We start from the raw sequence: 224,014 nt of genomic DNA, 5'->3' as shown, positions 1-224,014 counted from the left end.
GTCTGCACATAAACACGGCTAACTGCTGTCAATATAAAAAAGTTGAGTCCGTGCTCAACAAAACCAGCTACTATTTGGAATAGATTTAAACACTTAAGATTTAATGAAATTCTCTTTATTTCATGGATCATAATTTCAAGTGGAGTAACGTGTTATTATAAACTCTACACAGAAGTAAATTCGGAATACCAGAATTACATCATTCTTTAGTTCATGAGTATTACAGTCATTATTACGCATCAAAAAATGTTTCTTGTAGAAACCAACCGTCCACAGGGTGTCCATGCAAGGCCAGTGGATTTGCCGCGTTTACAGCCGCTGGAGCTACAAACAAAAAAAAAAACCAAAACATGTAGTGAATGCCACATAGTTGACTAATTCTGTTAAACTAAATATAAAATTCCTTAACATTTAGTTATTAGACGACTTATGGTCGCAGTGGTTGGTTTATGGTTCTGTGCAGATGTAACTTATTGTTATCAAGCTGGTTAGCTAGCTCCCGGAGAACTTCGGAAAGCAGGCGCCCACTCAAAGCCATTGTTACAATGACACACTGTACACATACTGTACACATACTTGAAGAATCGATTGCTTCTGTCTGTTTTTCAAAATTGACGAAACCTACTTCAGTAATGTTAGGACGGCCCACTTAATTTACATATTTACATTTACTTGTACAACATGGACACAGAAATACATAAATAAATATTTGAATATATTTATTTATATATGAATTTTTATATGAATTGATGCATTTATTTAATTATTTATTTATTTATACATTATTGTATGCATTTCTCCCAACATTTATTTATTTATGAATTTATTTATTTATACTTAAGTCTTTTTTTGTCCCTCATAAATTTGCAATGATAGGAACCATCTAATTAAATGGCTCAAGTAAGCGGCAATCTCCGGTGTTGAAAATGCAGAGGTGCGAAACCCTGCAGTTCGTCGAGTGTCCGCTTGAGGCTGGCTGCAAAAAGCACCGGAAGTCCCATAAACACCTCATTTAAAAAAAGCCTATTATTTTACAGCCTAAATCAACATGTTTACAGCATTGTTCAAATAACTAAATAGGTCTAATTGGCTCATGTCTCAATCTGCACACACTGTACAGGGGGTCATTTTGTCGATAAGTCTTCCATTTTGATTTGATGAAGGAGCCTCATTCACAATAAGGCAGGTATAGCTGACCTGATTGACGGGTGGGTGCAATGGAATGGTTTTCAAGAGGCTTAAAACCTGCTGAGTTCCAGCTCTCAGCCTGTTGTTAGGTTGACTAGTTGGGTGAGACAGCATTTCCAGCATTAGGGACTGCCATCTATGAGATGGATGACGTCACCCAGGCTTTTGCCATTAATATTTACAGACCAAAATATGTCAACAGCTGAGCTACTCACTTTTACTGAAATGTAATTACTCAAATAATTATTTTTAAATAAAAATACATTTTATATAAATGTATTAAAATGTCTCTTTATGTTAAAAAAATATATTTTTTTAATATGCCATGAATATTTTTCTTCTCAAAATGACCAGGTGATGGGAAAGAGCCTTTTGGCCCCGCCCCTCCCTTTCTACTGAATCTGGTTATGGGTTATGTAGGCTACATAGCCAACCAAAGTCAGCTAACTATAGAGCTAGCAGCACAGTTTAGCTGGCTGTTTGGAGTTAGGAGCAAGCATAAGTTAGGTTATGTGACAGGCTGAATCTTTAGGGGAATTTGAAGATTTTATGTAGTGTCTGAAGTTAATAGAATTATTATACGTTTCATCAAGTCAGCTGAGTTTGAATTATTTATTGAATTATTTCACATACTTTTAAAAATAGTTTAACTTTTAACACTTTGGGACTCTTCTGCGGCTGACTGTCTTTTGTTGAAAACCACATTTCCCATGAGCCTTGAAAACCACTGTTCCTGCTTCCTGGGTGGCAGTAGGCTACCCCAGATGATTTTTTTATTGTGTAACAGAAGCTGATAAGTATCCATGCAGCTGTCAGTTATCTGGGCTCATTGTGTCTTATGCTAAAAGGGAGGGGTCGTAAATATCTGCAGGCAGACTGATTCATTCCCTGTGAGAACTGGACATTCTGGGTATCTGAGGTCAAGACCCCTCTGGTTACAGCCAAATGCTGTGGACATGTGAGTACTAATTATAAGATGATGGTATGATTACTATGTGAGTGATGAGCAATGGTGTGAGTGTTTTGTATTAAAGTATGTATCAAGGCTGCAGAACTTTAAACAACAGCATTTTTAGACAGAGCTTTGGGTATTTATCTCTGCTTTATTCATGAGTGTAAAAATGGTTCCACCAACCAACCAGGCCTTAAGGCTGCTTTCCTCTGAGAGTAATTTTAGACTTGACTTTTCCCCTATCCTCTTGTTCTTATCATAGCTCTTAAAATGCCTTTGATATCTTCCTCTTGCACAGCAATAATGCCAGCTCTCCCGAGGCATCCGTGGTGCCCGCTGCAGACTATCAGCCTGAACTCTTCCTTTGAATACTTTTCCTTTGCTCTACCTTTCTCTTAATGATATTCATGACAGACATGACTCTTCTCACTTTAAAGTGCTGTACACCTGTTTTCTTACAGCCGGAATAGTAAAGAACCATTGTTTCATGTACAAATCAAGTTGAGTTTTAGAAGTTCTTCAGTTGGAGTATTTGCAGAAGAGCTCTGAAAGACGCTGACTCAGTGCTTAAGAAAAACAGAACAAGGGCCCACCATGAAAGTCTAGACTGGCTAAAACTTTGGGATTGTTATTACTGATATTTCAAAGCTATAGATGTACATCTTATAGATAGATTTCATACATAATCTCAGATGTTAACTGTGTGTTTTTCAGGGTTTCTCTTTACACGATGTCAGCACCTGGCTAGGTTGATAAGTGCAAAATCTATGCAAGTGGAATAGGCCTTTCAGCTTTTGCAATCAGGTGTCCAAGCAAATCCTTCATACAAAAGGGTAATAATTCAGATCTGGCACCCAAATCTGTAATAGTTCTGAAGCTTGGAAATGATATTTAAATACTGTGAAGGACAGAGAAGACAAAAGAAAGACCAGCTGTTTTTTTTTCTGTAAATTCCTAAGTCACTAACCCACACTCAGAAAAAGACAGAGAGGCTGTCACAGGCCGGGTGAGAGGGAGGGACACTAAAGAAGGAGAAGAAGTAGAAGACGGAGAAGGGGGGGGAGGAAGAAAGAAGGGGCTGACAGAGAGGGCACTGTTAGAGAACAGAGGAGCAGAGCAAGCGTGAACATCCAGCGTAGGTAGACGGATCACCGGACAACACTGCTGTGGCTGCTGCTACAAGTCAGAGCAGAGGGAACCGGGTGAGAAACAGAGAGGGAGATTCAGACGTACGAGGAGAGAAAAGGAGTATAGCGGGTGAGCGTGGTAACTTGTTTGGGCAACAGGAGCCTGTGACAGCCAGGAAGAGAAAAGCAGAACGGGAGGAGATGCTGTGAGGAAGAGTGCCAAGTGATGGAGGGGGAAGAAGCCAGCAGGCGAGCACAATTAGTCAGGTACAGCAATATGGCATTTATTATTATTATGGAGGTCTTATGTAAACATATTGTTGTATTTATGTTGAGGTTGTTTTGTCTTGTCTATTTGTTGATGCTATTTAAAAGTATTAAGTGTATTTTAAAGGCCTATATAGGGGCAGGTATTCATCATGGATGTAGTTTATGAATACTGTCTTGGTTTATGTGTTTACATACAGCATACTGCAAATAAACAAAATACAAACAAATAAATAATTCAAAGTATTTAAACTGTCAAAAAAACATTTAAAAACAATATATATTATTTCATTGATCATATATTCCATTCATTTAATATATCTTTTATTTAATTATTTTGAACAAAAAGCTACTTTTAACCAAGATTATCAGTTTTTTAAAGCAGCAGTGTGACATCATCAACTATGGCTAAACAATAACAGCCCCACTCGGTGACTTTTTCTCACCTTTGTCAAAGCATGATACTACCACGTCATTCATCCAGCCCATTTTATCCCTCCTGAAGCCCACATTTTCAGTCTAAATATGAACTATATCATATAAGATAATATACTAGTTTCCTCATTCGGGCCATCCTCGCAGACAGTCAAATTGAATATTATTGACTTTGCTAATCAAGGTCAAACGTTTTGTGATTATTTTGTTGACATTCAAAGACAGGAATGTAGGAGACATGCAAATATTTTGGTTTATATCGAGGGAGGATATTTTCCGTGCCGATGTATTCAACATGCTCAGTGTCCGACTTCACATGATGCTCCAGAGACCCTCGGGCGCCACAAAGCGCACTCTGTGTGGTACACAAACCCACCGTTTGTCCTCCCCTCCATCCCCTCCTTAGCATTTTAAGTTACCTCCTCCCCGAGCAAGTGACCCCAGCTGATTAAGGAGGAGATTTTCCAAATATTTCACAACACCCACGTAACCCCCAACGGCTATGAGGTTGTTAAGTCTGTGCTTTCATCGCTCACAAAGCCATGATTGTGTTTTCTCGTTTACTCTGTCCCTCTCTTGTCGAGGATCGTTAGTTGATTCTAACAGACTGTGGCGACTTAACCACATCTAACCCCTCAGTCACCCACGAGTGCTTTTGTGAGATGTTTCTCATGAATTTTTATCTTCAAGTCGATCTGTTGTGCTGTTTCATGAAAGGTCAACAATAACTGTACAGTTTAGATAAGCTGGAAATCGAGGCTACGCTGAGATACCGACTCCAGGTTTCACGTAAAATAGCAAAGAAACGGTTTTAAAATCTGAATCAGAATTGTTTAAAAATGAAGGGTATCTATTATCAGACATGAAGAAATGTATACAGTATAAAATGTCATTTACTGTATACATTCATAATCTATTTAGCAACAGACACTTATATTAGTAATTGTACAAACCCATGAAGGTGCACGTTTAAGAAACAATACATCATTTAGAGGTTTTGGCTAGGTTAGAAGTTTAGGATAAGTTCTTGTGGTTGACGTTCTTTTACTACTTTATGTAGTTGTGGAGCAGCATACTGTAAGTACATGAAAAGTTGAATTCAGTTAGTACTTTAAATAAAGCATTATCTGAATCATTAAGAAATACACATTTATATAATAACTCATCAAAATGAGAAATTGTAATTTTTTTTAATTATTTATGCACATTCTTTATGTTTTAGAGCTCACGTCATTTAGAAAAACAGAAACTTTATTTTTAATGTTCTATATGGGTCTAGCATCTGAGCAGAAGAACATGTAAGTTAAATAAGTTGTGTGAGTCAACATGAAATAAAAGAGTGCACAAATATATACCGTGGCTGTATACATCTTTTTTTAACTATAACAGGAATTACAAACACCTCTTTTACAAAGAGTCCTGGCCAAGATAGCAGTACAAAACAATCCACATCGAGAACAAACAATAGACCATAGACTGTAATAAATAAATAATAAAAAGTCTATATACTCTCTATGCAATAAACCATAACAAACAAAAGTTAGATCTATCAATAAATATGCAACGTTCAGCAGTTCACCCTGTGCATACACTGGTTGCATGATCCTGGTTTTAAAATCTTCAGAATGAAAACAACGCTCAAGTTTAAGGTGACCCTGTAGCTCAGTACCAGGTGATCAATCAAAAACATGAAAAGCTCTTTCACCACAGAGAGAGTGAGGTTGTGGAGTTTCATATATGATGAGGGCAGTTCTGAAAAAAGATTCCCAGCATCCCTCGCTTGTATAAAGAAGACCAACCTTCAACCTACTGTCCCATACAGGACACAATGATGTGCGCGGAAACCCAAACCAGAGACCAATCACAAGGCAGCGTGGTACACTGAGTCTAACATTTTCAGTGAAGATGAGGTAGCTGCATAAATTGAGTAAAAGGGGGAAGAAGTAGATAAGTTTGAACTTCTTCCTGCTCCTTTTCGGGCATGTAAGAGCGAATGAAGGACATTGAATTTTCTTTCTTTTGTTGTGTATTTATTTTATTTGTTTTCTACATATTTTTAATTACAGCATTTCTTTGTTTTTTGTTTTTTTACATGTTAGAAATAAAGAAATCAAATCAAAAGAATGTAAAGCATAAAACGGATATTACCATTGTCAATTACAGATGATAAAACATTGCCTGAATACAGCAAAAGTAAAAACAGTGTTTGTTTCTATGGAAGAAACCCAATATTACTCTCAGTCTTTTCAATAGACAATCTATATGTCAGATAGATTTTCATTCTCCTGGCAAATAACCCAGACATCTATATGTTGGGACACATTCAATCACATCATTTTTTAAAGTAAAAATCTGATTACCATCTTTAACTTTCGACCTTAAACTTGAGAAGCACATAATTACAGACTTGTTTGCAAGTATGAGTCTTAATCTAGTTGTGATGGTTTCTCTGGACTAATATTATAATTTTATGCAGCAATGAGAAAGTTTTTTATGTAAAAGTGGCTTTAGGGCTGTACATTAAGTGAAGGTGTTTGTGACACGTTACCATGCGACTTCATTCTTCTAAACCTGGTTGTCATCAGTCTGAAGAGACACCATGACGCTACAGAAAATCACAAACCTCTGACACCCCTCCCCACTGCACATTTGTCATCAACATGCTTAACTTCCTCTGCCCGGCGCTCCTTTATTTTAGCGTTCACGCTGCAGTTCTGCAGTTTAGGACACATTCCAAATCTCTCGCCGTCTCATAATACCAGCCTGTCCCTGCTGCCAGATTGGTTTTCACACAGTCCCGGGCCCCTCCCTGCTACCACGGCGATGCAGCTGTCACCTGTCAATTTCATGGTGGGGATGCACACCGGCCTGTTATGGCTCAGAATAGAAGTGTGGGAAGAGTTTCGCTGGAAGTGGGAGAGAGCACAACACAACAAGTCTCGGGGAGGATGAACAGTTGACTATAGGAAAAAAAATCTCAGCTATATGGGAATGCAGCATATGTGTCTGTGGAGGGTACAGTGTGCCGCTCATGGGAGTGACTGACTGACTGCTTCTACAGGGGGAGACTCTGGGGCAGATTGTGTTGGTAAGGCCTCATGTGTTAGCCTCACCCTGTGTAACCAGCTGTAACCAGTTCATTCATGTGAGCAGGGTTTAGAAAACAAGAGTTTAAGTGAACTATAACTTTACAGTTGTGCATCCTTTATTTAATTGAGCTTTCTTTCAAAAATCTATCTGAAGAATGTATATATTTTGTGTACTAGTTTGATTCTGCACCACAGAATAATTATGACCTTGAATGTAGAAACACCATTTATGTAACACCCTATTAAAGTTCATGTTAGGCTTTATTTTGTGTACAAATTGCAATGACTTGTCAGATTTTACTTTTCTAAAAAGTACATGATCCTCTTAACTTTATTTTATCTTTTCATCCCTGTTGAAAGTTCATTCCTGACTGTTTTTTTACAACTGTAGTGTGCATATGATTTTTTTCTGTTTCCACTGCAGAATGGATGACCAGGACAGAGTAAGCCAAGCGTCCAGCGTTGCCACGGTTTCCTTCTTCCCTATTGCAAAGGTTTGTTTAAGTTAGCATAGTTACCTGGTAATTATTAGCACGTTTCGGGACTGTCGATGTAAAGAAATATGTGATTGACTCTCTGCATAACAGGAATGTGATGGGAAGGTGCAAACATTTGGGAAAAGATGTCAAGCTGCAAAGAGAGACCCCAACTGTCCTGTGGTCATCAGAGGGTGGCTCAACAAAAAGGTACATTTCCAAACTTTGTTTCGTCAACATTTTATACCTTCATTAACGTATGTAGAAGAGCAGAAAACAGTCACGGATTAATCTTCCTCCTGCAGGACAGCTCGGGTTTGAAGCTATGGAAGAGAAGGTGGTTCGTCCTCTCCAACTACTGTCTGTTTTACTATAAAGGTACCCAGCTTGTAGCCCAGCACTTTGACTGGATAAAAACCTTTTCATGTGCTCTGATCTGTACAACAATGCTTCTCTCCTTTTGTTCACGTCTTTACTGCTCCCCAACAGACAGTAGAGAAGAATCTGTGCTCGGCAGCATCCCGCTCCCCAGCTACAAAATCCTGTTCTGTACACCACGAGAATGCAAGAACAGAAAGTTCACCTTCAAGGTACCATCAGTGGCTACACATTCAAATTTAAATATCCTCAAAATAAATATTCAAGCATTTTTTTAAAGATCTTTATGATCGGTGGAAGATATAAGTAGCTTAACATTTGACTGTAAGTGTTACTTTTTTAAACCTAAAGAAACGTTCATCCGGTTTAATATTGTGATTTTTTTTGGCTGCTTGGCCACGTGTCTCTTGTAAATGAGACTTTTTGAATGTTAGATACATTTTAAAAATGTGTTGACAGGAAACATCATAAAAACAAGACACTGCTGGTCAATAGTATTAGGTAATAGTCTCATGAGTTTTCCAGTATACCCTGATGTATTACTTTGTTGAGAACAAAGCCTACAGTTTAGAGTCAGTGAAGGAATATTGCTAAATAATTTGAGTTAACATTAGGAGCCTGGCCTCTTTGCAAACAGCTTCAACGTGCTAGCATGTCAGGCGAATCAACCACGCCTCTTATTATGTCTAATTATGCAAAACTCTTAGCCTTAATATATTTAGAATAGATTAGTTAACCCCCCTTGCCCCCACACAGTTTTTCCAATTCAAGAAGTGAGCTGTAGAGACAAAAAGTGTTTCATGTACCAGGCTGTAAACATGTTTATTTCTACTATAAATAATGCATTTCAATTTGGATGTGGATTCCTTGGTTTTTGGAGTCTGCCTCAAGGGGACACTCAAGGCCCTGCAGTGTTGAACACTTCCACATTAGCTCAACTTTTTAACACTTAGGGTCGCCGCTTGTTGACAGAGTGTAATCATGTTGAGTACTATTCAGTGAAGTCATTTATCCTGGAAAGCAGCTTTCAGGCCTTTATACTCTTAGAGGTGCAGAACCCACAAAGAATCCACATTAAAAAAGTATATTTTCATTCCAGCTCAAATTTACCGTACCGCCTGCTGTATTGATATTTGGTGAATATTTCCTATTCCTAATTTTTCCAAAAATCAGGATTAGTATGCTTCTCAAAAAATCTTTATCAATGACTAACAATCCTTTACGAGTGGTATACTACAAACTGTGATGTTGGGATTGATTTGTGTAAATCTAGGTGGTGCACCAGGGAATGCGCTCTTATTTCTTCAGTGCCGACACGCAGGAGGACATGTTGGGTTGGGTCCGAGCCCTCAGTCAGTCTGCAACAATGGAGCAGGACAGCTCTCTGAACAGGTACACCACTCTTCAATATGGACCCTGAGGGTAAAAAAAAAAAACAGAGAAGCTGGTATTTTTAAATGACTGTATATGCCTGATTCTTTCCAGGCGCTGCTCAAGTTATCAGGACTTCACACAGATAGGTGGCAGCACTGAATCCGTGGACTTCCCTAAACCCCCCTCTGATGGAGAGGGTCCCTCCCAGAGACACAGGCACGTCAGCCGCGCTCTGAGCGAACCCAGTCATCTGAGCGGTGGGAGGATGGGGACTTCTCGCTCAGAGCCGAGGGGAAGGCGGAGCGTGCGTCAGAGAAACAGCAGGTTGTCAAGTCACGTCTGCGTGATAATCACATATCTGAATCCCTGTGCTTTACCTAAAAGAGAAAAAGGTCCCAGCTTTGTCAGTCTCTGAAGTGTTTTCCTTTCAAATGTATTTTACAGTCCTTCAAACAGAACACCCAGCCCGCCTGAGTTTGGCAGAAGAAGAGCATATGGTCCAAACCAAGAGGAGGATTCTCTTCCTGGCCACAACACACCACCCACTCAGACAGAAATTATGGGAACAGGTTCTCTGACCTCCAAGGGTCAGCTGGGGTCACGACCTCACACACCAGTGGGGAGGGTTGACATTCGACCTCACGATGACATGGTGCCGCAGACTCTGTTCTACGCGCCTGCCTCGCCTAACCTGGAGTTCAAATCCACACCTACCACTCCAGTCACAGAGCGGTGGCAGAACCTGAGCAAGGTCAGGACTCGTTTGGCACCTTGTTTGTCATGAACATGATGTAGCCTCTTAAATTATTATGAAACAAATATGTTTATTCGTACGGTCGGCTTTGAACCCAGGCTGCCTGTTTTTGAGGACTGTAGCCTCTGTACATGATGCATGCAAACTAACCGCTAGTCCACTGGCGCCTCAGAATACAGAATAAGATTAAAGGGAAATATTGCTTTACTTTTGGGATGGGAAATTGAGGGTTTTGGTGGCTTTTTGTGCCTTTATTAAAGACAGGACGGTGGAGATAGTGGGCAATGACATGTAGGAAAGGAGCCACAGGTCAGATTCAAACCAGGGCCGCCCGTTCTGAGGACTACAGCCTCTGTACATGGGCTCGTGAACTAACTGTTCACCAAGTATATACTGTATAATTGTACTATTCTGTTTTGCTAATTAATAAAAAAAAAAAATATATGGTTGGGTTTTTAATGTCTTATGAGTCCTGTGGTAGTCGGAGTGTAAACATTCTTTTAAATTATTTTGTATTCCAGAACATCTCCTCTCACCTTTATTCTTTCCTTGTTTCCAGCCCACACCTACATATGGTTCTGTCCATCACATCGCGAGCGGGAGAAGACCTTTAGGAAAGGTGATGGGAACAATATTGTAAAAAGAAAGACCGTCTGATTGTGATTCAGTTAAACTCCTCAAACAGATTGTTGAAAGCATTACTAAGATGGATTGTGCTCATCCTGTAGCTCAGCACAGCATGTTTCTCATAATGCCATGTGTTCTCTGTTTTTTTTCCCCCGTATACACGCTGTCTCTCCCCTCAGAGCTACTCCACGGGGGCACATGCAGACTTACTGCCCCCTTTGCCCCCCTCATCAAGGGCAGCACATGCTCCCCACCCCCCACACCACCACCACCACCACCATCATCACCATCTCCGCAGCAATTTATCTGTTTGTGTGCTACCGCCAGCTATGGTACAGCCAGACCTGCTGCTCTTTGTGTTCTAACGGTGTCATGTGTCGTACATTCATAACAGCCCCTGTTGTTTTGTTCGTGTGTCCCCCTCAGAAATGTTCACGTTTTGCTGTTGTCTTTAACTGTGCAGACTTTAAACAATGTGAGAATTTTTTTTAATCATTATTAGCAACATCCTTTTTGTTTAGAATATGTTAACAAAGTCTCTGAGTTGATTCATGTCCGTGTCATGTGTTGTTGTTGTCACTTATTCTTGTTGTCCCAGATTTTGTCTGTAACTAATAAATTGTGTTTTTATTGTTGATTTATTTTTTATTGTGTTTTACTGTCATGCCATGATTATGCTACTTGAAAATGTGAGCTACATTTAGCAGCTGTTTGCAGATGTATTCAATGAAAAAGAATTTGGATGAATGATTTTCTCACATTAATGACCAAACTCCGGGCTGTGGTCTTTGTTTGTCTCTTGTGGAGCTCATTCTTAACGTTTAACCAATAACATCAAAGCCTTTACACAATTACAAACACTAAATACCCTAAATATGTACACATGTGATCACAAAGATTTTCTTTTTTTAACAGGAAGAGGAAAAATATATTTTTTAAAAGTATCAAAAAGCAATTTATGAAATTATGACCTTGTCGCTTTTCAGGCCCCAAAACCTGATCCGAGAGAAACCCCACCAATCAGGCCTCTTGAAAGCGATGCAGATGTTAGTATTCACTGGTGGCTCTCACAGTACGATGCAGCTGTTTATCATTCTGTCAGATGTTCTCCTTTTTGTAAACATCAGTTTGATTCCCCTCTTCAGGCTGTGTTGACGAGGTTGTGTGGGTGTGACAAGCTGCTGCAGTCTCTCTCTATCGAACTGGCCCAGCTCCAATTGGATAAGGTCTGTATTACTAGTAAATAAAGGCAAATTAGACAAGTCCAGACCCGGCATCATTTATTCCATGCAAGCTTTTAAACTACATATAAATCTATAGAAGCTGATGGTTGTTTTAAAGTACACCTTTGAAACTTGATTGCAATGTGTTTCAAAGGTTTGAGTTGCACTAAACCAATAAAAAGGTGAACTACATTTTCAAATAGCCATAGCAGCATACAAGACGTTTTTAATGTTCCAAGAGTAACCCCAGTGAAGACTTTCATTCTTTTTGCAGGATAGTGTCCATTGTGCATTAGAGGTGTCCAGACTGCAGCTGGAGGAGTGGAAGAGTCAGGGTCTCAGGGCCCACGAAGAAGCACTTGCCCAGAAGGCTTTGCTGCAGGAAGAGCTGGTCACAATCCGAGCCAGGATGTGCGATGTTTCATTGGTGTGTATTCAGCCAGATAGCAAACAGCCATAATGAAAGAAGAAAATATCAACTTACTGTAGATTTACTTGTGGTAATACTCATCAGGGACTAATTTATTGTTAACAAGTCTGGGATTGCTTTTTGCTCAGGAAATGGAGCGAGTGTGGAGCCAATATGAGAGAATGGAGAGTGAACTGTCTGTCATCCGCTCACACCTTCAGCACATCTGTAACTTTGGAATTCCACAGGTATTTAAGTCTTTAGAGTAATAAATCTGAGGTCAAACTATGACCAATCGTTGAATTCATGGTGTCTTTAGTTTAAACTTCTACTCACCATTAGGACAGAAACCTGAGCATGACGTGTGTGTGGAAATCTTGTTTTTCTTTTATTCAGGAGCAGTCTCAGGCCCAGAGGGAGCTGTGGATGATGGAGGACATCTTGGCTGGACTAAAAATCAACAGAGACAACTTCCGCTTCCTTTTGGGACTACAAAGGCACCACGGTAAGAGAAAACCTTCACTCAATGCGCAGCGTAGTCATTGGCTCATGTTGAAGTGTATACTGCTCATCAATCATAAGAGAACCGTTTCTCCTACGTTATTCTTAACCTGTAGGGACTGTATTCATGTAAATAAGGTTTTTGGCAGAAAAATGTTGCTTTTGTCAGGATTTTAAGCAACATTTAACAGGAAACAAGCTAATGTTTTTTTTAAAAACAAATGTTTTCTTGAGCTTGATGATATACAACACATATTGAAAATTTTGATTTATACATTTCTTGTAAAAGCTTTGCATTCTTTCACAACATACATATATTTATCATCTATAAATGTTTTCATTGATATTTGATCAAGACCTCCCAAGTGACCTCCAGATGTATAATAGTTATATAAAATGATTCAAGCCACAACATGCCATATAATACACATAATAATGCACTTCTCTTATCACTCTATTGCACAAAGAGTAAACTTAGAAGTTCCTCTCTGTTCAACTATATTACAGAAAAGTCCTAGAAGCATAACTACTGACAATTTGTCAGTCGAACAGAAAGTCATAATCATTTCATCTCCTTTTACCTGCTTCACTGTAAGACATTTCATGTATGGGGAGATTTTATGTTTGAAGAATGTGCTGAGTTCATATTTAATTTTGCTTTAAGTCGGGAAAATTCAAACAGTGACTTCCTGCTTCCATTCAAGACATCTGTACATATTTACCCTGCACATGAAACCTGACATTAGATGAACAGTGTCAACACTGTGACCTTTCTGTCTCTCTGTGTCTCAGCGTTTCAGCCAACGTCTCCACATCCTGGATCTCCCGGCTCACCCACAGAGACGCTGCACAGCGGACTGCCTATGGTGCGACTCCATTGTCTCTGTTTCAGTGACCTCTGGTGTTTGCTCTTTGCTTGTGACAAATGTGGGATTGTTATCCATTAATGAGAAATGTTTAATTCATCTGCTGAATTGGGATGTGCTGACTAGTACTTGCACTTTGTTTTTCATTCACAAAAATTGGCTACAGATGGCTGCAGTGCTGTTGTAAAAAGGATGACATCACATTGTAACGTTAGCACTCAACTTATCACTATCCAACAATACTGTAGCTAACATCAGAATCAGAATCAGCTTTATTGGCCAGGTATGTTTAAACACACCAGGGACTTGCGTTACCAAGCTGTCAATCACTTTAACTAGGACTATACACCATTTTGTTGTATCTTAGAACTCTATCAAACTGTAAAGTTGGCTTGGACATGGGCTTAATGCTAACATACTGTAAGCTATTGTCTAAAATCAGCCAATATACAGTATTTTTTAAATGATTTTTTTAGGGTTGTCTTGATGTCCCTCCTGACTTTTACCATACATTGCCTTGCCACTGTGACTCACTTAGGAAGCACAATATTTGTATGACTTTACTAGGTCTCTAAATCATATTCGAAAATGGAATTCCACATATTTATCAAAGTGCTAGGGATGTGGTAACATCTTCTCTAGTGACTTTACAGTTTTCATTATATCACTTGTGAAAATGTCCTTAAAAGGATATGGAGCAAGAACCACCACTTCGCCCACCGTTACCCCAGGAGCTACAGGAAATCCAGCAGAGAAGAGATCTGGGTCATGGCTGGATAGAGTCGCCATACGAGGTTTGAAAACTTCACATTATCAATCAGAAAAAAAATGTCAAGTTTGATTTAAAAAAAAATGTTTTGTCTGCTTTAATTTCAGGGAATCTACAGCCACGCTGTTGATCCTATACAGAGAAGAGGAAACAGCCAGCCTGACCTCCTTAATGTGAAAGCACAGAAAGACTCATTCGGTTGGCACAGATGCTCATAATAATAAACTCCACAGAGGGAGTGATATTAATACAATAGCCTGTAGATTCATATTGTATGACTAATCTAAAACAGCTTTAATAGGTGTTTTATGCCAAACAGTAAATCATTTTTTTCAGTCTCTGTTTTTTCTTCCACCCTCCTATTTCCTACTTCTCTTCCTTCCTCTCACCCATTTTTTCCCACTCCCTCCATCCTCCACCTCTTTCCTCTATTTTTATTTCATATTTAGAATCTGGTTCCAAGTGGATCCCACCAGATGCAGGAAGCCAATCAACCAAGGTTGTGATTCTTCACACTGCAATTTCATGTTTGCTAGTTAACTGTATTTGGATGTATGCAATGAGAGCCCAAAAAAAACCGCTCTAAATATAGAAGCAGTCAAAGCTAATTTTTCCTCTCTGCAATCACAGCCAAATTCCAATTCTTTGATTCTCTTATCTTGCCTGCAATTAGGGCATGTTGCAGTGCCTGTTGTTGGCGAGAGGGGGAGGCAGAGGCTCATGTGTTAGATCAGCAACTCAGTCTTCTCACTTTTACCACCCAACCCCCTCTTCTCTTCTCACATGCATGAACACATACATACAATATATACCAACATATAGAGGAGAGCAGCTGTACATATAGTCAGGCACACATACACCTCTGCACAAACAGACGCACACACCATATTAATAATGTATGTGTATATGTTTTTGATATGCAGATCGAGGATTGCATGCATATTGCTGAGGTGAAAAGGGTTATGAATGAGTCATAAACAGCCTATTTCTTGTCTAGAAGATGAAGATGAGCGAAGAGGAGCAGATTGAGCGGATGAAGAAAAATAAGGAGAGGTTGTCTAATAGGAAGAAACCCCCCCTACCTTCTCCAAGCTCCCAAAGCGAGAGTTCAGGGACAAGGGACGAGGTCTGCCAAACATCAATCATATCTGACAGAATCACCTGATTATATTATACACCATTTACTAATCTGATTTGGGGTTTTCTTCTCAGGCACCCTTTCCTCTAAGGGTGACACGAGTTGTTACAGCTGTCCTACCTACCTCTCTAGTGGCCAGACGGGTTTCCGTTGAGGACCCCCCGCCTGAGCTGGACAACCCACTTCCCGAGCAGATACCACCTGAGAGGCAGGAAAGATTGACTGAGCAGGGCAAAAAAGTGTTCAACAAGTCACCAAGGCATTTGGTGCTGGACAGTCCTGAACAAAACCGGTTCTGGGAAAATATGCACCAGGATCAGCCAGCAGTTAAAAAGACAACCAGAAAGCAAAATCAGGGAGTACTAAGGACCTCCAAGAAAGACATGCAGTCAGAAGCAAGCAGAGGAGAGGCTACAGTGGTCTCAAGAAATCGTAGTCGAGACCAGGCAGGTTTAGGAAATGGAAATGCAAGCTTGGACCTCAGGGTAAGAAAGGAGGAACTCAATTAAAGATCATAAAATAAGACAAAATTGTTCTCTTCAATTATATTGGATTTCATCTCATACCTACTGAACATTTACAGTTCGTAGTCTGTGGCATTACTGTCTTATTATTATGTTCCATGTCTGTCACACAGACACATTTGCTGTACGTTTGAAATTGGTAATAAATTGCAAAATCTAATGTTTTTATTCAAACATATTGTTCATCTTTGTTCATCTGAGTGTTTTTATTATTTAAATCAACTTCTAGAAAAGTATTAAAGTCATTACCTTGGCTGTAGACAAAAAGCACAGAGCTAGCACAGACAATGTTTAAGTTACTCGTCACAGTTCTTCTCCAACAGAAATATTCAGTTTAACAAAACACTGTCACAAAACTCAAATAAATACAACGTGTTTAAGACTTTATTTACAATTCAGATTTGGGATTTATAAGCTTGCTAGAAAGCGTTGTTGAAAACTTAATTGTCATCATTTATTGTGTCAGTTTTTGATCTTTTAAAAGAAACAGTTTGTTAAATCACCAATAACAATGATTTTTCCTTTATATCACTTGCTAAATGTCGTTACTGGATAGAAGTTGAGTAATTGCTCTGATTCAGTTATCCTGTAACGTAAAGGTAATTGTAGGGGAGCATACTTACTAATGCAACATTTTTTTGAACAGGCAGAGAATCAACAGGCATCCCTCCTGACCCCTGACATGGAGCCTGACCTCTGTCTGACCCCTGAACAACGAGAGGCAAAACTGCGACGAGTGGAACGAATACGGGAAAGGGTCATTAGGAGGTGGGATTTTATATTTTTTCATTTAAATATCTAAATGTTTAGACATGCTGTTTTAAATAGTTGTTTCATCTATCTATCTATCTATCTATCTATCTATCTATCTATCTATCTATCTATCTATCTATCTATCTATCTATCTATCTATCAGTGCAGCCAGAGAGAGTTCTACTACACAGAATCAAATGCCAGTCAGGAGGGAGGAAGTTCATCAGATGCCACTTGACACAGCTAGAAAACAGAGGATACAACCAGGTATGTATTTACATACTTACACAAGACTGTAACTATGATCAAGTTTTTCAATTCTATTGGTAGGGTGGGAAAATTGGTATAGGAAGTTGGAAAGAAGCGGAAAGCGGTAAAGTGAGAGGAACTGGGTTGAAGAAGATTGAGGTGAAATGGTTTGAGATCAGTGTAAAGAAGGGGGCCAAGGTAGGGTGGGATGAAGAAGGACAAGGTAGGGTGGGATGAAAGGGATTGAAATAGGGTTGCATGAAGGGTTGAGGAGGGTGGGATGAAGAAGGACAAGGTAGGGTAGTATGAAAGGTGTTGGTTGGATAAAAGGGGATTAGTTAAGGTTGGATGATATGGGGTCAAAATATGGGGTTCAGGTAGAAAGGGATAATATTGGGTCAAAGTAAAATATGATTAAAAGGGTCAGAGTAGGTTAGGATAAAAGGGGCTTGAATCAGATAGGATGAAATGGATCAGAGTAGAATGAAATGAACAGACTCGAGGAATGATGGGATGAAAAGGGTCTAGGTTAGCGTGTGTTGATATGGGGTTGAAGAACAGTGGGATGAAGGGTAGGTCAAGCTTGGGATGATATGGGATGTCAATGTTGGTGGAAGGAAGTGGGTTGGAGAAGGTTGGGATGAAAGGTTGAGAATCTGGTTCCACGTGGATCCCAGATTCTTCATTAAAATGGTTTGAAGTAAGATTAGGAGAAAGGGCAGTTGGTTGGGAAAATTTTGGGTCAAAGTTGGGTTTTAAAAGTGGTCAAGGTAGGCTGGGGTGAAAGAGGTCAAGGGGTCTAGGTTAGCATGTGATGATATTGGGTCAAGGAAGTGTTTGATGAAGGGGTCAGGTTGGATTTGATAGAAGTGGAAGGGTTAGTAGAAAGAAAGTGGGGCCATAGTAGGGTGGAATGATATGGGATCATAATCGGGTGATGAATGGGGGTCAATGTGTAATGGGAAGAAGAGTATTAGGGTACAGTGGGGGAAGGGGGTTAAGGAAGGGTGGGATTTTACAAGGGGGAAGTAAGGTGGGATACAAAAGGGTTGGTTGGGATGTATTTGGATGAAAGGGATCATGTTAGGTTTGGATGATGTGTGTTTCAGTGGGATTTAGGTTAAGGTTGATTGGTCAGGAACCCTGGGTCATCAGACTTTTTGGTTCAGCATCCCAAAGGGGTTCCTGTATTTAGTGAAAGGGATGAGAGATTGGAAAAACAATGCAGTTTGGTGAAGAGGGTTATAAGAAATGAGACAAGGAACAGAAGGTGACAAGCTTATAAAGATGTACATAGGTGAAAGAAATTGGTAGGCACAGGTGATAAACTAGCAAGGGAGAGGTGACTGAATCATTGGGGGAATTGTGGCTCTGTACTGCAATCTATGTTATCATAATTCTATTTGATGGCAAATTCTCTTACTTTCCTATTTTTAGACCATGAATCTAACGATGGCTATGGAAGCTGTGGGGATAACACCAGAAGTCCCATAGAGCTTCAACCTGCCGGACCATCTCTTGATGAAGATGAAAGAAAATGGCATGTTAAAAAATCTAAAACTCAGATCAGATTTGGGAACAAGACACAACAGAAAGACCACAGTGGAAGAGCAGGGGTTGCCAAAAATAAAATCAAACGCCCAGATTCCCCCTATCATGTCTCATCTATGACTGTCTACCAAAAAGATGAAGGCAAGGGCTTTTCAAGTTGCAAGGATGGACAGGAGCAAGAACTCGAAGAAACTGTTGCTGATGAAAATGATTTTCCATCCTCGGATCTTAGGGCCAAATGGTTCCTCTCCACCAATCAGTGGCAAGGGTTCATGCCTTTGCAGATCCCTGGCATCGACTCATTGGGCAACGAGGAGATTTTCGACATGGAGAACCAACCAGCAAGCATAGATGACAAGACTGATTCCAATGAAATGTTATCCACAGTCAGTGAGAGCTTAGAGAAAATGAAAGAAAACCACTCACTCTTTTACAAAATTGCTTGTGACATTAGTATTTCGGACTCAGATATTACCAAGAATGATGGAAATTCAATCACCCAAACGTCTTCTAAGCCAGAAGAAGAAGAAAAACTACTTATTATGGAATCTGTGCCAGGTGAAACGGTTGATAATGTTGTTGGTTCTACCAACCAAGAAATCAAGGATTCCAGCCTCCATTTGCCAGCAGATGTGGATGAAAATGGAATGAAGGTTAACAACAATCTCCAAGATTTGAAAGAGGAAAGCCAGGACAAAGCAGTGTTAAATACCTCAGCCAGTCCAACAAACGAAGCCCTTGTTAATGAAGAGACCCCCCAAAAAGAAGGTGAAGACACCTCAAGGCAAGAAATCGAGTTGAAAGTTCGAGAAACTATTGAAGGAGTTCCTGTTCAGGACATGGATTCTAATCAGGTCCTGGTTGAAAGTCTAAGGTCAAGAGAAGAACACAGTGGGTCAAAAGAGTCAGAAGTCAAGAAGATGGACCAAGAGAGTTCTGAAGAGCCAAAGAAATGTTTAAATGAAGAGAATGAAGAGACAAGCGACAACCACTCCATCACTCCATCCAGCTCTGTGTTTGAGGAGGGAAAAGTGATTCGGAGTGCCTCTTTTGGGAAAGCACGTGTTACAATATTAAGGACGAGTTTGTAGAAGTATGAACAAAGTTGGCTTAAGGAGATTAAATGAACGAACTTGGGAAGGACAAGAACACAGTGAAGTAATATATGGAAAAGGATGATGATGAGAAGGACATTAAGTGATTGAAGGAATTCAGACCTAACTTTGAATTAGTAATGGAAAGAATGGGAACATAAAATGTCAGGAAAATGTCATTTTGTTGGTTTACTTGAACATTTCCATTATTTGTAATGTGAAGTTTGAAATGGATGCAGATCAAAAAGAATGTCTTAAACATATTTCATGAAATCAAAAATTGTGTATGCACCAATACTTTATTTAGTGTTGCAGTTAAAGTTTAACACTTTCATTCCTTTTCAAACACATAAATTTAGCAACATAACGCAGAATTTATACATAATTGCTGCGTGTGGATGGCAACATAACCCTGTAATCGTCACTGTAACAAAATGTGTTTTGTATCTCAAATATACTGATTAATAAATATGCTGAGTGTCTGATATAACCACTGAGTCTCAGTCTCGTGATCTATATTCATAAGAAATCCCATTTGTGTTTTGTTCTTATTTCATACAAGCCTTTTTTCCCCTCAATGAAGGTCTTGCGGGTGCTTGTTCGGTTGCTGCTCTCTGACAAGCCCTGATGCAGAATTACATGGAGCCACTGAAAATGCCTTTGTCACTTTAAATCCTTGCCGTGTCTCAGCCGATGACATCATTGTCTGAGAACACATTACATCACCCCTTCCCAGGCTCTCTCTCTTAAAGACAGCACCACCTTATGTTTACTGAGCTGTACACACATACACACACATATGCGCACATAAACACACACACACACACACACACACACACACACACACACTGACCTGCTTATCTGTTTACAAATGTGATACTAATATCAACATGCATATTAATAACAGTCATGATGAGATTACATTTTAAGCATGGGCTGGTGGATTTGTATTGTGTGGGTGTTGTTACATTCCAGACAGCTTCCATATGGTCTACTCAATACATGTTTTTAAAGCTGCAAGTTGGATGTACTTGAAAAAACACAAAACATTATGACCATTTTAGTATCCTATTCCAAATTAATTCCTGAATACATTTTAACCATGACCTTTATTCAAATGAAAAGCGGTATTCTTATCCTTAACATATTCTATGACTGCAGAAGGAACACCTTCCTTAAAAATAGGTTAAAATACTTAGGATATAGACAACTGTTGCGATTAAAGTATGCTTGATAACTGAAATATTTCTGACAGTTAATTAAGAATACAAAACTTATTTTGTGTCTGAAGTTGGGCCTATACAGATAGCACATACTGTATACAGATTTGTGTTAAGCAGAAGCCAACTACAGGCATAGACTTGAAAAATTACATACTTTATTATTTGCAAATAAGATACATTTTGGGTTCAGCTGCAGTTAAAATGTCAAATGGGAAAGTAGCAGGTCACATTTCTGTGATATAGGTTGCACTTGTCTCCCATATACAATAATTAATCAGGTGTTTGATTGGCTTGTCAGTGCGCGTGAGTGCGTGGCACGCGCGTAAATCACAGAGATGCGGAGAATGCTGAGAGAATGTTTCTTTAAGACCCATTACCTTCCAATTCGACAGAGGGGGAGTCTGTGGTAAGGTGGCGTATCGTCTCTCTCTGCGCCGCCCCCCCCCCCCTCTCCTCGCCGTTTCGTGTGGAAAAGAGGGACAGAAAAAAAAAAACGCTTTTACCTTATTTTAATAAGGTTTTCCCCGGTTTCGGATGAGGGGTAGCAGACACCGAGGCACGATCCGCGGAGATGGAGCTAAGGGATATTTAACATCAAACATGGACACTACAGGCTCCCCGCGATGACTGTGGTAAGGATGCAACTTCACACCACCCCATCGCAACACAGTTTTCCACTGAGATGGGGAATCAAAGAAAGACATGGGGGGAAATATGCATGCACTAATGTTACGATAAACGGTGTGCACAAAGAGTAGGCTACTTAACATTGTGTTGTCAAGGATTGAGGGAGGTGAGAGTCTGTAATTGTGCGTCTTTGTGCGTGTGTGTGAAAGGAGATGGGGGGGGGGGGGGGGGGGGTTACTATTTGAAAAGAGACAAATAGGCGTTTATTAGAAAGACAATGCAACGCTTGGCGCCCATGTCAGTTTCAGGCTTTGACAGGTGTGTTGGCAGCACACAGCACGATTTTATTCAGGGCGCGCGTGCTCGCTCCCGTTTGCATACAGTTAGGTGATGAGGTGGTATCTACTTAAGGGGGGGGGGGGGGTTCTTAAGACCATCAAATGCCACTGTATATTGGCCTACTATGTGTTGCTTGTAATTAATCATGGCTGTAACTAAGCCCTTCGCCGTTGGGAGCTTTGTAGTCAAACCTCCCAGTTTGCCTCCCTGCTGTCATAGGGCCTATATGGAGTTCATTATAATTCTATAATGTCTGGAGTAGGCGATGTGGGCCTTTGACTGAAAATGTAAGATGTGTATTTGTATTGTCCACCTGGCATTATGCTCTCCATAGTCTTTGTCGACCAGGAAAGAAAACGTGGATTTATCTTCCTCTTTTTTTTCTCGGTTAAATGGCCGTTTTAACACAGCCTCTTAGGGTTCCTACTATGAAAATATAGAGGTGCGCGTGAGTGCTCGTGCGCGACCGTGCGTCTCTCATGGAATGGTCTTTCCTCCATACATACATCCAGAAATGGAGGTAGCCACATAACACAGTCTACTCGAGCTGTCATCTGGAGAGCCTCGTCATTTTCCCATCAGCCCGGTGTGCGGTGTGGATGCCAGCGCAAATAAAAGCGTTTTAAAGTCCGGATCCCGGTGCTCCCATTCCCTCTGCCCAGCTGCCGACAATCACTTATCGATTCCAGTGATGCGTTTCTTGGCCAGGGGGTACTGTTTCATGGTATTAGGAGAGAGAGAGAGAGAGAGAGAGAGAGGGGGGGGTTGAAGGAATAGGAGGAGGGGCGTTCATTATGAGTCGCTGCTACATGTTCATGTGGTCTGCTTTTTATTGAAATGTCAAGAATGCATCCAACATGCATGCGTTGTTTTCGCTGGGAAGGCGATTTAACCGGATGTCAAACCGCGAAAGACCCTCTTTCTTCAGCTCTAATTGCCGCTGCTGAGGGAGCCTGCACACCCCTCTCCCCGCCCCAGTGTCTGGTGGAGGAGAGCTGTTTTTCCTGCTCTCTCTTTCTCGCTCTCTCTCTCTCTCTCTCTCTCTCTCTCTCACACGCACGCACGCACAAACACATACACAATCAAATAGCACACACAAGACTATGCCATTTTCTTTTAACCCTTTTTCGGACATTTTTTGCAACATCAGCCTAATTGGAGGCATTATTCTTCTAATTGGTCATCTAGGAATCAGAAACTGTAATGCCAAGTCTGTGCACTCCACGGTTTGGAAGCTGCAAGCAGGTTTCAAGTGTGTCTTTGTATGATACCGGGTTGGATAATGATGATGATGATGATGATGATGATAATGTGGGCTATCATAATATGAAGACACCCACATGTGCACACAAAGGCACTTGATCGATTTTTGTGTGGGGACACTATGACATGAGCTAACCCATAGCGGAGATTAATATAAAGCAACCTGTACAGAGTGCTACATTACAGAAAAGGTTTCAGCAGCACCAGTTGTTTTCAAGTGGTATATTTCATTTCTGTGGCAGTAATAATAGCTATTGATGTTGTAGTATTCAGAAGTATCAGGACCACTTTTCAAAGGTCTTGGTTTCGCTTGGACTCCACAACACTTTAACATCATGTCTCTGTCTAAGAGGGATGCTGAATTTATTTCAAGACCACCAAAGTTTGCATACCTCATTTATTCACAAAGTTCAGGACTTATGACGTCCTTCTTATTGTCATCCTCCGAGTTGAAAGCTTAAATGATTCTGTACTGTTTTATTCAAGGTTTGCAAACTTAAACCTTAGTACACTGACAAAGTGCTCGGCCTATGTATCCACTGCTTTTGATCTTCACCAAATAGAAAGATGAGGGAAAGTGAAAATTAGGCCATATTTAAGCAAATGCAGCAAATTTAATAACTCATTAGCCACTGACAGCTAACTCTTAACAGCTAGGCCTAACAGAAGCAATCAGCCTCTCCTCATCATAACAGTTAGCTTGTTTATATTACCACTAGTTAGCTAACTATCATTATCGATAGCGACAGTTTTACTATCCTTGTGTAACTACAGCCCTATTCAGTGGTCGTGTCCAGTTGGCCCCAGTTGGCTTTTTTTTTATTTTATTTTTTATTGTTGGCCGATTCCACATGTTGAATCAGCGTGAGCCGTCGCCGGCGCGGTTGGGGGTAGGAATCTCTCCGACTGGCTGTTCAGCTAAGCGAAACAGGAGAGCCAGTGCACGAGAAGAAATACAGAAGCGCCTCTTCTATTCTAGTTCCACAAATAAAATACTCAGTAAAGGCTGACAACGCCAGCGCCATTTTCAACTTTTTATCAGACATTATTCTCGATTAGAAGTTCCTATATTACGAGTGTTGAGCGACAGCTGTGAGAAAATTGTCTTCTTGTATCACGGTTTATTTATCCGTGTTCCTCCACGTCCTCTTCCAGTTTCCCCTTTTTGGAATGACGATTACAGACTACAGCCGCCTACTGGCATGGAGAGTAATTGCCTCTCACGCATGCGCAGAAGAACGTACGTGGTGGTTGACCGTCGGCTGTAGTCTTTGCGGTGTGTACTAGTGCAACTTTTTGGCCAAGACAAAAGGCGTCGTGTGCCGATGACACAGGCGGCCTTCGTCGCCACTAGTTCTTTGCCGTCTGCTTGTTGTGTCAGGGCCTTTACACTTCTGCAACTCCGTGAGGCAATTTGAATTCACAAACTGGGACACTAATATATATAACACTGTCGCGGAATAAGTATGAATAATCAGAGACTTAATGACAGCTGAGCTTAGTGATGACGCTGTTGCGGAAACACAATCTGACAAGTTCCTATGAAATCTAATTGTTATCTTGGAAATTGTTGTTAGCTAATGTTAGCTGCTGTCTCAAAAAATATCTGTTTTATATGAAAGTTTTTTTTTTTTTTACCTTGAAATAAGGCCCAATGTTCCCTAGGAATTTCAAAGGCTATCGTATTTTCATTTAAACAGCAGCATTTAAACAAGACCAATTTGTCAGTTGGAATTGCTTGGGTGTGGGACTCAGTTCTTGGTCTTGGTCTTAAATTGGTTAAATTTCTTCATTCACTTGGCCTTGTTTTTGCATTTTTTGGTCCAGGTCAAAACTTGATCTCAGTTTAGTGAGTGTTGACAACAAAACTTACATGCAAGTGTTCAAAAAAAGGTCTCCTGACTATCCACAGTGTTATTTTAATGCACCAGGTTTAACACTTCCAAAAGGATCATCAGAAGCCTTAACTGATCATTTTTAAATATTTTGAAAATCCCCAAACCTACAAACAAACTAAACAGGTGAAGAAACTCTCTCTCTCTCTCTCTTTCTCTCTCTCTCTCTTTTGCACACACATTCATAAACTCACCGGTCCTGAAGCTCAGTGACCTCACAGCTGATGCTTCAGTCAAAACTGCAGGCTGCACAGTTCTGTTTGGCCTGTACTGAATCAGGACTCCAGTGATGAATGCTTTGTTTTTCCCCTGCATGGCCTCATCACATGACTCGAGTGCAGTGACCTATGATTGAGATTTGCAGTGATTGTTACAATATATAAAATAATCTGCAGTAATTACATTACTCTGTTTTCTACTGCTGAGCTAAGGAAGAGCAGCTGGAAATGACGACCAATGATTCAATGTTTTCTTATGGGCCAAGTAGGACTAATTCAGGTGTTTTTTAAGGTCCTGTACCAACTCAAGTGAATACCAGAAGGATCTTTTTGGTAGCTTGGATCACAAAGAAGCCATCAGAGGCTGATGTAGTCTTTGCTCTCCATGAACCCTTGGAAAACAGAGCAAACACCAGAGTCTGATTAAGAAAGAGGCAAATAAGTGATGCATAGAGACCTGAGTCATCCATTCAGGACATTGGTGTAATCGCCTAATGTATCACTGAAGATTTTTTTGCGTTTAAAACAATGTTTTAGTTAGCATAATGCTTTCAGAGACAACAATAAACATCACTGTTACTATTTTGGATGAGCTAAAACTCTAAAAAGCTAAAAGAGAGAATGGTTTTATGTTTTTTTGGCTTTTTTAAACATGTACAACTGTGCAGTCTCTGTCTTTGTTAAAAAACCAAGTGCCTATAACTCACAATCATATAACCAATAAATAAAATACCATTGAGGGAAGTAAAGCTTCAGCAGGAATCAGTCAGATGTTATCAATGTGAGTTATTCACATCTGAAGGTGTTTTGTATGTGCTAAAATCAGAGATGAAAGTACAACTTGGACCTTTGATGCTGCAAATGACTCAACTGTAAGATTAACTGATTGGTTAGCATATACATGAGGTGTGTATCAAAGTATATATTAATATTGAGTTTAGGAGACTTAAGGCCCACCCCAGCTCCAGCTCTCTGTCTGTTACTATGTTGACCAAAAGTTAGTTTGAGGCAGCATTTCCATTATGGCGACTGCCATCATTGGCCTTCAAAAATCCGCTTCAGAAACCAATGGGTGACATCACTGAGACTACGTCCATGTTTTATTAAGTCTTATATTTTATCTGGAAGTTGCCCTGTTTTCAGAGATTTACATAAGCTCCGGCTGTTAGACAAATATGTAAACTTTTCAAATGGACTATGTTTTTCATAAAAAAATTATCATTTTAACTAAAATATTACATGGAATAAAAACACAAATTAACACAAATGTCAGAAACTCATTAACTTAACATCATGCAGATATTTCCTGTCAACCCCCAAAATGTTTATTTGAAGTTTGGATGAGCCTATATGTGAACACAGCAGATAATAGTCTGGAACAAATGGGCGGGGTGATGATGTCATTTACGTTGACAGAAGTTGTGCTGCTTAAAACTCTCTGCTGCTTGCCTCGGTTGCTGGTAAATTGTTGTCCACTGCTGTTTGTAATGTGGAAACGTCCTTACACATCTTATTGATATACACCCAGGAACAGTCATAATTACTGAGGACTCCTTTCCCTGCCTGCGTTACCCATGCTGCTCCTCGCCTCACCTTAACTAAACGGGCTATTTCAAGTTTTGAGAGCTTACAATCTCAGTACACGTGTGAAAGGAAAATATTAGAATTTACTGTAAATGTCCTGAAATCATCTAGAAAACAGCTCATGTATGAAAATGGCCTAAATGAGCTGAAGTTAGCTGCAGCTTCTTGTTTCACCCAAGCCCCCCAGAGAATTTCAAAACATATTTCGAACATGAAACTACTTGGATGAGTGCTGCTACCTGTTTAATTACCTGTTCAGTTTGTTTTGGAGAAGAGGAGACCTCTGAGGATTATCCATCTCCAAGTACGAAACGTATAACTATGAACACTTAGGGAATACAAACCTTAAAACTAAGCTAAACACTTAGAATCAAACTATAGTGCTAGTGTAGACCATCCTGATGTGTGAAAGTTTAATGTTTAATGTTGAGACTCAGTTTGCAAAGTTTACAACTTTTATGCGTTCTCTGTCTGTCTCCTGCATTACTCTGTGTACAATGTTGCAATCATGCTAAAAAAAGAGAAAAAAAAACAAGTCTTAATGTACAGAGTTTTATTGAGGAAAACGACAAGGGACTTGGGGTCTTCTCAACTTATGATTGACTCACTGACTTTGTGAAAGCAACCCTAACATAATGTTGTATTAGGGTGAAAAAATTTGACCACCAGTGTGACAAAGAAGTTTGAAACATTTACTCTGACTTTTATTTCCGATACTGTATTTGAAGGAAATGCAGTAAATGTTCAGTCTTGCATCAGTGATAATCCATCAGTGGAGCCTGGGAAGGAAGTAAGTTGTTTTTTAGTGGGACACAGTGACGTTGCCAAGTGCTCTAGCCAGCTCACCAGCATGAGGAGCTAATTCAGTGTCTGTATCAGGACTCCAATTACCAGCGAGCAGTCCCCATCTTTGGTACTGGACAACCATATGATGAGACGACCTGTTTTTTCCCTGGTGCTGAGGCCTGTGTGCTAAATAGGTTTGATTCACAAAATGGATGAATTTAGTCGGACAAAGACAGTCTGTATTGTGCTGCCCAGACCGACTGACGTAAAGAAGCCTGCATGGGGCACTAAATCAGTCCAAACCACTTAAAAGTATAAAGGCCAGTGCAAGCCCCTGAGTATTATAGACTAGACAGTGAAGAATATGGGAGGAAAGAGGAGGAGAGCGACACAGGGCGCTATAATAATGCTGATTGCCTGAATCCATATCATTTTGGCCCACAGTTTGCAGTGCGGGCCAGAGGCTTTATGCAGTTAAGAGAGTAATTTAAGGTATGCAGATAATTTACAACAAAACTGATTAAAGGAAGTGTTCTCAGTGTGATTACATATCAGAATCACCATCACATAGTTTAAAAGAAAAACTGAGGTCAAGAACAAATTAAAGTTGGGGCGTCATATAGCCTATAGTTAAGTCACACATCCCATGTACGGAGGTTTTAGTCCTCATTGCAGCGGCCGTGGGTTCAAATTCAACTTCAACTAGCCCTTTTCTGCATCCTCCCAACACTTCCAGTCTCTTCTCCGTTGTCTTAACTTATAAAGGCAAATAAAGGCCGAATATTTTTTTTTAAAGGAGAACAAATGAAGGTTGTTGTAATTTCGCTTAAATCATTAAGAGTTCAGCAATTTCACGAGTTCTAAAGCTACAATGGACATACCTTAATCTCAGTGACTGAGACCTTAATGAAACACAATTAAATTCATTTGTACACTATTTATTGTAAGGCTATAGCCAGCAGTTGATAAGCATCTAAGAATGAAAACTAGAAACAGCTAAACATCCTAGCTGTCCAAAAGTAATAAAATGTTGCTGAGCTTTAAATTGTAGAAAAATAAAGTCAACTTCAGACCAGGTTAGGGTTAGAGTTGCTGGACTCATGAAGACACAGGTGTTTATCTGTATTTCACAGATTCTGCTTTTTAATTTGCTGAATTGGATTTTGGTATCCGATGTCTTCTGTTTTTTTTAGTGGTTTGATTAGTATCTTCCACTTACATTTTAGCAGGCTATGGCTGTATTCATGAAAACAGTCCATGTGGATAGCGATCGTGGCAGAACACAATCCGTCGTTATTCAATCTCGGGCCACATTCTAACAAACAAGTAATTAACAGCAATCTGTATGCACGTACTGCTTAGAATACTATCTGAGACGTTGTTTCTCAACACTCACTTCATTCTTGCTTCTCAACTTGCTAGTCAGACTGTAAACAAAGTAAAATCACAGAAAATGAAAATCTAGGACTGAACTCATATATCAATTTGCTGGTGGTTTTAAGGTAGCACAGATTTCAATAGTTAGACTGGAAATGTTGCATGAAAACATATCGATGATGATCTGTCTATGATGATATCTAAATCTGAAATATTTGCTTAAAGATTTGCTTTGACACCGTATCCTTAGCCATGGTCTTCTCTGTAAACCCTGCCTGCTCTCTTCACGTGATTATTGTAATCTGACTTTTGCGACTCAGTGCTAAGACCATGCTAATGCTGCTGTATGGAGGATACACTTTCAGTTTATAATTGTAGCATTTATTTTTCATCGTTAGTGAGTAACCTGAACACCTTGTAACACCAGTGACATACTGTAGATTACAGTGGCAATCCTTTTGACAGAGCAAGGCTTCTGTTTTACCCTGGTTTTTGTCTTTGTGCTAAGCTACCCTAAGCTGGCAGTTGTCTTATATCTAGTTTACAGGTATAATAATTACAGCAAGAGCGTCAGCCATGTAACAATGTAACATCAGTAATGACAATAGTTGTGAGTCTACTTTGGACAGAGCAAGGCTACTCTTTTTTTCCTGTTTCCATTGTTTGTGCTAAGCTAATCTAAGCTAACATGCCACTGGCTGTAGTCTTGTAGGCTATTTAATGTACTGATTTAGGTGTGGTAAAGTACAGCAAGAGAGTAGATTTTGGAATTGAAAAGTACTCCCCTATACACCAAAATTCATTTTGTTGATTTAAATTAGCATTTTGTATGTTTGGACTGTCATTGGGCAACTGCCCAGGCATCTGGACAATTATATTTTCAGTTCTGTCTCTAGACAACTCAAAAAGTAGCATGATCCAGTGCATAGACTACTCAAATACATAATTTCATTCAGAGTAACTGGTGATTTAATGATTGATATTGAATGCATAAGCAGTGATGCAGAATTTATACATTTTTGGAGTTATTATTTTTAACATACTCTTTGTTCTCTTTCATCTGTGACATTTTCATGAACTTACATTAGTTCATGTTGTTTTCTCAAACAAGTCCACTCTTGCTGTGTCTTTCTAATTTGCTTAATGCACAGTGAAGTTTATTGAGGGGGATCTAATGCTTGCCCTGTTTTCTTTTTCAGCTCTTAACCCCGGCGCTGTGAGGAGATCTGCCTCGTGGACACAATTTAGAAGCATTGGCCCTTCTTTATCCTTTCCTTCCCCTTAACCCCTTCCCTTCCACACCCTACGCCAGTCCTTGCCACCCACGCAACGGCTTTCCTGTAGATACTTCTTCCTCTTGCATAACACAGGAACGTTAGCATTCTGATCACTGACCATGCGGATTGGGAATTAGTGAGAGAAGAGAGCAAAGACATACAAAAGTGAGATAAAAAAAGAGGCAACAAACAGAGGGATCAATGGAATGATATTTTTGGAAAAATTGAAGATGTAAAGATTTATATTTTGTACATTAAACTTTTAGTAGAAGCTCATAAACAACCCAAGGCACGAAAAACAGACATTCTGCACGCACAATCCGCTGTTTAGTTTTCTTTATTAACTCGACACTCATACACGCCACGGTCTCATGATGATGTGCGAGGTGATGCCCACCATTTCTGAGGATGGGCGAAGTGGGACTGGTGGGGGACCCTCCTCACCTGCCGGGGCAGGGGTCGGTGGCCCTGGAAGTGCGGTGGGAGGAGGGGGCTTCAGAGGTGGGGAGCCCAGAAGTGGAGGGGATGAAGGAGGCAGCACGGGGAACCTGGAGTCCTTAATGGTCAACATGCTAACAGAGAGGGAGAGGCTGCTGGAGAACCTGAGGGAGACACAGGATTGCCTGGGGACAGCTCAGCTACGCCTCCGGGAGCTCGGACACGAGAAGGAGTCACTTCAACGACAGCTATCTATCGCTCTGCCACAGGTACAGCTGAGTTTGTCTTGTCTGAGTGTGCGTATACAATCCATACATACATATACCGAGTTTAGATTGTAAGTCAAGGTATAATGAAATTCACTGAAGTTGAACCCTCCTCCTTGTGCGGTAACATTGTTTATCCTCTGTGCTATCAGTGTCTAGTTACTGTATGTACAAGTGTCTTCCGCTGAGTGTGTGTCGATCTGAAGCATGCTTTTGAGACAGTAAGCCTTTGAGGTGAAAGTTTGTGCAGAGAGACGCAGCTACAGTGGAAGTTAAATACTTCCCTGTTTGCATCTTCAGAGTTTTTCGCACTAATGTTGTTCTAACTAATGCAGAGGGTTTGTGTTCCTATCAGCTATACTGTCTGTTTAGTCTAAGTTGCATCCCCATTTTTCCTCTTATTGTGTAATCAGGTTTTATTATGTTTTTTGACCGTGCGGTTACTGGATGATTAATGACACCGGGAGCTAATATTTGTTTATGGCTTTGAATACGAGATTTTCTAGGAATTCTCTTTTGTTTACTGGGTGAACTTGCTCATTAATTATAAATGGAATTTAAAGATTGTATCCAATATTAATAACAACAGCTTTTCGTTTATTTTGTTTTGCAGTATGCATACTTTACTTTACCAGTATATTGTATTTCTAACACTTGTGAGGTGCCTTTATTTTTTGACTAGCTTTTTGCAGAATGGGTCAGCAGCACAAACGTCTAAATCAAATGTCTAGTGAACTTGTGATATGTGACACTAAGGGCTATGACTGAACGGATCCCTTATAAAATGCTTGTACTCAGAGATAAAGTTAAAGTCAAAAAGAGAAAAAGGATTATTTACTTCACTAAAGGGACCCTCATTATTATCCAGAAATCACATAACATTGACACACATGACAAAATGATGCAAAGACAAGCTTACATGTAATCATCAACTGTAGAACTGACCAATGTAATGACGTACAGAAGAGTTTTCAGTGACTTGACAAGTGATTCAGTTTTTGTCACTTTAAAAAAAAACTGACTTACATTCCCCTTGTCTACCAACTGAAGTGTGAGGCTGTGCTGCATGTCTTTGTCTTACTTTATGCTAAACTAGATGTAGGCGTGTTAATACTTTGAACAAAAAACTGTGAATTATCATCATTCTAAAGCTTTTACAACAGGAGAAGGCATTTTCCAATTTCAATTTCCCGCCTGAATAAAGCGGTTTGCTTATCCTTCGTAGAATGGGACTGCAACTGTCATAATTTAAATGAATGCAGGGCAGAGCCAATATAATTAGATTGAGATGAAACAGAAAATAAACTAAAAAGAGACAAGAGTAGCCAGCTGAGAAGCTGACCCCTATCCAAACTAAAAGAATCCCATAAGGCCAAGAGCCAGTGGACCCACTGTGTCACCATCTGTATAGATGCCTCTCTGGCTCTTTCTCTCTTCCCTTTTCTGTGCAAACACAGACCAATTTAATGTGTCTACTTTCAACTGTTTCTGAATCATAAAGCAGGCGATCCTGACTGTAAACATCTTCATCCTCATTCTCCTAACCTGCAACTGCCTCCGAGCTGCAGGCTTTGATGCTGTTTTATGGAGACATAAAGAAATCAGTGACAATAGATCCTTTTTGTTTAAGGAAAAATGTAAGACACGCTCTTCGGTTTGCACTCTGTTTCTGCGTTATGCAGGAGTTTGAAAATGTATTCCCAGTGGTGTTGTAAATGACATATTGATGCCGTGTTTTTGGGGGTCTCTCTTGTGCATTCCAGTGCAGAGCCATTGTGTAACACTGTATGATGTAATCCATCCGTGAATGCGAGTTCACAGAGGAGGATGAGCAAGAGAGAGATGGTGTTGAAAACTGTGTCAGTGATTTACATGATTATTATGTAGGTTTACATCACGTACGCCTTCATACATGCAAAGTCTCAGGTGTTTTGCAGAGCTGTGTACTTCTGGAGGGCTTTAGTTACGTATGTTTAAAGTGATATATTTATGTGTGTGTGTTTGAAGAGAGCAGCTAATTCCATTAATTTTCAGCATCATTAGATTTGGACAATGTTCTGCCCTTAATGATTATTTATTCCTTGAAACTCTCATTGCAGCTGAAGCAGCTGAACAGACACCACTTAAACTATTAAAACGGCACATTTAAACAGTTTGTTTTCTTTGCCCCTGAATGCAGCTTGTGTGTTCCACAGGAGTTTGCTGTGTTGACTAAAGAGCTGAACGTTTGCCGGGAGCAGCTTCTGGAGAGGGAGGAGGAGATTGCTGAGCTCAAGGCGGAGAGAAACAACACACGTGTAAGATGTTTAGCGGCCATTTTGCCTATTAGCACTGTAACAGCCTCAGTGTTATCTTCCTCACCCATTGTGCTTGTGTGGGTGTGACACTGTTCCATTTGTTTTTATGTTTCCTCTTCGTGACTCTTTTCGTCCCTATCTGCTTTCCTTATCTCGTCCTCTCACTCATTGTCCCTTTCTTCACCATCCAATTTGATCTCTAATAACCCTTCACTCCACTGCATCTTCTCTGAGCCTTCTTCTTCTATGTTTTACCTTTACTTACCCTCCATCACATCCGTTGTTTCCCCGTCCTTCAAACCCCCTTTTCTACCTCTCACATCTTTCCATCCTCCTGTCACATCCCGATCTCTTTCCCATTCAAACCACTCTCTCCTGTAGTTGTTGCTGGAACACCTTGAGTGTCTGGTGTCTCGCCATGAGCGTAGTCTGAGGATGACAGTGGTGAAAAGACAAGCCCAGTCCCCAGCGGGGGTCTCAAGTGAGGTGGAAGTCCTCAAGGCCCTCAAGTCTCTGTTTGAGCACCACAAGGCCCTAGATGAGAAGGTGAGTCAGACCGCTATCTCGTGCAAAGTAGATCATGGACTGTATGTATCAAACTGATAGAAACAGGAATCCTTCACTAACTTCCTGCTCAAGTTGGTATAACCAATATTTGTAATGATTTTTACAATGTTTTGTATGTGCTAGTCTTAACAAGACACAATTAACCCAAAAAATTACCAATTGTTTCAGGCAATATACTCAACTGACTTGGCACCAAAACTTACATGGTTAGCAGCTAGCTTGTGAACATAGTAAAGCAATGGCAACAAAAAACCCAGCTATCCTCCTCAGGATATGTCAAAAAGTGAAACAGAGCTAACAAACTGAACAATTACCCTAATTTACCCAATGACCAGAGACAATGTATTTTAATATCTCTAATTAATGCTAATGTATCCCTGTACCTGTTACATATGTCAATACAGTTTGCTAACAAGTTAGCCATGTTAGCTTAAAGGTATGTCACAAATCACAAAAGGTACAGAATATCAGCAACATGCGGCTAGTTCCTGCTGCAAACAAGTGAAAAAAAAATCTGATTTTCTTTAACAAGAATTTAGATATACTCTTAATGTATCTTGACTATAGCATGTTAGCATGAAGTAGCTTACCAGTATTAGTTCATATGAAATCAAGAAGATTGTTCTTAAACACTTATAGCTTGGGCCGATTTTCAACTATATGGCAGTATCTAGCCCAATGAAGATTGAGAGTTTGTCGTTTCTTGGCAGCTATAAATATCACTGAAAACTCGACTTGCTTACAAGCTAGCTATCATTTATGGGTTGTTTACTGTATTTGTGTTCATGTTCTGAACAATTGGCTATTACACCAATATCAAGGCCCTACAAATCCCTTCCTTCTTTCGCGTCTTTCAAAGGTAACCTACACAGAATGAAATAGCCCCTTAACGGCTCTTTCATGAAGTCATACTGAAGAGTGTTAAGCTTCTAATCAGGTATAGACCTGGTGTAGGAACAAATAAACAGCAATGCAGTGAAAGGAAATACCATATGACTCTATTGACTGTTCAATGCATTCTTTTGCTCTAGTATCTCTTATCTTATGTCTTTAAGCAGTCAAATATAACTTCTACCTCACAGGTTCGAGAGAGGCTCCGTGTGGCCCTCGAGAGGGTGTCCATGTTAGAGGATCAACTTGCAGCGTCTTCTCAAGAGGTAAAGTCCAATATGAAGTATTTTCCGTCTCTCAAGTATGGTTTAGCCTGGTGTAGAGAAACTACATTCATTTGTCTTATCTTTTTACCCATTGTGTCTCCCCCCTTCCCAGGTAATCTCTTTAAGAGACCAAATTAAAAGACGTCAACAAGGGGTGGACGGCGGGAAAGATGTAAGGGAGGGTTTTATGCATGTTGGTTCCAGTAGTTTTTGTGTTTGTGATAGCGACAAGATCAACAGTAGAATAGTAGATGTATGGGTATCATGATGTGTCTTTGTGATTTTAGTTCTATGTCTTACATAACCCATGTGCAACATATATTCAAATTTCATATTCAGCTGATTCTCATATTTCTTCATCACTATAATTTTTATTTTGTGATCATTATAGCGACTACCAAATGGTCCCTCCACTGGCCTGGAGGATAGTGAGCTGGAAAGACAGCGAGAAGGAGAGATAGAGCGGCAGAGAGCTGAACTGTCCCAGCTCAGAGAGAGGCTGGCCCTCATGTGCCGGCAGGTGAGTGTGTGTTTCTGTGTATCTGTCATTGTGGGGACCATACAAAGTTTGGTACTTCAGTGTGAGGACCTTTTTGCCAAGTGAGGATATTTCTTTTTCAAGGAGACATTTGAGTTGTGGAAACATGGTTTAATGTTAAACATACACTGTCTCAATATATATATATGTATAGTCACTATATCTACCTATGTTATGGTATGAGACCCTAAAAATATTGATTTTCTATGGAAGGACATTTTCTCATACACTGACACTGAGGAAATGTTTTACTTGGTCACACCTGCACAGGAAAAAAATCTGATTAGTCAAAATGCTGATGACCATTCCACTTCACACAAACAACACTTCCGTACAAAATAAGGGTGTTCTCATAACTCTAACATGTTTAATTCTACAAAGCATATTATTTTTGCTTTTTGGTGTTGCTTACATGTCATGTCATTTTACTGATTGGTTTTGTTATGCAGTGTTTGCACTTATTTAGATTTTCCATCTTTATTTTAAAATTATGCTAATTATATCACTAACTTAAAGAATTTACTGAACTGTAATCAGAAATTAGTAAGGAAACTAATTGATGTTTCACAGTTGGAATAAATATGTCTTTCAGTGAAGATTTGATGTAAAGTTAGAGAAGAGGTATATGCTAAATGTTGAAGGAATATTTTCACTTAAAAACAAAAAAAAAATCATAAAGAAATCAATCTATAGTTTTTACATGTCAAATTAATTGATTGCAGACTCAGATTTAATAACTGTTTTACATAATTTCCCACTACATGTGTAGATAAGTTGACAAAACGGTCTTATCATTTACTCCATGAGAGAGGTATTTCTCTTATGTAAGTGTTGGCAAGTAAGAAAACGAGTGCATTTACCACAAAATCAAACCATTGGTTTAAGGTTGTGTTTTTTTAGCACTGTAAAATAGTTGTGGTGATTGAAAGTCTTACGAAAAATATAAACAAACAAGCATTTGGATGTATTCCTACAATATGACTGAAGTTATGTTTCTCTGTTCTATTTAAGTTTATATAATGAATACTGACTTTAATAATAAAAAGTAATAGTGCACCTATTGAATAGAGATTTTCCTCAGGCTTTTCTGACAGTATATCCCAAAAAGGAGGGTCTCTCTCCATCCAGTGCATTCACAGGTCTCCTTCCTCCCTCTCATGGCCAGTAACAGAACTACAGCTTCTTTGAAAAGTCTAAATGTTACTGCAGAGTACATCTGAAGACAGATTTTCAATCTAATCATAAAGAACTGCATAAAGCACTGTCAAATTAATGGTTCAACACTATTTAGGTAAAGATAACTAACAGACCAAATACTTCACCATGACTATCTGGTCAAAGCACAAAAAGGTTTATTCCATCTGGTTCACTTTGGAGCATCAGACTCTCAGTGTGTTACACTTATGTCAGGGATGCTTTTTAAGAATCTTACATTTTGGAGGCCAACATTTGTAATGAATCACTGTCATGTCTATTTACACTTGGTGCTTTTGTAGTTCACACTGAAGCATGTGGGTTCAATCAGTGTCATCTTGTGTCCCTTCGTTGTGTCACGTCAGGTTGGGGAAATAGAGGAACAGCTTGCGGCAGCCAGGAGGGAGGTGACGAAGTCGGAGGAGGCCAATCAGAAGCTCCAAAGGGAAGTGAAAGAGGTCTGTAGGGTCAATATGTCTGTTCCTGGCTAAGACCCTGAGCTCCCTCGAGTCCCGGGGATGCAAGTGTATATTTGACCTCAATGGGCATATGTTGGAGGAGTGCTAAAACGCATTATTAATCCTTGAAATAAGAGGGGGGATTAAGAGAATTATTAAACAGGTATGCAATGTATATTTAGACAAATTGTAGGACTAAATAATCCCCCCCCCCACACACACACACACACACAAAAAGAAAAGTTGATTTTAAGTTGACACCCACAGTATTTAAATGTACTATTGAAGTAGGGCGTCCACACATCCTTTTAAAATAAATATGTAAAAACAACTGTGTGTATATCATGACATTTATTCATTCATATTATTGTGTTTCATGATACATTTTGCTTCTTCCAGGCCCTTTGCCAAAGGGAGGACATGGAGGAAAGGATAACAACACTAGAACGCAGGTAACGTTTGCTGTGATTGAGAGATCTTTTCTGAGTTTTAGTGAGGTCCTCAGACACATTCTTTTAAAACCAGAATTATCAGCTTTAATGATCACATGAGGAGGACCATATGCCTCACCTGTTGGCTGACAGTGTCTTTATACAGTTCAAAGTTTTTTTACTGTACATCATTGTCATTAAGGTTGCAGTGGTGTGTGAAAGTACATAGCTGTGTTTTTGGCTCAGTGTTTGTTGGAAACTTTGAATGTCACTTGAGGACTGCCTCCTCAAACCCAATTTACAGCATAGGCAGACTTCTTTATAGTGCCATGTTCAGTATCCTTTAAGAATTGAGTTGGAATCATATATTTTAAGTATTAGATTGTCTTTTTTTTTTTTTTTTTTTGCTTTTTTTTGCTTATGTTATTAATATTAATAATAATAATAATAATAATAATAATAATAATAATAATAATAATAATAATAGGAAAAGGAGGTAGTTATACCCACATCATGTAGGTGCAGGGCAGTGCAAAAACAGCAAACTGAGGAAGAAGATAGGCCTGCACACTTGCTCAAATGCCACAAAAAAAGGGTTTTTATTCATCACAACTTTTTTTTTGTGTGGCATTTGAGCAAGTGTGCAGGCCTATCTTCTTCCTGAATAATAATAATGGCCCAATGAACGTTGTCCTGTTAAAAAAAAGTCCAATAGCAAAAATGACTGATCAGTCATTGTCAACTCTTTCTACCGTCTCTCAGGAGGACGATCTTTTAATAAAAATTGCAAAACAAAATCAGCCAAATAATGCGAAGGAGTTTTTCAGCCCGAGTAGTGTAGGCGTCGTTACAAGCTGCACGGGGAAACTTCTTATTGCTTGTTTAGCCTACATGCTGTGAATGCAGAGTAATGACTGAAGTGAACACTTCAGTGATGAACACTCAAAGGGCCCCCCCACTGTGTGCAGTAATAGGCCATGATGAACTAATATTATAGTGAAAAATCAAACTGCCGCTGTACCAGTGAACCTTTCACATAGTCACAATAAACCCATATGTCAGCTGAAAATTGCAGCCCAAATAATTCTGTGGTGGCTTGGTGACGATTGCAGGTACCTCAGCGCCCAGCGGGAGGCGACTTCTCTCCATGATATCAAAGACAAGCTGGAAAATGAGCTGGCCAGCAAGGAATCCCTGCACAGACAGGTAAGGAGTATCTCAAATAATCGAACTACAGTTATAATGAAATTAGGGCTATATGTCCAGTGAGGGGCTGCAACATTTAAAAATCAAAAAAATTGGTTTGGTATGTTTTTTTAAATGATTTTTGATCTTGGTCCTGATAGTGTACATTTGTGTTATTGCTGTTTCCAGAGTGAAGAGAAGAACAGACAGCTACAGGAACGTCTGGATGAGGCCAAGCAGAAGCTCCAGCAGACTCTACAGAGGGCAGAGACGCTGCCTGAGATCGAGGCCCAGCTGGCACAAAGAGTTGCTGCTCTCAACAAGGTACTTTGTGTCGAGTGCTTTCCCACGCTGCACCTGACTGACTACGCTGTCACAACGTCTCCTCATCTTGAACAACTAATCATTGAGCCATGCTTCTTCATTTAAAAAAATATCCTTAAGAGTTTCAGTCTGTTCATGCGTTAGAAACATGTTTATGCTCCGTAACAGGCAGAGGAGCGCCATGGGAACTTTGAGGAGCGACTACGACAAATGGAAGCTCAACTCGAGGAGAAGAACCAAGAGCTTCAGAGGGTAGCGTCATTTGTTCTTCTCATCTTTGAAGCAGTTCTCATTTTAAGGCAAATTCAAAGTTTTCCTTCTATATGGCGAGCACCTCTCTTGTTGCTTTGCTTGATTCCAGGCGAGGCAAAGGGAGAAGATGAATGACGAACACAACAAACGCCTCTCAGATACAGTGGACAAGCTTCTGTCTGAGTCCAATGAGAGGCTGCAGCTTCACCTCAAAGAGAGGATGGCAGCACTGGAGGAGAAGGTACAGAGCACACTTATTAGTGGCCATGCATATTTTGTGATAAAATGAAAAGTTCTGACTCTTCTGCGTCTGCTCTGTTAGAATGCTCTCTCAGAGGAACTTTCCAATATGAAGAAAATCCAAGATGATCTTCTGGCTAATAAGGTATTCCCCTTTCCAGCCGTATTATTTGTATTATCATGTTCTTGTCTGAGAGATTCTTAAAGCGTATGTATCAACAAACCGCTAAAAGTAAGAACTTCAATTCTTCGGAAGAAAATGAACATTTTTGTCTACACTGTGAAGTAGCTGACCTTCAATTATTTACTCTAAATCTTCTCCCAGTTCTCAAGAATCCCACTTTTTGTCACAAACAAGATTTCCCATGTTAAACAAAGACACCTTGGCGTCTCTTTTCACCACACAGTTCGGGACATTCCACGCCTCGAGTCATTTTCCCTTAGAAAAAACCTTGTGTATTTGTTTTTCTCTGTACTTCAGGAACAGCTCCTTGCTGAGCTGGAGCGAATCCAACTGGAGCTGGATCAGCTGAGAGGCAGACCTGGCTCTTCTTACTCAAGGTTAGATACAGTGAACCTTTACAGGACATTCTTTTTGCCATATGTCCTACTTTTTGAGAATGTCGCAATAAAACACAAAGTCTCCCAGGGGGGGATCATTTATGAATAATGTCTCTTTTGAGTACAAATATTTGTTTACTACACTGTTAAGCCGCATTGTACTTTTTTTTTGTCTCACAATAAATTATTCATTCTGTACAAAGAATGTTTTGCTTTGCCTGAAAAATATGCAAATGATATTTACGATTGCATTTCATTTGTATAGGAGTGATGGCACTATACTCTCAGAAAATGGGGACATTGCGGTTTCAAGTGTTGTGGCATAATAACTGACTTCTGTATCTCACCTTAGGGCGGGCAGCGTGAGCTCACTTCCCTCCACCCTTTTTCGGAGATCTCTTCCAGGGAGTGCCTCAGAGCTGCGTTACCCTCAGGGTGGAGGCTCCCTCCCAGCTGGCTACAGCAGCTCCTCTAGTGGGGTGGTGGTCAGGAGGACACACCGTGGCCGGTGGGGGGGTGGAAGAGATGAGGGTGGCAAGGTGTTGATCTCTTATAATTACAACAATTTTATCATATATATATTTTATTAAGCCGATAACTTACTGCCTCCTGTCCACCACTTTGTTCTTCTTCAAGTATGGCGATTGGGATAACGGCTCTATGATGGGTCTTGGGTATGATGGCGGAGTGGACGGAGTCTGCTCTGATGATGAGGACGACAGGGAGACTCTGTTTGGATCAGAGCTGCTCTCCCCCAGCGGACAGACAGATGTACAGACTTTGGCCATCATGCTACAGGAGCAGCTGGAGGCAATCAACAAGGAGATTAAGTGAGATTCATGTTGATAATGTCTTTGTGTTTCTTATCCAGAGCCTTAGACTTTTTGGGAAACCAAGATTTTAACCTTCCTTTAATAGGAAGAAAGGAAGGAAGGAAGTGGATTTGTGTTATGATAAAGAAAGTACAATTTTCTCTTCCCTCTCTTCTCTTAGGCTCATTCAGGAAGAGAAGGAGAGCACAGAGCTGAGGGCAGAAGAGATAGAGAGCCGGGTCAGCAGCGTGGCCCTGGATGCCTCTCCTCTTCCACCTTCCTCGCTGGGAGGTCGGGACAGTGTCGGGAGGGGCTACATGACTCCCTCCATCACCTCGTCCACGTTGGCGTCTCCTTCACCACCCAGTTCGGGACATTCCACGCCTCGCCTGCCACATTCCCCTGCCAGGGAATCTGACAGACAGGTACTGAGTCAACTCTGAAATGAATTTGGAAAAAAAGGATAAATAAGGGAAACTGACCCAATTCTTTCCACCCGGCAGAACAGCAAAGAGGGTGAAGAGTGCAGAGCTCTTGCCCTGATCGACTCCAACCCTTCTATTCCTCGAGCCCTACGCTTGGACAGGATGACACATACTCACCCAGGGGCGGGACTAGACGACCACCGTGAATTTCGCAGGTACTCTCAAGAAAGTTTATATCATAAATGGATTATTTGGCTACCAAACTAGCCTTTAGCTGTGCTAAGAGTTTGCTTTCGATTTCACTGTTCTGTCCTTGTAGCCTCTCTGCTGATGGTGCCATCACTGCTAGCCAGGATTCCCTCCACAAAGCCAGCAAAAAGAAAAGCATTAAGTCGTCCATTGGTCGTCTCTTTGGCAAAAAGGAAAAGGGGCGGATCGGTGCACCTGGTCGCGAATCATCCTCTCTGGGTCAGTAAACAGTGAAAAGTACTTGTTCAGTAAGCAGTGTTTGTGATCCAGCTGTACGTTCTGTAAAGTCAAAGAGTTGTTAACAGCAAGGCTGATATTTATATGATAACAATGGTTTGTAACCGTTGACCTCTCCAGCCTCAACCCCCTCTGATGACCTGGGTTCAGCTGACCCCTTAGGCCTGACCAAACTTGGGACTGGAACAGTGGAAAAAGATCGCCGCAGCAAAAAGAAGTGAGATCAGTCACCTTTTGTACATGTCTCTAGTGTTATTCAGAAAGCTAAAGTGCAATGCTAGCTGATGAAACCACATTATTTATCCCCTGATAATCCACTAATACTGTTTTTTTATGCTACCTGCTTAAAAGTCACTGGACGACTCAGAAGTTCCTCAAAAATGAATCCTTTAAGGATTCCCAAAGAGTTGCCCATGTTTTGTTTTTATTTTGTCTGGTCTAGATTTTTGAAATGCATTCTCCAAGAGAAGTACTCTGTCTTCCCTAAATCATTTTCAACCGGTCCACAGTGTTGCTGCTAGGATTAATATCTATTCAAGAATTTTAGATCATATAATTCTGATTCACAACTTTCATTCATTTTTTGAATGATGACTTTGTGTTGCTTTCCCTCAAAGCTTTTTATGAAGAAGGCCCTCGTTATATCAACAATGTACCAAAGCCCTCTCAACACGGGCGGCACCTTAGATCAGTTGATGGTTTTCTAGTTGTTCCCAGAGCCCAGCTGGTGACCACTGTAGTAGCTATGGGACTTTTGAAGTCCTGGTCCCCTTACTCTGGAATGACCCACATGCAAAACTTTAAGATGCATGTGGGTCATGCAAGAGCCTTTGAAAAATCATTCATCTGTCAGTGAAATGTTTTGTTTGTTGTTGTTTCATTTTTTAAAATCTTTTGCTGAAACGCTTGGTAAGAAAGGTTCTATAAAAGACGCAGCGAGGCAGAAGATGTCCTGGTATCAAAGCTTTCTATTTATAGAGGTGAAGTGAGATATGAAAATAGGAATCTGTCAAACTTGTGTTTTCCACTCTCCCTGCCAGGCACGACCTATTGGAGGAAGCCTGTCGTCAAGGTCTGCCTTTCGCCTCATGGGATGGCCCGACTGTTGTCACATGGCTGGAGGTAAGACATGAAGCAGCCCTGTTGAACTGGAGGCTCAGTTAATTTAAGTGTATGCATATACTGTGTGACTAATGTGTTCATATCACATCCTCACTAGGAATCTAAACAGCTGGGGTTCATTTTAGTAATAGGGTCAGGTTAGGGCAGAGTGACTCTCACCTGATGGTTTGTGAAGTATCATCATGACACTTAACATCCTCGTTCTGCTTATCCAGCTGTGGGTCGGGATGCCGGCTTGGTACGTCGCAGCCTGTCGTGCCAACGTCAAGAGCGGTGCCATTATGGCTAACCTGTCGGACACAGAGATCCAGAGGGAGATTGGCATCAGCAACCCTCTGCACAGGCTCAAACTGCGCCTGGCCATCCAGGAAATGGTCTCCCTCACTAGTCCGTCTGCACCTGCAAGCACTCGCTCTGTAAGGCTCCGTTTAAAAAAGCATGATGCAGCTTTAAGATGAGAAAATAAACCGTAAATCATTCAAATATTACATGACAATAATGTGTTTACTGTTTACAGTCGACCAGTAATATTTGGATGACACATGCTGAGATGGAGTCTCTAACTGCTGCCACCAAACCAGTAAGAATGTCATTTTTTACAATGAATGGTAACAGAATGAAATTTGTAAGACATTGATTTACTTATTTGTAGCTGTTTAATTAATTGTATAATTTTTGGCCTCTTATAACTGAGCAAAGGTCTCACATTGATCAGCTCTTTTCTTCTTCTTTGTCTCTGATTAGGCGTGTTTGGCTATCCCTGTCCCTTACTATCCCCTTAGAATCTGTTTCGATGTGGTGCTTTTTCCAACTAATTCTCACTCACTAACAACACTTTTCCTTCTTCTGCCTCCCTCTCTTCTTCTCATTTTTGTCCCGATTCTCTGTAACACACACAAACACACTCTCCCTCTGGTGATCTGTCCCTCTCCTTGCAACTGTCTCTCCCTTTTTCTCTTTGATTCCTTTTCTGCCTGACCCAAAAGGAGCAGAAAGAGTTCAGCTGGGACCAGGTGAGTTTTTATGATAATAATAGTAATGAATTATTGTTTACAGCAAAACACCTTTAAAAAGCAAGTTTACCAAGTTCTTTGACTGACAAAGTAGAGGCAGGAACATAGGAGGATAAAATAAACATTTAACCATCATGCCAAAGAGAGGGGGGGTCTATTAAATTCAAATAAAGCAAATGGTCAACAATAATATTAAAAGAAAATTGAATGGAAGAAACGCGATAAAACAGGCAGATCTTGAAAGGCAGTTAAAGCAAGAAAGTGATGCATATAAAAATGATTAATTACACAAAAGAATAAAGGCATTACATTTAAAAAAAAAAAAAAAAAAATATTAATAAGCAAAATACTTGTTGCAAATATAGACCATCTTTACATCATGCAGTATAACATGACCTTCATTGTCAAAAGAAAACTGACTCATCACTCAGGAAAACACTCAGTGGTACACTTTTGATTACAAAAACAACTTATTACATTTGAATTCTGTTCAGATTCCAAATATTACATGCTAGCTAGCATATTCCATAATCTTTGATGGCCTTATCCATGTGGAAATTAATACTTTAATTTATGATGAGCCAGGGGATGCAGTCTTTGAGCTTTTTCTGTCATAAAGAGGTTAAACTGTGGTAAATCTCTTGCTAACAACATTTCAATCAGAGGGGCCTTGGTACATTTACAGAGACCATCGCAGAGATAATAACAACATTATTGTGCACTGTCTGAGTATTATAGTAGTATTGTATGGGAAATAAACTTCAGGATCATTTGAATCTATTCATTCTAGTTTTTTTTGCAAGGCATCCCTAAAAGCTGCAAGCCAACCAAACACTTTGCTATTGACTTATAAAGCACCTCTTATAATACCTTTAAAACTATTTCACTCCATCATACACCATCCTCTAGATCCTGGCCTATGGAGACATGAACCACGAGTGGGTGGGAAACGAGTGGTTGCCCAGCCTGGGTCTGCCACAGTACCGTTCCTACTTCATGGAGTCCCTGGTGGATGCCCGAATGCTCGATCACCTCACCAAGAAAGAACTGAGGGGCCAGCTGAAGATGGTGGACAGTTTCCACAGGTCTCACTCACTCATGATAATGATTTATGTTGTTGGACCCCCAACATAGACTGTATAAACATACTGTTTTTAAAACTAAAGCCGATGTGTAAGAGCCGTAGAACTGCATTTTTCTAAGGGCCGGCAGAGGGCACTGCACTAGCTACGAAAAAAAGTCTTATTTTATTGAAACAGTTGATTAAATGACCCTACTTCCTAGTAGATTAATAAACGGTAAATGGACTTGAGCTTGTATAGCGCTTTTCTGGTCTTCTGACTACGCAAAGCACTTTTACGCCGCATGTCACAATTACCCATTCACACACTTGATGGTAGAGGTTGTTATGTAGTGAGACAGTTAGAAGTAACTAATCCCTTTCATACACATTCATACGCCGCCGACGAAGCGGTGGGAGCAATTCAGGGTTGAGTGTCTTGCCCAAGGACACATTGAACATGTTGCTGCAGGAGCTGGGGATTGAACCCTTGACTTTCTGTTTCAGAGACAACGACTCTACCAACTGAGCCAAAGCCGCCCCAACTTCTCTACACATTTTCCTCATTTCTTAAATGTATCAATTATTAGTTTCAAGTATTCTTGAATGTAGCGTGATGCAAGTTCTTTGAATGTTGTCCCCGTTTACAGAAAATTCAACAGTAAACTTCAGTGTCCTTTAGAGCTACCTGTGATTGACAAGTCCCTACCTTAGAAACCTTTCAGTCAGTGTATTCATCCGTACATCCAAATATGGTATCTTGTGGCTCCAAAATAATAAGATGGTGACATCCAAATCCAAACCTATGGCTGCAGAAAAGTCTACAAATATGTCCGTCGCATTAATTTCTATTTTTCCGTCTGTAACTGACAGGGTGAGTCTTCACTACGGCATCATGTGCCTGAAGCGCTTGAACTATGACAGGAAGGAGCTGGAGAGGAGGAGGGATGAAAGTCAACACCATAACCAAGGTGAGTCCTTTTCACACATCATATCAGAGCAAACATTTAACACACACTTTGATGAGCTATACTTAACTGCCTGTCTTTGCGTTTCCCCTCAGATGTCATGGTTTGGTCCAATGAGCGAGTGATGTGCTGGGTGCAGTCTATAGGGCTGAAGGAGTTTGCAGACAATCTGTTAGAAAGCGGAGTGCACGGCTCTCTGCTGGCTCTTGATGACACCTTTGACTACACGGACTTAGCGCTCCTGCTCCAGATACCCAATCAGAACACACAGGTACACCATAGCACAACTTCTCGATGGTCTGTTTTAATGTAGCAAAACATCTCTGGTGTGCGTATATCTCAAACATCTTCTGTTTGCTTATTAGATCATTCACATTTCTGACTTTTCATTGATTCAAATTTGGATTTTGTTTCAGGCGAGGCAGGTCCTGGAGAAGGAGTACAATGCTCTCATCTCGATGGGAACAGAGAGGAGGCCCGATGAGGTACAACTAGGCAGACTGTCGGTTGAAAATCATTCTGTGATTTGTGGTTTGAACTTCCTCGACTAAGATTATTTCACTTTAAAAAGTAAAAAACCTCTGATCCAAACTTTTCAGGTCTTGCTCTTTGTCAAATGTGTGACACAATAATACAATAAAGTGAAATCTGTCTTGTTCTAATAAAGATAGCATTTATAAGAACAAGAAGTGCACCAATGCTGGCAATTGCTACCATGCCAGATTGGTTCAGCTGTGTTTACATCAGTGCTAATTGCTTAGTTACAGCATCCAGCCCTGAAAATTGTGTGTCTGTGTAAAAGTGTCACAACAAATCCTGCTTTGTCACATACAACTCTGTTAAACCTCACAAATGCATAATGATTCATCTCTACACTGATTGCTATTACTTTTAATCCCTGGTGTTATCTCTTTGTCCCTGTAGGACGGCACCAAAACATTCACACGTTCACCGTCATGGAGGAAGATGTTCAGGGAGAAGGACCTCCGCGGAATGACCGCCGACTCCTCAGAAACATTACCTGCCAACTTCCGTGCCTCTGCCATCGCGACGCCCTCCGTCACCCTGAGGAAAGTCCAGAGCGAAGGTGAGGCGGTAGCACAAAGCTATACTCTGTGGTTTCTCTCTGTTTAAACCTTTGTGAGAAGAAACATGATGTCAATTTAACCAGAAATGCTTTCTTCTTACCAGCTAAGGCAAATAGTGCTTGAATAAAAAAACCTGTGAGTCAGTTTATTTAAATGTAAAAATGTAACAGCTGTTTGATGACTCCAAGCAGCTGCATATGTTCATCAGTTTTTAGGCAACTAAAAAAACTCTTTGCTGCAAAGTGTGAGACATTTAGACTTAAACATTACCAGCCTCACAGGCCGACATGTGGATTATGGACAATAAACATGAACATTTAGTGGTTGTGCGATCATAATCTGGTAAGAGTTGAAAGCAGAAAAATTATATAAATTGAACAAACTGTGTTCAATTTGAACAAACATCACATACACATGTTTTTTTTGTGTGTGGTAAGAGTGACAGGATTTAGAATTCGGATGTGTTTTTATGTCTTTTTTGGAGGCTTGAAGCCGCTTTAAGAGGTTGTATATAAAGATATTGTCACACTGCGACACATTTAAAAGCCTTAAAGTCAGACTTTTCCCCCTACTACTTTTCATCTCTAAATCTAACCCATCCGCCACCAAACATTATTTCTGACCTGTCTTAACCTGTTTCACATTGAAATATGTCATGATTAAGAAACCAGACACTTTTGATATAACACATCATATCAAAGACATTTTGGAGACTGTGAGACAGTGAAGTGTTATTGGCTGATTAGCTTACTAATTTATGTTTAGAGCCGCTGATTGGTTGATTTTGTGACCTCTGAAAAGAGCCTGGCAAGCGAGCTACAGGCTGTTTCTCAGTTAAGCTAACATAGTCCCGCCATTAGCCCTCATACTTACCAATGTTTTAGTACAAACATGCTTTTTATCTATACAAAATTCCTTAAATTAATCTTCAGAGGAAGCATAGTATGACATTTCAAAGCTAAAACCAACAGCTTTCCTCACAGTCATTGGGAGTAAAGAACCACAGTTCATTCAACTTTTAAACCTTACAGTAGCTTCAGTGTTTGGTCCGTTTGTCTCAAACTTCCTGAGTGACTTGTATTTATTGTTTACCTTCTCTCTCTTAGTGAACTCTGGTCCAAGAGGAGAGTCTGCGTCTGTGAGGACATATTCTTGCTAAAAGACAAGCACACCAGGTGAGAAAGCACCCTCGCTGACATGTGTAATCCGTAGTTAAAAATAGCATGTGTGCACTCAGATCAGTCATTTCATCTCAACAGGAGCTACTGTGGTTCTTAACATGTGCATATTTACTTTCTTTTTGTAGAAACCCTCCTCCTATTTCCTAATCCAAGGAGAAAAAAAATTGTGGACGCAAAGTAAGCATCAAAATCAAACATGGACTCTAAAAGATGACCGACATTCGAGGCCAGCGCCTTGAAGAATCAAAGACACTGAGTGAATGCTTTCTAAAAAGATGATAAAATAATGAGTGAATGTCCGTTCATCCATCTCTCTCTCTCTCTGTCTCTCTCTCTCTCTCTCTCTCACTCCATCATTCATCCATAGTTGTGGCATGATGCTGTTTGACTCTGTAGAAAGTGGCCTGTAGAAAGTGACCATCGCCTATTGTGAATTCATCTTCTGTTTTTTGAGAGTGAGATGGCACTATTGACACAAAGGATTTATAGTTTTTAAATCAGAGAATGCATTCCTGTTCATTTAAAGAGAACGACACCCCTGACACGCATCCTCGCAGGCGATTTAGACTGATGATAGAACATACTCTGCCTAGCAACAACAAGAAGAAAAAAAAAAACAGTCAGGTTTTGGGCGAGGGAGCTTCAAAGGGAGAGTAAAAGTGTACACACGGGGGGAAAAAAGTATGTTCTTAAGCCATAACAGACATGAGATGCACAAATGTGAATAAGACAGACAATGAGACAATTAGCAAAGTGCTTTTACAACAAAATCCAGTTCAAACCGGATTAAAAAAAAGAGTTAAGCATTTGTGTTAATATGCATGCCAAAATCAACCATTTTAGAGTGAACGTCATGATATCAGTCATCTAATGATGTGAACGCCTGGGGACTTTGTAAAATGTGTGTATTTTGTTTTTATCATTTTTTATGATAACTGCTATTGTATGTATGTATGTACAGTATGTATGTGTGTGTGTATTAAACTGTACGTTCATTTCATACTTAGTTTAAAGACTGACTGTAAGTTCATTTTGAGGTTGAAAAAGGAAATATGTTTTAAATTATGGACATTTAAGATATGCTACTTGTATGTGTACATTTTGAGAAAAAAAACAAAAAAACAAATTGTGTTATGATTTAAATTCATATTATTGGAGAGTAGTGATGATAATTGAATATAATATGATAATAATTATGATGATACTGATTGTAAAAGCTGTAATTAAAAAACATACCTGTAAAATGGTGCTGAAGGAGTTCTTTGCACTTTCCCCTTAAGCTGACAAAAGACCTCAGGTAAGAATGAAGACGTCAGATATAGAAATGCAGATGCTGGGTTTATGCTTAGGATGTCATCTTCTGAAGAACACATGGCAGATGAACTTAGCATTGAGCAGCATGAGTGAAACCTTCAAAATGCAAGAGACAAGGCAGGGCAAGGTGCGATGGAGTGCAGGTGAGTAAAGGGGGCGCTGTTAATGATGACTTCTTTCAGATTTATTTTTTGGGGTTTTTTGCCTTTATTTGGACAGGACAGTGAAAAAAGTATGAAATCTGGAAAGAGAGGGTAGAGAATGTAGGAAAAGAGCCACGGGTGGGACTTGAACCCGGGCCACCCACTTGAAAGTCTATTGCCTCCACACACTGGGCACGACCTAACCGCTAGCTCATCTGTGCCCTCTGTCAATGACTACGTTTAATATCTGAAAATTAGATTAGAAGTGGACACGGACATATTCTTCTGAGAACATATTCTGCATGTTAGTTTTTACTCCGTCAACCATGAACTGATTACAACAGGTCTGGAGAGGAGCCAAAACAGGAGGAGGAAACCCTTCCACCATGTGCTGTTAACACATGGTGGAGGTGAAAAATAGTTCACGTGTTTATTTCCCTACAGGATTGATTTTTAAAAAAATTGTTTTGTCATTTTGTAAACTACGTTCGTTTTTGTGCGGACTTTTAAGAAATATAAATCTCAATGAATCTTTCCATTGAGCTTTTCATACACATCCTTAATTATAAATAAAAAATGTCACTGCTGGGGTGATGAATACATGTTCATCTAATCTTATAAGAAATCCCTTCATCATAACAAATAATTAAGTGTTGGTTGCTGACAACTTTGCTTTACGAGCCAGCTCCTTTAATAGGCTATATATTTAATATTATAAATGAAAGATAGTGCTTAGTCCTGCTTATTTGTCAAATATGATCCAGAGATGACACGCCTGGATAAAGTGATGAAACCAGGCTAAGACTTTTAAACATTTTTCATCCTTTGTGCTTGAGGTAGGTCTAATGTCGTTGCTGATCATCTCCTGTAGCCTACATGTGTAACTATCTACTTCCTGTAACAACAACAAAAACATCAAACATATCAATCACTGCAGATCTTTTCCTAGAAAACGAGGCACTTCCGGTCTGAGCCATGTTTGACACGGACCCGTTACAGTCATGAAGCTTACGATATCTTTGCTGTGGCTGATGGTCTACAGGGTTGATCGCTTTTCCAGGTCATATAGAGGAATCGGTTTCATTTCAGTGTTTCACCATCAACTACAAATTTCTCACATGAGCTTTAAACGAGCCAGAAATCCCCCAAATCACCACAGCTCAGAAAATTCTCTTCTCACCTCACTTCAACATGGCAGCTTTCCATGATCAAACTGGTAACGAGAATGATGGACGTTTTTAGCGCCATCTCCTGGCAGACTCCATAAATTGTATTCTATTTTTAGTAATAATATTTGTTGTGTTTATTCATAGTTATGTCTATTCTAATGTTACTTCACTTCCCACACCAGGGCACAGATGGGAGATACTTTTTTCTATCAACTAAAAATAGAGAGAGAGAAAAAAAAACAAGCTTTTTTGACACAATTTTCACATTATACTAATGCTTATGTACAGAAAATATATATTTTTAATTTTGACATTTGTTTCCCATAATTCTGAGAAAAAAGTCAGAACTCAAAAATCTATTTTTTTCAGCGGTCCTAATCCTCTTCCATACTGATGGAGTCTATGTTCACATTACAATATAATGTGTTTTTCTCACAAAAAAAAAAGTATGCTCCTGGGGGTGTCATGAATAAATTCTTAAATCCAGAAGAATATTAGACCTTGAAAATGTAATATCACGTCATTTTATCTAACTGTGGCTTTGAGACTGTTTTAATTGACAAGTGAATAACTGGGAAACTATATCATGTGACCACGTGACGTAGCCTGAGTAGCATCACATTTGAGATGAGGATAGACTGTAGGGAGACGAGCGTTAATAAGTTAAGAGGTGACGTAGAGCGTCTCTTGTGTCTGCACAGCTGCAGTCCCGTAAACACTCGTCTCCTGCTTGGAAATCCGTTTCACCCACTCATCCCCATTTTCCAACAAACACACATACCGTCAAAATAAGATAAACACCATAAAACTTCACTTGTACTTGTTTATTATAGTTTGTTAAGCAGATGACGTGGAGAGATGCGTTTGTGAGACATCCTTTAGCTGTGGGGTAATGTGTGTATTTTTGAAGTAGGCTTGAATGGAAAATCCCTGTAAGCGGCTTTGACACAACGCAAAGTTACTGACCCTTGTAAGTGGGAGTCAAAGTGAGTTGTCCTATTGCACTCAAATATTTAAGGTGATAGCCTACTAAATAAGGTAACTAATAAGGCAATGTGGTAATTTAGAACTTGGAGGGAAAATGATTGATCATGAAAAACAAACAAAAGTATTAATGAAGAAATGTTGTTTGAATAGGGCAGGAAAGTATTTGTATTTCTAATAGAAAGTTAAGCAAGCAATCAATTTGAACATATTTTACATACAGTAACAACATGAACCACTTTAACTCAGAATCATATTGAATAATTTGTATTAAAGAAACCCCAAAGAGGACAGAAAACTGCAACCTGATGAAACAAAACATCATTATTTATCCATCGTTTAAGAACTCAGACTAATTTTATCCCACCTGAAGTTGTGCTGCTTTACGGGCAGCTCGTGCCCTCTAAGACCCGGAAGAGGCCCATACATAGACTCTAAACAGAAGTCTTCCTCTCGCCATTAAATCACAGTTCAATTATGAAGAAACGTCTGACTCATGTGTTACACTGTGGAAGTGGGACCTCCTTCTTCAAAGACCTTTAAAAGGACCCAAAAGATGCTCCTGTTTAGAATTTACAAAACACTCGCTTCAACTCAATTTATCCTATTTCTTTTTTATTACTATAGAGATATTCATTTTCTATTTATTCCTATTTATATTATTTTTTTCCAAATGTTTCTGTTTCCACATACCTTGACCTTTTACCTGCCTGCTTTCCTCTTTATCATCTCACTTCCTTTCTCTCTGCCATTTTATCTCCCTGACTCCAACCCACTTTCAAACTTGAATAATCAAGTTCGAGAGGTGCTGCTCTACACAGGTATCACAACGCTTTCCTCTGCAATTCAGTAAAATCTTTCATGCCAATATGGAAGGAATTCTTCATGATGCTGATTTCTTTCTCCTTGTTGCAGACAATCATAGAAGAGGCATGTATCTGCAGATGACTCTGGATGGGAGAGTGTCAGGAAGTGATGCGCAGACTCCTCAAAGTGAGTATTTGTCTGATAATCCAGTAAAAAATAAAATAAAATAAAAAAGATTTTTGGGACAAATTAGAACCATTTGCAAAGAAGACCCATCTATGGATGTTTCTGTGTTTCCAGGTGTGATGGAGCTTAAATCTATAAATCCAGGAAATGTAGTCATCAAAGGACGGTCTGCAGCTCTGTTTCTTTGTATGGACAGTGAAGGCCATTTAAGGGGGCAGGTACGGTAATCAAAGTGAACTCTTATATCCTGTCCTTAAAGCCCTTCACCGAGAGCTCACTTATGTTGTTACTTTCAGAGACAATACGTGGAAGCCGACTGCACCTTCAGAGAGCTGCTCCTGGCAGACGGATACACTCGTTTCCTCTCCTCACACCATGGAGTCCCGGTGTCTCTGGCATCCAAACACTCTCCAGACCGACACGCGGTCCCCTTCACTCGATTCCTACCACTCAGGAATACTTTGGCAGGCGAGAGTGTGTCTGAACAGCCACAAAACAATGAGAGATATTTCAACATGGACTCTGATGATCTTCTTGGAATGGGTCTAAACACTGTGGGCAGTCCTCAGTTCTCCATGGACAAGTGAAAACAGATCTAAAACTGTGGATGTGCCTCTAAAAATAGATTTTACTGACCTGGTTCAACCTGCAGACTTGATTATGTTAAGAAATGAGCGGCTAAGTTATTTTTTCAGCATTGTAAATGTAACTTATTTATTTATTTGATGTGTTGTAATGGTTATTTAAAGAAAAAAGTTCATAAAATATTTGAATTAAAGGACTGTTCCTCAGTCATGTTGACTGTAATATATGGGGCTTTGCAGTTTCTCTAATTTGGATTTGACTAAAAAGACAAATAATTATATTTTTACTCTACTCTGTTTGAGATGAGATCTAAATTAAAAGAGCATATGTGCACTCAGCATTAGCATGTCTACACCTATTTGTTTGTCTGAGTCTAAATAAAACATGTATAAAAACTGATGCCGAACACATAGACTATAAAGAATACAACAACCAAGCAGGGAGGAAATAGACTGGATGTTAATGAAAGTAGGAGTACCCTCTAGTGGACAAATGAGTAATTACTAAAAGTTCCATAAACCACCGTTTCCTGGCTCTATGGATTAGTTCAGTTTCCTGTGTTTGGGTTGGGAAACATTAGCGAAAGTTTGGTTGTCATATAGTTTATATACAGTTTATATGGTATATGTATACAAAGGGCAGCTGCCATAAATCGTCTTTTTTCAGAGTAACATCAATATAAAGAAGCAAGAGATGCAGCGCTTTCATTTTGTACTAGAATGAGGGTCTTAAGACAGTTTTTTTTAAGTATACAAGGATTTGAAGCCCTTTTGAAAAAAAATATTCTACAGCCTGATCCTCGACTTGAGTTGACAACTTTTGCTTTAGTCAAGTTGAAAATCATTCTCTAGCTAAGTGTTTGCCATAAAACAGGGGCGTAAAAAGAGAGCTTCTTTCATAAGCATCGTTCTCATATTGAACACTATATCCTCGAGATCAATGCTCTAATTTCTTGTAAAAACTTCAAGAGAACCATCTCAAAACACTTCATCTCTAGGAAAAATGGTCATTTGAAGTTCTTTTTCTGTAACTCATTGAGATATTTTTGAAATAATAAAAAGATAGAATTGATAGCAGGCTACTCAGCTACCTAGCATCAGATCTTTATTAAGAGCATGTTTTCTTTCTGCTGCTTAAGTGGAAAATATGTCAATACTTATCAATAGATTAAGGTTAATGTGGAGGGACATAGGGACAAAGGGTTTATGTGGCTTAGCTTTCACATTCACAATGTAGACCATAAAAATACAAGCTAATAGGAAGGTAGCTGGTAATGTTAAAAATCTCTGTTAGCATTTATGTTCTATCTTCACTGACTGACAATCTGTGCAAGCAGTCAGAGATCATGTTTCTCTCCCACAAACTATTTATATGCCCTTAACTGACCATAAAACTAACATCAATAACACAAACTAACACACATTATTGAGTCGGTTAACACTGCCAATGTTACTGCAGCACACATACCTTCCATGGGCCATTACAGTGATGTAGTGGAAAGTCTTGTGTGTTCCAGTGAAATTGAGAGCAATGTTAAAGGAAGCTTATGACAGCTTAGTAGCTGTGGAAAAGGTCAGTCACGGCCATGCAAACGTGACACACATATTAGATCGGGCTAACCTCAGTGACCAAAAGTTGTGCTAAGAGATACAGTAGCCTTAGCACTGAACCAATGTGCTTCTATAGTTTGACAGATTTTGTATCCTGAAGTAACACTGCAAAATGTGACTTTTTGTGACACTCTTTGTGACATAATTAACAGGTATAGGGAACAGTGGTACAGGAAAATTTATAAAATATAATCTTTATTAAAAACTCTGTGTGCAGAAGTAAGCAGGTAATTACAGAACTGTAGCATCCAAACATGCCTCTGTAAGACTGCAGCCTGCAGGTAACAGAGTTGTATTAAAGCATGATAAAGGTCATGTCAGTCTCTTCAGGTCACATACACCAAAACTACACAAATGTGAACTTTGTACATAAGTAACAGAAGAATGTAAAGAATGACGGATTGGTTTACAAGAGATCTGAGTCTGCAGTGATTGGTTGCCTCCAATGATTTTTGATGACACCTGACATCTCTATAGGCGCTCATATATCTGCTTCCACTTCAAACATTAGGCCACAAAGTGACAGTACTAAGACATCATAGTTTTCGAGGCACAGAATAAACATTCAAAAAGTCATTTTCACCTCCAACACAAGCTGATAGCATTATTAAATAACAGTTTATGACCCTGAGAATATACAACTCACTGTCTTTTTGGGCTTTTTCAAAGCTATTTTATACAAAAAAATGCCTTTTAGCAACATTTGGCTGGATAGTGTTGTAATAAATATTTATAAATTAAGGCAATAAAAAGTTTCTAGTAGGCTCATTAGTGCCATATTTACGGTTTTCTTTAACAAAATGAGACAGTTCCTCTTGGCAAGTTTCCTTTTATCTCTTTTCCTCACTTCTGGACCTGCTCACTTGTGAACTTTAAAACTGCTTTTCCATTCACTTTTCCTTTTTCAGATGTAACAAACCTACACTTGTGTAACCAGTGGTTCCCTCAGATACATATTAGCTCCTCTGAACTCTGGGCTCTGGCCCGTACACAGTCCACCCAGCAAAGTCCCGTTCAAAGGATTGCAGATTCCTTCAATTGCGTAATAATCTCCCTCTGGATCCCTCTCCCCTTCATCTATTTCCCCACCCTGAGGCTCCTCGTCCGACTCCGTGCCGGTCTGGACATGGCTGTACTCGGTTTGATCAACACACTCTGTCTCACGATGGTAGAAGTAGCTAAAGTTGGACACTATGACCGGCACTGGTAGCGAGATAGTTAACACACCAGCAATGGCGCACATCGAGCCCACAAGCTTACCCCACACTGTCTCTGGGTACATGTCGCCATAGCCCACTGTCGTCATGGTGACAACAGCCCACCAGAAGGCATGTGGTATGCTAATAAAGGCTGTGTTGGTGTGGTCTGCCTCGGCAAAGTAGATGGCGCTGGAGAACAGGATGACGCCAATAAACAGGAAGAAGATAAGCAGGCCTAGCTCCCGCATGCTAGCCCTCAGAGTCTGACCGAGGATCTGGAGGCCCTTAGAGTGGCGGGACAGCTTGAAGATCCTGAAAACCCTCACTAACCTGATGACTCTGATGATGGCCAAAGACGTGGCCGGAGAGGCATCGTTGTCCTTGGCCAGCTCTGTTCCCAGAGTGACAAAATAAGGCAGGATGGCGCTGAAGTCGATGATGTTCATGACGTCCTTGAAGAAGTGCGTCTTGCTTGGACAGCTGATGAGGCGCATGAAGAGCTCGAAGGAGAACCAGCAGATACACATGGTCTCCACCAGGAAGAATGGGTCGTGGAAAACACTGTGTGGGGGAGACATGTTCTCAGAGATGTTCTTGGCCAGGGCGTGGTACTTGTAAAAGTATTCCTAAAGTAAAAGAGACAGAGCAGACAGGAAAGATATGAAACAGCTTAGCTTAGCACAAACACAGGTGGCAGAGGGAAACAGCTAGCTTGGCCATGTTAAAAACAAAACAAGGTTCAGGCATCAGTACTTCCATAGCTTGGTATCAGCTTTCATTTTTTCTGTACAAAAGCAAAAGTTAAAAAACGGCATACAAAAGCTTCTTTAAGTCAAAAATCTGAATTTCTTCTCTCTCCAGAATATGCTAATAAGTGATTTTAGTGCAGGTTTCTATGTTTCCTGCACTTAATGGCTTTTGTGCTAGGCTCAGCTAGCAAGCTATTGGCCCCAGCTACATTTTCCCCATTGTGTTAAGAATTAAATTGTATTATTTATGTAACAACTTTCAGAAAACTCACGACTGCAATGGTTTGAAATTTTTATTGCATCAGCAGAACATAGTTTGTGTTTGCCGTCCAGGCTCCGACCTCATCACTCCTTACATGCAGAAACCGAAGATAAATGAGATAACATCTTAAACCCCCACTCAGAGCCTGCAAGAAGACCCTGGGTTGGTGGTGGGGCTAAACACCAGCAGCAATGGTGCGAAACAGCAATGGCAATGACATAGCAGAGAGTAAGGGAATCTTGCAGCTTAAGTAGACCGGCAAATTGTGAGGATACATTGATAGGTGATTGTGAGAGTGACGCATACGTCTAATATGAAAGAAGTGGAGCTTGAGCTGTGTGTCTGAACTAAGTCACACCATAATTTAACGACATTGTGCAGTAGCTTTCTGCTACTTAAAATACATGCATACTCACACAGTGATTCAAGTAGTTAATTACCTTTTCTTCCATTTAGTCAATACTGAATCTACAGACTATTATGGGCTATGAAAGGAGATGAAGGAAGTATTTTTTTCTCTTAAAGGATGATCTAAATCCAGATTTGTGAAAAACAAAAAGACATGTCAATCTTTTGATTTGTCATCATAACAAGCACAGTTAGGATTTTCATATTCAGGGCAAACTTACAGTAGTTCCCAGGTTTATTCTAGGATGTTTTGATTGTAAGCTCACTTGTGAACATTATTTGGCTATAGTACTGTTTTGCACTTTCCCATGTTATGTGAGGCATTTAATTAGGTTAGAACTTTTCCTAAATTGTGATTATTTGTGTGACATTTAAGTGGCCTGGGTTTGAGTCCGCCTTGTGGCTCTTTTGCTGCATGTCATTCTACACACTCTCTCTCTCCTTGATTTCTGACTCTAACCACCGTCCTATCTCTACATAAAGGTATAAAAAGCCCAAAAATATACCTTAATATATCGTACATGTGGTATAATATCCAGTTTTATCAGTTTTGAACTAATTTCTCGAAGGATCTTTAGTTGACCAAACTGGATTTCTCCCTCAGCTTTCTCAAGTGAAGCCCCTCTCAGTCTGAATTTTAGTAGCTGGCAAAGGGATGATTTGAAAAAAAAAAAAAAAAACCTTCCCCCACACTGTTAACTGTACAGACATGAACGTGGTGTCTATTTTCTAATCAAACTGTTCCTTAAAATGAAGACTTATTACTTTCCATTCTTTTTATATCACATTACAAACTGTTACATGTTCTCATAAACCATATAGAGACATCATGTTATCCACTATCTTACTGGTTCCCACATTAGACAACATCATAAAAGCGTTTGACATCTGAGGTTGTGCATTTCAATCATAGCTGCACCTATCTCCTTTTCAGTCCACCTGTCTCTCCATCTTCTGTGTCAGTTAGCGTTACATTCGACATTCAAGCTCCGGATTGAAGCGGTTTAAAGCATCTTACGCATAGCATCCAGTTAAATGTGTGAAGCGGATGACATGGATTAAAGGGATCAGTTTAGCATGCTGTAATGGGCCGTGTGTAATATATAAAGTTTCAGGAAAGTTAAAAAAAAAAACCCTGGAGTATTCCTTTTTGACTTTCAGTAGCAGGTCAGTGACAGTGTTTATTACTAAAGGTGGACATCTATGTGTTGATCCGCTCCAAGGGCTCTCCTAAGACTAAATATAACCCCGTGAGATCTCTGAAAAGAAACATGAGAACGTCTTGCTGCAACCCTCCTCATCCATCTCCACCTTTGTCGCTATCCCATCTCTCCCTGCGGCCTCTGCAGCCGTGTAACATTGCCAATGCGGTTCAGTGGGTCTGCGGCGGACTTGGACTGAAGTGAGTTATAGTAGTTTTCCTGGCAGCCCCCCCCCCCCACCGCCCCCACCCCTAGTGCTGGCCATCCTAGCAAAGCAGTCCTGGAGGAATGTGTTAACATGACCCGACGTATGCTCCTCATCCTGTGAGACCTTTCATTCTCCAGTTCTAAGCCACCGGAAGGCTTTGGCTCACCTTTGTGTTTGTGTTCGGTCACTTGTGTGACCTTTCATTAACGCACCTAACTGCCAGTGCCTCCTCACCCAGTCTTCCCTTTCTCTCCTTTAATCTGTATTCAAGGCTCCACCCACTACTCCCTCTACCCTTTAGCGCTTCCTGAATCTGAGTGTATCAAATTTAACAGCTGACTAAAATAATCACAGCATAAGCCTCCCTCAGCCTCTCTCTCTTGCTCTCTCTGGTCTGCTTCCAGACATATTGGCAAATCCTTCTGCCCATGTCAGTGTTTTTCCTTGTAACACACTGTAGTACTCACCATGTGCATGTTTACCTAAACACCTGCTTCCCATGATATCAGATTTCCGTTAGAGAAAGGCAGTCATTAGTATCCCATTCAGAACCTCTAAACAGAGTGGTTTTATCTGGACTTTTTGAAAAACTTTGTTAGTTTTGCAGTCAATATGTAAAAAGATGTTACATCCTATTTAACCTCAAACCATTGACTGACTCGAGCATTTAAAAATGTCTTTTCTGCCAACAGCAATCATATTTTAAGTCATGTTTCTTGACGGGGTAGAGATTGAGCAACAGCCTAATGGTGTTGTTATTATCATTCCACTCATTGTTACACTCATTTTTATGTGGAAGATGTGTCCTTTACGCTGGTCATGAGTATGAGCTGTTGACATGTTGATTGGCTTTTTCATTTTTTAGTTTGGCCAAAAATTCCCTTCAGGATTTCTATTCTTTTTTTTCTTATGTACTGTAAAGACGGCTACATTTGTGGAGCATTTGGGTCGGACACACATTTCCCTATGGGGACAATACAGTGTTACTACTTTAAATCACAACATCTGGATTTTTATCTCTGTTAATCGGACATTGTCTCTGTATTTCATACAGTAAACCTCTGCACACTCCTTTGGCCCTTACTGCACATTCAGTTTAAACTAAAACGCTTTATCATTTGCCAAATGAATATACTGTATGTCATTTGTATTACATTTAGTGTTTTATGTTTGACACTAGTTCTTCTGTTTAATTCCTTCTTTTGAACGTAATTCTTCATTTATAGTTTTGCACAAAAAACAAAAACAAAACAAAGCTAACTCATTGAATATGTAACCTACAAGGCCAATTGAAAAAAAAAGATTAATTTCTGATACTGTATTTACACACACACACACACACACACACACACACACACACACACACACACACACACACACACACACACACACACACACACACACACACACACACACACTGGAATGAGTAGTAGAATTATTGAGACACAGCCCTCTAAAGTCAGACCCGCTTTTATTGCTTTAAGGTAACTACGTTTGGTTTAAATGGAGAACATCTATTTGAATTCAAAATGCCTTCACTCAGAAAACCTAGAAACCAGAAAATAAATGCCAACCCTCCATAATTGAATCCCGTATTAGTGTTTCATCAAACAAAGACATTCCCTACCTCTCGTGCCTCCTTCTCATTCCTGAAGTCAGGCAGCGTCTCCAGGCAGAAGATGAGAATGGACACCACAATCACCATCACACTGATGATGGCTATGATGCGGGCGCCCGACGAGGACTCTGGGTGCTCAAACAGCATCCACATTCTTTTCTGGATTTCATTGGCTGGCAGCGGCCTCTCCTCCTCTTTGGGAAACCCTTCGTCCTCCTTAAAGCGGTTCATGATTTCCTCGCCCAGCTCGTAGAACATCAGCTCATCCATGAAGATGTCCAGCGGGATGTTGGCGGGCCTCCGAAGCCTCCCGCCTGACTGGTAGAAATACAGAATTGCGTCAAAGCAGGCCCGGTTGCGGTCCAGGAAGAGCTCATTTCGAAGTGGGTCAAAATACCGTGACCTCCGCCTGGGGTCACCAAGCAAGGAGTTGGGGAACTGGGCCAAGGTGCGAAGTTGTGTTTCGTATCGCATCCCTGAGACATTGATGGCCAGTCTTTCGCTCAACGCCCATCCACTCCTCCAAAGAGAACCAGAACGCCTGCTCTCTTTCTTCTTCTCTTTCTCGTTCCCTTTGATTTCCTTCTCCCCTTTTTCCTCAATGTTCAGCTGGTTCTTCAGCTGTTTGTCTTTTTCTCCATCACTCTCCTTCCTTATATCTCCTCTCTCATCGTCCTTGGGGTCAGTGCCGTCCATCCCTGTTTGAAGGCCAGGTCAGGGAATGAAACGAACAGCTCTCCAGAGGACTTGTAGAACAACTGGACTCAAAAGATAACCCTGTCCGAAATGAGAGTGACAGAATATGGCTCTTTATTTAAATCTATTTTTATAGATGTTATTAGTAACATATGGATGAAGGGAAAACCTTGCAGTAGTGTCTTATAGTCATATAGTAGACACTGATAGTTAAATGTAAAATATCAACCAAAAAGTCCCTATAAAAACTGTCAATCAATAATTCTATTTTGAAAGTTATAATTAGAATTTAAACAAGACCAGTAAAACGTATTGTTAGTACCCAGTTGATGCAATAAAAGCATTTACTCACTATGTGTTTAACAGCTTCTGACAGAGGCTAACGGCCAGGTGAAAAATCACATTGTTCGTCTCCTGTGTCTCATCAGGTTGTCGGTGTTTCTCTCTGTCATCATGTCCGTCTGTTACATAAGCAGAGTCCTTGTTGGGCCTGTGTTGTCCACCTTCTGTCCACTTTCAGCCCAGCTAAACTGTTCTACCAGGCCGTACACTTCCAGTTGTTTGTTCAGGGAACATCCACGATCTTGTCCAGTTCCCTTGCTGCCTCACGTTGACTGTCTTAAAACATTTTTTTGGGAATGCTGTCCTGTTGAAATTCAATCTCTGTTAGAGCCCTGCGACCCCTCCCTGTCCTTTCCCTCCATTTCAGCTATGGGGCAAGTCAACCTTCAACCTTCCTATCAAATGTCACCTCTGCCTGGCACCACATGCACGGTGTAACCATCTCTAACAAGCGTGGTGCTCTGACAGACAGAGGTTTCTCACTATTCATTAAATCCAAAGTACTTGATTTAACTTTGTATTATTGAGAAAAAAACGGTGTAACTTAGTAACTAATACAAAAGAATATGCAGAATACATACATCATATTTGTCAAAATGTCTAGCACATATTAATATCAACCAGCTAGCTGTCAGTTTGTTTTGCATTGTTATTTAGGATTAATTTATAAAAGGTACTGTGGTAATTCCCATTTAGCAAAAGCTCCTTTTCTGACATTTTTTAGATTTTGCATCATAATGAAATGTCAAGAATGTGTTTACAGTAGGCCTCATGTTCAACAAACTTGTAAAGAGTTAAATAAAAATATAGGAAATGACATACAAATGCATACAAAATTGTTAATTGGATTATGCTGCTGTTTGGTTATTTATTTACTATCCATGAATTAACATTCACTATACCGAGTCCTCAACCTTATTTAAAATTGTATAATAAGCAAATATAACTCTTAACATTTTATTTACTCAACAAAATGTCTTAGCCTAATGTGCCTGTGGAAAAAGAAAGACCAAAAACCTGAGTTGAAAACTCAACATTTATGCGTCATTAAATGAAAAATAAAAAAAATAGTATTTTTAATGATAGCTTACCCGAATTATATATAGGCTAATACAAAAAAAGATAACATGTATTCAACTGTACCTTCATTTTCTAACCAGCCATAAAAAGCCGTGTGGTGTGAATCCATTATCTGAATAAGGGTCTCTGAGCTAATGGTGACTTGATTGACCTCCTTTATATCCAATCCCCAACGGACTGTAGGACACACCCCCTCCCCTCTGTGCTCCCTCGAAAGCCACGCCCCTCGCGTACATGCACGTGCTCCAGAAGGTACCTTAGGTTATCGCATGCATTGTGTAGAAACTACGTCCTCTCATGTCTCATTCAGCGGTAAGTAAACACTAAACTTTATCATAATACATGTTCAAAAATAAAACGTGACTGTTTCACTTTTCACAACGGCCAACGATAAACTCACAGTATAAACTTTGTGACGCCCTTTGAGTGTGGGCAAGGGTACGCAAAGGGTAGAGAACTTATTATTTACAGTCTATAGTAGAGAACAGCAAGGCGACAGGGCGGCATGATTAGTGCATCAAATTGATACCTCGTGGCAAACATTGGTCCTAATCTTTACATGGTACAACTAATACAGATGATGGATTTTCTGATGGACATTCCTTTTTCAGGGCACATTAAATTAAATATGTATTTCTTTCAGGACCTAAAGACAATCTCAAACAAAATCTTAAAAAGTTTATCTGGAGAAAATAACCAACCCTGCCTTTAAAATGATAACCATAAGTAGCACTACAAGCTAGCTGTCAAAAAGCATTAGTTTAGTGTGCGAGTTACATTCAAAAACATTATAGTAAACAACAGTTTGTCAAGTTCAATAGTATTTATTTTAACTACTTTGGTAAGTGACCTTCCCTCTCTTTAGTCCTTGTAATGTCTCATAATTTAATTGACTTTACATTTACGTGTGACTTTATTCAAAGGAAGCAATAAGCACTGTCAGTGTTTAAATTTCACATGCAGTTATTGTAGTAGTAAAACTGGTGTTTATATTTTACAGCTGTATCTTTGTTATATTAGCATTATCGTAGCCCTTTTCTTAGAAGCTGAGTTCAGATAAGTAGTTGTGAGTAGTGCTCATATAGTTAAAATTGTTGTCTTGCAGAAAATAAGGTGTGTTTTTTGCCTCATGGTAGTTTTTTTAATTGAAAATAATTAACAAAGTTTACTATAGTGCCTCATTTTTATTATTTGTTATGCTGCACAGTATTTATTTTTGAATGAATGTTTAAAGCTTCAAATGTTCCTCCTCATTTCCCCCCCTAAGTGATGATGCTTCAGTTTTAAACAAGATGACCCGGCCTGTCTGCCTCTTTACATACAAGCTAAATGCTACAGCAGGAGAAAGACCAACCACCTGTGCCTCAATGGACTGACTTCCAGGTACTGTAGATCATGTAGATAATTATACTATCGTGTAAGCTAATTGTGTTTTGCATGTACAAATATGTTAAGGCACTTGACAGGAAGAGGTTTTTATTATTTTTTATTGAAGTCAGATATTCGATTTCAGTTTATCTAATAAAGAACTAAATCAAGTAAATTAACAAAAACAAAGAAAGACTAATCAATCATAATATACTTCATGTATTGGTCTAAATTATTCTTCCATCAAAGCATAACAGAGGAGACACTACTTTGTTTTACCACCAGAGGGCAATGATGTTTGGCTCAAAGAAGAGAAAACTGAATTAGGCCTCTGCAGACATTTTTTTTCACAACTGTCTTCACTCACAGAATAAATACACTGCTCACTGAGCTGATACATAACACTCCCATTTGATCACATATCATGTCATTGAATTACCAGTATCTAACACAGATTGCTTACTCTGAATCTGATAACCCTTTGTCCAAGTGTGCCTATAAGGCAATAACCATACAGACATGCGAAGTGTTGATTAGATAAATATAAACACAAATATCAAGTATTTATTAAATGTAGTGAGAAATTCTTCTAGTTTCTTTAGCCACAAAGGTCAAGGAAAATCAACTGACTACACCCCATTACATTTGATGATTTTCCACATCATATACTTGGATTAGGGGTGACTGTGCTTCTGTCTGTTCTCTAAAAATGCCCTAAAATTATTTTGCTTTCATGCTGCTTTGCACTGCAATCACAAGATATCGTGACTCCCATGAGATGGCTCACATCCCAACCCAGATCCATTACCAGTTAGAACAGTGTCAAACAGACAGCGGGTATCCATAAGTGGAAAATAGGTGACTCATCAGATCACATTACTATTTCTCACCATGTAGTCCTTACACCAGGTTATGATTCTGCGCCTTCATCATGGAGACAAGCATTTTCTTACAAGCATTGCTTTGCTTTTTAGTTGGTGTGTGCAATTGCACAGGTGTAAAAGAAGGTAGATAAACTCACCATTTTAGTTATAATTTGATTGATAACGTTCTGATTTTCCAAACATTTTCAACTTCCATTATTGAAAGGGTTAATGTCACTACAGATTGTCTCTCTACTTCTAATCCTTGCACATATAACAATCTCTGTCATTGTGCCAAGAACAGGATTATTCTATGAAATATAGCCAATCATTTGAACATGTTGGTGTCAGATTTCGAAGTTATTGTCATTTGATATCAGCATGTAATCTAAAATAGTATGTACATCCATTAACTCGTCATTCTCAAATAACATGACCAATTACAGTTGACCTCTAAGTTATAGATTACCATTTACTGTAAACGACGCATCTTTATTTTAGGAGCTATAGGAAAGCTTGATATGTTGACCTTCTTAGAGGAGTTCACAACATCTTCCCAAAGTTTCACAAATTGAATGTGTCATCCTTCAGCTTGTTTTAAAACTTTAAAACTTTTTGTTGTGTCCCCACTTCAAGTCTGATTATATCAATCACTGTAGCGTGTTCCTGACGGGCTGATGAACAGTGTTAAATGTGACTGCCAGTACACAGTGTTATAGGATAAATCAGTATATACAGGAGCACACAATTCAATCAGGAGAGACAAGTAAATGATTTAAAACAAATGTTTATTTTACATGATGATGTGGTATTAAATGATTATATGAGAATCTTTGGCACTTGAACTCTACAAGGGAGACAAGGAAATTGAAGATGTCTGCCCTTGAGTGGCAGCAAGATCTACCCCCCCATAGAGTCCAGACATTTCATCTTGGCGTATGCGATCAATCAATCAATCAATTCAATTTTTATTTGTATAGCGTCAACTCATAACAAGTGTTATCTCGAGACACTTTACAAGAAGCAGGTAAAATACCTTACTCTTTGTCTGTTAACATTACAAAAGAGCAGGTAAAAAGACCATACTCATTGTTATGTTACAAGAAGCAGGTAAAATACCTTACTCTGTGTCTGTTAACATTACAAAAAGCAGGTAAAAGACCTTAATCATTCTTATATTACAAAAAGCAGGTAAAAGACCTTAATCATTCTTATATTACAAAAAGCAGGTAAAAGACCTTAATCATTCTTATGTTACAAAAAGCAGGTAAAAGACCTTAATCATTCTTATGTTACAAAAAGCAGGTAAAAGACCTTAATCATTCTTATGTTACAAAAAGCAGGTAAAAGACCTTACTTATTGTTATGTTACAAAGACCCGGCCTATCCATCATGGGCACTTTAGCAAAGCAGCAAAAGTTACAGTGATAAGAAAAAAGTGCCTCATTAAAAGGCAGAAATCTTCGGCCGGATCCCCGGCTCATGACGAAACAGTCTTCACAGGTGGGGAGGGGGTAGTGGTGGGGTGGGGGTTGTTTTGGAAAGCCGTCAACCGACGATCTTGAGGAGCCGATGAAGAAGCTAATTGGTCTTTGAAGACTGGGGTTGATGAGAAGATGGTTGAATATGTCATCTGAAGCTGATGGGATGAAAGCTGCTTTAACTGAACAATGGGGCTGATGGGAATGGCTGAAAAAAATTCTGAGGATGAAGGGATGAAGAGGCTGACCAAACTGCAAAGACTGGGGTTGACCAAATGGTGCACCATTGGCTGATGATGTGATCTCAGGCTGATGGGATGATGAATGTGATGAAACTGCTAAGGCTTGCTGGTGATGGTGAGGTGAAAGGTCACTCGTAACAATATCACGAATGAACTAGAGGAAGAGAAAGCCATATTTTACAAAGTCAGCAGCAACATGATAGACTAAAGATGAGGAGGTGGAGCAGGGCTTTTGGATAGATGTAACGAGGTGATGTGAACAGCTGATGATTACAAAAAAAGGAGTGAGCAACACCAGTGATGTCACTTTTTCATTTATTTGAAGTTCATTTCAATGATTTGAAGCAGTTTTAACGTCTCTGAAAAAGCATCCCATGAGTGTTAATCAGTTATTCATTCAAGCTGCTATGGAGATTGGTTCACATTAGGTCGCATTGACATTCATACATTTTAAGTCTCAATAGTAGAAATATGTTCAATTATGACACTTTATTGATATGTTTCTATTTTTTCTTCAAAATATAAAAAGATAGATCATGAACATTCCATTGAAATATACTTTATACAGTTCTTGATGAGTTGTTCTTTGTGTTCCAACAATTCAAAAATAAAATCCAGCTGAAACTCCAGTGACCACCTCCTCTCCCCATTCACTCTCCTACTGAGACCGCAGTACAATGGACTAGTACCTAAATCTGTTTTATACTATTTGATGGCATGTGAAATGAACATGCAACTTTTATCTTTGGAATGCTTACATGAATGCATGTTCTCAGCCTGTATTATTAGATCTATGTATATTGATATGACCTTTGTGTTTTTCACATTATTTCTAATTAAAATAATATTAAATATATTAGAAAATCTATTCAGTATGGTAACATCTCCTCTAAATCAACTCTGGTTTTATAACTTTGTAAAATAAAATATTTTTTTTTAGCTTAAGTGTGATTGCCAAGTCACTTTATGGAAAGCCATAAAGCCACTACACACGTGTGTTGCAATCATCTCAACTGATGACAGAACATCTGTGTCTCAGGGAGAATACAGTAAGTGTCTATCAGTGGCATTCATGGTGCAGATTGCATACAGTGTCCTCAGTGATTGGAAAAAAGAACAGAAACAGGCAGATAAAGAAAACAAATTATATGTCATAGAAAACATGTCATCCAAGGACCACACAATACCTTCCAAACACCTGGAGAGGACATGATCATGTTACAACACAAAGTAGCAGTTAAACAGTGGCACCTACTTACCATATAAAGCATTTTGTTCTTTTGGTTACTGTGTATGAAGTCTTTAACATTCTGTAACAGATTGGAAACTTAGTCAGATAAAACAGACTTAGCACTCTCAACATTGTAACTCATTCTGTTCAACATGACTAAATCAAATGGCAGTATTATGCGATAGAAAAAAGGAAAGACATCTTTTTTAGCCTGGTTTCGGCAGAGCAGTCACAATGTAGAGAATGAAGAAAATGACAAACTCGACAGTGAAAAACAAGGAAAGACAAAAAAAAAGACAGCACTTGGCCATGAAAATACAAAAACAGCTGGTTGAAGCACAACGTTTTTGCAAGTGTGCACAACATTGCTAGAAGTTTACCTCTGAAATATTCATAAACATCTTTGTGACCATTGAAGCCATTGTTGCTTAATGCCTTTCAGAATGGGAAGTGAATTTGGGAGTTCTTAAAGACAAGGGACCATAACACAATCCCATCAACTATTAATGGAAATAGAAGTTTTATAACCTGTAAAACCTTAAATAGTCTATATAACAACACTGAGTCTCTATTATTCTGCTGACCCTCCATTTACATTATGTACTAAGAATGGACAGAGGACCATTCAGCTGCCTGTACTAAACCCTGGACCAGCAGGGCCTGAAACTTACTTTGAATACCTAACCATGGTTGAGGTGCTTGGAGAGCACTCAACTTTGTGATGCTTTTTTTAGTAACATTGTATTTTTTTTTTTTTTTTTTTTTTTTTTTTTTTACATCAATCTCCCTCTGTGGACACTGGTACCTCTCATCCTCTCTTTTTTCGCAACACTTAAAAGTACTTCACTGACATCATTTTGGAAGCTCTGGGTCTCTTTGTTTGGTGCTCACATGACTTATGTGCGGTAATGAGCTGCCAACAAGCCAGCTGGATGACACGTGTACTCCACAGTTAATGACGATGCAAAGACTTGACCATCTAAAATAAAACTAAGACGAGCTACCTCTACACACTCATGTCGACACCGTGAGTGTGAGTAGTTTTCAGTTGCCTCTTGGAGGAAGACGTTTCTGCTCTACGACACGGCACAGTGTTCATAGTTATCAAGACTGGATTCATGACAAACAATGACAGGAGGCTAAGGGAATATGTCAAGACTTTGCTCCCCCTCGAGAGATCATCAAGTCATAATGCATGCGTTTTTTACACATCACTGTGAGGTGTTAACATTATCATCATCTAATATATACTAAAATTTCTTATGTTGGAAAGAAAATAGCAAACACCTACGTCCACACACACCATCGACACACCTGAGTCCTTTAAACCACACACAAACTTTGGAATGGCAGTTGGTTCCATGCAAACCGGAAATCTCTCTTGATTGTTCGCCAGTGTTGTATATTTCATAGTCTTTTATTCATCCTAATTGGATAACCTGCACTTGTATTTTTTCTACTAAGGGCTAGCGAAACAAAACTGCCGATCCCAGCAAAATCCTGCCACGAGACATTCAAGGCTTTGAATCTCTTAACACTGAGGCGTTGAAGATACTCTCGAGGTTCTCTGTTTGCCCTGCTACAATCATGTGACAACTTTTGTATTATTGCCAAAGAAAAAAAGCAAACAATGAGTACTAATCAAGCATTCATAGTTGCGGTATGGAGAGCTGTTGTTGTAGGACTGCTGCTGCTTGTTGCTGCTGCTGCTACGGTAGTTGTGCAATGATTTCAGGAGAAAAACAAACTTTGTGATGAAAAACAGTTTCCTTGCGCAATACCCATAGTTTGGCAAAGTCTTGAGTGATCACTGTCAATTGAATGGTTATAAATGAAATACTCTGGATAAATAATAAACTATGGCAGCGGCTGAAAACACTTGAATGAGGGATGTAGGGCAGTAGTAGCAGAGAGATTTCATCAAACAAAACATAGTTCAGGGTGTACTTTGCAAACATACACGTTCCAATATTCACATTTTTTTTTTTACTTTTCAAAACAAAATATAGCTCTTCTCTTTCATTATAATCTTTTTTAAACATTAATTGCATATAACATTTTTTTAATTCATTTTATATATACTTTTTTGTATCTCTAGCACCCTTGTCTTCAACTAAGGGCTTGCAGAAAAGACAGTCATGCAAAGTAGTCATGCTGGTAAACAAAGTTACAAAAATGCAGTATCTTTTTTTTTCTTAATTTGTTTATCTCAGCGTCAAATCCTTTGTCCAGTGTCTTTGTTGGCAAGAGTCTGTCATTGCTCAATGTCCTTCAAAATAAAATATTCTCAGAGCTTGTGGGGGAAACAATTTTGCCAACCCTCCATGACAAAATATTTGCGTTTCATCTTTTTTTCTCAGACTTTGACTCCATTTCATGATGCCAATTTTTTTTTTTTTAAGATTTGCATCTGATTTTTTTCTTTCTTCTTTCCATTCAGGACCTTTTCTGATCATAAACTTCCTCCAAAGCCATGGATAGTTGATTTGTTTATCAAAATATAGATTTGTTCTCTTTGTACATTTCCACACTTGCACTACTCGTGGTCCATTCCATCTCATTTCCCCCTTTGCCTAAGGGCTCCCCTGATGGGCCATCTCTATCCCAGCATCAACTTCCCTGTCAAGCAGTCATCGGCAGCAACAGGGACAAGAGAGGGATTGGGCAGTATTTGTCTGGGAATTCTTGTGCCGATCTGGCAGTGTAGGCCAGTGTAAGGGGGGGGGGGGGGGGTTGTTATCTGATTGGTCCCGTTCAAAATTAGTAACAGAATTTTCAGCAAATGGGCAGTTTTGTGCAACATAACACAAGTGTTTTGTGTTTGGAATGTAGTTTTCATTGTAATTTAGGCAGGCCAATATCCATTGATATTGAAGAAAGGCTGATGGTAAGTCAGACTTCTATTTTGTCTCCTTGGTCCATCTTTTTTTTCTCCTTATGTCTGAGCACTTGGTCAGTCAGACATTGGGAAAGTACTTTAAATGTGCATATAGGCAGGATGTAAGTGGCAGTGAAAAGACTGTAGGAATGATTATTTACTGAATAAAGGCAATGGCCAGCACAAGGTTGAGTGGAAACCTCAACCTAAATGAAATACTCCCCCTTATCTACTTTACATTACAGAAGGTCATTTAGCAAGTGCATGCTACAGGACCTCCGGCACTCCCCATGAATTTTAGGGCAAGCCCAAGCACGTACATAAGAGATAAAGATAGGTCTTATCTACCATGTTCTCATGGTGAATGTTGAGTGTAAATGTATGCTTAATGCTATACATGACCTGTTTGAGCTGATGCTACATGTGCTTCATTTGTTCAACTTCATAGTTAGTGCTGTTTTTGATTATCTCAATATTTGTAAAGAGGGCAGTGTTTCAGACTAATAGAAGCTAATGGAAGACATAAGTTCAGTGGCAAACAGTGCGTTGTAAGAGCTTAACTTGAATGGGGGACTTTAGTATGTTCATAATTAAATTGTGTGCAATTGGGCTTGATTCAATTGGCCCTGTTAGAATTCAGTGCATCTTTTTGGAAAGTCAATTGTTTTAAGGAGCAAGACCAATCCTTTGTCTCTCATGTACTCGTATATGTGTCCTTCACTTGAAAGGAACCCAAGAGAAAAATGACATCTTAAGATCCTTTGAATGCATAAATTCCCCTCTCTTCAACTATTGATGGAATAAGTCAAGTTATTTCCCCGCCAACAAATGCTACAATATGTTAGCAGAGATGCTACATTGATCATTCAGTGTCTTCTATGAAGACAAGTGTTTTTTTTGTTTTTTTTTCGGAAACTGGTGAAGTTGCTCAGTTGTTCAGCACTGTGGATGGTGCTGAGTTGGTCATCATACAAGATGGCGAGTATAATGTTGTTGGAGATATGTCATCTGGAATGTGTAAACAGGAGTCCTTTTCTCTCCAAAAGTGTGTCAGTGCAATGCTCAGTCAGTTTGCCCAAAAAAGGGAAAAAATGTCTGCCAGACAGTTGTCTAAATGAAGTCAGAGTTCCAAGAGGCTGCTTTGGTAACAACTTGAGGAGCAGACCATGTGATATTTTTTTTTTTAATTCGTGATTAACCTCTGGTCTCTCTCTTGTCAACCCAAAGAACTCCTTTACACCGTCCATCCGTGTCACACAGGTCGCTTACGTGGCTCCTGCCGCAAATTTGTGTTTACCGCTTACTGACTCCTCATAAGAGAAAAGGCGAATGCTAGAAACTTAACACTGTAAAGACAAGAACAGAAGGCCATTAAAATGAAGTTCAAATAGAAAACAAATGTTCAGTGAAATTAAACATTTGTAACATTACAACTAAACACTATTATCTCGGTTGATTCACAGAAGTGCTCATCTGATATAAGCCCAGCTTGGTCATACATTTTAACACTAGAACCGCCAAGACTCTCCTGAGCAATTTTTTTTCGAATTAGCCAAAGATATTGATTTTCATATCACAGTTTCAATGTATTTATTAATATTATGTGCAATAGGAAAGTAGTCAGTGATCACCATTACCTGTAAACTGCTGGTTAACTGTGCATGTCAAAATAAAGTGCACAAATTTAAAATGTAATGACACCTCAACTACAAAAACATTCTTTGTCACATAAGACACAAAGTTCAATGCAATAATAAAATCAAGAAATGGACAACAACAACACTGGTGGCTGACAGTATTAAACCAAAAAACACAAAATGTTACCAACTGCCAGCCAAATGACCAGCACTGTGATCTCCACTATGCCATATGTCAACAGATAAAGAAAAAGGATCTTTGTAGGAGTTAGTCATTGAAAAGCATTTGAAAGTGAAGAATTTGGCAATATGCAGGCGTTAGCTTGTTATTCACTGATGTGTTTGTAAGTACATGTGTATATGTATGTGTGAGAACACATAGTCATTGAAGGATGTACATTTCATGAAAAACAAGTTTGACAGATGGACACAGAAAAACACAATCAATGCTTTTCATACTCAAAAGAGGAATTCTCATTTTAGTAAAATAAAACATTGGACTGACACTGTTTCAGGAAGCTTCAACATAATAAGCTATACATCGTGCAGACACGTGCTCGTTCAAGAATACATTTGCCAACAACAGTAGCTAAAGCATTTGAAATTAATGCACACTGTTGTGGCAAACCATTTTGTTTTTCATCACGTGAAGGCATAATGTATTATTTACTTGGGAAATGTAACACTTGTGTTCTGGTCTCACCAGCAAACATCAATCCAACAGAAACATTATCCTTTGTTGCAGCCAAGTTAGTTCTTCCCATTTGCCCCTTCTCACGGCTTCCTCTGTCAATATCCATGTTATAGTTGAAGCTTTCTCCAGAGAAAAGCAAGACAGTTCATATTTTCTGAAGACAACTTATATTGTAAATGTTAGGGAATATAAGGCCTTATTACATCCTACATGGGTCTGTGGTTTACATTATGAATCTCAACAGCCCAGAAAGAATATTTTCATTGAATTGAAATAGTATTTTGAGGTAATAAGTTGTATAGAACACACTGTACATGTCTTATTATTTAAATCTTGCAAGGAGTCACAAGACCTTCTCCAATTGTCAAATGTTACATCTGTATAATTCCTAAATTCTGAAATAACAAGTTTGAAGTGTTATTCTAATTACCATATAACCACATGAGAAATTAAAATTTTAAAATTTGGTCTTGAACAAGCAAAGCAATGGCAATAACACTGGCAAGAACATATATCTATATAATATAGAACAGGGTCTGCTGAGCCTCATGGTGTCCTCCTTGGACCAATTTTTGTATGAAATGTCTCTGACATTATTTATCTCTTTCATGCATTGCTATCACTCAGATCACTGTCATAGTGGAGCTGAGGGGTTTTTAAGACTTATGATGTACAGGCAGTGTGTGCCCATTATGACAATAACTAATCAGACCGATTTGGTTTTTTGTACCAGGCTGTAAACATGTTAATTTCTAAAGTATAAACAGGCTTTTTTGGCCCTGGTGTGTATGTGACTTCCAGTGCTCCTGGAGCCAGCCTCAAGCGCACTTGACAAACTGCAGGATTTTGCACTTAATTTATCAAGACCGGAGGTTGCGGCTTGGAAAATATTGATTTACCATCTTATTCATGCAAAACCTAATAAGGCACAATAGTACCAGACATAGTTTTACCTGCTATGAATCTCTTCATTGCACAATTCATTGTTCATCAAAGATCAAAAAGCCACTTTCTACCCTCTTTCTCACAAATTATAGGACTGCCAGAAGAAAAACAACATTACATATTCCTATGCTTACATACTTCATATATAGTGGTAAAACAACAGTTGAAATATCTACATTTCATGCACACTTACAATAAATGAAGTCCTGTCCAAATCAGAACAAAGAGTGCACTCTGAAGTTTCCTTGTTTTCAGGATAAAACCATAAACTTTCAATAAACAACATATGGACTAACCCAGCTCTGGAAGAAATGTTTTTATGAAACCTGCCCAACACTCACAAAGTATGCATAGATATATTCATTTCATATGACTTTAATGTATTCACATGTGTAGATACAGTTATGTACATTTTCAATATTACCTACCGACCTATTAAGCATTGCTTGAAAGGTTTAGCTAGTTAAATCTAGCTAGTTTACATGAACTCCTAAACTGACTTCAGAGCCTAGAGGGGCCTCATAGAGGCACTTACAACATCTGCCTGTTTTCTTAACTTAAACAATGTTCACATCAGAATATCCTGGGTGATTTACATTTGCTACAACAATGTGTACGACCCTTGAAACTCAGAAATACAGTTGTGACATTCTTCAGATGAATCTTGATAAAAAAAACAAAGCAAATCTGAAATAAAAGCATCTATAACCATAAAGGCCTCTGTCCGTTTATGGCGCTTTTTGTGCTGGCAGTGCTCACGACCTTAGTTTCAGAGTGCTTCTCGCCTACGCTTATTGTTTCTAGGTTAGAAACTTCCACTTCTAACCCCTGTAGTGACCTTTAGGTCTGTTTTAAAAAGCTCTTCATGCTTAATACTGGCCTTTATTCAAAGAAAAATTAAAAACAATGTAAAGGAATCCTGTCCCGGACCTAGACCTGTAAAACGTACCACGGAAAAGGTGAGTCAGATTAGATTTTCCTCTGCCTTTGTTGTTTAAAAAGCTGCTACCAGATGTCCCGCCCCTTCTTGATTTTGATTGGTTGGTGAGAAAAAAGTTACTTTAGTGAGCATGTAAGTAAAAAAACAGGTGACGCCTAGGGTGTTAAAATCTCTGCACTACATTGGTTATCTACTGAAAAGGGGCGCTGCCAGCACAATAAGCAAGTCTATGGACACAGGCCCTAAATCTTTAAATCTTCAAGTTCAAGTGGTGGCATGTGAGTTTATGTTATTGTTCTCATCCACGATCGATCAGTTGTAACATTAAAGAAAAACATTCAATTGCAGATATGCAAAATGTTTGGATCTATTCCTTGTCTGTAACACAAAATGTACATTCTATAAAAAGTGACATACCATTATAATTCAAGTATCAGCAAACTGACATCCACATTGTGGAGTCATTTTAGTATTATACAGTATGCGTGTGCGCTTAAAATGTTTGATGCAGTTTAGTGCGCAGAGAGAAGTGATGCGAGTATGAATGACTAATCAAAATCCAAAGTTTGTTGATGTTGACCGAGAGTAGCTATAAGGGTTTAAACCAGGCCAATCAATGCTCGTTATTATTTGCTTTTCTCCTAGCATGCTCATGAAACATATGTAAGTTATATCTATTTAAAAAACACTAGTATCCCAGAGTAACCCTGCCTTCCCTAAATTCAGATTGACTTCATACATTAAAGAGCTGCTGTCAACATTTTTTTGGAGTCACTGGAGATACAAAGCTCTGCATGCTGTTTCAAATACTTTAAGACAACACCAAATTATTCTAACTTTTGACATCATAATGTGAAATGTAAGAATATTTAATATAACCACAACTATTAACAACTTTTTTTTGAATGCGGGATGGCTTTCAAAACCCAGCGTTAGTTGAATTGTTGCAAGCATCACGTCTTGCAGTGACTGTATGGTAGAATCAGTCCTTAATCAGACATTTGAACCTCTGCAAACTTCTGTGGATAACAGATTCAAGCAAACATCCAAGTGATGCCATAACTTTCATCTTCGTATACTGCATATCTAAGTTCTCCAACGTGAGGAATCTGGAAGCACATTGATTCTTTTCGACAAAATGGAACGAGGACAATAGATCATGACAGTGGCAATATCAGGACCTGACTTTTTCTTTTTTAAACAGCTGTGGAAATCTCCTTCCATTCACCTTGTTTGTTCCAAAGCACATTTGTCTGTGTGATTTCAGTCCTATTACATTTCCCCCTGTTAATAAACTCAAGGACAGTTAAATACAACACTGTATCTTTTGGACATATCTTATTTTAGACAATCAGTGCGGTAAAGAAAATGATTCCTTACAATGAAATACACTTTACCAATACAAGTGAAGAAAACGTACAAATATTACAAAACTAAAAAAATCAAAATGGCAGCCATAATAAAAAAAACAACTCTGTTTAACGACCAGTAAGACCACATAGACTTGAAACAAAACAAGACATATGGCTCATGTCATTGCTTAACATATTCACACTCTGGACTAAATCAACAATAGAAAATAAGACTGCCTTATAGTTCTGTGCATTTTTAAGATTAAAAATAGATCTGGATATTTACATATGTATGAACGCAGCATGTTTCCCAGCATTCAAACAATATTGCATGTTTATTGCATATGTGAATGTGGCTTCATATATATATATTTTATTTTGCGAAACATTTTGGACATAAGACCTACTTTCGTGGGAGGACGACAATCTGATTAGGATGATAAAAATGTTATTTGCCAAACACAAATTAAAAAGGAGTTATGGAAGTGGATGATAGACTATCTTTAATTCTAAACATGATTGCAATTTGTTGAGATGGAAATGAACAAAAATCTCAAAATTATTAAAAGCGAAGAAGAAGCGAAACAGATATTTAGTAAAGTTGGACATTATTTGTAAGAGACGTGTTTGATTGGTCGGTCTCGTTAATTTCATGAATTCATACTTTGTAATGTCCTCTGTGTCTTATTCCCACATGCAAAACTTTCAAGGTTAGTACATTAACAATGACTATAAGTAAAGTGCTTGTATGTGTTTTCACTGTACAGTTAACTTTGTTGTCATTCATATATAACTTTATAGTTCTATCTGTTATAATCACTTTCTACATACAATTTCTTTCAAAAATTCAAAGCCTGTAAGTAGATATTTGACTATACATTTCCTGATTAGCATTTTTTTAAAACCTCAAGTCAGTAGTTTTCTATTGTCACATAGAAAGGATTAACTGAAGATGTGGACGCCAAATTGAGCCAACAATGGAGTTATCATTTAGCTAGCCAGGCAGCTCTACCTGTGAGGTCTTCAACTGCCCTAAAAGCACCTAATAGACGAGAACACAAAAGTGCATTTCGCTAAATGGTTACGATGTGTAATGGTGGAGCTCGTGAACCACAGTCATTGGTATAATCTGTTGGCTAAGACCGGAAGTAAACAGCATATCTGCACTAGCTTGGCTACCTCCATTAATCAAATGACCCTCATTATGATCCACAGCCTGCATATTGATCTGGAAAGAACTACATTTTAAGTAGTTAAACAAACTACTTTTGAATCTTTAAGCATCAAAAGGAAACATGTTATCTCTTACCATGATTTTTAAGATATTGTTTAAGACGATCAGGATACTTGAGAGGAATGTCTTAGACAACATGTTTGGGAAACCCCAAGTTATGTTTATGTTTGATCTTAATTAAAATGTGATGAAACAGAATACAAAAAATTCAAATGTCAGTCTGTACTACTTTCCAATTTCAGTTGAGCTTAGTTTTTTTTTTTCAACTTCTGACCTCACTAAGCTTTACACTGAAGACTTAAAGAGACTTAAACACTGAGACTTAAAGAAGCTAAGTAGTTTTTTGTTTTAAGACAGAGAGATACCAAACTTCTACTTTATACATCCATTATTCGTAAAAGACAGGAAGTAGAAACCTATTCAACAACAATATAATCTAAAAATGTATTTTTGTCTTTGGCTACATGAACTGAAGTATCTTGAGTTACGGTCGTTTCTCTGGACAGTGTGTTGAGCTTGGTTTTGTTTGGTCCAGAACATTTCAAAATGGATGGCTATCACACTAAAGTTTGAAAAAGGATCAGTTTCGTTTTGTTCTTTTTTTAACCTCGGATATCATTTACTAACAATCCAAATGTTTTTTTTTTTACATTTATTCTAATAACTTAAAATAAAAGTGTTTCTAATTTTTAACCCCTTCAGCTAACCCGCATGCATTATTACACAATTAGATTGCCAAGAAGAGAGGTCGCTCCTTCCAGGTTCAACTTCATTTTTGTGTTATTGCTTTTGCACATTGTAAGATCCAAATGGAGGCTTCATCGCAATCAGTCCGTAGCTAATCCTCTGCATTTCTTATCATCCAGTAATTAACATCCTTTCTGCTACAAAATGGAGGGGATGGGGGACCGACAGCGATGGAGAGGTCCTGGGGTCTCATAGTTTTCAAAGGGTGGGCTAGTGATAGGAGCAAGCCGTAGTGAGGACCCCGCCATCCCTGATATGTTATTGAGACTGCGAGATTTATCATAGCCTGTCGCTTTAGGTAGATCATTTAAAAAAAAAAGTGTGTTATGTTTCAAACAATTATATTGTTTTTTTATTGATTATATGAAATTATGTTATTGTGCAAATAAAATATAAAGAAAACATAGATGAAATGTTTGGGTATGTTATCCAATATTTCCATATTTAGTTGGTTTGTTATAAATGTACATGAATATGATTTCAAAGTTCAAAACAGAAATAAAAATAAAATGAAGGAGAAGAAATAGAAAATGTGTAAATAAATCATATTGACATATAAAGAACAGACAAAGACAGACACAGACAGGACAGACAAGACAAAACAAGAAAATGAGAGTTATGATGTGTTTTTTTTTTCACAACAGAAAAGCATTAGATTCATAAATATTCAAATGTTTGACTTTATAGAAGGCCCATTGAATAAAGCACCCGAAATTGTATGATCGTTATACATCATGTGTAATTCTCAGATGCTTTAGACAACTATCTGGCCAATAGTTTACAGTATCACAAGAACACAGAGGAGTAAATATTCAGATACACTGTAGGCGTTGACCACATGAAGTTCTAGGAAATACAGGTTAGAATTAAACCAGCAGGGGAGTGATGGTGTATTATTGTCTTAGATTAAGGTTCAGAAACAAGTGTTTAATTTTGTTTCCTGGAAACTTCAGATGGCCAGCACAAAAATATCAATCCTGCAACACCTAAAAGCACTTCCTAACCCCCGGTAATCGCATCCTGTAGTAATCTGTTTATTCTGGTTTACAGTGGGAAATGACACAAGGCAAGACAACATTATTTATTGAAAACATCCACCAGTGCAAGTGGAGTGACTTTGAATCAGAATTCGTAGTTCTTGCACAGTGTGGAGGTTGTTCAAAAAATAAAAAATTTGAAGAAGAAATTAACAACACCTTTGTGTCCTTTCCTGCTGTACTTTGGGTGTATAACATAGCATGCAGACATTGAATTCCCCCTGTAGCAGCCACATAGAAGGTAGTGCTGTGCTGGTCGAGTGTTGTTATCAGGTGAAGTGGACAACACCATTGGTAGGTAGTCTTTTATCTGCCCTAACAATGGCTAACTGACATGTAATGGGTGGAGTTTAAACGTTTTATTAAAAACTTTATTAGCTGACATTTTATCTCCCAGATTATTCTCTAAAACTGTAATTTAAGAGTCTTTGGAAAAATACTCTGCTATATTTTTTATGTCAAACTCCAACCACCTTAAAGCCAGTCAGACGGAAAAAAAAAAAAAGAAACTTCCATTGTGTCACCCTTTGTGCCTTCCTGCTAAAATGGGAAAACACGCCAATTCTTCAGCTCTCTGGATTACAAACCATTTGAGCCAACAATGAATAAAAGTTGTTTTGTATTCTGACTGGCTCAGGCACATTAGTCAGACGGCAACTCAGTAAAATATTGATGAAGCATTTTTACTGGGTTGTTAAGGCCGTATGCCACTCAAAGATTTCTGGGAAGCTGTCCGACCAATCTGAGGAGCCGCTTTATTTTCAATTTCAGGTCTAAAAGTATTTGTTCCTAACACCCAAATGTATCTGGACAAAGTGTCAGGTCCACTAATTATCAGCTTCAATTGATGTTTGCTGAATCACAGTTGTGGGCCAACAACAGGAGGGACGAGCAAACTTTTTTTTATCTTCAGGACTACAACAACCCTTACCACTGAGTGCAGACAATTTTTTTTAATTTTTTGGTTGAACCCTTCACCGGAGCTCATTGAGCAACTTGTTTAATTTAAGATTCCATTCAATCGCACACCGTTTTCTGAGACTGTCACTGCCACATGAAGTTTCTGCTGAGGCTATAGCTGAACATTGTGCTGCTGATGATTCACACTAGCATTAGCACTAACTCATTCATAATGATGTATCATTAAAAAAAAAAAAAAAAAGATAAAGTTCTTATTCAGAATTCCTCAGATCAAGATTCTGCTTAGCTCAAAATGTGGATTTGTAATATAATCATCTCAAAGTCTTAGAGGTCTGGAGCTTTGATGCTGTAGATAGCTTTAAAGTCGTAATGCTGTTGATTAAAATAGACAACGAAAGAAGGTCAATTAATTTTAGTGTAGTAAAACATGTGCTGCTACATTATGTTCAATAAAATATAATTTATTTTATATTAATTTAACTGTAACAATAATTTCCAAACAGTTTATATAAGAGAGCTCTTTATCCAAATCATGTTTTTAGGTTAAATATAAAGCAACGGTTTAATGCTTGTGGCACCTTTGATTGACTGATGTATGCACTACCGATTTGAAGTATGCAAGAGGGTCTACATTTAAAAGACAAGCTTTTTATGCTACTGAGAAATTCCATTGGATCTATGCTTGGTGAAGAGCAAAAATCAGCACGCAGCTCACAGGGATGAGGAGAATTCAATACTACCAATAAGTCACCATGTCAACTTTTATTTTTTGCGACCAAACAAACTATATAGAGCATGTTTGCAGTATTTAATTCTCGAGATGTTTTGGTCTGAAGTCAGAGGTTTAAGATGCTTGTCAAGTGTGATATGAATACACATGGATAAGAGAAGAAAATCTGTTGAGTGGATGAAGGTGAAGTTGGTTGGAAAATATTAAAAACTGGGCAGTAAAATGGACCTGATATACAAAGTATTGCTGACAAGGAGAGGTTTCAGAAATGGCAATAAAACTGCTGATAAAGCTAATCATGTCTCAGCCCCTGCAGTCTGTCACGCTCTGCTAGCTAGCTCCTCTCTGTGCTAAGTACTGTATTTACAACATCAACAGGGGCTTGGTGCACTGGGACTGTCTATCAGGGGAACTGGTAAGTCTGGCTGTCACTGTATTCAGTGATGACATAATTCCTGTCCAAAGTCACACTTAATTTACACTACCGAGGGAGTTAGTACCTACCTACAGTCAGACTTTAGATACACTGCAGTGGCGGCCTGGGAATGGGATGAAGAATGAGTGTTAATCACAGGAGGACAAGGATGTGGAGAGGGAGGACACAGAGACACTCAGAGAGGAAAGACAGCAAATATTCTGACCAGCTTTTACCTATGATGATGTTAAGTTAAACAGATTGAAGACAAATTAATAGACTTGATCATTCATGCAGAAGGCAGAGAACATACTTGACTGCCTCTATTACTTAATGCACATATGCTTTCTGATTTCATGAGCGCGTGCTCGCCTGCGGTGGATGCACACAATGCGTCGACTGTTCAGATGCTATTCTCGGCATGGCCACATACTGTATCATTCATGGGATCAATTGCCAGTTGAGAGATGGATGGTATGCAGTTACCTATGATGCAATGTATTGGTCACATTATGAGAATTTCTGAAGCCTGAATGTGTCCATACATATCGTACACTACTTTGGATGTCTTCGGGGGAAACTAAATGACATGCAGCTGTATCCTCTTGTTAGCTGTATATAGGTCATACATAACTATTTACAGCTAACAAGAGGATGTCGGTACATACAGTTATAATTAAAGCTCACCGCCAATTAATCTTTATGTTTATATAAACCTCTCATACGTAAATAAATATTGATCATATGTGCATAAGCAAAGATATAAGTATGCATTCTTTCTTTTCGAAGGTAAAACTCTGGCTCAGACAAAAGAATATTTGCAGAGTATTGTGATGTGGCAATACAAATATGGATGTTTATGACCACAAGTGTATAAAGACACCAAGGACACTGACAAGTGTTAGCACATCAAACACAGGTTTTTTTGGGGGGGAAATTTATTTGCACAGGAAAGCTATAAGGATTTAAATTTGGAGTAAGAATGTTTTCTTGGATAAATAACTTTGCAAAAGAACCAGCATGGATAAGGACGTTGTTGTGGCCAGAAAGTGAACATTAGAAAATGCAATCCAACATTTAGTCGACTAACTATCATAGTTGATATCGCAAATATTATTTTTAACTCTTAAATAAGGTGAGAAGTGTAACAGCTTGTTAATTATTAGACATATACACACAGCCTAATCTGTATAGGCTTCATTAAACCTCACTATTGCAATACAAAAATTCTGTCTTTTATGAGGGAAGGAAATACTATCTGTATCTTTGGAGAGAAAAAATGTATTAGTTTTAATATTTTGTGGTTGGTTACATTTGTGAATGAATAATGTACAGTTTGTCCCCATTGTGTTGTTAATTGATTTCATTGTTTTGTGGCCATCTCTTTGATAATTTCAATTAATAAAGGGCAGACAGGAGGTGATGGGAAAACACAGGAAGAACACAGAGGAGGTCAAAACCTCAAACAACAAAACACAGTGGTACAAAACACAAAAAGAGACCGTTAACACAGACAACACCAACCAATGTTGATTTAAAAAAATAACAACTTAATACTACATTTAAAAAAATCAAAAAACATCACTTAAAAGCCTTGAAATCAAAGTTACTTAAAACACCGAAAAAGCACTAAAAGATAGACACACTATTTTAGAACCACAAGACAAATTAACCACAAAAAAAACAAAAGGGAAAAAAAACAATTGTTAAAATACAACGAGGAACAGAAAGGAGAGAAGGATTGAGGAGCATTAGAGACAGAGAGGGAAAGATGGAAACAAAGGAGACCCTTGAAAGAGGTCCAGAGGAGTGATTTGGAGTGGGCAATCAAAGGGTTGATTGACCATTTGACCTCAGTGAGACATGCATATTGCATTGGGCGCTTAAGAAGTTAAATGGCCGACAGTCAAAGAGAATAAACTGAGAAGCTAAAAAAAAAAAAGAATTCTGCAAAGACATCTTAAAGCGCAGTTCTACAAAATAAATCACAACTGAAGCAGACAAAAAAAGAGTTTTAGACAGCAGGACAATCCCTCTTTAAAAACAGGAAGGAGACTCTTTCCCTGCTGACAAAGCTTTAACGCCCTTTCTTGGTTGAGAACAGATTTTTAGCTGATTGTTAAAACTGTAAATTAGTATAGGTAGACTGTTTATTTAAACAGTGCGAGTTGTGTACTACACACATCAAGTACAATTTATTTTTTCCAGCACACAAGACTCAACATCTTAATCCAAGCTGACTAAGAGACAAAAAACATTATTGACCCATTAGCTAAATACAACTATTACTCACCAGCGTACAGCTTTACTGTAAGAAGCGCAAACTCTGAAGCGTCAGCACTTTGAATGGACTCCAGATTCGCTTTAAAGAGGGATTTTTCTTGCACTTAAATTGCCGTTCATACACAAGAACAGCTAGAACTGAAGCGATGTCGTGGACATCAGAGTGAAGGACTTGGAGAGCTCGAGGCTTGCTTACCTTAGACATCATGTAGCCACTTTCAATCAAATATGTCATTGCGGTTTGTCTGTCTACTTAGTAAGTGTTTCAGTCACCGAGTGCAGCCTGTAATCCTTTTTTGATTTCTATCCAGGTCTCCACAGTACAACACAACAACAGTTCGTGAACTTTGAACTACACTTGGAACTGAAAGCACAGATTTGTGGTCTAGGGAGTAGTATTTCGGACACATTACACGCTTACAACACTTTATTGTGAAAGCAAATACTGCGCAATGTTAGTTTGTTCACAAAGATGGAGCAACATGTTGCAACACAGCAGTTTAAAATGATTGCTTGTTTTCAGCGTGGCATGTTTCAAGAGGTACTATCCCTTGACCCAAGTGGCTCTGCTGACCCCAGAGACCTTTGGCATCATAGCACTGCTTGTTTTGCAATTATGTGAAGGTTTAGAGGTTCGCAAATTTATTTGAAACAAACTTGGTATATGTTCATGTAAATATGCAGTTCTTCAATTGTGTTCTTGCATAGGCGGATTTAGGAACATTTGAAAGTTCAGTTAATCTCTGAACGGTTTGTTCTATGCAAAAGTACATAAACATACTTGGTATGTATATAAATCACTAAAAAGGAGTATTTTTGCTTTCTCAATTGCAGTGTGTGCTTTTGTTTGCCAAGGTGGAGGTCTGTGGGGTAGGGAGCAACACAAATAAACACCGTAGAAGGGAGAAACAAAATTAAGCAACACACGACAGCACAAACACAACACTCAGACGGCTTTGAGAGGACAGAGACACAGTGTATAACACGTAAGAATGAAAAAGCCCACATACACACGCGTGATATGACACAACCTGAAGAGAGAGACAACAACAACAACACAGAGGCACATCAGACAACAACGTGACCCACTGTTCCCGTTCAGTCTTCTTCAGTGTTTCAGTTTTTATTGGTTATTGACACAGGACACGACAACTGGGTTATTTTCAGTGCTGCTGCTGGATGTGCACATGGGCACACCCACATTAAAGTGCTTGTGAATGTATGCAAGTCTTAAGCTCTTTCAGAAACACACAGATTAGTGCACACTGCTTATTGTGGCCATTATTGAGTTCACATACTAAAAACCATTTTTGTGCTGATAGGAGGTTGTTGAGGTAAGGTTTCACTAGTTTGGTCAATGTGATGAGCCCTGAAATGCCACCTAACCTTCAATATTCAGATTCAAGCACTACCTAACTTCACTGAAACTTCTTGCATGAATCACTTAATGCCAGGCTTCAAAGTAAAAGCACACTTTCCTCACTTTCAGACACAGAGAAGACTTCTCACAGGTGACCCTTTCATTGAACATGTAGACACAACACTGTGGACATGGTGGTATATCTGTGATTTGAAATCATGCAGTTGTCTGTGTTGAACTTGGTGTTGCACTAGTGTTGTGTAGTTTGTGCAAGACATGCTATTTCATAGAGAGCTTGGTCAAAATGTCTGTGTGGTTTTAGGAGAAAGTTAACTAGGCTATGGGTTCCTTTGAATTTAACTTTGGTCAGTGTTACCTCTGGTCTATGGTTTGATCCAGGAGGAGGTGGAGTTTGCATTGAGGTCCTGCTGTAACAGAGACCCTTCCATCTTAAACCAATCCTCAGTCAGAGGGGAGTCTGGGCTGGGTGCCAGGGCTGCTGCCTCTAGTTTGTTGTCAACAAGGGGGGTGTTGAAAGTTTGGAGGGAGTGTAAGGGAGTGTTTTGGTGCAGGTTGGCAGCAGTGGTGGTGGTGATGGTTGAATTTGCAGTAGTAAATGAAAAAAAGGTGTTAGGATTTCATGAGCACAAAGATAATGCACATTGGGCAATAAAAAAAAGGATGTGGGGAAAGTTATGGGGAAGCACAAAAGGAAGAAGGAAGAAGGTTAAATGAGGGCATGAGTTTCGAGAAGGGTTAGAGGAGGAAGGGTTCAAGGAGGGGAAATGCGTGGGAGGTAGGGCGTGAAAGACATCAAAATGGTGAGAAAGGGAAAGGGAAGGGAGGGCAAAAAAAAAAAAAAAAAAGGACGAGATCGAGGCAGGAGAGAGAGAGAAACAGAAGTGACAAGAAGTAAATTAATGCATGGTCAACTGTCTGAGTCCAGAGACAGAGAAAGACAGATCGTTTATGAGCATGAATGATTGTGACATTATGGGACACAACTAAATTCAAAGACGATGTTATAAGATGGGAGAGAAAGAGACAGAGAGAGAGAGAGAGACAGAGAAAAAAGAGTAGAGGGACAGAACATCTTATGAACAGAGGAAATAAAATATGATACCAAGCATTGATGGAAACACAGACAACATGAATGTGAAGAGGTGGAAACAAATTGAGCAGAGCAGAAGAGCTAAATTTGTTGTAACAGTGAATGAATAATGTTTGTGTGTATGTGTACTTACGATCTAAAGTTGGATCCTTCAATCTGTAGACAAGGCTTCTGAAATCAGTCTTATGTGTGCTTTTTCATCCAACCCACCTTTCCTTGATGTTTGAATATGATTACATAAAGAGCCTATGTGTACCTATCTGGACCTATATAATCTGCATGTTAACAATATGTTTCGCCTGGCATCTTACTGTGTTTACACAAGTTGTTCATGTTCATGTATCCGTCTCCCGGTGTGATACGTACCTTTCCGCACATTCCCATCTGTGGCACGGAATTCCCTGGTGTTGAGCAGGAAGCAGGCGCGGTCCTGCTGGTAGCGTTCCCGAGTAGTCCCTCGACCAATCGGGCTCCTCTCGTCCGGGCTCAGCACCTGGTCAATGGTGGGGCAGTCCTCGTTAGCCAGCGCAGCCGAGGCTGCATCACCGTTCTGTTTGGAATCTGGAGGGAGGGAAGGGGGGAAACCAAGGGGAAAAGACGTAGAGGAGAATTTAAAAAGAAAAACATGGAGAGGAAAAACGTACATGTCTTAATGAAAAGGTTTATTACTTTATTTGATATAGTATAACAGTGAATAGGATTGATATTTTAAAATGATGGTCTGATATTTCAAAACAGAACCTAAGATCACAACTAAACTCAATACTAAATCTCAAAGACTATGGTGTAATCGATTCATTCCTTTCCAACAATTTTGAATTCAGAAAATATATCAAGTCTTTTGTCTCAGCATTTAAAATGTTCACATTTGATGGCCTTTGTCTTTTTTTGCTTCACTTTAAACTGATTTGTTTGCTCTTACATTAGATATATTAATCATATCATATTTAACAGGCATACAAGTTAATTTTTTTATTCAATAATGTTCATTCATCAATGACTGGAAAAGACGGCTGTTGGGGTCATCAACACCTTCAATTAGGCATAATGTTGAAATATGTTACCAAGCGCCTGTTGTTCTGTGTTGTCTTACAGCATGTGGTGATGATTTTGCAAAGCAGACTTAGAGCCAGTTGTCAAATAAATTGACTAAAATTTCCTTCTAGAAAAAACAAAAAAAAACACTTTAGCCTTGAAGAGAGCCAACCAGACAGGATGTAAAAGCACTGATGAAACCAATATTTTCTGGCTCACTGATGACTAAGGCATTAAAGCAATGCATTAAAGGTGCATTACTGCTACTTTTGTCTGATGCCTGCTGCTGCTGCTGCATGTAAAGACCAATCAAAAAAGAAAAAAAAAAATGATCGTCTCGTCCAGATCGTTATAATGCTCATGCCAGTGAGAAAATGTGACGTCAGCCCAAAATGAGAAGCATTAGGGCCATTTTAATAGATAATTGAGTTCATTTTCCTTCCGCAGTGTTTGTTTCTCCGCTGACAGATGGGTGCCCTTCAGACAACTCTGGACCTACCAGTTGATCATAAATTACACATGAGTTCTGATGGGCCAGTGATTTCTCCCAAAAAACGAATAAAAAAATGTGACACTTGAATAAATCCAGTTCTTGGTAGTTTTCAAAAGGGACAAATAAAGAGACTAAGCATGAAAAACAGAATCGCTCACCTCTGTTAATCTCTATAATTTCTTCTTGTGCGAGAGGACAGTCACCCGCCATGCCTCCAGAGCCAATCACACCACCTAGGACATTTCCCAAGAGCCTTTGCGGTGATGCAGTAGCCATAGCAAGGGCATCTGGCTTGCAGTAGTTGGGTGACCCTGGTTGTGGTGCTCGAGGGATATGTTTGTTCTTCTTTTTTGGGAGCTTTTGTTTGGCCATGGCCAGAGAGTAGTACATGCCGAAGTTGTTGACAATAACAGGAACTGGCATAGCAATGGTCAGCACACCAGCCAAGGCACACAGCGCACCCACCAGCATCCCTGACCACGTCTCTGGGTACATATCTCCATAACCCAGTGTGGTCATGGTTACGACAGCCCACCAAAAACCGATTGGAATGTTCTTGAAGTTGGTGTGGGCACTGGCAGTTGGGTCGTCTGGGTCTGCTCCGATTCGTTCCGCATAGTAGATCATAGTTGCGAAGATGAGGACACCAAGGGCTAAGAAGATGATCAGCAGGAGGAATTCATTGGTGCTGGCACGAAGGGTGTGGCCAAGGACCCGGAGGCCCACAAAGTGGCGGGTAAGCTTGAAGATTCTGAGAATACGGACAAATCGGACGACGCGGAGGAACCCCAGGACATCCTTGGCAGCTTTGGAGGACAGACCACTTAGGCCGACCTCCAGATAGAAGGGCAGGATGGCCACAAAGTCGATGATGTTGAGGGAACTTTTGAAGAACTCCAACTTGTCAGGGCAGAAGGTGACTCGAAGCAGGACCTCAATGGTGAACCAGATGACGCACACTCCCTCCACATACGTCAACCAGCTGTCGGTTACTACTTCGTACACGATCTCGTCATGTGTCACGTTGCCCACCAAAACGGTCTCTGTTTTGTTGATGATGGTGTTAAAGGCCTCATGTGTCTCCATGCAGAAAGTGGAGATGGAGATGAGGATGAAGAATAGGGAGCCAAATGCCACATACTAGAAGAAGGAAACCAAAGAAAACAAGAGAAGAACACTCAGTAAGACTTCAATCTTAAGCACAGACAGTAGCATTAAAGCATTAAAGGAAAAACTACAGCATTAGGGAAACAGACAAGAAAAAAATAGTGTATGTGTAACATTACTTACACTCTAGCAATAAAAAAAATCATTTCTGAAGTTAATTTTCTCCCCACATCAGGACCAAACAAGTGTTTTAGTTTCTTACCGGTGGGCAAGTCGATTAACTTGAAAGGACTTTGGCACAATTTGACCGTTGTGAACAAAGTCAAAGGATAATCAGACTCATTAGGCCAGATCAAATGGTATGTGACAGTCATAAGTGATTGTAATGAAAGATGAAGCCATAAAAATAGACGTGCTGTCAGTATCTTGTCATATCATGTGCTATCAGGAAATGATGACACAAAGTATTTAAAGGTTCATCAAATTATGAATAGTACCATGAATTTAATATCAAACGGATCAGCTTATTATTTATATCATACCCTGTATTTTTCTTTTAGAATAAACATTATTTTCATTTAGTAATATATTACAATTTATTTATAATGGAAATAAATAAACAGGTCAGGTCCTTTAGGTCTGACTGTCCTCATCCCAGCGGCTGTACAGGTTCGAATCTGACCATGGCCCTTTGCTGCATATCTCTATGCAGTCACAAAATATTGTGACTCAAACCTGTAATGTCCCAGCCATGAGTTTTATTCACTCTGGGAGCATATAAAACTGATCTGATCTAAATAACAAATGGAGAAAAGATGAAAAGAAAAGGAGAGAAAAGTGCTCTGCATTCATATAATTCTTAATCCATAACAGAAAAGGAAAGATTAGTCAAAATGAACACCAACTTTTTCTTTGGTAATCTGCAAGAGCTGATTGCTAAATCCAAGTTGTGAGGATAAGATCAATAATTAACTGATAATCTGCAAGCAATAGCCCAGAAACCCCCCACTTCAGTCTCACAGCTCATTGTCACATGCGCTCACTCACAGTTCTGTGTTATGAGCCTCAAAACACGACTTTGATGAAACTGTCAAAGTGAACTGCAGTCTGTCTGCTAACAGATGTAGACGATGATATCACACTCTCCAAACAAACAGTTGATTAGTGCGAGATATTTTAGTCTCGTTTCCACCAAGCGGCCCGGTTCAGTTTGGTTCGGCAGGAACCCAAAAGAACGGTACCAAAAAAGTAGGACGTTACGGATCCCTTATTTTGGTACCCTTCTGTTTGGGTGCCAAGGGTTCCGATCCTAAAGGGTCCCTTGTTTACTGTGTCCCTGTTCTTCTTGAATGTTTAACTTCATTAATAGCTGCTACACTGTGTTGTGCTGCTATGATGTCACACTATTACATAGCTGACGCGGCTATCTCCATCTGGCTTACACTCCGCTTATTAAATATGGGTACGGTTGGCTGTGGAAACGCAAGCAAGTTTAGGGTTTACCTTACCGAACTGAACCAAACTGTACTGAACCAAACCGGACTGCTTGGTGGAAACGGGGGCTTTAGAAATCTTATATCATAATAAGTAGAAAGCTAGTGCACATTCCATGGCAGACAGAGAATAAAAAAAACCTCCCTCTTAACTAAACTGATGATCCAAGTAAGTTGCAGATTCATTGAGCAGCAGTACTGCTTACCTCATTAATTCATCATTAAATATACTTTGTTTAATATGGACCGAAATAAAATATGAGTTTCCAAAGATTTCCCATGTTGTTTGGGCGCTTTTACCCGCTTGAAGGTATTTTCTAGAAAGAGACTGCGTATTTCAGCACGCCAATACTAAATGTTTTTTTTTTTTTTTTTTAAATCTTTAAAGTTATAGATTTACTTACAAAATTACAGTGGTTAATTGATTAAATGCACAAATTCAAAATCGATCTGCATCCTACCTCTAAAGGATTAGATTTGTCTTAGTTAGCATACAATCAATGTCTATTTTTACGTGCGCAAAAGGACATCAATCATTTTGATGGTTGTCCTTGAGGTGAACTTGAAGTTTACGTCGAACATGTTTGTAATGGTATAAGGCTTCAGCTGCCTTTTTTGACCTACAGACATTTCTTTAAAAACAGTAAGAGCAAAGTCCCTCATTCAAGTTTAAAAACACATTATTTTAAATTGACCCTATACCCTTCCACATCTTAGGAGTGTTGTAATAATGGCCTTTTGTACATGTGGCATCCTCTATTACTACAGTGGGTACATTTCCTTGGCAGAAAGCAGCTAAACAAGCAAAGTTCCACCACAGAGACCTCGGTTGTTTTCTTCTTCATTTTTTTTATCACTCAAAGGCGATTTTATTAACACTGGCCATCTCTATGATCTGTAAGCTTACTGTCTATATTTACCCAAGCTTTTTATTCTACTGTAACCAATTCAATTGTCACTGAATCAATTAGAGTAGCATGATAACTCCAGTGTGTGTGTGTGTGTGTGTGTGCGTGTGTCTTTTTCACAGTCTTCCCCTCCTGCGGTCCATTCCTACAGGGCCTGCAGTGTATTTATAGAAGCAGTATACTTTGTGCTTTATCAAATAAATAATAAAACACAGACATGGCCTGAAGAGCAAAAGAGAAGGGTAATTCATAGTTGAGTGGAGCACGTATATATAAGAAGCCTGAGTGCCCCTCAGCATACTGTGCGTGTCAACGTGCATTTTTTGACGTTAGGCACTTACGCAATATCAAGAGCAATAATGCTTAAAAGAGGCACGCTTATAACGAGGCAAATGGAGGGAAACGGTTTGAGTTATTTTTCTTGAAAGGTCCCGTTTCTCTCTTCCAGCTTTTTCTTTGAATTGGATTTTGGATGAGAGCCTACACATTTTTTCTCTAAGTGCCTCCATGACAGAAAGCAGAAGACTTAAGATGCTGAGCCGCCGTCTTTAGTGAGGAGATTAGCTGATGAGGATTTAGCCGAAGAAGTGACCTTCCAGGAAAGTCAGGGATGCAGTAGAGTCAATATCTAATTAGTAGGACAAAGTTTGTATATTGGGCTCCATTAGTAGTGGAATTAGCAATGATAATGTTAGTATTTCTTACTGTTTTTTTTGGTTTTTTTTTAAGGAAGTTCCTTAAAGAGGCAGGATAAAAAGGGGAGTGGGAAAGGCATTTTGGATCTTTTCTTGAGTATGTCGAGAAAAATGTTTGTCAGGTTTGTTCCAGGTTTTCTGTTTCTCTATCATCTGTCACTCCCACATCCCTCTACCCAACTACCCGCCCACCCTCCCGACCCCACCCTCCACCCGTTCACTCTCTGGCCTTTTTATACCTCTCCTTCGCCATCTCCTCTCTGTACCTCTTTTCTTCTCTGCTGTTTCTCACTAGTCGATGTCTGACCTACTTCTCAGATTGCTGCAGTGCTCTCTCTCACTCTGTATCATGAAAACACTCACACACGCTGAGGGTCTCGTCACCCTCCTACCTCTTCTCGCATACCAGCCCCCACCACCTCTGTCCCGAGGAAGCAGGATAGAACCAGTGAGACCTGTTCAGGATGCTCTCTCATTCGACAACTTAAAAAACCTCAGGTTTACAAATCAGTGCAACAAGGACAGTTTTTCCACTTATGCACTTTTTTTACACCGCTGCTGCTTTTATTCCTTATGACATTAATGGTGTAGGAAATACAGACATGAGACTGAGGAGGTGAGAAACACTGAAAATGAAATGTGTGGATCTATTCTCTAAGTGTGTTTTTAACGCTGCAGTGCCTTTAGACCGGAGAGGTGCTGTTACACATGTACAAAAAACACATACTAGTGTGGTAAATCTGAAAATAGAAGCAAAAGTGGCGTAACATCTTATCTTCTTGCTACACAGGTGGAGACACAGGAGGGGGCGGACAGGTGGGAGGGAGAGCAGACGATGTGGATCCATGTGTAGAGAAGCACAAAGAAAAAAAAAAAGGTGGAAGAAATCCAGAAGAAAGGACAGAGCACGGTAAAGTGAGGGGAGGTGAGGAGAGAACGCCAAAATAGTGAGTCAATTCAAACTCGGATAGACGAAGGCATCCGGGGCCAGGTTTTGCTTGGATAAGCTGAGGCAGCTCGTCGTTCTGGTGATCGTGAAGGGATGTGACTGTGCCATGCAAAGAGGGCTTTCAGGAGGAAGAGGACAGAAAGCACAAAAGAAAACATGGAGCCGGAATAAGAAGAAATGAAAAAGAGGAGAAGAATTCAGGAGATTGAAGGCTAATAGTGAATGACAGGTGTTCGGCATTAGAGTGACTTCTGTTAACCACAGGGACAGAAGGAGTTCTCCGTGTGTGTTTCCTACATGTTAGGAAATGTCAGAATCGTGTTCACAAAACACCAAAATGGATGAGTTTGACTCAAAGCTGCATTCTGAAGGATGTAGTATACATCAAATAACAGCCATCTAAAGACAGTAAACCCTGATTTGAGGCTCCAGAAGTGGTTGCAGGTGATGTGACTAATGAGGTCAGAATTTTAATTTGAAGAGTTGGTGCAATGAACACTTTCCTAAAAATACTGAGCTGACACTTTGAATTCAGCATAAACAAAAATACAGTCAACAAACCAAACGTGTGAGAGCGTAGTATTAGTGTAGAGCTAAATATTCCCTAATGTCCCATGCAGCTGTCCAAGTTTGTTTTCTGCTGCAAGAAAATACCTCACAATAAATGTAGATGCAAGTAATAGAATCAAAGACACAAGTGACAATGGGAGGAGGCAAAAGTCAGCTGTTGTAATATGTAGCTTAAAAATAAAACCACTACTGCTACAGTGTTGATCAGTTCTTATCGAGGCCATTATCTCATTTTTCGCTCAGACATTCCTGAATTAACATACTCCCACACAAAAACAATATTCTCAAGACATGCTCTCTCTTCCTGTCTAGCTGGAACAGCATGAATACGCCAAGAGATTTGTGTTGCAACTGTGAAGCCTCTCCTGATTTGCAGACTCACCTTCTCTCGCTCTCTCTAAATTAAACTTCGGTGTCCGGTGGGAACTCTGCAGGGAAATCTTACACACACAGGAAACAACTCATCGGTATTTAAATCTGAAAACCAGACGCTGAAAGACAAAACCTTTTCTGCAACAACATTGAGGGAGCAGTCTGTTCAGAGGTATTGAAAAGTTCAAATACCATTTTGTCCTTTCCTATACTGGTACCGATATCAGACTTAAGTATTGGCCGATGTCCCTCTGATACTTGTGGGATTAAAAAACATTTTGCTAGAAAACACCCGTTTAAAACTTTGATGAAGAACACCAACCTATTGTTATGATACCGTTACACATACTGATACTAGTTCAGATACTAGTCTGGATACCCATACTGACCACCCTACAGGAGAAACTGGCCAATGAGAGCTGAACCTTTTCAGATCAAACACTGAATTGCGGTTAATATAAACAACTGGTTGTTCACGCTGTAGTTAAAACGCTGCCGCTGATGAAACAAAAGCTCATTCATGGTGTTGGTGAAAGAATGATGCAGTGTTTTAAGATGGCAGAGCACAGTGGATTACACTGTAGATCTGAACATCTAATCAATATTGATCAATCCATCACAGCAGCCGATTAAATATGCAGCAGCATGTCAAGCAGAGATCTGTTGTGTGTGTGTGTGTGTGAGGACAGAGAGAGAAGCACCCCCACTGCGGGATCGCTCATAAAATATACGCAAAGCTATTTGTATGTAACACACACGTGTAGGAGAGTGTGTTTATACTATACTGTATGTGTGTGTATGTGTTGGTGTAAGCGGCAGTCTAAAGCAGTGTGTGTGTGTGTGTGTGTGTGTGTGTGTGTGTGTGTGTGTGTGTGTGTGTGTGTGTGTGTGTGTGTGTGTGTGTGTGTGTGTGTGTGTGTGTGTGTGCGCGCGCGCGCGCGTGCCGTATGGACATGAGTCACCATGTGAGAGAGACAAACAGCTTATGGGCACAGGAGGTGTGTGATCGCAGATAGTGAGTGGTAGCTACATGAGCTGCATTGAGGTGATGGAGAGGGACGAGCGAGGAGACAGATAGAAAGAAAAGAGGTGGAGGAAGATGATAAAAAGGAGGAGTAGCAATCTGTCACTTCACACTTATTTATCTCCTCCGGTGCTTGTCTCTGTTCTCTCCCGTCATCCCTCTCCTCTCTGCATCATGCAGGTATGTATGTGTGTGTTAATGCTCTGAATTTATGGGGGGGTGGGGGGGGCACGACTTTATGTGTTGAATTCCCTCCAGGAAAGCTACCATGTGTGACACCTGCAGCCCCGATGACCTTCAAGGCCGGATAGAGTCTCCCTCGCGCTCTAGACTCTGAAATTAGATTTGGAAAGATCATCAACATAAATTTAAAAGAGCGGGAGTCAGAGACTGAGAGAGGGAGAGGGAGAGACCGTGAAAGGGAGTTGATAGAGAGCAATGACTGTGTTTCGACGGATGAATGAAGTAGAGAGAGCAAAGGAATGAAGGGAAGGGGGATAAAAAAGACGAGCAGAGAAGAGAAGACAATAACTTGGGGGAGGGGAGGGGGGGCGGCTGGGCAATCGAAGAGAGTGAGAGTGCAATAAAGAAGAGATAGAGGTGAAGAACAGGAGGAGGTGCTGGGGGAGCATGAATGTAAGTGGTATAACCGAGAAGAGATTGTCGGAGGTGATATTAGCCCTACAGGCATTTTTGCATGCACGGCGGTGTGCCACGCTCTTCCTTAACGGGACCCTAGTGGCGCTGTGTTTACTGCGGCACCATCCAGAAGAGCTTTATCATTACAGTATTACCACAGCCCTGCTCTGGCTCTCTGTCACCATGACAACCACTGCGTTAGCCTCTGCTTTCAGGCACCAAGGACAGGATTGAGCCAAATGCTGCTCCTACAGCTGGCAAAGAGGGCTGAATGTAGAGAAGAGAGGAGATTGTGATCTTTCAGATTGCTCAATGAAAGAGTCACGTTTGTGAGGTGCAAGCTGAGTGACCTTGACAGGAGAAAATAAAGGATTTGACTCCTTATTAACCGTGCCTTCATTTCATGCACACTGATGGGGATGTTTGATCAGCATTAGTATGAAGAGCGTCATACTCCGTAAGTCGGCGAATGTAGAGTCTCTTTCCCAGAGGGCAAAGCAAATGGGCGACTGCGGCTGCAGAGTCAGCAATGATAAGAAGACATTGAAGGATGATGTGAAATCTGCACATGAATGAGGCATGAAAAATGGACGTTTAAACGATGTGAAATACAGAACGTTCTCCTGAAGGGCAAGCCAAGCAAATGGTTCAGTCTGGCATCGGGTGATTAATCTATTATCTTAGGTGAATGACTGCAGCCATCAGTCAGAGACTTTCAAAGTAGCCCCTTAGCGATCAGCAAGAGTTTAACCTTGGGTGGCTTACAGGAATAGCCTTCACTTGCGCCATCATCATCATCTTGATCATCATCATCATCACCACAATCACTGTCTTCATTACTGTTTTTATGTTCGGAGAAACACTGCAGAGAATTAGAATTCTAAAATATTATAAACCCAGCAGTCAAACAGTCTCAAACAAGACAAAGGGAACGACTGAAATGTCAACAGGGAGAGAGTTCCCTTTAGGCACATGGCGTGTAAAATGGACAGGCAGTAAAACTGAGTGGAGAGGCAGGCAGAGAGAGAGAGAGAGAGAGAGAGAGAGGGGGGGGGGTAGAAAATGTCTTTCAGTTCATTCCAGTGTTACATTTTTTTTCTGTGTTGAATTATGAATTACACTTAGTGGCTTTTAGCCGTTTATGACCCTCAACCTCAAGTCTGCCTCATGTTGGTTTAAGTTGTGCTGGCATGGGCCATAAAATGTGTCCGACTATATTAACCACAGTTACAGTAATCAGACAGTTGTTTTGTGTCAAGTCCACCAACTAAAGCTTGTATCACTTGGAAATAAAATTCAACTCAGCTGCATAACTTTATTAGCTTTGATCGCTAAAAGATGGCGATTAAAGATTGTCACAGGTTATTGATTTCAAACAGCTCCAACAAACATTGTTATTTCCAATGGGAAACATGAATATTTGTATGAAAACAAAGTTTGTCTGTAGTCATGAACCCACCTCTGACTTTATAGTTTCCCCCCCGCACAAAGGAGCGTTTTAGAGTCCTTCAGCTTAAGTTTTTTTGGTTTAGACTTACAGCTCTTGTCAACATCTTTTATAGTCACAGAAGCAGCTGCTTTAAGAGGGGAACAACTCTAATAAGCTTTGAGTAACTTGTTCATTTTTAAATGTCAAAAAGACTAAATCTGTGAATGGCTTGAGGTAATAAAGCCTTAATCACCTAAAAGGCAGATGGTTCCCTCAGGAGATGATGGGGACTGAAGACAAAGCCGTAAATGAGCAGTTTGTTGAACTAACTTAGATCATTTGGACACAAACTCCAAATGAATAGTTACTTTGTTTAATATAAACAGAGTTTCCTTGAACTAATATTAAAGCTGAAAATATGATGAAATATGATGTTTTTGATTTACAGCTTTTGTCTGCCACACTGAATTCAACAATCGCATTTAAGCCTTGGATGTTTTTATATCTTTTTTAAAAGATGAACATTAAAAAGTTGGCTTGTGTTTGATTGCAGCATATACTGTTACAGAATAGTCTTTGTTTCAAGGTGATCTAGTGGTACCTCTGCTAGTTATAAAAAGGGATCCATGACAGCTGTTAATATCACAATACAGGAACCAATATCAGAGGAGATATCAAATTCTTGTGACCCTTTCTCCCTCTGTGTCCTTCTGTCTGTCTCAGAGGAACTGCAGCCAAGTCTCACTTCAACAGAAATGCAATAAACATGGAGGACGAATGGCGTTCGATCCGGGAGGGGCAGTTAAATCAGAAAAATTGCGAGCCCCTGCTAGGGGTCATCCAGCACCCAACAAGGGACACTGCGGGATAATGAAGGGCAGGAAAGGTGAGGCGGGAGAGACGGGGTGGGACTGTGGAGAAGGCAGAAGAGGAATGGTTGCATTTCATTGCATGAATGCATATGTGGAAAACGTGCAAAAGACCCATAACAGTTCTATCTCATTAAGCACCTGAATGCAGGAGGAAGGTGGAGGAGGAGCGTTGGAGGTTGGAGAGAGGTGGCACTGAACTTGGTGATATAATTAGCTTCTGCTCTGGATAATCCTTGCGTATATTTTACTGTCTTAGCGCTGGAAACACTGACTCTCTGAGGTCAGCACTCTTGGAAGTGATCCTGGTAAAATTTCAATCACAAAGCAGACTTCCCTCACAGACATTCCCTGAATGACTCAACTCCCTGACACGCTTATGTTTAAACTGGTAAGCTTTTTACACACACACACACACACACACACACACACAGCCTGGTCAGTCGACATATCACAGTGTGGTATCTGCTCTGCAGCATACAGGTCCCACTGCAGTCATTTCACACATAGCTAAAGACAAACAAATACAGCATGCGAGGAGGTTTACATGTGTCCATTACCTCTCATTCATCTGTTTTGTATTCAGGCCAGATTACTGCAGCATACCATGTGTGTTTGTCCTTGCAATGCAGCCCCCCCCCCCCCCCCCCCCCCCCCGCGCACCCCCAGTCGATCCTCCCTTTTTCCTCCCTTCCTCCCACCTTTCTCAGTCCAACCTCTCCTGTCCTGCTTGTGCTGTCAGACACTAAAAACAATGCTGTCCCCATCCTAAGAGCTGTGATGACTGTCTGTCTTCATGCTTCTTCCTCCTTTTTTCCTAAAAACCCCTCAGTCTGTTCTCACTCCATCCCTTTGTGCTCCAGTAACATTCCCACCCCATAGCTGCATCATAAAAGAGAAAGTCATGGGATAATTTGGTTAAAGAAAAAAAAGGCTAATAAAAGGCAGAATTTTGAGAAATATCAGTGCTTCAACAAACACCGTAGGATGATCTGATACATTCCTTTCCAAAATCGACTCTTTCATCCGGCTGATACACACTTCTCTAGATCACGTTTTCATCGCTCTGCCTGCACTCTGCTGCCACTTGGACAGGAGGGACAATCACGAGGAAACAGATGGTCACACAGGAATAGTCCAAGTGAAGCCCTCCCATGTCATTTTTCAAAGGAATGGATACTGTGACTAAGTCATAGGCCGTACAAACATGGACGTAGTCTCAGTGACGTCACCCGCTGGTTTCTGAAGGGTAGTTTTGAAGCCCAGCAAAGGTGGTGGCCATACTGGAAATGTTGTCTCAACCAAACTTTTGTCAACCTACAGAAGCAACAGGCAAAGAGGTGGAGATGAGGCGGGCCTGAAGCTTCCTGACTAACAGCCACAACCGCTTGTAGTCATACGAGTCATGCCCCTGGTTACTCATAACTCTTATCCCTTATAAAATCAAAACAGATGAAGTATAAAAGAAAATGCACCCCCGTACAGTTTGTACCAATTTCACAAAAATGTTTTAACCAGGCTGTAGATATCTTTATTTCTGCTGTCAGAATCAGCATTTTAACATAGAGGTGTATGGGATTTTCCGACCAGCCTTGACACTAGAGAAGCTGCCGTTGTTTTTCGCTCTTCCACCTTGGCTTCATTTATCAACCACCGAGGTTGCAGCTTGATGTAAGCAATACAGGCTGTCGACATGCGATCAAACATGCAATAGTATCACAGAAATGCTGAGTTATCACAGGTGTGTTGACAACACCGTAACCATCAAGACATTACTTTCACGTTACATGTTAATTTGTTTGGTGAAATAATCAGCTTATTTGTTAGATATCCGTTACTCTGTTGATTAATTATTTTATAAATATTGTAATAGCTAACTGTTGTCAGCTTCTCCAATGTGCATTGGTTTCATTGTCATCGAATAGGTTATTCAAAACCTGTCGCATTTTGGCCCGTTGAGGAGATAAAACTTTACTTTGATATCTTGAAAACTGTGATATCCGTATTTCACGATTTTTTTGACATTTTAAAGACTGAACAGTTGGTCAAGAGAAGAAAAGAGAAGAGAGCAGGAGCATTCATCCTTCTTACTGACGAGTTTATAAAGATGAAAAATGCTCAGTAACTTGTATTGATAATACAACTATTTTCTAACTTTGCATAAGGGTAAAACAAAATAACCATTTCTCACTTTTAACGGACATTTAGGCATAAAGACAAGATTAATTTTTGGTCAATCGATAAACTATCCAAGATATTTCTTGTGAAAAAGTCAGAAACAGCCCAGCTAAGGATGTGGTTGTAAATTTTTGTCTAGTAGCATGAGTTTTTTTTATGAATAATTAGTCCTTAAACAATTAGAGAGCAGAGAAATACTAGAAACACAACAAGAACTGCAACATAAATCAGGGAACACTAATGACAGAGAACTTAGGAATGTAACACAGAATTATACACACTAGATTCGAACATAGAGGGACACAACTATACGAAATAACACAGGAAACACTGAAGACTATTTAGGGAACATTAAGATAAAGAAACAGACAAGGGAAACAAGTAACACCAGGGAAGAATGAGAATTAAAACAAGAACCAAATCTAAACTCTGAAAGAAACTAAATACTAAACCAGATCAAATCATGACATATATATCCTTTTCATTTTTCGTATATAGGTGAGATGAAACAAGCTATCTGAGGAGGTCACTTTTTGCTTATTTGCTGAACAATTGACTGATTTTTAAAAAGAAAAATCAACAGAATTCTCAATGAAAACGTTTCCAAGCTTCCCGCCCTTCATATTAAGACTGTTTGGAAAGACTTGTGTGTATTATGACGTATTAGCTTCCTGACGTCCAGTATGTGGGTTAACGTCTCTGTTGGACGCAGTTATTTGGGGCAATGACATGTGTGAGAGTGGTCTGCAGGGTTACATGTGGAGGCGTGTGGAGCACGGTGATTTATCTTGGTAGTGTGAGTGTGGACGCTGGGCAGAATGGTTTATGGGCAGCTACACTTACAGAGTATGGGCCAGTGTGTAAAGGTGAGTGTACTGAGAGTGATTTATGAGCCGCCAGGTGTTTGAGGGGGTCAAATGTAAGATGCACGTCATAATGGATGTGGGTGAATGTGCTTCTAGGCCACATTAAGTCCTCCTTTAGTTTCACAGTGTGCTGGATATTGTACATGAATAATTGACTTTCTTGATGCAGTGACTTCTGAGTCAGCACGCAATTACAAAAACATTTTCTCTGTCAGTATTTGCACACTGCGTATGTGTGGGGTTTGTTTACATATACATCTGCTAATGCGTGTGGGGGGCCTATAGTACACAATACGCCGCCCTCTCATGTGATTCGACAAGATTTGCCCCATTTAGAGAATTCAGGCTCCCACCATTGTAATCTGCTCTGGCACCGTGTGAGCTCTGAACCATGCCAGCGTCCTGAATCTGTCCAATCCCAGAGCAGAGGAGCTAAATGTAACGGGTTCACCACAAGGTCCGACTAATTGACTGTCTGTACGGTGGTCTGGAGCCCTTATTCAGCACTTTACCAGCACGACTAAATGGGCCGAGGAAGAGAAGAAGGTGGCAGAGGAGGACATAAAGGGAGGGAGAAATGAATGTGGAGCGATGGGGGAGCAATTTTTGCAACATAATCATGCAACTTGTTCAATGCTTCTGTCCGAAAGGTTAATGGAATGCCTCAAGCCAAAGGTTGGCTTTATTGAGAATATGCTCATATCCTTTCTTGCCAAGAGTTAAATTAGAAGATCAATACCACTCTCATGCGTGTATGGAAATGACGACGTCAGAGTCAACGGCAGCTTTGCTTCCGCTAGAATTTAGCGAGCATTGGTAAAAGCTACAAGCAACTCTTAAACTGACCAGTGAGCACATTTAAGTTTAAGTTACTGGTTCTGACAAATATTTACTCCAGGATGTTACATGTATAATAGATGTACACTTGATTTGCTTTTTCACCCTGTTTTTAGTCTTTCAAATGACTGGTGATTGATTAATACTCATAGTAAACATATAACAAATCCATATTTTCGATATTCTAATGTTTTTAATTGCATATCCTCTGCCTGTAATTTCTCATATTTTTGTTTCGGTACCATTTTGTACTTTGATGCCAAGGAAGAATTGTTTTGAAACTTTAGTCTGGTAAAGCCTTGGACTAGAACGTATAAGTATGAATACAGATAAAGCCTATCAAGTTCAAATTGAAGTTAAATCTAAAAACTGTTAACATGAACTGAACAGCCTGATTACCCAGAAGAATCCAATTAAATAACAACACTAAGAACATTTATTTACTAAATTAAGAAGAATCCGAGAATTACTGAAGAACATATTTATGTTATTTGCCTCCTTCAGATGTTTACCGCTTATTCATCACAAAGATCTTGTCTGTGGCCTTGTTATGAGACAACAGGCATCTGTCAAGTAAAGGTTTGCCAACATATAGCGCTCATGTTACAGAATCTGCAGAGGGACTGGGACTTCGGAGGATGCAAGCATAATTTGAGCCGGGCCTGCTGTACAAAATGTTTACAGGGAGAATGAAAGCAGAGTCAGATACATTCACTAACAGCAATAAGGCACGGCAATGTGGCCACCAGTTAATAAACTTAAAGAGCAGTTAACAATATTCAACTTCATCCTCTTCATCCGTCTTAAGAAAGGTTTGAGCCTCCTTTTGTCTGACTTGTGTTTCCGTAGTATCGCTTTAGTCCTGACTGATCATACAAGTACAGTCTCATCCTCTCACCAGTAAATGGAGGAAAAGATTTGCCACCAGCAAATGAAATTAAGGCCTCCTTTCCCTCACTTTGCTATTTTCAGATGCAGCCCACTGGGAGAGGAGCAGGACTGGAAGTGGGAAATGTGACTACTGACGGGTCTGGGTTTGAATGGAGGCAACATGGAAGAATGAATAAGAAATACGGCCTACTGGATCACGAATAAAGGGCCATTAAAGTTTCAGGCAATGATCTTTATTTCACAGGATTGCTTATACCAGGACACTGTTGAGTAAACTGAAAGATTTCTTGGTCATAAAAGGATGTTCATTTGTTTCAGTTCCTTGTTATTCTGATCCGCTAAGGCCTTTCGATTATTATTTTTAGTGTTTTTTTGAAAATGATATGTAAGGAAAAAAAGAGGAAGCTAGTTGGGTAAGTTAAAAAACAAACTTGTTTTCATGGACACATTGTCCTCTTCTCCAAAAATATATTGCAATGTCCTCAACAAAAATGGTAATGTCAACCAAACCCTGCCCGGGGAGATGTTCTCTTCCAAACCCGGCCCAGATCTATATATACATGCCTATCATTGCATCTCTATTTTCTTCCATTCTGTCCACCACAGCGATTTTTCTACCTGGAGACGCCCTGTTCAGAGTCTGCTGCCTGGCAAGACAGCAGGTCACATTTGTGTTTATGGCAGCACTGTGCACTCTAATGCTGAAAGCTGCGGAGAGGAACAACAAACAAGGAACCAAAAGACATGACCTTTAGTGAGAGGAGGTCGGCATGGATGCAGTAACTTAAACCAATCGAATACAGGCTACACAAAGTCTGATTTGGAGAGGGCAAAGAGGCATCTTGTACATGCTGAGCTACAAATGGTGCTTTGTGAGGAGAGTGCTGACAAAGACAACTGTGCCCTTCTGGTGCAAGAGTGGAAGTGACCAAAACACAGATGAACCTGTGGGACGTCGTTACAGGACAACATCCAGAGAGGCTGCTGCAGTGCAAATGTTACTTTTCTTTTTAAAGAAGAAATCAGTTCCATAAAAAAATCAGTACCTTATATTTCTATGGGAGAATTTGTACATTTTGTCACCATTATCACGTCTTTTCATGTCTAATACAGCTTCTTCTTCTCTGCTGCATTTTCATTAAAATGACACCTGACATAACCAAACTTAAACATCAACTTGTCATTTCAATATTTGTACTGTTACAATTCACAAACGATTTCTTACCTTAAGGGCTTTTTGAAATCTATTATTCCCAAACAATACCTTCTTCATCGCAGCTTATCACCAAATACTGAGCCTGCTGAGCTACGAGTGATTACACTCAATATGATCACTACTATTCAGCAACACAACACTTGCCTAATTATTTACAAAGATCTTGTAAAAATGTCTTGATTTCCCCAAATTCTAATCTTTATAATTCAGGCAGATCACAGTTTCAAACTGTAGGTTTCCAAAACCCTCCCACTCTCTCCTCACATCACCGATACATTACTGTACCTGTCAGTGCCTGTATTTTTTGTCAATTGTCTAATTTTTGAGCTTCTTAATGTCCTTTTCTTTTCATTTATGTCTCTTGTTTGCCATGCGATCTCACCGATAGGAAGAAAGAGAAAAAAAAACTGGCATAACAGCCCATGTAGCTTCAGCTGCACTGCAGGATCCATGTCGCCCAGGAACTGATCAATAAAGAAATCAGATGCAAATGGTATTGCTCTACACCTCATCAGACAGAAACATATACGTCCATAAATTTTGCTTATGGGCCAGCAGACATGTTCCCACCCATTTACAGAGCAGAATGAGCTGCTGTATGTTTTAAAGAGGTGATGGGGAAACATGGAGAATGGATTTTTTTTGAAGACAAAAAGAGGAGATAATCAATAGATAATATAAATCAATGGACGTGAAAGGAGGGGTGCTGGGGTCGAAGATTGAAAAGCTCAAACCTACACGGATAATCGAAGATGCAAAGACAAGGGTCCCCACCCCCATCATGCACCGTCTCTCTCTTTTTCTATGGTTGTCACCTCCTGCCTGTTTATCTCAAACCCCCTCTTCTTCTTCCTCCTCCTCTTCGTCTCCCTCGTTCTCCCTCTCAGGCTCCCCTTCAGTCCCTTTCCCACTGTTTTTTCTCTCCTCTATCTTACCCCCTCTCCATTTCCCTCGCTCCGTGCTCCGTCTCTCCTTCTCACTCACTCACACCCACCCGCCTGCCTCCACCTCTTTTCTCCTCCTCCGGTGCTCCCCCTCCTCCTCCTCCTCCTCCTCCTCCTCCTTTCTCTCTCCTGTGTCTACTGCAGCAGAAAATCCTGCACAGACACCAGCATATGTGTGCTTGTACATGTGTGTGTGCCACTACGGTGGATCCACGAGCAAGCCTCACACGATCAGGAGCAAAGACGGAGGTGTGAATTTTTTTGTTGTTGTTGTTGGGGAAAAAAAAGCCTTGCGTCGATCGCTCCAATCACAACATTGATTGCTGATGCGTTACATCACAGCCATGCAAAACAAAACCTCCTCAAATCATTAGAGGAACGTCTCTCCATCCTGTCCCCCTTTATTTCCTCTGGTCTCCCTCTTCCTCCCTCTGTCTCCCTCTCATCTGTCTCATTGTATTTCCACACCAGCATCTCGTTTTTTTTCCACCTTAGCCTCTCTCCGTCTCTCTCCCGCTCTCTCTCTCTCTCTCTCTTTCACACATATAATTCACATCTCTCAGGATGAACAAGCAAAAGGTTTCCTCCACATTGGACAAGACATGAAAATGAAAAAAAAATGTGATTTGGGTCAGAACACTGTTTGACGTATAGCTCTGGCATATTAGACCTACAGGGAGAAAAGGGGCTGCGTTCACCAAGAAATGGAGCAGGTGTTGTGCAGCCACTGAAATGAATCCCACCAACTACTTGCTCTACACTCTGCATAACCCCAGCAGGGTGTCGAATACACCATCTGCAAAATTACACTACACTCAATGAACGTTAGACTTTATATGAATTATGAGAACTGTGGCGTTAAACTGTACATTACATAATAAACAACTTGCTAGCAGCAGGTACAGTAGCTTCAAATCCAAAATCTGAAAATGCTGCCTCCTCTTGTTCTATGATCAGAATTCAACACCAAAACCCTTTACATTCCAGCACATGTTTAGCTTTGCTCCTGTCATATCTACAATTTGGACATTCTGCAGGAAAACGACCTCAATGTGTGATGTTCTGCTCGAGTGTAGGTGGTGAGGGATGGGATAGTAAGAAATCAATTTGATCGAGACAAGAGAGACACTTAAAGAAGCACTTCCTGCTTGATCCTGAGTCCAGAGAGGCGGATCAGGTGGCCTCGATCAGACTACCTGTCTGTCACATCCCCTTTCTCAGGAGAGAACTGAATCCAGGATCTATACCTATAGCCAGAAGATGTGTGTGTGCTGCCATTGTCTTTATCCGTTTTCTTTGCAATTTTGCTGAGTGTGCAGTGATTTAAGGGGTGAATGCATGATTTGGCCACTGCAGGTGTCTGCTGACTGTCTGGTTTTGCATGTGCGCCTACAGGATGCATGCATTCACAGCACCTAGGGGTCCTTGAACACCCTCATGACAGAAGAGAACATGCTTATGACAGAAGCATAAGACCAGGATGATCAAAATCCATCACAGGTTTTACTAAAAAAAAAAAACACAAATCAAAGAGGCTGTGATCAAGCAGCTGGAGGGTCCCAGAGAAATGAAGCCCACTCTAACTGTTTTCATGTGCAACATATCAAAAACACAGTCTGGGGTACTTGTTACACAACTACCTGTATGATTAAATGTTTTTTTTCAAGGGCTAAATCTGCAACTTTTTAGTGTTATCATGGAAACAGGCAAAGCTGATCCAACATGGAAACAAGTTGTGCGTAAAAGCTGTAAATCTCGTGCGTAAACGCCATGTAGCATTCAACTGGGACAGGAGGAAAGGCAAAAGCAACCCAACAGACTGAAGCTCTACCAAGTCTAAATATGGGAAGAGACTGACACTTAAACACTGACATTTCGACGTCCTGCGAGCCTCCTCAGTGTGCTGCTGCAATAAATAAGACTAAGATGAAATACGGCGCACTGATGTGCATCGTAAACGGACAAATACGACCTAATGAAGGCGTTTGGATGCAGGCAGCGCAGCGGATGGCGCGTTTGGAGACTGATATGTATTAAACCTGCTCGAGGAGCAGAATACAGCGATAGGAATTATGATAGCAATAAAAAACTGCATTCAGTGTGAATCCAGCGCGTGTGAAACACAGTGTCAAATCAAGTGTAGGTCAGGAGATGTGTTCGGTTTTTGTTGTATGAAGTAGTAGGACCATCTATCAAAAGATATAGCTGCAATATAATTTTCCATTTTCTCTATGCTATCAGCATTAATTATTGACGACAGTAAGTATATATCCTGCTACTTATAATCATACGAGATATACTGTCACATTCCAGCAGCCAGTGGTCTGCAGGAATATATATAATATATATATAAGGGGCTGGATTATCAGCAATAATATGGGCAGGTCGAATCAAAAACAAACTTTTATGAACTTAGAATTAGTCAAAAAGTGATTTCAAGCTATCTGGGAACAATATGCAACAGTCTATAAACAACTTAAGACGTGGGGGACTCACCCGGGCATATTTGGACGAATAGGGGTCTTCAAAGAGTGCCCAGATTCTGGGCTGCCAGGTTTTCCACCAGCCCGCTTTTCTAGCGTCCTCCTGCATGCACAGTCTTTTCAAGTCCCCGTCCGCACCTCCCAAAGCCGGGTCGTCGTCCGGCGCGTCCGGCTCTGGATTCTCGAAGCTGTCCAGTGCCTCCTCCGCATCCCGGTGCTGCCGGTAATTCATCCAGCAACACGCCTCCACGTCCGTCTCGTCGATGCCCCAGAAGGCCAGCTCCTCCTCGAACAGGGGGCCGCACACATCGTTGGGACAGTGCAACTTCCCAGTGCGGTAATAGTTGAGGATGAAGGAGAAGACTGACGGGTGTCGGTCGAAGAAGAACTCGTCTAATTTCGGGTCGTAGTCAAAGTTGCTGAACGCGTCAGGCTCGGTAAGCCACGATAAGCGGGTACCAGGTAGCGTTTTGAGGGTGCTCCGGTAGGTCTCATGCCGCACCCCCCCGCAATTTATCACGATCTTCTCGCTCTCTGACGGACAAGTCATGTCTGCGCTGTAACATGCTTTGTTGGACGACTTGTTCCCACCCTTGCGCCCTTTGAAAGAGGATACACACACCGAACTGAGCATAGAGGACCGGGGGGGAGGGAGAGGATGAGAGAAACCGAAGGGAGGAGGAGGGAGGAGACTGAGGAGTCTGCGGGGAGAGAAAAGGGCAGAAATTTAGGAGAAGGGAGAAATAAAGATCTGGATTATCAACATTGCAATACATATGAAGACTTGCACTGCTACATGTATGTGCAGTTATTCACGTGATAATCAGGTGAAGGAAAGACACAAAATGACCTTGTGCAGGTGCAGTGGATGAGGAGGGGCAAAGTTGTTTTTAACACAGCAATCTTGGTGCAAAAACATGCCAGCAACTTATTTCTGCAACACATGACAGCAGGTACATTTGAGCACATTCTTGAGTCTGCATCCCCACAGTGATGAAGAACTCCCCACCCTTAATGAGTGTGATGTGTGTCCAAGCAATGATAAAATCCCCCCCCTTTTGAACTACATTTCTAACCATCATCTTGCGTCTCCTGTGTGGAACAATCTATGAATTGATCTTCTCCATGCTCTGATCGGTGTTCATTCAAATCCTCTCCCTAATTAGGCCACTGTGAGTCCTGAGTATGCGTCCTCCTCCCCCTTCCCCTTCCTCTTCTTCCCTTTCCCCTCCTTCTTTTTTCTTACCCAAGCCCGAAAGTGTGTGAGGTTTGCAAAGACTGACAGAAAGAGTGGAGAAATTGAGGGAAAAGTGATTCGAATGACTCACTGACGTAACCTGCAGCATCTTGTGTGTGTGTGTGTGTGTGTGTGTGTAGTGTGTGTGTGTGTAGTGTGTGTGTGTGTGCATTTGAACATGTGTGTGTTTGTGTTAATTGCCTCCCGCGAGTGCCATGTCCGCACTAATGTTAGATCTCCTCAATCAGCCTGTGTGCATTGCTACACACACTGCTGCAGCCCCCTCCAACTGCACCGAGCTTCAAGTGATGCACAATGCTCTCTCTCTCTCTCTCTCTCTCTCTCTGCCACTTCTACCATGCAAAGTGTGTGTGAAAGAGTGTGAGGGGGAGATAGAGAGGAGGACGAAGGGAAGGTAGAGGTTGAAAAAGATGAGGGGGGGAGGCTATAAATCAGATATTTAAAGGATGGATGTAGAAGGATAGGACAATGAGGCAATCAAAGACCTTCAGATAGGGACAGAAACAGAGAGAAAAGGACACAGTGAATGCAGCATGAGCCCTTTGAGGCAGATACAGTGAACAGCAATAGTGTAATATTGTCTCTACACTATTCAAGGAAGAAGGGGAGAAAGGGCATAAGGGGGGGGAGAGGGAGAGCATGGAAAAAGGAGAGTGCACAATAAAAGTGAATGAATTCTGCTGCAGTAAAAAGCCTGAGTTATTCTCTCTCTCTCTCTCTCTCTCTCTCTCTCTCTCTCTCGCTCTCTCTGAAGACACGCGTCCATACATGCTCCGTATCTATGTTGTTAACCTTTTTCTCTATTCAAAGAAATGCACCACTCTCCTCCTCCCCCCCCCTCTCCTCTCCTCTGAGCTCTCACCGGCCCTCCCCCTCTCGCTCCCACTACTCTCTCTTTCTCTCTCTCCCTCTATCTCCCTCACTTTCGCTCCCTCTCTCACTCTCATATTCCGCATAAAGGAATCACATTTTACTGAAGGAGGGGAATCGAGGCTTCATTTCTTCTAACACTTTCTCCTCTCACAACACTGTCTTATCTCTACCTAGTGCCCCCTCTTTTTCATTCTCCCCCTTCACGTCTTCTCTTTCTTCCTCCCCTCTCTTACTGCATTTTACTCTGCTGCATCTTTCTTCCATTTCTCCCCTCTCTTGCATCCGTCCTGTCCCATTTCTTCCCTAAAGTAAGCTTCCTTCACTTTGGGTCAACTCTCCTCCTCCGCCTCTTCCTCTTTTTCCCCCTCTCACTTTTCCTCTGTCATGTAGGACACTGCAGTCTTTCTCTTTTGAACTTATTTCTAGCGTTTAACTCTGTTTGTTTGATCATTTCGCTCCACTTTTTATCTCAAGAGACAACTTTTTGTTGATGGAAAAGTTTGCTTTCTCTATTCTCTTCAGATCTTTCAAAAACATTGAGGTTGTTTTTTTGTTTATTTTTTTAATCACATTTGATTTTGGCCTTTTTGGTGTAATGTTTTACATTTGGGAGATCCTGGAGACTTATCCGCATTCAGGTAAGATCTTCTAAGACCAAGACTTTTGCATGAGTTTGGAAATGCTGAGGCAGAAATATTTAGCACGGCACACACTTGAAACTATAAACAGATGGTCTCGTGTGCATCGAAAAAGAATAATCTAAATTCTGCGATGATACATGCCTGAAATGTCAGCCCTTCTCAACTGTACTAAGTTTTTGCAGTGTTTTCTGCTAATCTTGAAACTGGCTTGTTTGCTAAAATAAAATCTGCATTCTTTTGCATAATTTGTTGTACTGCATCATTCGGAAAAAGTAGTTGAGTCTACATCTTTGCAACTTAATCTCAAGAAAAGATTAAACCAGTAGTGGTTCAATTAAGGAAGAACGTTGTAAATATTGTGAAAATCTGGATACTTATGAGTTACATACTTTATATTTTTACTTTTTGTATCAATTATTCAATTCTTTGCAGTGTTTGCTGCAGGAGCATCAAATCTGCTTACTTGCCCAAAAAAAAACCTGCACTCCTCTGTGGCTGAGTTGTACTGCATCACTCTGAAAAAGTAGTTTCACCTTCATCTTTACCGCTCAAAAACTGAAACAACACTTGAACCTTTTATTGGTTAAAACGAAACAAGAACAGACACATCAGAGGTTAACAGTGTTAGATGTTTTACATTTCTATATTTCTTTCCAACTATCAACTAAAAGTCTCTGGTTAAAAAAAAAAAAAATCCTGTTCTCCTGTATGGCAGGATGTTACTGCATCATTCTGCCAAAGTATTTAAGTCTGCATCTTTTGCAACTAAAACCCAAATAGTTGAAAAAAAAAAAACACAAATTCTGTTAAGTTAGAAAGCAATGAAGGTGTGAAATAAACAGGTTACTGTCTTGTTAGATGTTTTTAATTTCTACTTTCTTTCCATGTCTTTGCAGTGTTTGCTGCTGGAGCAACTTGCTTGTGACTAATTTTGTATTGTTAGGAATTAATAAAATGTAATAAAATCTAAACAGTTTATAGGCGAGATTAGGTATGAAGTTGGGAGGAGACCTTTGTCATTAGCCAGTTTTCTCCTGTGGGGTTATTTTATGCAGGCTCACTTGTGTTGTGGGCTGGATTAGATTTCAGCACTATGGACAGCACCACTCGCTCCCTTTCTCTCTGAGACAGACTCTGACGGGATGCTTAACTTTTCCAAGACAACCCTCCATGATCTCAAACTTTGATCCATTAGATCCACTTTTTTTGGGACTTCACTTTGCCGCCGCGTCTCTTTTAACTTCTTCATTGGCTTCTGTATCTTATTGGTGAACTGCTGAATATTTTATAATTGGACAGCCACAAGTCTGTAACTGTGGTTGAGTGCTTTTTTGTCCCCGAGTCGTGTGTGGCGAGCTTATCGATTTAAAAAATATACTTAAGTGTTCCTTTATTCACTGGGGATATTTTGAGTTTAATTAGGGTAGGATGCTATCCCGTTTTTCCCAGCGTTCCTCAGAAATGATTGCTTTCAGGTCTTCAAATGTAAATAAAAGTCCTAATCAAGACCAGAATACTAATCTTAATAAGTTTAGGTTAAATGAGTTTGATGCTTTCGAGCTGCAATTCAGGAGAGGGTCTGCAGTTTGAGGGTTTGTGCTAAAAAAAAGGGGGGGGGGGAGGTAGGAGCATCTCTTAAAGGGCCAGCATCACCACTTTTATCACTGGCAGCAGTGTGATCGCTTGGAAAAAAACAGCAGAGAAAAGAGGGGAAACGTGAGAGGGGAGGTAGTGAGAGGAGAGAGAAGCAACGAAAGGTGAGCATTGGGTGTAAAATGGAGATAGGGAAGTGGGGATCCAGTGGAGTTTTAAAAAAAAAAGGAAAGAGCTGTAAAGGAAGGCAGAGCGGAAGAGGATAAAAACTCAGTGGAGGAGGAGGGAAAGGAGCGGTGAGGAGAAACAACCTCCTCCATAGCTTTTTTTTTCTCTCTCCTGCAGCATTTCCTGCTTCGGCCACCATGTCCTGCGCCACCTACTACTGCTACTACTGCACTCACCAGAGAGGATGGGAGGGAGGGGGATGTGCACACACGCACTCACCTGGCTGCAACAAATATGCTAAGAAAAACCATTTTGAGGTTGAAATAATCATTATGAAGCCGATCGTTTCTGCAGTGGATTGATTGATTGATGGATCGAGAGAGAGAACAGGGATGAGATAGGAAAAAGTGTGCACATGGCTCGTGCACGAATCACGCACTGACACTAATATATATTAGCAGAAACACTGCAGCAAGAAGGGGGGCAGGGAGTGCAGGATTATGGGATGCATGGACTGTGAGGTACCAGCAGCAGTAACTGGGGGGAGGGGAGGAGAGAGTATAGTAGAGAGAGAGAGAGAGAGAGAGAGAAAGAGAAGGAGACAGATAGAGAAAGAGAAAGAGGGGATGGAGAGAGAGAGAGAGAGAGAGAGAGAGAGAAGAATTTGGAGGAGTGCTGACTATGCGGAATAGAGTGAGCAGTTGGCGGAGAAAAGGAGAAAGGTTTATCAATCACAGAAGGAGGGAGATGAGATGGAGGAACGAGATAATAGGGAAAAGAACAGGAAGGCAGGTGAGGTGGAGGAGAGAGAGGGGAGAATACAAGAGGGGAGGGAAAAAAAGGTGTGTGTGTGTGTGTGTGTGGGGGGGGGGGGGGGGGGGGGGGGGGGGGGGTTACTGAAAAAGACGCCACCTGAATGGCTGCTAAGGTGTAAGACAGAAATGGGGTTTAAATGGTGCGCAGTTCTTATAAGAGGAATAAAAACATTGCAGTGATGGAGAAAGGAGGAAAGAAAGAGGGAACGAGCGTAAGGATGTGTGTGTGTGTGTTTGTGTGTGAGAGAGAAAGAGAGAAAGAAAAGGAGAGCGAGTACGAATTACGTATGTGTTTCTGGTGCGGAGCCATTTTTTTCCCACCCGCTACCTCATCAAAGGATGTTACCACAAGGCTTCACGCTGTTCAATCCATATCATCCCCCTCCCTCTCTCCTTTCCTCACTCCTCTCCCCTCCATATCTACCTTTTCTCCTCTCGCTCTCTCTCTCTCTCTCGTTTTCTCTCACACTTCCCAGTGTTGAGGAGACCCCAACAGGAGAAAACAGGGCACTGCAGCGCAGTGAAAAGTATTGTGGTCACCTCCCCCTTTTAGTGCAATGTCACAACTCACACGCCCCCCCCCCCCCTCCCCCCCCCAATAAATAAATAAACAATTCACCATTGCACCTTATGTGTAATTCCAGGAGAGGAGAAAGTGGCCGACCAGGTGGAGAGTTGGGATATACATGAGTAGGTGGCATTTGAATTTGAAGAATGAAAATTGTACAAAATATCATGAATGGATGCAGTGGATGACAAAATAAGGGAACAATCTGGAGAAAAACAAGACCACATATTGAGCAGTGCTGCTAATGTAAACAGAGCAGGGGAACAAACAAGGCGTTTCTCGTCATAAAAAGGCTCAATTCCCAAAACAGGAATTAAAGAGCCAATCAATTAAGCAAGCAGAAAAAAGGAAACGGCCAATCTACAAGGGGGCAGCTCCTCTACTCGGCAACACCAGCAGGGAGATCTCCAGGGACGAACCAATCCACACACACTGCAGCAAAGACACGCACTCAAGGGGCCTGTGCATATTGGTCAACCCCTAATCCTCCTTCCTCTAGACAATGCTGCTGCTGTATCTCACTTGCGATGAGCACCCTCACAAGTGAACTTTTTCTCCCTCAGAGAAGAAGAATCACGCGCTCCTGGTTTGCTCCTTTTAGCTGGCAGGGGGATGATTAATACATAAGGCCATTTCAGGAATAGAAGAGAGCAGAAGTGAAGCTCAGCCAGAGTCCAGAGGAGGGTAGTTGTTAAGATTGTTTTGAAGGTAGATATGCCCGCCCACAGGGGGAGATTTCACAAGCGACACAAGGAGGAAAAGTGACAGGATGGAGAAAGAGAAAGTGAAGTGATTGTTGCAGGTGAGGTCAGAAAAACCTGAAACACCACGAAGTGCGGGAGGGGGGGGGGGGGGGGGGGGGCAGAGTGTCATGTCAGGAAGGGGCTCTATTTTTGGAGCTGGATCAAAATCTGAGTCCTCAGTGCATCTTTTTAAATCTGGCTCTTGAAGAATCAACATCAGGAGCAAACAGCTTTAACCCTGACACCTCCCACTCCTTCTCAGGTCATTTTAACCTGTCAACTCCTAATGACGCTGCTCTTCTTACATGATTAGGACCATTATGGACCAGCAGTGCAATGATATGGAACACGTGGTTATTGCCCTGTCTTCTGGCCTTTAAACTACCCAGGAATTAGACTACTAACCGTTAGAGGAAGTTGTGTTTCGGAGAACAAATAAGATGAAAGGTGAGGCTCAAGGTCAAGGCTTTGGGCTTTTAAGAGCTTGACCAGGAGTCAGCTAAGGGACGGAGGAAAAGTTATCTGCAGGAAAGAGAGAAACTATCATAACCAAGGACAGAGGACAGGGTCGGAGCAAAGAAACGCACAGGACACGGCAGATGCGTAATCAAATCACAGCCTCAAAATAGATTTATTCCCCTGGTTGCTAAAACAGCAGCGCCCTCTTTTTCTAACCCCATCACAACTCTCACATCCTCTGACAGCATGCCACTGTCTGTCTCTGGTGGGTGGTTTTTTTTTTTTTTGGTTTTTTTTTTGTGCTAAAATCGAAGGGGTGTTTTCTGGGTTACCCTCAATCTAAAAATAGCATCAGCTGTAGATTTATAATGCAGGATTTGAGGAGGAGGGTGGTAAGAAGAGCACGCTTGGAAGTGATATAGGAAGTAGAAGAAGAAGAAGAAGAAGAGGGGTTATGAAACTGAAGACTGAGTGTGTGATGCGGGGTAATGCAGACAGAGCAATAAGACGAGATAAAACAGGTGAAGATGAAAAACATCTCAGAGACTGGTCTTCAAATATCCCCAAAGACTTCCTGCAAGAGATGTCGGTGACACGATGTCCTTATTGTTGATCCACTCCACTAACCACCACCACCACCACCACCCCCCCCCCCCCCATCTTTGCCTCACACCTTCTCCTCTCCCTCTCTCTCATGTGTGCGTGTGTTTGTGTGTCAGCCCTCTCACCCTCCTTTCTTTATCAAACCTCCATTTTTTCCGAGGCCTTGACACTTACCCACTGCTGCTGCTGCTGCACAAAAAACACACTTACACCGAGACACAAACACACACACACACACACACACACAGTGGAGGCACATGCAGGTAAAACAAAAACACAAATAAACACACACATGGAAGACAGTTGCTCATGCAGACAGAAAAAAAAAAAAACAGGCTGAGAGTAATGCACACACTCATACACACACATTCCCCTCAGAGGCATGGAGCTGCTCTGATCTAGTGGTGTAGATGGGGAAACACCCACCATTTATGCAATGAAATGTGAAGATTTATGAAATGAATAAAAAAATGTAGGTATGAATTAGTTGATCAAAATCTGGCTGTGTAAAATATGAGTTTGTCTCTTTTATAGTTGAAAGAAAATATATATAAGAAATACAATGACATGATAAAGAGTACAACTGGAACATTTTTGACATATTCTGGTTCTTTGAATATTGATGAAAGCACAAACAGGGTACAAGAACACAATCAATCGCAGCTAATGTGGATTTAACGATACTTGTTGAATGCAGGCTAGACGCTGTATTTTTGTCTGTCTTCCTTTTAGAGCTGCCCAATGAAGAAATGCGCTGTTGTTAGACGGGATAAACGCAGAATAAAGCCACCAACATACAGACACTTATATATATATATATATATATATGTATATACACAGACACGGGTAATACTCACTTGCTTTTGGTTCAGGTTCGTTTCGAGCGCGTGCAGAGACACGCACATCAAGCCTACAGATCAATCAAAATGTAGTTTTTCTTTGTTAAATCTCCCTTTGCTTAAGATTTCACAGAGTATCCAGTTTCTCGCAGGCATTCAGATGATTTGTTTTATTTTCCCCAAAGAACGATTCTAATAAACCAACATACACGACTGCACGCGACTGTTGCTTAAAAAAATCTCGTTATTGCCGATTGTTTCTTATAGCTTATGGTCATGCTGATGATGGCAAAGGGATGAGTCTTTTCGGATGAAATGAAGCAAAAGTCCCTCTGAAAACTGGCTCTTTTTTTTCTCTCTTTGCTATTTTCCTCGGTTTCAGAGTCCCTCTCCCACCTCTTTGTTATTGCCAAAAATAATTGCCAGCCTTTGTTACAGTGTCTCTACGCTTCCAGGCGCAGGGTGTAGCTACCATTCAGATCTTCCTCTGTCTCCCCCTTTTTTTTTTTTCCAAAATGTTTCAATGGAGATGCCTCCCTCTCTCTCTCGCTTTCTCTTTCTCTCTCTCTCTCTCTCACTGAGCCTTTTTCCCTCACTGAGCCACTCTCTGTTCCTTTGGAGGAGCGTCACCTTCTGCACTATTTTTTTCCCTCAGACGATACATGTGGGCGGATTAGAGAAGAAGACAGAGGGGTGGGAGGACCCCGGTGAATACAGAGGCTAATTTCTCACAAGGCTGCTGAACTTCACAAACACATATGCTGCGGAGAAAAATACACACAAACGCATATTTTTATGAGGTAAAAAAAAAAAAAAAACGTGTTGATTCAACGCTATGTGTCTTAATTTTCTCTCTCTCTCTCTTTCCCCTCCTCTTAGGCTACATTCCCCACACATGCTCACTCTGCTGGACGGACGCACAAACACCATTTTGTCTACAGGTTCCCAGCCTTGGCTGACATCAGCAGTCATGTGGTACAACAGAGGAGCAGGTGGGTGATATGACACAGTGTGGAGTAATATGTCCAATTAGAATAATACTGATAACAAGAAGAGGAACAGAAACTGCTCTGATGGAGTTATCTTTGCTCTGAAGGCTGCAACAAGACACGCTGCAGGAACAGCTTATCAGATCATTCACTTTTATAAAATGTCTTGTTATTTGGACCATTTTTATATTTGCCAGATAATCTGTTTTCAGCATAGCATGCATTTTGTTTGGAGGCATATTACAGTAGAAGCACGACCATTAGCTATGTTGCTGATGCACTTGTCGGCAGGAAACTCTTTAAACATCGCCTCATAAAAATTACAGCAGCAGTAAAAGGGCAAAAGGCCATTGCTTAAGTTTCCTCTGACCACAAAATGTTCCCGTAAGAGCAAAGTGCGGACAGAAAGAGGATGAATAAAGTAGGAAGACAGGTGGGCTTTTTAAAAGTGCATTTCATATAAGTACGGAAAAGATTGATACGCTTTCATTTAAAGCTGCAAAGGGCTGTTTGTTAAACAAACACATCGCATCTATAATTTTCCAAAGTTAGAGCAAAAACAAGCTGCTTTCAGAGCTACACAGTCCTTAGAGCCAACGTGCATGAGCTCAGACTGCAGGAAGACCTTCAGAACATTTTTTTTTAACAAGCTAAAGGTCAGACTTCTCTGTGCTGTGAGGACACATTGCTTAACACTGAGCCTCTGTACTTTCATCCACTCTTTTTGTCAGAGCATACAATGAAATGATCTGTTGAATGTGGAAAGTGGGACAACGTAATATCCTTAATATGAGAACAAAATGAGGCACTGAATTGCATGGAAGATACCCCAAGAGGAGCAGCTATTCTAGAGAACAGATCTGAGGCTTTTATGTGAGCATTACATTCACTCACTTTGTCAATTTGAATGTTTTCTAACTTCGTTCTTTACATTACCACTGTCCTGTGAGTCACTGTTTGGCCCCTTGGCAGCTACATGTAGATTGTAGATGTCACTCTAAACATGAGCTACATTCACATGAAAGTACTCCAGGTCTTGTAAAGCTGACTTGTCTTTGTAGACTACCTATTATTAATGTCCACTATTGAGGACTCCATATGGCTTGCAACCAATAACTACAAGTGTTCTTGTATCTGGAAACAATACATAACTCTATTCTGTACACACCTCGTTCATTTACAATCCCCCCAAACCCCCGCAGCCCCTTCAAGATTCATACAGGTGTTGTACTCAAGAATTGTGAAATAAGTCTATCTGTTCCTGATAAATGTGAGGGATTCTTTAACCAGCATGGATTACATTTTCCGTACAGTTTGTTTTTGTAATGAAACGACTTGGAGTCTGCAGCCTTGTAGAAGCTCTGAAAATATGCACTTTGGCACTGCAATGCTGCAGGCTAATATTTTCATTCTAAGAACCACATGCCAAAAAGGTCTCAGTTACAATGCTGCATTCATATTGACCAGGGTTACTATCGAGAATGTTAGAATGCTTAAATTCTAGCGTTTGCGAATGGTTACAAAAACAGAGTACAACTGAGGATCATGGCACACAAATGAAAGTGTCAGAAATGTTCAAATGTTGACTTAATTATCACGCTGGAATGGATGAACAGTCAGGAGATCCTTCTCCTTATTCATCGTTTTACATATAAGGATCTTAATTATTCCTAGAAAATGTTTGTGGTAGTCTATCCAATACACAACCAAACAATTCATTACAAACAAACAAAAAATGTCAACCAGCTGTTGGCGCTGGAGGAAAAGTCAAGAGATCCCAAAACTCGGGAGGAATTTCTGGGGAGCATAATTTATCTTTCCAAAATTTCCTGGAAGTATATTTCATACAGCAGGAATGTGCTGTAAAAACCTTAAAATAATATTGTTAAAAGGCCTACATCATCATCTATAGAGTATCCAGCTATCAGCGCTAAAAATGCATTAGCTCTACATTCATTAAGAATTTAAAGATTGAGAACTCCATGACATGTTTCACTCCAATCTCTGTTTGAGTTATTGTAAAGCTCTTTAGGATTTATTAGAAATATAGGTCAATTGAGCACATTTCACTCTCTTGAAGGTTACATTCTTTGCAACAAACTAACAGTAGATTCGGCCTGAGCATTCAGACGAGCATGGAGCCGTCTACAGAAAAAAAGCTGACAGTGTTTCTTCGTCAGCCCACCATAAATACTGTATGTCCAACTTAGTGTGCTCTAACAGCGAGCATTAGCCGACTCAGAACACATCCACGAGCAGGCTCTTGGCGGCAGCATGGTGCGGCTCATGCATAAGAAAGTGGAGACAGCGGCAGACGCCCTGAGATCGCGTGAAGATTGAAGCAGCAAAAAGCAGAACAGGGATGATAGAAACAGCCTACTGTAAGTAGATTCTGTACATATGGTATATCCATGGCGATGTGTATGTTTGCACATGTGGGGTGATGTCAACACAAAGAAGCACTGGCCTTGAGGATGCAAACAATATGATTGACAATGAGAAACTGGTGGGTCAATAATCTGTATTGATGTTGTCCATCACTTACGGAAATTCAATTCAATTCAATTCAATTCAAAAAACTTTATTTGTCCCCGGGGGGACAATCCAAAGGCACACAGAGCAGTAAAATAACAACAGTGCAGGTAGACGAAACATTTTAACCTAAATATAAAGTGTCAATTTAAATACAACTTAAAGCTTGAACTTAACTTAAAAATACAAAATATAAAAAGAGTAGATATAAGTGGACAGTGATCGGACTGACAGATGTAAACAGATGTAACCAGAACTATGTGCAGTAAACGAGAAATAAATATATATATACAGAACTATGTGCAAGTAAGCAAACTAAATGATAAGTTAATAAGGTGCATGGTGAATAATGGAACAACAGAACTAATATATACAATATAACTGTAAAGGTAAATATGAGATAAATAAAGTGACCGTAGTGCAATGATGGATAAGAAACAATAAAGTAACCAGAACTGTATGAATACTGAAATATAAAGGATAGAATAAAGTGATGTAGTGCATGAGACCAGATAAAGCAGAGGCTGTTAAGGTGCATGGCAAATAGGAAGGAAGTGAAAAAGCAAAGTTCACAGCTGAGAGTCTGCATTGGGTGAGAGGTGTTGGTGTCTGTTTTTTGTTTTTTTTGTATCAAACAGCGTCCACTGACTTGGAGCGGTGAAAAATGACCCCTCAGAGATGAGACCCTGAGAGATCTTCAGGTCTGTAACACATTTTATGTTTAGAATAAGAAGGCTGCACTGGGACATAATTGGTTTGGGTGTGAGAACAACAAACAAGACCCACAAATCAACTTTTGCAGAGCTGCAGAGCACACAGGAAATGTCAATATTGACTCTAATCACCTTCGAGACAGAAACAATGTGCAGCAGTATGGAAGACTGTAAGCTACATTTTATTGGATTATGAAGTCAGAGGCATGTTAGAGAAAGCAGTGATGCCTTGAGTCCCATCATGAGATTTGTTAATGTGTGGATGCAGCCCTATTAACATGTCATTTCCAGCCTTGCAGCTACCAAGACGGAGATTCCTGCAAGCTGCTGGGCAAAACCACTACAGAGCTACGTGCTACTGCTTTATGTTTCAGGGACTATTTTCTGCAAGTCACTGCTACTCACAGATGAGCGTATGGCTCTCACATTTAAGAATTTAAAGACAAAAACAATGTCTTACTGTGTAGATTCTTTTAAGCTAAGGCTTACTTAAACCACAGCTCTATACAACACTACATTCCTGTATAATTATAACAAACAAAAACACTTTATTTTGGAGGGGTCTGTAGCTCTGGCATACGACTGTACATGATGTTCTTCCAGATTCAGGCTGATATCACAGCCAACGATCACACAAACCTGAAAATGATTCCTAAAGGCAATAGAGAAAAAAAAGGTTATGTGGAAAAAAAAAGGAAGGAATGTTTTCCTTCACATTTTAGCCAAATGTGTGATCAGTATCATGTTGAATAGATGTGTTCTGTTCACCTGTGAGCCCTTACAATAAGGTAATAGATTGGATGAGTGATGATTGGAACAGTGTGGTTTGATATGTTTTGTAAAAGAAGTTCAATAAAGCTGTGGTGTTGATTGAAGTTCTCTGGTGTATTGACTCATTATTCATACTCACTTATAATTGTTCTGATATATTCTGTTCAATAACCATTTGATAATGTTTGTATTTAAAGTGTGAACTTTCCTTTGATCACACTAAACACATAAGAGAACATCTCCGGAAGGAGGGCAAGGTCCCAGCATTTATTATTTTCATGAGCTAGAACTGAGCAGTTTCTTATGTTGTAGAAAAAATGTATCAAGGATTTTCTTTTTGCAGATTTAGTGGTATCAAAGCTGAACCCAAACACAACATTTGACCTCTTATTCGTTAGCAGAAAGGACTCTTATGGACTATTTGACCTGGCCTCAGTTTCCTCTCATTATTAATATTTATACCCAATTAAAAAACATCAGAAGCTTAAAAACACTTACTTAATCTTCTAAAAAATGTCAGCTTTAAGGTTTAATGTTAAATAGGGAAAATACATGCAGACTGCAACTTCCCCTCATTCTCATTTTGTTGTTGATTGCTTACTCTGTTGTCCATCGTGTGGTTTGTAATAAAAAAAAAGAATCAATTCAAGAGGAACAATTACTTAAAAGTCCTTGTTTTGACCATCAATCCTCAGTTATTTAATATGCAACCCTTTAAGTTATTATTTTAAAAAATCTAAACCCAGCACATCCCCAAAATCATGAACGTTAAAAAGAGTGTGCTTTATCTGACAATTTAAAAATAGTTAAGTTTACACTTAAAACATCTCGTTTGTGTATTAAATTATATTTTGAATATGATAAAATGTCACACTACCCAACAGTAGCACAAGTATGGCTGCAATCATCACTGGAGTAGCCAATGAGAGAAGAGTAGTGAAGAGTTTGACGTCTCTAAAATCTAGAGGAGGAGAGATGAAACTGAAGACTCAAATAAAAGAGTTGAGCTTTTTGTGATCGAGTATAATTAGTGAGTGTATTTTTCTCAAGATTCCAGCTTTGTACAATAAAAAACACCTGCTTCACATACACACGGGTAAATTAAAGATGTGACAGGAAGTGGTAAATATTAATGCTCATGTTATCGCTAACCTTTATGGTTTATGTTAAATAGAACTAGTGTAACTTGTGATGACATTTTTGGTAGCACATCTTCACGTATCATTGATTTTTAAACAAGTTTTTCTTGTGTTTCTATCTCCTCTTTGCACACAAAGTGTTTTGTTTCAACTTACAGGTAAATAAATATTGAAACTAAAAACTGCATTTTGTTCTGGTAGTTCAGTTTTTAGTTTCAGGAAACGTACGGGGACTAATGCAGATTTTAGATTAACTTCAAACAGTACAAATGAGTAGATCAGTGTAGTCAAGAGGGGATCCTTCTAGAAGCCTTCCTGCCCATTCAGTTTTTGAGATTTTCATTTTTCGTGGTTAAAGTCTCTCGTCTGAACGTAGATCACGGTGGTTTCCAGTTAAGTGATCGAAGCTCATCTTAATGCAGTGTAGGGTTCAGATCATTTCAACTCGTACTGATCGATGAAAAGAAGTGCTAAACTTTACCTTCTAAGTCCGCTTTACGTGTCATCTATTCAATCCAGAACACGTGTGAATCTACTTCTCATGAAGCGGGAGTACGTTTAGTGAGTCTTTTCTTAAGCCTCCCTCCTTAAAAGGCTGCTTTTAGCTTTCATTATTTATCGCTTTAACAAGCCCCCACTATGCCCGAGATGTTCTTTCAAGTTAAGATAAAGACACAACAGCCTTCAAACGCAGATACAGAAATTAGTGTAACCCGTCTTATTAATAGCTAAACCTCATTTATAGCTAATATGATTATTTTGTTAACATTTTATTCACAGTAGGATAACGTTTATTGCCTTGATTAGATCTTCAGGAATTATGAAGAGCTGAGTCAGCTTTGCACATCACCTTTTTTTCCAGAACTCTTTAGAAATCTTGACTGTGTATAATGTTTAATTGAAGTCCTATCTCTCCTAAATCCTGTGATAAGACAGGATTTGAGCTCTCCTGTTGCAGTATGGATGACACAGCTGTACCAAAACACTCAAGTGTTACACAGAGAAGAACATCTTATAACACCACACGAGTCCATCCCCGAGTCCGAAGCCACGCCACTGTGTCCTGTGTCGCTTTTACTTTGCCAGAGGACAACACAGCATCTGCCTGAGCTCTATGCGGAGTCGAATTTAAGAGCCCTGAGGCTGCAGACCGAGGGCGGCAGCTACATTTCTGCTATGCAGGACACACTGTGCATCAGCTTCTCGGCAGCAAATCACACTGACACACTGCAGGCACACAGGGAGTCTAAATCCCTTACTTCAGCACCATGGCTGAAACAAAAAATCAACAGCAACAGTGAGATTGTGTAAGATAATTATTCTCAGTTCTGATGATGTAATAATGCTATTAAAAGTATATTTACTCTGGCAGGACACTTTCACTTTTGTAGGTAATGTCAACCCTGCATCCACCAATCAACCAGGCATCACATTTTTGTAAAGGACATCACAGAATCAAAAACATAAAGACAGTTCACCTTCCAAAATGAAAGGGTAACTGGTACTCTGCGTGAGTCTTTGTTTGATCAAGATAAAGAAAGCTCTTCCTCTGAGGCCTCCGAATCAGGCTCCAACACTGAAGAACTTCACTTTAGAGTCTTCTCACCAAGGTTGGAATTGTACTACAAAGAAGGGAACGAACACAGGCAACGGAGAAGACTCAAGAAAACCTCGGTAGAGAACTGCTCAGCTTTGGGACGAAGCGATCCACCTGGAAGAAGTCTCACAAAACTCAAGTCCTATTCGAACCAGCTGCGATGCATAAAAAACATGAATTAAATATTTAAACATCTCGGTGAGCATTGCTCTGGAAACCAAATCCCTCTGCTCCATTAAGAATCCAGTTTGAAAGCCGAACTGGGATTCATAGATTCACTTTGAGAAAACGTAATCAATGGTGACGAGTTGTTTAAACAGAAACTGTAATAAGTAGAACGGAGTATCTCATGCTTTATTCATACTGTTTTAAAACACAACTTTTAAGGCAACAAGGAAACGTTTGATCACGAACCAGACCAGAAATCTGAGCAAACAGTTGATATAACTAAGCTGGGACCAGAGTGAAGGAAACCAAGCAGCTGAGTGTTAGTGGGCGACTGATTTGGAGATCTGAAGAGCCCTCCGTGGAGGAAACTGGATGGCTCGGGATTTGGACACCTGCCTCAAACAGCAGGGAATTACATATTTGGAGTTGATATTTGGACATATTCAAAGGGGGAAACGGCTGAAAGGATGCTCTCGTACATTTGTGTCCGTTTGTGAGTCACAGCCTGAACACGCCAGGATTTGTGTCATTCTTTAAAAAAGCTTTTTAGACTCATGAGAATCAGTCAGGAACCTCTCAGTCATTACTGATCCCCACACAGTGTTATGAATGCCACAGGACATTACAACTAGTCACAGTAACAGAAATGGGTGATGAAGGGGTTGGCGCCTACGCTAAGTAGCTTTTTCCAAGGTCCGATTCATATGGCTTCTAGTTCAACATAATAGACATATGTTTGCATGAAATTAAAAGTAACCAATACTTACTATTCCTACGTAACTTAAACTACTTTTCACTTAGTTTGATGTCAACGCGATTGCAGCCGTTGGTTGTTTAAGAAATGCCTCGATGCTTCTTAAACCCGCCCCTCGTTAGAGAAAAGGTTGTGATTGGCCTGACCTGAATCAGGCTGAGTTTAAATCTATCTGAACCGGAGGAAGACCAGACACATCTGAAAGTTCAAATAACACTTTAGCTTTCAGATAAATCTGGCTATAAAGTCTTTGAAATTGGTCCAAAAATCTTTAACATCCTGGAATGCCAACACTTTTGTTTCCGGGGACAAACGGAAGCACCTCGATCACGTCACCTCCGTTCTGATCCAGAGACTGTCCATCGTCTTGTCGAACTCATAATCCCGCGCGCTTCTTGCTTTTGTTCTTGGGAAACTTTGGCTTCCTCTCGCTCTTCATGTTTGGGTTTTTGTTTTTCTGACTCGCTTTAATTTCAGCCTCCCACTGTTTTTTGGCCAGCGTGTAGAGCCTCATGGTGGCCTGTGCGTCCTGAACCTGGTGAACGTTAGGAGAGATCGATGTGGATCAGCCCAAGATGTTTTACAGCAGACTGTGTCAGTCGCAAACAAAAAAAAAAATACTGAGGCTTTGGGTTGGTGTGTTCACTACTTACTGATGAATGTTCACCCTGTTGGACTTTAACGTTGAGTATTTCTCTACAGAGGAGTTTAAGCGAGGGCCGACCACTCTAAAGAAGAAGAGAACAATTCAGTTATACAACACTGATACTGAGGTCTGAATTAAGGACTCTCTCGGTTCTTTAAATGGAATCATTGTAAACATGCTCAGTCGACTTAAAAGTAGAAGTACCTTGACAGTCTTCTTAAAAGGTTTGTACTTCTGAGTGTCTCGGATTTTCTTTTTCGGATGATCCAAGAGCAAAATCTGAAACAGGGGTTTAATATTTGTTAATCTTAAATATTTTGAAAATCATTCAAGTTCCATCCAAGATATTACAACCACACTACCTTTAGGTCATTGTGTATGGCATGTCCAACCACTATTCTGCCTTGCAAGATCTCAGCAACCTCCCTCTGCACAGTCCGTACGTCCTCTCCTATAATGAGACAAACATTATGGTAAAAAAAAAAGTTTTAAAAGCAAGTAGTTACATCTTGTTTCCGTTTTTTTATTTAGTTTTTATTTTACTACTTCTGCCTTGTCTCACCGTCTCGGATGTCCTCTGGTCTGATGCCGCTGACGGCTGTCCTGTAGTCCGTCACCTTCTCTGTGGGCTTCACAAATTTGTCATAGATGCATTTTCCAAAGTGGTTCACGAGGGACACACGGGCCAAGATGCTGTCCTCTCCGTCAGGGCCGACTCCCACCATCTCACAATCGATGGCCACAGCTCGGGTGAGGCTGGCGGATGGCGAGTGGCAGAAAGGGTTAAAAATGAGGACGGTCAACTAAAAGGTCAAACTGCCGGTAGAGTTACAGCTGTGAAACATTCATGCATTCAAAGCAGCTGCATGTTCAGATTTGTATTCATACGCTTCATTGACAGAAAGAAAAAGACAAAAAGATCACTGTAAAAAAAAAAGACAAATATATTTGATTATTTTTAGCTTTATTATTAATGCATTAGCTTTATTGTAATAGAAAAAGCAGATGTTCTAAGTTATAACAAAATGCTTTTGCCATTCCCACATCTGCCCATAAAATAAAGGGCTACATAAACTAGCTGGTTAGCTTAGCTAAAAGGGGAGACTTGATCTAGTGACTGGAGTTCCTAATAGTCAATAATAGCTTTAGAGTTGCTGACATGCAGATGATGTAACCTTTAGGGGAAAGCACTGCTCGCTGTTATGCTGTGTTTCCAGTTTCTAAGATCTCCTTCTATTGAACAAACAGTGTTTACAGTGGTACGGTAGAAAAATAATAAAACAAACAGCAGGTGAGTCCTTTAAAATCAAAAGCATGGAGCATTTTTTAACTTCCACTCAACACATAATGTTGTCTAACAGCAAATGCTGCATTCAAGTTGTGTTGGAATAATCAGTTAACAGCTTAATTATCACAGATGCATGACTAACTGGGAAAGTATTAAATAAACATATCTGTGTTACATTAAAGTACCTCTTTATCCGTCATTACACATGAATCAGTATGAACTTCTTGAAGCCGATTAGTGGAGTTAAAAAAAAAAGGACACTTCTGTTGTCATCACTCACCCCTCAAAGGCTTTCTCCTTCACCAGAGCACTCTCCGTGTCCCTGCTCTTCTGAATTCCCTGTTTCCTCCTCATGATCTCCGCTGCCTCTGCTCCCACTGTCGCCTCTATGTCGTCTGGGTCGACATCATCGAACCAAAGGTCCTCTCTGCAAACAGCACAGGACAAAATCAAGTAGCATGCACAATTCTTCTTGAGCTCAATATCCGCAGTAAGTCAAGCCGTATACTCACTCTGTGGGTTTAGTCTCTTCCACCACAGATTTCTTCTTCTTGGCTGCTGGCTCACTGTTTGACTTCCCGCTGTCCTTTTTCCTTTTTGGAGCAGCAGACTGTCCTGTCTCTGAAATAGCAGGAACCTTTGAGGTCACCTCAGTATCCTTGGAGACAGCATTGTTAGGAACAGATTTGTGCTTCACTGTTTTCTGTGCGTCTGTCTGCCTGGGAGGGACATTGTTCTTTGACACACTTTTAGAGAAATTATGTTTGGCCTGCTTATTTTGCAGGGCGCCGTTCTGTTTTGGTGTCACAGGCTGCGTCTCCTCCGGTTGGGACGCCTTCAAAATCTGTGGAAAAGGTAAGTACAGTTGTGAACAATCTTCAGGATCTGCTGGATATCACTGAATCTTATATAAAGACATAACAAAAAAAATGTAAACTTGTTATCAAGCTAGAGAGAAAATGAATGAGTTGACAAACCTCCTGCAATGCCTTCCAGTTGGCAGAGAACTGTTGTGCATCTCCTGGAGGTGATATCTGCTGGGGTTTCGCTTTTTCTTGACTCTTGGGTGGAGGTTTTCTCCTTTTAAACTTTTCTTTTATCCAGTTTTTATTTTTTATTTTCGCCGTGGATGTGGGTTGTTGCGTTTTAGCAGGAGAGTGTGTTTTCTTCATCTTCATCGTTGACATTTTTTAGAAACACCTTTGCACTACCTATTAACAGTACGAGTCCTCAGCCACGCTGGATCGGCTGAACTCCGTCTCAGGGCTACAAGGTGACGTCACAACGCCACAGTAGAAACTGTCTCACCGCGAAATGTCTCCCCGGAGTAAGTTCACCGAACGGGCGCAGCAATTACCTTATTTGCTCGCCTGTCTCTTAAACTACTGAAAGAAAATGCTCCATGTTACAGCTCAGGGTGCTGCGAAGCCATGCTGAAATGTGTATTTCCGAGATGTGCAGCAGTCAAATGTGTCCGACAGAAACATAAATCACAACATCCGTAACGTACACGTGTTTACTCCGTCAGAAGCGAAGCAACCCGCCGAAACTGTTTTATTATATTATTTTGTTTTCATACATACAAAAGTTGACATCACGCATTAATGTGCTGTAAAATATACAATATTCCACCGAGTGTTTCGCTTCTTATTCCAAATGCGGAACTACTTTCTGGGAGACATTTCACACGGGAGCGCATGTCATGTAGCACTAGAGTGTCAGCTGCTGATGTGGGAAGGATAGGAAGTGTTTTTGTTAGAAATTCACCTGATTTTTTTTTTTTAAATGTAATCTTTTAGTCTAAGTCTCTCGGATACATTTGTGTTGAATTTATATCGTCGCATGTTTAAAGGACATCTTTGTTAAAAAGTAGCAGTGTGGTCGGTTAGGAGGCAAATATCTGACAGAGATTATTGAGTGGCTTAAACCAGGAGCTGTTACATTTATCAAACTAATACAGGTTAAAAGGTACGTAGCTCGAGGTAAGTGTATGTCGGACTCTCTGTATAATGTTTGTGTGTTACCTCGACACTGTACCTTTATCTCTGTTGTTGTTTTGTTTTTGTTGTGCTTTCAGGTCATGGTGGAAAACACTCCCTCTCCCCTGCCTGAGAGGGCCATTTCCGGGTTTGTTCTCTTCCTCGGCTCACAGTTTGGCTTCTGTGAGTCACATTTGTATTTTCACTTTTCCGGTATTACAATTACAGCTACAATTTAACTTTTCTTAATAATATTTCAGTCCACGTCGTACTTCCACATGTGTACAGATGCTGTAAACAATTAAAACCAATTCTGATTCCTGAGGTCATTACATTACCCTGAGGAACTATAAAGTCTTACAAACAAAACACATCCCCTACCATCTAAACCCACACACACACACACACTGAAGTACTTGCTGCTCAATAATCCAAAGAAGTTGAAGTGTACAATAAAAATGTGATTTTAAAAGTATTTTCATTTATTTTGCCTCTTCGACTGATCACTATATATTTAGGGGGGAAATAAATAGTCTAATAGTCTAGTCTACTGAGTGTGTGTGTGTGTGTGTGTGTGTGTGTGTGTGTGTGTGTGTGTGTGTGTGTGTGTGTGTGTGTGTGTGTGTGTGTGTGTGTGTGTGTGTGTGTGTGTGTGTTTTGGAATTATCATTTGTTTTCCTGGTATCAAACTGTGTAGCTGATATTTAAGCAAAAGATGCCAGTTAACACGACGTCTCCTTTTCTCCACAGTTCTGTACTGCCTGTGGGCATTCGTACCAGAAGAGTGGCTTCATTCTGCAGGTCTCACTTACTGGCCTCAAAAGTAAGCTGAACGTCAGGATAAGATGGTTGATGAAAGAGGGTTATCTAATGACACGTTCCTGTACTTGACTGTTCAATGAAAAGGTGTGGCGCATATATTACTAAACGTTTATGATATGCTAACTGAACTTTTCCTCTGGCGTAGATATTGGGCCCTTGCTGTGCCGATCTATCTGTTGGTTGCATTGATGATCTGTTTTGTGTTGCTGTTTGGAGTGAACATGAACAACACAGCTCCACTCGACTCTATAGACAACATTACAGGTCAGGATGATTGATGATGATTGGAGTTGATTGATTTGCATAGTTTATATCTTCCTGACCCTAACTCTTTTTCCACAGATGTGTACGCTCGAGGACAGAGGAACGATGACTGTCGGAAGGGGGGAATACCACCTATTAAAGATGTTTCCATTAGTGAAGTCAACCAAATGTTTTATTTATCACCCAGGCTGTAACAAACAGAAGCTGACTACTGGTTCAACTGATGAGGTCTTTTTTTTTTTTTAACCTTTTCTTTTATGAGTGTATGATTTATTTATTTCTCCTAGACCATGATCTGATGCTTAACAGATTTGTAATGAGCTAAATGATGTGCATCGTCTAAGAAATGTAGCATATGAAGACTGTATATTCACTACATTACACACTTTGATTTTTTTCAGGCTTTCTTATGAAATAAACAATCTATATTTTTATATTAAACATCTGTTGAATTTGTTGTGTCTGCCCGTTTTATTTTCCTGTAATGTCATATATTTGACAATACTCAGTAATATGGATGTATTTGATCTGTTTAACCTGCAACACAACACAGTTAATGTCTTTTTTAAATCACCTTGTTAAGAATCTGTTTTGTTTCTTCCAACTTAAATTCCTCAAGAGGTCATTTAACAGATTTTGGTTTATAGAGACCATGGTTTCCTACAATAATAACTTGTTTTTTTTATAATTAGCATTTCCTATCCTCTGTAAGACTTCTGTGCATGAAATATCCAAAATGACAGGAGAGATATGGATGGAACTGTAATTGAATATTTTTTTTTTTTTTTGAAGGTGGCTGCTATAACAATATTTTAAATCATTAAGTCAAATAACCAAAAGGCTGGTTGACGATTATGAGGCAGGATAAGTTTGATAGGATGAGGCTAGACGATATGGAATTGGCTGAGAGTAAAATGAAAAAATATTAATGAACATCACGATTATCTGCAAACTGTGAGTATACTGCTGTAATTTAAATGTTGACAGGAAATTACGTTATTTTATTTAAGTTGTGTCAATTGTATGTGCTTTTTATTTCTCCAAAAATACTTTCCAATTAAAGTACATTTTCAATGTAAATAGGCCTGAAGTTCAATTACGGAATGATGTTTCTAATTTTATTTCTTTCAGCGTTCAGTTTGTAGTTGGTATTCCTGTCCACTGGGTGGCGATATAGTAAAGCTTTGAGTACTCTCTAAATCATAAAGAAGAAGAGTGTGCGTCCATGCCTCTCGCTGTTATTGTTTATTTTCTTCTCAGTCATTCTGTAATCTCTGTGTTTTCTTGTATTTAACAAACTGCAGCAGTATAAGATATGTCCTTCGCTCTTCCAGTGTGGCTCGCGGTCCAGGAGGAGCTCCTCGGAAACGGCGGAGCGGACTTCGGGGCTCCGAGCTGTTTTGATGAGTTTGACGACGAAGCTTTGTTCCAGATGTTCAACCTCAGCAGACCCTGCATCAGTTTCATCCTGGACGCTGCTCGCATCCGCATGAAAACGTTGGCTCTGAAGAACCCAACGCTGTCCGTGGACGAGATGGTTATGGTGGCGTTGAACTATTACGCACACGGAGTCTCCTCACCCTGTGTCCTGCAGAGGGTCGGACAGTGTCAGACGGACTGTCTCGCGATCATGAGCACTGTATCCGGAGTCATCGCAGGCATGTCCGACCAGTTCATCTCTTTCCCACTAACCCATGAGGCCAAAAAGAAGGTCGCGTTCAAGACAGAGAAATTATGTAGGATCCCCAATGTGCTGGGCGTTCTTGGCGCGGCTCACTTCAAGATCAGAGCCTCCCCTTATGAGACGGACACATTCAGGGGTTTTGTCAACACCTTGGGGTACACATCTGTGGTGAGCCAGATCATATGTGACTCTGACGGAAACATACTGAGTGTCGAAAAGTGTTGTGTAGGCAGCACGTTTGAGCAGGAGCTGTGGGAGTCGTCTTTCAAAGGGAGGGAAATGGAGGAGGAAATACACGGACCTTTTTGGGTTATTGGTAAGATATTAAACCATACATAAGAAAACATTTTTTACATTTTTTTTTTAAAGTAACTTTTATAATTTATTCTGAGTGAGTCATATTGCAACATACAACACATACTATGCCCCTTACATCCTTTGAATAGAACCCTACATAACAGCTGTGCAGTTCTTAATATACAGTATTTACAATGTCATCTGTGTTTCAGAGATTGCACATTTTTCTTCAGTACATTCTAACAAACACTCACTTCTAGTTTGGTGATTGATGTTTCTCATGTGTAGGTTCTGATTAAGTTTCTCAACTCGACGTAAAGACTTCAGTCCATTTTAAGGTTCATCATATATATTAGGGTTTTGTTGTCCAGATGTTAGATTAATTTCATTCTCTTTCTTGTCTTTCTTAAAGCAGGGAAAGGCTACAACTTAAGCAAACATGTCCTGACTCCTGTGGCAGAACCTGCAAATGACAGCGAGACCAGCTTCAACGAGGCCCACACAAAGATCCACGATGTCATGCGAACAACGCTCGGCTCCATGAAGAGGCGCTTCAGGTGTTTAAATCAACTCGGTTTTGCACAAGAAAACTCTTTGGCCAAAAAGTCCAATATTATCAAGGCGTGCAGTGTCCTGCACAACATCGCTAAAAAGTTCTCCGTGCCTCCACCGTCTGACGCTGGTCAAATCGAGCCCCTGCATCCCGGCAAGCAACGTGCAGAGCCAGATATCAACCCTGAGGCATTAAAGGCCAGACAGAAACTCATCATTGCTAACTTCCTCAAAGTCTCTAGTACCAGAAACCCACCAAGTAAAGGAATCGCTGAGGAGGTTGTGAGTGTAGCAGGTGTGCTGTCTGTTTCAGGAAGCAAAGACGTTGAAAATGTTGACCCTTGAAGGACAAACACTGGAACCAAAAACTGTTCTAATCTTTGACAGTTTGAGACCAGCTGATGCTGTGCAATAAAGTCTGTACTATTTAGGTGATGTTGTTTTTTATGGCAAGAATGCAATATCTGACCCAATGGGGATAGGTAGATTGAAAACAGCAATGGACCCAGTACAGACCCCTGTGGAACCCCGTGCCGTTATGTTGTCATAAAAAACACATTGAAATCTTTCTGATAGGTAGGACTTTAACCACTCTAGATCTTGTCCTGAGATGCCAAAGTAATTCTCAAGTCTATCCAATAGTATAGAGTCAAGTCCCAAGTAATGACAGGCAAGTCCCAAGTCGAGTCAAAAGTCCTTAACTTTAAATTTCGAGTCCTCAACAAGTCATTAGCTCTCTTCCCCAAATGAAACAACATTTTAACAGAGTAAAAATCTGTTTACACCATTCACTGAATTATTTTATTTAGCCTATTCTTAAAAAAATATATTTTTTAAAATCACAACCATGATGAGGTAAATCCCACGATATCTTGTGCACAGTTGATCATATTTTCAATGTCAAACTCTGATTCCATTCATGTTTTGCGCATCGCGGAAATAATAAGTCCCTTAAATAACACTCAAGTTTTTCGAGTCATTAGGCTCAAGTCCAAGTGGAGTCACGAGTCATTGGTGTTAAAGTCCAAGTCGAGTTGCAAGTCTTTGTGGAAAAACAAAACATGGGAGAAAATATGAAGAAAAAATGGTTGGTGTCACAATTTAGTTGTGTTTTTTTTTTATAGGGGGAAGGAAGTTATGATGATGCGTTAGGGGGATTCACTTCAGTGTCTTTAGCGGTAGGTGTGGTTGGTAGGAGGAGAAGCAGGGTCAGTACTGATGACACACCTGAGGGGGGCTGTGGTGGCTCTGTCTCTGTAACCTTCCTTAGCAGCACCTGCGGAGGAGCCAGCGGAAATTGGTTTTGAGTCAAAGAGACTCCACGAGGCACATGAACTAAACCGAGTCACCTACACGCACCCCTCAAACAGACAGGACAGTTGCACACACATTCAGGTAAGGCAGGATACACCTTCACATTTACGCAACACGTAAGGAAAGGCATTAAGTTACGGGCTCCTAAGGCTCACTGGCCTTAGAGTCAGGCTCAAGGATAGCATTTGGCTGTGGGTTTGTGTAGCGGCGTAACAATGGCCTTCCAAGTCCACATAGATAACAAATTAACTCTTTGCTAGAGGGTTTTTTTGGCCTGCTAGCTGGCTGCTCATTTCACGTACTGCCCGGATGCTTTAGTCTTTTGGCTGGATCCATTTCCCAAAGAGCTCCTTGAGCCTCACAAACAAATCATCAGGGCTCTCATCAGGGTTGACGTCCAGGGAGCGGAATCTTTGCCTGTAAGTCTCGGGGTTAATGTCATTTTTAGCAAGAATGGCAGACTTTACCCTTTCATAATTAAGAGAGTCATCAATGTCCATATGCACATAAGCACCTCTAGCCTTGCCAGTAAGGAGTGGTATTAAATGAAAAACCCAATCAGCTCTCTGCCACCGGCATGCTACAGCAATACGTTCAAATGTGACTAGGAAGTGTTCAAAGTCGTCATTATCAGACAATTTATCCAACCTGGGCTCATAGTGTGAGTGAAAAGGACCTGCAGGGGCCTCAGCTTGGGTGGAAGGATAGTGCATGGTAGTCAATGGAGCCTCCACATTTGATGGGTCAGAGTCTGGAAACTGAGGATCAGGTACTGGAGTTGTTCTGGCCTGAACTTCTAAATGCAGAAGCTGAAACTGATGTTAAAGCGCTGCAGTGCAGTTAGCTCATTATGCTTAGCCTCCCGGGCCTCTTACTGACCCATGTGGGCCTGGAGAATCAGGTCTGACAGAGTTGGCTCCTTACCTTCACCCTCAGTGCTTCCTACCACCCCAGAAGTGCCACTGTCTTCCTCTTCATTGCTGGCTTGCCTTTCCTGGGTATTCACTTTCCCGCCATGATGCATTTGTCCTTTTTTCAGGGGGAACTGGGTAGAAAACCAAAAAATCCTTTGTTTTTCACTGAATGATCCCACCACTGCCACCAATTGTTAGGGACCAAACAGTAAGGCACAAGAGACAGGAGTACGTTTAAAGAAAAGGTGGGTTTCTATTTGACCAAAAAATAGAAAACCGAGTTTATAAACCAAATTATCAGAACTAGGTCTATAAAAGAGGTCAACTTAAACTTTAAATCAACAAGATGAAAACTAAGGTATGAATTCAAAAAACAGACCTATCACAATGAGATATAGGGGTTATAATAAAGCAACTTAAGTGTGTAAGCTGTTTGTATTTGTGACTGCTAAATAAACGTGCTGGTGAACAACTAATGAGGTGAGTGATATTACCCCTGTGTGGCTCTGGCCATCACAGGGACATAGTAGATCAAATGAAGATTTTCCATTTCTTTCGCAGAAACCAGAAACCAGAAACTGTTCGTCCAGGCAAACATCAATGGCATCCACATCAGTTTCTGAAATCCAAAGTATGTGACTCATCAGTCATCTTTAATCCTATAGAATCAGTTAAATTAATTATTTCGATAGGTATACAGAGCAGGAGAGATTGCGATATCTGGTTAAATTGTCTGCTTTGGGTATTTTCTATAAGATAGCCGTTGCTATCCGTCTTTTCAATCTTTGACCTGGCGCTTTGCATTGTGGGAAACAGTCAGTGAGAAGACTGGTCTGATGATCTACTGAATTCTTGGCCAGAGAAATCAGTACGCACTCAAGTACAGTAGTTGTTTCAAAAACAGCCTGAGAATTTGTTGAACCTTCTTTCTGATACGGGCCCTGGACAGATAGAAAACAGTGAGTCAGAGACGAGAGGAACTTACTGAGATGACCAAAGTGAAGAAGCAGCAGGATGGTTTGATAACTCTGATCAAAACAGGATAACCGTTTTATCAGCAACAACAATACTACAGTTTGAACCACTGGAGGAGAAGAGACTGGGATCTGCCTGTACCGGAGAAAAAAAACCCCAGCATTTCCACAACTCCAAATCGGCACACAAGTGTTCACATTGATCGATTGCTCTTTATTGAGTCCCTGCAAACCAAAGCTTGGAATTTGGAGAGATGCCATGTCACTTCCTTAGTACTGCCAATGTGCCTCTGAGCAAGGCATCAACCCTCCCAATAGCTCTGGCACGCTCTCTGTGTATCAGCCCAACTCTGACATCTCTCAGTTAATGCATGGACATAGAACCTGTTTGTACATGTGTGTAATTTGGTCCAATCTGTGTGAGAAGCATGTCTCTCAATGACACAGGGGGATTAATAGAGCATGTAAAAGTAAATAAAACATTTGGGTGTAACATTGTATTGTACTACTGTGAGAGAGCCTGACTAGAGTTAACAAGCCTGCTCAGACCTAACAAGCTCGTACAGTATAAAACATGTGGTTTCCATGCTGCAGAGCAGAGCATAAGAGGAGCAGAGCAGCTGCAGGAGCAGCCTGGACATTCAAGTTATATGTTTGTGGGTTAATGCAGAAAAGAGTAAGTTTGCTCATATTTACTTGATCTAGTTTCATGTATGTACTTACTAAAGTTATTATCTTCATTCTATCCCAGTTAAAATGCATCAAGTTTTTCTTTGATACATTTGCAAGATTGATTGTTATTGCAAAAGGGACATGATATATTGTATATGTTATGATGCACATTTGTGTTACCTACATATATATTTTTTCCTTCTTTCCTTTAGAACCACACACACGTATATAAACACACAAAGATACGGAGATTGATTCTCATGACTACACGAATGAGACACGAGATATGATGTGTGTGTGTGTGTGCGCGCGCGTGTGTGTGTGTGTGTGTGTGCGCGTGTGTGTGTGTGTGTGTGTGTGTGTGTGTGTGTGTGTGTGTGTGTGTGTGTGTGTGTGTGCGTGTGTGTGTGTGTGTGTGTGTGTGCGTGCGTGCGTGTGTGTGTGTAGTGCAGATAGTGGTACTTGAAATAATCACATTATTGTATGTATTTGGTGCTTGAAGGTTTAAGGATTTCTCCATTCAAAGTGCACCAGACCCACAAAATCCCTTCAAAATATTGTAAATGTTTGGTCATTTTGTTAGTACTTGTAATCTATTTTAACTTCAAAGTATTTTTTTTTCACTAACACCAAAGTCTTTGTAAATATTTTTTCTCATGCAGTCGTGAATTCAAATATGCCAAAAAGCCCATTACATATTGCTTTATTGTGCTACGAGCACAAAAGGCTGGAGCTGCAGGTAACAAGAAACGTTATCGACATTTTTAATTGCTTAGCCAACCTATCAACCTAATCTCTGCCCCCGATGACAGTGCAAAGAAACCAAAAGCAAATCTAAGGTGTGACCCCCCCCCCCCCCCCCCCCCCCTGAAGAGAAAAGACAAAGAAATCATTAAAATAATCATGTTTTTAAAAAGGTTGAATTGTATGCATGAAAAGCTCGTCAACAATTAACCTGAAAGTGGTAGGGATAGAAATTCAGCCAATATAAAGCAATTATCATCAATAAAAGTGCTCAACTGAGACACTTTGACCGTTGATCAGGCGGGGCAAAGGTTACAGAGGGAGGACATGGTTGAGAATTAAAAGTCAACACCTTTGGAATAAAGTTAATATTGGACGGCTTCAGCCCAGGCATGAAGGCATTTTTTACAAGACTTACGTGTTGTTGTTTTTTGTCAACACATCAGTCAAATTACTGAAAATAGAAACTTGAAGTTTATCTTGGGACAAAAAAACAAATTGAAAAAGTTAATAATCTTCGCTTACCTTCAAAGTGATGAAGCCGTTTTTCTTCAAAATCATCTCAGACAAGTCGCTGCTGGGCTTCTTCCTGTGTCTGCTTTGGGTAAGCTTTTTTTTTTTTTAACCTTCTGCTTTGATAGCGATCAAGTAGTGAATGTTTAGTGAAGAGACGGTTACCCTCAACAAAAGAAACTGTAGAGTCTAAACCACAGTTAAAATTTAAAGCATGATATGCATCATAATGAAGATAAGACTGTGGAATTACAAGATCTGAAATATAAGTATGCACAGAAAAAAAAAACAAGACTTGCATAACCTAAGAATGAAGAACCTTTTCAGATTGTGAAATATTCAAATGAGAATTTGTTCTTTCTCAGCAGTAGTAATCTTTTCCCACTGACTTCCTCAGAGTAACAAAAGTATAAATGAGGAAACAACTTAAAATAAATCATAAGCAAGGGCTGCCCATTCAGCATCTGTCTTTACTGTTGAATACATTCAAGAAGAAAGTTAATGTTTTGTATTTTATTAAGACCATATTTTTAAGAAGGTACTTAATGCTAATATCCCATTTTTACAAAATGTAACCAATGGAAGTTTTCCTTTGTCAATATAGCCCAGAAATATCTAGTTTTAATAAATGTTACTTTCTGTAACCCCCTCCCCCCCTCAGTTTACCAACTCTTTTTGTTGTGTTTCACTAAAAGTGGATTTAGAGGTTTAAAATATGAATATTAAAGTATGTAACAATTTCTGTGAAATATGTGCATTAGGATCTCTTGTATACAGTCTGGATTTAAAAATAGAGTAACACACTTGTAAAAAGATTTTTTCTAAACATCTGTGTCAGGCTGCTGTTAAATGTATGATAGATACAAAATGATATAGATAAGATTAAAGTATATTTATGAAGATGCTCAGATTAAATTGCAGTTCTCTTAACTTTATAGATTGCTCTGTTACACTTTGGCTTTTTCACACTATGAATCTCTGTTTTCAGTGTGTCACAGATTCCAACCCAACAACATCATCACCAGCATCAACTCTGACAACAATGACACCGACAACGATTTCAACTAAAATTAAACGTAAGTCTGAGCTGCTGTCCCTCATCTTTGTTGACATGTCTGTTTGCTTGTAATAAAGCAGACGTTTGTGAATTACACCATAGCACCATAACTGTGAAGAACGATGGTTAATGAAGTCTTCTTACTGTTTTACTCTTGTGAAACTTTCAACTTGATTTTTTCAGCCCCTGATGACGTGGAGGAAGTTACCGTGAAGATTCAAGATGAGACAAGTATAACTCTGACGTGGAAAAAAGTCAACAACATCCCGACATATGTCCTAAAATATGACGACAAAGACGGTGCCAAGGAGAAATATATCAATGAAAACAATGTAGAGCAAGATGTTGTATATGAGGTCTCTCATCTGACAGCTGGGACAGTATATCATTTCACTGTCATCACTACATCAGGTGGACTCAACAGCAGTGGAAGATCAGTTGAAACGGTCACCTGTAAGTAACCTTTGGTTTACAACAGTAAACATTGTGACTCAAGTATTCTTCTTCTTCTAATATTTTCTATATATATATTTGTGGAATTCAACTTTCAATGGCCAATGAGACAAGATGATTGTATAGATTCAGGAGGGCTAACAAACTTGTATTTGTATCCTAGGGCCTCGTAACGCAAACAATTTCAAGTCCATTGAGGAAAATGAGACGAGTATAACTCTACAGTGGAATAAAGTGGAAAACAATGACTATGTAATTAAGTATGGTTCAAATGAGGAACAGTTCACCGTGTTAGATGAAAACCCAGTGAAAAGGAAAATCTCAGGTCTCACAACTATGAGCGAGTACAACTTCACCCTCTTCACTGTGTTTGAAAATACCACAAGCAGAGGAGTATACACCATTGCATTCACTGGTAAGAGAATATTTATAACTGGAGCTAAAACAGCACACTTTACACATATAAATTGAATTCAAGTTTCTTTGTAAGAGGTGGATGTACTTTGCTTTATTGCTTATGCTTATAAAATCTTGGAATTAAATGCAGGTTTTTATTAGCTGCTGTTGCTGATATATTAGTTTGAATACAACTTGTGTTTTTGAAAAACATTAAGCGAGAGATAACCATTCCTTAAGTCAAATTTAAGCTGTTGTAACAGTTTCTTCTCCATTTCTTTTGACACCCTAGCTCCTCCCAACCCAGGGGACTTCAAATCAGTGCAACAAAATGAGACCAGCATCACTCTGCAGTGGGAAAAAGTTAATGGCACCCTCAATTATACACTTGAGTATAATGGAATGGAGATAAACGTTACATCTGAGGGACTAGTTTCAGAGCAATACACAATCTCTGGTCTTACAAATGGGACTAAATACCAGTTCAGTCTGTTTGCAGTGTTTGAAAATGTCCGAAGCAGTGGAGTAAGAGTGTCTGCAGTCACAGGTAAGATGTTTTACTCTGTAAAAAACCTTCAAAAGCCTGGTGAGAACTCAGTTATATCAAATCTGGGTTTCCATGTAACAGAGGGTGTTTCTCTCTGAATATATGTGACAGTGGCTTATAAAATCGGGGTAAAGACTTTGTTCTCTTACTCAGTTTGTCACATTCTGACATTACCTTTTTTTTCTCTAAATGTGTTCCTTTCTCGTGTTTCTTTACTTCCTAGCCCCTCGTAACACAGAAGCGATAACAATAGTTGGAGAAAATGAAACCAGCATCACTCTGCAGTGGACCAAAGTTGATGACATGCTCAATTATGTACTTGAGTTTGATGAATCTGAGATACACATCCCTGCATCAGAGGGAAATCTAGTAACAGTTTCAAATCTCACCAGTATGACTAGATACCACTTCACTCTCTTCACTGTGTTTGAAAATGTCCGTAGCAGTGGAGTAAACATCTCAGCGGTCACTGGTAAATAATTGTTTTCTTACAATATGCCCATATTCTAACAACATTTGAACTGTTAATAACACTTTAATATAGCCAACATGTTTTTCAGTAAAAAGAAGAAAAAATAAATTTTTATATCCTATTGTTATCATAAATTAGATTTCATTACAGTTTCTTCTCCATATTGTTTATACCCCAGCGCCTCCAAACACAGAACTTAAATCAGTTGAACAAACAGAGACCAGCATTACTCTGCGGTGGAAAAAAGTGGGCGACATCCTCAACTATGTACTTGTGCACAATCAACTTCAGGAAAACGTCACAGCATCAATAGACCAAGAGTTTGTGACCAAAACAATCATTGGACTTATGAGCGGGACTAAATATGATTTCAGTCTCTTTGTTCTGTTTCATGATGTCAGAAGCAGCGGACTTAGCTACACTGCAGCCACGGGTAAGTGTTCCATGTCTTTGTATAGACTTACAACAAGAGCATGCTGGGTAACTTTATATCCACTTATTAGACTTTTACCTATTCCTTAATGTGGCTGTTTGTATTTTTGAAAGTTGTTTCATATTTCTTCTGTATACTTTAGCTCTATGTGACACAGAAGATGTGTACACTTTATATCTGAAGCGGACCAAATCCTTGAGTGAAATATTTTAAAGCTCCCTCGAGGAGTTTATAGATGGTTTTAAACAGGTTGAAATTAATACTGATGCCTCTATGAGACCCACAAAAATCACACAAAATCATCAACCAGAAAACCGATTATTTCTGAGATATTTTTTTAACCGCTGTCATGGGGTAGGTGTCAAACTAAGTGAGATGATGAGATTTTACCTCAGAAAAGACTACGTACACATTGACAGGACAAGGTCAGAGATAAGAAGTATCATTTTGTCCACAGGGATTGCCAAAACACTCAACACTAAAGTTCCCGAAAGGAGCTTTAATGGAAATAAGATAAGCTTCAGTGTTTCAGAGAGACACAAAAGCTGAGAGCTCTCAAGTGGGGCATGATATGATTTCAGTCAGCCCGTTGTGTTTGAAAATGAAAGAAGATAGAAAGATCAGCAGTGAATTAATCTGTCTTCAATGTATTGACTCAAGTGTGTGACCAGAGATCCACTTTTTTCTTTTTTACTGAAGATGAGTGAAATCTTTTCTTTTATCAGTTCCCTCCCCAGTGGCTTTAGTGAAGGTGACTGAACGCTCCGTGGACAGAATAACCCTTGTGTGGGAGAATGTGAGGAAAGACTGGACCTACTCTCTCCAGATAAATGGGGAAGAATACCACATAGAAGTACTCGAGAATGTGGTGTTAAAAGAAATCGTCCATCTCAAGCCTGGCACAGAGTATACATTCAGGGTGACCACAAAGTTCTTTGGACACAACAGCGCTGCTTTTGAAGACTTCGCAGTGACAAGTAAATACACAACTATTGTTCTAGATTTGGTTCTGTGAATAAAAAGTACCTACATGTGCTGGTTCTTGAAAACCTGAGTTAGGGTTCTTTTAAATGTTATTTTATGCAGGCTTAAACAGCTGAAGGTAATGCTCTGAAATGATTTTGTCTTTCATTTCAGCCATAGACTGCGCAGCTGTAGACTGGAAAGTTACGAACTCATCGATCACAGGAACGGTTGAAGGCTTGTTCTCAAATGCTACGGCATCTAACAAATCACACAGTCATGTCAGTACCAAAGGTAGCACTGTGTCGTTTACTGGCCTTTACCCTGGAGCGACCTACAATCTATTTCTGGTATATGAAAAACAATCCAGAACCTTTGAACAGTGTAAACACACACTGACGATCAGTAAGTATTCATCTCTATTATTTTAAAGGTTTATTTTTGGGGCTTTTTGGGCTTTTATTTATAGATAGGACAGTGGATAGAGTCAGAAATCAGGGAGAGAGAGAGTGAGGAACGAAAGGAGCCACAGGTCTAATTCGAACCTGGGCCGCCCACATATGGGACGCGCACTAACCACTAGGCTAGCAGCGCCCCGTAATCTCTATTTTCACATTAACTATGTTCATTTTTCTCTGTGTCTGCACAGGAATTGTGTAAAAAAAAGTAAATATATTAAAGATGTAAATACAGTATGTTTCATTTAGAGCATACTGATAGTGAAAGCCGTCCTGTCATTTCATGTGATTGTTCTTTTTTTTGTTTCTGGAAACAAGATCAAGACATTAGAGAAAAATACCCTTTATTCACATATGTTACTCTTTTGTAAAGAGATGCATAGATCTATTTTTTTGTGTTTGAAATTTTTAATTTGTACAATGTGTTGGTAATGTGTTGATTTGATTGTACTGAAAGTAAATCTTTCCAATTGTCTCTTGAAGCTCCTCCAGATTTAAGTGCTCACTGTGAGTACTTGGCTGGATATTCAATACATATCAGCTGGAACAGACCAGCTGGACTGTGGACCGCAGTGGAGGTGAACGTGGCGGAGAAAACTCACATAGTGAATAACATGGTGGAACATCAAGTCCAAATATCTGGATTCAAACCTGCCAAAACATATAAGGTGTCTGTTGCAGCACTGTCTGGAGATTTAAGGAGTTCTACACCTTTTGTTTTTTCATGTCAAACTGATCCGAGGGGTAAGTGGAGTATGTTTCTCTATATAAAATCACAACTTTCAGTTTGTTTCACCCTAACTGGAAAATGAATACTACATCACTTTGATGTTATAAAAGCTGCTCTGCTGTGTCTGACTTCTGTTACTATTATTCAATCCTGACTTTGCTCTTTGCAGGAGTCATTGCAGGGTCTGTAATAGGTGTGCTACTTTTTGCTGTTCTGGTCTGTATGGTTGCATTCATTCTGTTGAAAAGACCAGATATTATCAGGTTGGCTCTGCCTTAGTGACTATAGAAAAATCAATCTCCGTCTGAACTGTACTAAATCAGATTGTATTACTGAGCATCATTTCTTCCTCCAACAGGAGAAACAAAACATTCATTGGTGGTCCCAAACAAAAGGATAAAAAGCCTAAGTAAGTTTGTGTGTCTCCTCCTAATGTTAACAACTCTGTCACTGTCCTCTAATGTGACTAAAAAAAGAGAAAATTAGATCTCGTATAAAATGAATTTCAGAGAGAACTACTGGGTTGAAATACGTTGTATTTAAGATTGATGTATTATTTGTGTATGTCAGTTATCTTACCTTCCATTAGGTATACAAAGTGAAACAGATTCTACTTTTCACATGCTTCTTCCAGAACTGTTCCTGTGGAAAAGTTTCCAGACCACTTCTACCAGTTAAGTGTGGATGACAACAGAGGTTTCAGCCAGGAATATGAGGTATATAAAAGAAGCTTATTGTTGCTGGTTCTTCCTCTCACTCTTTCGGTAAGGCAGTAAAACTCCCTGTTTATAATGCCAACTTTCATGCAGAGCCTCATGCCTGTTGGTACAGAGCAGACACGTAAGGAAGCTCATCTTCTTGACAACAAACCGAGGAATCGCTTCAACAACGTCCTGCCATGTAAGCCAAGCACCAGCAACAAAGACTCGTAAAATTATTCAGATCCACTGACTCATTCTTGTTGTGGGTGTTTGACTTTGTTTTGGTTTGTTGCATTTAAACCATCTTCTGTTATGTTACATCATCCTAGACGACTGGTGTCGGGTGAAGCTCACTTCATCAGATGCCAATGGAACATCTGACTACATTAATGCCAATTACATGCCTGTAAGTACTACAAGTTGCAAAAAACATCTGTACACCTTCAGTCGAATTCAATCAATGTAGGAAGACTTAATGTGATTTGTAGGCATAAAAACATGTTTTTTTTTATTTTTATATTATTGTATACTGAATGATTTACAGAATTAGCTTCGACACTTTCTCCTCAGGGCCACAACAGCAGCAGAGAGTACATTGCCACTCAGGGCCCTCTGCCCTCCACAGTCAATGATTTCTGGAGGATGATCTGGGAACAGAGAGTGAAAGGTATTGTCATGGTAACCAACTGCAAAGAGAGTGGAAAGGTGGGTCCTCTGTTATTTTTCAGAATTAACTAAAACCCAATTTTATTCTAGGTGAAATTAAAATGTTGTGAGCGGTTGTAAATGATCTGCTTTTGTGGCTGACGTGTTTTCAGAGAGTTCAAATTTATGTGAGCAACTGTGCACAAATTGTTTCAGTCTTTTGTTGCATAAACCTTAAAACAACTTCATGACCCTTATTTGTTTTTGTATGCATCCTTTTCCTAGACTAAGTGTGAACAATACTGGCCTGGAGACAGCAGACCTTGCATGTATGGAGAGCTGGTGGTCACCACCAGATATGAGCAGAAGGAGCTTTTCTGGACATTAAGGGAATTTACAGTAAAACATGTGGGTGAAATATTTGTGATGTAACTTAATAGGTTGGATGCACATTTGACCTTCTAGAGGAGGGTGTTTGACCATTTTCATTTATATTCTATTATTGTTGTATTGGTCCACAATGTAGACTTTCAGTTCTTTAATTCACAGAAGGACAGCTCAGAGGAACGCACAGTGAAACATTTTCACTTCACCGCCTGGCCTGATCATGGAGTTCCACAGGGCACAGAGGTCCTGATCCAGTTCAGAGGACTGGTGAGACAGCACATAGAGAGAGAAGGGACTGGAGCACCTACTGTGGTCCACTGCAGGTACAAAATGAGATCTTATTTTCATGGGTAAAAATCCACTCATCTGAATATCTTAATACAACTATTTGTTATTGTATTTGACAGCTTCTGTGACATAACTTGAATATAAGTTGTGAGTGACGTGAAGTTAAGTATCTACTTTGTACCATCTGGACTACCTGATGATGAACACACCTGGTCTTTGTTTCAGTACCGGAGTAGGGAGGACAGGCACCATTATTGCCCTGGATGTCATGCTTCAGCAGCTTGAGAAAGAGAGAGCCGTTAGCATCAACGCTTTTGTGCACAAGATGAGGCTGAGTCGACCACACATGGTGCAAACAGAGGTAAATATATTTGTGTTGTTTCAGCCTCAGATACCACTTCCTTTGTCAGCAACCCAGGCAAGGTTGCATTTATAAACTAGCCCCATATAAGCTTTACCCCCTCCCCCATTCTTTTTTTTTTTCAATCAAGATAATGAAGGCAACACTTTACTAAAGTTTACTAATGTTCATTTACATAATTTTCCACTACAAAGGCATGTAGTGGATTGTGGTTAACAACTGAACACTGGTAAAAAAAAAAGCACATAAGGAGAGAGGCAGATTACTTTGTGGTTATAGCACCTTCACAAAAAGCTGTGCTTCTGAAATGACCAACTGTTGTTGTTTCCTTTTTTTCAGTCCCAGTATGTTTTCTTGCACCAGTGCATCATGGACAGTCTGCAGCAAAACGAGAGGACTGAAGAGACCATATATGAGAATGATGACATGATATATGCCAATGCCACTGCACTCCAGCAGTTTCACAAAAGTAGCAACACTTAACTATATTGTTTTCATTTGTGCAACTCATTTAAAAGCTAATGTCAAATCCTACATGCAAAGTTTGGTTTGAAATTTTAAATGACAAAAGTTGATGTTGTATATTTACTGTAAATGGATAGCACACTTAAGATTTTAATTTGTTTTCTTATCACCTCTTTAATGTGTAATATTAGAATGACTATCATGTGGGTGAAAAACACTCCTGAGGACAGAGGAATGTTTTAAAATTACATTCAGAAACAATGATCTCAACTTGTACAAGACATGAAATATTTTTTATTAGAAAAAAATAAAATAGATAAATAGTACAGACTTTATTGCACAGCATCAGCTGGTCTCAAACTGTCAAAGATTAGAACAGTTTTTGGTTCCAGTGTTTGTCCTTTAAGGGTCAACATTTTCAACTTTCCTGAAACAGACAGCACACCTGCTACACTCACAACCTCCTCAGCGATTTTTTACTTGGTGGGTTTCTGCTTCTAGAGACTTTGAGGAAGTTAGCAATGATGAGTTTCTGTCTGGCCTTTAATGCCTCAGGGTTGATATCTGGCTCTGCACGTTGCTTGCCGGGATGCAGGGGCTCGATTTGACCAGCGTCAGACGGTGGAGGCACGGAGAACTTTTTAGCGATGTTGTGCAGGACACTGCACGCCTTGATAATATTGGACTTTTTGGCCAAAGAGTTTTCTTGTGCAAAATCGAGTTGATTTAAACACCTGAAGCGCCTCTTCATGGAGCCGAGCATTGTTCGCATGACATCGTGGATCTTTGTGTGGGCCTCGTTGAAGCTGGTCTCGCTGTCATTTGCAGGTTCTGCCACAGGAGTCAGGACATGTTTGCTTAAGTTGTAGCCTTTCCCTGCTTTAAGAAAGACAAGAAAGAGAATGAAATTAATCTAACATCTGGACAACAAAACCCTAATATATATGATGAACCTTAAAATGGACTGAAGTCTTTACATCGAGTTGAGAAACTTAATCAGAACCTACACATGAGAAACATCAATCACCAAACTAGAAGTGAGTGTTTGTTAGAATGTACTGAAGAAAAATGTGCAATCTCTGAAACACAGATGACATTGTAAATACTGTATATTAAGAACTGCACAGCTGTTATGTAGGGTTCTATTCAAAGGATGTAAGGGTCATAGTATGTGTTGTTTGTTGTAATATGACTCACTCAATAAATTATAAAAAACGTTTTTTTATAAATGTAAAAAATGTTTTCTTGTGTATGGTTTAATATCTTACCAATAACCCAAAAAGGTCTGTGTATTTCCTCCTCCATTTCCCTCACACACACACACACACACACACACACACACACACACACACACACACACACACACACACACACACACACACACACACACACAGGAGAATAATGGAAAACTTAAAACAAGATTAAATGGAAAAAATCATATCTCGTGTCCCATTCGTGTAGTTATGAGAATCAATCTACGGATCTTGGTGTGTATGTGTGTTTATATACGTGTGTGTGTGGTTCTAAAGGAAAAAATATATATGTAGGTAACACAAATGTGCATCATAACATATACAATATATGATGTCCCTTTTGCAATAGCAATCAATCTTGCAAATGTATCAAAGAAAAACTTGATGCAATTTAACTGGGATAGAATGAAGATAATAACTTTAGTAAGTACATACATGCATCCTTTTCCTAGACTAAGTGTGAACAATACTGGCCTGGAGACAGCAGACCTTGCATGTATGGAGAGCTGGTGGTCACCACCAGATATGAGCAGAAGGAGCTTTTCTGGACATTAAGGGAATTTACAGTAAAACATGTGGGTGAAATATTTGTGATGTAACTTAATAGGTTGGATGCACATTTGACCTTCTAGAGGAGGGTGTTTGACCATTTTAATTTATATTCTATTATTGTTGTATTGGTCCACAACGTAGACTTTCAGTTCTTTAATTCACAGAAGGACAGCTCAGAGGAACGCACAATGAAACATTTTCACTTCACCGCCTGGCCTGATCATGGAGTTCCACAGGGCACAGAGGTCCTGATCCAGTTCAGAGGACTGGTGAGACAGCACATAGAGAGAGAAGGGACTGGAGCACCTACTGTGGTCCACTGCAGGTACAAAATGAGATCTTATTTTCATGGGTAAAAATCCACTCATCTGAATATCTTAATACAACTATTTGTTATTGTATTTGACAGCTTCTGTGACATAACTTGAATATAAGTTGTGAGTGACATGAAGTTAAGTATCTACTTTGTACCATCTGGACTACCTGATGATGAACACACCTGGTCTTTGTTTCAGTACCGGAGTAGGGAGGACAGGCACCATTATTGCCCTGGATGTCATGCTTCAGCAGCTTGAGAAAGAGAGAGCTGTTAGCATCAACGCTTTTGTGCACAAGATGAGGCTGAGTCGACCACACATGGTGCAAACAGAGGTAAATATATTTGTGTTGTTTCAGCCTCAGATACCACTTCCTTTGTCAGCAACCCAGGCAAGGTTGCATTTATAAACTAGCCCCATATAAGCTTTACCCCCTCCCCCATTCTTTTTTTTTTTCAATCAAGATAATGAAGGCAACACTTTACTAAAGTTTACTAATGTTCATTTACATAATTTTCCACTACAAAGGCATGTAGTGGATTGTGGTTAACAACTGAACACTGGTAAAAAAAAAAAGCACATAAGGAGAGAGGCAGATTACTTTGTGGTTATAGCACCTTCACAAAAAGCTGTGCTTCTGAAATGACCAACTGTTGTTGTTTCCTTTTTTTCAGTCCCAGTATGTTTTCTTGCACCAGTGCATCATGGACAGTCTGCAGCAAAACGAGAGGACTGAAGAGACCATATATGAGAATGATGACATGATATATGCCAATGCCACTGCACTCCAGCAGTTTCACAAAAGTAGCAACGCTTAACTATATTGTTTTCATTTGTGCAACTCATTTAAAAGCTAATGTCAAATCCTACATGCAAAGTTTGGTTTGAAATTTTAAATGACAAAAGTTGATGTTGTATATTTACTGTAAATGGATAGCACACTTAAGATTTTAATTTGTTTTCTTATGTGTAATATTAGAATGACTATCATGTGGGTGAAAAACACTCCTGAGGACAGAAGAATGTTTTAAAATTACATTCAGAAACAATGATCTCAACTTGTACAAGACATGAAATATTTTTTATTAGAAAAAAATAAAATAGATAAATAGTACAGACTTTATTGCACAGCATCAGCTGGTCTCAAACTGTCAAAGATTAAGAACAGTTTTTGGTTCTAGTGTTTCTTTGCTTCCTGAAACAGACAGCACACCTGCTACACTCACAACCTCCTCAGCGATTCCTTTACTTGGTGGGTTTCTGGTACTAGAGACTTTGAGGAAGTTAGCAATGATGAGTTTCTGTCTGGCCTTTAATGCCTCAGGGTTGATATCTGGCTCTGCACGTTGCTTGCCGGGATGCAGGGGCTCGATTTGACCAGTGTCAGACGGTGGAGGCACGGAAAACTTAGATTTAGACTTAGATAGACTAAGATTACACAAGAACAGAACACTGAAACACAGTATTTGAGGATTCAATTGCAAATACTTTGTAATACAAAAGAAAATTCACGCAGTGACCAAGTATCTGGATAAACATTACAGCTAAAGAGATCTCACCAGAGAAAGGTAGGTGTAGGATGCATTGAGCTTCAGGTTGATGAGCTTGTTGATGTCTCCTTCGGTCTCCGAGTGGAGGTTTTGTTTGACCACAGACTGCATTTCTAAAAGACAGAAATGAGGAACGGTATCAAGTCGTGTAGCAGTAAAAAGACAAAGTACCTCACTGCTCTCTGGGAGTCAACTTTCCTCTGAAGTAGCTTGACACACTATATGGTCTTCTATGCCAGCCTTCTTTAACGACACCACAGACGAGAATTACTGTTTCTTAAATGTACTTGACACACACACACACACACACACACACACACACACACACACGCACACGCACACACACACACACAAAGCTTTATCTTGTTACACACCACAAAACAGCGACCCTCCCCTGATGGCTGATAACCTTAAAGCACCAGTGTGTGTGTGTGTGTGTGTGTGTGTGTGTGTGTGTGTGTGTGTGTGTGCGTGTGTGTGTGTGTACGTACAACAAGGCAATGCAAAGTGCTTCACACAACATCAAAAGCATCATGACAGATGAAAAAAGAAAAAGTGAAAATGAAAAAATCACTAAAACAAACAATTCACAATCACAGAGAAGAACCATTCGGACATTCCTTGTCATTTTACTACCTCCTTCATATCCCAGACTGATCCCAGAATAAAAAGGAAGAGGTTACTGCTAAAAGTTTTCAGAAAGGACGGTGTAGTTTTAACTAGGCTGAGGTTAGGACATTGTGGTCTGTCCAGTTATTTAAAGGTCATCGGTAAACACCCTGATGATCTGTGTCAGTGTGGAAAGGAGGAAACAGTCCATCATGTTGTGTTTGTTTGTGACAAATATGAAAGAAGTGAGTTATTCAGTGAGTTATCTAACCTGGGACTCTCATCCTTCTTCTTTAAGTCTATATTTTTTGTGGATACAAACTTTCAATCTGTTGGCTTCGCAGTTCTTAGATTCTTGCTTGAATCTGAAGATATGAATTAAGTACACACTCCTAGACTGTGGAGGGCAGCATTATTCTACAGTGTACAGCCTGCAGCCTGCCGGAAAACCGGAAGAACAACAACAAGTTCTCGTTGCTACTTGGTAACTGTTTGCATACAGACATGACAACCAGACGTTGTTTCTTCAAATGCGACTCCAATTCTTCTCTGCATGGACTGCCGAGCAGTGCCAGTTTGAGGAACATGTGGCTGTCGTTTATGTTTAGGACTGTTCCTCAGCAGTACAGCCCCAACATCTTCTTGTGTTCCCGGCATTTCATCGAGGACTGCTTCGCTAACTGGACAAAATTCAAGTTGGGATTTGCAAAAAAACTGATTCTGAAAGAAGGTGCTGTTCCTAATCTTTTTGGCCACGATGGAAGTTCACAATCACAGCCTGTAAGTACGCTTCATTTGTCGTCTTTTTATTTTGATTGAAAGCCGCTAGATGTAGCTCAGCTGTATGTCTTGGTTAACATGTTAAGTAGTGCTATTGTTTCGAAATTTGAGCACTACTTGGCTATTTACAGACTTTCACCTAAAACTGTAGGTATAGCATTGTTAACCACCCTCAGTGATATAAGTAGTGTTAGGGGTGTTCAGGATAGATTTATAAATACAATGAGTCAAGACACCTACAGGTGTGTGCAGCAGGTACTTTGTTTAGAATGACACACACGTGTGACCTGCTTATTAAGCTGTGGAAAAGAATACATAATATTTCTGATTCATGTTAAAAAGCCATGCTAAATTTGCTGTTTTCTGTCTTCAGAGTACATTACAGACCAGAAGTTCCAGTATCCAAATGAGTGCATCAGGATTCAATGATGCTGGATGTCAGTCGGGAAGGGACTGCCATATGAAAAGTAAAGGTAAGAAGATGTGTCTGTGCGTATATATATATATATATATGAATTATTTTTTTTCATTATAAAATAGTTAAAGACACTAGTTATTAGAGTGACAATGAACAAATTAAACAAAACAATCTTTTTTGTTTTCTTTTATTCTTAGGCACACGGGCTACAGTGTCTCAGGTCAGTACTGGCACAGAGCCTGTTTGCACTGGTCCACAACTTCTCCTATCATCAACACCTACAGACGACAACGCTTTCAGACCAAGTAAGAGGCCCCGTCTTCTGGAGGTGAAAGAGGAAGAAGAGGGAGAGACATCAGCAGAAGCAGAGCCTATTAGATCAACCTTTAACCCTGACGACTTTATTAAAGAGGAGTCTGAAATGTTGTAAGTACAGTATTTTGAGTAATTTGTTACTGCAATTTATCAGCTGATCAAAATAACTATAAAAACCTCTTTGTGAAGTCCAAATAAATTGTATTTTTCTTTATTGCAGATCAGCGGAAGCAGAGCCTATTAGATCAACCTTTAACCCTGGCGTCTCTATTAAAGAGGAGTATGAAATGTTGTAAGTACAGTATTTTGAGTAATTTGTTACTGCAATTTATCAGCTGATCAAAAATAAATATAAAAACCTCTTTGTGAAGTCCAATTAAATTGTATTTTTCTCATTTCTTTATTGCAGATCAGCAGAAGCAGAGCCTATTAGATCAACCTTTAACCCTGACGACTTTATTAAAGAGGAGTCTGAAATGTCGTAAGTACAGTATTTTGAGTAATTTGTTACTGCAATTTATCAGCTGATCAAAAATAAATATAAAAACCTCTTTGTGAAGTCCAATTAAATTGTATTTTTCTCATTTCTTTATTGCAGTACAGTTGGGCCGCTGGTCACTTATGGCGACACAAAATACATCGTGTTTGACTCGTGTCTGAGGGAACTATTTGAAACCTGTCCTGTGTGTAAGAGGCAGTCGGAGGTCCAGCGGCAAAGCACGGGCACACTTGTGGCTTTTAAACAGCTTTGCCACAACTGCAACTATTCCAGAAAGTGGCAGAGCCAGCCCATTGTTGCCAGCACCCATGTGGGAAATCTGGAGTTATCTGCAGCTACAAACTTCACAGGTGCTTCATTCTTCCAGCTGGAGAAGGTAGGTCTCTTCTTTCTAATGATTCAATCTTTATTCATTCAGCAAAGAATGCACTTTTACTGCAGCTTTGTATTTTCTTTTTGCTTAACCATAGGTATGTAAGGCAATACAACTCTGGATTTTCCAGTATGACACCTTCAGGAGACATGCAAGGAATTTTTTGGAGCCAGCCAATATCCATGAATGGAATAACGTGACCTGCTTATTTGGTTGTGGAAAAGAATACATAATATTTCTGATTCATGCTAAAAAGCCATGCAAAATTTGCTATTTTCTGTCGTCAGAGTACATTACAGACCACAAGTTCCAGTATCCAAATGAGTTCATCAAGATTCAATGATGCTGGGTGTCAGACGGATTCCCCACACCAAGTCTCAGAGTGCACAGTACCTCCAAATGGGTCATCTGTCGGCACACAGTTGTCTTGGGGTACACTAAGGGACTGCCATATGAAAAGCAAAGGTAAGAAGATGTGTCTGTGCGTGTATATATACAGTGTTTCCCCTACCATTATATTAGGGGGGTGGCCCGCCCCCCTTGATGGTCAAGTTCATTTTATTTTCTATATAGCGCCAGATCACAACAGAAGTCATAAGGATGCCTTTCATACCTTTTATTAAACAAACTAAACAGCCTTATGTTATTTATCTTATTTACACGATGGCATGTCATTTCTGTCTCTACATGGTCGCGCGTTTACAATTCTCCTCTACTCTATAAGTCGCACACGCCGGAGTTTCGCCCCGATGCACACACATACACAGACACTTGTGCGCACACAGGTGAGCACACTCTCACCAGCGGAGGCCTAGGTGTGTGTGGTTGTGTCTGACGGACTCACGCAATAATAAAAAGTCCGTAAGAACCATCAGAAAATACAGTAGTCCGCTTGGTTTACTTCAGACTTCTCTGGGCATGTCTCTCACTGCCGTTACTCGGGATGCGCCTTGAGCATGCTGCATTCAGGGGTGCTCAGACAATGAGAGATACATTCAGGTGCGCTCAGAAACAGGAGACGCAGGAACAAAAACTAAGCTGGACAGACCGTTACAGGTTCAAATAATTGTTCATTTGCTATACTGACTGCTGTCATTAAGAGAAACACATGAACACCATGATCCCTTTTGGTATCTGTGGCAGTGTCCGACTCGCGATTTCTCCCCCCCCCAGAGCTCTAAGCCTAGGAGAAACACTGTAATATATATATATATATATATATATATATATATAAATGATTATTTTTTAATTAAAGACACTAGTTATTAGAGTGACAATGAACAAATTAAACAAAACAATCTTTTTTGTTTTCTTTTATTCTTAGGCACACAGGCTACAGTGTCTCAGGTCAGTACTGGCACAGAGCCTGTTTGCACTGGTCCACAACTTCTCCTATCATCAACACCTACAGACGGCAACGCTTTCAGACCAAGTAAGAGGCCCCGTTTTCTGGAGGTGAAAGAGGAAGAAGAGGGAGAGACATCAGCAGAAGCAGAGCCTATTAGATCAACCTTTAACCCTGACGACTTTATTAAAGAGGAGTATGAAATGTTGTAAGTACAGTATGTTGGGGTTGTATCAAGTCAACTTTGGTTATATTCTTTAATAATTGTTTCTAATTATTAATAATATAAATAAAATATCATCAAACTATGTTTAATCTCGTTTTGGGGCACCACCCTGTACTGAGGGAAATATAACCAAAATATCACTCAAATCAGTCTCAAATTAGTTATTTAATTACTAATATTATTAGTGTGTGTGTGTGTGTGTGTGTGTGTGTGTGTGTGTGTGTGTGTGTGTGTGTGTGTGTGTGTGTGTGTGTGTGTGTGTGTGTGTGTGTGTGTGTGTGTGTGTGTGTGTGTGTGTGTGTGTGTGTGTGTGTGTGTGTGTGTGTGTGTGTGTGTGTGTGTGTGTGTGTGTGTGTGTGTGTGTGTGTGTGTGTGTGTGTGTGTGTGTGTGTGTGTGTGTGTGTGTGTGTGTGTGTGTGTGTGTGTGTGTGTGTGTGTGTGTGTGTGTGTGTGTGTGTGTGTGTGTGTGTGTGTGTGTGTGTGTGTGTGTGTGTGTGTGTGTGTGTGTGTGTGTGTGTGTGTGTGTGTGTGTGTGTGTAATTTATCAGCTGATCAAAAATAAATATAAAATCTCTGTGAAGTCCAATTAAATTGTATTTTTCTCATTTCTTTATTGCAGATCAACAGAAGCTGAGCCTATTAGATCAACCTTTAACCCTGACGACTCTATTAAAGAGGAGTCTGAAATGTTGTAAGTACAGTATTTTGAGTAATTTGTTACTGCAATTTATCAGCTGATCAAAAATAAATATAAAAACCTCTTTGTGAAGTCCAATTAAATTGTATTTTTCTTATTTCTTTATTGCAGTACAGTTGGGCCGCTGGTCACTTATGGCGACACAAAATACATTGTGTTTGACTCGTGTCTGAGGGAACTATTTGAAACCTGTCCCGTGTGTAAGAGGCAGTCGGAGGTCCAGCGGCAAAGCACGGGCACACTTGTGGCTTTTAAACAGCTTTGCCACATCTGCAACTATTCCAGAAAGTGGCAAAGCCAGCCCATTGTTGCCAGCACCCATGTGGGAAATCTGGAGTTATCTGCAGCTACAAACTTCACAGGCGCTTCATTCTTCCAGCTGGCGAAGGTAGGTCTCTTCTTTCTAATGTTTCAATCTATATTCATTCAGCAAAGAATGCACTTTTACTGCAGCTTTGTATTTTCTTTTTGCTTAACCATAGGTATGTAAGGCAATACAGCTCTGGATTTTCCAGTATGACACCTTCAGGAGACATGCAAGGAATTTTTTGGAGCCAGCCAATATCCATGAATGGAATAACGATCAACAGGTTGCAGTTGGCAGTGACATGCGAGAGGACTCGCCTGGTAATTGTTTGACTTCTTGATTAATTCAAATAACCAAATGGCTGGTTTATTACTGTGACGATTATGAGGCCGGATAAGTTTGATAGGATAAGGCTAGACTACATGGAATTGGCTGAGAGTAAAATGAAAAAATATTAATGAACATCACGATTATCTGCAAACTGTGAGTATACTGCTGTAATTTAAATGTTGACAGGAAATTACGTTATTTTATTTAAGTTGTGTCATTTGTATGTGCTTTTTATTTCTCCAAAAATACTTTCCAATTAAAGTACATTTTCAATGTAAATAGGCCTGAAGTTCAATTACGGAATGATGTTTCTAATTTTATTTCTTTCAGCGTTCAGTTTGTAGTTGGTATTCCTGTCCACTGGGTGGCGATATAGTAAAGCTTTGAGTACTCTCTAAATCATAAAGAAGAGTGTGCGTCCATGCCTCTCGCTGTTGTTGTTTATTTTCTTCTCAGTCATTCTGTAATCTCTGTGTTTTCTTGTATTTAACAAACTGCAGCAGTATAAGATATGTCCTTCGCTCTTCCAGTGTGGCTCGCGGTCCAGGAGGAGCTCCTCGGAAACGGCGGAGCGGACTTCGGGGCTCCGAGCTGTTTTGATGAGTTTGACGACGAAGCTTTGTTCCAGATGTTCAACCTCAGCAGACCCTGCATCAGTTTCATCCTGGACGCTGCTCGCATCTTCATAAAGAAGTTGGCTCTGAAGAACCCAACTCTGTCCGTGGACGAGATGGTTATGGTGGCGTTGAACTATTACGCACACGGAGTCTCCTCACCCTGTGTCCTGCAGAGGGTCGGACAGTGTCAGACGGACTGTCTCGCGATCATGAGCACTGTATCCGGAGTCATCGCAGGCATGTCCGACCAGTTCATCTCTTTCCCACTAACCCATGAGGCCAAAAAGAAGGTCGCGTTCAAGACAGAGAAATTATGTAGGATCCCCAATGTGCTGGGCGTCCTTGGCGCGGCTCACTTCAAGATCAGAGCCTCCCCTTATGAGACGGACACATTCAGGGGTTTTGTCAACACCTTGGGGTACACATCTGTGGTGAGCCAGATCATATGTGACTCTGACGGAAACATACTGAGTGTCGAAAAGTGTTGTGTAGGCAGCACGTTTGAGCAGGAGCTGTGGGAGTCGTCTTTCAAAGGGAGGGAAATGGAGGAGGAAATACACGGACCTTTTTGGGTTATTGGTAAGATATTAAACCATACATAAGAAAACATTTTTTACATTAAAAAAAAAAGTTTTTTATAATTTATTCTGAGTGAGTCATATTACAACATACAACACATACTATGCCCCTTACATCCTTTGAATAGAACCCTACATAACAGCTGTGCAGTTCTTAATATACAGTATTTACAATGTCATCTGTGTTTCAGAGATTGCACATTTTTCTTCATTACATTTTAAGGTTCATCATATATATTAGGGTTTTGTTGTCCAGATGTTAGATTAATTTCATTCTCTTTCTTGTCTTTCTTAAAGCAGGGAAAGGCTACAACTTAAGCAAACATGTCCTGACTCCTGTGGCAGAACCTGCAAATGACAGCGAGACCAGCTTCAACGAGGCCCACACAAAGATCCACGATGTCATGCGAACAACGCTCGGCTCCATGAAGAGGCGCTTCAGGTGTTTAAATCAACTCGATTTTGCACAAGAAAACTCTTTGGCCAAAAAGTCCAATATTATCAAGGCGTGCAGTGTCCTGCACAACATCGCTAAAAAGTTCTCCGTGCCTCCACCGTCTGACGCTGGTCAAATCGAGCCCCTGCATCCCGGCAAGCAACGTGCAGAGCCAGATATCAACCCTGAGGCATTAAAGGCCAGACAGAAACTCATCATTGCTAACTTCCTCAAAGTCTCTAGAAGCAGAAACCCACCAAGTAAAAAAACGCTGAGGAGGTTGTGAGTGTAGCAGGTGTGCTGTCTGTTTCAGGAAAGTTGAAAATGTTGACCCTTAAAGGACAAACACTGGAACCAAAAACTGTTCTTAATCTTTGACAGTTTGAGACCAGCTGATGCTGTGCAATAACGTCTGTACTATTTATCTATTTTATTTTTTTCTAATAAAAATATTTCATGTCTTGTACAAGTTGAGATCATTGTTTCTGAATGTAATTTTAAAACATTCCTCTGTCCTCAGGAGTGTTTTTCACCCACATGATAGTCATTCTAATATTACACATTAAAGAGGTGATAAGAAAACAAATTAAAATCTTAAGTGTGCTATCCATTTACAGTAAATATACAACATCAACTTTTGTCATTTAAAATTTCAAACCAAACTTTGCATGTAGGATTTGACATTAGCTTTTAAATGAGTTGCACAAAAGACAACAATATAGTTAAGTGTTGCTACTTTTGTGAAACTGCTGGAGTGCAGTGGCATTGGCATATATCATGTCATCATTCTCATATATGTTCTCTTCAGTCCTCTCGTTTTGCTGCAGACTGTCCATGATGCACTGGTGCAAGAAAACATACTGGGACTGAAAAAAAAAGGGAAACAACAACAGTTGGTCATTTTAGAAGCACAGCTTTTTGTGAAGGTGCTATAACCACAAAGTAATCTGCCTCTCTCCTTATGTGCTTTTTTTTTTTTTACCAGTGTTCAGTTGTTAACCACAATCCACTACATGCCTTTGTAGTGGAAAATTATGTAAATAAACATTAGTAAACTTTAGTAAAGTGTTGCCTTCATTATCTTGATTGAAAATTTACACAATAATGTTTGTGTAAGAATGGGGGAGGGGGTAAAGCTTATATGGGGCTAGTTTATAAATACAACCTTGCCTGGGTTGCTAACAAAGGAAGTGGTATCTGAGCCTGAAACAACACAAATATATTTACCTCTGTTTGCACCATGTGTGGTCGACTCAGCCTCATCTTGTGCACAAAAGCGTTGATGCTAACGGCTCTCTCTTTCTCAAGCTGCTGAAGCATGACATCCAGGGCAATAATGGTGCCTGTCCTCCCTACTCCGGCACTGAAACAAAGACCAGGTGTGTTCATCATCAGGTAGTTCAGATGGTACAAAGTAGATACTTAACTTCACGTCACTCACAACTTATATTCAAGTTATGTCACAGAAGCTGTCAAATACAATAACAAATTGTTGTATTAAGATATTCAGATGAGTGGATTTTTACCCATGAAAATAAGATCTCATTTTGTACCTGCAGTGGACCACAGTAGGTGCTCCAGTCCCTTCTCTCTCTATGTGCTGTCTCACCAGTCCTCTGAACTGGATCAGGACCTCTGTGCCCTGTGGAACTCCATGATCAGGCCAGGCGGTGAAGTGAAAATGTTTCATTGTGCGTTCCTCTGAGCTGTCCTTCTGTGAATTAAAGAACTGAAAGTCTACATTGTGGACCAATACAACAATAATAGAATATAAATGAAAATGGTCAAACACCCTCCTCTAGAAGGTCAAATGTGCATCCAACCTATTAAGTTACATCACAAATATTTCACCCACATGTTTTACTGTAAATTCCCTTAATGTCCAGAAAAGCTCCTTCTGCTCATATCTGGTGGTGACCACCAGCTCTCCATACATGCAAGGTCTGCTGTCTCCAGGCCAGTATTGTTCACACTTAGTCTAGGAAAAGGATGCATACAAAAACAAATAAGGGTCATGAAGTTGTTTTAAGCAGAAAAAGCACAAAAGCAGATCATTTACAACCGCTCACAACATTTTAATTTCACCTAGAATAAAATTGGGTTTTAGTTAATTCTGAAAAATAACAGAGGACCCACCTTTCCACTCTCTTTGCAGTTGGTTACCATGACAATACCTTTCACTCTCTGTTCCCAGATCATCCTCCAGAAATCATTGACTGTGGAGGGCAGAGGGCCCTGAGTGGCAATGTACTCTCTGCTGCTGTTGTGGCCCTGAGGAGAAAGTGTCGAAGCTAATTCTGTAAATCATTCAGTATACAATAATAAAAAAATTTAAAAAACATGTTTTTATGCCTACAAATCACATTAAGTCTTCCTACATTGTTTGAATTCGACTGAAGGTGTACAGATGTTTTTTGCAACTTGTAGTACTTACAGGCATGTAATTGGCATTAATGTAGTCAGATGTTCCATTGGCATCTGATGAAGTGAGCTTCACCCGACACCAGTCGTCTAGGATGATGTAACATAACAGAAGATGGTTTAAATGCAACAAACCAAAACAAAGTCAAACACCCACAACAAGAATGAGTCAGTGGATCTGAATCATTTTACGAGTCTTTGTTGCTGGTGCTTGGCTTACATGGCAGGACGTTGTTGAAGCGATTCCTCGGTTTGTTGTCAAGAAGATGAGCTTCCTTACGTGTCTGCTCTGTACCAACAGGCATGAGGCTCTGCATGAAAGTTGGCATTATAAACAGGGAGTTTTACTGCCTTACCGAAAGAGTGAGAGGAAGAACCAGCAACAATAAGCTTCTTTTATATACCTCATATTCCTGGCTGAAACCTCTGTTGTCATCCACACTTAACTGGTAGAAGTGGTCTGGAAACTTTTCCACAGGAACAGTTCTGGAAGAAGCATGTGAAAAGTAGAATCTGTTTCACTTTGTATACCTAATGGAAGGTAAGATAACTGACATACACAAATAATACATCAATCTTAAATACAACGTATTTCAACCCAGTAGTTCTCTCTGAAATTCATTTTATATGAAACCTAATTCTCTCTTTTTTAGCCACATTAGAGGACAGTGACAGAGTTGTTAACATTAGGAGGAGATGATGACACACAAACTTACTTAGGCTTTTTATCCTTTTGTTTGGGACCACCAATGAATGTTTTGTTTCTTTTCAACAGAACGAATGCAGCCATACATCCCAGAACAACAAAAAGTAGCACACCCATTACAGACCCTGCAATGACTCCTGCAAAGAGCAAAGTCAGGATTGAATAATAGTAACAGAAGTCAGACACAGCAGAGCAGCTTTTATAACATCAAAGTGATGTAGTCTTCATTTTCCAGTTAGGGTTAAACAAGAGTCATACCAAAGAGCAAAATAACGAGAAAAACGTGAGAATGAAACAAACTGAAAGTTGTGATTTTATATAGAGAAACATACTCCACTTACCCCTCGGATCAGTTTGACATGAAAAAACAAAAGGTGTAGAACTCCTTAAATCTCCAGACAGTGCTGCAACAGACACCTTATATGTTTTGGCAGGTTTGAATCCAGATATTTGGACTTGATGTTCCACCATGTTATTCACTATGTGAGTTTTCTCCGCCACGTTCACCTCCACTGCGGTCCACAGTCCAGCTGGTCTGTTCCAGCTGATATGTATTGAATATCCAGCCGCCAAGTACTCACAGTGAGCACTTAAATCTGGAGGAGCTTCAAGAGACAATTGGAAAGATTTACTTTCAGTACAATCAAATCAACACATTACCAACACATTGTACAAATTAAAAATTTTCTCTAATGTCTTGATCTTGTTTCCAGAAACAAGAAAAAGAACAATCACATGAAATGACAGGACGGCTTTCACTATCAGTATGCTCTAAATGAAACATACTGTATTTACATCTTTAATATATTTACTTTTTTTTTTACACAATTCCTGTGCAGACACAGAGAAAAATGAACATAGTTAATGTGAAAATAGAGATTACGGGGCGCTGCTAGCCTAGTGGTTAGTGCGCGTCCCATATGTGGGCGGCCCAGGTTCGAATTAGACCTGTGGCTCCTTTCGTTCCTCACTCTCTCTCTCCCTGATTTCTGACTCTATCCACTGTCCTATCTATAAATAAAGGCCCAAAAAGCCCCAAAAATAAACCTTTAAAATAATAGAGATGAATACTTACTGATCGTCAGTGTGTGTTTACACTGTTCAAAGGTTCTGGATTGTTTTTCATATACCAGAAATAGATTGTAGGTCGCTCCAGGGTAAAGGCCAGTAAACGACACAGTGCTACCTTTGGTACTGACATGACTGTGTGATTTGTGAAATGCTGTTGCATTTGAGAACAAGCCTTCAACCGTTCCTGTGATCGATGAGTTCGTAAATTTCCAGTCTACAGCTGCACAGTTTATGGCTGAAATGAAAGACAAAATCATTTCAGAGCATTACCTTCAGCTGTTTAAGCCTGCATAAAATAACATTTAAAAGAATCCTAACTCAGGTTTTCAAGAACCAGCACATGTAGGTACTTTTTATTCACAGGACCAAATCTATAACAATAGTTGTGTATTTACTTGTCACTGTGAAGTCTTCAAAAGCAGCGCTGTTGTGTCCAAAGAACTTTGTGGTCACCCTGAATGTATACTCTGTGCCAGGCTTGAGATGGACGATTTCTTTTAACACCACATTCTCGAGTACTTCTAGGTGGTATTCTTCCCCATTTATCTGGAGAGAGTAGGTCCAGTCTTTCCTCACATTCTCCCACACAAGGGTTATTCTGTCCACGGAGCGTTCAGTCACGTTCACTAAAGCCACTGGGGAGGGAACTGATAAAAGAAAAGATTTCACTCATCTTCAGTAAAAAAAGAAAAAAGTGGATCTCTGGTCACAGACTTGAGTCAATACATTGAAGACAGATTAATTCACTGCCGATCTTTCTATCTTCTTTCATTTTCAAACACAACGGGCTGACTGAAATCATATCATGCCCCACTTGAGAGCTCTCAGCTTTTGTGTCTCTCTGAAACACTGAAGCTTATCTTATTTCCATTAAAGCTCCTTTCGGGAACTTTAGTGTTGAGTGTTTTGGCAATCCCTGTGGACAAAATGATACTTCTTATCTCTGACCTTGTCCTGTCAATGTGTACGTAGTCTTTTCTGAGGTAAAATCTCATCATCTCACTTAGTTTGACACCTACCCCATGACAGCGGTTAAAAAAATATCTCAGAAATAATCGGTTTTCTGGTTGATGATCTTGTGTGATTTTTGTGGGTCTCATAGAGGCATCAGAATTAATTTCAACCTGTTTAAAACCATCTATAAACTCCTCGAGGGAGATTTAAAATATTTCACTCAAGGATTTCGTCCGCTTCAGATATAAAGTGTACACATTTTCTGTGTCACATAGAGCTAAAGTATACAGAAGAAATATGAAACAACTTTCAAAAATATAAACAGCCACATTAAGGAATAGGTAAAAGTCTAATAAGTGGATATAAAGTTACCCAGCATGCTCTTGTTGTAAGTCTATACAAAGACATGGAACACTTACCCGTGGCTGCAGTGTAGCTAAGTCCGCTGCTATTGACATCATGAAACAGAACAAAGAGACTGAAATCATATTTAGTCCCGCTCATAAGTCCAATGATTGTTTTGGTCACAAACTCTTGGTCTTTTGATGCTGTGACGTTTTCCTGAAGTTGATTGTGCACAAGTACATAGTTGAGGATGTCGCCCACTTTTTTCCACCGCAGAGTAATGCTGGTCTCTGTTTGTTCAACTGATTTAAGTTCTGTGTTTGGAGGCGCTGGGGTATAAACAATATGGAGAAGAAACTGTAATGAAATCTAATTTATGATAACAATAGGATATAAAAATGTATTTTTTCTTCTTTTTACTGAAAAACATGTTGGCTATATTAAAGTGTTATTAACAGTTCAAATGTTGTTAGAATATGGGCATATTGTAAGAAAACAATTATTTACCAGTGACCGCTGAGATGTTTGCTCCACTGCTTCGGACATTTTCAAACACAGTGAAGAGAGTGAAGTGGTATATAGTCATACTGGTGAGATTTGAAACTGTTACTAGATTTCCCTCTGATGCAGGGATGTGTATCTCAGATTCATCAAACTCAAGTGTATAATTGAGCATGTCATCAACTTTGGTCCACTGCAGAGTGATGCTGGTCTCATTTTGTCCAACTATTGTTATCGCTTCTGTGTTACGAGGGGCTAGGAAGTAAAGAAACACGAGAAAGGAACACATTTAGAGAAAAACATGGAACATGGAAACCCAGATTTGATATAACTGAGTTCTCACCAGGCTTTTGAAGGTTTTTTACAGAGTAAAACATCTTACCTGTGACTGCAGACACTCTTACTCCACTGCTTCTGACATTTTCAAACACTGCAAACAGACTGAACTGGTATTTAGTCCCATTTGTAAGACCAGAGATTGTGTATTGCTCTGAAACTAGTCCCTCAGATGTAACGTTTATCTCCGTTCCATTATACTCAAGTGTATAATTGAGGATGCCATTAACTTTTTCCCACTGCAGAGTGATGCTGGTCTCATTTTGTTGCACTGATTTGAAGTCCCCTGGGTTGGGAGGAGCTAGGGTGTCAAAATAAATGGAGAAGAAACTGTTACAACAGCTTAAATTTGACTTAAGGAATGGTTATCTCTCACTTAATGTTTTTCAAAAACACAAGTTGCATTCAAACTAATATATCAGCAACAGCAGCTAATAAAAACCTGCATTTAATTCCAAGATTTTATTAGCATAAGCAAAAAAAGCAAAGTACATCCACCTCTTACAAAGAAACTTGAATTCAATTTATATGTGTAAAGTGTGCTGTTTTAGCTCCAGTTATAAATATTCTCTTACCAGTGAATGCAATGGTGTATACTCCTCTGCTTCGGACATTTTTAAACACAGTGAAGAGGGTGAAGTTGTACTCGGTCATATTTGTGAGACCTGAGATTTTCCTTTTCACTGGGTTTTCATCTAACACGGTGAACGGTTCCTCATTTGAACCATACTTAATTACATAGTCATTGTTTTCCACTTTATTCCACTGTAGAGTTATACTCGTCTCAGTTTCCTCAATGGACTTGAAATTGTCTGCGTTACGAGGCCCTAGGATACAAATACAAGTTTGTTAGCCCTCCTGAATCTATACAATCATCTTGTCTCATTGGCCATTGAAAGTTGAATTCCACAAATATATATATAGAAAATATTAGAAGAAGAAGAATACTTGAGTCACACTGTTTACTGTTGTAAACCAAAGGTTACTTACGGGTGACCGTTTCAACTGATCTTCCACTGCTGTTGAGTCCACCTGATGTAGTGATGACAGTGAAATTATATACTGTCCCAGCTGTCAGAGGAGAGACCTCATATACAACAGCTTGCTCTACATTGCTTTCATTGATATATTTCTCCTTGGCACCGTCTTTGTCGTCATATTTTAGGACATATGTCGAGATGTTGTTGACTTTGTTCCACGTCAGAGTTATACTTGTCTCATCTTGAATCTTCACGATAACTTTCTCCACGTCATCAGGGGCTGAAAAAATCAAGTTGAAAGTTTCACAAGAGTAAAACAGTAAGAAGACTTCATTAACCATCGTTCTTCACAGTCATGGTGTTATGGTGTAATTCACAAACGTCTGCTTTATTACAAGCAAACAGACATGTCAACAAAGATGAGGGACAGCAGCTCAGACTTACGTTTAATTGTAGTTGAAATCGTTGTCGGTGTCGGTGTCGTTGTTGTTGTCAGAGTTGGTGCTGGTGATGATGTTGTTGGGTTGGAATCTGTGACACACTGAAAACAGAGATTCATAGTGTGAAAAAGCCAAAGTGTAACAGAGCAATCTATAAAGTTAAGAGAACTGCAATTTAATCTGAGCATCTTCATAAATATACTTTAATCTTATCTATATCATTTTGTATCTATCATACATTTAACAGCAGCCTGACACAGACGTTTAGAAAAAATCTTTTTACAAGTGTGTTACTCTATTTTTAAATCCAGACTGTATACAAGAGATCCTAATGCACATATTTCACAGAAATTGTTACATACTTTAATATTCATATTTTAAACCTCTAAATCCACTTTTAGTGAAACACAACAAAAAGAGTTGGTAAACTGAGGGGGGGGAGGGGGTTACAGAAAGTCACATTTATTAAAACTAGATATTTCTGGGCTATATTGACAAAGGAAAACTTCCATTGGTTACATTTTGTAAAAATGGGATATTAGCATTAAGTACCTTCTTAAAAATATGGACTTAATAAAATACAAAACATTAACTTTCTTCTTGAATGTATTCAACAGTAAAGACAGATGCTGAATGGGCAGCCCTTGCTTATGATTTATTTTAAGTTGTTTCCTCATTTATACTTTTGTTACTCTGAGGAAGTCAGTGGGAAAAGATTACTACTGCTGAGAAAGAACAAATTCTTATTTGAATATTTCACAATCTGAAAAGGTTCTTCATTCTTAGGTTATGCAAGTCTTGTTTTTTTTTTCTGTGCATACTTATATTTCAGATCTTGTAATTCCACAGTCTTATCTTCATTATGATGCATATCATGCTTTAAATCTTAACTGTGGTTTAGACTCTACAGTTTCTTTTGTTGAGGGTAACCGTCTCTTCACTAAACATTCACTACTTGATCGCTATCAAAGGAGAAGGTTAAAAAAAAAAAAAGCTTACCCAAAGCAGACACAGGAAGAAGCCCAGCAGCGACTTGTCTGAGATGATTTTGAAGAAAAACGGCTTCATCATTTTCAAGGTAAGCGAAGATTATTAACCTTTTCAATTTGTTTTTTTGTCCCAAGATAAACTTCAAGTTTCTATTTTCAGTACTTTGACTGATGTGTTGACAAAAAACAACAACACGTAAGTCTTGTAAAAAATGCCTTCATGCCTGGGCTGAAGCCGTCCAATATTAACTTTATTCCAAAGGTGTTGACTTTTAATTCTGAACCGTGCCCTCCCTCTGTAACCTCTGGTCCCTTCTCATACAAGCAGCTTTGTATATAGCTGCTTCTCCTTTTTGGCCTTGTACAACCACAGAGACCTTTGCCCCGCCTGTTACTTCCTTATTAACGGTCAAAGTGTCTCAGTTGAGCACTTTTATTGATGATAATTGCTTTATATTGGCTGAATTTCTATCCCTACCACTTTCAGGTTAATTGTTGACGAGCTTTTCATGCATACAATTCAACCTTTTTAAAAACATGATTATTTTAATGATTTCTTTGTCAAATCACTGTCTTTTCTCTTCAGATGGGGGGGGGGGGGGAGTGTCACACCTTAGATTTCCTTTTGGTTTCTTTGCACTGTCATCGGGGGCAGAGATAGTCCTGGCTTCATTGTGGTTAAGATATATAAGGAACTGCACAGAGGGAAACATCCTCACCCCACTTTAGAAACATGAAGTTATGACGGTGTTTATGGTCTCATGTTTTATCAGAAGAGGTCAATAAAAGAGGGGTATGTCAAAGACTAACCTGTCAAATGTTCTCTATTGGTAAAATTATAAGGAAGTAAACCATCGTAAATCATCGCAGTTTTCCCCTTACAGATTGGGTACTAAAGTACACAACTGACTTTTAAACAGAACCACTTTAACAAGCTTCTGTATATTGAGCATAATGGGGGGTTGTTTTGAATGTCATATTTATTTTTACAATCATGCAAACTTACTGTATTTTAATATTTTTGGCCCAGGTCTGCATGGTGGTTTACCTTTTATACCATTTAAAAACCTGCATATTTAACATCCTGCTCATGTTAATTGTGTTTTAATTTACACAAAGCGTACAACTCATCAGAATTCTACACATCTTTTATACATTTTGGTTGGCTAAGCAATTAAAAATGTCGATAACGTTTCTTGTTACCTGTAGCTCCAGCCTTGTGTGCAGACTCTCAGCTGTGAACTTTGCTTATTCACTTCCTTCCTATTTGCCATGCACCTTAACAGCCTCTGCTTTATCTGGTCTCATGCACTACATCACTTTATTCTATCCATTTTATTTCAGTATTCATACAGTTCTGGTTACTTTATTGTTTCTTATCCATCATTGCACTACGGTCACTTTATTTATCTCATTTTTACCTTTATAGTTATATTGTATATATTAGTTCTGTTGTTCCATTATTCACCATGCACCTTATAACTTATCATTTAGTTTGCTTACTTGCACATAGTTCTGTATATATATATTTATTTTTCGTTTACTGCACATAGTTCTGGTTACATCTGTTTACATCTGTTAGTCCGATCACTGTCCACTTAGATCTACTCTTTTTATATTTTGTATTTTTAAGTTAAGTTTAAGCTTTAAGTTGTATTTAAATTGACACTTTATATTTAGGTTAAAATGTTTCGTCTACTTGCACTGTTGTTATTTTACTGCTCTGTGTGCCTTTGGATTGTCCCCCCGGGGACAAATAAAGTTTTTTTGAATTTAATTGTAATGGGCTTTTTGGCATATTTGAATTAACGACTGCATGAGAAAAAATATTTACAAAGTCTTTGGTGTTAGTGAAATCTTGGTAAGAAAAAAAAAATACTTTGAAGTTAAAATAGATTACAAGTACTAACAAAATGACCAAACATTTACAATATTCTGAAGGGATTTTGTGGGTGTGGTGCACTTTGAATGGAGAAATCCTTAAACCTTCAAGCACCAAATACATACAATAATGTGATTATTTCAAGTACCACTATTTCTTCAGCCTATCAAATATCCACTGTCCAAAATAACTGAAAAATCAGCTTATGATGAGTCTGTATTTGAACAACCTCACATTGTATGAATGATGTCATACGTCCCCGACACGACAGGTGGCAGTAGAGACACACGCACGCACACACGCACGCACGCACGCACACACACACACACACACACACACACACACACACACACACACACACACACACACACACACACACACACACACACACACACACACACTCACACACACACACACACACACACACACTACACTGGTGCTTTAAAGTTATCAGCCATCAGGGGAGGGTCGCTGCTGTTTTGTTGTGTGTGACAAGATAAAGCCAGCTACAATACTGGTGAAGTGGAGCAGCGTTACAGTCACAGGACCAAGTAAGTGAACAATAGGAGCCAATGTGACACAGTCCTTTGATTAAGTACATTTAAGAAACAGTAATTCTCATCTGTTGTGAAGTTAATACTGAAGCAGCAGCTAACCTTAGCTTAACAACTAGCCTTCAGCTTCAACGAGAGGTTTGTTATCACTTGTTTACCGCTATTTGTTGGCGCTTTTACCAAACAATGTTAAAAGCTTTTTAGATCATGTAACTGGGTAATGTCACGTGTCATGTTATTTGGAAATTAATTTCACCCAGCATAGGGTTATTTGAGCTTCGGTTCACTAGCAAAAATATGCTAACGTTAGCCTAACACCTGACCCGGAACTGTACAACCCACTTGAACCCAAATCTCATAATAACAAGTGTGTGGCTGATGTGTTACTGAAGCTGTTAAACACTGGTGTCGTTAAAGAAGGCTGGCGTACAAGACCATATAGTGTGTCAAGCTACTTCAGAGGAAAGTTGACTCCCAGAGAGCAGTGAGGTACTTTGTCTTTTTACTGCTACACGACTTGATACCGTTCCTCATTTCTGTCTTTTAGAAATGCAGTCTGTGGTCAAACAAAACCTCCACTCGGAGACCGAAGGAGACATCAACAAGCTCATCAACCTGAAGCTCAATGCATCCTACACCTACCTTTCTCTGGTGAGATCTCTTTAGCAGTAATGTTTATCCAGATACTTGGTCACTGCGTGAATTTTCTTTTGTATTACAAAGTATTTGCAATTGAATCTTCAAATACTGTGTTTCTTTCCATACTCTGTAGGGGATGTACTTTGACAGAGATGATGTGGCCCTGCCAAGTTTCTCCAGCTTTTTCTTGGAGCGCTCGGTAAAAGAGAGGGAACAGGCTGAGAAGCTGCTGGAATATCAAAACATGAGAGGAGGACGGATTCTGCTTCAAAATATTGCTGTTAGTAGACAATGTCCCGTTTATAGAAAGGGTCTGGGGGGGATTTTTTTTTAGCCATTTTTGTTAATATGAGTACATTTCTAAGTGCATTTGTTCATCCAAAAATCCACTTTCTTTTCTAGAAACCAAGTAGAGAGGATTGGAGAGGTGGTCTGGATGCCATGACTTTTTCTCTGGACTACCAGAAGACCCTGAACACATGTATCCTTGATGTGCACCGCAGAGCTGGAAACAACACTGACCCTCACGTAAGTCTGGAACTGTTTGATAACCCAGCTGCCCCTTTTTAATGCTGTTTTCTAGCTCATTGTGAATATGAAAGAAACACTATGCTGGTACAGTGTGAGTGCCTACCTAACGCTCTGATAATTGTCTGGAAGGTTTTAAGGACCGTTTAGCCTTTTGCCAAGTAGATTTATTACATGCATGAACACTCTTGGTTGTGAAAAATTTCAATTATGCAAAACTTTTTTATACCACATGTTTTAAAGTGATACGTACTCTGTTATTTACTTTGATAGTATTGATAAATACCAAAGCTACAGCTCATACAGTCATAATATATAGTGTTTCTGGGGACACCTGAAGAAACTGTCTAAAGGGATCAAATACATTGGAAATGTTTCTGTACCGAAACGTTGCCAATGTATATGTGCAATTTTGACAGTGTGCAGGAGTTTGCCTGCAATTTGGGAGAATTAAAGATGAGAAATGACCCAATATTTGGGGACCTAGTACTTCTATTTTTGTTGTCAAAACAGGTATCAATGTTTGATTTTCAACTGTATCGCATAGAAGTTAAACACTGGTGTTGTTACAACCCTACTCTTTTATTTATATATCTATATATATATTTTTTTTTAATCCTCACTCACTATTTTCTGTCTCGCTTTTTCTGTAGCTGGGTGACTTCCTTGAGCAGCACTTCCTCATCGACAGCCATGATACCATCAAGAATCTTGGCGATTACATAGGCAGTCTCACCCGTCTGACTTCGTCTGAGACACACGGCTCTATGGGAGAATACCTCTTTGATAAACACACTCTTTAAAAGGTCACAGCAGCACCGTGACATAAGCTCCACATTTCAAACGCTAAAGAGAGTCAGGAGGGCAACGACCCTGTGTGCATTTTTACTCCGTTAAGAAAAAGTTTACCCTAAATGTCAATCTTGTAGCCGCAGCACAAGAGAAGTTCTCAGTAAAATAACAGGAAATACCTCAATTTTGATTGCAAACCATGTTGCAAAAATAATATTCTCAATCAGTGGTGCTAAGACTACCATGTTAAGCTGTTGAAATGGGTCATTTGTTCATTTGGAAAAACTTGTATCCCGTGTCATACATTCCAGTCTGGCTGAGGTTTTAACCTCCACAAACATTTGTAAATGCATACTTTATTAATCCAACAGAATTCTTTAAAAAGGGACTATCATTGAATAAATCAGATCTTGTTGACCTTGTGTTTGATGGGTTTTTTTTAACCACTTTACCAGTTACATTTTATGTTGAAGTCAGCAAATCTATCATGAACATTGTGTTTTTCTCTCACACCTGAACCTATAGAACCCTGTAATGATAGCAGAAGGACTTTGCTTACTCACTGCTGGTGGGCGCTTAATGTTTAACATTAGACTACCAGACGCTTTGTGGTTCAAAATGTCCAGTAAATAACATGTTTATCAGATAAGAATACCTTTCAGAGTACTGTATGTCATGTGCATACATCACTGATGATGTGTTCTTTATTTTTAGTTTGTATCTAGAGCCCCAACACACTGCTGTTAAATCATATAGATGTTATAAAATTGAGCAAAGAAAATGGATCTATTCAATAATTCTATATTTGTTCAGATCAAACAGTTCTGTTTAAAAAAAAAAAAAAACAACTTGTGACCAACATCTCACATAACATGCAGGTTAAAATCCGAATAGTCTTAATGTTGTGTATTTATGTTATATCTAGGGGATTGACCTTAACAATGAAAGGGCTCCATCAATTAGCACAGCCCTTCCATAATTGCCAGAAAGGACTTCGTTTATTTTGGTTGCTGTTTTATTTATTTTTGAAGTTCTTTCTCTCTGCAGTTTAGTAAGTGAACTATTTAGATGAAGCTGTTTCATGTTGGATTGGAGCCCCTGTGATCTGCTGATAAAGCGATGCAAACACATGGCAGCACGCCTGCAGATTACACTTCACAGTGCTCCAAATGCGGATGTGTGTTTTGTACAGTAAAACGGTAAGCCAAGGGACGGGTGGGATGAAATATCCTCTCTAAGTGAAAGTTGTGTGTAGATCGACGATTGACTGCGAGGACAGCTACGCAGAGGGGATTAGTGAAAGGACCGATGCACACAATCTCTTCAGTCTAATAGAGAAAAACAACCAACACGGCCATGTCTCATGAGTCTAATGAACAACTTCACAACTCAATGAGGGGAGGCTTAGGTCATCCAGCAAGTGTGAGATAATTTCACACTGAAGAAATATGCTGACTTGATCTCAGCATCTCCAGCAAGAGACATAAAGCAACAGATGTGTTGTCAGTATTCTAATATTGGGAGGAGGGCAAAAGGGGGATTAAAACACAACACTGCTCTAGTGATTTGCCAGCGTTTCAGCTTTGATGGAAAGGATTGAAAGGAGCATGTCAGTCAGAGTCAACAACACAGAAGAGGAGAGATGAGTGTGTGAGGCAAAAAGGGAAGCGACAAGAAACACCTTTTGAACTTTAAGCTGCTCCAAAAGTTCTTTTGGTATAGAGGGGAGTAAAGGAACATATCAACAGGTAAGAAAAAGAGGATTCAGACTTTTGAGGGGGTTGATTGAAAGAGGAACATTTTAAACAAATTGAGCTGGTGAGAAAAAATTAGTTTTGTATCTTTTTTTTTAATAGTTTTAGGGCATACCTCTCAAACAACGTGTTCATCCCTTTAAACAGCTGATAAGTTCATTATGCATGTATATTCACTCTGCTAATGTTTTAATTTCATGCAGAAAATATAACAAAAACCTCTGAGAAATGTCTGATTCCATCAAAAATAATAATGTTTATTTCCTGTTATATTTAAAAAGCGGTGGGTACATATTCCTGGAACTGACTAAGAAAAAACTTTGGGTTTCAGCTCAACCATTGCCATAGTCATTAGTGCATCCTGTGACTACTTTAATTAAGAAGTCAGTCAGATAGTCATTGGATATGTAATGCAGTTTGAACACATCTGTACTTCTCATAATGTCATTTCTGCTTTTAAGGACACTGTATGATCACTGTGTGACTTTGCTTACTCACTGTGAGGTAGAAGCTTAATGTTTAACATTAGACTACCAGACACTTAGTGGTGAAAAACAGTTCAGTAAATTACATATTTCAGCAAAGATAAGACTCAGCTGTAGAGTACAGTACGTCACATGTATGTGCATCACAGCGTGTACTGTTTTACTTTGATTGTCTCTCAGTAGCATCGAGTGTGATACCGTGCTGATAAATATTTTACAGTGTAGAAAAAAAGGACTGGATCAATCCTGGCTTTCCTGTTAAATTCAGATTGAATCAATTCTTTCTCCAAGTGAAAATATTACAGCTGAATGAGAACATCTCTTGGGCATTTATTTTAATGGTGGTCTTCTTTAAACCTACAGCATCGCTTAGGAAACTATGTTTTTGTTTAATTGCTGTCAGTATGGAATTTGGGATAAATATTGGGGGAACAAATTAGGATTAAAAGACGTGTTTCTTCTCTATCTTGGCCACTGGACAGCTTTTGAAATACTGATAATAAAAAACAAACAGTTGTTATTCCAGAAAACTCTACATGGAGAAAAAGTGAGTGAGGAGACCATCCCTATTTATTTAAGCTATGAGGATCCAGGATTTTGGATTAATAATGTAGTGCCAGAATTTAATCCAGTTACATTCAGAAACAGTGACGAGAGAAAATGGGTATGGGACAAACGGGTAGGCTGGAGTTATGGGGGGAGGAGATGACAGAGAGAATGAGAGTAACAGAGGGATTAGGGTCAGCCATGTTGAGCATCTGGCTTAGCGATGTACTATGCTCTCCAACTGTATTGCAACGCATGGACATAGGGATTACATAGAGTACATATGAAATGGTGTTATCTCTCACTGTAGGTCCAAAATGACAGAGAACATAGTAAATCAACAGCAAATGAGTAACAAGACTGATTCTGTTGTTTTTTAAAGCTGACATGAGGCTGGCCAGTGTTGGGGCCCGGGCCCGACGGGCTGCAGAGTCGTCCGAACCAGAGCCAGAGGAGGCAACAGAGCCTGTTCATCATGAGCACTCGCACACAGAACACCACGAGCACACCCACTCAGAACATCACCCCGGGCACGACTACAACCACATGAAGGAGAAGTTCATGAATGAACTGGGTCATCTGCCAAGTAAGCACCTTCTAGGAATGCTCAACACAAATGAATTACTTCATTTGCATGCTGAAATAAAGTGTGTATCTTACACATTGGTTATAATTTGTAAGAGGAATTCCAAACCCCAAACATAAATTAACCATATGGATTTTAAATATGATTATGTATCTTAACCAGTTTAATCAAGCTGTTTGAATTAGTGTCTAGAAGTTCAAGTTGTTGAAGAAGAAAATACACTACACTAAGCTTCTTTTTTCAATCTCTTTTTACACAGCAGAATATTTTCTTATAGGGTAGAAAATTATATTCATCAAATATTTTTGTAAGAATATTAGATATAAGTCAAAGTCATGCCGATGAAAATCTAAGCCGAAAAAGTTCCAGAGAGCTGTACTCCTGCTTATGTGCACTTAGTAAGGCACTGTGGTTGTTCAGGGACACTCCCGTGCTGGGAGTGTGTTATTATCAGATTGTGGTGAAGGGTGCTGCTGAAAACATCACGTGTCAGCAAACCGCCCGTAGATAAACAAGAGCTTGAAAATATAAGTATCAAGGAAAGAATGCTTCGATGAACTGTCCAATCCACTCTTAGTATCATATTTATTTTGAGAATATTACACATTACCCACTTTGTACTGGTTTCAAGCTTTGAAAAAGTGTTTTACAATATGTTTAAAGTTCATTTATCTGAAAGAAAAAGCTGACTCTTTTAAACTAACTTCTCTTTAATGTTATTTGAATGTGAAAGATTTAAATCCTCTTTAAAATCCTAAAATGCAGCCATTTTTACAGTGTAATAAATGTAATGGAAACTAGGGGATCATACATGAACTCCTTTCTGACACTATTCTTTAATTCTGCCTCAGATACTGACGAGTGAATTCAACTCTTTTTCTGTTGCAGTCCCTATGTGGGCAGTAGCAGCCATAGTTGTGGTGGTCCTGGTTTTGGTGGCGTGCTGCATCTTCTGTGTTTTTAAAAAATGCTTTGGGAAAAAGAAAAAGCCCAAGAAAGTGAGGGAGAGGAAGACAGGTCGCCGCAAAAAAGAAAAGGAAGGCGAAGGAGAGGCAGGAGAGAAGGTATGTGGTTTCAGTGTTCTGTTCTTGTGTAATCTTACCTAATGTAGACCTTTATGACGATTATCCAAAGTGTTGGCTCTTTTATTTTGTAGGAGGGGGAAGTGAAGAAGCAAGGGGAGGAAGAGGAGAAAGAACAGGAAAAGCTGGGTAAGCTGGAGTTCTCGTTGGATTACAACTTCACAGATGCCCAGGTAGGTCCTGTGTGGAAACACAATTGTTGTCAGAATATTTAAACACATCATTTTAACACACTTACTACATAGAAGCCTTAGAACGCCTTTCTGATTCTCGTATTCTCTTCTAAAGCTCATAGTGGGCATCCTTCAGGCTCAAGACCTTGCCGCTATGGACATGGGGGGGACCTCAGACCCCTACGTCAAAGTGTTTTTGTTACCAGACAAAAAGAAGAAGTACGAGACTAAAGTTCAACGCAAGAATTTATGCCCTGTTTTCAACGAGACTTTCATCTTCAAGGTATACCCGTTGCTGACTTGTCCTTATGTCTCTGTCGCAGTTTGTGTTGATGAAATATTATTTTGTTACCCTCAATAAGCAGAAGTTCGGCCTATGTCTCTACCCCCCCTCGTCTGTAGTCTTTCATTCCCTGAGTGGCGTCTGTCAAGGTATCCATCCCCTCTAACAGAGCAGTATGTTTATAGTTAAATATTCTCTGTTTTCTTCTGGATCTGAAAATGTTCATAAAGTATAATTAAACAAAAAGTTTGCTCTTTACCTTCTCCAGTTATATATCCTAAAAATGTCTATTAACTTCTCCTTTTAGATCCCATATGCTGAGTTGGGAGGAAAGACTTTGGTGTTGCAAGTCTTTGACTTTGATCGTTTCTCAAAGCATGATATGATCGGCGAGATAAAGATTCCCATGAACAGTGTTGATTTGGGCCAGCCGATGCAACAATGGAGGGACGTGGAGAGTGGGGAGAAGGAGGAGGTATGATATAATATGTCCTCAATCAACCTTGTTGAGGTGATACTAAATAAGATATAAATAAGTGCACTGGAATAGATATTTCACATTTAAAGTCACTCAATAATATACTTTAGAGTTTGCAATTTTCAAAAGATGTCTTTAGTTTTATTTGAGGGCACATGAAGGTAATTTGTAATATTTCTCTTTCAGCAAGAAAAACTTGGCGATATTTGCATTTCTTTACGATATGTACCCACTGCTGGAAAACTTACAGTGAACATCATGGAGGCGAAGAATCTGAAGAAAATGGACGTTGGTGGCTTATCAGGTAATTAAGATTCCTAAAAGTAATCATTCTCTCAGGAAATCACTTAATTCCTGGTAATGGGCAAATTCAACATACTCAAGAGAACATAATGAAGCCCCAACAAAAACACAAGTATACTACCCTTTTTGTTTCCTCTTCCATAAGATCCCTATGTGAAGATTGTTCTGCAGCAAAATGGAAAACGCATTAAGAAGAAAAAGACGACGGTAAAGAAAAACACGCTCAATCCTTACTTTAATGAGAGTTTCAGCTTTGAAGTCCCCTTTGAGCAGATTCAGGTAAGCTGTTCCGTCATGTTGATTATCAATTTAAAATCCCTACGTTGATGTGGTGAACTATTTGATGACACATGTTTATTTTTCTCTCTCAGAAAGTGCAGGTCGTCATCACAGTGTTTGACTATGATAAACTTGGAAGCAATGATCCAATTGGGAAAACCTTTATGGGTTATGGAGCTACAGGAGTGGGCCTGCGACACTGGTCGGATATGCTTGCCAATCCCAGACGTCCAGTTGCCCAGTGGCACACTCTTCTGCCGGAGGAAGAGGTCGATGCAGCAGTCAAAGCAAAACCGCGTTAGAGGGGCACCTTGCTGGAGCGTTAAATACTGCTGATAGGCTATGTTGTTAGACCTGATGTTTTCTCAATTTTGCATGTCTGTATTTTGTTGCTTTTCTTTTCAGCTATTTTAATGTGGTTCAATGCTCGTGCGTGGGAGTGTAATGTACAGACAATTTTTGATATTTGTTTGGTATTAAAACCTTGGCTTCATATATTAATATTGTACTGTAAACCTCTACAAATCCTTACTTGTGTACTTGGAAATGATTAATTTGCATCCTTTGTGTATTCTCATGCACTGGCCAAGTATAATGTGGATGCTTATTGGAAAGATTTCAGAATCAGTAAGTCCTGATGCGTTTGTTGGCCCCTTAGACTATAGGCCTCTTCATCTCAAGGTATGTAAACTGGGCATCTTTACTTTTTTGTTGTGCTGTTGTGCAGCAAAGTCCTGACATGTCTTTTGAAATGTTCTGGTTCTTGTCAAATTAAAATAAACACATTGGACAGTTTCACATCAAGCCTTCGCTTACTCTCTGACCTATAATTAAGTTAAAGTCGCTGATAATTCAAGCAAGTAGCATCCAAATTAAATTTATTACTAATTATCAGCAAAAAGTAATCACACAAAATATTTAGGAGTTGTAGAAATTAGACTTGGGAATTATTAGTGAAGGGTATATTATTTAAACACCTTTTTAACGCGGATTCCAGCATTCCACCAGTAGATGGCGCCCTTACGCCCCCATAAAAACAACGTTGCCAAGCAACAGGACACAAACTTGCTGTACAGACCAGACGGCATAAAAAGGTGAGTCAGTTCAGTTTCCTTACTATCACGTTTGTTTCCGTTTATAGTATCTGGTCGCAGTTCATGGCGTCGTGTTTCTCCACAGTTAGGTTAAAGACAAGCTTGTGGCCCTGAATACCAGCGTCATTCTATAAATAATAAAATATTAACATATTACTGTTTAATGTAGCATCAGTTAAAGTTCGTGCTAAACTTACTTACAATATTTTCCACGAAGAGGCGACTGTGCCCAATAACACTCTGTTGAGACTTAAATATGTATCAACATCAGCCTACTGATTGAGTTATGGTCTGAACCACTTACAGTGACGTCACTTTAGAGGATGAGTGCTGGACGAGCGTCAGAGGGCGCGGGCTGCGTCGGCTGGTGGGGTTTCAGTCCTGCGCGCGACCTGCTGAACACAGGTGAGAAAGGTATGGCAAGCCAAAAAGTGCCGAATATCGTCATCTCACAAACGTGTTTTGTCCAAAAAAAAACAACATTTTTTACATCGTTTAGTTTAAAGTAAATTAACCCTTTCTGCTTATTTTGCAGCAAACTTTTTGTTGTGCTTTTTTTGTAGGCTACCAAAACTTCTTTGCAAAGTGAAGATTATGGCTCTTTGGGCTTGCCTATACCACAAGAGAACCTTCATCTGCTTGAGTGTGTTGAATAAGTCACATTATGCTTAGATACTGTAGTTAACTACAGTTCTGAGGTATTCATTCTATACGTATAATAGTATAGTAATTAGGCTATATTACTTTTAGAACTAAAGAAATACTCCATAATTGTACCTTATACGTCAGTAATTGGCAAATGTATAATTAAGAATAAGGAAACATTACTTGAAAACCTACTAAAGGTTTAATGCCAACTTTGATATGCAGTATGAAACCATGTTGTATATTAAGCTTCTGTATATTGTAGCCTATTTGAAGTCTTCGAACATATGCTTTCTTTCCGTGTATAGGCTCTGTGAGAGTTGAAGGTGAAGCAAATGTTTTACTCGTCGGCAGTGGAGATCCAAGACATATTTTGAAGACCATTGCTGGTTTGCAGACCACAGAAAGCCTTCACGTGAGCTCCAATCGCTTAAATTTGTTGTCATACGACCCCCGAGGACAAATCTGTGTAGGCTACTCGACTGCGAGATATTTATGCCTTCCCTCCTTCTCTTCTGCAGGTGTGGGTAATAGAAAACAGCATGGAGGTGGTGGCTAGACAGCTGCTGCTCCTCTCCCTGGCACTGATGCCCCCAGAGAGCATGGGAAATAATGGTAACTTGGATCTTGTGATTTTTTTCTCTTCATTTGTGCGAGGAAAAAATATGAAGAAAGCTAGATGTGTCACAAACATGTACAGATGAGGACGAAATTATTAGCCCCCCTATGAAAATTTAATTTTTCATAGGGGTAAAAAGTATTTCCCAAGTGCTATTAAACAGAGCAAAGAATTTTTAACACAGGTTTTTCAAACATCCAAGTTTTATTTTGGATGCTTACATTATTTTACTTTGCACACAGAAACGAAATTATTTCACAAAAAACAAAAACTACCAGGGTCAAAATTATTAGCCCCCCTGATGCTAATAGTCAATTGTGTATCCTTTTTGCTGGATGTCAGCCTGCAGTCATTTGTTGTAGTTTTCAACAAGTCTCTGACACGTCTCCTGAGGAATCCCAGCCCATTCTTCTTTGGCAAATCTCTCAAGCTCCTCCAGATTTGATGGCCTTCTGGCATGGACCTTGGTCTTCAGTTCACCCCACAGATTTTCAATGGGATTCAAGTCAGGGCTTTGTGCAGGCCAGTCAATAATGTTCACTTTGGTCTTCTGGAGGTAGTTCTTCACCAGGAGCGACGTATGCTTTGGGTCGTTGTCGTGTTGGAAGACAAAGCGACGACCCAGACCCAGTTTTGCTGCTGACTGCTTGAGGTTTTCTTTCAAAATCTTCACATATCCTTCTTTCTTCATGATTCCTTCTACTTTGACGAGATTCCCAGTTCCAGACGCACTGAAACATCCCCACAGCATAATACTCCCACCACCGTGTTTCACTGTGGGGACGGTGTTCTTTGGGTTATACGCCTCTCCCTTCTTTCTCCAAACATAAGCAATGTCTCTATGACCAAAGGACATGCTTCCAGTATGCATAATCTTTCTCCAGGTTGTCCTTAGCATACTTCAGTCTGGCTTGAAGGTGTCTCTTCTGCAGAAGTGGAGTTTTTCTTGGTCTGCAACCTCGCAGTCCATTCCTGTGCAGAGCTCTAGTGACTGTCTTCTTTGAGACTACAATTCCCGACTTGGCTAAGTCATTCACTAGTGTCTTGGCAGTTGTTCTGAGGTCTTTAGACACATCTCTCACTAGTTTTCTTTCCAGAGTCTTTGAAATCTTTCGCTTCCTACCTCTGCCAGGCTTGTTCTGTACTGTGTGGCTCTCTTTGAATTTCTTGATGATACTTCTCACTCCAGTTCTTGACACTTGGAAACGCTGTGATAACTTTGTATATCCTTCTCCTGCTTTGTGAGCATCAACAATTCTTTTTCTCAAGTCTAAACTGATTTCTGTTGTTTTTGGCATGATGCTTTCTCAAGTGACAGCTCACACCCTTACTGACATTTTTATACTGTGTGTAAATTGGGAGATAACCCTCAATTTTAACTTGATTTTACAAGCTTTGAGCATTACAAAGTTAAAGCACATCATTGCACAACAGTGGTTTGTGCTGTGGCTCAATAAAAAGGTCAGTTCTTAAGGGGGCTAATATTTTTGACCCTGGTAGTTTTTGGTTTTTGTGAAATAATTTTGTTTCTGTGTGAAAAGTAAAATAATGTAAGTATCCAAAATAAAACTAGGATGTTTGAAATAATTGAATATAATAATAATGTTTGCTAATAATTTTGTCCTCATGTGTATGTTATTTTATCACATTTTAATGATTTCAGAGAAGACAGAATTATTCCTGGAGGTGTTTGGCAACAGTGAGATCCGCAGTCAGACAGAAGAGACTCTGAGGTGTGTCGCATCACAGCTCTCTCTTAGTGTTACGGAAACCTTGGAGAAAGAAGCCCATCCATGTCTGAACACAACTCTTCTCAAGGTACCATCATTTGTGAAAAGTAGCCTATTTTCTTTCTCTCACTTTTAGGAATGAGCCATTTCTGTAACCAGCTATTTAGGCCTTCTACCAAACTGTACATAAAGGACCAAATATAGCTGCGTAGGTGTTGTAGAAACTAAGTGAAAGTGGACTATTTTCATACATTTTGAATATCTCTACAGTTTAAGGAGAGAGATGAGCTGGCAAGAATATTCAAGTCATGGATTCAGCCTCAGTCTTCATCTCCCATTTTAATGTCCAAAGCCTGGGATTATCGGGTCAGGCAGCACCTCGGATCACGCTATGACTCCAAGAAAGGCTGCTTCGACTGGGACCTGACAATGAAACTGCACGAGAAAGGGGTATGTGAGTAACTTCCTGATGGTCGATAGAAATGTGCTATTTTAGAAGAATTCAGAGGCTTTTTTTTTTTTTGCATTGAGGGATGAACACATTTACTTGTACTAACTCTCTCTTTGCAGTGTGGTGTCATTAACAAACAACAATACATGCGATGGAGGGAACGAGGTTTGGCATTCGAAATGAGGGAAGGCGTCTACCAAATAACGAATCAGAGTTTGCTCTCCTCAAGAGTGTTCAGGCAGGTGCGTGACTGTTTTTCACAGTTCTTTTCCAGAATTTTGAAGAATTGTAACTTTATGTGTGTTCATTTGTGAGTGTGTGTTTTTGGACAGAAAGGGGGCAAAGTGGCTGTCAGGGGCTACTGGGGAGACATTGTTTCCAGTCCTTACCTCTCCTTTGGCATTGAAACTGATGACAAAGACCTGCTGAAGACACAGAATGGGCAATACACAACAGTAAGATCTGCAGAGGTTATAGCAGAAATTGCATTTGAGTGTTATGTCTGTACTATCATGCAGAAGCAGTAAGTTGAGCTAAAACCAAGAAATGCATGTGTTTTCCCCTCCTTTCATACATACACAGACAGCCCAGGACATCTCCTTTGCAAATGTTAATGCATTGTTCCAGTCGCTGTCCAGCAGACGGGGCTGCCCTGCTTCTTCTCAGTCAGAGGCAGAGGAGCTGTCGACGCAGACCGACCGAAAATCTGTCACCATTAATGGTAAGTGGTTATTAACTTTAGTAGGCCTGTGGCTTCAGATGATTAAACAGAAATAGCAGTTTACGTAATAACAAAAGCCATTAAACTGACAGGGTAAGATGTTCATACCAAGCTGAAAGACTGAGTTTGATTATGTTGCATAATTTGTTGTTTTGCTGTGTTTTCATGCACATGTTAAAAGATGATTAATGTTCTGCAATCTTCTTCAGACTTGATGCACCTGAATGGGATCTCTGTGACTTTCCTGCCAATGGATTCACTTCATAAACTGCCCCAAAAACCAAAATATTCAAATTTTTTCAACATCATCTACTTCTCTGCCGGGTGAGTGTGTTGTTTTGTTTGATTACAAAGACAATCATACCGAATGAAATATGTTTCCTTCCTAAATATGATAACTCAACCAAGAATACAGACTGCTGATGTGATTATGTTTCATTTCTGTGTTTTTGTTTCCCTCTATGTAAATGATATAAAGCTGTGTCTACCAGTTGGGCCCAATGATGAGACAGATTGCAGCACCAGACGCTGTGCTTGTCGTGGAGCTGGCCAAGTGAGGGTTTTTATACTAACAGGGCTTGTAACCATAGTGACAGTACTGTGACCAAGAGTGCTGTGACTATGCGGTGTAATTTATTTGCTTTTGTGCATCTGATTTTATTGTGTGTTTGCTAGATTTTCCATATTTTAAATCAATGACTAATGACTAGGAGTTGATTTTATCTGTAGTTACAGTCTTTTGTATTGAAGTTGTATTCGTGTGTGATTTTGCATCTCAGGAACATTTTGGACCTGAACAAAGAGCAGGAGGCAGGCTTTGCAGAGAAAGTGACGAGCATCGCTCACGAGGCTGAATTTGAGCCTTGGCAGGAGGGGAAGAGTGACGACGTTCATGCTGTTTTTATGCCACAGAGGAAGTAAAGGTGATTTATTTTCATCCAAAGTTTAAGTTTCCTTTAAAAGGAAGTTAATCCTCCAAGAAATTCGACTGTCTTCTGTATTGGCTCTAATTTTTTTCATCTTTGAATTTCCGGGAATTTTTCTATTACCAAATTAAATGTCACTGATGGAACATTTCAAGTTTATGTACACATGCCTTTTATTAATATCAGTTTCAATTGCAAGTCGTTGTATTTCAATAAATCCAACACAAACATCTGTTATATGTCTTTAAACTCAATGGATGAACACTGCAATCTTCGACTGAAACTAGTGAGCCATCGTCTTCCTTTGTGAGTTCACTTCCAGCGTCCTCCAACCTTGCCTTTCCCGTGGACCTTTTTGCTGCATTGAAACAAAACAAAAGTAGATTATGAACCGTCACACCAAACAGCAAGCATAACTGAGTTGTCAAGAAAGGTAGCACCTTCTCTTACTTCCCTTTCTCACCTATCACTCTATTTTCACATTTTAGATATTTGCATCTCCTACCTAAAGTGTAAATCATTAAGAGCTTTTCGTTTGATATTTCCTGTGTTTCTGCATGTCATCCATCTGTGTTATGTTTGCATAGAGGATGCAAAGCAGCTCCCTACAATGCTCCACTTTTTTCTTTCCTGTTGGCGTAGGAGTTGTGTCATGTTGGATTCAGACAAGCAGCTTGACTCACAATTTCTGAGCATGTTGAATTCTGTTCAGAAGGACATTGATCTGAAAAATAAACAAAATCTGACGTTGTCAATTAGCCATTATTTTAAACACATCTTCTGTATTTAACAAGCTGAATGACTCACCTCATACTTCTGCCTCCTCATCTTCTCAGTCAGGTCAAATTTATCTGACTCCAGCTGGTAGATACATTCCCACATCTCCTTGGCTCTCTCTCTAAAGCACAACAAAAGTAGCAACTTAACACAGAAATAAACTCACTCAGTACTTTTATTTGCAGCACATTTAAATGGCACGAGCATCAGCTGGTTCCTTACATGACCTTAAACTGACCTCAGGCCGTCTTCTCGCAGGTTCTCAATAGCCAGCGGCTTGCGTCTCTCTGCCAAAGTCTTCTTCTTGATTTCCCGCGCAGTTTGTTTTTTGCCTCGCCTCTGCTCAACCTGCAGGAAGAACACAACTCACTTTCTCAGAGGAAATGGACTCATTATATTGTGTGAATATCAGAATTCTCTCTCCATTCCCGCTGCATACACACACAAAAAGCCTACAAATGTTATTCTCTGACCTTGGCCAGGAACCCTCCAAAGTGAGCCCCCATGTTGGAGAGAACTTTCTTCTTCTTGGCCTCATCATCGGCTCTCTTCTTGGCCTCTTCGTCTTCTTTCCTCTGTCTCTCCTCCTGAACAAATCAACTTCAGTTCATTACTGCAATTTATTTTTACTTCAATTGCTCTTTTACGATGTGCGAGGCCACAATATCATAATCTGAGTGTATGTGGGATTACAACATATGACTTATAACAACATATAAATATTAATTACCGCAATCCTCGTCTGTCTGCATCGCTCTTTTTCAGCCCTCACACGCTGCTGCTCTGCTCGTTCTGCCCGGCGACTCTCCTGCAAAAGAAAAAACATGCAGGCTGGCGTTTTATCATTGCTATAGCATCACTTTTATTTTACACATGTATCTCTCTTACACACTAATATACATGGACAAACTGGAGAAGAAGTAGAAAAAGGGCTTTACGATCCTGTCTTTGAGTCCTATCAACTCCTCCTCCTCTTTCTTCCTCTGTTCGAAGTGGACATCGATCAAAGTCTGAAGCTCCAGAAGATCTTTCTCCATCCGTTTCCTGTGGATATCCTGACAGGGAGCAGATACAAAGATCAAGATTATTTGATGCTATTTTAAGTGTTGTTTTGTATGATTTTTCCATTGACAACAACCCTTAAGATACATACATCAAAGTCCACCCTCTCCCCCTCGGGGATTTTAGGGGCGGCAAGCTGTGTGACCAAAGGCCTGTTTAAAAAACATGAAGGAATTTCAAAATGAAGTGAGCTTTATTTGTAGTTTTTGATTGATCAGATTATACTTTGTGCATAATGAATTGGTAAGGAGGACTTACAAGGGGGCTGCCAGTGGCTGTGTTTGCCTGCAGCCAATTTAATTTAATTTGAATTGTTTTTGAATTAAGTGTTCTGTTTTGTTTTAATTAATGTTTCTGTAAAAGAGGGGCAGATATTATAAGATTAATCTTCTTTCTGCTCCTTTTCATTCAAAATTTGAGATTTTATGTTTGTTTGTTTTTCTTAACTTTATTGTTTTTTTTTTAATGAAATAAAATTGACAAATAAATAAATAAAATAAAATTGATCAGATTATCTTAAGTCTTTCATTTACTTTTTTTTTGTATTCTTGTGTAGTCTTACTTGTATTTGGGCCGTTCTTCTTCAACGTGACAGCCAACACAGCAACAAAGTGAAGAGTTGGTGGGTTACATAAAGGTTATATTTAAAAACACAACAGTTATAAAGCCACCATATAGCAAATTTACATGAAGCTGAAATACACAAGATAACCCAGAGTTTATGACCACAGTTCATAGCCATCACTCGTGTATGTCCATACAAATGCTAAACTGTGCTTTTATGATGATGATAATAAACCAGCTGGGCAGTATAAGGTTAACAGTTTCCTGTTTGGTGTGAATTTAAATTCTGATGTTTTACCATCTTGGTGATGATCTTGAACTCTAAAATAATAGCTGAAACTTTTAAGTAAACACTGTTTGGATTACAATATGTAAATCAATGTTTGCATTATAAAGATTCTGTGTGGCAAACTCTCACAGGTTGGTTTTATAGTGTGTATTTGAATGTTTTATATATACATGTATATACATATATATATATATAGAGAGAGAGAGAGAGATTTTTTTTAAAGGTTGATGAAATAATCCAGTTCAGTGGCAGAAACTCACCTCCTTCTCCCTGCTCCTCATCCTCTTCTAGGGTAAAATAGGGACAACGACTGAGTTTGAAGAATTGATGAAATGTCTGATTGATTGAATAACTGAATGAATGTCCTTACCCTCCGGATGACCGCTAAACAAACAAAAAGAGAATTCACAGGAAACATATGAAGTGTCATTAAACAGGAGCTCATAAATGGTGAAAAGTTAAGAAGTTAACCATTAGATGTAGATGAACTCACCCATGTTCTTCTGAGTCAGACATGGTGACACTGGAGGGAAAAACACCAATAGAAATACCTGCAATGTTACGTTCTTCAAACTTACATAACTAAGTTTTGCAAGTGTCTGGATTTTGCACTAAACTCACTGAGAGCATATTTATTACCTCAGAGCTGGACTGTGTAATGATTTAACAATTACATTTTTCAAAATGAAAACAAAAATGTCATTCAAAACAGGTGGTAACATCTCACCAATCAAAAACTGAGTAACTTTGCTTATAAGACAGGTCTGTTTTGACCAGTAGCCCATGTTGGCTAATGTGTTTTTTTCTTGATCTATTTGCATGAAACAACGGCTCTTCTGTGTTCTTTCAACAAAATACAAAAAAAAGAATTCTCAGTCAAATGTGCGGTAATCTGTAGTTTCCACTAGTAACCACCAGGGTTACTGTTTAACAAAACTTACAGTCTTAAAGTAAATATAAATGTAGCATGCTCACTAACCTCTATGAAAATTTGATCATTTATATAGTTTTAGTACTAGACCTTCTAATGAATTGATATTTGGCTACTCCAGATGGCTGATGTATAACAAATATCTTCTTTCCTTATAGGAAAAAAAACAAATGTTTTTCATGCATACCACTGGAGAAGCACTGAAGGTTCATCGGAGGTGAGCGCTTTTGTTCAAAGAGTAAGATCAAGGGGAAGGCCATTTGTTGCTAATGATCTAGGAATAGATGAGGCCAGAGGGACTTTGGGCCGGAGCAGTGTCCTGTTACCGGGGATAGCAGTGCGCTATCAGCTGGCCAATCCTTCATGTTTAATTTGATTAACTGGAGAGAATGTGGGATGGAGAAAGCTGGTTGTCTGGATGCTATTAACACCAGCCATGTCCTCTATTATCATTTGATCTACTTGTGTTTTCCCTGAACTGAAGGGACATTTCAATGTGTGGAGCCCCAGTGTATCTGCATATTTTAATGTGACTTGTCACGGGAAGTACAGAATTATAATTTTACAGAGTGCAAATTCAAACAAACACACGTCTGATTAGTAAATATCAGAAACAGAGAACTCAGTCTCTGGGCAAACAGGTTAACACATTTCAGCAAACTATTTCCATTCACATCTTGATGCTTCTCTTTGAGTCTATTAGCATTATAGATCAAGCACTGAGGCCCACAAAGTCTCTCAGATCCCTTCAAAGTTATCTTTCAGCTAAGCTCTCAAAGCTTGAGCATGTGGGTCTGAGTAAACACGGGCACAGGGACAAAAAGCAGATGAGGGATTGGGAGTGGAATTTATACCTTCGCTTCACTGTTGAATGTTTTTGACCAAACTGAGCAACAGCGTCACAGACTTTGACTGAGAGGCCAAAGTCACCAAAATAACTCGTCACATTTGGGCATTCTTAATTTCAATATGCTTTGATCAAGAGAAGAGCAGCACGCTTTATTGAAATTTTGTGGAAATCTGGAACTTCCCAAAGAGATTAGATACTGTAGACCTAAAATGCCCCTTCAATTCTGGGACATTATGGTATGTGGACATGATGTATTTAACTAAATGTATTAAGTAAATACTGAATATTTTGTATCAGGGATAGACTACATTCTTTCTGACTTGAGGATGAAAATAATGACCGTGCAAAATTTAGGTTAGTTAACGTTTTAAAGCATTGTTAAAGTTATCAGCAGTTGAATCGTTGGTTTCTGAGTGTTGAAAGGCAAAGAACAGACATCATTGGCCACTTGAGGGCAGCAAAAATAAGCTATAAACACAACACTGACATGTTAGCAGCAAGTCCAGCTTACATTTTGATATCCAGCAAACACTAGCATTGTAATTATGCATATGTGTCTGGCCACCAGACTAATCTAAGTCCAATATGCACCCTTCTTTTAGCTCTGTTTTTGGTCTCTACCAAATCCCCGAGAGCCATTGTTCAGCTCCTTTGCTGCTAAATGCTTCAATAAGAAGTAGCATTTTCATATTACTCAGTTTTTTGGTCCTGTGTTATAAAGAACAGAATATATGCTCTAAATAAAAGTGATTTCACATAAAAGACAATTTCATTTAAGAATGATGTCATTTAAAAGTTCACAGTTGACAAACTGAACTATTTGATCAAACTAAGTGGATCACATATTTACTAAAAATAGTTGAAAAAGATACTGATAACAGAATTACTGACTGTTCCTGATATCAAAATGACAGAAGGCTTCGTCTTAAAAAAGGAATGCCCAAAGAGCTTGCGTCTAGGTTGTTACACATTTGTAATATCACTGCACCTATAATAAAGCACAAGAAAGTCAGAGCACATACCTGAACAGCTACAGAGAGGGAGGTTCACTGATGAAGAAAGAGTAGTATCAGCTATGGGGGCTAAGAGCTTTATATAAAGAGTCCTATCGGGTGACAGACAGGTTACTTGGAATAAAATGTGGGCGTGTGGGTGTGTGTGTGTATGGGGCCATGATTTGGAAAAGAATCACAGAGACTATGTGGATTATTTGTGGCTTTTGAGAGCACAAGATGAAGTCTGACAGGCTGGGTAATGGGTAAAGGGTTTGTTGATGACCTCACTGTTGAAACAAGAGACAAAAAGACAGGTGGCAGACGGGTAACAGAGACAGAAGAGATAAAATAGCAAGGCAAAAAAAAACAAAAAAAAACAACACAATTTCTGCCGGGAAAAAAAGGCAACAAAATGATCCTGTACCTTTTGGGTTTGTGAGCTGAAAAGCGGATCCCTGTAAAGGATACAAGAGAAGAGACGGACTTAAATGCCCTCAAGGTGGTTCTTCTGACTCTTCTGAGTTTGTAGTGACTGACGGTGAAATTTCAACCCAAGTTACAGTTTCCAAATGTTACTGACTCATCTCTGATTTGAAAAAATTTGTAACATTAATGATCCATCCATCCATGCCTGCATCTTTCCATTCATCCCATTCTCCCTCCATGCATGCATCGATCCATCAACCATCCCTCCATCCATCCACGTAATAGGTACTATTCTATATATATATATATATACTATTCATTTATGTCAGCTTGCTACATGTATATTGTTAATACTCAGTTTTGGGGAGATGGAGATATTCTCATGTGAAAGCAGTATGTAAACAGAATTTTCATAAAGATACACATGAATGCTCTCTGGGAATCACGGAAACACAAAACCTAAAGACTCGGGAGAAGAAAAGGTCACAAAACCTGCAGGAGTGATCTTTCCTCTCAAGAGGTAGCCTCCCTGCTTCAGGTAAATAAAAAAGAACCAATTTGATATATTGAACATCGAGGATGATCTTGGTGTATTTCGACAGTAAACTCTTACCACAAGATAAAGGTGTGGTTACAACTGTAGCACTGAGCACACCCAAGGTCATACCCACAGAAACAAAGGTTTTCAGGACTGTCGGGTTGGCAGGGGGGACATCTAGATATCCGGCAGAGAAATAAAGTTTATATCAAGAAGTCGATATTTTAAAAAGTTCCCAAGAAGTTGTATCCAATTTTTTTTGTGTTAGTATCGACAGACATTGTGCAATGTGTAAAGGAATACAGAAGTCATGCATCAAACAGGTACTTTTTGAACATGTGTTTTTCTGCTCATTTTTTATAATTAACATATTAGTTATTGGTCTGTAACGTGTCAGAGAGTAGTGAAAATATCCATCACATTTTCTTCTTTTCCGTCTTTGTTCCAACAGTCCAACAAATACATTGAGTCTTCACTAATGTAAACCTGAGAAAAGCAGCACACGTTTGCCTCTGGTTCTACTCTGGTATTAGTTATTGAGTAGCTCAGCTTTTCTTCGAAACAAGTCATGGAGGGACACTGAGGAGCTCGTCGAGTAAACTACACACACTTGGCCACAGGGAGGAGCCAAACTGAAAATCAGACATTACAGCAAATATTTGAGGAACGTTGGGCCACCTCTGTCCTTGGTGTGGATCGGTTTGTTCAGAGATGAGTGGAAATGATCAGACCACAGTGGCAGTTCCATAACAATGGAGTGTGTGCGTTGTAAAGCTCCTTTTCTATTAAGGGAATTGACAGAGGTTGTACTTACCGGCACTTTTTTTTTTTTTACTGCTGTAGAAGGGTTCTTTTATAAGAGTGTAATGCAAAGTAAATGGTGTAATCTTTTACGCAACAAATAAACACAGACTTTTCTTTAAGAATGCTTTATGTTCCAGTGTTATATTGCATCAAAATGCAACACAATGAGACAAGCTCAACTGATTTAGAGAGAAAACAATAAAGGCAATAATAAAAGGAGAATAAAAGAGGAATGGGCATCACTGGTCACACACCATCCTTTGAATCAGATGCTACAAAGCTACAAAATGTCACATCAAATAGTCCACATCTGACCTGCAGCACTGCTTGACACTGAAAACCGGGGTGTGGTTTTCATAAAAAGCTTAGAGCTTGCATTGTTTAGGTGCTTGTTTATTACCACAGTGATACAAATAAAAGCTACAAAACAGATTCAAAGAGTGCAGTGACACTTGTGACAGACCCTGGTAACTTTGAAATACGTGCTGACCACTCAAAGAAAATCTAAACTGCTTTATTTGTATGTACAGTTTAAATACTTTAGTAAAAATAATGTAAATGTCATTTCCTGGGTGATTTGGCACTGAATGTAGAAGCAGTTAAAATATGAATAAATAAGAGCATAGTTATGTCACGACATGTATAAAGAGCCTGGCACTCTCAGCACAGCATTACAATCGTGTTGTTGTAGGAAGCAGATCTAAATGTAAAGAGTAAACACTGAGAAGTCACAGACTTCTACGCTTTTTTTAAACACCTGGGCTCACTGTTACAGCAGAGTTGCCTTCAGACGTTGGAAACTTCACGTCACCAGGCAAGCACGTCTCCTCCCCCTGACTCAGCATTTATCGCACACTTTCAACTGGCATTTTAAAACCGATTCAATCGAAGATCGTGGCTCAGAAAGTTTAACCTATTGTTGTCCAAACACACTGAAGTTGAATTTACATGAACATTGAAATTTAAAGGTGAAAGCATTCGAGACAACTTTCCCTAACCTTTGGAGTGGTGCAATTCATAATTGCCTTTTTGTAATGACACAATGTGACAATAAGTTCTTCCACATTTAGGGCTCATGAATACATCTTTTCAATAGACTGTATGCTAAAACTAAACCAATTAACTTCACTTGATTCTCTGGAAACCCATTTCCACAAATGTTCTGAAAAGATGAGGTCCCGTTTGTCATGAGTAACTTTCTCCATATAAGTTAAAACAATAGTTCTAAATAAGTACTACGTATCTCTAAGTAAAGACTCCTAGTACAAATACATCCTCAGTTTTACCAAATATTGATGTAGTATTTGGAAAAACTTGTTTTAAACGATCTTAAAACACTTAAGAATTCAATCAAATGACGTGGTGTATTGTCAATAAATGACTTGGTTCTGTATATAAAAGAAAAAGCACCTCTTCAGAATGTCCACATGTTTGTGGTGTTCTATAACTTGTTTTGTAAGAATGCAAAACTTTAAAAAATAAAGTTAAAAAATGATGATGATTTACTACTGTAAAATATTGACTTAGAAAGTTTTACTACTTTCTATCTCTAAACGTTAAAAAAACACATTGACTCACAGATCTATTCTCTCATATGAATTCTAGTCATTGATTAGAGAAAGCTTTTCAACATGTTTGGATAATTATGATTTGATAACACAGAGTTAATAGTTTGTAATACAGTAAAATGTCTATTTAAAACCTACAGCTTTTTTTCAGTTAAATTGGCAGAAATGGGCTTCCATATAAAACGCATCTCTATATTTTGTAATTCTATGGACCTTTTCCTTCTCACACACCCACTATTAACACGCATATACAGATGGTACTCTGTAAAAAATCTCCAACATTATATAAATGTCTCACAGAACAGTCCAGTGTTAGATTAATGCGTGCACACCTTCCCTTCAGCATCCTCCTCCCCTGAGTGAACGCCTACAGGTCTTTCTTGACCTCAGTCGATTTATCTTCTGTCTTGCGGGGCTCGTGCTGGTGCTGGTTTGGGCTCAGCAGCTGTAACAGGTCATGTAGAGCTTTCATGAGCTCAGCACCAAACTTGTGAGCATCCTGGGAGGGTGGGCAAAGGAAATGAATGTTTCTGTAAGAAGCTTTTCTCTCTCAGAATAACAGTAATCATTTGTATTATGGTCTGTATATAAAGATGGATGACGTGTCTCCACCCCCTCTCATTGCTCAAAAGTGAAGCCAAATATATATCCCCGTGGGACGAGCCCTGATCCAGTCTGTCTTGTCCCTTCTGCGAACTAAAGCCAGATCCCTCAGGTTGGCAAAGTCCATCGCAGAATAAACATTGTGGTTTCCAGCAGATACTCACGGTTATAGACACTTTAGTGACTATTGTGTAAGGAATTGTTACGTTTTCTCTCAAAGTTATTCCTCTACTCTGCTAACACCAACTGAGCTGTTAATCACGGTATTACAAAATGGACAATGAGGCATTAATCTGCATGATCAGCATTATAATGAGGTAAACCATTTTTGGGAAAATACAATTATGACGTGTATTTTCATTCTCTAGTTTGCCCCATGTCCCATCTGTTAACACGAAAGAGGTCTATGGCCTTCAGTGCAGCAGTTATGATGAGGGGGAACGCAAAATGCTTCACCTTTTTGGAGCGGTTGTGTCATCCTTCTTTTTATACAGTCTATGTTTGTTATAAGACTCACAGTGTCTGGACATGAGTGTTTGCAGGAGATGTGGAAGTTAATCCTGTTTTCTCCACATATGCTGTAGGACACCCCATAACCGTCATCAGCCACCTGCAGGAGGGAGAGGTGATATTTATAATCATTGCTGCTTGATGGATGTCAGAACACAAAGACAGATAAAGAAAAAAAAGGAGGAGAGCACTGACCGGTCCAAAGCCCCCTCCACAGGAGATGTACTCTGGATGGTTGACCAAGTCAAACAGCTGCAGCTGCATCGCAGTCTGACTAGTGGACAGCCGCCAGGGCTCTGACAGTACCTGGAACACGCACAAGAAGCAATAGCTTAAGTTTGCTGCAGTGGCTGATTAATTGGCTCAGTTAAAGAGATACGTACTGATACTGGAGAGGACAGTCTCATGTAAAAAAAAAAAAAAAAAAGTGACAAACAAAAGAAATCCCACCTCTTTCAAGAAAGGAGACTCTACTCCGAGATACTTCGACACTATGAAGAGGCAGAAGAGGTGTCTGTCGATGCCTCCTCCTGTCATTGCCATGCGGTAAAGATTTTGGTGCTTCTCTGATGCTGCACGGAACAAGCGCCTGCAAACATCTGCTGGCTGGTGAAGAAAAGCATGAGGTATGACCGCTTTGCATATTACAGAGTAAAAAAGACACTGTACTGTAAAGCATATACAATCGGCAGATACGTTTAGTGAGCTCAAAATAGAACTGATCAGTTTTGATCTGGGAGGAAGGAAGCAGCAATACTCTTATTGATAAGTGAGGACTAAACTGTTTTTTTTTTTTTTTAAGAATAAGCCTTCCACCTTTTGATCATACAATCAATAATAATATCTATTCAATTCTTCTCTGCCAAGATGCTGTGAAGCTTTTGGATTTTTTTAGAGGGTATTTCTTATATCAAGTTCTGAGCATGTTTATTTATACAGTGTGTGTAAAAAACTTTACTCATACCCAGCTGCTATGATCACATTCATTTGCAGTCTGTGTAATCCTACAGCCTTCATACAACCTTGTTATTGAACCTCTGATCTAAGTTATTAAGCAGAAAAAAAGCTGGGAAGGGATTAAAACGAGGAGGCGTAGGAGAAACACAGATGGAGTGGAAAGACTTTCAAACCCAGTATGCCTCTGTTACTGAAGCTTTCAAGGAAGGATGTTTCAAGGAATGCATTTCCCTTTTTGTTATAGGTGATATTTGTTATCTCACCTCTTACATTCTTCTTTTTTATCTTTATTATTTCAGTGTTGTCTTACAAACGAGACACCTCTACATTGAACCCACATTCCTGAAAGTTTGGACACTGTGTAAAATGTAAATAAACACAGAATGTGGTTGTTTGCCAAACATTGAAACCCCATTGATTGAAAGTAGCGCAAAGACAACATGTTGAATGTTGAAACGGAGAAATTACATGTTGAATTTGAATTTGATGCAGTCAGCATGTTTCAGAAAAGTCGGGCCAGTGGCAACAAAAAACAGTAACAGCTGTTAAATACTTAAGAAAACACCTGATGGAGCATCTCACTGTTAATAAGGTTATACTGAAACAGGTTTGTAGCATGACTGAGTATTAAAGAAAGTAAAGATGGGGAGGGATTCACCACTCTGTGCAGACTAATAGTTCAACGATTTAAAAAAAGACAAAAAGCAGTATTGGTGGCTGTTATCTTTCTCCTCTATCTCAGACGGCCATGCATTAGGCAATGACACGATTCTGTAGTGGCCATTACTGCACAGGCTCAGAAGGCGGTCTATTGAACATGGTGTGTGAACACAGGTCAATACTGTATTCACAAATGGTCACTGAAACTCTACCATGCACAGTAAAAACCTTCTTTAACCAGAAACAAAAATTCTGCACCCTTCTGAAAATGTTTGGAAAAAGAAAAGGTGACGCAATAGAGTGTTAAATAGACCATACACCAACATTTTTGAAACATGTTGATGGCATCACATTCTAAATGGGCACATCATTTTCAAAATAATGTGGAATGTCTTCAACATTTGATATGTTGTTTTTGTGCTTCATTCAATATCATTTTGGGTTTTCTTCATCAATTTGCTTTTTGAATGAGTTGCCAATGATACTTGGGAGGATGTTAATACACATGTGCAGGTCACCAAGGTCAAGTCTGTGATGAAAACACTGAACACTGATTTAAGAGATATACAGGTTTGTTTTCCTCCCTTTTGACAGCAATAAGCCTCACTGCTTCTCTCAGTGTGTTAAGAACTGTACTTCCACAAGTATGTCTGTTTCTGATGCAAACAGACCTCTTTCTAAAAGGCATTTTGTGTTACACTGCTGTTAGTTCAACTGGAAATTCTTTAAAGTAAATTGAAAATTCCGTAAAATGAGGGTTTGACATTTTGACTAAAAAACATAATAATCTTCACCTCTCAATTTTCCTCAAACACTGTGGAAGTGATAAACATTTACAGTTTACATGGACTCACCTCTCCACCGTCCAGAGCTCGGACAAAGGCACTGCTCTCATTGGTGCAGGAGCGCACTGTCTCAGTCCTGCCCTCCCTGAATAGACGGGTCATAGAGGCTTCGTACGTCAAACAAAACGTCCCCCGGTACTGGAACGCAAAAAAACAACCTCAATGCAACAGATGATATAAGAGTTCACAAATCAATGCACTGATGTCAACATACAATGTATTCTTTCTGCTCAGCTGTCAAATGTATCTTCATACTGATGCTGACCTTTATCTATAAGTGCCCTTTGCCTTTCAGCGTACCGAGCTACAGCATCAGACAGAATGTCTTCCTTTTAATCATGTAGGTGTGAGTAATGTGAATATATTTCAGAGGGACACTCACCCTGTAGTAAGCTAGCTGAATAGCCATCTGAATGAAGGCATCTGGACTGACTTTGCACCTCTTGATCTTTCCTTTGCCAAAGTCTCTGAAGACGAAAACGTGGAAGTCCACATCGTCAGCCAGCGCCTGGGCCACTTCCATGGACTGAGAGATCTGCTCCTCACACTGACAGCGACACATCCAAATAGTGAACATCATCAGGGCCGAGAAACCTTTTCATTGCTATAAGCAATGCTTCCACGTAGTTCTTAGTAATGAGTACGCTTTACAAAAGAATCACAGCACAATGCATGGCAGTGTGTTTACAGATAAACTGCACATAGATAACTTGACATTTTTACAAATAACCTTTATTCGGTTATTATTTGTTGAACAATTTTGTATGGAAACTTGATATGAAGTTACAGCAGTTTGGCTAGAGTCTGCTTTTTAGACTAGAGTCTGCTTTTTAGACTAGAGTCTGGTTTTTAGACTAGAGTCTGCTTTTTAGACTAGAGTCTGCTTTTTAGACTAGAGTCTGGTTTTTAGACTAGAGTCTGCTTTTTAGACTCAAGTCTGCTTTTTAGACTAGAGTCTTCTTTTTAGACTCGAGTCTGGTTTTTAGACTAGAGTCTGCTTTTTAGACTAGAGTCTGCTTTTTAGACTAGAGTCTGCTTTTTAGACTAGAGTCTGCTTTTTAGACTAGAGTCTTCTTTTTAGACTCGAGTCTGGTTTTTAGACTAGAGTCTGGTTTTTAGACTAGAATCTTCTTTTTAGACTAGAGTCTGGTTTTTAGACTAGAGTCTTCTTTTTAGACTCGAGTCTGGTTTTTAGACTAGAGTCTTCTTTTTAGACTAGAGTCTTCTTTTTAGACTCGAGTCTGGTTTTTAGACTAGAGTCTGGTTTTTAGACTAGAATCTTCTTTTTAGACTAGAGTCTGGTTTTTAGACTAGAGTCTTCTTTTTAGACTAGAGTCTGGTTTTTAGACTAGAGTCTGGTTTTTAGACTAGAGTCTTCTTTTTAGACTCGAGTCTGCTTTTTAGACTAGAGTCTGGTTTTTAGACTAGAATCTTCTTTTTAGACTAGAGTCTGGTTTTTAGACTAGAGTCTGGTTTTTAGACTCGAGTCTGGTTTTTAGACTAGAGTCTGGTTTTTAGACTCGAGTCTGGTTTTTAGACTAGAGTCTTCTTTTTAGACTCGAATCTGCTTTTTAGACTCGAGTCTTGTTAGTTAATGCAACACGTTGTGAAGATGGTCATGAGGGAGATGTTTAGTGATCTGCCTGAACTTAATGTAATGAGCATACAGAGAGACAGGTAAATGATGTGCCTGTTACAATATAGGATAAGTGGTAATACAGCTAACGGAGTACAGGAATGAGGGGAAATTTGTAAATGGATAACTCACTTCTGGAGGGATCTCCCAGTTCAGCTTCTGTGGCCGTGATAATGATGTATCCACTTCTCCTTTGCAGTGACCCTCTGTGTTGTAACCGAGCTGGAAACAGTCTGTAGCCAACGTGGTCTGTAAACACAATCATTGGTGTGAGTGAGTGCCTTTTCTCAAAACCCTGAAGTTGGCAACATACTTTTCTGTTGGTTCCTTACCTCCCATAAGTGTGCTAACACGGGTGCATCGGCCCATGAGTGCTCTCCGTTAACTCCAGTCTTTCCATTCTTGTAGTAAACTACTGAGAACGACTTGTCAAACCACCTGACAAAGATCATCACACCAATCAAACCACTTTTAAGAGACAGTTCTCTAATTACATGTTCACAAGAAAGTGTTCAGTTGAGTGTCACGTTACCTGTCATAACACTTCCCATGCAACAAGGATTTGGCGTAGCGATCTAAGCTCGCTACCGGGTCGTCTCCCATCATGCCCTGTTCATCATCATCCAGGCAAACAAAGAAGGCAGCTTTCTCAATGCAGTCCAGAGAGCGTTTATTGACCCCACTGCTGAAATACTTTGTCCTTGCGTTAGCCCATGGAATTCTGGGAAATATTTCAAAGGAACATAATATGTTACACAGTGTGCAGTGTGATCAATGTCATTGTGGCTTTTTCGACTGACCTGTCTCCGGCGGTCAGGGCGCCCAGATGGACCTCTCCTTTGCAGGGAGGTGAAGGGTCATCGAGGATCCTCTGGATCTGGAATTCGATCTCCCGTGGGCACAGGAGTCTGCCTGCCTGGTACACTTTTAAGCGGAAGTAACGCCCCCTGTGGTAAACCGCTATGTGGTCACTGTCCTGCCAATGCTGCACATTGTCTTTGGATAAAAATGGAAAGAAGAAGAAACTGTAAATAAGTGGAAATGTTTTGTTAATTCTGTCAAAGGCACACTTGTCCTCTGGATATGGATAACATTTCAAAATAAATACATACATGTAGATTAAATATCCCATAAAAAAATCAACATTACTTTAAGCTGAATATAAATGATTGATATATCTCTTTACTCCTGCTTGTAACATTTTGTGAATAGAACGCTGTCTGCATCAGCTTTAATCACTGATCAGGAAAAGTTTAATACAATTAATACAATTTTAAATTCAGGGAATTATGAGCTAGGCAGCCAGTTAAATATATTATAATATGCTGTATATATTGGATAGAAGGAAGCATCCTTCCACTGAATAACTGTAAAACAATTACAGCCACATTTATGTATATGAATTTGATTACATTTTTTTTACATTGTGCAGCATTGTGCTCCATTAATGCATGTCCATGGGTCCTGTTTGTGCTCATGAGTAATTCAGGCCTAAATGTGTTAGAAGCATGTTTCTCAATAACAGAGTGTTCCCCTCAGAGATGAATAAAGTATGTAAATTAAATAAAACAATGAAATTCAAATTGTTGAATGAACTATAGCATTTGGTGCACTGTCAACCAAAAGTGTTTGGCAATAAAGGAGGCACGCATTCCTTTGCTGTGAGGTAACACCTCTATCAAGGTCTCTATCAAATGTTCAGCACAGAGATGAAGTAAAGGCTGAATCATCATTTTACACCTAAAGAGACTGAGCTGTTGGGCTCAGTCGGGAGGGGTGTTATAAGGCTTTCTCATCTTTAAAAACCTGAAGTGAAATTGTGTCAGAATAAATGTTAGAATTCATTTTCCCAGGGTATAATTCTATAAATGAGTTTGAGTTCTCTTGAACTAAAGTAAGGCTTTTGTTCCCCTGTCAAACAACTCAGCATCTATGGTAAGAGTGAAAATTACGTTTTGTATCGACTGTACTTAACAAATCATGTAAAAGGAAAAGGGATTAGGATTTTTATCTTTAAGCAATAAAACTACAAGCATAGGGATTTAAGCTGGTCTGGCCTATATCTTGTGCTACGAGGGGAATTAAGATGACTTTCAATAGATAACTTTAGGCCTGTTTAAAAAGTAGAGGAATAATAAAACAAAAATGTTGGAATAACTAGTTTTGAAGATGTTTGCTCCTAAACATGATCAGTGATGAATACTAACCATGTATGAGACAGGAATGTATCTTCTTCATTCTTAATTCAAGCACATTTATTTTGCTATCATATCAGATTGAAATGTAGAGATTCCAAACTTTGAGCTGGCCAGTTTAGTAAAAAATAGAAATAATACCTGTAAGTGTTCCAGGGATTCGACAAGTGTCAAACATCCGCTCAAACTGATATGAACAGCAAGGAACTGCAGACCTCAACAACCACTGAGCAGGAAGTAGAAAGTATGGAGTGCCAAAAGACAAGTGAGGGAGAAAAAGAGGGAAAAAAATGGGATGATAGAAAATACAGGAGAGTTTTCGGATGACATAGAAAGAGAAGCAAAGAGGAGAAAAAAAGTGGAGAAATCAGAAATGTGTGGGCAGAAGAAAATAGACATTATTTAGAGACAGACACTTCCCAGAAACCCAGACAGACCTGAGATAAGACCAGAAGGTGAGCGGAGACAGATGGAAAAAGGACAGGATGTGCTGTACAGCAGATGAATTATGACTCAGACTCAAAACACACACACAAACACACACATTACATCACACAAGTTGCTATCATGTGTGTTTGGGTCAGTCTCTTTACCGGTCTCCTCTCCAGGAGTGCGTGTGGTGTTGAACAGCCTCTCACATTGAGCTGAACACAGGGGAATGGAAGTGCCAGGGATACGAATCTGGGAAACAGAGATTGGTAGACGAAGGCAAGGACGAAGAGGAGAGCAATGGAGGGAACAGAGTGTCAAGCAAAAAGAGAGAGAGAGAGAGAGAGAGAGAGAGAGAGAGAGAGAGAGAGAAATAAAATAAAGAAGAGAAGACACATAGGAGGTAAAACGAGAAAAAAGGCAAGCAAAGGGGAGGGAAACAAAAAGCAGGGATGAGAGTGAGAATGCAATGAGCACATGAAGGAAAACAAATAAATAATGGTCATGCACATGCAATCAACCATAAACACATTATGACACACAAACACTGACGGCTGACTTTCATTCACACAATCCAAACACAAACTAATTCATAACAAGTGCGATTGATTTCAAGATTATTACACATCAGGGTTCAACAGAGGAAAGACTGTCTGTGAATTTGTCACTTCAAGGCCCATGTGTCCACCTAGCGGTTTTTTTTTCCGGGCAGATAAGCGCTGGCTGTGCACTCAGAAGAAAAGCGCTGCATGTCCGTCTTGTCTCTACGACAACCGTCTTTTGATAACGGCCGCTGTATGACCCACACTGCTCCGTTGCTTTGTTACTGCAATGTTTCATAATTGAGATCGTTTTTAGCCCAGCAGACAGGGAGCAAAGAGGATGTGGGTACAAGACACAATCTGTAGGTGGCAATAATACCGGGAGTATCATACCTTTGGAAAGAAAAAAAAATGGCTGGGTGGACATGGGGCTCAAGTCTTCTGTTGCCATAGCAAAGACAAATGAATAATGAATGCCTTCATGTAAGAGGAGCAGCTTCTTCTAACATGTAGCTAAACTCACAGGTTGGAGCTCTTCTTTGTTGAGTTTGCGTCGGTATAAGAAGAAACCATGAATAGTGTTTCCAGCTCGGGCTGCCTGGATGGGTGTGGGGGTCACATGTAAGAAGTCCTGAGGGGAGAAGGACAAACAGGAAGTAAGGATGACATTACACATGAGTGATTATCAGACAGAATATTTAGGTAACTGTGTTATCTGACTGAGTAATATATATATTTTTTTTAAAGGTGATATCATAGCATATACAAAACCTTTTTGATATTTTTACATCATACCTCTCTCAAGTCCCACTGTTGTGCATGCATAGTCAGTGTCCTCAACATGTAAAAATGCACAGGCTACAGGAGGAAATGCTGCTGCTGTTACATACTCCAACATGACGGGGCAGACTTAAACGACTTTATTTTATCCGGTAACATCTTGTTAATGCCGTAACCACATATACGGTTCGTTAACCAAGCAGATGTGCTGCTGATTGTTTACTTGTTGCGTCTACATTGCATTGCACAACGTATCTTTATGTACAGCTTGCGAAGACACAGATCACATAAAGTATATTTATAAATATGTCATTAAACTTTAATTTTCGAGAAACTACAGATCACTCATATAACACGCTTGAGGTTGTGTTTATAGGAGCCATATCTTTAAAATGTTCCCATTCGTACTGTATGCATGTAATGTATGATAATTGACTTGAATGTATTTAGAAAAGATCATAAATCCTCCGTTGATTGTTTTTCAGGATTAACAGAAACTTAAAATACGAGTAGTTTTAATTCCAACAAGCAGTAGGGGGAAAAAAAAGAGAAGTGATTTGTCTCCTTGTGAATAAATACTTAAAACTAAACGTATTAACCTTTATGGCCTGCTGTCCAACATTAAACACAGCTCAAAGTTAAGGCCAGACAAGATAAAAGGATTTTCATACCATGCCATAATAGTTACTGTTGACCATTATTGGACCTCGTCCACGGAGATACACATACTGCTCCCACCAGTCGCTGACCTGAAGAATTACACACACACACACACACACACACACACACACACACACACACACACACACACACACACACACACACACACACACACACACACACACACACACACACACACACACACACACACACACACACACACACACACGCCACAAAGTGAGAAATCTAATGTTGGAGCCCACTGGCACTTTAATCACTCATAGATTCAGAAAAGATAAATTATTCACACCATACAACCTCACAAAGATGTGCATTGTTAATGGAATTTTAAATTTCCTCCGGACTGCTTTGCTTAAGGACATTAAAGTGCCGTGAAGCCACACTTCACAAGAGCACCGTGGTTAACAACTTACGTAGTTGGCAGCCCAGAGAGCTTTGAGCTTGAGGTACCACTGCAGACGGTTACCCAGGCTGCTCTCAAACTCTGACGCCAGCTGGGTCATGCGTTCGTACTTTTCGTCGTCCATCAGGGGACGAACGGATTCCAAGTACTACACAAAAAAAAACCCAATTGATTAAATTATAAGAAACATCCTACAGCAGTTATAAAATGACCATCAGACATTTGGTTTACTAAACACAGAGACGGAGAAAAAGGTTCACAGCCAATGAATTAGCATAAATTAACACCCACAGTTAGAGAAGTGGAAGCAGTGTCTCCTGCCACTGCAACAACATCAGATTCTGCTGGTATCATACACAAAATCCTTTCTCCATTACATCTACAGATACCGGTTATATCTCTGTTCAGTGCGGTAGATACTGTGCACTAAAATAAATTGAAATACATCGACGAAAACTCAAACAATAAGAGAGCTATTTTGGTGTAACAGAGGCAGAAAATGATGAATGTGAGAAAGCGATCCATCTGTTTCATGGTCAGAAATCAGCATGTTATCATTTCCTCTGCTTCCTGTGACGTCTCACCCTTTTCACTGTGTCCTTTATGGCCGGCAAAGGCAGGTTTGGCAGCGACGCCTGGTAACTGTAGAGCAAAGGCTTCCTGCCAGAGAAGATTCGCACCAGCGCCTGGCATGGAAACATAACAAAATACTACAGTGAGGACATAGAAATGATTCATGTTCTTCTTCTTTAAGTACTTTTGCAGAGCATTGTGTGTCTTAAAAATCATATATAAAATCTAGATAACAGTAACAAGAAGGTGTAAAACAACACTGACCACCCAGACTTTGGTGGTGTTGGACATCTTGCCGTGCTGTTCGAACATCCAGCGGTGGTAGGAGAGGAGCTGCTTGAGGCACAGGCGCATTGTGAAGATGAGCAGGAGCCAGAGCATGGTGCTGAACACCACTGCGGACACCAGCGCCTGGCACTGGGAACTCATGGACTGGCTGTAAACAGTAAGAAGAGAAGGGAGGATGGAAAAAATGGGAAAAATGAAAGTGAAACAGATCACAGAGCCAAGAAGATCAGCAGGGATCAAGAAACAGAACAAAGAGTTGGATGGAAAAACAACTATATGCAATTTTTTAAATCTAAATTACAAGAGCTAACTGGAGGTAACATAACAGCTAACAGGAGGAAAGAGAAAACAACAATTGATTGAAAAAAGCAATTGAAGACAATTTGGAACAAAAGGAAGAACGGGAAGGGTTAACGGCCTGTTTCAACCACGTTAAACGTTGACATAGATTGTTTTATAAGTAGTAGTAGAATTTTAACATGCACTATTCTCGGTCACAGGTTGTGTTACCTGACGGGAAGGTGCTCCTGTATCTTTGCTATGAGTCCCATGGAGGGGTCGGAACGAGTGTACATTGTAGCCAGGATTGCTATGACCACAAAAAGCCAGGAGGAGGGACTAGCAGGATATACTCCAGTTATCACACTGTTCTGTTCATATGAGAGATGAGAAAATCTTTTTAGATTCCATCCTTCCTGTGTATAATGAGTACAATGACACGCACACACTGATGAATCACTTCTTAACTTGATATATCTTGAGGTCAGAAATGATCCTTACTCACAAACCAAATGATCAGCCATGTAACCTTAACTTCATATTTCTGAGTTGGTCTAAAAGCGTATGCATCAAATATAACTTGGAATGATGTTCACATTGCTCAGAAAATTGAATGAGCCATGGAAGTGAGGATCAAACAAAGGCATGAGGAAACTCACAAACAGAGATAGTATCACAGTGAGTGAGACAGTCCTCATTATTGATTGATTTACACACATAACAATGGAGCAACTCAATGAGAGCAAGCTTTCCTTTTCATAAGCACACTGATAACTGATGCACAGTCAAACTGCAGTAAAAAAAAAAGCTGCTGTAAACCTGCAAACAGCGAAGAATGAGCTAAATATTATACTGTTACCCTGAGAGGCTGACTAGACAAAATACTTGGAATATTCTCCTGCATGTAGCCCTGATTCAGATGCAAGTGCTGACATTCAGAAAGGAGAAGAAAAAGCGATAATAACTTGGAGAAAGAGGCACGCTGTAAGCATGACTGAGATTATTATAGACAGTTTGGGGACAGAGACAAAGGCTAAGCATAAACAAACTAAACAGCCGAACAGGCATGACAGCCAGAGAGGATTTACTTTGAGTCTGATGATGCGTTTCTTCCAGGAGCGCACACCAGAGAGGTAGATCTCAGTGAGGGCCTGGTGGGACAGCCGAAGATCAATGCCCTCCGGGGTGACGGTGAACTGGAAGGCCACTGCCTGGTGGGCTTCTGCCATGATGACTGCGCACAATGACAAGAGAGAGTAAGAGAGAGTAAGAGAGAGTGAGAGAGGGAGAGAGAAAGTAAACTATCATGCTAATAGTCAGCAACCAGCCTAAAGGAATATCATACCTCAAACATCTTAGACACTTTAAACATGTAGTAACTGCTGTTACCCGAGGTGTGAACATAAACCAATACTGATAGTCTTGTTTGTTTCAGTCTTCCTCACAGCTATGTTGACAAGTACAAACAAACCTGTTTAAATATCCAGTGGACATTATCAAGATCATAAAGAGACATGATTAGTTTACAGCCAAACTGTCTTTCAGGTTTCAATGGTTGTTAAATACCTAATATATGAAACAAGGTTGCTACATATTCTCTTTAAATTGTGAAAAAAAAACTTGATCTTTTGCATCTAATACAAATGAAAATGTCTTTCAGGCGATGAAAGCATACATTTGGACGGACCACGACTGGGACATTTATGCACACAAGGGGCAGATAAGCAGATAACCACCTGAGGTACATGGGTAGGAACATCAAACCCAAACCCACAGATGGTTCTTCTACCACAAAAAGACCCAGTTAATCACAGGACAGTAAGAGCTGCCTGCGACATGTTTGATGATAAATTCAGAGAAAGGAACAATGTGAACTGCCAACAGTAAATCTATTATGCTTTGAGAAAAAATGCAATCACTCTTTATGAAACTCTTTAGCAAAGTCCTGAAGGTGGAACAAAGCTCTGTGAAGGGACTCACAGATGATTCACAGATGATTCACAGATGATTCACAGATGATTGAGCTGATGAAGAACTACATATTTTTTTTGTCAGCTTGAAACTGACAGTTTGATAGGAAAGCACTGACCGGCTGCCGATATGTTTGGTTGTTTTTTGTTTTGTTTAAGGCAATAACTGCCTTCTCTTCACAAAGGAAATTGATTTTCCTCCACAAATAGGCTATGGATAATGCCCTAAGGTTCAGTCACTGTGACACGGCTCCACCGCAACCCTGCTGAGGCCACGTCTGCTCTCTATGTGTGTTCTCTGTTTACAAAGGCAAACACACACACACACACACACAATTCTCTCATCGTCCTCAAGGCCCCGTCGACATTCTGCTCTTTAGGTTGAGCCTGCACTAAAAAAAAAAAAAAAACATTGAAGTCCTTTCTTTCAGTGCCATCACAGACCAAACGCACCTTGCCCACACCGAAGACATTAAAAAAGGCCCGCTCCTAAAATGAAATACAAATATCCTTTTGACTGGTTTGCATGATTAGAACTAATAGAAAGCTTTGTGTGCAACTTTGCTTCCCAGTTCACTTAATGCTAATGCTTTTACAGCTGTGTTCAAAATTATCAGTACTAGAGATAATACTAGAGATTATCAACCATATAAAGTCTGGTCAAAGGTCTATCTGAAAACTTAGTCCACAGAGGTTAGAGAGTACAGAGCAAAGCAGGACCAGTAACGGTAAACTAGGTTAAAGGTAAACTCTCTGAGACCTTCAGATCGTTTGAAAAGTAAATGTCAAATGCATTGTGAAAGAACAAGAGAATGTCAAACAAAACAGACTTTGGACACACATTTAGACTTAAATGAGGATCATGATTGATGACCTCATTTTCGGAGCTTGGCAGTAACACAAGCCTGCAATTAATTTCAGAATAGAAATGTTATTGTCCAAGTGTTATTATCAAAGCAGAAAACTAACCTTTTACTTGAAATATAAAAGTTAATTCATTAAATGCAAGTTTGTTTGTCGCTTTTAGCCCTCGAGAGAAAAGAAAAATGTTCCAGCAACTTGAAGCAAAGCAAAGAATGAAAAGTTATTGGAACTTCACAGCAAGACATGTAAAGAAGTTAGACCATGATTTCAGACACACAGGAAGCAGCAACTCAATATTCTTTCAGTTTAACTCAAAGAACTAAAGATTAAACAAAACCTCCTCTCAAAAAACAAAAAAACAATAACCAAGGTAGGTATAATATCAAATACTGTTTATGTCACTTAAGATATTAACATTATGTTTGCTTCACAAAGAGATGGATGTTGTTAAAAAATGTGTCATATATATTCTCTTGGGTTTGACCAGTTTTCCATCTCTTTCTTTTTGGATTAAATCAGGACAATCCATCAAACTGTTAAGTGAGCTGGACACAATTTAGGCAAACACAATTTGACTCTTTTACTATTACAACCTAATGGTTACAGTTCAGCACGATGCGCACTGTTAACTAAGCAACAATAAAGCTTATAGAAGAAGTCTCTTGTACACCAAAAACATAATGAGGTGATTCATAAAACATGAACTAGACAGAACTTTAAAGTACCTCTTAGCCCCTGTCTTAATAGAATAGAAATAGAATTACTTTATTGATCCCAAACTGGGAAATTGTGGCGTTACAGCAGCAGGTTATCCAAACACACAATATGAGTAAAAAACACAATGCTAGCAATCTAAACACAATATAATATTAACTACAAAGTAAATAAGCACTAAAAGATATCAAAAATAAGAATGTGAATATATACAACCAGGATTTAACTAAGCATTACTAGTCTTAAATAGGAAGATTAAATATGAAAGATTAAACGTAAATGTGCAAAAACAGAGTAGTAAATGGACAGTATTGACATAAGTTAAAGTGCATGAGTGTAGACATATTATAAGCAGAAACTATACAATATAACGGCGAGTAGACAGACAAATGAAGTGAACATGAGTGCAGGGATCATTTGTAAATGTAACATGTGCAGAACAGATTACAGTATGGATTCTTGTGCATGTTTTTAAATGTCACAAGCAAAAGACTAGTGATTGGAAACTCTGAGCAATTTGATATTGATATTTAACAAATAATTTAGCAAAGTTAAAAAGCACAGTAGATGAACAGGCTAGTTTGCACTTAAAGCTTTGAAAGAAAATAAATAATGAAATGTCCTGTTAGGTCGTGACCACAACGTTTACATTCAATACAGCAGTGATAACAGTGATATACTGACATATGAAGGCATCAGCCGTAATTTGAATACACCTGTCAGCACAAAGCTTATAATAGCTATGATGCTTATATATCTGAAGGCCAATTGGTGGTCGTTAGAGCTAACTAGCTGACGTTTTAACTACAGCTTACGAGCTGCTGCTAGTGCTGGCTAGCCGAGCGCCCTGCCCATTATGTAGTTAGCTAGTTACGTACCGACGGCTCAGGGAAAGATGCGTTTGTGTTTCATAGCAACGCGTTACAACGATGTCAGCATCCTGTTAGCATACCTGTTGTTGTTCAGGAAATCTCGAAAGCAAACCTAAGCAGCATAAACCGACTGAAAACTTCTCGCGTCGATCAAATACCCGGTCGGGTCGGCCCTCCTCTCCTCTGATCAACTGTAACGTTACTACAGATGCTCGCCTGGATGGAGATGATGCTGCCTTCAGCGACTGTCGGAAATGTCGCGATTATGCGGTGACAATTGGTTCTCTAGTGCCTGAGCTGTTACGTTCAAGGGGCGGAGAATTATTGTAGTCTTTGTCAAAATACTAAGGTAAAATGTAAACGTTCTGTAAACTGAAGTGGTTAAACATGTGGTGGTTGTATGTTTTAATGTGGCAACGAAAAGGCGTCGTTTTTTGTTCAGAGAGGACTGAAAAAATATATTTTTTCAAACTCCACTAGCTTGTAACCAGTAATTCTCAGATCTTATTTTTGAATATTGCTTCTTGTATCTAGCTTGAAATTTATTATTTCCGTTCATGATATATTTTTTATTTTATATTGTCGTAAAAAAAGTGTTCGCGTACAGAAAACAACTCATCTTAAGTTGAAGCTTTTTCAGCATGACTGCAAATAAGAATAAATTAAAAATGAAACCGTTTCAACCCAGAAATCAAACAGACACACAAATGAATTTAGGGTTTATTATTATAACCATAACAATAAGGTGGATCTCTCTTTATTTTGACCATCACTTCAATCATAATTGTTCTTTTTTTTTATCACAGGCAATAGTTATAATAGTGCACTTTTTATATTTAAATTATGATACAGACATTTCTTTTTTTTTTAAACACCTTACTCTACTGACCCTTATGAATGGAGAATAGTTTACAATCTTAGCCAGAGTTGGGTCAATGAAAGTGATGTGGTGATGAGAAAGATGAAAGTGGTGATGGTGAGCAATCATAACGTGTGTACGGACAGTGAGGCAAACGACTTTGTACAGTTTCTCTGGTGATGATGGCAACACGACAGGTGAAGAGGCAGACAGACAGGTCAAAGGGACAAGGCATTAAAGCAAGAGATGGAGCGAAATCAGCAAGCATTCATCGTGTGAGAGAGAAATCATGTGCCTGTTAGGGTTTGAATATGTTAATTGCGTTTGACGTGTTTGATATTCCTGGGTTCAGTCAAAATCTCTGGACGCAATCAGCTCAAAGTGCAGCTGCTGCAAAGTTGTCAGCTCACTCACATTTAGCTGTCGTCACACACATACATACACACACACACACACACACACACACACACACACTCCAGTTACCAGAGATAAACGTCACAAGACAGATGTGAGATATAAACAAAGATCACTGAAGAAGTAAGGTGAGGGCAACTAGTCAGTACTGCTATCAGAGTTGAGCGTGGAAAGAAGGGTTAACAGAAAGAGAAATTAAAGAGAAAATTTCTTAAATTAGCTCTGGATGTATTGTTGACATCAAATGTAAAAATAAACATGTACATGATACGCTTAAGTGACCAACACATACATAAATAAATATTAATAAATACAATTTCATAAAATTTAAATAAATAAATGTTACATGTCTTTATATAAACAATGCAAATAAATAGGACAGATAAGTGGCAACATAAAAAGGTCAAAATGAACAGAACAGTAGCATAAATCTCACTGAAAACATTCTGCACTTTTGTTGCATATTGTGCTGTATGGAAGACTGGTGATGAACATCGACTAGTCTGACAGAGTGCTGGAGGATAACATGACCGTCCCGAGCTGCTACGTCCGTTTGCAGAATGGTGTGACTCTCTGTGGTGAACGAGGGTGCAGCGATGGACTACTTGGCTCGTTGGTGAATACTGCAGTGAAGGGCGCCGGGGTTAGGAGACTCTTCCGCTTTTGCTTTTCCATTTTTGAAGTCCTGTTAAACAAGGAATTGACATGGCAAGCCTTGAAAGTTCGGCGTTAGGAGTAGTCCATTTAAGAATATCCTTTTCTTGTTTCTTTTTTTTTTTTTTTTTTGTTCTGAGTCAGTATGTGAATACTATGGCAATAAGAGACAAGCTCAATGAGAAAGGTGGCTTGTGTTTGATCGCTCTGCTCATTCAATCGGGGCACAAACAGCTGTGATGAGGTTCATGGAACAATTCACGCATAGTGTTCTTTTTTTTTTCTTTTTCATATAGTAATGTTCATATTTCTGTTCAAATCAAAAATACTTCTCTTCAGAGCAACATGGGGTCCAATGCAAAAATCTCAGGTGCATTGCTCGGTATTGTCTCTGAGTAAAATTAAAGTACAAAGAGAATCAAAAGAGCGACTAGTCAGCTTCCCCCTCTTCAACACTGCAGAGTGTTTTCAGTCTATCTTTACTGCTATCTCTGTGCTACTGACATCCTCCAAAGAAACATGTAAACATAAATAAAACTAAATAAAAAAATATTCTTTTTCACATTCACTTACTTAGCTTACTTTATTGGTTTTCTTTACCTCTGGAGAAGACACTGCAGGAGTTCCAGGATGCCGTATCTCCTGAGGGAATCAGGACCTTTTTGTTCAGCTCATCACTGAGATGGGAGCAGGCTGCTAACTCTTAGGGTACATCTATAATTCTTTCAGTATGGACTCGTATTTGCATGTTGCTTGATAATGATATGAGCGCACTGGTTAATTGTAAGAGACTCTTTTTGGTGTCGGATACTGTATTATCATGATATGGTAGACTAGCCTATCTGATCATTTCAGCATCCTTTAGCAGGCTGATTTGCTAACTGGCATGCACATTAGCACTTCAAAATTCCTAGTTTGTTTGATCTGTGAAGCTGTATCTATGAAGGATACCAAACTGCTCATTCAAATATTATTATTTTCATTAAAGGGTGATTCCTAAACACTTCTCATGTAAGGGCAGGAATCCTGGTGATCCAACAGATCAAAAGTATGTTGAGTCGGGACACAAAGCATGACGGGGGGAATAGGCTCAATCCTTGCTATGGTCAAGCACCTTCATAACTTAGTCTAGGAAGAAAAGGAGTAGCTCATGGCTTGCAGGGATACTTGGAGATGGAGTTACACGGTTTTCTGTCCAGTGTAGTTCAGGCATCCTTCTGCGTAGTCTCACTTTCTATCCTACGGTTGGGACTGGGTTCCATTGGAGGACAGCAGTCGGGTTCTCTCTTTCGCTGAGCCTCTGCGCTGCAGAACTCCCCCGCTGCCTCCGATACCTCCGCCATCGACCCGATCGCCCCACTCGCACCTGTCACCCCCACCCTCGGAACGCCTGGAGTTTTGGCGGGTGGGGGTCCCGTGGGGTCGGCCGTTCTTCTCATCTGGGAAGGGATCAGTAGGCAAGGACAGGAAAGTCACTCTTTACGTAAACAAGCAGCAATTTCTACGGGCACGGGCTTCACATTAGCTCGATCTGTTGTTTTATTCACAAGCAAGCTGTTTAATCAACACAAATGTAGAGATGGAAACTTCTGTTCTCCTTCGGACTCTGTAACTGTAGGGGGAAAGGGAAGCTTTGACGTTTTAGAGGCATTCTTAGAAAACATAATCAGCTATGTTTAAACAGATAATAACCATATCAAAGCAGATGGATTAGGTGTGTTAGACACAGCTGAAGAATGCAACATCCTCTCCTGTGAATGGAATAAGAAGAAGTTTCCAGCACTATGAAAGAAGTAGGAATCATGTGGTTAGAACATCAAATCAAGGATATTTGTGAAGAAAAGTTTTAAAATGAAAGAGAAGAATATAAAAAAAAAGTGTCATTGTTAGTTAGAAGTACAATACAGTCATAGCTGAAAAGTGCACATTTCTTTCTCTTGTGTGCACACAGTTGAGGAGAAGCAGTCTTACCAGATAAGGCTTGCACCATGGGTTGATCATGAGAGCTGAGTAGCTGAGCTTGAATCGTTTCCACCACTCGTCTGAACCTGCGACTCGGGCCTGGAGATGCACCAAATCAAACATGTTATATGGGCTAAGTATTGTTCTAAAAATAATGATGTTGATGCAAACCAAGCTTGGGTTTCAGTGCCAAACAGATACACTCGATCGGACCCAAGCCTTAATTGCAGTTTCCCAACGATATGATATCATATATATTCTTTAGACAACGGTGAGATTTTTGCCGATATCACAAAGTCCTCTGTGATACAATTTTTATTAGAGTCTATACCAGGGCCAGTGATCGATTTCGATTCTATGTACCCATTTAACACAATCTGTAACATTTTAAATACATTTATGATTACAAAGTGCTCTTTGTGCGTTTATGGAATATAACTGAATTCTTTTTTAACCACCAAACATTTCCTTTCAAACACAAACATTTTTTCCCTGCATTGTGATCAATTTCAAGGCACTAATTTATGCTTTTTCTGCACCATGGTTGTTTCATCATGATCCCGTCTTGTGTCCCTTTTTCTGATTTCGACAGACATGTGGACTTGCATAGTTATTGTTTCTGCATTTAATGGTAAATGGATCTGAACTTACATAGCACTTTTCTAGTTTTCTGACTATTCAAAGCACTTTTACACAGAGAGAGGGAGAGACCTGTTGTCCTGCTTAGACCAGATCAGCACGGAAATAATTCACACCATCCTGATTCTATAAAACAACGCTATAGTTCTTATATTAATGACTGAGGTCTGCCCCCCCTCTTTCTGCTCCTTCATCAGCAGTATATTTCATAAAGTCTCCAAAAGTCCCATTTTAAATAGTTTCTCTTGTGATCCTGTTATCACAGCAGGTCCCTCGAGTGACCGGTAATACATAATGTAGCCACCTAAGAGAGTGCAGAGTAACATCAGCAGTCCGCTTGCCGGTAGCTTCTTTAGAAAGTTCTGGATGATGTGCAGCTGGGCGGAAACTGTGAAACAGGCTTGCGGTGGGAATTTCAAAGCGCGCTGTATGTCGATGTTTTGACTTTCTAGCAATTTGATTGGATCTTTGTTTAACAAATCAATGGATTGATCCATATCCAACAAATTCTGTTCCTCAAACTCGCTTCTTTAATCTTATCTGTTTGACAGTTAAACAGATTGGCTTTCATATCAGTCCACTGAATATACAGTAAGGCTACCGCCAAGTCTTTGGTTAGCTTTGATTACTTTAGCGAGAGTGAAAATGTGGTGAATAGGCTAGCCTGGCTTTGTCCAGTGGTATCATAGATTATTACAGCTGGTAATAACTCTCTGCTTTGGAACAACTTGTGTATGAGGCACAGATACATCCAAATTCATGAAGCTTTATTCATTTCCCAGTGGAATGGGTTAGATGTTTGCTCCACTTGCCTGATATGAGAGTGAACGTCACACTGTAGATCCCTGTCTCTCTCCTGCCCTCCCTCTCGCTCCTCTCCCTGTCCCGCTCCCTCTCGCCTTCGGAAAAAGCAATGTCCACCTGGAACTTGACGGGCTTCTGGAAGACGGAGGGACCGGCGGAGGACTTGTACTCGGCTCGAAAGCTGGTCTGGGAGAGAACGCTGTGACTGAGCGACGGGATCTGTGTGGTAGGGAGACAGAGAAGAAGCAGAGAGACCGACAGACTTACGAGGCGGGAGAGGTTCAGGGGCAAACGTGAGTATAGGGAGACAAAGGGTGAGGGTGAGGAGAAGAGAGAAAGAGTGAGCCATTGGTGAAAGTAAAAGTGATTCATCACACGTGCCACAAGTGAGCAAGATTAGAAATAGAGAAAACAGAAAAAATGAGAGAAATGAAGTGCGTAAAGTATGACTGTTTGAAGACCTTACAGCTTTTTGAGAGAGAGCCATGCTTTTTACAAACAAGCTTTGACAGTGAGAGACGTGAATGACGGAACTCATCAGATACTCACAGACAGGAAGGCGTGGACAATGTCCGCTTTAACAGAACTCAGAGGTTTGTCTCTAATCACCACAAAGATCTGCTCCTCTTTCTCCAAGCCAATGAAGTTCCCAAACCACGATTTCTTAGCCAGCCTGGTAGCAAAAAAAAAACATCAACAGAAACCAACACAAAAGCTTTGTATTGTTACACATCAGTAATGAATGACATCAAGGACTTACTCTGGGCTTGATTCTGGTGTTAGACTGGACATGTCTTCTGATGTAGGAACTGAAAGAGATAAGACACTCTTGTAAAAAGTTCTAAACATTTATCTGGAAGAGAGAGGACAAAAGTGAGTTCAATAAAGTCTGTTAACCATATTCCTCTTACATCATGCAAGGTGGGAAGCCAAAACTGCTGTTTTAATGTCATACTTCTGTCTTCCAGGATATAAGTTGTATAAACAGCATATTCATCAACAGAAAATGTTACCACTTTTTGTTGTATTGTACCATACCTGTGCAGATTGTGGTTTGTCTGTAAAACCAGAGATGCACCAGTAGTGAAAATCAGGGCCAATAATGATACCAATGTTTAAAATAACAATTTAGCGGATTGCCGATCCTGATGATTTTTATAAATACTTTAATAAAAGTATTTATTTTCATCATTTGGTCTTTTTTCAAATGTGCGATGCAATTTGATGTACTAAATTGTTGTCAGTAGTCCCTCCTCTTGAAATGTCATGCGAGCCATAAGACTCCCACACTGACCAACTTTCTCTTCTCTCTTCTCCAGTTTGACTATGAATGTAAACATGTGGAGCCCCTCTGCCCAATAAAAAACTTCTGTTCTGATGCAGCAGGCGGTTACATCAGCTACTATTCGGTGGACCAATGTTTGTCAGCAGGTCCAATATCGGCCAATTTCGATGTTCAGCCTACACATCAGGGCATCCCTAGTTGGAAGCCATCATACCAAACACATCTCACCTTGTAGTTTGCGTCGATGAAAACGTGGCGAGCCCATCAGGTTGTTTTTGAAAGAATTGAGGCGTGTCCTCCAGTGGGCGGAGCTGCTGGCGGCCATGCCGCTTCCCCCCCCTGGGCTGGAGGGCGGGGTCAGCGACAGCGAGCCTACCCCACCCCCTCCCTCCGCCCGCGAGGAGGACGAGGACGAGGAGGAGGAGGGCGGGGTGGAGGAGGGGTGGTGAGGGTGGTGGACAGGGGTGCCCAAAGGTGTGGGCAACGGAGAGCCCTGGGGGGTGACCTGCGGCACAGAGTGGGCAGAGTTTGGGTAGAAGCTCTTAGTCACTGACTTTAGGACAGAGGACGAGGGGAAGAAAAAACGGGGGATGGGTGACAGAAGCGGAGAAGGGGAGGGTGAGCGGGAGGATGGGTTGTGCAGAGGCAAGGATTTGATGGGCTGCAGGTGGGGGCGCTCCGCAGGTCCCTTGGTGGGCAGGGTCTGGGTCTTTGGATTGGGGGGGGCTTTAGGCTTGTCGTGAGCCCGAACTGAGCGAGGAGTGGTGATGCTTCCTTGTTTGGGCTCCTTTGTGAGGGGGGTAGCGGTGGCAGAGGTGACATCTGATTGGCTGAAAGTGAAGACGGGGCTCTGATAGGACTGGGTGGGGTGGGGAGTGGGTTTGTGGGTTGGAGAGATGGATAACAAGAAAGAGAGGGGATGGAAAATGGAGAAAGGATGGAAATGAATATCATGCTTCATGACAAAAGAGAGTGCATCCTGTGAGAAGTGAAAGTGTCAAATGCAATACATCTATAAAAGCTTTTATTGAGGCCTTTAGCTGAAGGTGTATCATAAGTGAGTGAGGGTTTAGTGACAGTGTGGCAGTGAAAGGGTTAAGAATGCAGTGACAAACAACAAGTGAAAGTGAACTTTTGACTGTGCAGAAATACTATTTTTTTTTTATATCTTAAAACAATTTCAACATGAATAATAAAGCAGAGTATCCCATAAACAAAAAGCAATCATCAAATTGAAAGTTCAATCTTAAATTTCTCAACTTTTAATAAAACAGCAAGCTCATGCAGGGTGAGGAAGAGAAGTGGCATGGAGACAGAAGACAGATCCTGTCTTGTTTAGGAACTTTACCTGAGAGACATCTCTGTGTGACTGTATAGTTCCATAATGACCATATATTTCCATATCAATATAATTATGAAACATATAATGTTGATATGGAAATATATGTTCATTAAAAAGAGAATGATTCCCAAGTCCAGACTTAATGTCAGTAACACCCTAAAATCCAACATAACATCTGAAGACAGCTCACACCCACCCATTGGAATAAACATGGACTCAACATAAACAGAATGTATTCAAAGGGAGGAATCTGGGATTAATATGGTAGGCAAAACTTTCTTCCTATGGTTGACTAACTTCTGATAAGGTACCTGTCCTTTTACAGCTGCGCTACTAGTTTACAGGGGGAGTCAAACAATACAGTTTAATAAAAATACCAAGCAGTTTAATTTAGCAGGCTTGTAACATGTTCAAAGGTAGTGAAGCAGCAGCACTTGCTCATGTACAGCTTGTCTAAGGATGGCCATCAGGCCCTTACCCTGGGACTGCTGAGAGGACTGGAGGAGAGACCGGTTGATGCTCCGCTGACTGAGCGAGACCTGAGGCCAAAAAATACATAACTGTGTGTGACCCAATGTATTCCTGGTAAAGTGTGTTCCTAAATAAGAGTAAGAATAATATACACCACCTCTGGCTGTGTGCAGCTGTGTCCAGGGCCCTGCGAGGCGGGGTAGGAGACCCCTGTTCAGTAACACTCAGCACCTCCAGACTTTTCCTCTCGGGGCGACAGCGGCCATGACGCGTCAGCATAGGAGAGTCGACACGCTTTCGAGGAGGGTCTGCTGAGGAGTTTCATCATAAAGTTAGGACAGGATTTATTTATTTATTACAGCAATTCAAAAAAAAAATTGAATGCAACATTAAACTTTGTGACTCTGCCATGAGGACATGACACCACTTTTAAAAAAGATGGTTGCTGATTTTGTGCTTCCTGTTCACCATCCCAGCCCCTGTTCTCACTCTGTCACTGTGCATGTATTTTCTCTTTTGCTGTTCTAAAGGTTTGATCATGTTGAAAGGGCTTCTTCCACAGGCACAAATCTTGCGAGGCATTTACCATCTAAAATAACATAAAAATCTGTGTCTTTCAAATCACATCATGTATTATTGCTAATTATGGCGATGGCAGCAGCAGTTATTTCTTATTCTTAAGGCTTTCAGTGTGAAGTAATTCCCCAAAACGTGATGTCATTTAAAGTATGACATCAAATGATCACACATTTGAAGGCATAGGAAACAACTACCTGTGTTTGGCACCAGGCTCCCAGACTGCTCGGATCAGATACTGAGAAGAGCAGCACCCTCCCTTGAGTGGATCCCTCCTGCCCCCTAAAGACTTACCTACGTCATTACGCGGAGGCAAGTCCTCGTCCTCATAGCTTGGGTAGCGCTCTTTCCTGTCCAGCAGTAGGTAATAGATCATCTTCTCCTGGTTTTCTCTGAAACAAACGGTGACAAAGAAAATCATGTGAGGACATGCTTAATTAGAAAAGAATGACTTTGAACCGGGATAAAAACACCAACGTGGTTATATTCACACAAACATGGATTCACAGTACGTTCAAAACTGCAGTATTTTCAGAAGCTGGATCCTCAAAAGCACAACGCAGTCTATGATTTAAATCTCACATTCTTTTGATGTCAAAAGCGTTTTTTGTTTTGTTTCTTTACTTTGAAGTAGAAAAACAGCCCCTGACTCCTCCATCACACACAGCTTTTAGTCTAGATCATTTTCTTTGGGAAGGACATGACAGCCCATGGTTCACAGGTGTTATCTTTTGGAGGATCTAGCTTCAGTCTTTCTGCCATCTTGTATGTTTTAACTCTGCAGATCAGGAGTTTCACATGGGATGTCGGTCCAGAATAGGCAGGGTAAAAATCCATTAAGTACTTGATGGGTTAACCAGAATAATATTATAAGTCTAGTACACAGTCAGGTACAGCGGTTCTAAGGTAAATGCATGTAAATGTTGTTGACATTGTGAAAAGTTTGTCATGTTTTCACTGTTCTAGTTTTCAGTTACTTTTATTCATCACTTTAATGTGACTTTAATCAGTATATTTTGTTTGTGGTTGTCACAGGTCTGTGGTTCTCTGCTTACATGTGGATTGTTGTTTGATTTGATTGTTTTAATTTACAATCAAAGACATTTGTGTGCATTGCATGATTGCTTCATTGTTTTATGTTGCACAACTTTTTTTTCCCCAGTCTATCAGTGTGCAGCTGACCACTGAGCAGCATCATCACGTAAAGACTTACTCTTCACACTGCAGGTCACGTGTGAGCTTGACTCGGTCTCGGAAACATCCGAGCGAGTGCATGCTGTCCAACACATCTGGGTCCAGCTCAGTCAGGGACAAGATTCGCCTCACACACACTCGCCGGGGAGGAGGCTGCTCAGGACACGGCTCATTACGACCACCCCTGGGAGACACACAAACACACACGAGGTAACAAACAATGAAACACACACACGTGAATAACACAGAAATAGTGAATGAGATTTAATATAATGCATGCTACAACACTGTAAATGAGTGTTTGTTGCAGCAGTCATGTATATAAAAATGAATGTTTACTCACTGATACCAGACATGTTTCTGGATGGCCTCCAGCTGTATGGGAAAGGAGGGGGGAGGGGGCAGATGGGGCCATTAGTTCCTACAGTCTGTTAACGACCAGATGGCCACAGAGCAACGGTGTGTAAACACCACATTCCCTTTTTCTTTATGTATGCAAAATACACCTCATGACTTCTGATTATTGTATATTTAAATCAGTATCTGCAAAAAAAAATCACGTGTCACTAAGCGAAATGGAGAAATGTTGTTGAACCATTTTTTCTGGTACATTAGAAGAATAAAAATACTTCAAATCATATTTTTTAAACTCTACTTTGTATTATCATTGTAATCGTGCTTAAATACAACAAGCAAGCCACGTCTAACACCACAGCAACTGAAAGTACAAGCATAGATGTCCCAATGAATCATCCGATGTAAATTCAGAAGTATATCTTATCTATTTAACGATAAGAAAAAAATGAACAAGAGTGCAGTTACAGCAAATCAAAAAGCAGTCCAATGAAACAGATTATTTCAAACCAAATATAATCAAAAGGAGACTTGTTCCCATATAATTACAAGAATCAGAAATGCCTCTGATACATCCAATGCTCTGATCCGTGCCATCATTTATAAGCTACCCGTAAAAAACCTTTCGACTTCTCCAAAATAAGAGCCTATGTGCAAAGCAATATTTATGTAATGGCCTGGACAAGATACTATTGTTTTAAGGGCAGCAAAGAAGAACTCATTTCAGGTAACATGTGGAGAGGATAATGTTTGTCAAAGCTAGCAAAACTTTAGCATCTCAGTTCACAACTAAACAGTTTAGGTTTTCCGTTGTAAATTTAAAGTTTGGTAATTCTAATTGTGAAAAAGCACACAATAAGTAATCTTATACTCAAGTTCTAGGAATCATTCTCTAGTGGACATGATAGGCAGCTTTCTTCAGTGCACTAAGCCAGAACCTACAACAACCATAGAAGTGATATTTATACAGGGTTCATAGAAAACATAGAATGCCTATAGTTATTAAAGAGATACTAGCTATTGGCCTGGTTATAGGAAAGTACAAATTTGATATGAAAGTAGAGAGAAGAAGTAGAGGTGATTCTGATTGCCATTATTAGTTGCTGTTAAAACTCCCTGTGTAAGCTTAGTCTCGTACCGAGAGCCTCTTTTCAGGGTTGACCTCAATCATGCCCTTGAGCAGGGACTGGCAGTCCGGGGGGATGAAGTGGGGCATGTGGAACACGCCGCTCTTCACCTTCTCCAGGAGCTGGCGTAAGTTGTCATGGTCAAAAGGCAGGGCGCCCTGGACGTGAAAGAGAAGAATGGGGGAAAGAAGGAAATAGACAGGAAAAACAGAGGAGGGAGGTACGGTAAGTAGAAAGTACACTGAAAAAGTTTTCACAATGGGACCAAACTGTACTGTGATATGAGGACTGAAGGACCTACCACCAGCAGGGCAAAGAGGATGACCCCACAGCTCCACACATCTGCTCTTCGCCCGTCATATTTCTCCCCCTGCAAAACACCAACTCACGATCAATATTGATTTCATTCAAAGAGAAAATGTTTCGTTTGTCTCGTTTAAAGTTTGTCTAATAAATGATCTCCAAAAGAGATTAAAATGAATTGAAATGCAGTGAAATCTTTTCTTCGCTATGACTGGAAGATGTGCTCGTTGTAAGCCGTCAAGAATCGACCAACTCAAAGAAAACTCAAGTGACTCTATTCAACAAGACTGTTTTACAACTTTGAAAAAAAATGAGCCCGTAGCTTTAGAACTACGTAATTGCCACTTAATGAATAATTGATGAACATCATTTGCTTATTCAGTTAATAGGCACCAACATTTAAAGATGACAAAAGCCGAAGACTTACCCGTATGACTTCAGGACAAGCGTAATGTGGTGATCTAAAATCAAAAATAGTCATTACTTTTCTTTACAATTCTGGAAAAATGGAGCAGTAACTTTCTTTACTTTATAATGGCACAAATATTATGTCTGTTTATGTGATGTCTTAGGATTCTGTTGTAACGATCAGACTCTTTTATTGTGAAGAATGTAACGACTTGATTGACACTGTAAGTTACTAAAACACTTAAATGTGCCCCCTTTTGTGTTCTCACATTATTTATGTACGTTTGATACTCACCCACAGCTGGTCTCTAACAGGCTGTCTCCCACCTGTAAGGAGGCCATGCCAAAGTCAGCGATACGGATGTTGTTTTTTTCATCCAGGAGCAAGTTCTCGGGCTTCAGGTCTCTGTGACTGCACACACACAAAAAAAAGATTGATCTTCTAGCAACATTATACCTGGTTTGAAAAAGAGGATTTCATATTGTTTTTTCCCTTTTAACACCAAAGGCCTACAATTCAACAAAGCCAGCAGAGGAACCCAAACCTCCACCCTACACATGATGACCCACACCCTCATTCATTCAAGAACTGCTGCTCTAAGCAAAAACCAACCATATGGAATGACTGTGGCAGAAATCCAAAGCAGAGATGATCTGTCTGAAGAACTTCCTGGCCTCTTTTGGAGTCAGTCGGCCCTTCTTCACCAGGTAGTCAAACAACTCTCCTCCTGACACATGCTCCAAAACCAGGTACCTTTCCACACACAGGACAACAGTGTGTTTTATAACCACAGACAAATTACCAACAAGAGACAAATTACCCCCCCCCACACACACACACACACACACACACACACAATAAATCTAACCTCAGAAACTCTTTTAAAAACGGTTAGACATTAATTTATGATGTTAGTTTCAATGTATCATGTTTTATGTCCTCACTTTCCGCCTGCCTATTCCCACAGCTGCTCTTCAACAGCTTTAAAGCATCAAGGGGAGTATTCTTTCCTCAAGATAGATCAAAAACTTTTCAGAATACTTGTAGCGGATGAAAGAAAAGCGGAAATTAAGAGGGATGAGAGCAGTTTAATATAGTTCACAGAGTAATATTTATACCCATCTCACTCCAGGGTTCAATGTGAAAGACATGCAGGCTGCACTGTGAATGTTTCTGAGGCTCTTTCAAATGAAGGATGAACTCACAGATATTTGTTATTCTCGTAAACATCATGCAGCTTCAGCACATGTGGATGCTCAATCAGTTTGAGAATGGCAATCTCCCTCTCAACCTTGGTGGAGAGAGAAAAAACAGGAACAAAGGGAAAGAGACAGAAGGAGATGAAGACACAACAGCAAAGTAAGACAAGCCACTTTCTAATACAGGAGTTCAATCGAAAGCATATCAAGCAATTTTGAACACCTGGCTGTTTACAAAATTGGTAATCGTCACTGCGAGCCCAACATTAACGGCGTCATACTGGTACTGTACCTTCATCAAGACGGACTCAGACAGCTTCTCTCTGTTGACTATTTTAATCGCTACCTTCTGACCCGTAATGCAATGGACCCCGAGCTTGACCAGTCCTGAAAGACAGATAAAACACACAGATGAGACGTACAAAAACTCATCATGTACAGCAGAAATCCTATTTCTACATAAACATAGGTCTAATATCCATTCTCGCATTTAAAAAAATATATATTTTCAGAATGAAAAACAGCTGGAAGTACTCACCCGTCTGACCCTTCCCCAGTGTTTTCTCCAGTCGGTAGGGCCCAACATATTGAGCTGACTGACCTAGAGACAGTTCCTTACTCATACTGCTCTTACTGCAGGCTAATACAGTACAACTACTACTACTGCACTGTTTTTTTTTTATTGCAATTACTTTGATATTTTTCAGCTTTATACCAAAGTCACCGTGGTTTACAGGATGCTGTTGGACTTAGATCACAACAACTTCTGATTTCAGTGACAACACTGCTACTCTGGAGTCAAGGAGCATCAAACTGATGTTGATTTAAAACATCTGGATGTCGAATGGACATTATTCATCTAAAACCTAGATAATAAACATGGCTAAATATTGTATTTCTGAAGCACGTTAAACATACATGACGTTTATAATCAACAAAACAGCTTGCTATTGGTAGATTAAAGCAGAAAAAACTCAAGATGACAGTAATTTATTAGTCTTTTTTTATGTGTTAAATACTGACAACTACTTTAAAGATAAACATGGCAAGGTGAATTAACCTCACTTCTGTACATTAGATTATTCAAACTTGCACGACGTTCACTGTTTGACGCTTATCGAGAACTCGTTGACGTTTTTATATATGAGCCTTGAATTCACGTCTGCTGAGAAATATTAGTCAATTATCGGAGGAGTACACCAGCCACACGTCTAATACTCCAAGTGGATGTTAGCAATGAAAATAAAATGTATTTATTTCTGTCTGTCCGGCCTGTTTTACAGGTGCAACAACATGCTATTTTAGCCTCGCCGCCGCTCTCCCACACAGCAGCGAGGCTAGCTTTAGCTTTAAACGCCTTGACCAGCGGCCGACTGTCAAAAAAACCAACACCTCCTGAAGTTTCCGGGCATCGCCAAACGGTAAGATTGATCACACGGCCGCCGCATTCTCACAATATTTCCTGCCGAAAAAACCATCCTTAGCGTAGTGCTCCCCCTCCCTGCCTCTCCCCGTCGTCCCCTCTCTACATCCCTGCTGCAAGTAGCGGATCACAGCATCTTCTCCTCTCTCCTTTGGCGTGTCCTCCTCCTCCTCCCTCACCGGCGGAGACTCAGGTAAAAGAAAACACACAAACAGATGCCCGCAAGAATAACCCGCACTATTATCGACTACCTTACTCCCCTCCTCACTTCTGATTATAGTTCACGCAGGGTAAAGGCCCCCTGTATTATACTCCCTTCGGTTTTCTTGCCGTAAATCGATATTTTCTCTCTCCTCTTCCTTCCTTCGTCTCACTCGCATCAGCATCCGGGTCCCACTCTCTCCCCATCCTCTCTCCTCTCCTCCCCTGCCCTCCCCCTCCTCGTCCTCCTCGTCCTCCTCCTCCTCCTCCTGATCATCTTCCTCAAAATAAGCTTATCTCTGCATTCACCTCAGTCCTGGACACACTGGGGGCCCCGCTGTGATCTGCTGCGGACCCCTCCATCACTATTAACATCACTGTAACAGCGGACATTTGTAAACATCGCCAGAGGCAGCGGATTGGTACGCGGCCTAGGACGCTGGGTTGCTGATTCGGATATGGCCCTTAAATGTAGGCCTATTGGTGATTTCCCACAGGTGGTGTTTTTTTAATTTTTTTATATGATTTGATAAGAAGTGCAAAACTATAGGTGAAGCATGTCCCAACATGTATTGGGATATTTTACTTAAAAGAGCATAGCAATTTCTTTACCAATGGTTGAAAGTATGTATTTAATACTTAAGCACAATTATAAAATGACATTGTATTCACAAACAATAATCAGTTGTCTGAGTAATATATCCTACAATATGATTCATGTTGCAGTACAGGAGTACTGGCAGCAGAACACTGCTTAAATATAATGATATAGCCTATAATAATACCATAATTCATACTTATTAACAATCCTCAATAGTTTTTTCAAAAGATAATATTCAAGCTTTCGTTATTGTTTCTGATATTTAATTAAAAGAATACAAGTGCTGTACAAAATGGGTTTCAATGGTGGTTCCATGTTTTCGGTAGGCCTATATGGCTTCAGAAAATTACCTCTAAGATGTATACTTTGGTCTTTAATATATAACATAGTTTCTAATATAAGGATTTCAATTAATGTGGAATATTTTTTTTTTATATTTGAGGGCTGATGTCACTTAAACATCTCACAGAATAGCACAGAGTCTCGATTGTCAAATCTTACAGAAACATTTTCCTGATGTACAGTGACACTACATTATGTGTCATCTTCTGCATCAATACTCACATCTATCCTACATAATATTACAGATTTGTGTTCCCAGGGAGTGAAAAGTCAGACTTTCCTGTTGTTAATGAGAAAATTGTGGGAAAAATATCACGACATTCCTCAACCAGCGGCATAAAGACACAGAACCGTACAGTAAAAATAGGGTGTACTTTGTGATGGGCACAGCTCCTGGGTGACCTATCACACCTCCTCATCTGGAGAGGAAACTGAAAAGAAAAGTGTTGGCTGACGATTTAAATGAATCAAGCTCAGATGATGATTTTGTTTTTTAAAGTAGGACATTTGAATGTTTCATCTGTAAAGTGCCTTGAAAAATCTCTGAAATCTCAATTTGAAATGTTGTGTGTGGGCGGATAATTCCCCAAAGCCCATCTTCATCTGTGCCTAGCTGGCTGATTTGCACGCAGCCAGAAGGATTTGCCTCCAAACACAGAGCACAAATAGAACGGGAGTGATACTCATCCCACTATTTTCTGGTTTGATCTGATGGGACATACGTGGTCATTTTGAAATCATATATGCATTCATCAGGACATTGAATACCAGCTTGATGAAAGACAGCCAAAGTTTAAAACATTTCAAACAGACACACTGCTAAGAGTCGTGCTTTGTTTGGTTTTCCCGCACACAGCATTCGTAACAAAAGAATAAAGGCAACAAATGAGTCACTCGATGGGGAGAAAAGGTAGGACAAAACTTCTCAGTCTGCAGCTTTGAGGTTTTGGGGACATAATGATGTTTGTCTCTTATAAAAAACCTGAAAAATACTATAACCATCGATGTCTTTCACAATTAGAATGAACTTTTCTCCTTCATGTTCATTTTGTCTCTGCAGAGCTTGCTCCTGAACGTCTCCTTCACCT

The 224,014-nt window shown here is 39.8% G+C and overlaps 18 protein-coding genes and 1 long non-coding RNA gene across 43 annotated transcripts; 12 read left to right on the top strand and 7 right to left on the bottom strand.

Annotated features, from left to right (window-relative positions):
- Window positions 1-3,247: 3,247 nt before the first annotated feature.
- si:ch211-234p6.5 (pleckstrin homology domain-containing family A member 4) lies at window positions 3,248-20,234 on the top strand. Of its 5 annotated transcripts, none has more exons than XM_061029029.1 (24): window positions 3,248-3,534; window positions 7,483-7,552; window positions 7,646-7,744; window positions 7,840-7,912; window positions 8,024-8,124; window positions 9,186-9,304; window positions 9,398-9,610; window positions 9,743-10,037; window positions 10,600-10,659; window positions 10,847-10,999; window positions 11,654-11,713; window positions 11,813-11,893; window positions 12,165-12,317; window positions 12,449-12,547; window positions 12,696-12,804; window positions 13,593-13,666; window positions 14,356-14,460; window positions 14,543-14,633; window positions 14,885-14,934; window positions 15,433-15,561; window positions 15,648-16,058; window positions 16,744-16,865; window positions 17,019-17,117; window positions 18,537-18,664. In XM_061029029.1, the coding sequence occupies exons 1-23, from the start codon at window positions 3,494-3,496 to the stop codon at window positions 17,086-17,088; spliced, it is 2,778 nt and encodes a 925-aa protein (XP_060885012.1). In that variant the 5' UTR covers window positions 3,248-3,493; the 3' UTR covers window positions 17,089-17,117; window positions 18,537-18,664. The 5 variants fall into 5 exon arrangements, with proteins under 5 accessions (XP_060885012.1, XP_060885009.1, XP_060885008.1 ...); XM_061029026.1 differs by having other exon boundaries at window positions 3,255-3,534; window positions 15,436-15,561; window positions 17,014-17,117; window positions 18,537-20,234; XM_061029025.1 differs by having other exon boundaries at window positions 3,255-3,534; window positions 17,014-17,117; window positions 18,537-20,234.
- A 1,098-nt stretch (window positions 20,235-21,332) lies between these two features.
- LOC132955949 (liprin-alpha-3-like) lies at window positions 21,333-48,752 on the top strand. The gene is made up of 32 exons (XM_061029047.1): window positions 21,333-21,599; window positions 30,256-31,040; window positions 33,233-33,334; window positions 33,716-33,880; window positions 34,984-35,058; window positions 35,171-35,230; window positions 35,450-35,578; window positions 37,156-37,248; window positions 37,648-37,700; window positions 38,792-38,885; window positions 39,054-39,188; window positions 39,357-39,440; window positions 39,550-39,681; window positions 39,763-39,825; window positions 40,162-40,241; window positions 40,594-40,761; window positions 40,883-41,071; window positions 41,235-41,478; window positions 41,557-41,693; window positions 41,798-41,946; window positions 42,085-42,181; window positions 43,005-43,086; window positions 43,302-43,502; window positions 43,604-43,666; window positions 44,073-44,099; window positions 45,009-45,184; window positions 46,033-46,130; window positions 46,223-46,398; window positions 46,544-46,612; window positions 47,052-47,214; window positions 48,322-48,390; window positions 48,522-48,752. Exons 2-31 carry the CDS (start codon window positions 30,705-30,707, stop codon window positions 48,372-48,374), a joined length of 3,693 nt encoding a protein of 1,230 aa, XP_060885030.1. The 5' UTR covers window positions 21,333-21,599; window positions 30,256-30,704; the 3' UTR covers window positions 48,375-48,390; window positions 48,522-48,752.
- zgc:56095 (Ferritin, lower subunit-like) lies at window positions 32,496-170,424 on the top strand. Its single transcript, XM_061029044.1, has 5 exons — window positions 32,496-32,499; window positions 168,596-168,699; window positions 168,821-168,967; window positions 169,090-169,215; window positions 169,869-170,424. The coding sequence occupies exons 2-5, from the start codon at window positions 168,598-168,600 to the stop codon at window positions 170,016-170,018; spliced, it is 525 nt and encodes a 174-aa protein (XP_060885027.1). The 5' UTR covers window positions 32,496-32,499; window positions 168,596-168,597; the 3' UTR covers window positions 170,019-170,424.
- On the top strand, window positions 52,598-53,927 carry fgf21 (fibroblast growth factor 21). Its single transcript, XM_061029043.1, has 4 exons — window positions 52,598-52,827; window positions 52,922-52,999; window positions 53,114-53,217; window positions 53,296-53,927. Exons 1-4 carry the CDS (start codon window positions 52,680-52,682, stop codon window positions 53,584-53,586), a joined length of 621 nt encoding a protein of 206 aa, XP_060885026.1. The 5' UTR covers window positions 52,598-52,679; the 3' UTR covers window positions 53,587-53,927.
- On the bottom strand, window positions 55,370-62,162 carry LOC132955941 (potassium voltage-gated channel subfamily A member 7-like). The gene is made up of 3 exons (XM_061029040.1): window positions 61,889-62,162; window positions 60,850-61,617; window positions 55,370-57,019 (listed from the first exon to the last, which is right to left on the bottom strand). The coding sequence occupies exons 2-3, from the start codon at window positions 61,534-61,536 to the stop codon at window positions 56,114-56,116; spliced, it is 1,593 nt and encodes a 530-aa protein (XP_060885023.1). The 5' UTR covers window positions 61,537-61,617; window positions 61,889-62,162; the 3' UTR covers window positions 55,370-56,113.
- On the bottom strand, window positions 67,211-116,645 carry LOC132955595 (potassium voltage-gated channel subfamily C member 1-like). 6 transcript variants are annotated; one of them, XM_061028503.1, is made up of 6 exons: window positions 116,004-116,645; window positions 107,439-108,126; window positions 88,114-89,095; window positions 86,794-86,988; window positions 85,693-85,821; window positions 67,211-72,367 (listed from the first exon to the last, which is right to left on the bottom strand). In XM_061028503.1, the coding sequence occupies exons 2-5, from the start codon at window positions 108,057-108,059 to the stop codon at window positions 85,700-85,702; spliced, it is 1,920 nt and encodes a 639-aa protein (XP_060884486.1). In that variant the 5' UTR covers window positions 108,060-108,126; window positions 116,004-116,645; the 3' UTR covers window positions 67,211-72,367; window positions 85,693-85,699. The 6 variants fall into 6 exon arrangements, with proteins under 6 accessions (XP_060884486.1, XP_060884488.1, XP_060884489.1 ...); XM_061028502.1 differs by lacking the exons at window positions 67,211-72,367; window positions 85,693-85,821 and adding exons at window positions 74,657-78,862; window positions 84,967-84,987; XM_061028505.1 differs by lacking the exon at window positions 85,693-85,821.
- LOC132955596 (uncharacterized) lies at window positions 108,504-119,782 on the top strand. The gene is made up of 3 exons (XR_009665939.1): window positions 108,504-110,194; window positions 116,641-116,785; window positions 116,865-119,782. It is a non-coding gene; the product is annotated as an uncharacterized LOC132955596 (long non-coding RNA).
- Window positions 124,056-128,049, bottom strand: rexo4 (REX4 homolog, 3'-5' exonuclease). Its single transcript, XM_061029041.1, has 8 exons — window positions 127,560-128,049; window positions 127,095-127,426; window positions 126,863-127,009; window positions 125,857-126,050; window positions 125,657-125,745; window positions 125,499-125,573; window positions 125,302-125,376; window positions 124,056-125,183 (listed from the first exon to the last, which is right to left on the bottom strand). Exons 1-8 carry the CDS (start codon window positions 127,767-127,769, stop codon window positions 125,025-125,027), a joined length of 1,281 nt encoding a protein of 426 aa, XP_060885024.1. The 5' UTR covers window positions 127,770-128,049; the 3' UTR covers window positions 124,056-125,024.
- On the top strand, window positions 128,199-130,103 carry pigp (phosphatidylinositol glycan anchor biosynthesis, class P). The gene is made up of 5 exons (XM_061029046.1): window positions 128,199-128,550; window positions 128,660-128,744; window positions 129,312-129,384; window positions 129,529-129,647; window positions 129,726-130,103. The coding sequence occupies exons 2-5, from the start codon at window positions 128,663-128,665 to the stop codon at window positions 129,839-129,841; spliced, it is 390 nt and encodes a 129-aa protein (XP_060885029.1). The 5' UTR covers window positions 128,199-128,550; window positions 128,660-128,662; the 3' UTR covers window positions 129,842-130,103.
- On the top strand, window positions 130,513-132,610 carry LOC132955943 (putative nuclease HARBI1). The gene is made up of 2 exons (XM_061029042.1): window positions 130,513-131,647; window positions 132,041-132,610. The coding sequence occupies exons 1-2, from the start codon at window positions 130,963-130,965 to the stop codon at window positions 132,523-132,525; spliced, it is 1,170 nt and encodes a 389-aa protein (XP_060885025.1). The 5' UTR covers window positions 130,513-130,962; the 3' UTR covers window positions 132,526-132,610.
- LOC132955938 (receptor-type tyrosine-protein phosphatase H-like) lies at window positions 131,701-165,952 on the bottom strand. The gene is made up of 20 exons (XM_061029031.1): window positions 165,623-165,952; window positions 164,628-164,724; window positions 164,194-164,463; window positions 163,779-164,030; window positions 163,250-163,504; window positions 162,874-163,122; window positions 162,441-162,695; window positions 161,463-161,714; window positions 161,072-161,302; window positions 160,338-160,601; window positions 160,007-160,133; window positions 159,695-159,776; window positions 159,511-159,601; window positions 159,304-159,380; window positions 159,006-159,140; window positions 158,725-158,847; window positions 158,423-158,583; window positions 158,097-158,232; window positions 157,288-157,735; window positions 131,701-131,905 (listed from the first exon to the last, which is right to left on the bottom strand). Exons 1-19 carry the CDS (start codon window positions 165,692-165,694, stop codon window positions 157,592-157,594), a joined length of 3,273 nt encoding a protein of 1,090 aa, XP_060885014.1. The 5' UTR covers window positions 165,695-165,952; the 3' UTR covers window positions 131,701-131,905; window positions 157,288-157,591.
- LOC132955937 (receptor-type tyrosine-protein phosphatase H-like) lies at window positions 137,088-146,002 on the top strand. Its single transcript, XM_061029030.1, has 20 exons — window positions 137,088-137,402; window positions 138,300-138,387; window positions 138,552-138,821; window positions 138,985-139,236; window positions 139,510-139,764; window positions 139,988-140,236; window positions 140,415-140,669; window positions 141,395-141,646; window positions 141,807-142,037; window positions 142,574-142,834; window positions 142,990-143,083; window positions 143,179-143,229; window positions 143,455-143,536; window positions 143,630-143,720; window positions 143,851-143,927; window positions 144,092-144,226; window positions 144,452-144,574; window positions 144,716-144,876; window positions 145,067-145,202; window positions 145,542-146,002. The coding sequence occupies exons 1-20, from the start codon at window positions 137,334-137,336 to the stop codon at window positions 145,683-145,685; spliced, it is 3,276 nt and encodes a 1,091-aa protein (XP_060885013.1). The 5' UTR covers window positions 137,088-137,333; the 3' UTR covers window positions 145,686-146,002.
- On the top strand, window positions 147,362-148,912 carry LOC132955946 (receptor-type tyrosine-protein phosphatase H-like). The gene is made up of 4 exons (XM_061029045.1): window positions 147,362-147,495; window positions 147,637-147,797; window positions 147,988-148,123; window positions 148,464-148,912. Exons 1-4 carry the CDS (start codon window positions 147,415-147,417, stop codon window positions 148,605-148,607), a joined length of 522 nt encoding a protein of 173 aa, XP_060885028.1. The 5' UTR covers window positions 147,362-147,414; the 3' UTR covers window positions 148,608-148,912.
- Window positions 150,402-157,250, top strand: LOC132955939 (uncharacterized). Of its 7 annotated transcripts, XM_061029032.1 has the most exons (14): window positions 150,402-150,728; window positions 151,102-151,201; window positions 151,344-151,572; window positions 151,682-151,753; window positions 151,871-151,942; window positions 152,060-152,336; window positions 152,431-152,529; window positions 152,621-152,798; window positions 153,658-153,886; window positions 154,524-154,595; window positions 154,713-154,989; window positions 155,084-155,228; window positions 155,769-156,434; window positions 156,731-157,250. In XM_061029032.1, the coding sequence occupies exons 1-14, from the start codon at window positions 150,453-150,455 to the stop codon at window positions 157,153-157,155; spliced, it is 3,117 nt and encodes a 1,038-aa protein (XP_060885015.1). In that variant the 5' UTR covers window positions 150,402-150,452; the 3' UTR covers window positions 157,156-157,250. The 7 variants fall into 7 exon arrangements, with proteins under 7 accessions (XP_060885015.1, XP_060885016.1, XP_060885017.1 ...); XM_061029033.1 differs by lacking the exon at window positions 151,682-151,753; XM_061029034.1 differs by lacking the exon at window positions 151,871-151,942.
- A 1,160-nt stretch (window positions 170,425-171,584) lies between the features above and the next one.
- On the top strand, window positions 171,585-176,771 carry syt5b (synaptotagmin Vb). The gene is made up of 9 exons (XM_061028400.1): window positions 171,585-171,755; window positions 173,175-173,378; window positions 174,267-174,442; window positions 174,535-174,633; window positions 174,749-174,916; window positions 175,224-175,391; window positions 175,581-175,698; window positions 175,843-175,976; window positions 176,069-176,771. Exons 2-9 carry the CDS (start codon window positions 173,180-173,182, stop codon window positions 176,276-176,278), a joined length of 1,272 nt encoding a protein of 423 aa, XP_060884383.1. The 5' UTR covers window positions 171,585-171,755; window positions 173,175-173,179; the 3' UTR covers window positions 176,279-176,771.
- A 584-nt stretch (window positions 176,772-177,355) lies between these two features.
- LOC132955526 (dynein axonemal assembly factor 3-like) lies at window positions 177,356-182,394 on the top strand. Of its 2 annotated transcripts, none has more exons than XM_061028399.1 (11): window positions 177,356-177,475; window positions 178,024-178,130; window positions 178,237-178,330; window positions 179,998-180,152; window positions 180,335-180,514; window positions 180,635-180,757; window positions 180,848-180,970; window positions 181,098-181,236; window positions 181,446-181,560; window positions 181,715-181,789; window positions 182,016-182,394. In XM_061028399.1, the coding sequence occupies exons 1-11, from the start codon at window positions 177,394-177,396 to the stop codon at window positions 182,155-182,157; spliced, it is 1,335 nt and encodes a 444-aa protein (XP_060884382.1). In that variant the 5' UTR covers window positions 177,356-177,393; the 3' UTR covers window positions 182,158-182,394. The 2 variants fall into 2 exon arrangements, with proteins under 2 accessions (XP_060884382.1, XP_060884381.1); XM_061028398.1 differs by having other exon boundaries at window positions 177,356-177,484.
- On the bottom strand, window positions 182,317-185,001 carry LOC132955528 (troponin T, slow skeletal muscle-like). Its single transcript, XM_061028402.1, has 9 exons — window positions 184,564-185,001; window positions 184,093-184,153; window positions 183,878-183,994; window positions 183,670-183,747; window positions 183,413-183,526; window positions 183,178-183,287; window positions 182,970-183,060; window positions 182,846-182,886; window positions 182,317-182,520 (listed from the first exon to the last, which is right to left on the bottom strand). Exons 3-9 carry the CDS (start codon window positions 183,974-183,976, stop codon window positions 182,475-182,477), a joined length of 579 nt encoding a protein of 192 aa, XP_060884385.1. The 5' UTR covers window positions 183,977-183,994; window positions 184,093-184,153; window positions 184,564-185,001; the 3' UTR covers window positions 182,317-182,474.
- Window positions 185,002-189,507: 4,506 nt separating this feature from the next.
- On the bottom strand, window positions 189,508-207,021 carry LOC132955275 (carnitine O-palmitoyltransferase 1, liver isoform-like). 2 transcript variants are annotated; one of them, XM_061028061.1, is made up of 19 exons: window positions 206,848-207,021; window positions 203,436-203,581; window positions 202,579-202,718; window positions 202,045-202,216; window positions 201,792-201,893; window positions 201,218-201,355; window positions 200,795-200,872; window positions 199,867-199,974; window positions 198,514-198,598; window positions 196,978-197,173; window positions 196,710-196,898; window positions 196,510-196,615; window positions 196,310-196,426; window positions 194,924-195,088; window positions 194,551-194,679; window positions 192,530-192,685; window positions 192,275-192,385; window positions 192,087-192,179; window positions 189,508-191,465 (listed from the first exon to the last, which is right to left on the bottom strand). In XM_061028061.1, the coding sequence occupies exons 2-19, from the start codon at window positions 203,574-203,576 to the stop codon at window positions 191,334-191,336; spliced, it is 2,358 nt and encodes a 785-aa protein (XP_060884044.1). In that variant the 5' UTR covers window positions 203,577-203,581; window positions 206,848-207,021; the 3' UTR covers window positions 189,508-191,333. The 2 variants fall into 2 exon arrangements, with proteins under 2 accessions (XP_060884044.1, XP_060884043.1); XM_061028060.1 differs by lacking the exon at window positions 198,514-198,598 and adding an exon at window positions 198,966-199,053 and having other exon boundaries at window positions 206,848-207,020.
- A 454-nt stretch (window positions 207,022-207,475) lies between these two features.
- On the bottom strand, window positions 207,476-222,187 carry brsk1a (BR serine/threonine kinase 1a). 8 transcript variants are annotated; one of them, XM_061028392.1, is made up of 19 exons: window positions 220,898-222,187; window positions 220,652-220,746; window positions 220,366-220,451; window positions 219,773-219,913; window positions 219,455-219,571; window positions 219,179-219,212; window positions 218,750-218,818; window positions 218,460-218,606; window positions 217,311-217,342; window positions 216,987-217,151; window positions 216,068-216,165; window positions 215,355-215,508; window positions 215,205-215,265; window positions 213,613-214,243; window positions 212,860-212,908; window positions 212,649-212,772; window positions 212,108-212,318; window positions 210,666-210,755; window positions 207,476-210,133 (listed from the first exon to the last, which is right to left on the bottom strand). In XM_061028392.1, exons 1-19 carry the CDS (start codon window positions 220,980-220,982, stop codon window positions 209,934-209,936), a joined length of 2,589 nt encoding a protein of 862 aa, XP_060884375.1. In that variant the 5' UTR covers window positions 220,983-222,187; the 3' UTR covers window positions 207,476-209,933. The 8 variants fall into 8 exon arrangements, with proteins under 8 accessions (XP_060884375.1, XP_060884373.1, XP_060884378.1 ...); XM_061028390.1 differs by having other exon boundaries at window positions 207,476-210,148; window positions 210,669-210,755; XM_061028395.1 differs by having other exon boundaries at window positions 207,476-210,148; window positions 210,669-210,755; window positions 213,613-213,889.
- Window positions 222,188-224,014: the final 1,827 nt, after the last annotated feature.

The sequence above is a fragment of the Labrus mixtus genome, chromosome 21 (assembly GCF_963584025.1).
Source record: "Labrus mixtus chromosome 21, fLabMix1.1, whole genome shotgun sequence".
NCBI classification, from domain to species: Eukaryota; Metazoa; Chordata; class Actinopteri; order Labriformes; family Labridae; genus Labrus; species Labrus mixtus.
Note: the sequence above shows the minus strand (reverse complement) of the source record. Positions and strands in the feature narration are given on the sequence as shown.

Coding starts and splice junctions, on each gene's coding strand:
- si:ch211-234p6.5 (XM_061029025.1), top strand. CDS start 3,494: ATGGAGGGGGAAGAAGCCAGCAGGCGAGCACAATTAGTCAG. Junction 11,714..11,812: donor CTCTTGAAAGCGATGCAGAT/GTTAGTATTCAC, acceptor TCCCCTCTTCAG/GCTGTGTTGACGAGGTTGTG. Junction 15,562..15,647: donor GTTCAGGGACAAGGGACGAG/GTCTGCCAAACA, acceptor TTTTCTTCTCAG/GCACCCTTTCCTCTAAGGGT.
- LOC132955949 (XM_061029047.1), top strand. CDS start 30,705: ATGATGATGTGCGAGGTGATGCCCACCATTTCTGAGGATGGGCGAAGT. Junction 39,441..39,549: donor AGAACCAAGAGCTTCAGAGG/GTAGCGTCATTT, acceptor GCTTGATTCCAG/GCGAGGCAAAGGGAGAAGAT. Junction 46,613..47,051: donor CAGAGAGGAGGCCCGATGAG/GTACAACTAGGC, acceptor TTGTCCCTGTAG/GACGGCACCAAAACATTCAC.
- fgf21 (XM_061029043.1), top strand. CDS start 52,680: ATGTTTCTGTTTCCACATACCTTGACCTTTTACCTGCCTGCTTTCCTC. Junction 53,000..53,113: donor TGATGCGCAGACTCCTCAAA/GTGAGTATTTGT, acceptor CTGTGTTTCCAG/GTGTGATGGAGCTTAAATCT. Junction 53,218..53,295: donor AAGGCCATTTAAGGGGGCAG/GTACGGTAATCA, acceptor TGTTACTTTCAG/AGACAATACGTGGAAGCCGA.
- LOC132955941 (XM_061029040.1), bottom strand. CDS start 61,536: ATGGACGGCACTGACCCCAAGGACGATGAGAGAGGAGATATAAGGAAG. Junction 57,020..60,849: donor ATGAGAAGGAGGCACGAGAG/GTAGGGAATGTC, acceptor CTTTTACTTTAG/GAATACTTTTACAAGTACCA.
- LOC132955595 (XM_061028501.1), bottom strand. CDS start 108,059: ATGCTCAGTTCGGTGTGTGTATCCTCTTTCAAAGGGCGCAAGGGTGGG. Junction 89,096..107,438: donor ATTCGTCCAAATATGCCCGG/GTGAGTCCCCCA, acceptor TCCTTCTTCTAG/TATGTGGCATTTGGCTCCCT. Junction 86,989..88,113: donor AATTATAGAGATTAACAGAG/GTGAGCGATTCT, acceptor CCCTCCCTCCAG/ATTCCAAACAGAACGGTGAT.
- rexo4 (XM_061029041.1), bottom strand. CDS start 127,769: ATGTCAACGATGAAGATGAAGAAAACACACTCTCCTGCTAAAACGCAA. Junction 127,427..127,559: donor ACTGGAAGGCATTGCAGGAG/GTTTGTCAACTC, acceptor CCTTTTCCACAG/ATTTTGAAGGCGTCCCAACC. Junction 125,746..125,856: donor ACCAGAGGACATCCGAGACG/GTGAGACAAGGC, acceptor GTCTCATTATAG/GAGAGGACGTACGGACTGTG.
- pigp (XM_061029046.1), top strand. CDS start 128,663: ATGGTGGAAAACACTCCCTCTCCCCTGCCTGAGAGGGCCATTTCCGGG. Junction 129,385..129,528: donor CTCACTTACTGGCCTCAAAA/GTAAGCTGAACG, acceptor CCTCTGGCGTAG/ATATTGGGCCCTTGCTGTGC. Junction 129,648..129,725: donor CTCTATAGACAACATTACAG/GTCAGGATGATT, acceptor CTTTTTCCACAG/ATGTGTACGCTCGAGGACAG.
- LOC132955943 (XM_061029042.1), top strand. CDS start 130,963: ATGTCCTTCGCTCTTCCAGTGTGGCTCGCGGTCCAGGAGGAGCTCCTC. Junction 131,648..132,040: donor CGGACCTTTTTGGGTTATTG/GTAAGATATTAA, acceptor TCTTTCTTAAAG/CAGGGAAAGGCTACAACTTA.
- LOC132955937 (XM_061029030.1), top strand. CDS start 137,334: ATGAAGCCGTTTTTCTTCAAAATCATCTCAGACAAGTCGCTGCTGGGC. Junction 139,237..139,509: donor ATACACCATTGCATTCACTG/GTAAGAGAATAT, acceptor TTGACACCCTAG/CTCCTCCCAACCCAGGGGAC. Junction 140,670..141,394: donor TAGCTACACTGCAGCCACGG/GTAAGTGTTCCA, acceptor TTCTTTTATCAG/TTCCCTCCCCAGTGGCTTTA.
- LOC132955946 (XM_061029045.1), top strand. CDS start 147,415: ATGTATGGAGAGCTGGTGGTCACCACCAGATATGAGCAGAAGGAGCTT. Junction 147,496..147,636: donor GGGAATTTACAGTAAAACAT/GTGGGTGAAATA, acceptor TTTAATTCACAG/AAGGACAGCTCAGAGGAACG. Junction 147,798..147,987: donor CCTACTGTGGTCCACTGCAG/GTACAAAATGAG, acceptor TCTTTGTTTCAG/TACCGGAGTAGGGAGGACAG.
- LOC132955939 (XM_061029032.1), top strand. CDS start 150,453: ATGACAACCAGACGTTGTTTCTTCAAATGCGACTCCAATTCTTCTCTG. Junction 151,754..151,870: donor AAAGAGGAGTATGAAATGTT/GTAAGTACAGTA, acceptor TCTTTATTGCAG/ATCAGCAGAAGCAGAGCCTA. Junction 156,435..156,730: donor CGGACCTTTTTGGGTTATTG/GTAAGATATTAA, acceptor TCTTTCTTAAAG/CAGGGAAAGGCTACAACTTA.
- LOC132955938 (XM_061029031.1), bottom strand. CDS start 165,694: ATGATGAAGCCGTTTTTCTTCAAAATCATCTCAGACAAGTCGCTGCTG. Junction 164,464..164,627: donor GATTTCAACTACAATTAAAC/GTAAGTCTGAGC, acceptor TGATTTTTTCAG/CCCCTGATGACGTGGAGAAA. Junction 159,141..159,303: donor TTAATGCCAATTACATGCCT/GTAAGTACTACA, acceptor CTTTCTCCTCAG/GGCCACAACAGCAGCAGAGA.
- zgc:56095 (XM_061029044.1), top strand. CDS start 168,598: ATGCAGTCTGTGGTCAAACAAAACCTCCACTCGGAGACCGAAGGAGAC. Junction 168,700..168,820: donor CCTACACCTACCTTTCTCTG/GTGAGATCTCTT, acceptor CATACTCTGTAG/GGGATGTACTTTGACAGAGA. Junction 168,968..169,089: donor TTCTGCTTCAAAATATTGCT/GTTAGTAGACAA, acceptor TTTCTTTTCTAG/AAACCAAGTAGAGAGGATTG.
- syt5b (XM_061028400.1), top strand. CDS start 173,180: ATGAGGCTGGCCAGTGTTGGGGCCCGGGCCCGACGGGCTGCAGAGTCG. Junction 173,379..174,266: donor TGAACTGGGTCATCTGCCAA/GTAAGCACCTTC, acceptor TTTCTGTTGCAG/TCCCTATGTGGGCAGTAGCA. Junction 175,699..175,842: donor GGACGTTGGTGGCTTATCAG/GTAATTAAGATT, acceptor CTCTTCCATAAG/ATCCCTATGTGAAGATTGTT.
- LOC132955526 (XM_061028398.1), top strand. CDS start 177,394: ATGAGTGCTGGACGAGCGTCAGAGGGCGCGGGCTGCGTCGGCTGGTGG. Junction 177,485..178,023: donor GCTGAACACAGGTGAGAAAG/GTATGGCAAGCC, acceptor TTCCGTGTATAG/GCTCTGTGAGAGTTGAAGGT. Junction 180,515..180,634: donor TGAAACTGCACGAGAAAGGG/GTATGTGAGTAA, acceptor CTCTCTTTGCAG/TGTGGTGTCATTAACAAACA.
- LOC132955528 (XM_061028402.1), bottom strand. CDS start 183,976: ATGGAGAAAGATCTTCTGGAGCTTCAGACTTTGATCGATGTCCACTTC. Junction 183,061..183,177: donor CTGCGAGAAGACGGCCTGAG/GTCAGTTTAAGG, acceptor GTTGTGCTTTAG/AGAGAGAGCCAAGGAGATGT. Junction 182,521..182,845: donor ATTCAACATGCTCAGAAATT/GTGAGTCAAGCT, acceptor GTTTCAATGCAG/CAAAAAGGTCCACGGGAAAG.
- LOC132955275 (XM_061028060.1), bottom strand. CDS start 203,576: ATGGCAGAAGCCCACCAGGCAGTGGCCTTCCAGTTCACCGTCACCCCG. Junction 201,894..202,044: donor ACACCACCAAAGTCTGGGTG/GTCAGTGTTGTT, acceptor TTTCCATGCCAG/GCGCTGGTGCGAATCTTCTC. Junction 191,466..192,086: donor AACACTCATGTCCAGACACT/GTGAGTCTTATA, acceptor CCACCCTCCCAG/GATGCTCACAAGTTTGGTGC.
- brsk1a (XM_061028390.1), bottom strand. CDS start 220,982: ATGAGTAAGGAACTGTCTCTAGGTCAGTCAGCTCAATATGTTGGGCCC. Junction 215,509..216,067: donor GCCTCCGCGTAATGACGTAG/GTAAGTCTTTAG, acceptor GAAACTCCTCAG/CAGACCCTCCTCGAAAGCGT. Junction 214,244..215,204: donor GTCCTCTCAGCAGTCCCAGG/GTAAGGGCCTGA, acceptor CACCCCACCCAG/TCCTATCAGAGCCCCGTCTT.